Below are 288,358 nucleotides of genomic sequence, written 5' to 3'. Positions count from 1 at the left end.
TATAATTTCCTCTCTAATACCCACCATAATGATGAAAAGGATATTACTCAAGCAGAGGTATGACCGTCAACTTCCAACCATGGCACTGACCTTATGAATGTCTGCTAAAAAATATTTACCTCTCCCATTTGACAGTACCAGTATTTGGGATCTGCTGTTATTTTTTCCTAGTGGTATGTAGCCTATCATATCTTACTTGGATGTTAGACCTTTGTCAATGTGTATATTCATCTCTAACTATATAAACTTAAAGTTTGGAGGAAGAAGCTGGCAACCCTTTCTTCTAACTTTACCTATATAAGAATGAAGATTTAAGAAGTTTAACAAAACTGAAGCTGTCATCCATGTGCTCCTTGGGGTAGTTGCATCTCACACATAAAATTATGGAAGATAGAAAATAGGAGTTAGCTATTAAGAATTGAGGCTCTGTTTTATGATTTCTCTAGTTGAAATTATATGATCTTTAAGAATGGGCAAGCTTGAAAAAATGGGCCATATATTCCTGGTGAAATTAATCAATACCTAATTATTTAGAAGCTATAAATGCTATCTTTAGCTGACATGCTCACAAAATGTGTTTTCTTCCGTCAATAAAGGCCAACAAATCAGAAACCTAGCATAAGGGAGGTTATTGCAGAAGACAAAAGAATCACTCTCATTTTTGCAGTTAGCTGTTTCATCAATTTAATGGTATTTATGCCACTTTAATAAGAAAAAGAAAGAGGTTGGACCTTACGAATGCAATTGGAAAATAGTAACAAACTGATAATATCTGAAACTGTAGAGAACATAATACTATAAAAAGATCTTTAGCATTCAGTACATTAGCAAAGCAACTCCTGAGATATAGAAAAATAAGTATCACCATGTTGACCTTAAGAATATATTTAAAATGTCATGCATTGGTCTGCTTTGTTTATTCAAGTGTTTATTTTTGAATCTGAAATCAGGTTTCATCGATTGTAGTGGAGCTGGAAGGCTCCTCTCAGATCTAAAGCATATTCCCTCAGTTGCTGGGAAATTTGGCTGTTAATGGCTTAGTGCTAAATCCCTCAGACTAAGAGAACCATCTTAATCAATGTCAAATTCTCTTCCCAAGAGCAGCCCCTTCAATGACTGTTTCTGGGTATTTTTAATGGTGAAATTACATGACAGAAAAGCACCCTCCCTTGTACTTACATAATTCACCATTTCCTTCTGCCATGACTTAAATCACACACTTTTATACTTGACTGTAAACTCAGAAATTCTGTCTTAGATTTAGATTTTCTTCACGTCTGTAAGAACAATCTGTTAGTAATTAGCCTGTCATCAATTACTTTTTGCTTCCGAGATCACTGAGTTTGGCTTGTTAGCATTACTAAGACTTGATCTTTAGAGACTTAGTTGAATTCAACCTATATTTGAGAATCACCAGTGAATGTAGGTTCATTTTTTATCTATCATCCATCTGTCTGTTTATCTATCTATCTATCTACCTACCTACCTACCTACCTATCATCATCTTTACATATCTGGGCATTGAATAATATTTTTATTGCTTTTCCACTAAGCTTATTAATTAATACATTAACATAATGTCTTTCTTCAAATATTTTCTTTATATCATCATAGTATTTTCTAGATTCCAGTACTCTTTACATACCAAACAAATAAACAAAATCATATTTACACCATTAGAAGTTATATATAAAAACTTGTACCTGCAAATGAACATCAATATATAAATTTACATGTCTCAGGATGAAACTAGTCCATTAAACTCCTGAAATATAAAGGCCACCAACCCATGAGTTACCAGAAAATAGTATAATTCTAACTTTACCTTTAAAACTTTTCTTCATGACAAATGTAATTTACAAGCTGAAAAATGCATAAACATAAATATACAGTGCAACACATCTATAAAGAAAACACCTGTGTAATCTATAACGTGAACCAAGAAATAGAACAATGTCAGAGACTCAGAAGCACTTGTTGGTGTCTTTTCCTGACATTGCACCCCTCCCTTTATCCTAGAAGTAACCACTATCTTTACTTTGCTTTATAGCAATAGTGTTACCTCTACAAACATGTAATGATTGAGTAATAGATTGGCTAGTAATGTCTTATACACCCTAACCAACATGTTGTTTAATTTAATCTCCTTGAGGACCCTAGACTTATTTAAACGACCACTGGACATTGGCATTTTTATGCCTCCACTAACCCAAAACTCAATATGCTCCAATATAAACGTATTAAATCCTACTGAGTCCAGACTATCCTCTTGTATTCCATTGATACATCCTGTATTTTCATTGATAACATCATCTCCCACATTTCAAATTCTGAAACCTGAAGTTAATCCTTTACATCTTCCTTTTTCTTACATACTTCTGTATAAGCTAAGTCCTGTTCTTTTTTTCTTCCAAGTTACTGTATTTCCATTGGCTGCCTTTTCCTCTTTTTATCTGTAGCACTACCTGATAGAAACTTTCTCCATATACCTACTGGAATATTGCAATAGCCACTTACTTCCTTTCCCTGTTTTAGTCTCAGCACTTTAGTCCCTTCCTTACCCAACCTGCAAAGTAATTTTATGAACAGCAGTTCTAATCATATATCGTCTCTCCTTAAGTCTCTATTGCTTCCCTTTAATTTAAGAGAGAAAGTCCCAGACTTTTTCACATATCATACACATAAATTCATGTGCTGACCCCATTCAGTCTCTTCCTCACCTCCTGCCATTTCCTCTCCCTCACTTTACACTACAACAATGCCAGTGGTATTATATTTTCCTGGGCAAACCATACTGTTTGCTACAATACTTACTCTTTCTCTTCACTAGTCTATATTTCCTTCCCATACACAATTACATTTTTAGAAACTAATCTTTTTAATCATTCACTTAGGAAAACTTTATCTCCCCCTTCTTTTCCCTAGAAGAGTCAATGTTCTCTCTTTCACACTATCTCTGTACCTGGGGTACATACTTCTATTTTTGCACTTATAACAATGTCACAACATACTGCAATACATTCCAATGACATGTTTGTCACTTCTACCAGCTGCGAACTTGAAATTAAGAGAAAATGTAATATATCTCTATGTACTTAGAAGTAAGCATATTTCTTATTGTACATACAGATGTCTCTCAATACTTGTTCAATTGAATCTTTCCTTAAACTCTGTTTTCATGTCATATTAGTTCATGTTTCTTGTAGGAGCACAAGAGTATTTTGCTGATCTTACTTTTTTTTTTAAAGATATTTCCCTTTTTATTTTTCTTAATTAATTTATTTATTTATGGCTGCATTGGGTCTTTGTTGCTGTTTGCGGGCTTCCCATTGCCGTGGCTTCTCTTGTTGCGGAGCACAGGCTCTAGGCACACGGGCTTCAGTAGCTGTGGCTTGAAGGCTCTGGAGCTCAGGCTCAGTAGTTGTGGCGCACGGGCTTAGTTGCTCCGTGGCATGTGGGATCTTCCCGGACCAGGGCTCGAACTCGTGTCCCTTGCATTGGCAGGCAGATTCTTAACCACTGTGCCACCAGGGAAGCCCTGATCTTACTTTCTACACTGCTCCATTGTTTCCTTGAAAAACTCGATATTGATTCAAGGGGCCCTGCAAGGTTACATGTACCCAGGTCTACAAGTTCAGTCTACCACTGAATGATCTAGAGTCAAATCACATGCTTCTCCATGACTAAACGGATTTAAGCCTATATTTATAAACACACTTTATTTTCATATTGTCTGTTATGCTAAAAACCATCTTGGAAAAAATATTTCTTTTTTACAACTTTAAAATTTGACTAGTGCCTGTTAACCAGTGGCTTTATCCAAGAAGTAAATGCATATAGTATATGCAGATCATTAACATTTTCAAAATTGAGATGGCAGAGTCATATTTCTTTTGAACTTTCTCTGTTTTTGTCTTATTTATTTTCTGAAATGACTCTTTGAAGTGAGCTATTATAATTATAAATAGAAAATTTGAGAAACTAGGTTCTTGGTATCCTAAGTTTGCTCTTCTTCTTTCCTAATGGGAAGAAGAGTAAACCCCCTCATTTTTCTATATGCTGAAGAAAAAGGAAGTAACGTTTATTTATGTTTTGGCACCAAATTGCTCTAACATGGAGATACTCTTTCTTCTAGATGAATATTTTCTCATTTATGAACTATCATGCATGCTGCTGCTTTCTCCTTAAGTTCTTTCATTAAATTTGATAGTATAAGACTGCTATATTTATTGTGAAAATTATGATCGGCCCTTGCTAATTTATAAATTGATTTTACTAGTTTGGTATAATTATGAAAATAATAAAACTCATAGAAACAGGATAAAATAGCCTTTCAAAATAGTTCCTTGGCATCCTTTTCTCCCCATAAGATGCAACATTAGTATTTTATGGAAGTAACTGTGATATTCTTCTAGTCTTGACTTATTGCTGCAGAACTGGTGAATACCTCAGAAATGCATTTTCAATAGTGTTAAAATATTGCAATTTGTAATAGTTTACATTTAATGATACTTCGTGTTGTAAAGAGAAGAGATATAGAGCAATAGACTTCATCACTTCATAGTCACCTAAGGGCACACCTTAGGCAAATGTGAAAGACAAACAGCAATACTTTTGCTGGAGTTTAAGCAAATCATGAAGGTTATAGGAGTTGGCGTTGTGGGAAGACAGGAAATTTTGTTTCACTTAAAAAAAATCTAGCACTTTATATATTTTAGACTGCAGAGTCAAAATAGAGCTGTTTTTCTGGTGGTAATTTTGTATCATTGGTTGTCCTTCCATCCTTCCTCCCTCCCTCCCTTCTTCCCTCCCTCCTTCCTCCCTTCCCTCTGTTTTTGTTGGCCTACATTTGGGTTGTTCACCTTTCCCAGAGTTTCACCAAAGCTTCTTTTCCAGGCCTAGGTGGTCTATTGTATGTCCGTACCCGGCATCTCTTGTCCAGGAGTCTGTGGGTTTATAGTCCCCTTATGACATTTACAAACAACCCCCACCAGCTTTCCTGCCTGCATTTGAATTTTGTGAGTTAGAGATGAGCAAGTCCATCCTCCAGGTATCCTCCAGACAGGTTAGAACAGATGTACACAATAATTTGCAAATAAAGTGTGCTTTGTTCCCTCCTTTCTGGAGGGAGGGAACTGGGGACCCTGGGCTGCCATCATTTAGGACCAAGACCAAGACTGCCACTGAGGTTGGTCGGGGGTTGGGGATAGATGAATAAAATTTCACAAAAGTTTTCTATCATTCTGAAGATGGCTTTTTCTTAATTGGATATTCCCTTGCTTTCTATAAACTTTTGTTTGGTAGAGCTCCAACAAAGTTGATTCAGACAGGTGGTGTTTTGTTTTGTTTTTAAAAATTTATTTATTAAATTTATTTTTGGCTGTGTTGGGTCTTAGTTGCGGCACACGGGATCTTCGTTGCGGCACGTGGGTTTCTCTCTAGTTGTGGTGTGCAGGTTTTCTCTTCTCTAGTTGTGGCATGCAGGCTTCAAGGCACCTGGGCTCTGTAGTTGTAGCGCATGGGCTTAATTGCCCCGCAGCATGTGGGATCTTAGTTCCCTGACCAGGGATCGAACCCGTGTCCCTTGCATTGTAAGGCGGATTCTTTACCACTGGACCACCAGGGAAGTCGCCATTTGTTTGTTTTGATGTTTCTTCCTGTAGGCAAACAAGAGCTTGGAGCTTCCTAGTCTGCCATCTTCCTCTTTGTTTCATATTTTTTCATCCCTGTAATTTGCCTGGAAACAGACTCTCCAAACTTCACATAAAAATCAGGCCATTTTTTCCTGAACATATAATATATTTTCTTTTCCACTGACTTTTTTCTCAATTTCTTCAATTAGAAGTGAACTTTTACTTCCCAAAATAATGTTTCTCAGGCCTGAATGATGCCTTTTTGTTTTTTAACTGCCTATTTTTAAAATTGGGGTGTGGTTGCTTTACAATGTTGTGTTAATTTCTGCTGTACAGTGAAGTGAATCAGCTATATATATACATATATCCCCTCTTTTTTGGATTTCCTTCCCATTTAGGTCACCACAGAGCATTGAGTAGAGTTCCCTGAGCTATACAGCAAGTTCTCATTAATTATCTGTTTTTAACGTAGTAGTGTACACATGTCAATCCCAATCTCCCAATTCATCCCACCCCTACTTCGCCCCCTTAGTGTCCGTACATTTGTTTTCTATGTCTGTGTCTCTATTTCTGCTTTGAAAATAGGTTCATCTGTACCATTTTTCTAGATTCTGCATGTATGTGTTAATATAGGATATTTGTTTTTCTCTTTCTGACTTACTTCACTCTGTATGACAGTCTCTAGGTCCATCTACATCTCTACAAATGACCCAGTTTCGTTCCTTTTAATGGCTGAGTAATATTCCATTGTATATATGTACCTTTTTAAAGACAAATAAATCCTCAATGATTCTCAGTTTTGCACGTTCATAAAATACTCTCATTTTTATTATAAATATGTTTAATGTGTATGGACATAAAATATATTCCTTTGGTAGAACACTCATACAATTATATTATACCTGAAACACAAATAAAATAGAACAAAACTATAAAAATCACTATTAACATTACTGCCATATTATAAGAGATAGGATTGTTTTGCTCAGAATCCTGGGTTTAATAAAATAAATGTTTGTGTTCATTGATCTATAGATTCAACTTAATTTCTATCAAAGTCCAACTTGTATTTTGCAGAAATTGATAAGCAAGTCCTAAAATTTATGTGGAAATGAAAGGGGCCAGAATATCTAAAACAGGCTTTAAAAAACAAGTTGGAGGACTCAACGTCTCCAATTTCAGAACTTACTACACAACTACACTAATAAAGATAGTGTAGTGTGGCATAAGGATAGACATACAGATCAATGGAGTAGAATTGAAATTCTAAAAATACACTCATATATCTAAGATTGCTGTGACAATTTGATGAGGCAACAACAAATTTTTCAACACATGGTGCTAGGACATCCAAATATTCATATGAAAAAGAATGAAATTGGAACTCTTCCTTATGCCATCTACAAACATTCATTCAAAATGGATTATAGACCCAAATTTAAGAGCTAAAACTATGAAACTCTTAGAAGAAATTGTAGGAGTAAATGTTTGTGACCTTAGGATAGGCAGTGGTTTCTTAGATATGACAGCAAAAGCACAAGCAAAAAATTTAAAAAAAGGAAAGAAAGGAAAATGGATAAATTGAACTACATAAAAATTTAAAACTTTTATGCTGCAAATTATACCATTAAGTGAGTGAAAACAGTCAACTTGTCTTGCAACTCAATAATAAAAAGACAAATGACCCAACTGAAAATGGACAAAGGATTTGAATATACACCTCTCTGACGTAGTTATATTAATGACCTACAAGCACACGAAAGTATGTTCAACATCATTATTCTTAGGAAAATGCGAATAAAAGCTACAATGAAATACTTTTTTACACCAATTAGTATTGCTTTAATAAAAAAGAATGACAATAACAAGCACTGATGAGAATGTGGTGAAACTGGAACTCTCTTTCATTGCTGATGGGAATATAACAAAATGGTGCAGTTGCTTTGGAAAACTATGTGGCACTTCCTTGAATTGTGAAACAGTTACCATATGGCCCAGCAATTTTACTCATAGGTATATATAGAAAACTGATATTATATGTTTACACATACACATGTAAATGAAAAGCTAGTTAAAGGCTACCTAATTTACATAGGTTGGTTAAAGAGCTCTCTGCAGAGCTAATATTTAAGTTAACAGAAGAAAGTGCATGTTGTGTTCTGAGGGTAGAACATTGCAGACAACATTTAGGAAAAAATATATAACTCACAATTGTGTAACTTCTAAAAGTTATTTAATTAAAAAGCAGATAGGAGAGGCAAAATCAACATAACTGGAGCAGGAAGATCCTGAACACACCTCCTCCCATGAGCACACCAAAATTACAACTACTTACAGAGCAACCATCTGTGAGAACAACCTGAAGACTAGCAGAAAAATATTTTTCACAGCTAAAGACATAAAGAAGGAACCATGATGAGACAGATAGGAGGAGCAGAGTTGTGGTCTAGTCAGGACCCACACCTTCAGGTTGGTGACCCACAAATAAGAATGCTGTCACAACTATGGAGGTCCTCCACAGGAAGCAAGGTGCTTGAGGCCCACATTGGGCTCCCCAGCCTGGGGATCCTGCACCAGGAAGACGAGCCTTCAGAATGTCTGGCTTTGAAAACCAGTGGGGCTTATATTTGGGAAAGCTGGAGGGCTAGGAAACAGAGAGTCCACTCTTAAAGCACGTGTGTAAAAGCTCACATGCTCCAAGTCCCAGCACAGAGATAGTAGTTTGAAAGGAGACTGGGTCAGATCCATTTGCTGATCTTGGAGAGCCTCCCATAGAGACTGGAGGCAGCTGTTGACTCCCCCTGGAGATGGAGGAGCTGGCAGAAGCCATTTTGGGGGGTCTCATTCTACCATGTTGCCATCAGCACTGGCAAGTGCCATTTTGGAATCCTCCCTCTGGCCTATTAACAGAGGGCCTTGTTCCACCCACCAGCGAACCTGCAGCAATCACATGCTGCTAGGTGGTATAGCCATTCATGTGGGGAGCCTGCCCTGCCTACAGCAGTCACATGGTGGCAGAAAAAGACAAATACCATATGATCTTACTTATATGTGGAATCTAAAAAACAAAACTAATGAGTGAGCATAGCAAAAGGAAAACAGACTCATAGATACAGAGAACAAATGGGTGTTGCCAAAGGAGAAGTGGGTATGGGGGATCAGCAAAATGGATGAAGGAGATGAAGAGGTACAACTTCCAGTTATAAAATAAATAAGTCATGGAGATATAATATATAGCATAAGAAATTTGGTCAATAATATTGTAATAGCTTTGCTTGGGGACAGTGGTTACTAGACTTACTGTGGTTATAATTTTGGAATGTATAAATGCCAAATCAATATGTTATACACCTGAAACTAACATAATAGTCCATATCAACTATATTTCAATTAAAAAAATAAGTAAATAAATGACAAAACAAGAACAAAAAACAGATATATAGTACTATGCTAATATGAAATAATTTAATCCACATAACAAACCAAAGAATATATATTATTCATTCTAACCAAGGAATATATACTATCATTATCCCACTTTTCCATTTTCATTTAAGGATATTTTTGTATACTGGGGTTAATTAACTTTTCCAAAATTACATAGTTTGTGGATTAATTATTCCCAGAATGCATCTTAGTGAAAGGGAATAGGCTACTGTACTGTAACTGACCACTGCCATCCTCTGAAGATTTACTGACCAGCTAAATAAATAAAGTATCAAGAAAAGAGAGGTCTGAGCAATTCTAACAACTCCAATGACTGTGACATTTCTAAAGGGATATTAATTAATATGTATCGGAGGGGAAGATTTTGCAGGTTTTGTACTTACCTATACAATAGCAGTGTGCTTATTTTGCAAAAATATCTAATAAAAATAATATGGAGGTGTTTAAAGAATGAAGTAAGAAACACTTGTATAATAACATCCCTTTAAAGAAACAAGTGACACTGTGTATACTGTCAAATGCCTGAAACATGAACATTGCTAAAAAGACATTACACTCTCAGGAGTCAAGTTAAAAGTATTACCCTTTCATTTTTCAGACATCTCTAACAGTAACTAGTCCTTGAATAAGAAACAGGTAGCAGAATGTATAAAAGAGGTAAATGCATAAAGCGGCAATTCCAGTTTCCAAAGTATTAATTTATTTCCTTGAAAAAGTTGTAAATATGCATGCTAGTTTGAAATACAAATTCAAACCTTATAAATAGCACTATTGTCATCTAGCATTATTTTTATGACAGCATGCCCCACATAAAGGGTGTGAGAAGGGTAGTAAAGAGCAAGCTGGTTGGTTGAAAGTAATTGAGTTTACTTAGGATAATGAGAGATTTAACAAAACATCAGACAGTAAAGTGTAAAAGAAAATGAAAAGTTTGCTATCCACTAAAAAATAATCTGCAAAATATTTGAAAAGTTTTGTTTTAAAGAATATAAGAGGGCTTCCCTGGTGGCGCAGTGGTTGAGAGTCTGCCTGCCGTTGCAGGGGACACGTGTTTGTGCCCTGGTCCGGGAAGATCCCACATGCCGGGGAGCGGCTGGGCCCGTGAGCCATGGCCGCTGAGCCTGCGCATCCGGAGCCTGTGCTCCGCAATGGGAGAGGCCACAACAGTGAGAGGCCCGTGTATCGCAAAAAAAAAAAAAAAAAAAAAAAAAAAAGAATATAAGAATAACAAGACTAGAGGAAATAGTTACTATAAACTTCAAGGCAATGATAAAGTTACATATTTTTGTAATACATATTACTTTTAAAGTCAGTTAAATATGTACTATTAACATAATTTAATTTAACCTAATGTTAATGTGACTCTCTTAGTTTCATAGGGATAAACTAAATATATTTAGTGATTATATGGATACTAAAATATGACTTGAGACTTTAACTTCAGCTTGTAAAACAAAATAAGTGATACTATTAAATACATACATATATATGTACATACATACATAATCAAAGCTGAAATACTGGAATTTAGGAAAAAATAAATGCAACAAACATGTATTTACCATTCTGGAATGGAGTTTCCTTTTATTTTTAGAAGACAGTATGGTTTTATGAAAAAGGAATATGAGGAAAATGTTTTGGCAAAGTCTCCTCAGAAATTTCAGGCATGTGCCTCCTCTTTGATTTAATTTTTCTTTACAAGTGAAAAATAAAATATTCTGATACTTACAAATATATATCAAGATTAGGAATGACTTTAATATAGGTTTTTAATAGTGATATATCAAAGATACTTCATAGTTTTGATATTTTTGATTGAATTAAAATATGATCTTTAAATACAAATACATATGAATATTAATGGCAATGCTATTAAGAAACATACTTGATTCTTTGCACTTTAGTATCAAGATAGTACAGGAAAAACAAAATTTAGGAAAATGGTAAAAAATGCAATGTAACTAAGTAATTTCAATGAAAATATGCAGGGTAATTATTACATTTAGTTAAGCAAACTCATTTTAAAGACATTTAAAAGATGGCATAATAAAAAATAAACTTTTAATCATGAAATTTTTGAGGAAAAGATTTTACAAAAACTAAGAAATCTTGAAATAATACTCATATTAATATCTCACTGCATAATTCTGCAGGATAATTTTGCTCTTCTTTTTCTATTTTCTTAAGTTAGAAGATTAAAATTCAGAATTTAGAATTTGAGACCTTTCTTCTGTAAAAATTTAATGCTACAAATTTTAAAAAGCTTTTATAAAATTATAAAAGCACTGCTTTAGGTGCATTGCACAAATCCCACTTCCTTTTTACCTCATTCTCATTTTATATAAGTATTAAATCTCATTTCTTATTTCCTGCACATGTAATTTCTTTGACAAAAATAAATCAAAAATATTTTTATATCCTTTTTCTTCTTATATGAAAGGTAACATACTCTGGATTATTTATTGTTCTTCCCCCTCCCCATTTTTTATTTATCAGTATATTCCTGTAATAACTTTATGTCAGTTCATAGAGATTCCCTTCTTCTATTGTACACTACATAGCATAGCCTTTTGTGAATATATTATAGATACTCTTCCATATATAGGTATTTTGCTTGTTCCCAATATTTTGCAGTATTTTGAAATTGTGAACAAGGCTATAAGCCTGCATTATTTCTCCTTATGAAATTTTTATTGTTGGAGGTGTATCTTCAGACTCCCTGTAAGTGGGATTTCTGGGTCCAAAGTTAAGTTCATATGAGGTTTGTTTGGTATTGCTAAATTCTCCTTCACAGCAGATTTGCCACTTTGCATTTCCACCAGCAGTGTGTGAACTTTTTCCTGTCTAATTGCATTGACTAATACCTCTAGTACAATGTTGAACAGTAGCAGAAATAGGAGTTAGCCTTTTTTAATTTTAGTGAAAATGTCTCTAATGTTTTCTATGCATGTAAGATATTGACTAGCAATAAAAGATCTCTCATTTTTTAATTTTTGGATTTTAATAATATCAGGAATGTTTGTTAAAATATTGTTGAAATAATTTTAGCAGCTATGGCAATAAGTATATTCCTTGTTTTTCCACTTAGATCCATTAATATGCTATATGATATTAATGGATTTTGTGATATTGAGTCAAATTTGAATTATTGGATTTAACATCACTTGATCATTCTATATTATTTAATTAATGTGACACTGTGTTTTCTTTTATGATACTCTGTAATATTTTTGCATCAATATTTATTCACTGTATTGGTTTATAGTTTTATTTTTTTGTATTATCTTTATCAAATTTAAGAGTCAGTGTTTTCCTTGTTTTATAAAAATCTATTAGGACATTTTTTTTTGTTTTTTGCAGTATGCGGGCCTCTCATTGTTGTGGCCTCTCCCGTTGTGGAGCACAGGCTCCAGATGTGCAGGCTCAGCGGCCATGGCTCATGGGCCTAGCTGCTCCGCAGCATGTGGGATCTTCCCGGACCGGGGCATGAACCTGTGTCCCCTGAATCGGTAGGCAGACTCTCAACCACTGCGCCACCAGGGAAGCCCTATTAGGACATTTTTATATCTAAAAATATTTAGTTCAGTTTTTTTCCAGTTTTATTTATTTAGGACCAACTATGTACCAGGCACTATAAAAGCTATAAGGAAACAAAAATAAGGCATACTATGTTATAAAGCTAACAATCTATTCAATAAGGGTTCAAAAGCCTAAATAGGATAATAATATCATTGGAGGTAAGTCCAAGATGCTAAAGTAGCAAAAAGAGGAAGATCAGCTCAGAGGAGGAAAAGGGAATGTTAGAGGAAACAATCATTTGGGTACATTCATCCGAAGAAGGTATGTGTTCACATTTATCAACAAATGAGAAAAATCAAGTTTACCTATTTGGATAAATTTCAGCCAAATTTGTAGAGTCTCTGAGATCTTCTGACTTTAAATATTGGTTTTTTTAGCAAGTATGAACTTCAGTAATAGGACTTGGTGGAGGAGCACCCTAAAGATGTAGCTGTAACTACTGCAATGGAGAGAAATTCTATGTGTATTTAAGCATCATAGAGGAAGAAAGTAAAAATTTTAATATAAGGACAAAATCAAAAGTTACATATTTGACAGTTTGAATTTATAAGCTCAAGTTTGTATTAGAGCTGTTGCTAATGGGCAATGTCATGTAATGGTCATGGAAATTAGCAGCAGCTATTTCTTTTTAAATAATTTTAATGACTCTTGAGGTAGGCTGAACAGTCCCACCAAGGATGTCTGTAACTGAATCCTCAGAATCTGTGAATATGTTAACTTACATGACAAAGGGCAGTTTATAGATATGATTAAGTTAAGGATCTTGAGATAGGGAGATTATATCAGGTAGGCCTGATGTAATTACAAGGGTTCTTCTAAAAGAGAGGCAGGAGATCAGAGAGGAGAAAAGATGCTACCCTGTTGGCTTTGAAGACTGAGGAAGAAGCAAGAGCCAAGGAATGTAGGTAGCCTCTAGAAGCTAAAAAAGGGAAGGAAATGGATGTCCCACTAAAGCCTTCAGAAAGTATACATCCCTAAGGACTCATTTTAGACTTCTGACTTCCAAAGCTATAACATAGTAAATTTTTGTTGTTATAAATCATTTAATTGTGGAAATTCATTATAGCTCTAACAGGAAACTAATAAAATTCTTCTGAATGAAGACCAGCTTGTTTGCCAATACCTTTACATTTAGCTTTAAAAATTCTGCTGTGTAGTCAGGAAAACTGGAGGGCTTGGTTCACAAAGTGAGTGAATATATGCTACAAATAAAATGGTGTAAGTATTCTCATGTACCTGTTTTACTCTGAGGGAACTAACCAGGAGCATAAAAAAGATTCACCTGGGATTTTCTTTAACTTTACCCCAAAAAGGATTCTGGAAATTATAGTTCCTAGGATCTTGCAATAAATCAATGAAGGATTTCAGTGTAGTAAGGTTAAGCAGGAGAAATCCTGAGTTCAGTCCTCATTTGTTAGTAGGAAAACAAACAATACACTTTACATGTCCATCTTGTTTTTTTTAATATCACTTTTACAGCTATACCTTTACTTTTTAATATCCAGACTCTTAGAATATCAGCTTTTATATTTTTGCATTACCAAATAACATCTCCTGGGAAGGATCTGTGACCCTCTCAAGGGAAGTGGTCATCCACAACGTCTGCCCAGGGATGCAGTGAGGCTATAAGCCCTGAGAACACTCGGGGAGGGCCGGGCCACATATCTAGAGGAGGACTCATGGAGTCCCCCAATTTGGGCCCCTGACACAGTTCTGGCCAAGAGACTGATTGTAAACTGAGTATATCAATTTAAATCACTATTAAGTTATTTAAGATTCTTTATAATTTAGGGATATGTCTAAATTAGCTTTATTAAGGAAATAATTGTTGAAGGGCTATGCTTTGAGAGCCGTGTTGTTCTACTGTATAAATTAGCATGGGGAGATGTTATTTATTTGTTTGTTTGTGCTGGGTCTTAGTTGTGGCAGGCAGGCTTCTTAGTTGCGGCTCATGGGTTTCTTAGTTGCGGCTTGCCAGCTCCTTAATTGCGGCATGTGGGCTCCTTAGTTGTGGCTCTCCAGTTCCTTAGTTGTGGCATGCGAACTCTTAGTTGTGACATGCATGTGGGATTTAGTTCCCTGACCAGGGATAGAGCCTGGGCCCGCTGCATTGGGAGTGCAGATTCTTAACCACTGCACAACCAGGGAAGTACCGAGATGATCATATGATTTTTAATCTATACTTTACTAATGTGGTGTATCACATTGATTTTTAGATATTGAACCTCTTTGCATACCTAGGATGAATCCAAATTGATTATGGCGTGGTATCCTTTTTTTTTTTTTTTTTTCTGGTACACGGGCCTCTCACTGTTGTGGCCTCTCCCATTGTGGAGCACAGGCTCCAGACGCGCAGGCTCAGCGACCATGGCTCACGGGCCCAGCCACTCCGTGGCATGTGGGATCTTCCCGGACCGGGGCAGGAACCCGTGTCCCCTGCATTGGCAGGCAGACTCTCAACCACTGCGCCACCAGGGAAGCCCAGTGTGTGATCCTTTTAATGCATTGTTGAATTCAGTTTGCCAATATTTTGTTGAGAATTTTTGTATCTCTGTTCACCAGTGATTTGGGCCTGTGATTTTCTTTTTTTGTGTGTGATATTTTTGTCTGATTTTTGTATTTGGGTGATGCCAGCCTCATAGAATTAGTTGGAGGTGTTCCTTCCTCAGCAAATTTTGGAATATTTCTAGAAGAATACATGATAACTTTTCTTTAAGTGTTTGCTAAAATTCACCTGTGAAGCCATCTGATCCTAGACTTTTGTTTGTCAGGAGTCTTTTTTGTTTTTTGTTTGTCAAGAGTCTTGTTTGTTTGCTTTTTTGTTTTTCCTTGTGATTTCAGGTGCTCTACATGTCTACACGTTGTTCATAGAAATTTCTCTAGTAAGGAACTATAAAAATGATCTCTATAATTATTGTCTTAGGAGTTTCTTTTTAACTGATTCAGTTTCATTACTGGTAATGGATCTGTTCATATTTTCTATTTCTCCCTGTTTCACCCTTGGGACACTATATTTCTAGGAATTTATCCATTTCTTCTAGGTTGTTCATTTTATTGGTGTATAAATTTTTATTCAGAGTAATCTTTTATGATTCTTCATATTTCTGTGGTATCAGTTGTAACTTCTTTTTCATTTCTGATTATATTGACATGGGCCTTCTCTTTTTTCTTGATGACTCTGGGTAAAGGGTAATCAATTTTCTTTTAATGTTTTCAAAGAATCAGCACTTGATAATTTCTGTTGTTTTGCTTAGTCTTTATTTCATTTATTTCTGCACTGATCTTTATCAGTTCTTTCCTTCTACTAAGTTTGGGTTTTGTTTGTTCTTTTCTTAGTTCCTTTAGTTGTAAAGTTAGGTTGTTTATTTGAGATTTTTCTTATTTCCTGAGGTAGGCTATAAACTTCCTTCTTAGAACTGCTTTTGTTGCATCCCATAGATTTTAGATCATTGTGTTTTCATTTTTATTTGTCTCCAAGCATTAAAAAAAAAAAAATTCTTTCTTTGATTTCTTAAGTGATCCCTTAGTTGTTTAGTTGTATGTTGTTTCAACTCCATGTGTTTGTGTTTTGAGCATTTCTTTTTCTTGTAATTGATTTCTAGTCTTGTAACATGTGGTCAGAAGAAATTCTTGATATGATTTCAGTTTTATTAAATTTATTGAGACTTGTTTTGTGGCCTAGCATGTGACCTATCCTGGAGATTATTCCATGTGCACTTGAAAAAAAGCATATCCTGCTGTTTTTGGATGGAATGTTCTATATATATGTATTAAGTTGATCAGATCTAATGTGTCATTTAAACGCAGTGTTTCCTCAATGATTTTCTGTCTGGATGATCTGTCCATTGATGTACATGTTAAAATACCCTATTATTATTGTGTTACTGTCAATTTCTCCCTTTATGTCTACTGATATTTCCTTCATGTTGTTTGCATATATATATTTACAATTGTTATAACTTCTTTTTGGATTTGATCCCTTGATCATTATGTAATAGCCTTCTTTGTCTCTTGTTACAGTCTTTGTTTTAAAGTCTGTCTTGTCTCATATAAGTATTGCTACCTGGCTTTCTTTTCGTTTCCCTTTGCATGGAATACCATTTTTCATCCCCTCACTTTCAGTCTGTGTTAAAGTAAATCTCTTATAGGCAACATATATATGAGTCATTTTTCTTTTTTTTTGTATCCATTCAGCCACTCTATATCTTTTGATTGGAGAATTTAGTCCATTTATATTTAAAGTAATCATTGACAGGTATTTACTCATTGCCTTGATCATTTTTTGAATCTGAAAATAGTCTTTTATGCCTGGAATAAAGCCAGCATATTCATAATATTTTATTTTTTTTCATGTGTCACTGGACTCAGTTTGCAAATAATTGTTTTAGGAGTTTTACATGTATATATATGAGAAATTTGTTTAGATTTTTCTTTCTGAAATGGCCTCTCATTTATATATTACAGTTATGAAGCCTCAATTATGCTGGCCTAATGAAATAATTATTGTTTTCTTATTTTATTCTCATCTTGGAGAATTTGTGTATACTTGGTAGAAATTGTCCCTTAATTGTTTGTTGAATTTATTGGTGATGATATCTTGGTATGGAATGGGGAATATGTGGATTTAAATACTGATTCAAATTCGTTAATAGTTATAGAAATATTTCAAAATTCTATTTTTTGTACTAGTTTCAGTATGTTCTTTTCCTAGGATTTTGTGTTTTTTTCAAATTTTCTGTATAAAGCTGTTAATAATAACTTCATGATATTTTTATTTTTATATATTACATATGTACACTTTTGTGTGATACTTCTAATCAATACTTAATATGAAAAAAGCAAAGTGCCTTTTCTAATGTTCAAGAATATCTTAATATTTTCATATAATTTTTCAAGATGTTTAATTTTCTGGCATCCAAATTATTTGCCCTTAATGCTGAAAATAGCAGGATTCTATAGTGATAATGAAAAAGTTTAAGGAGGTTTCAAAATATCACTTATAGTATCCATTTAATTAGCATAAAACGAAAGTATCATATCATTTGTCAATAAACTTTGTTTGAAAATCAATCACAAGTTCTCAAGTATGAGACTATAACAAAAAGAATGCAGAAATTAAGCCTCACAAATGATTTGCTGAAGTAGTATAGTGTTTCCATGATCAGCAAATTTAGTATTATTTCTAATAATAAATTACAATGTGAATTCAGAAATAATTATATGCTAGTTTTTGTTTTGTTTTGTTTTGTTTTTTTGCGGTACATGGGCCTCTCACTGTTGTGGCCTCTCCCATTGCAGAGCATAGGCTCCAGATGTGCAGGTTCAGCAGCTATGGCTCATGGGCGCAGCCGCTCCGCGGCATGTGGGATTTTCCCAGACTGGGGCATGAACCTGTGTCCCCTGCATCGGCAGGCAGACTCTCAACCACTGCACCACCAGGGAAGCCCTATATGCTAGTTTTTAATGAGTTGTTCCTCATTAGTGAAACATAAAATAATGAAATAATTTTCATTAGCAAACAAAGATGAGCTAGATAACCTGCAGAAATAAAATGAGTTGAGTCTTAGAATGAATATCATGGTTAACATTTGAAATCCCATGTATTGGGTCATTGTGCTATTATTATTTTTTTAGTAGTAACAAAATGTTCATTTGGTTCCAAAATAATGTCAATATTTGGTTCACAGTAAACTTTATATTTATGTCACTATTCGAAGAAAGAATCTACTTTTTCACTTTAAATTCTATAAGAGAGTTTGTGTATATATAAGTACAGTTTAAGTTATCACAGATTAATAAACATCCTGCCTTAACATTTGGCAATGCAGAGGCTGTACTAATCCTCTTTAGACAGTTGTATACATAGTCAAATAAACACTTATTAATCTCCATTTTCTTCTGTGGTCTTTTCCTTACTTGAGAGACCTGAATGTTTTAATATCTGAACAGATAATTTAGATATACCAGATGCTACACAACGGATTTAAGAGGCTAAGAAACAGAAAGCTTAATTCTCCATTTTCGGCTACCTAAATTGTATCTGCTTTTTCCTTTCTTGATACTTGCTTATAATTCTAGTCTGTTATTTAATTTTGCTATTGCCCATACTAACAGTTTAGTAATAGATTTTGGGTATCTCTGATAGAAAGAATATATATTTAAAAAATACTATAGCTCTCTCTTTTTAAATTGATCCTGGCATGCTCCTGGCCAAGTTGGAGGTTTCATCACACATTTTTCTGAAATCAGTACAAAACAGTGGTTCCTCAGATCTCTCAGGTCTTGGCACATTTAGTGTCTTAATATTTTTTTCCATAATACTTATAGACAAAAATCAAATAAAAACAAAACAAAAAACTAATTCCATTTATTAAGTGATTATATCCAAACAAGTTAATGGTTGTAATTTGCACAATGTCCAATAGGTGTCACTCTGTTTTCCTAGAAATTTTAGATATCCCACAGTGCCCCTGTTAGTTCATTGTGATGCCCCAGTGTACTTTGGTATACAGTTTGGGAATTGAAGTTTTAAAAGTCATATACTGTGTGGGAATTCTTTTAGAACTATTTATTTGGTCCCTAGAGAGCATTTTTTTTTCCCATTAGGCAGCAGCCTCTTTGCCCTGTGCGATCCATAACCTGTGCCTGCAGTTTCCCCTAGTTGGGGTGAATAAAAGATTTGTTAATGTATATAATAGCTAAGAATTTGGTAATGATGACTTGAATCATGGTTATTTTTAACTACTTATGTTTAATAGAAAGCTAAAAATACCTCAAAAAGTTTAGTGGTTTTAGGGTAATTAGCAGAGAATAATAAAATAATTTGATAGGGCCACACAGTTTTGTGTAACTATAAGTAGTGCTGTAAATCTAGCTGCAGAACATGGCTGTTGCAGTCTAGTCTTTACGTAGCTTCCCTGCTGAAGATTTAATTTATTTGGCCTCTTGAGGAACACATTTGGCATTGCGATATGTTTTGCTTCCAGGTTCTATCTCCAAGGATGATTTGAAGAAATTGCACATAAATTTATTTTCAAGGCAAGATATTTTCCTTTTAGGGAACTATCTATATTCATCTCACAGAGGTAGAGAGTAGATATTTAGCACGTGAGGACCTCATAGATCTTATACATGGGGTCATTTCATATGTAATTTTATTAATCACTATCCCTGTGAGATAAGAAATTTGAAGAACCTTAACTGGGAAATAAAATGTGGGGATTAATATCAAAGAAACATTAAATATCGTATCCACCATTAAATATCTATATGGTGAATCATTGGAAAATATTTTAAAAAATAAAGTTTGGGAATATACTAAATCAGGAAGAGTTTTTCTTGATTTCTGACTCCCACAGGCAACTTACCTTGATCTTTTTTGCAATTTTCATTTCTTGTTAAAATATACAGAATTAATTAAGTAGATTGATAGAGCTGAATGATAAAATTATATTGAGATGCTTTGGGACTCAATGTGACCTTATCAAGTGAGGTGAGCCATTCATTAATTCAGATAATAGAGCTTATTATAATAATCTTTTGCTTATTCTATTGTTGAGCATAACCACTTTATTCATATTTGTATATGCATATTGAGATAATGTTATTTCATTAATTTTTATACTGAACCTTAATCCTTGTAAGAGTAATTTCAAAAGTTTTAGATCCCACTTGTTTTCAAATGTATATCAGTGTGCTATCTTCATATATGATTGAATAGTTTATATGCATTTGAAACTTTCAATTGTGGTATGCTCCTACAGTCAACTAATTTATACACATATCTATTAAACATATTAGGTAATTTATGTAAATACCCAGCACAGTGCTTAGTATGTAGGGAACATTCAAATCTGCTAGTTCCTTTCCTCTCTTAATTTTTATAGTTTTATGTTCACCACTTTTTGTATAATTGTTTTCCCCACTTTAATCTTTGCAATCTGTTTTCCACATAACCAGAAGAAAGTTTCTAACCATAAACCAGATCATGTTACTCCACCCCTCAAAATCTTTCAGTACTTTCTATCACAGTTAGAATGAAAGGAAAAAAAAAAATCATTCAAGAGCCTACAAGGCCTTCCATGATCTATCCCAGTTTATCCCTACAATCATGTACTTTCCAACCACCCTCTCCTTGCTGGCTCTCCTCCAGTCTCAATGGCCTTTTTATAATTTACAGATGTGTTAGGCTCAGTTTCAACTTAGGTCCTTTTTTCTGTATTTTGCTTCTGCCTAAATTGCTCTTCTATCAAATGTCCACATGGCTCCAGGATCACTTTGCCTGTGTATTTCCTAAAGTATCTCCTTGTGTAAGACATCTTCAGTGACAAACTAATCTAAAATAACCCTAATCATAACTTTTCTCTTCCCTTCCCTGAAAAGGCTTATCATCACTTGATAGTTATTTATTATGTTTATTTGTATATTTTTGCATGGTTTTTGTTTTCTGCACTAAAATTATGGTGGCCATACTATTCAATGTTCAAAAGTATATACCTTTAAGAATGATAGGGGATACTAAAGTAACTAGAAGTATATATTTTTTGAAATACTTGTTAACTGACAAAAAATTGGTTTTATTATATTGTTGAATCTAAAAATAATCCTATTCAAAAATTATTTTCTAAAATGCAGTTTCTTCTAAAAATAAAAGTACCATATATATGAATATTAAAATTCAAAACTTCTTTATATTTATTATTCAAAGAGTAATAAAAGCATGAGGAATAAGTTAATTTAGTACATATTTTAATACTTTAATCAATTCTATTAGTATTATCTGCCTCTGATATAACGTCAATGGATTCTTCCCATAGATCGAGATATTCCAAAGAAAACTTTACAAAATTTCAGACTTCAATTTGTTCTCTCTTTGTACTCTCATTTTATTTGATTTTTCCTTTGCTTTTGTAGGAATTTTAATATCTTCCTGTCTGTAAGCTATGCTTTTAATATTTTTAATTTGCTAAATTTATAAGCTTCCAAAGCTAAATTTTGTGAAGCCCCATTTATGATATATTTTGATTAAAGACACTCAATTAATTTTGAGAAATGCAATAAAAATTAGAAGACTTTATTGTAAATTGAGTATCAGCATACTCTACTTAGGTGTGTTTAAAGTTGGTTCTTCAAAATTTTTTATATTAAAAAAATCCAATTGGTAATGGATAGTAAGGAGAAAAAGCATATATTGTCATTTCAAGCTTTTTTTCTTTAGAGAAGAGCAAAAATATCAGACTTGTCAAAAAACTGTTTGGTTTTATTACTTTGTGAGTAAAATATACAGAATAACATAGAGAATAAAATATTTGTACATTTTCACAACTACAGTTGTTTGGGGATGCAATTTTAAGTTATGTGTATATGACGACCAATTACAGTGTCTTAATTTAGGAACTTAGTAAAAATAGTTCTGTTAGCACGAGTGCTACACCAAAATTTGTATTTGTATTATCAACACAAAAAGAAATAATTTTATGCTCAGGTTTTTAACTGTATTTGCAATAATATTCAGTGATGTCAAATATTTTACTTTTTATGAAATAAATTTCTGAGTTTGTTAATCTGATACACATAAATAATGATACATGTAAAAAATGAAATGGAGTTATTTAACTAGTTGAGAAATTTTTTTTTGCTAAGAGAGTCAGCATTAACAGCACAATATTCAGTTTTCATTAATGAACAAGAGAACTTGGAAGCAAAAATTAGTAAATTTACTTTTAAAAAAATACATCTTTTTTGGAGTATAATTGCTTCACAATACTGTGTTAGTTTCTGTTGTACAACAAAGTGAATCAGCCATATGCGTACATGTATATTCCCATATTCCCTCCCTCCAACCCCTTTAGGTCTTCACAAAGCACTGAGCTAATCTCCTTGTGCTCTGCTGCTGCTTCCCACTAGCTATTTTACGTTTGGTAGTATATATATGTCGATGCTACTCTCACTTCGCCCCATCTTCGCCGTCCCCCCTCCGTGTCCTCAAGTCCATTCTCTATGTGTACGTCTTTATTCCTGCCCTGCCACTAGGTTCATCAGTACCATTTTCTTTAGATTCCATATATATGCATTAGCATATGGTATTTGTTTTTCTCTTTCTGACTTCACTCTGTATGACAGACTCTAGGTCCATCCACCTCACTACAAATAACTCAATTTCATTTCTTTTTATGGCTGAGTAATATTCCATTGTATATATGTGCCACATCTTCTTTATCCATTCATCTGTTGATGGACATTTAGGTTGTTTCCATGTAGTGGCTATTGTAAATAGTGCTGCAGTGAACATTGTGGTACATGTCTCTTTTTGAATTATGGTTTTCTTAGGGTATAGCAGGAATCAGGCTCCCTGACTTCAGACTATACTACAAACCTACAGTAATCAAGAGAGTCTGGTACTGGAACAAAAACAGAATTATAGAGCAGTGGTACAGGATACAAAGCCCAGAGATAAATCCATACACATATAGTCACCTAATTTACGACAAAGGAGGCAAGAACATACAGTGGAGAAAAGACAGCCTCTTCATGGACAGCTACATGTAAAAGAATGAAATTAGAACACTCCCTAACACCATACACAAAATAAACTCTAAATGGATTAAAGACCTAAATGTGAGACCCGACACTATAAAACTCTTAGAGGAAAACATAGGAAAAACACTCTTTGACATAAACCACAGCAAGATCTTTTGTGAGCCATCTCTTAGAATAATGAAAACATTATGGGACCTAATTAAACTTAAAAGCTTTTGCATAGCAAAGGAAACCATAAACAGGATGAAAAGACAACCCTCAGAATGGGAGAAAATATTTTCGAATGAAACAATGGACAAAGGATTAATCTCCAAAATACACAAACAGCTCATGGGGCTCAATATCAAAAAAACAAACAGCTTAATTAAAAAATGGGCGGAAGACCTAATTTACTTCTTTTTATATGAAAATTCATGCTGCACAGAGTAATACATAAATGAACATCCTGCAGCTACTTGTGTTAAATCATTGCCTTCAGACATAGTTTTCTTAAAGTTTTTGAAATAGATGCTGATTTTTCTCCAGGTATTTGTGCATTCTAATGTTCTTGTAGTTAGTAACATCATATGGCTCCCATAGGTGATGGTAAATATGGGCAAATATTTTGTTACATGTTGTCTTAATCTGTGTTCCCTGAAGAGCTGATCTGACACAAAATTCATGCAGCAGAAATTTTATTGGTCATGCAAATTCGGTGCATGCATGGGGGAGGTGGGGTGAGAATGAGGCGGGGAAGGAAGTAAATCAAATACAAGGAGTTGTTGCATTGTTGAGTAGGTTATAACTTCAGGGCAAGCAATTTCTCTGTTTTGTCAGACATCTTCAGAGGTTTCTTCCCCAGATCGTTTGTCCTGGGAAATGCAGGGAGCAAAATTATATTATCTGTATAACATCTCCCACCTTAACCCCAGTGAGTGTTAACCCCCTTGAACATACAGTAGCTGCTGAGGAACCTGAATCTTATACTTCAGAGACAATCAGAAACCCAGGGGGTAGAAAGAAAGGGCTCTCAGTGTAGGTTAGAAGTCAGGCACTGATAGGGCATATCCAGTGAGGCTCTCAGTCTTTTGGAGGTGAGCACAGAATGGTAACATTACCAGGCGTTGGATGTCACTCCACTCAGAAAGCAAGGGCAGGGAGAAGAGATGGCCTAATGCATAATCTGAATTTGGTACAGTTTATCCCTTGTGCCACTCAGATCTGCTTACACTCTGCTAAGATATTCAGTACTCACTTTTAACTCTTCCCTAAGAATAAAGATAAAAACCCAATCTCAAAATTTTATTGCTAGTTGCTATATACTTAAACAAACAAACCAACTAATGCACAAACTTTAAAAGGTGTTATCAAAGGAAACTCTTGTCTGGTCACCTTCAGCTATAATGTGGGTTCTTACTGGATAGGGTGACCCAGACCTTGATCTTCAAGGGCTGTGCTTCCTAAATTACTTTGAGCTTATGTGGTTGTGTTTTATATAATTGACATTTTCAGTTATCGTTATCACTGGTTCAAAAATGCCAAGAGATATTCTAGTAAATCACTGGGTTCCAGACGTATTTCTTTTTGACCTTATTGTATAATACCAGCTATATCTACTAATGATTATCAAGGTAGACTGCCCACCATTACTTTCCAATTTCACCAGAATTAGAAGCTCAAATTAGTCATACCTCTTTTCTCCACTTGGAAAGTAGCACTTCTAACTTGACAAAGTCTAAGGTGGGATGAGAAGCACAAATTTTAAAAGTGAGTAACTGGGTATAATGGTGATAAGGCAATTCTACTTTTTCTTCTTGCTTCCTGGACCTAATTATCAGCTGTTGGTTCAGTGCACATACTGTGTGTATATATATATATATATATATATATATATATATATATATATATATATATGGAAATTAATTTTGGATTTTGTATCTGAGCTGTCTCATTAATTGAGCCTTCATCCCATCATTGTAATAGAATGTAATTAACAAGACTTGTTAATCTTATTGTCATTAATTCATCATCATACCTCTTTTGTGATAAAGTGGGTACCTTGATCTGAGGCAGTGTCACATGAAATATTCTGTTGAGATGTCAGGCATTTTGTAAGCCTGCAGATGGTGGTGTTGATGGATGCACTATGGACAAGGAAGGCAAATGCATATCCAGAGTATGCAATTTTTTCCTGGAAAGGGATAATCGCTGTCTTCTCCATGGCAGAAGGGGTCATATTTAATTGACCTGTCACGAAATGACTGACTGGACTTCCCAAGAAATAGTTTTAGATGGAAGATTCTGCAACAATCTCTACTACTGTCAAGCTGGGCATTCAGCAGTGGTAGAAACTATGTCAGTGTTGGTGAAGACAAAGCCATCTTATTAGAGCCATACATAGCCTTATTCACTTCCACTATGACCACTCTGGTCATGAGCCCTTTGTGTAAGCGCTTGAGTAATCATCTTGTCTACCTTGTTGAAGAGATCCTCCATGAAAATGGATTCTCTTTGATGGAAATTAACATTAATTACACATATTTGCTTGCTTTGTGCCCATTCCCATGTGATCATCCACATACTTCTTCCCAGAATTTATTAGCCCTGATTTTCAGTCTTTTTTATATGAAACATGTGACCAATGAGCTAAATCAGTGGCATAATTAAGGACTCAATATATATCTGTATCTCTTGCTACCTTTCCTTCCATGAAATGTGAATGATTGGGTTCATTTCTCACAGCTCTGCCCACTGGGAGGAATTGCTGCTGATTCTAGGGCCAAAACTGGGTGGAGCTGAAATGTGACAGAGGTCTATTTTGAGCTTGCACCAATGTTTTGGGCTGTCTCATTTGTTAACCAGGTCAACTTCTTTCCTCCTTTGATGTTGCATGTGAGGAACTTACCATAACACATTTCACCTTCTAACATCATATATTATTGATATTTGCTTATTTATAATTATTGATTTTCTCCTCACAATATAATGTAATGAGGGCTTTTGTTATTTTTAACTAATGGACCTCACTTGCCTAAAAAGTACCTGCTTATATTATGTGTTTAATAAGTGTTTGTTAAAATAGTAGTGAAGGAATAAATGAACTGATTTATCACTTTGCTTCAATTTTCTTCATAGTACTTATCATTCCATGTTACAATTTTCTCTGTTTTTCCCTCCTCGACTAAAATATGAAATACACAAAGATTTGTTTACTTTGTTCAAAGCATTATCCCTAGCACCTATAAAAGTGCCTGGTTAAACAAATCTTTGTTGAATTAATTAGCAGGTAGGCCATGCTTTTTTTTATTCCCTGACCGTATCACCAAGTAATGCTTAGCACAGCACATGGTATATAATAGGCATTCAATGAAAAAGTTCTGATATAAAATGAATGCATCAATTCTAAGTAGCATTTGGACTGAAGGTGGCTTCTCTCAGCACTATTTTGGTCTTGCAGCAAATAGAATTGAACTGAACATAAAATGATGACATTGGCTCCTTAAATTTGTTTCTCAAGAGGCTACAAAGGAAAATTTCAATCATTTATCACCTTGAAAGACTGGAAGGGCTTATTTCTTTTATTTATGCACAGCTTTTATTTCTAATCCTATCAGTCTATGGTTTGGGTTTTTCATGATTCTTATTACCTTATTTCTTTGAAAAAAATAAAATCTTATGAAATCATATAAAAGGATAGGAGGTTCCTTTCTTTGTTTACTTTACCTCACAGTAGGAAAGAATTAAGTTCTTAAAGGAGACATTTTTTAAAAAAACACTGTTGTACTTTATTATATGCATGTCTGGAAGGGAAAATCTGGCAAAAGGATGGCCATAGATGATTTTCCTATCATTACTTGGAAGATGAATAAGGAGTTAATTTTCGTTTTTGACAGATTATATTGAGATTTTGAATCCATTCTCTGCAAGTGCAGTTTGAAGGAGTCTAATCTCATGGTATCATTTGAGGACAGCTCTATGAATATTTGTGACAAATGAATCTTTTATTTGCCTTGAAAATTATGATTCAATTTGATGAAATGAAAAAATTTATGGATAATGTTTAATCACTACTGTCATATAAGAGCTACGCTGTCAGCAGGATGCTATGACACCTAGAGTTAGTTACTTTCAGCTGAGAGAGGATCCACACAGTTTCTAATAGCTTAGGAAGCTGTGACTTGATATTCTGGCTTATTTAACAGATTTGTTCTCTTTCATGTTCTGTATGGGATTCAATATTTGAAACTAGCCTAAGTAATATTTTGACCATCTTATGCTGTTATAGCCTTTCTCTTTCTAAAAATGAATGCAGAAATATATTGCCAAAATTTTAAAAGGCTTTAACTGCTGATGGACATGAACATAATTTTAACTATAATGTTTAATGAGATATTTTGTTAAATCAATCAATATGTGATTATTTGCAGAGACTATTTGCCCAGTTTTGTCCTGGGTACTGTGGTGTTATCAGTAACAAGTAGGTGGAGCTGTAGGAGGCAGCTTATGTACAATAGATGGAGTAGATTTAACTAGGTGTCCAGGACTTTCTGTGGACTGGCTAATTTGAATAATTTCCTGGGCTCTGGCATATAAGGGCTGTCCCTAATTGTCTGATAACCGGGCTGAGGGTGATTAGGGCAGATACATAGTGGCCCTGAGTGTCAGAGCACAAAAGGGAAGTAGTTAATCAGCTGTTCAAGAAGGGGATCTGACTGGTACCTAGTCAAAACCACAAAACTAGGTCAAGGCAGCATAAAAACAACTATATTACATAGGAGTAGGAGTGTTAAACACAGGTGACATTACATCTAAAATTATTTATATCTATTACCTTATGATCTAGGCTGAAGTGTGTGTGTGTGTGTGTGAAATTAGTCAGTTATTGAATAGCTACTATGTAATAGGAACTATGTGAGATATTGAGCTAAAAATGAAGACTGCATCACATTGAGATCTCTCTTGTTTTAAATAGATCTTTTGAAAATATTTTTTTATTAAATTTTGTACACTCCATCAATTGAATAAGTCTCTAAATATATGTATTTATAGCCATGTTAAAAATGACAGCTCAATTGACAATAGTAATATGCTTTCAAGTCTACATTTTTTTGGCCATTCTTTTTTACATTTTTAACTTTTTAAACTATTCAGTTCTTCACTCCATGCACTATCATCCTTGCAATCAGATAGTTTTCATCTTGTAATTTCATAAAGTTCTAAGTTTTTGGCAATTATTTGGACAAACATCATCTGTTTTATTAATTTACATTGAGACACTTAACATGAATTTGTTTACTTTTTATAAAATATCAAAATGGCCATGTTATCCTTTTCCATTAATAATTTTTATTTTATTACTTTTTCTTTACTAGGTCTACATTAAAATTCTAGGTATTTACTGAACACAGTTTGAAGACTATTATTACATGTATCTATGTTCATTTGTTTCTTATTAAAAATCACATGAAGTTTGTAGGATTTGTTTATTTTATTTTTTGAAGTAGGAAGCATGGGAAAAGACAAGTCTTTACTTTCTTTATCATATTCTATTGCACCATGTTCCAGGAACCATATATTCCTTCAGTTCTACCAAGGACAAAATACTATAGTTCTATTCATGTATCAGAATTACTAGTAATTCTGGCAAGTTCTCCAAGATATCTACCAATTCTTGATATCTCACCTATCTATTTTTAAATAAAATATTGAGTATATTTCAACCCAAGTGAAGTGCTATGTATGCACTGTGAAGAAGGAAAATGATGACATACTTGGAAGTCTAGTTACTCTTCACTATCTGGGACTAAGACAACTAGCAATACATGCATACAGTTGTAGAAATAAGGATGTGGTGCCAAGATCCCCATTAAAGGCAGGACTTGCTACCCAGCTGATGCCCTTGAAGCTCCTTCATGGTCTCCTTCAATCACAGAGAACCAACTTGCTCCAGGTCACACACTTCCCTGAGCAGCTCCATTTTGTAAATGAATGAGACAGGATACAAAGGCTTTGCTATTTTGGCCTTATGTGGGACACTCCCACAGGCAATGCACAGTTCATAATTCCTTGTAGTTTGCCTGAGGTTTTTTCAGGGCTGCATCTCAATGTGACTTCTTTCTTAACCTGATACTGCTTTCTGATATCTCTCTTCAAATGTGGGGATACCTAATAAGCCTCATATATCCCAAACTCTGCTTCTGCTTCTGGAGAGAACAGTCTATGACAAATATCAAGTATTAATTAGGAAAATTCCAGAGATTATGGTTATAGTCCTAATTCATATTTTACTTCAAATATTTGCAATCTTAGGAAACTCAAGTGGGTCATAATATTTTCACAACAAATTAAATATGTAGAATCCATGTAGAACCATTGGTCCTTATCAGAATTAATTTGAAAGTCCAAAGTCTTCTATAAACCAGAACATTTATCTGTGGCTCTTCATTCCTTATATTAAATCACTCACTCATTGATTCATTCATTCATCTAAAAACACATTATTCTTTACAATGTGCTAGCTGTCCCATTAGGTTTAGGGATACAGAAATATATACATGATTTTTTTCGTCCAGGCATTTAATGGTAAGTGAGATTTTTTTGTTGTTTTTTTTTTTTTTTTTTTTTTTTTTTGCGGTACACGGGCCTCTCACTGCTGTGGCCTCTCTTGTTGTGGAGCACAGGCTCCCGACGCGCAGGCTCAGCGGCCATAGATAACGGGCCCAGCCGCCCCGCGGCATGTGGGATCTTCCCAGACCGGGACACGAACCCGTGTCCCCTGCATCGGCAGGCGGACCCTCAACCACTGCGCCACCAGGGAAGCCCAGTAAGAGAGATTTTAAAACAGCATGTAAATTAGTTTTTTGCTGTAACAAATTACCACAAACTTAGTGTCTTAAAATAACAAAAATTTATCATCTTACACTTCGGGAAATCAGAAGTCCAAAATCAGTCACACTGGGCTAAAGTTAAGGATTTTGCAAGGGCCGATTTTTTTTTTTTTTCCTAAAGCTCCAAGGGGAGAATCTGTTTCCTTGCCCTTTTCAGTATCCAGTGGTTGTAATCTTTGGTTTGTGTCCCCTTCCTCTCATTCATCCAATGTGCTTTTTCCCTTACCACATCTCCTACTACTTTGATACTCTTAGTTTTTGCTTATAAGAACCCTTGTCATTATATTGGGCCGATCTCAGTAATTCAACATAATCTCCTCATCTCAAATTCCTTAACTTAATCATATTGGCAATGTCCTTTTTACCATATAAGGTGAAATGTGTAGGTTCTGGGTATTAGGACATTGACATCGTTGGGGCCATTAGTCAGCCTAACACAGCATTTAATTAGGTAGGCAGAAGCAACAACGGGTACTAAATAAGAATATTATAATGTTACTGAGTGTGTCCTAAGGTATTGAGGAGGCTGCTAAATGGTTGGTCAATAAAAGACTTCATAAAAACATAACTTTTTATTTGTTGTTTGTTTTTGTTTTCTTTTTCTTTTTTTTTAAACATTTTTATTGGAGTATAATTGCTTTAAAATGGTGTGTTAGTTTTTACTTTATAACAAAGTGAATCAGTTATACATACACATAACTCCCCATGTCTCTTCCCTCTTACGTCTCCCTCCCTTGCACCCTCCCTATCCCACCCTTCTAGCTGGTCACAAAGCACCAAGCTATTCTCCCTGTGCTATGTGACTGCTTCCCACTAGCTATGTATTTTACATTTGGTAGTGTATATATGTCCATATAAACACTACCACTCTCTCACTTTGTCCCAGCTTACCCTTCCCCCTCCCCGTGTCCTCAAGTCCATTCTCCAGTAGGTCTTCGTCTTTATTCCCGACTTGCCCCTTGGTTCTTCATGACCAAGCTGTTTTCTTTTCTTTTTTTTTTTTTAGATTCCATATATATGTGTTAGCATATGGCATTTGTCTTTCTCTTTCTGATTGACTTACTTCACTCTGTATGACAGACTCTAGGTCCATCCACCTCACTACAAATGACTCAATTTCATTTCTTTTTATAGCTGAGTAATATTCCACTGTACATATGTGCCACATCTTCTTTATCCATTCCTCTGTCAATGGACACTTAGGTTGCTTCCATGTCCTGGCTATTGTAAATAGAGCTGCAATGAACATTGTGGTACATAACTCTTTTTGAATTATGGTTTTCTCAGGGTATATGCCCAGTAGTGGGATTGCCGGGTCGTATGGTAGTTCTATTTTTAGTTTTTTAAGGAACCTCCATACTGTTCTCCAAAGTGGCTGTATCAATTTTCATTCCCACCAACAGTGTTTGAGGGTTCCCTTTTCTCCACACCCATTCCAGCATTTATTGTTTGTAGATTTTTTGATGATGGGCATTCTGATCGGTGTGAGATGATACCACATTGTAGTTTTGATTTGCATTTCGCTAATGATTAATGATGTTGAGCATTCTTTTATGTGTTTGTTGGCAATCTGTATATCTTCTTTGGAGAAATGTCTGTTTAGGTCTTCTGTCCATTTTTGGATTGGGATTCTGTTTTCTTGATATTGGGCTGCATGAGCTTCTTGTAAATTATGGAGTTTAATCCTTTGTCAGTTGCTTCATTTGCAATTATTTTCTCCCATTCTGAGGGTTCCATTTTCGTCTTGTTTATGGTTTCCTTTGCTGTGCAAAAGCTTTTAAGTTTCATTAGGTCCCATTTGTTTATTTTTGTCTTTATTTCCATTTCTCGAGGAGGTAAGTCAAAAACGACCTTGCTGTGATATATGTCATAGAGTGTTCTGCCTGTGTTTTCCTCTAAGAGTTTGATAGTGTCTGGCCTTACATTTAGGTCTTTAATCCATTTTGAGTTTATTTTTGTGTATGGTGTTAGGGAGTGTTCTAATTTCATTCTTTTACATGTAGCTGTCCAGTTTTCCCAGCACCACTTATTAAAGGGTCTGTCTTTTCTCCACTGTATATTCTTGCCTCATTTATCAACAATGAGGTGACCATATGTGCGTGTGTTTATCTCTGGCTTTCTCTCCTGTTCCGTTGATCTATATTTCTGTTTTTGTGCCAGTACCATACTGTCTTGATTACCGTAGCTTTGTAGTATAGTCTGAATACCAGGAGCCTGATTTCTCCAGCTGTGTGTTTCTTTCTCAAGATTGCTTTGGCTATTCAGGGTCTTTTTCGTTTCCATACAAATTGTGAAATTTTTTCTTCTAGTTCTGTGAAAAAATGCCAGTGGTAGTTTGATGGGGACTGCATTGAATCTGTAGATTGCTTTGCGTAGTATAGTCATTTTCACAATGTTGCTCATTCCAATCAAAGAACATGGTATATCTCTCCATCTGTTTTTATCATCTTTAATTTTTTTCATCAGTGTCTTATAATTTTCTGCATACACATCTTTTGTCTCCTTAGGTAGGTTTATTCCTAGGTATTTTATTCTTCTTGTTGCAATGGTAAATGGGAGTGTTTTCTTAATTTCACTTTCAGATTTTTTCATCATTAGTGTATAGGAATACAAGAGATTTCTGTTCATTAATTTTGTATCCTGCTATTTTACCAAATTCAGTGATTAGCTCTAGTAGTTTTCTGGTAGAGTCTAGGATTCTCTATGTATAGTATCATGCCCTCCGCAAACAGTGACAGCTTTACTTCTTCTTTTCTGATTTGGATTCCTTTTATTTTATTTTTTCTTCTCTGATTGCTGTGGCTAAAACTTCCAAAACTTTGTTGAATAACAGTGGTGAGAGTTTGCAACCTTATCTTGTTCCTGATCTTAGTGGAAATGGTTTCAGTTTTTCACCATTGAGTATGAGGTTCGCTGTGGGTTTGTCATATATGGCCTTTATCATGTTGAGGTAAGTTCCCTCTATGCCTCCTTTCTGTAGGGTTCTTATTTTAAATGGGTGCTGAATTTTGTTGAAAGCTTTCTCTGCATCTATTGAGATGATCATATCGTTTTTCTCCTTAAGTTTGTTAATATGGTGTATCACATTGATTTGCGTAAATTGAAGAATCCTTGGATACCTGGGATAAACCCCACTTGATCATGGTGCATGATCCTTTTAATGTGCTGTTGAATTCTGCTTGCTAGTATTTTGTTGAGGATTTTTGCATCTATGTTCGTCAGTGATATTGGCCTGTAGTTTTCTTTTTCTGTGACATCTTTGTCTGGTTTTGGTATCAGGGTGATGGTGGCCCGTAGAATGAGTTTGGGAGTGTTCCTCCCTCTGCTATATTTTGAAAGAGTTTGAGAAGGATAGGTGTTAGCTCTTCTCTAAATGTTTGATAGAATTCACCTGTGAAGCCATCTGGTCCTGGGCTTTTGTCTGTTGGAAGATTTTTAATGACAGTTTCAATTTCAGTGCTTGTGATTGGTCTGTTCATATTTTCTTTTTCTTCCTGGTTCAGTCTCGGAAGGTTGTGCATTTCTAAGAATTTGTCCATTTCTTCCAGGTTGTCTATTTTATTGGCATAGAGTTGCTTGTAGTAATCTCTCATGATCCTCTGTATTTCTGCAGTGTCATTTGTTACTTTCCCTTTTTCATTTCTAATTCTATTGATTTGAGTCTTCTCACTTTTTTCTTGATGAGTCTGGCTAATGGTTTATCAATTTTGTTTATCTTCTCAAAGAACCAGCTTTTAGTTTTATTGATCTTTACTATCGTTTCCTTCATTCCTTTTTCATTTATTTCTGATCTGATCTTAATGATTTCTTTCCTTCTGGTAACTTTGGGATTTTTTTGTTCTTCTTTCTCTTATTGCTTTCAGTGTAAGTATTGTTTATTTGAGATATTTCTTTTTCTTAAGGTATGATTGTATTGCTATAAACTTCCCTCTTAGAACTGCTTTTGCTCCATCACATAGGTTTTGGGACATTGTGTTTTCATTGTCATTTGTTTCTAGGTATTTTTTGATTTCCCCTTGGATCTCTTCAGTGATCTCTTGGTTATTAAATTGTGTATTGTTTAGCCTCCATGTGTTTGTATTTTTTACAGATTTTTTTCCTGTAATTGATATCTAGTCTCATAGCGTTGTGGTCAGAAAAGATACTTGATACTAAGGCTTGATTTGTGACCCAAGATATGATCTATCCTGTAGAATGTTCCATGAGCACTTGAGAAAAAAGTGTATTCTGTTGTTTTTGGATGGAAAGTCCTATAAATATCAGTTAAGTCCATCTTGTTTAATGTATCATTTAGAGCTGTGTTTCCTTGTTTATTTTCAATTTGGATCATCCGTCCATTGGTGAAAGTGGGATGTTAAAGTCCCCTACTATGAATGTGTTACTGTTGATTTCCCCATTTTGGCTGTTAGTATTTGCCTTATGTATTGAGGTGCTCCTATGTTGGGTGCATAAATTTTTACAATTGTTATATCTTCTTCTTGGGTTGATCCCTTGATCATTTTGTAGTGTCCTTCTTTGTCTCTTATAATAGTCTTTGTTTTAAAATCTATTTTGTCTGATATGAGAATTGCTACTCCAGCTTTCTTTTGATTTCCATTTGCATGGCATATCTTTTTGTATCCCTTCACTTTCAGTCTGTATGTGTCCCTATGTCTGAAGTGGGTCTCTTGTAGACAGTATATATAGAGGTCTTATTTTTGTATCCATTCATCCAGTCTATGTGTTTTGGTTGGAGCATTTGATCCATTTACATTTAAGGTAAATACCGATATGTATGTTCCTGTTACCATTTTCTTAATTGTTTTGTGTTTGTTATTGTAGGTCTCTTCCTTCTCTTGTGTTTCTTGCCTAGAGAATTTCCCTTAGCATTTGTTGTAAAGCTGGTTTGGTGGTGCTGAATTCTCTTAGCTTTTGCTTGTCTCTAAAGGTTTTAATTTCTCCGTCAAATCTGAATGAGATCCTTGCTGGGTAGAGTAATCATCATTGTAGGTTTTTCCCTTTCATCCCTTTAAATATGTCCTGCCACTCCTTTCTGGCTTGCAGAATTTCTGCTGAAAGATCAGCTGTTAACCTTATGGGGATTCCCTTGTGTGTTATTTGTTGTGTTTCCCTTGCTGCTGTTCTTTTTTTTTTTTTTTTTTTTTTTTTTTGGTATGCAGGCCTCTCACCGTTGTGGCCTCTCCCGTTGTGGGGCACAAGCTCCAGACGCACAGGCTCAGCAGCCATGGCTCATGGACCCAGCCGCCCCGTGGCACACGGGATCCTCCCAGACCGGGGCACAAACCCATGTTCCCTGCATTGGCAGGCTGACTCTCAACCACTGCGCCACCAGGGAAGCCCTCCCTTGCTGCTTTTAATATTTTTCCTTTGTATTTAATTTTTGATAGTTTGATTAATATGTGTCTTGGTGTGTTTCTCCTTGGATTTATCCTGTATGGGACTCTCTGTGCTTCCTGGACTTGATTAACTATTTCCTTTCCCATATTAGGGAAGTTTTCAACTATAATCTCTTCAAATATTTTCTCAGTCCCTTTCTTTTTCTCTTCCTCTTCTGGGACCCCTATAATTCGAATGTTGGTGTGTTTAATATTGTCCCAGAATTCTCTGAGACTGTTCTCAATTCTCTTCATTCTTTTTTCTTTATTCTTCTCTGCAGTAATTATTTCCACTATTTTATCTTTCAGGTCATTTATCTGTTTTTCTGCCTCAGTTATTCTGCTAATGATCCCATCTAGAGAATTTTTCAATTTCATTTATTGTGTTGCTCATGATTGTTTGTTTGCTCTTTAGTTCTTCTAGGTCCTTGTTAAATGTTTCTTGCATTTTGTCTATTCTATTTCCAAGATTTTGGATCATCTTTACTATCATTATTCTGAATACTTTTTCAGGTAGACTGCCTGTTTCCTCTTCATTTTTAGGTCTGGTGGGTTTTTAACCTTGCTCCTTCATCTCCTATGTGTTTCTGCGTCTTCTCATTTTGCTTAACTTACTGTGTTTGGGGTCTCCTCTTCGCAGGCTGCAGGTTCATAGTTCCCGTTGTTTTTGTTTTCTGCCCCCAGTGGCTATGGTTGGTTCAGTGGGTTGTGTAGGCTTCCTGGTGGAGGGGACTAGTGCCTGTGTTCTGGTGGATGAGGCTGGATCTTCTCTTTCTGGTCGGCACGTCCACATCCGGTGGTGTGTTTTGGGGTGTCTGTGACCTTATTATGATTTTAGGCAGCTTCTCTGTTAATGGGTGGGATTGTGTTCCTGTCTTGCTAGTTGTTTGGCATAGGGTATCCAGCAGTGTAACTTGCTGGTCCTTGAGTGGAGCTGGATGTTGGTGTTGAGATGGAGATCTCTGGGAAATTTTCTCCTTTTGATATTACGTAGAGCTGGGAGGTCCCTGGTGGACCAATATCCTGACCTTGGCTCTCCCACCTCAGAGGCACAGCCCTGATGCCTGGCTGGAGCACCAAGAGCCTGTCATCCACATGGCTCAGAATAAAAAGGAGAAAAAAGAAAGAAGAAAAAGATAAAAGTTATTAAAATAAAAAACAAAAAATAATTATTAAAATTTTTTTTCAGTTACTAAAAAAAAAGAAAGAAAGCAGAGAATAACCAAACCAAAAAAACAAATTCACCAATGATAACAAGCACTGAAAAGTATACTAAAGAAACCCCAAACAAACAAAAAAAAAACCGGACAGACAGAACCCTAGGACAAATGGTAAAAGCAAAGCTATACAGACCAAATCACACACAGAAGCATACGTATACACACTCAGAAAAAGAGAAAAAGGGGCAAATATATATATATATCGTTGCTCCCAAAGTCCACCTCCTTAATTTGGGATGATTCGTTGTCTATTCTGGTATTACACAGATGCAGGGTACATCAAGTTGAGTGTGGAGATTTTTTTTTTTTTTTTTTTTTTTTTTTTTTTTTATGCGTTACGCGGGCCTCTCACTGTTGTGGCCTCTCCCGTTGCGGAGCACAGGCTCCGGACGCGCAGGCTCAGCGGCCATGGCTCACGGGCCCAGCCGCTCCGCGGCATGTGGGATCTTCCCAGACCGGGGCACGAACCCGTGTCCCCTGCATCGGCAGGCGGACTCTCAACCACTGCGCCACCAGGGAAGCCCGAGTGTGGAGATTTAATCTGCTGCTCCTGAGGCTGCTGGGAGAGATTTCCCTTTCTCTTCTTTGTTCACACAGCTCCCGGGGTTCAGCTTTGGATTTGGCCCCGCCTCTGCGTGTAGGTCGCCTGGAGGGCGCCTGTTCTTTGCTCAGACAGGACGAGTTTAAAGGAGCAGCTGATTCTTGGGCTCTGGCTCACTCAGGCCGGGGGGAGGTGCAGGGAGTGCAGGGCGATCCTGCTGCGGTAGAGGCCAGCGTGACGTTGCAACAGCCTGAGGCGTGCCATGTGTTCTCCCAGGGAAGTTGTCCCTGGATCACGGGACCCTGGCAGTGGCGGGCTGCACAGGCTCCCAGGAGGGGAGGTGTGGATAGTGACCTGTGCTTGCACACAGGCTTCTTGGTGGCGGCAGCAGTGGCCTTAGCATCTCATGCCCATCTCTGTGGTCTGCACTTATAGCCTTGGCTTGCACCCATCTCTGGAACTCCTCTAAGTGGCATTCTTAATCCCCTCTCCTTGCGCACCAGGAAACAAAGAGGGAAGAAAAAATCTCTTGCCTCTTCGGCAGTTCCATACCTTTTCCTGGACTCCCTCCCGGCCAGCCATGGTGAACTAGTCTCTTTCAGGCTGTGTTCACACAGCCAACCTCAGTCCTTTCCCTGGGATCCGACCAAAGCTGGAGCCTCAGCTCCCAGCCGCCGCCCGTCCTGGCGGGTGAGCAGACAAGCCTCTCGGGCTGGTGAGTGCTGGTTGGCACCGATCCTCTATGCAGGGATCTCTCCGCTTTGCCCTCCGCACCCCTGTTGCTGTGCTCTCCTCCGTGGCTCCGAAACTTCCCCGCTCTGCCACCCACAGTCTCTACCCACGAAGGGGCTTTCTAGTGTGTTGAAACCTTTCTTCCTTCACAGCTCCCTCCCACTGGTGCAGGTCCCGACCCTATTCTTTTGTCTCTGTTTTTTGGTTTTTCTTTTGCCCTACCAGGTACTTGGGGAGTTTCTTGCCTTTTGGGAGGTTTGAGGTCTTCTGCCAGTGTTCAGTAGGTGTTCTGTAGGAGTTGTTTCACATACAGATGTATTTCTGATGTATTTGTGGGGAGGAAGTTGATCTCTGTGTCTTACTCTTCCGCCATCTTGAAGCTCCTCTCCGAAACATAACTTTTAAGTAGAGTTTTGAAAGATGATTAAAAGTCAGCTGGTGAAGAGTGGAGCAAAGGTGATTTGACCATCTAGGAAAACAGAGTAGCTCATGCCAAGACATGGAAGCTACAGGAAATTCAAGTGTTCATGGAATTCCAGATATTGGCAATTTTGGGCTACAAAGCACATATTTTTCTTACATTTTGATATTTCTGAAAAATGACATATTTGTTACAATTAATGAGCACATTAAATGCAGTCATTCATTTATTTTTTCTTAATATCCTGTTATTAAGAGATTAAAACAGACAATTAAAAATATAAATGCAATGTGATTTTATAAGTTTGGTTTATAGGATGCTAAGAAAATAGTGAGAAGCGAGCCTGAAGAACAAAGCATGTGTCAAATTCACTACAGGCTCTAACCTTGAAAATGAGTTTGTAAGCTAAAATGAAAGTCACAGGAAGTTTTTGAAGCCCTTTAAGAAGGTATTTGCATGATCTGATTTTAGTTTTAGAACGATCACATTGATTGTATGGGAGAGGAGTGATAACTACAGGCAAAGAAAACAGGAGTTTTCCACAATTGAATTGGCAAGTGTTGAAGGCCAGAATGAAAGAAGTGATGTCAACTGATTGATAATATATGTAGAAATGGCCAATTTTGCTAAATGATTCCAATTTGGTAAATGATTTTATGTAGTGGCAAGGTAAGAGAGGGGACAGTTTTTAGGATAACACCCTGATTTTGGCAATTAGGAGAATATTTGAATTTTTTCCTGAGTAAAGAAATGAGGAACAGTCTTTTTGTGAGGTGAATGAGGGGGGATCAATGAGCAATGATATGTGTATATCATATTGAGTTTTTGAGATGTATGGAAATATATAAGTATAAATATCCATCAGCATTTGAATATAAGAATCTGAAGCCCGGGAATGGGTTTTCAGATAGTGACACAAATTCAGTAGTTATTCAGTAATAACTGAAATCTTAGGCAAAGATGAGACAGTGTGGAAGAAGACCATGGGCCTTTCAGTTTGTTTATTTTGATTGCTCTTAGTTCAGCTTTCTTTCTTGTTTTGGAATACTCTTCAATTTGTGTATTATCATGAGATGTACTGCTTCTCACAATGGTAGTGAAAATAAGACTAAGTTTCATTTTTCTGCCCCTGATGACCAAAGGTTTGGGCATGTGACATGGGTTCAGCCAAATAGCTGCTCCCACAAAAAACTTTGAATATGGAATTTGAGGCATGAGTGGTTAGGGTTCATTTATAGCAAATGAATGGGTTTTCAGTGAATGCAGCACCAAGGCCCAATAGGGACCTTCTATAGTGGTAGGGGCAGAGTCCTAGCCAAACTGTTTGTATTAAGCATGGTTAGTAATGTTTCCTGACCAACTTTTGCTTTTTTACCTGTTTTCAAAGCCTGGTCTATTAAGTTTGCCATCAGTTCTTGAGTTCCTAACCATTTTCCAATAAAAACTTTTGCTGTCCTAGAGTTGACTGTCCTTCTTATGATTGTTTGATACAGAAGATATATAGAATGAGAAAATAAATGGGAGGAGAAATAGGAACATTTGATAGTTACTGTCAGTTTGAGCCTTTTATATTTCACAGTAAGAATTCTTCACTTTTAACCTAAAAGTTTTGTATTGCCATACTCCCTTTAAACAATACAGTCTCAGAGGTAAAGGAAAAAACACTGATAGTTTTGGAATTTTTCAAGCTCATTTGATGAAAAAGTGTGGCTCACAATGCTGATTTTGTTGTTTGGGAATGAATGAATCTCTTTTTAAGTTTGCTTATAATAAGAAAATAAGAAAATTTGAGAAAGAAATTCTAATAAAATGGTAAAAATTAAATGGTAAAATGAATATCATTAGGCTATAGAGGTCTATGAAGTCAAGAATTTTGTCGAGGAAAGGAAGAGGCTATGGGTTTCTCAATATTTTCCTACTTTAAGTTCAAAATAATTCACCTTTATTTGAATTAAAATATATTAGCACAAAGGAAGCTTAACATGAAGAAAAATTCTTAAGAATTATAAAGTATTATTGAATTGCAAACTTAAATAAGCTAAAAATGAAGTACAGAGAACATAAAAGGTAGGTGACCTGGAAGGTAATAATACTTAGGGGAAATATTCCATCAATTTGTAGGTACCCTTCAATACTCATTCTTATGTTTTTGCCGTGAGCAATAATCGAGAGACTCTACTTTTTGTTTTTTCTGTCAAAACAAGACTGATTCCTATTACCTTACTGTTTCATTACTTGAGCTATAGCAGATAAGTAATTCTTTTAATTATAGCATAAAATGTTCTAGTTACAATAGTTTAGGGAATACATTAATCACTCATTTACATATACATATTTAAATGTATCATGCACTACACAGAATTCTTAAAAGAAAAAAGTTTTTTTTGACATTTGTTAACTGAGTTATTTTAAATAAGGGAATTTTAATAGCAGTAGCTACCTATATCAAGCATCAAAACATATTGGTTTTAACAAGTAATAAAAGTATATCTAGGACTAAGGTTAATTACTGATCTTACTGTCTTAGAAATTTGAGTAGATTTTAAGGAGAAAAAAAATTATTTTATAAATAAAGCCATGTATTTTCAGAATCTATTTAAAATGTCATCTTATAGTATATATTGGCATAGAGAACTAAATACTCAGATTTAACAGTATTTCTCTTCCTACTAGATTATGCTTCATACGAGACTCTTGATTCCATCCAGTAACATTTAAATGTAATATTAGAACTGTATATGTAATTTTTATTTAAATAATGAAGCAAGTGAAATTAAGTAGTGTATGTGAATGTATACTTATGTGCATTTTATTTTGTTTTGTTGTTCCTCTAAATTTTCAGATTCACAGGTATTATCAAGTGCTCCCTTATCTATTTCATTTTTTTAATATCTTTATTGGAGTATAATTGCTTTACAATGTTGTGTTAGTTTCTGCTGTAAAACAAAATGAATCAGCTATATGTATACATATATCCCCATATCCCATCCATCTTGAGTCTCCTTCCCACCACCCTCCTATCCCACCCCTCTATTTCATTTTTATGTATAAATAGTTTGACTGCAAATCTATAAGTGCGTTTTGTTTTCTAAATTAAAAAAGAATTCTTGCTGGACCAAAAATATTACCAAGCTTTGTCACAAGGTTTTTACTTTCCATTTTAATACAGAACCTACAAAAGTCCTAAAGAAAAGAGGCTCATATTTTGTGGGGTAGTTGGATGAAAGGGAGTTTTATAAATAACCTCAAAACAGCTATGGAGAAAAAAGGTATAAAATAATATAGTCCTAAGAAGTTTGATTTAAATATCTAATCTTAATAATAGCTACTTTTGTGAAAATCAAAATATTGAAATACATAAATATGAATTTCCATTATTGACTGGCATAATGTATTGTTGTTATTATCATTTTTATTTTATCAGCTAACTAATCTTGACTATTTTGTATATCCCAATCACTATTCTAAACACTCAACCAGTATTACTTCATAATAAATCATAATAAATCCATGAGATGTTTATTATCTCACTTTTCATATGAAGAAATTAAAGCATAGAGAGATGAAGACATTATCTTAAATCACTTACCTATTGATTATCAGCACTAGGATTTGAACCTAAGCACTGATTCCAGGGGAACTTCTCTGTGAAGTTTAATATGTTGGGGAAAAATAATTATAGTACTTCTACTCACTTGTATCAATAAGGCATATTAGTAGATGAGGCTGGCTGATTAAACAGAAAAGTTTATGGAAAAGGTATTGTAGGGTATCACAATAGTTAGGAAAATGGAGGAAAGAGTGCTGCAGGGTAAGTGCTGACAAACATCCAAAACCGCTGCAGAAGTGGCAGTGAGGACAGCAACACAAATTTATTTGCTGCCACTAGTGGCTAGATGCTCATGTTTACAGCCCAGAGATTGACTTAGTCACACTGCCATTAATGCCAGCACCAATGTCTTCTGTGCACTTGGGAGCGGAGCTTGTGACCATTGATGAAATCAAAAGCCAGATATTTCTGCTCCTCTTCTTGCCACCAGATGGATACCTAACACAAAACCGGCTTCTTCATTCACTGCCTTTCAGATCATATGCTTAAATGGTTTATATTAGCTGTGTGATGACCAGGGCTTTCTGTTTCTCCTTAATGGAGGCAGAATTTATGAATCTTGCTATTCCCCCAAAGGTTAGAAGGATATTCATAAGGTATTAGACAGTCATAAAGGTTGAACAATTCAACAGTCAAATTCAAGAACTCAGTATTGTTTTGTTTTGGGATAATTCTGCAACTGTTTAAATCCTGTTTCTATTCTTGGATGTCCAAGTTTACAATTACTGCAGTTTCTCCACTGACTGCTTTGATCTATTTTCTATAGACATATTTAGTACTGTGCTTAATAGATAATAAAATAAAAGGTTATGTAATAGAATCTCAGTACTAGTGATTGTGAATTGTGATGGTGTTAATACAGCACACTGATATCTAGGAACTAAATTATTACAAGACAAGTAATTAGAAACAGTAAATGATGACATTATTTGAGTACATCCAAATAACCATGGACAAGGAGGTCATGAAAAAGGCTGTTTTTCATAAAATTCTAGATATATTGTGTAATTTTTCTGGCCAGAGTACACCCAGAAATAGATCCATTTATTAGAAAGATTAATAAAAGAAGCCAAGATAATTTAATTGTTCATTTCTTTATTTATTGTTATATTTAGGCAAGTTCCAATTCATGATTTGACCTGCATCAGAAATTTGATATTCAGCATGGTGATGAAGTAGGTTTTTATGGAGGTGAAGTACGCAGAGCACATATATTTTCCATCCTCTATTTTAAATAAGTTTTATATTATTCATAGATATTTGATCAGTGGGGATTCCTGTAGGCAGTCATAGGAAGTAGATTTTCTTCAGAATAGAGTAGTCCTAAAGCTAACTATATTTTATAAAATGAGTTGCATTTAAGTGTGTGAACTTTTTAGGTCATAGCCTAGGTTAGGCAAGCAATAGACACTCAGGATTTGTCTTACCAGTTTCAAAAAATTTACTTTAAACTTTATTAAGAACTAATTAGAATGACAAAGTATTGATTGCAGGAGGAATTCCATGTTCATTTAGGGCCTTTTAAACATGCTACAGTTAAGGAAACTGAAAACAGAAGTTAAATGCCTTGGCTGAGTTATTCAAGACCTACAATGGAGAAGAAAGCCAAGCCAAGTCTCTTGGCTCACAGAATAGCCCCTTAATTCACCATGGTGCCTGTCTCAGTGCCCAGTAGGGGTGATAGGCAAAACAATGTTCACACCTGTGATTCATTTCTCTGTGTGTATTGTGCCTCAGTCTTAAAATATGGTATCCTAAGGATCTGTCTCTACAGATAAAGAACACTGAAGCACTGAAGGAACTCACTTGCTCTGGGTTATCTAAGTCTTTAAGAAAATACAAGAAAATCATAGTAACTTAGCCCATTGCTTCCAATTTTAGCTTCATGTTATCTCTTGAAACATAGCTGATTGCTGTTAACTCAATTATCCCCTATTGACAATTCTCATCTTAGAATGAACTATTAGACTGAAGAATTACATAAAATGGAGGGGTTTTCCTATGTGTTTTGTGTAAAGAGCAAAGTAGAGACGACTATAAATAGATCTTCATTGATGATTCATATGTGAAATAAATACTCCTAATTATGATTGGTGACTCTTGTCAACCATTCCATATATCATGAACAAAATGTTTGTCCTAGGGAGGCTGTTTTTCCACTACATCTTTTGTAATAAACATGGAGCTAGTTCTGTTAAAGTACCCTTAGGGAAGACAGTTCAGTGCTTGCAGAGTGATGCTCTGTAAGAAAACCCAGCGACCATTTGCTTCTCTCTTTATTCCAGAGCAAACAGTGGCCAAGGCTGCTGGATTCCAGAGTTCTGAACAGACCTTTTTGCCTTCTATGGCCTGCTGATCTTCACAGAGGGTTCCAGTGTTTTGGATCAAGCCAAGATAGGCCTGTCAGAAAAATATTGGTTGGAATAATTTTTAATAAGAAGACAGAATAAATGTGGTTATTTGGACTCATTTTAATAGCATTTAAGTCATTTTACTACTGCTGCCTTGAGGGCTGATGTCTGAATGTCAGGACACCAAACAACCCCAGAAAATAAGTTTTACATTTCCAATGTTGCATAATAAACCTGGAGACACTCCAAGCCTCATTAATAAAAACCTAATGGTAAAACAGTAACACGGAGGAAATGCCAATGAAGCACAAATTTATTAAGACTAAATTATTTCTCACCCCAGCAGGCCTGTTGCATTTGACATTTTATGAAATCAGCCAAAGTGGAACTAAAAACAGCTCCTGGAGGGGAGTTTGATGTCAGACTGTTGGGAGTCTCCAGGGACAGCTGACACTACTGAAAAGGCCTGAAACTGTGAATTAGGGTAGCAGTTCTTATGATCAGTCTTTGTGATGAACTTCCTGTTCTCCATAAGTGTATTTCATGCTCATGAGGCACAGGCTTACCCCTATAGCAGGAAAAAGTGGCAGCAAGCAGGCAGAGAAAAAAAGATCATCAGGCATTCTAGAATACCATCTTTTCATATATCTCTTAGTGCCGTATGTTTGCTTTTGCTTTGGCTAAGCACAACAATCTGCTTGGAAAAAAAAAATCTGGAAAAAACAACGGTACCTTTGCCAATATTATGTTTTACTTTGACAAGCTCTGAGATTTCTGAGGGAAATCCTTTATAAATGGGATCAGGTCATTCATTTGTGTTGTGTAGAAATATAATCTAAAGATACAACCTCCACAGAAAATATGCTTTCCTAAGGGTAGGCATTTGGAGGATTAAGGGTGAAGCATTCTTTAAGATTAACTAATCAAGTAAGGTGTTCTTAGCATTCTGAAATGCCATTGTTGCAAATATTGGGTATGTTGATTAAAGTTACACTTTATGGATACACACTGGAAAGTACAACCTTTAATTTATGGATGGACAAACTCCACAGAGCAAAATCCAGACGTCTGGCTAAGTTTTTATATTTTCCATGTGATTGCACTAAAGGAGTCCTGCTTGCTTTTTGGCATAAACAATTTTAGAATATTTCCAAGTCTTGTTTAGAATGAGAGCCAAGCTACAAATTCTTAGCTATACTTTAGACAACTCAAAAATTCAGGTGGATGTTGTCTAATTGGTTTTTATATACTCTGTACATATCTTTCCCAGAATTTCAAACTTAAAGTATGCGAATTTAATTAATTAGTATATTTTGATCAATTTAGATGCGGGGTCCCTAGCCCCTGGGCTGAGGACTGGTACCAGTCTGCGGCCTGTTAGGAACCAGGCCACACAGTAGGTGGTGAGTGGCAGGCAAGTGAGCGAAGCTTCGTCTGCCACTCCCCATCGCTCCCCATTGTGCACATTACCACATAAACCATGGCCCACATTACCGCCTGAACCATCCCCCTCCCCACTCTGTCCCCCGTCCGTGGAAAAATTGTCTTCCATGAAACCGGTCCCTGGTGCCAAAAATGTTGGGGACTGCTGATTTAGATAGAATCCCTCAAAAACACTAGTTTCCTAAATTTTGGATGGTTAAGGTCATATATTCAACAAATTTATCCACACATATAATTTTATATTATTTCTCAATATAGTAACTCATCTTAACAGAATCATTTTGTGATTTTTTTCAATAGACTGAGCTATAATTCAGTTATTCTGTAACAAAATAGAGTTAACAATCCAGCATTAATTGTGTAATGTGGTCATTTTTATGTATCTAAGGAGAGTTAACTTGAAGAATTAATGTTGGCTCCTTGCATGTGTTCTGTACTTAGTCCATGATTATAATTATTATTTTATATCTAAAAAGTATTAATATTTTTCTGTTTAATTTCTATGATGTACAATTAATTATGGTAGGTATAGCAAGACTTAAGATATTTAAGCAGCAGATACAAGAGTTGGCTCACTTATATAGAGATGAAATGTCCATTTCATAAGGCAAGGTGCTGAATAAGATAGTGTTTTTCACTGAATGAGTACTGGGTTAGTAGAGAACAAGGTTCCTAGTCTCTAGTCTACCCTTAAAAGCCATGTGGCTCTGTATAAGTCAGTTATCTATTTTATTCTCCTGTGTTTTTTCATCTTTAAAATGAGGTTGTAATATTAGCTTTTCTTTTTTAAAAAGGCTAAAGGAATCAAAAGCATAGGTATGAAAAAATTTAAAAACTATACAGTACCATTTATGTATAACAGGTTATTATTGTGATCACTGGGTAGAATAGAAAAAAAAGAATAGATCCTTATCATATACCTTTTTTTTTCAGGGTACATAAAATCCCACAAGAATGGCTTTCTTCCTTTTTTTATGGTATTAGGAGAATTGAATGACAGATATGTTTGCTGACTGTCTAGACCACAAAAGAATGTATCTGAAATGGTTTGCACAGGTTGATAAATTATATCTTAGTTTTTGCTGTATGGATTACGTGTTAGATTTAGTATCTGTAAATCAGAAAGGAGGAGTATATCAACAGAGAACAGGGGAAAGGCAGTAAAGTTAAACCTTTTCCAATACATGTGCACATGTAGACTTATTAGATACCCTGCTACCCTTCATAAATAGCATAGGTAGAGAAGAATACTCCAAGGAAGATCATAGTTTGAATCAGAAGAGTAAACCTAGAGCATAGTCTTTATTCTATAATAAGATTAAAGAGCCTGGTTTATATTAAATCATAGCAGATTCATGAAGATTTAAAAATCCCACTTAAATCTTGCTGTCCTCTTGTATGCAGTTTTTCAAGTAGTATAATACAATGATGTATGAGGTTAGGGTCATTGCCCTTCATAGCTTTGTTAAATTACATGAACATCGTTGGGATAATGAGAAATACATGCAGTCTTCAGCAACTTCACTTTTCTTTCTGTCATTTATTTGTTTTCCCACGACTCCTTAAACACTGCCCCTAAATGTTCTCTGAACCCAATAATGTTAGCAGAGTGTAGGTGTCTCCTTTCTCTGCTAGAAAACTGATGGATTAATTTGTACACAGACAACTGATCCATCCACCCATTAGTAGGCCTACTAAAAACACCACAGAACAGACGGGTTTATTCAATTTCTTGTAGTGATTTAACCTGTTCTTTTACAGTTGAGTATATATAAATAATTTGGAGTAATTCTAGTGAATAATTTCTTAAAATTGATAGAAAAATATTGTAAACTTTAGCTTATATCCCTTATACTATATGCCTCACTGTCACATTTATTTATGGGTCCATGACTTGTCACACATTTATGCTGTTTAAAGCTTTAGTTTGAGATTTTTAGGTGAAAAAGATTATCCTTGGTGGAATGCCAAGTCCCATTCCAATTAGAATACATTCAGTATCATTTGGCAAAGTATGCTGGTGTATACCTGCCTATATAGAACAATGCTGGTGATCCAAATTAAATTTGTCCTTTAAATATTTATACATAGGGAACTTGAAAGGAGGGCCTCTAGACTATGATAAAGGTTCAGTGTGTCACTTACGATGAGTGAGTGGCCAGGACTTATATTAGAGATAAGAAGACATTTGTCAAAATTGATATCACCTGAAAGAAAATATACATACATATATGAAATATACATATGTGTACAAACGGACACATATGCATGTATGTATATATACACACACCCTTAAAATTTGCTTTAATCTTATTTAAAGCCTGGAGAGAATAACCTGGAAAACAACAGGGGTGTCCAGCCAGTTCCCCACCCAAATAGTTGTCTTGTTAGGAAAGGCTACTCAGCCCTATTCTTCAGAGATGTTAGGTGCTGACCCTAGGCAAGATCCTACTTAGGAATTCAGTTAGTACTGGTAAATCTTTGGTACCATTGGGCATAGGATACAGTTATTAACTTATGGATTTTAATTTAAATGGTCTCAGCTGTAGGGCAGCCCATCCTTCCTGGGTTCTTCCTCCATATGCCCTTCTTGGCATGTCAGATTAAGCGTTACTAAAAGTCATGCTCTTCAAGTCTATTCAGTGGGATTCACTGGTAAAACAGGAAATTTTAGCCCTGCTTCACTTTCCTCAAGATCGAATTCATGTGGTCCATATAATGAAAAAGGATTGGCTGTTTTTCATGTGTTCTTCTCTGGAAGAGAAGATTGGTTGGTTTTAAAATATAAATCATTTCAGAGAAGATGAGCTGGATCCTTTCTGAAACTCCATTCCTGGAATGACTAAGAGACACCAAACACACAAACTTCACTCATTTGAAATAGGTCCTATGCCTTAGATTCCCTTTTTTAAAATTAGCAGATTAATCCTATGGAAATATAGATTCAAAAAAATTTTCTGAGACTGGAAATAACTCACTTCATTAAAGCAATGTATGCTTGAAAAGAGAATAAAATGTAGGACAATATTTCTGGGAATAAAAGTAATAAAAGTAGATATGCATTAGCACTTAATAAGTCAGGGACCGTGCAAATCATGTTACATGCTGTTAATCCACAAACTGGTAAACTGGTACTATTATCTTCACTGGATATATGAAGGAACAAAGGCAGTTCCTTCCCTCATATATTAACATAATACAGCTAATAAATAGTAGAGGGCTTCCCTGGTGGCGCAGTGGTTGAGAGTCCGCCTGCCGATGCAGGGGACACGGGCTCGTGCCCCGGTCCGGGAAGATCCCACATGCCGCGGAGCGGCTGGGCCTGTGAGCCATGGCCGCTGAGCCAGCGCTTCCGGAGCCTGTGCTCCGCAACGGGAGAGGCCACAACAGTGAGAGGCCCGCGTACCGCAAAAATAAATAAATAAATAAATAAAATTAAAAAAAAAAATAAATAGTAGAGCCAAAAGTTGGCCCGCATATTACATTGCCTAATTCCCACAGAGATCTCTGCTATCAAGGCTAAATACTTAGATCTATGACACAGTAATGAAATTGTGAGACACTAGAATTGTGTGACAGGGAGTGGAGGAAACAAATATTTATTTACTCTCACAGTGAACCCAGCATTTTATAGGTACTTATCTTCAACTATGAAGTAAATATTGTTATTTATATCTGCCATTTGAAGATACTGATGAAACAAACAAGTTTTAAAGTGTCCAAATCACATACTTTCCCATTGACAACAGAGGGATTCATACTCATGTATCTGACTTCAAGACCCTGCTACTGTTAATGACAATACTCTGTGACTTCATGATCCTGTGATGTATGAAAGACACCATGTGTATAGTGTTTTCTTGATTTCATACTAAACATATATATTTTTTAGAACTCACCATTAATTTATTATAAATATATTTGTCATACTAAACTTCTTTTAGAATCACAATGACTGTCTGCCTCCAAATTGGGCTTTTGATATAGGATTATTACACTGCTTGGTAGAGAGGTTTTCCCAGAATTCTGAGTAGATATAAGAGGAAGTAGCACAATTCTAAAACTGCACCCTCCTTTTTATGTCACAAGCACCTCTCTTCCATGGCTTACAAGGCTGGATCAAAATATGTGTAGTTTAGAATTTAAAGTAAATTGTCATAGAGATCAAAGCTTCAACTAAAAGCTTATATTATATCAACTAAAGTGTAGAATAACTGGGGCATCTCCTAGGCATCCCTGTTATTTATTTGTCTCCCTCCCCCTGCTTGTCTACCTTGAAAGTCATATGGTATAGTAACTAGAATTGTCCTGCCAAAGAGCTTGTCAATATAAAGAGGCCTTTTTTTGGTAAATACTCTATCTTGTGGCTTTATTTATAATCAAAAGAAACATCATAACCTGTCAAATAAAACTTAAAAGGCTATCTCTGACAATATATTATCTATTAATAATCTGAGGTAAAATGATGGCAATAAATAATCAAGGAATGAAACAGAGCAGAACTGTAATGAAAATGGTGAGAATTCACTCTATTTGAAGAATATGGCTAAAAAAGAATAATAAACAACCATTCAATCCAAAATATCAGTGGGTGACTTACTGTCACATGCATAATCACTGGAGATGGGGTTTAAGCAGGCTTGAGTGAATGTCTAGACAGCTAATTGATTCATTTTTATGGAAATTTTACTTATTTTAAATGTCATCCTCAACCATCCTGATTTTTGAATTGAATATCTATTTTTTCAAATAACACTGCAGATTAGATTTGGGTATTGGTATAAGCAATGTACTGCTTATATTATGTGGTTTTTATTCTTTCACTCAGTCTTCTTAACCTTCATCTTTGAGCAAAAATGTATTAAAATTCATTCATTCATCTCTACCCTAATTTAGTGATTCTTACAATATTCATTGTTTCTCTCTCTTATTTTTTAAATTAAATAACATTTCTTTTTTTCCCTAAAAGGCGATAGCATTACTAGATTTCATTACTAAACAATATTACTGTACCTTGTTCATTTTGACAAAATAATTATTTATTAGTTTGTAGAAATGGTAAAAGTGAAACACAAAATTGATTTTTGTTCCTTAGCAAAATTCTTCCTATTAATAACTATAGTTATACTGTTAAATACTTTTTAATTGGTCACTTCCCCCCTTTCTTCTAGTTAGGTCTTGATTTCAGTATCCATATCTAAACCTGATTCATCTTTACCTTAGCATACTATTATTACATATAACCTATAATGAGTCTCAGCATTTTTCAGATGAGTTAAGTATCATATATTTAAACATTCTGTAAGAAACTAATCTAGAGAATTAGGGTAGGTGATGAACTTAATGATGTGATCTAGGAATACAGAAATTGTAACTTAGAGGAAGAAACTACTCTAAATCAGTGCAAAAGCAGGAATCTATTAAAAAAGGAAAGATATCATGAAATTGGAAACTGTAGGGATGACCAAAAAGTTCATTCAGGTTTTTTCCTCAACTTCCTCCCAAAAACCCAAACAAACTTTTTGGCCAACCAAATATAAATGCTAGATTTATAATTTGAGTAATTTTTATTTTAGTAGATGTATTTAATGTGCATGTGAGCTAACCTCAAATCAATAAATGATAAAGGCTGTGATTTTATAAACAGCATAATTCAAATAAAAATATCTTGAAATTCCATGTATACACTAGCCAGAATTTTAAAAAGATGTTGCAGTATTTAAACAAATGAGAGTATAACTCAAGAATAACTGTACCTCAAACTTGCATCGGCAGCTTTATGTCTTCTTCTCTTGATAACTACACTTTCTCACAGCTTAGTTCTCATTTACTGTCTTCATTTTTATTGTTTCCCTTATTCTATTAAAAAAACACATTCATGTTTTTCATTATTACAATAACAAGAATTGTTGTATGTGGACAATTTTGAATATTACATGGCAAAGTATAAAGAAAAATTATCAATCTAATGATCATTTATCATACTGTCTGGTGATAAACACTCTAGGATATATGACAGATTTTGTCACATACAGAAATCTAACTTACTTCTGGATATCTTCCATTTGATACTTGGCAGATTTTTCAAATGACAATATTCAGTGCTAAACTTATTATTAGATCTGTCAAAATTAGAAAGGTATTGTAATACATTGGTGAGGAGATAGTGATTCAAACCAGAGTGGTAGAAAGGAGGTGAAGAGGAAAGATGAAATTCTGGATATACTGTAAATGTAGAACCTATAGAAATCGATGGTCAATTGGATATGGATTGGTGGAAAAAGGAAGGAAAAAGGATAACTCTAGTATTTTTAGCCTTAGCAACTGAAGGGTATTGTTTCTATTTATTTACATTTTGGAAGGATCAGCTTTGAATAAAGTCGTATCAAGTTTTTAATTTTGGACATATTTAGTTTGAGAATGCTTATCAGATCCCCCAGACACCAAAGTAAGGATACTGAGAATACAGTTAAAAATACAGGGGAGAAGACTTCCCTGGTGGCGCAGTGGTTGAGAGTCTGCCTGCTGATGCAGGGGACACGGGTTCGTGCCCCGATCCGGGAAGATCCCACATGCCGCGGAGCGGCTGGGCCTGTGAGCCATGGCCACTGAGCCTGCGCGTCCGGAGCCTGTGCTCCGTCCGCAACAGGAGAGGCCACAACAGTGAGAGGCCTGCGTACCGCAAAAAAAAAAAAAAAAAAAAAATACGGGGGAGACAGCTGGATGAAAGGCATGACTTTGAGAGATTTCAATACATAGTTGAATAAATAAAGCCATGAGAAAGTAAAAGAAATGATATGAATAAAATAGAGTAGAACGAAATGTATAGGGTCTAGGGCAAGCATTGGCAAACCACAGGCCATTGGCAAAATCCAACATCTATTTGTATAAATAGTTTTATTGGAATACGGACGTGCCAATTTGTTTCCATATTGCTTGTAGCTGATTTCACACTATAATTCCTGAGTGGAATAGTTGCAAAAAAGATTTTATTACCCACCATGCCATTTATCATCGAGCCCTTTACAGAAAAAGTTTACTGACCCTTGGTATAGAGGAAAGTAGTTAGCAGAGACTAAAAGTTGTATTGCTTTTCACTGCACTTTTCCGAGGAGAGCCCTGGTGTATACCCATTGTCACAGCATCCAGAAAATTAAGTAACAGACTTTTTCGGTTGACAGGTCTTTGGGAAATATATTACATAATCACCCAAACTGAGATTAAAATAGAAAAATTGCATCTAGAACACAATAGCTAATACCATGTCATTACATTTTATTTTGGCTAAATGGCCCCAAAGTGTGAAACCATGTGCAATAATTATTTTAATAGCCTCCAAATTAACTTATTCTCTTATTAAATTTAGTCAAATGCTGACATTGTCTATGTGTGGTATATTATAATGGAAAAGAGGGAAATGGCACCACAAAATAAGTTATACAAAAAAGAAAAGCAATAATCCTAATATTTTTCTACCCTGGAAAGCTCCTATCATTTTAATACTGAGAGTTAGCAATAGAGAATAAAATCAAGGAGATTGTGAATCCATTAGTTGGGCTGTAGTTATTCTATTTCAACTTAGAATAACTTAAACAATATGAACTAGCATCCATTTTAATAGAATTCAAGATAGAGGCTTTCTATTTCAAATTGTCCTGGTTGTCTTACATATGACAAGTACAGAATGTAGTGTGTTATTTGGATTTTCTTTATAAATTTTCCTCCAGATTACTACCCTAGACAATGATTTTCACTTTCAATGTGAGTATATGTGTATTGATTACTATTATATTTTAAGACAGAAATGTGACATAAGCTAAGTAAAAATGGGAAGTTTTAAAATATTTGTTTCATGCCTTTTGAGCTTTTACAAAACTTTTATTCTTTAAATTTTTGATGTTGTTTGGAATGAAAAATATATTAAGATGGTCATGTGACTGTAATAGTCTAACTCTTCTTAGTTCAGGTTGCTATAACAGAATGCCGTAGACTGGGTGGCTTAAACAACAAACATTTATTTCTCACAGTGCTAGAGACTGGGAAGTCCAAAATCAAGATGGCAGCAGATCTGGTGTCTGGTGAGTATTCCCTTACTGCTTCACATACTGCAGTCTACTCGCTGTATCCTCACGTGGAAGGGTCATCTTTCTCCTATTCCTTCTTGTAATGACACTAATCCCATTCATAAGGGCTCCACCCTCATGACCTAATCACCTTCTAAAGGTCCCATCTCCAGATACTGTCACATTGGGGGTTTAGGCTTCAACACATACGTTTTTTGGGGGACACAAACATTCAGTCCATAGCAAGATCTAAAGATAAAATGATCAATATGTTTTTTAGAAAATCATGAGTACTTGCAAAGTGTCATGAACTAAATAATATAAAATCTCAGTCTATCAAAGGCAGTCAAATCTATAGCAAATGAATTGACTGTCAGCTATGATTTTCCAAAAGATATTTATAAACCAATTCATACTATGAACTAGTTTATTTATTTATTTATATTTAAGTATATTTGATTTACAATATTAAATTAGTTTCAGGTGTAAAGCAGAGTAATTCAGTATTTTTGTAGGTTATACTTGTAAGTTATTACAAGGTAATGGCTATAATTCCCTGTGCTATACAATATATCCTTGTTGCTTATCTCTTTTATACATAGTAGTTTGTATCTGTTAATCCCATACCCCTTATTTGTCCCTCCCCCCTTCCCTCTCCCCTTTTATAACCACAAGTTTGTTTTCTGTATCTGTGAGTCTTTTTCTGTTTTTCATTTATATTCATTTGTATTATTTTTTAGATTCCACATATAAGTGATATCATACAGTATTTGTCTTTTTCTGAGTTATTTCATTAATGAACTAGTTTAGACATTAACAAAATGTTAGATTTTAATTATTGCATTAAATTCAATGTATTGAATTGAATTCATCTTGTATTATTCAAGATGAATAGTGAGAGTTTGGTAAGTCAAACAAGTCAGATCAATGCTGTGGCATCATTTTATACAGTATTGCCTGATGAACCCTGTGGTGTAGGAGCTCTACAGGAGAGCTAGAGGATAAGCTATTTAATTTTATGAAATCCTGAGTTTATATTAAATTCTTAAATTACTTGGCAAGATGCAGAAAGAAAAAAATGACAGTGTTGGTCTGAAAGTACAACTAAATGTGGAGGGATCATAGAAAACAGTGAGTATGGAAACAAGGAGAGTGATCTTTCATGGATCACTTTGTTGATAAGATACAGTAATTTTAAAGTAATTAAATATTATAAGATAAAAATTCTCACAGAACAATACTTTTTCCTATGTTGTAAAATTTTCCATATAATTCAGATTTCAATTTCAAGAAAATAGAACAAAGTTTTGAAAACATTAAGGTTAAATTAAAATTTATATGCAACAGCAGTGTGACTGCATTATAGCTTTGTACATTTCTATTAAATTTGTTGACATTCATAATAAATCTAAGCATATATATGATTGCAATTTTTTTCTAGAACTGTATTCACTCTCCAATTTTCATATTCTGTTTTCTATCTTTTTGCATAAATTTAGTCTCCATTTTGGCAATGGGTATTCCTTCAATACAACAAGGTGAATTGAAAATAGATATCAGATTAGTAAAGAATCCAGTAATAAATTAAGTATATAAAAATTTGCTCTCATATGTAACATAAATAATCACATAAAACACACAATAGAAGAAATATATTTAAAGTAAACTGTCGCTGTTTGCAGATGACATGATACTATACATAGAGAATCCTAAAGACTCTACCAGAAAACTACTAGAGTTAATCAATGAAATTGGTAAAGTAGCAGGATACAAAACTAATGCACAGAACTCCCTTGCATTCCTATACACTAATGATGAAAAATCTGAAAGAGAAATTAAGGAAACACTCCCATTTACCATCGCAACAAAAAGAATAAAATACCTAGGAATAAACCTACCTAGGGAGACAAAAGACCTGTATGCAGAAAACTATAAGACACTAATGAAATAAATTAAAGATAATACAAACAGATGGAGAGATATACCATGTTCTTTGATTGGAATAAGCAACATTGTGAAAATGACTATACTACGCAAAGCCATCTACAGATTGTGCAGTCCCTATCACACTACCACTGGCATTTTTCACAGAACTAGAACAAAAAAATTCACAATTTGTATGGAAACACAGAAGACCCCGAATAGCCAAAGCAATCTTGAGAAAGAAACATGGAGCTGGAGAAATCAGACTCCCAGACTTCAGACTATAGTACAAAGCTACCTTAATCAAGACAGTATGGTGCTGGCACAAAAACAGAAATATAGATCAATGGAACAGGAGAGAAAGCCAGAGATAAACACACGCACATATGGTCACCTCATTGTTGATAAATGAGGCAAGAATATACAGTGGAGAAAAGACAGACTCTTTAATAAGTGGTGTTGGGAAAACTGGACAGCTACATGTAAAAGAATGAAATTAGAACACTCCCTAACACCATACACAAAAATAAACTCAAAATGGATTAAAGACCTAAATGTAAGGCCAGACACTATCAAACTCTTAGAGGAAAACATAAGCAGAACACTCTATGACACACATTATAGCAAGATGTTTTTTGACCCACCTCCTCAAGAAATGGAAATAAAGACAAAAATAAACAAATGGGACCTAATGAAACTTAAAAGCTTTTGCACAGCAAAGGAAACCATAAACAAGATGAAAATGGAACCCTCAGAATGGGAGAAAATATTTGCAAATTAAGCAACTGACAAAGGATTAATCTCCAAAATTTACAAGCAGCTCATGCAGCTCAATATCAAGAAAACAAAAAACCCAATCCAAAAATGGGCAGAAGACCTAAATAGACGTTTCTCCAAAGAAGATATACAGATTGCCAACAAACACATGAAAGAATGCTCAACTTCATAAATCATTAGAGAAATGCAAATCAAAACTACAATGAGGTATCACCTCACACTAGTCAGAATGGCCATCATCAAAAAATCTACAAACAATAAATGCTGGAGAGGGTGTGGAGAAAAGGGAACCCTTTTGCACTGTTGGTGGGAATGTAAATTGATACAGCTACTATGGAGAACAGTATGGAGGTTCCTTAAAAAACTATAAATAGAACTACCATATGACCCAGCAATCCCACTACTGGGCATATACCCTGAGAAAACAATAATTAAAAAAGAGTCATTTACCGCAATGTTTATTGCAGCTCTGTTTACAATAGCCAGGACATGGAAGCAACCTAAGTGTCCATCAACAGATGAATGGATAAAGAATATATGGCACATATATACAATGGAATATTACTCAGCCATATAAAGAAATGAAATTGAGTTATTTGTAGTGAGGTGGATGGACCTAGAGTCTGTCATACAGAGTGAAGTAAGTCAGAAAGAGTAAAACAAACACCGTATGCTAACACATATGTATGAAATTTTAAAAATATATGGTTCTGAAGAACTTAGGGGCAAGACAGGGATAAGGATGCAGACATAGAGAATGGACTTGAGGACACGGGGAGTGGGAAGGGTAAGCTGGGATGAAGTGAGAGAGTGTCATGGACATATATACACTACCAAATGTAAAATAGATAACTATTGGGAAGCAGCTGCATAGCACAGGGAGATCAGCTCGGTGTTTTATGACCACCTAGAGGGGTGGGATAGGGAGGGTGGGAGGGAGGCACAAGTGGGAGGAGATATGGGGATATATGTATATGTATGGCTGAATCATTTTGTTACAAAGCGGAAACTAACACACCATTGTAAAGCAATTAAACTCCAATAAAGATGTTTAAAAAAAAACAAAAAAAATAGTAGGTTTCTTAGAAGAAAGCTTTATAAAAAAATAGATAAAAGTGCTTTTTGATTGGAAAAAAATTATGAAGAATAATTCAAAAATAAATGTGCAGAATTATAATGATTATTTGAAAAATTATTCAGATATATAGAATATTTCTTGAATTAAATAAAGTAATATAACATGATCTTGTATTTACCTCAAAGGCTTTCTGAGAGGTTAATTTTTAAGATGGTGGTAAATTATTTTTTAAAAAAACCGATAAGATTTTTAGCAAAAAGTAATGAAAACTTTCCACATTACTTCTTAAAACTATTTATAAAAGTTACAATAATTAAACACATATAGTATTGAGGAAAGGTAGGAAAAACGATTAATGAAAGATAGTTGATGAACTACGTCATTGCTCTCCTGAATCTCCAGCTTACCTACTACACATCTTGGAACTTATCAGCCTCCAAAATCGTGTGAGCCAATTCCTTATAAGAAATCTTAAATCTCTTTCTTTATACATATATATCCTCTTTATTCTGTTTCTCTGGGGAACCCTGACTTATACAGAGGGCATGGCTCAAAAAGGGACAAAAATGCATCATAGCCAATACAGAAATTAATCTCTAAAAAAGAAATGAAAAGAAAGATATTTGATAGTTCAGAAAGAAAACTTAGAAGCTGCTTAATGCCTTATAAGCTCTTCAGACATTAAAGAAGCAATTTTGACAAATTAATCGAAGTAGAGTGTAGGCTAGTGTGAGAGTGAGAAGCTTTCCTGGGGACCACACTGATGGGGGTTCCTCATACTTTATAGGCTTTTCCTCCAGGAATCTCAGTAGGTTCTCACAGGAGAATGGAAAGAATCCAGAAAGTTCTTCTATGGTACTGGCTGGGGAGGGGAAGAACAACCACCATGAAATCCACCCAGATCCCTCCTCTTGTTAAACAAAAGCCTTACTTTGTAGGGGAAGGACATCATCAAAAGGCAGTGATAAAATATTACAGCTAGGGGAAAGGAACTCCACCCAGCTACAGCCTCCCTATCTCACTAGGGGGAGAGGCGAGCCTTACTCTGCTGTTTTCCTGGAAATAGGCCAGGAAAAGTGGAGGATAACTGCTGTAGCTGGGGGAAGAAAAAGGAAAAACTCTATCTCTGGAGGAGGGAGAGAAACACTCCCCCTGTGTTTCTTCCCAGACAACACAGGTCCCTTCCAAGACAAGGCCATCTATCCCAAGACACAGGTCCGATGTGCACTGCAAAGACTAGAACTTAATCAGAAGTTTAGAGAATACCCTCCCCAACACTCTAACAAGCCTCCAGTAATAATAATGCATGGTCCTCAGCACAGTCTTTTAAACAGAATAGGCATTAAGAATATCTTATGAAAGAGAGGGGAAAAAAGAGGAAAAACAAAACACTCTAATGTTATGATTGCAGGGAATTTTTAAGATGTTGAATTTATTCCAGGTAACAATGTACATATGTCAAACACAAGTGTAAGAAGTGGGATTCCTCTGGAATCATAAGTGGATAGGGAATGAACATATGTGCCCTGAGTAAAATAATATTATCGAAAATTAAGAGTTTGTATACTGTCACAAATATCCACTGGGGGCACTTCGTGGGATAGTTTGAGTGTAATGGCTTACCCACAGGATATAGAAGAATTGTATCAGAGAAAGCTGGCTGTCCATTTTATATAGTATAAATTTGTTGTTGGGAAGTGGTTGCCCAAACAGGAACTACAGATGGGTGCAAGTTATGAGATTTCAACAACCCAATATGAGTGAAACTGAGTCGGTAGGCAGAATAATGGCCCTACAAAGATATCTACATCCTAATTTCTAGGACTTGTGGATATGTTAGGTTGCATGGCAAAGAACAAATTAAGGTTACAGGTGGAATTAAGATCACTAATCAGCTGATCTTAAGGAGAGTATACTGGAATAACTACGTGGGGAACCAATGTAATCACAAGCATTCTTTTTTTTAGCAGTACGCGGGCCTCTCACTGTTGTGGCCTCTCCCGTTGCGGTGCACAGGCTCTGGACGCGCAGGCTCAGCGGCTGTGGCTCACAGGCCCAGCTGCTCTGCGGCATGTGGGATCTTCCTGGACCGGGGCACGAACTCGCGTCTCCTGCATCGGCAGGCGGACTCCCAACCACTGCGCCACTAGGGAAGCCCCACAAGCATTCTTAAGTGGGGAGGAAGGAGGCTGAAAAGTCAGAACCAGAAAGAAGGTATGTTGACAAAGGTTTGGCCAAAAGTTGCTGGCTTTGAAAATGGAGTGGAACCATGATACAAGGAATACCGGCAGCCTTTAGAAAAAGGAAAGGGTTAGAAAACTGATTTTATTCTGTAGCCTCCAGAAAGGAATGCAGCCCCACTCGGGTTGTGGGACTTCTGACTTTCAGTACTGTAAGATAAATTTGTGTTGTTTTAAGTCAAAAGTTTGTAATAATTTGATACAGGAGCAATATGAAACGAATATGCTGAGTCATGCCACTATGAAACCAAAATAATTTAAAAAGTGGGGCTTCCCTGGTGGCACAGTGGTTGAGAGTCCGCCTGCCGATGTAGGGGATGCGAGTTCGTGCCCCGGTCCGGGAAGATCCCACATGCGGCGGAGCGGCTGGGCCCGTGAGCCATGGCCGCTGAGCCTGCGCGTCCGGGCCTGTGCTCCGCAACGGGAGAGGCCACAACAGTGAGAGGCCTGCGTACTGCAAAAAAAAAAGTATTGGAAATGTTGGATCCATGGGCTGGTGCCTGAAGGCATCCTTTTGAGTATTCACTTGCACTTTGTCACAAGTGGGAAACACACATCTATTTTAAGCCACTAAGATTAATTAATTAATTAAATGAAACCTCCAGTATTGTGATGGCTTAGCTAATTTCAGTCAGGAAAGTAATATTGGAAAGGAATAAATTTAAATACAAACATCCCAGTAAAAATGTTTTTAATTAGTAAAAGAATACCATCTGGATATGAAATAGTTTTCAAGTTAAACTTTTTGGGGCTCACAAGCTTAAGTAAACATAAAGTCTTCAGTAGAAGTCACATGAGCGAGAAAGATAAAGATCGCAGTGACGTTAAACCTAATAAGAAATAAAAGCAATTGGTTATATAATACAATTAGTTATAAATAAAGCTATTAGTGATGCATACTCCTGAAGTACTAATAGTTAACACATTTTAAGATTAGGCATTTTATCACGATTGTGTGGCTTATTTATTTTTTTCTAAAAGTTAATTTTATCTGGATTACTAAAGTTTAGTAATAAGGTTATTTTAATGATACTTACATTTTCTAGAATCAAACTTTATTAGTATTACATGTTAGTGTTGTTAAGGACAGACTGGTCCTCAGGCAGTATTAGATAACCCAACTTTAACTGTATTGTTGTAAACAATACAGGACCCTATATTATATCCAAAATAACTTTAAGCTTAACAGGCACTATCAGGTGTGTCTGGGGACAGATTTTATTTGCAATAATTTTGGTATGTAAGTATGAATATTTCGTATCTCATTCCTTTTTGCTGACTAGTATATAAAATAAATGTTCACGCTTCCTACTCTGCTCTCATTTCCGCAAAAAGAAGATCATTGCAGACAACAGATGACCAATCAATGAAAAGACTTTAACTTACCCTTTGCTATAGAATAATACTAACCCAACATTAAAACTTTGGCTATCACTACATCATTGACAGCTCTCTCAAATAAATAAGACCAAAATTCACAACCAGTTTTTTTTTTTTCTTTTTTAACCAAACACAGTGAACCCGAGAGTCCCTGCCTTTTTCCAGTTTTGACAGGCAGCATAATATATTGAAGAGATGTGTTTAGGCATCCTTTGATGCCTGAGGGAGGAGGAAATAAAATGTAATGTGACAAAAGGAAAAAAAGTGAGTTTGCAGTGGGAACACACAGCCAAGTGTCATGCTCTGGTGTCGCCATTGCAGGACCAGAAAATTCACATCAGCATGGAAACATGTCATTTGTAAAAGATAGACAATGTCTGCAAAACATTTTTGTCAGGGGGTTCCTTAAGTTTTAACTTACATATACAGAGTTTAAAGCTAGCTGATGTAAAATACCTTAGACAAAAAGCTTATGGAGTTAAACTAAAAGGTCCAAATTTGTAAAGAAAAATGTTAAAATTCATTGTGAAGATTTTCTAGTGTCATAAAAACGGACAGAATATGCCACAGTTCCTTCATCTCTAATCGTTTAATTGTAGAGTAAATTATGTTGTTCTGTTTTCAGCATTTAATTTTTAAATTAGCTCTTGGCTGCAGTGTCCTTGATTACAGAACTTAATTAGCGGTGCCTGTTGGAGAGAATTATGCTGTATACAGGATACATGATCACATGGAAAAGCTTAATACAAGCAATCAGAATCATAGTGAAGCCTGGTTGACTGTTTCTAAAAGGTAAAAGAAGAGTTGCAAGACAGGCTGTATTTAAGGACAGAAGATTCAAAGGAAAAGAGCTACAATAAAATAAAATTAGATGGGTCTGTGTTCTATCTAGGTAAATACGTTGATTGAATGATTATAAGTACTGAGTTATAGAAAAATGAATTATTCACTTTTTTTTGTATTAGTTCACCAATAGAGTGATCGACAGCATGATTCCTTAAAACCAGATTAAAAAGAAACATTCTGATTTTTGATTTTTTGGTCTACTGGCTTTTTTTTTTAAAGCACCGTATTACCTACAACTGTGTAAATATGTTCTTTGTGTTTCCACTAGTCAGTTATGATAGCTTCTGATTTTCTTATACCATGCAAATTATATAAATACATACAGATTATAGTAGTGAATGACAGCTAAGCCAAAAATGACTTTTCAACCATATCCTATAAAGTGAATGAGTTCACAGAACTAATTACATCTATGGAAAAAATTTGTTCTCCAGCAAGTTTATGAAAACTTTGTATTTAATCTTAGCCAGACACAAGTATTCAACATAAACTTCCAAAAGAACTTCAGAAATCTAAAGCAATCAAAAGATTACATAATGTTAAAATATTTCTTTTGGGTAGCTCAAGTGAAATAAAAGGGCATTTACAACATATAGTAAAAGAGTAGACATATGTATATGTATAACTGAATCACTTTACTGTACACCTGAAACTAACACAACATTGTAAATCAACTATACTCCAATACAATTAATTTTTTTTAATGTTAGAAAAGAAATATCAATATTTTAAAATATTTTGAGCTCAATTAGAGTATAGGGTTGGTACCTCAGTAGTTATATCTCCAGATTACTTTTCAGGTTGTTATTTATGTTATGTGAAATAGTCAACTTTTTTTTTTTTTTTGGGGGGGTACGTGGGCCTCTCACTGTTGTGGCCTCTCCCATTGCGGAGCACAGGCTCCGGACACGCAGGCTCAGCGGCCATGGCTCACGGGCCCAGCTGCTCTGCGTCATGTGGGATCTTCCCAGACCAGGGCACGAACCCATGTCCCCTGCATCGGCAGGCGGAATCTCAACCACTGCCCCACCGGGGAAACCCTGAAATAGTCAACTTTTGATGCAGAAGTAAATAACTCTTTGACTTCCCTGGTGGCAGAGTGGTTGAGAATCCACCTGCTGATGCAGGGGACACGGGTTTGAGCCCTGGTCCGGGAAGATCCCACATGCCGTGGAGCAACTAAGCCTGTGCACCACAACTACTGAAGCCCATGCGCCTAGAACCCATGCTCCACAGCAAGGGAAGCCACCACAATGAGAAGTCTGCGTACCACAACGAAGAGTAGCCCCCATTCGCCACAACTAGAGAAAGCCTGTGTGCAGCAATGAAGACCCAATGCAGCCAAATAAATAAATTTATAAAAAGAAAAAGTAGATAACTCTTTACTTGGCACGCAACAAAAACATTTGTTGCTCACATGCTCACATTACGTGAGGTATTGTGGGTCACCTGCATGGCAGGTCAACAGAGCTTAGTTATGCTTAACTGGATTCTGTTGAGCTGGACTTAACTCCATGATCATTTTTTTCAACATTGAAGGGAGTAATAACCATTATCTAGGAAACATGTTTTCATATTGGGAACAAGAAAAGTGAAGCCTAACCATGCAGTTGTATTTAATGTTTCTACTGGGATGAAGCAAACTGTATTTACTTACATACTATTAGCCAAAACATGTTACACTGACCAAGCCCAGAGTTTAAGGAGGTAGGAAGAATTAACTTTTCCACAGAAAGCTTAGGCAATTGACATCACATTAGTCATGGATGTATTATCCTATTACAGAGGGAGAATAGAGTTGGGACCAATAACCCAATATGCCACAGGGATAGATGCTATAGCATTTCAGAAGCAAGAAGATAATCTGCTTCTAATAATCTTCATTCTGTAAGGAGAGAAGAAGAATGTTAAGGCTATGAAAAAGTCACATCTTGATTGTGTTGCCATACTTATTGGATCTATTTCACTCACTAGAATGTGAGCACAGTGAAGGCAAGTCTTTTTATCTGTCTGTTCCTAGAAAAATGCCTGGCATGTCAGAGGCACTAAAACATTTATGACTGACTTAATAAAGTATAGAGCATATTTGGAGGGAGATGCGATTACGTTAATAAAGATGATTTTTCTGGAGAAACAATGATGGAAGAATCTAAATCAAGAAAAAACAGTGAAAACTTCCAAATGTGAAAGTAGGGTTAAACACTAGCAGAGCTTATTGAAGTATAAAAAATATTTTTATGGTCTAAATTTCTAGAATGTGGTTTACAAATGATACTTTCTTAAATCAATAACACATTATAGGAGAATTATTATACTAAGATGAAACTTTATCTTTCTAATAAACTGAGTCTCACTAGATTCTCTTCAAGTGCACAAATTGTAAGAGCACATTTCAATAATTTTTCTAAAGGGAATCTATGGAAACAGCCATCACATGAAGAGAGAGAATGTTACCAGAATCACAGAAACCCCTTCATGATCCATTCATATCACACTAATTTTTCCTATAAGCCCTATCCTGACTTCTAAATAACTGGGTTAGTTTTGATTTTTTTTAATTAATTAATTTGGCTGTGCCGGGTCTTGTTGCAGCACATGGGATCTAGTTCCCCGACTAGGTATCGAACCTGGACCCCCTCCATAGGGAGCGTGGAGTCTTAACCACCGGACCACCAGGGAAGCCCCTGATTATCTTTAGAAACTTATGTAAGTACAGAATAACTTCTATTGTCCGCTTTTTTCAAAATCATGTATGTGGGAGAAATATATTGTGTTTTGATAGCTGTAGATCATTTATTTTCTTGTACGGTATTATAATATGTGACTCCATAATTTATGATGAACATTTGGGTTGCCTTTATGAACATTTTGGTGCATAGTATTTGGTGCACACGTGTACATTTTTGGAGCTATACATCTAAGTGGCATTGTCAGGTCATACAGGAATGCATATATATGTATTCAAATTTAGTAGTGCCATAATATATATGAATATATGCATATATCTAGTAAAAGACGTCCAAAACTTTTCCAAAGTTCTACCAATTTATATTCTACTATCAGTGAATAAGAGGTACTGTTGTTTTATATCCTAAACTTAACACCTTTAAAAAAAACCAATCTGATTAATGTTTAATATTATTAGTTAGCTTTTACTGCATAGCAAATCAAATTGATCTTAAACAGCAACCATTTATTTGTCTTGAAACTTTGAGTGCCATAACTTTGGGCATAGTGATTCTTCTGGTCTCAGTTAGGCTAACTAATGCTTCTGCAGATAGCTGCCAGTTTGAGCTGGTTGATATAGGATGCCTGTAGCTGGGACAGTGCATCTTGATTTCCTGTGGTCTCGCATTATCTAATAGGTTAGACTGGGTTTTTCACATGGTAACTATATAGGCTCTTGAGAGATAACAATAACATACAAAACTCACCTGCAAGTGATTTTGTGTATGCTGTGAGGTAATGGTCTAACTTCTTTTAAATTTTTTATAGTGATATTACAATTAACTCAGAATATTTTATTGAAAAGATTTCTATCTGGACACTGCTATGAAGGTCCATCTTTGTCATAAATCAAGTGTTGAGATTGCATGAGTCTTTCTTTGGATTCTCTACAGTATTCCCTTGGTGTATATGTCTAGTCTTGGAGCAAGACTAAACTGTCTCCACTACTGTAATGTTATAGTACATCTCCTTACTCAGTGTAGCAAGTCCTTTCTTCTCCTTCTCTGTTTCTTTTTTAATATTTTCTTTGTTATTCTGGGTCCTTTGCCTTCTTATATAAACTTTAGAATTGGCTTAATTGCCAAAAAATAATTTCCTGGAATTTTAATTCAGAATGCATTCAAACTGAACAATTTGGAGAAAATGGCATCTTTACTTTTGTCAGACTTTTCATCTATGAATTTGCTTCATCTATCTACTTAGTATTTTTTTAAAGTTTTAATAACGTTACGTAGTTTCTGTGGACAACTCTAGGTATGTGTATTCCATTGTACTTGGTACTTTTAGTTGCTACTTAAATGATATGTGTTCTTTTAATAAATATATGTTGTAGAGTATATAAATACACTTGATTTTTGTATATTGAATTTATCTACCCAACTTAAGTTTACTTTTACATTCTAATTATCTATATGGATGTTATTTTTTATATACTCAATTGCTACCTGAAGACATTGAGAGTTGTTTCTTTTTTTCAGTTCACTAAATATTTTAAGCTGCCTTAAACCAATCTATTAAATCATAGATTTCAGTTCTAAAATTACTATATGTATAACATATTTTTGTTTTCTGAATATATTGTCAATCATATTTTTGTTCTATTTTTATGTCATAAAAAAGCATTGCTATTTTAAAGTAAAATTTGATAACCCTTTTACATGGGTCTCCTGTGTTTCTGTTTCTGTTAACCTTCTATTTCTCTTGGTTGTTTCCTTGTGTTTTCTTATTTCTTTTCATGACTGATTATTTTTTTTAAATTTTCTTTTATACATTATATATGAAAAAGTTTTGTGATAATTTAAGGTGATGCCTGATAGTCTCTTTTTCCAGTTTTATTGAGGTGTTATTGACATTAACATTGTATTAGTTTTGAGTATACAAAGTAAGGATTATATATATATATTTATATATATATTTATGTATATATAAAGCATAAGTGTTTAGGCCAACATCCATCACTTCACATTATGACACCTTTTTTCTCTTGTGATGAAAACTTTTAAGATCTACTCTTACTAACTTTCAAATATACCATAGAGTACTGTTAACTATAGCAACCATGCTGTATGTTACATCCCCAGAACTTATTTATCTTATAACTGGAAACTTGTACTTTTTGACCACCTTCACCCACTTCACTACCCACCCCCATTTCTGGTAACCACCAATCTGTTCTGTTCTCTGAATCAATGAGTTTGCTTGTGTTGTGTGTGTGTGTTTGTGTGCATGTGAGTTTAAGTGAGGTCATACAGTATTTGTCTTTCTCCAGCTAACTTATTTCACTTAGCATAATAGTCTCGAGGTCCATTCATGTTGTTGCAAAAGGCAGGATTTCCTTTTTTATGGCTGAATAATTTCCATTTTATGTATTTATATATGTGTGCATGTATACATATGCAAAATATATCAATTTTGTGTATGTACACATACATATCAATCACATTTTCTTATTTCATCTGGTGATAAACAGGTTGTTTCCATGTGTTAACTCTCATTAATAATGCTGGAATGATCATGGAAATGTATGTTCAGTTCCTCCACCCATTTTTATATCCGATTTTTTTTTTTTTGATATTGGGTTGGGTGAATTCTTTTTTTTTTGGAGGGGGGTACGCAGGCCTCTCACTCCTGTGGCCTCTCCCGTTGCGGAGCACGCAGGCTCAGTGGCCATGGCTCATGGGCCCAGCTGCTCCGCAGCACGTGGGATCCTCCCGGACCGGGGCACAAACCCGTGTCCCCTGCAGTGGCAGGCGGACTCTCAACCACTGCGCTACCATGGAAGCCCCCGAATTCTTTATATATTTAAAATATTAGCCCCTTATCATACATATGTTTTGTAAAATTTTTCTCCCATTCTTTAGTTACCTTTTCATTTTTTGATGGTTTCTGTTGCTGCACAGAAGCTTTTCATTTTGATATAGTCCTACTTTCTTATTTTTGCTTTTGTTGCCTTTGCTTTTGGTGTCACATCCAAAAAATCATTGTTGCGACCAATGTCAAGAGATTACCTCTTTGTTTTCTTCTAGGGGATTTATGGTTTCAGGTCTTAAATTTAAGTCTTTAATCCATTTTGAGTTGATTTTGTGTATGGTGTAAGATAGGGGTCCAGTTTTACTATTTTTCCATGTGGCTGTCCAGTTTTCCCAACACCACTTATTGGACAGACTATTATTTCTCCATTATATGTTCTTGGCTCCTTTGTCATAAGTTAATTGACATATAAGCATGTGTTTATTTCTGGGCTCTCATTCTATTCCACTGTTTCTGGAATTGTTTCTATGCTAATACCATACTTTTTCGATTACAGTAGCATTGTAACATAGCTTGAAATCAGGAATTGTGATGCCTCCATCTTTGCTCTTCTTTCTCAAGATTGCTTTGGCTATTTGTGATTTTTTCTTTTTTTTTTTGTTCCGTATGAATTATGGGGGTTCTCTTGTATGTAACCTTTTCTATTTATGGTTTTAAGATTCTCTCCTTGTATTTTACTTTTGACAATTTAATTATATAGCTGACCCTTGATCAACATGGGAGTTAAGGGTGCTGACCCCCTGCAGAGTTGAAAATCTGTGTATAATTTTACAGTTAGCCCTCTGTATGAGGTTTTACATTGTAGATTCAACCGATTGCAGATTGTATAGTACTTTAGTATGTATTTATTGGGAAAAAAAAAACAAAGCCCTACGTGTAAGTAGACTCTCACAGTTCAAATCTATGTTGTTCTAGAGTTAACTGTAGAATGTCACAGTGTGGATCTGTTTGGATTCATCTTAGTTGGAACATGAGGCTTTCTGGATTTTGATGTCTGTGTTTTTTCCCAGGTTAGGGAAACTTTCAGCCGTTATTTCTTCAAAAAAGCTTTCTATCCCTTCCCTTTTCTCTTTCTGGGACCTCTGTAATGTGAATATCAGTCTTCTTGGTAGTGTCCCATAAATCCCTCAAGCTAGCTTCTCCTTTTCATTCCTTTTTCTCTTTTTGCTCCTCTGATTTAATGAATTCTACTGCCGTGTCTTTGAGTTCACTGATCCTTTCCTTTGCTTCATTTAGTCTGCTGTCAAACCCCTCTATTGAAATTTTCAGTTCTATTATTTTATCCTCAGCTCTGTGATTTGTTTGGCACGTTGGTATTTTTCATCTCTTTGTTGAAAGTCTCATTTTGTTCTTGTGTGATTCCCCTGACCTCAGTGAATCTCTATGACCATAATTTTAAACTCTTTATCAGGTAAGTCCTTTATCTCCATTTCATTAAGTTCTTTTTCAGGGGTTTTATCTTGTTCTTTTACTTGAAGCATATTCCTCTGTTTCTTTTCCCTTGATTCTCTGTGTTGGTTCTGTGCATTAGCTAAAGCATCTACCTCTTCCAAGGTGAAAGAAGTGGTCTTGTGTAGGAGTGAAGGAGTGATCTTATGTAAGAGATAAACCTTATCATTCAGTAGGCCTGAGCTCCTAATTGCCTCTCAAACCTTTGTGATTATCCAAGCAGCCTTCTTTGTTATTAGTGATTCCTTATTATTGAGGGTATGCCAAGACCTATAAGTGCCCCAAAGGGGAGGATCTCAGTCACCACCTAGATGCAGGCTGGTTGGTAGCTGGTTGCTCAAGAATCAGCTTCTAAAGTATGATAATAGACCTCTTTCAGGAAAAGACTGGGAGATGAGCTTCTTTGTCTGTTCTCTCTGCTCTGATTCCTGGGGGGATAGCCAGTTAAAAACTATTTCTTTGTTTGCTACAGTCCCATTGACCTAGTGAACACAAGTCCTTCTGGCCACCAAAGCCAGGCTATCAAGGAGTGTTTCCTCTGTGTGGCAGCCACAAAAGCTAAGGCACCAGATGTGTGAACAAGTTTTTTTTTTTTCAGGGAATTAGCAACCTGGAATGGGTCAGAGGGAGAGCTCAAAGATGGTGTCGGCCAGCCTCCCCATCTCTGGAGACTATTGCAGTTTGCTGCTAAATTTGTATTAAATAAGAATACAAATTTAGCAGCCCTCAGGCTATAGCTTTTAAGATATGCAAATAGTCCTCTTTCAGGGAAAGACTGAGTATTTTGGCCTGCTGCCTCTGTGCCAAGCCTGCTGGGGTGGGGGGGCATGGTGATTGCTCAGGATCCTATTAAGTACTCTATCTTTGTTTATTATAATATTGTGGGCCTTGTGGACTCAAGTCCCATTGGCTTTCAGAACTAGGTGTTTTGAGGAGCTGTCTCAGGTGGAAGTTTTAAAAGTTGAGGCACTAAATGTAGGGGTTCTTCACTCCTCAATTAGAAGCTTGGAGTTGTGATTTCCCTCCCAATTGTATGTCACTGTTCAGGGGGTAGAGCTTATGGTGAGTTGGTGTCGCAGTCTCTCCTACCTATTTTGATCTGGGTTTTTTTCTCATTTGCCAAATGTGTTGAAGTCACTCAGCTAGTTTCTAGATTTATTTCAAAAGGAATTATTCTGAATGTAGCTGTAGTTTTGGTGTGTCCATCTGAAGAGGTGAGTTTAAGAGCTTCTTTTCTCACCAATTTGAAGTGGAACCCAACTGATAGTTTCTTCATAAGAGAAAATTTACTCTCACTCCTGAAAAGTGGCCAGGCTAGAAGTATCAGAAATCCAAGATCACCTTAATCTGAACAGATTGAGATGATTCTGAGTTATGCTTTAGCCCCTTATGGGCTGATATTATTTCCAATTTATTGTCGCTACTACAGTGTAACCCTTTAGGGTGCCAATTCAAAGTCTGGTAGACTATTAAGGCCCCAAATCATCTCTGAACCCTGAGCTCCAAACATTTATCTCTCTAATCCTGTGAGTTTATCAAAGCTTCTACTTGATTTTCTAGATTCTCACCTATGGTTTTGAAAGGGCAAGTTTCTTCAGGTAAAAGCAACTCCCAAAGCCCTGTTCATCTCTCTGGAATTCTCTCATCTTGTAGATCAGATTGTGGTCTCACAATTCATCACTAACTAATATTGAAACCGTGCACGTCAGATTGGGACTTGAACCAATGTTCTAGGACCCAAACCCAGATTGGGACTTGAACCCACAGTCTTTTAATTAGAATCACTCACCTGGTGTCTGGACTTACTGAGGCTCAGGTTCTTTGTGTCTCAGCACAGAAGAAATTCAGTGAGAGGCAAAGTGATAGGCAAGAAGTAGATTTATTAATATAGGATGCTGTGAGAGATGCAAGCGGACAGGCGAGGAGTCTCTGCCCCGAGGATTAAGTGGTCTACAGTTTTATAATCAAAGGAAAGTGGGGGAGGGGAAAAGACCACCTTCTTCGAGTAGATGTCAGGCTTACATCACTAGCTCGTCTCCTGTTGGGTAGGAGAGTGTCTGACCCTATGAAATCAAACTAGGACTGTCTTAGCACTTATTCAAATCAGTAGAAGGGTGGTAACATTTTTCTTTTACCTAATGACCTGGGACATATCTCGTGCTTTTATTTATGGCTTTATAGTTAAGCAAGCCTGTTTGTTCCACAATGTTCCGATAGCTTTCTTGAGCGATCATTAACTTACAGTAGTCTCCCAAAGTTTCCTAGGTTTCCCTCTCTACCTCTAATCCCCTACTGGGTCTTCTACAACTACCTGTATAACTATGCTATTTTATCCCTATCATTATCTCTGTAGTACCCTGGAACATATGTAAGTGTATGTGTCTCTGTGTACTTGAACATTTCTAGTTGTTCTCTGTGGGCTGGTTGTACAAAAACCACTCAACCTGCCACTTAATTGTCAAGACTATATTTGAATTAGGTTATTTATTCTTTATTCCAGACGAAGAAGTAGATTCAAAAAGGTTTTGTAACCTGTCTAAAGTTATGAAAAATGGAAACGACTTGAACCCAAGTTTGCTGTGTTATAAACTTCATATACTAAGCATTCTGGATACTGTCTGGCTTATAGAACACCACATCATGGTAGATCATAAACACATTTCATTTAAGTGTTCCCATTTACTACCTTAAAATGAACTCAGTTGAAATTTCATGCAAGTGTACAAATATTTGCTCTCTAGATTAGATGTAACTTGGCTACTGGGAGAGAAGACATATTTCTAGAATTATATCCTTGTGACTTTGAGTTTCTGTTATATAGTAATATTGCATAGATTTTGGTAGGAGCATATGCTATACTCTTCTCATTAGACTATGTGCATATCTCTTGTATCTGACAAGGCAGCCCCAGATAATTCTCTACTAAATAGTATTAGGCCTTCTTATTTGCTTTACTAAGAAAGTGTGTGTGTGTGTGTGTGTGTGTGAGAGTGAAAGGAAGAGAGATACATACGTATATTTTACATATAATACTTTTGTTAATAGATATATCTTATTTCAAGAATTTTGTGTTTTTAGAGTTTTATACTCTGAACTGGTAAGCTTATTTTATAAAGTGCAAGTCACATTTGTTATCGATTTTATCTGTAGTTCATTTGTCTACCTGTATTTCTATAATGTAGTGAAAAATACCTCAAATTTTTTTTTATTCTAAAAATATTCCACAAATGGAATCACCTTAAATTCTAAAAACTAAGTTTATTTGATTTAAAGACAAAACCAATTTTTCTAGATATATAATCAATCTTTTTCTATCACATAGCAGATAAAGAATTACATTTGTATAGTGAGAAGAATTCAGTGGTCTAGAGAGCATCAGGGACTGAGAGTTAGTACAAGTACAGATTTAAGTTAGCAGATCTATAGATATGACACCATACAGGGATTATTATGAACTCATTGTGATGAAAACTTGTTTTATGTTTTATACAGTTTTATTTTTCTTAAAAGAATGTAGTACCTAGTTCAGTGAAACCTTTTATTTGAAGGTAAGGTGATTACTCTCCACAAATATATTAAGACATGTGGATTATTTCTAATTAGGCCACTAATCCTAGACAGGATGAATGATGTAGTTCCATATCACTTCACACACAGAATAAGTAGAACACAGTAAACATTGCACTAGGTATATTTGCCTCTGTAAACAGATGTAAGTTTGTGAGCTCACTGAGGTCAAGGGTCATCATTTATTTCTTACCATTGTCTATCAAATTATAGTTCAGTAATAGTTCATGTTTATTAATATGAAAGAGCATGTTCACATTGAATTTTACTCGAAATAATTTGCTGGAGTACATATCACTTTCTACGTTCCACAGCCTAGAAAGGAAATTTCATATACAGTCACACTGACTGGGTTTGGGTCTAACTTTCAGATACAAAATCTGTTTCTTTTCTACTATTAATGACTTTTTAAAAAATTAAATTTTGTTTTGACTGCCAAGACAGATTATGGGAAGTCGTGTTACTATGTACATTTTCGTTTCAAAAAATTAATAGAATCACCATATATCTAATGATATTGAAGCAGAGGCTATCCCAGAAATATAAAAAAACAGATATTGGTTTACTAAAGACAAACCATACACTGGTTACATTCTTATTTAGAAAGCCATAGATACATATATTTTTGAGGCCTAATATTTTCTATTTTGTCACAATCCTGATTTTTTTTCTTCATCTGTTTGTGACTGAGCTGGCCAAAATATGCAGACTTCTCAATATTAGGTGTTTATAGCTAATATGGCAGTTGATTCAGCATTTGGCTCTTATGGCTGTAGTTTTATTTCTTAGTATTTTATTAAAAGAAGGTAATGATTTTATTTTTGTGTTATATCTCTGGACTGAAAGTTGCTGCATCAGTAATATTGCAAATATTATTAAACAACTTATGAGTTTACCTAAATCCAAATCTGTACAACACAGTGTAAAGTCATCACCAAAAGACCATATGAGAGAATTCTCCTGTAGCTAATACGCTATTTCCATCAGGGATGTTCTTTTCTGGCCCTCTTTCTCAACGTTCTTCAAACACTGTAAGCCTGAGGACTGTAAAATATGTCTACATCATGTGCCAGTTTCAATCAGAGGACTGTAGAATCAGTCCATAATAATAATGTGCCTAAACATAGAGAAATTAGATATTGGCAAGCTTGAGTGAATGTACCAAGCATTTAGAAGCCAAGTTGTAATCATAGCCCACACACTTTTCATCAATGCATGTAAAGCACACCTGTGGTTTATTAATTTTCTTAGTCATGAAAATTGAGCACAAAACAATGCATTTTTCCATAAATGCCCAGCCCGTATATCTTCCTGTGTTTATTATTCTGAATAGTAAATTTTTAGACAACTCAGATAGATTTAAAATAAACACCATTTTCTTATTTTAAATATATCTAGAAGTAAAATAAGATAAAGTATTGATATAACCCCTATAAGAAATGCTTTCGAGTTTGTTTGCAATTATAAATATTTTATAAAGTCTAGAAAAATTGATGAAAATTTCTTTACCTACGAAAGAATATGGTCAGTTGAGTGCCATTTGAAAGCTAAGATTAACAAATGTCAATATTTAGACCCTTTTAAAAGTACTGATAATTTAATATACATATTTACTGTGGAAATTTACAGTTTGCCAGTATATGATTACTAAACACTTAAGTGCCAATAAACAAGTCAAAAATTAATGTCTTTTTTAGAAGGGTTATAAACATTCAGTCGTACTTTTTAAAAAATTGTGTAAGCACATTATGCTGATATTTAAAATTCTTATTTTGTCTTCTAGGATGTTTTTAAAATGATAAAACTTAGTATTCATTTCATTAGGTTATGGGGCAAACACTTCTATACTTACTCATGTCACAGAGTATCTATAATTGTGTTCTTTGCAAGACAATGTAAAGTGTTAATGGTTAAATACTAAATTATATAGTTATTTTTAATTAAAGTTAATCTTTTGCTAGAGCCTAGATCAGAGATCTCAAAGATATAGGTTGAGGCAGGAAAGAATAAAATATAAAACTTCATGATTTTCAAAAAGCTTCCAGGAAGGCGTAAGAGTAATAAAGATCAAACTTAACATTATAACATAAACAACCATAAAACTAGATAAACTATACAAAATACTTTCAAACATTGGAAATCAGCCAGTGCAGGACTATGGTCTCTTGGAGAAGGGAAACAAATAGGGTGAGTTTTCTAATCATTTCAATTCTTTAAGAAATTTTGGGATCACTTTGCAGAGAAAGAAATCATTCACAGAAGCTGGAACTCTTATTTGGGAAATGGAGATTAGACTTTGGCAAGGCTGAAATGAAAATTGAGGGACAGGATCTAAGAAAGAAGGAGGCTATGTGAAAAAAGAACTGCAGGATCCGCATCAGGAATCCTGAATATTTGCTGAGGAAAGGGGTATATATATGGAATAAAACTCCAAAAGTCAAGGGAAAAAAGAAATGGAAGATGGATGCTGAAAAGTGCTGAGAGCATTTGCAAATAGTGTAGTCATTTGAGCTCTGACCAGCCAGAGTAGAAGCCTCAGCGATTATTCTCCTGGGACGTTTAGTAGAAATTGGAAGGGCGGGACACAGCTTGCTGAATTAGAGTAAAGCCGACTCTAGGCCCAGGGTAGCAAAGCTTAAATCAGGCCTTGAACTGTCAGAATGACCTGAATTTAACTGTATGTCAGAACAAATCTAAAGGAAAACACATTTCAGATGTTCAGCAGGTAACATCATAATGTCCAATACCTAACAAAAAATTATTAGGCATGCCAAGAAGCATACAAATAGTCCCATAACCAACAAAGAAAGCAGTCAATAGACACAAAGCAAGAAGTGGCAGTGATGATGTAACTAGAAGACAGATGTTAAACAAACTGTTATAGCACTCAGATCTCAGATGTGTAGAAAGATAGGACTAGCATCACAATTGCCTGTTTTATTTTTCTTTAAAGGTTCAAGAAAAGTCATTAATATGAAATCTGGCTACCTATCAGGGAATTGAAATTTCAGGACAAGCAACTAACCTGAAATCTAGAAAGAAAAAGAAGTATGCAAATAGAAACAAGACTCAAGCGTTTGCTGACTTAAACATCAACAAATGCCATATAAACCAATAAGGAGATTAAACTAGATATTTTTAATGTTTTGCTGAAGACCACATGTGGGTCTTTCTCCCCTGTAGAGCAAAGGTTTAACTTTCAAGGACAAGGCCTCACAAGTATAAACTGAGAGTACTGTTGGGAACCATGGTAGAGAAACAGGGAGGGAAAAGCTCTACCAGTGTCACCTAAGAATGAGGCTTACACACTGCACCACAGAACACCCCCATCTATTCAAACCTAAGATTTAACAGTGGAATACAGCTGGGAGACATGCAAGAGAGTATACCTAGGGAGCAGGACAAAGGGAAGACCAATCCAAATGGGGAGAAACAAAGTTTCAATCAAAGAATGTGACATTTCTAGTTGCACTGAAGGTAACCATAAAAACAGTAAATTTTAATCCAAGCCCAATTCCTGACAAGATTAGCAAAACCACCACACTAAAGACTTTGAAGAAGGAAAGATGTGCTTATCACCAGGCATAAAACATTTACCTTAGTGTATACTGCCCTAAAATAACAACTTTCACCAAAGAATTGAGACATAGAAAGAAGAAAAATACAGTTTGAACAAAGTGATTATCAGAACCAAACTCAGATATGACACAAAGTATCTCATCAGATTTATCAGACTTGACACATTCAAGAAAAGAATCTGTGAACTTGATTTTATATGTCAGCATGACTGGGTTAAAGGATGCCCAGATACCTGGTAAAACATTATTTCTGGGTAGGTCTGTGACATTGTTTCCAGAAGAGATTAGCATTTGAATCAGAAGGCTGAGTAAAGATCAGTCCTCATCATAGTGGGCAGGCATCATCCAGTCCATTGAGGGCCCCAATAGAACAAAAAAGGCAGAGGAAGGGCACATTCCCTTTCTTGTAGTCACATACTCTGCCCCCGTCTTCCTCACCTCCCGTATATAATTAGAAGCAACTGAGCTTTTTTTCAAGAGGGAATCAAACAAACTGTACAACCATACAATAGGATTCAATCCAGTGATTAAAAAAGAACAAGTTGATTTACGCATCAACATGGAAGCATCTTAAATATATACATATATATATATATATATATATATATATATACACACACACACACACACATGTGTATAGTAAGAATCCAGACCAAAAAGCTTTATACTATGTTTCTATTGATATGACATTCTGGATAAGGCAAGACTAAAGCGAAGGAAATCCAATTAGCTATTGCCAAAGATTTTTGGTGATGAGTGGTGCTTTACTACAAAGGAAACAGACAGGAGAACTTTTAGTGTATTGGAACTGTCTGTATAGCATTGAGGTGTAAATACATGTCTATGATGTTTTTTGAGTGAATTAGTTTTTATACTCTTTCCTTATCCTGGATAGTTTTCTAATATTCAAATTATAGTTTATAGAATTGTATTGTTCTCTGTTCCATTTCTGTAGCATCATGCTCAGGAAAAGTTAAGTTATATCTACATTATTCATTACTCTGGTTCTGGGGTTCCACTAATTACATCAAATAACCTGAACTACAGCCCACCTCATGCAGCCAGCAGCACATTTAATTGTGGAGTTTTTCTGTTATCTCAAAATGATCATAGATATCACAAAATGTCTGATGTTGATAGACTGTTCTGTATATGCTGAGGTTCCATGGTGATGTTAATAATTGCAAAGGGCTGTATAGTACATACTATGAGCGAGAATCTAAGTGCTTTATATATGTCATTTAATTCACACAAAAACATCATGAGATAAATACTATTAATTCCCATTTACAAATAGATACGCCAAGGCCAAGAGAGATGGAATGATTCCCCAGGATCACTAAGTTAACAAGTGGTAGAGCTAGTATTATGAACCCAAAACTCATGCTCTTAATCATTACCATACTTCCTTTCAAAGGCTCACCTTGATTTTTCCTCATGTTATTTAATCATCATTTTGTGTATGTATTTCTCCACAGCAGAACATGAGGGAAGGAAGAAGTTTATCACTGACCTTTTTTCACTATTTAGTCTAATCTTATTTTTCAGAACTTTGAAGATTAAGTTAAAATGTATACACCAAGTTGTTTTTATTCCTTCTTTCACTCCAACTTAAACTCATGTTTAGTATTATTTAATGCAAACAGAAATGTAAGAAACAGTACGTGCCTAACAAAACATACTAAAATCATTATTTGTTATTCAACTACACAATACATGAAATAGAATATCATGAAACCGTTGATGCATTTTGTGCCCCATGTGGATTCTGTTCCCTGCCAATCACAAAAGTAATCAATATGTGAAATTTGAGCAAATCAAAATATCTTACATATTTTAGATACATATGTGTATAGAAAACTTTACATAGAATTTGTGATCATTTTGGTTACTTAAATGATAGTATATTATATCATATAATAAGTATTGTTTTGATATTTGATTATTTTAATGTCCCAAATTATGAGATTTAAACCATAATAATATTGTTTTATGTATGGTAAAGCACATATCTAAATGCTTTAAAATAGTTTATATTTTAAATTTATCAGTTTCTTCCTCCCCTTGTTAAAGAACACTGCTTGCTCTTTGTTGGCAAAAATTTGTCTGCGGTATGAGAAGGTAATGCCAAATTGTTTTCTAGATTGGTTATACCAGTGCTTCTACCAGCAATGATAAGAATGAGCTTGCTTCACTTTCTTGGCAACACTTTATATCTTCAGAATTCTTAGTTAGTACCAATTGCATGGTGTTCAATTTGTATTTTCTTGCAATTAAGCAGATTTTCATATGCATTTCTTTTTTTTCTGTAAAGTTCAAGACTGTTGCCCACTTTCCTTTTAGATTGTCTTGATTTGTAGGACTTTGTTAGATATTTTGGATACAATTGCCTTTAAGGTTATACTGGCTACGAATATTTCGTCCCACTCTTTCACTTGAAGATATATCACTTGAGGGTATACTCCGGCCCAACAAAACAGGAATTTAAGAAATGGAGTCAAAGAACAAACTAATAGTTACCAGAGCTTGAGAGAAGGGCAGAATAGGTGAAGAGGATTAAGAGGTACAAGCTATTAGTTATAAAATAAGTTACGAGGATGTAAGGTACAGCACAGGGAATATAGTCAATATTTTATAATAGCTTTGTATCGTGTGTAATCTATAAAAATATTGAATCACTCTGCTGTACACCTGAAACTGATATATTGTAAGGCAGCTATAGTTTAAGAGAAAAAAATGGAGTTAAAGTTACCATTAAGCCCTAGTAATTTTGCTGATATTGCTTTCCAATTTATGGCAATAATTAGGAGACATTGGAATAAAATGAAATATAATTAAACATTATTAGTAATCAAACAATTTTGAATTATATAAGTATAATAGGATAAAGATACTAACTCTGGAAATTGGTTGAAATTTATCTTTTAATACATTTATTTAAAACTCAAGGGCAACCAGTAATGAAGATACATGGAATATAGTTTCTAAATCTGTCAGAAAACTTTTAAAAAGTAGAATAAAAATGTATTAATTCTAATCAAGCTTTTGGGATGGGGGAGAGCATGTAGAGGGGAAGAAATACACAATTTAAAAAGTTAGAAAATTATAAGATCTAGCATAAATCTGATAATGAAAAACTAAATATGAAAGAAGCAATATTCAAAGAAAGGACAAATTATTTTTTAAAATTTGTCAAAGACATGAATTCTTAAGGTGAGAAAGCACAACAAAAAGAATAAAAAAGCAATGTAAATTCACACATACATTATAGTGAATATGTACAGCACAGATTTCTCTGGACCAAGAATATAATGCAATACATAATTAGAATGCTGAGAGAAGTCACTATTAACCTAGATTCTGTGCACTGTTAAACTCAGTCAAGAATAAGGGTAGGGCTTCCCTGGTGGTGCAGTGCTTGGGAATCCACCTGCCAATGCAGGGGACGCGGGTTCAAGCCCTGGTCCGGGAGGATCCCACATGCCACGGAGCAACTAAGCCCATGCACCACAGCTACTGAGCCTACGCTCTAGAGCCTGTGAGCCACAACTACTGAGCCTGTGTGCCACAGCTACTGAAGCCCGCATGCCTAGAGCCCATGCTCTGCAACAGAAGAAGCCACCACAGTGAAGCCTGTGTACTGGAACGAAGAGTGGCCCCTGCTCACCGCAACTAGAGAAAGCCTGTGCACAGCAATGAGGACCCAACACAGCCAAAAATAAATAAAAATAAAATTAATTAATAAAAAAAGAATAAGGGTGAATTAACATTATTTTCAGACAACGATTAAAGAACTTTACCACTGAAAAACTTTTACCAAAATAACTAGAGAACGGAGAGAGATACAGTAGTTAAATAAAGAGAACAGTGGGGTAAATATATAGAGGTAAATATATAGATCTTAAAAGCCATTGGCTATACTAAAAACATTAATTTTGAAGTTAAACTAAAACATTGGGCAGGGCTTCTCTGGTGGCGCAGTGGTTGAGAGTCTGCCTGCGGATGCAGGGGACACGAGTTCGTGTCCCGGTCCGGGAAGATCCCACATGCCGTGGAGCGGCTAGGCTAGGCCCATGAGCCATGGCCGCTGAGCCTGCGCGTCCGGAGCCTGTGCTCCGCAACGGGAGAGGCCACAATAGTGAGAGGCCCGCGTAACGTAAAAAAAAAAAAAAAACATTGGGCAAAAGTAACATGGAAGACAAGAGAAGCCTGGTTGGATTGAAACAGTTGTCATTTTTAATAATTGTGTAGGTTTCTCAATCTAAATTATTATTAAAATTTTGTCATCACCAATAGAATAGGAGTAAAATAAATAATGATCAGTAGAAGGAAAACATGGCTATACCCATACAATAAAATGCCTTGCATCTGGCAAAAACAATAATCTATATTTTTTACAAATAAAATAATCTAAGGTATACTGATAAATGAATAAAACAAGGCATGGAATAATAAAACATTGTATAATTATAATTTATATGAAAAGATGCCCAAGCTATACATGTTTAAGATATAGATATAAATATGGATATATACTGTGACTTTAAAATATGGACAAATATTTCAAATAGGTTTGGGGTGTCATTTTTTTCTACTTTGTTTTATGTGTTTACTTTCTAGCAATCATCTATAAACATGAGATTCATGTAAGTAATAATTAAAAGGAACACAAAATAGCATTAGCAAAACAGATGAACTAAACTATAAAATAGCTTTGGAGATTATATTCTTCAGTCTTTGTCCAGGTATAGAACCTATTCTTAAGAAGAATTAATAATTTTTCTGTAGTTGCATAGGTGATTAATAGCAGAATAAACAAGAACTAGATGTAGGGCTCCTTAAATCCAGATTAGCAATATTTTTCCTTGAGAAAATAAATTTTTCTACAAAGAGTCATACATACACACATACAAATACCCTCCCCTCCACCACCAAAAATAGATTAGACTAAAAGATTTAGGTTATGTTGGTAAAAATATAAGTATTTACTACAGATATACATGTATATCTATAAACAGGATATACAGAGTATATTGTGTATATATCAAGATAGAGAATTTTAAAAGAATATATGAAAAAAACATTTTTGTTGTTAATTGCTAGTTAACTAGGCTTCTACAATTAAAAGTCTTGTAAGAAAGAATCATTCAGTGACTGGGAGAGTTTGATGCTTTTATGTGGAATCTAAAAAAAAAAATGATACAAATGAACTTATTTACAGAACAGAAAAGCAGACTCACAGTCTTAGAGAATGAATTTATGGTTACCGGGGGGAAGGGTGAGGGTGAGGGATAGATTGGGAGTTTGGGATTTACATGTACACACTGCTATACTTAAAATAGATAAAATAAATAACTATCAAGGACCTACTGTAGGATGGGGGTGGTGGGAGGAGGTCCAAGAGGGAGGGGATATATGTATACATATAGCTGATTCACTTTGTTGTACAGCAGAAACTAACACAACATTGTAAAGCAACTATACTCCAATAAAAAAATAAATATTAAAAAATAAAATAAGTAACCAACGAAGACCTACTAAAAAAAAATAAATTTTAAAAAAGGAAAAAAAAGCCTTGTAATACATACACCATCATTACCTTTGTAAGTAGAATAGCTATTCCATTAAAACAGACTCTAAAGACACAACTATGTTGAAATGTCAGCATTCAGCAAACAAATAAAATTCTAAAGTTCTTAACCTATATATTAATTCTTTCAATATTGATCATTGCTTCATTTTTTTTTAAATAATGTGAATATCACACTGTAGAAATAATTCTTTAGTAATAATATACAATGGTACAATTGTATAATTATATCTCTAATAACATATTTTTAATAATATATGTGAAATCTACATACTGTATAGGAATGTGGTAAATAGAGCAATATGGAGTGTTTGTGCTCTGGCTTTGTCTCTACTTATTAGAGAAAATGTGCAGATGAATCAGATAAAAGGTTCATAGAGAAAGGGGACAATGGAGTTTTATTTTTTTCATGTAGAATCACTCAGTGACTGGGAGAGTTTGATGGTACGGTATTTTGAAGATTAAGAAGGAGTTGTTTTAATGAAAAGGCCTAAGAACTGAATTTGAATCCAAGCTCTGCCATTTATTAACTGTAATTTGGGGGAAGATATATTCTTCTGTCTCTCAATTTCCTTCTCCAAAGAAAGTATATTAATACCCACATCTAGAATTGCTGAGCAAACACCATGAGAGCAGTCTCATTTTGTTCAACTTTGTGTAAATGATTTTACCTGCAGAAATTTACAGGTATTCTTTTGCTAACATTTTACATTATATAATTTGAAAGTTTACTACCTTGTTCCAGTTGAACAAAAGTTTCTAATTTTGCAAAATGTTTAGAGATTTGGGATGTATATAAATTTGGGATGTATATAAATATGATTTAATGTCACAATTATTACCAGTATTATATCAATTTTCTGCTAACATTTCTGAAACATAAATGTCAAATACATGATTCATCTTGATGAAGATTTAGCTTTTAGTAAGCAATGTTATAAAGGCTAAATATCAATCTTAATAGGAGAGCCGAGGCACTAATTCTTAGCAATTTTTAAACTCACTGAAACAGCCTATGTACAAGTACTAAAGACATTAAGAAAAAAAAATCTTTAGTAGACTCCAAGTAGAACAAAAAAAACAATTGGGGCCTAATTAAAGCAAGAAACCTAGTTCATTTTGTTCAAGGACTTCCCTTCACCACCATCTTATGACATTTAGAATAATGTTTTTATATTCTCTCACATTATACCTTATTTCTGTGTCTCTAAACATTAAGGAAAGAGAACGTGTTTACCCCCAAAGTTAGATTTCTGCTTCTAGAATTTAAAAAGATAATTTCATTTCTATTCATTGAATATTTAGTAACTACTAGTAAAAGATTTTGTGCGATTATAAACCCCAATTAAACAACAAGCTCCATGAGGAGCTTGTTACTTCATAAAACAATAGTTATTTCATAATAGATGATCAAAAATACTGAAGGCATGAATAAACTAATTTATTTCATAAAGAATTGTGAGCAATAACTGGCTATCAAAATCTCAGTGTGCTGAAGTTATAGATCTAATTTAATCATGTTACAGTCACTAAGTTCTTTAATAACATAAAAGTTGTTCTTCTGACCCAGTGGACTACCATGTAAGAAGGCCAGAGGGGTGATTGTACAAAACATGTAGGAGCAAGTAGACACCATAAAGACATATAACTCAAGACTTTATAAACATGAGTAAAAGCCATTCTAATGTAAAAAGCATCTGAAGTCCAGCATCTTGATGAATGCTTGGAAAAATGGTTGAGCCAAGGACTCATATGTTTCAGCCCTGTGTAACCACACAAAAAGACAGAAGTGAAATTATTTTTATACTGTGTTAAAGACAGAAGTAGTTGCTACAGTGCAGGATTGCTTGGGAAAATAGTCATACACTCAAGAAAGAGAAGATAAGAAGTAGGATTCATAAACTAGGAAAACTTTTAATAATTCCTGGGAAAGATGAACTAGATGAATTGAATAAAACAAAAATTAGAGTTTAATGTTTTTGTGCTGCAATCTGGCAATATATTTTACCTATGAATTATGCATTCCAGTTGATCTTGACAAGCCATCTAAAATTATATATGAACATAATAGGTTTATGTCAAAAGATATAAAAGAATGGCAATGTTACTAAGAGCAGAAACAACCCAAATAATAGCTAAATAAACTTGGCATTTGACAGTTTTCTGTCAATTTCAGTTATGTTCATCTGGTTGACAGTGTTCAAGTGTTCTATATATTTCAGATATTTTGCATTTTTCTATAAATTACTGCAAGTAGAATGATAAAGTATCCAAATATAATTGTGGATTTCTCTTTCTCCTTAAGTTATGTCAGTTTAGGCTTATATATTAGAAATCTTTGTTCATTGCATAGAATTTAGGGTTGTTATATCTTTTATGTACTTAATCTGTACAAACTTCATGAAATTTCTATTTATATTTCTGGTAAAAATTCCCTGGGCTAAAGTTACTGCATGTGATAGTAAAATATCATCTCAACCTCTCTTATGCTTAGTGTTTTATGTGCTGTATGTATTTCTATCCTTTTACTTTTGACCTCTTTGTCTTTACATTTAAAACAAGTTTCTTTTAAAGGGCATATATAAGCATACCTAGTTTTATTGTTTATTTATTTATTTATTTTTTAATGGTAAAACATTAAAAGTTTTATTTTCATCTCTAGAATAAGAATTAGATAGTAATGCCTACCATCTCCACTATTAATATTATTCTAGAAATAGCACATGAAATTTGACATGAGAAGTGATATTTTAAGGGGTAAATATTGCTAAGGATGAGACAAACATTATTATTAATTGCTGCTTATATTATTGTATTTCTATCAAATCCAATATAATCAACTGAAAAATTTTGGAAATAATTAACATATAAAATGTCACTAGGAATAAAATAATCAGTTTTGGCTTTTCATCTGTTCTCTCTTTTTTTTTTTTTTTGTTTTTGTTTTTGTTTTTGTTTTTGCGGTATGTGGGCCTCTCACTGCTGCGGCCTCTGCCGTTGCGGAGCACAGGCTCCGGACGCGCAGGCTCAGCGGCCATGGCTCACGGGCCCAGCCGCTCCGTGGCATGTGGGATCTTCCCGGACCGGGGCACGAACCCATGTCCCCTGCATCGGCAGGCGGACTCTCAACCACTGCGCCACCAGGGAAGCCCTCTCTTTTTTTAAAATTTTATTTTATTTATTTTTTTATACAGCAGGTTCTTATTAGTCATCAATTTTATACACATCCGTGTATACATGTCAATCCCAATCACCCAATTCATCACACAACCACCTCCAACCAACTGTGTCTTTCCCGCCTTGGTGTCCATACATTTGTTCTCTACATCTGTGTCTCAATTTCTGCCCTGCAAACCGGTTCATCTGCACCATTTTTCTAGGTTCCACATATTTGCGTTAATATACGATATTTGTTTTTCTCTTTCTGACTTACTTCACTCTGTATGACAGTCTCTAGATCCATCCATGTCTCAACAAATGACCCAATTTCGTTCCTTTTTATGGATGAGTACTATTCCATTTTATATATATACACAACAACTTCTTTATCCATTCATCTGTCGATGGACATTTAGGTTGCTTCCGTGACCTGGCTATTATAAATAGTGCTGCAGTGAACATTGGGGTGCATGTGTCTTTTTGAATTGTGGTTTTCTCTGGGTATATGCCCAGTAGTGGGATAGCTGGATCATATGGTAATTCTATTTTGAGTTTTTTAAGGAACCTCCATACTGTTCTCCATAGTGGCTGTATCAATTTACATTCCCACCAACCGTGCAAGAGTGTTCCCTTTTCTCCACACCCTCTCAAGCATTTGTTGTTTGTAGATTTTCTGATGATGCCCATTCTAATTGGTGTGAGGTGATACCTCATTGTAGTTTTGATTTGCATTTCTCTAATAATTAGTGATGTTGACCAGCTTTGCATGTGCTTCTTGGACATCTGTATGTCTTCTTTGGGGAAATGTCTATTTAGGTCTTCTGCCCATTTTTGGATTGGATTGTTTGTTTTTTTAATATCGAGCTGCATGAGCTGTTTATATATTTTGGAGATTAATCCTTTGTCTGTTGATTCATTTGCAGATATTTTCTCCCATTCTGAGTGTTGTCCTTTCGTCTTTTTTATGGTTCCCTTTGCTGTGCAAACGCGTTGAAGTTTCATTAGGTCCCATTTGTTTATTTTTGTTTTTATTTCCATTACTCTAGGAGGTGGATCAAAAAGATGTTGCTGTGAAATATGTCAAAGAGTGTACTTCCTATATTTTCCTCTTAGAGTTTTATAGTGTCTGGGCTTAAATTTAGGTCTCGAATCCATTTTGAGTTTATTTTTGTGTATGGTGTTAGGGAGTGTTCTAATTTCATTCTTTTACATGTAGCTGTCCAGTTTTCCCAGCACCACTTGTTGAAGAGACTGTCTTTTCTCCATTGTATATCCTTGCCTCCTTTGTCATAGATTAGTTCACCATAAGTGCGTGGGTTTACCTCTGGGCTTTCTATCTTGTTCCATTGATCTATGTTTCTGTTTTTCTGCCAATACCATACTGTCTTGATTACTGCAGCTTTGTAGGACTGTAAGTCAGGGAGTCTGTTTCCTCCAGCTCCGTTTTTTTCCCTCAAGACTGCTTTGACTATTTGGGATCTTTTGTGGCTCCATACAAATTTTAAGATTTTTTGTCTAGTTCCATAAAAAATGCCATTGGTAATTTGATAGGGATTGCATTGAACCTGTACATTGCTTTGGGTAGTATAGTCATTTTCCCAATATTGATTCTTCCAATCCAAGAACATGGTGTATCTCTCCATCTGTTTGTATCATCTTTAATTTCTTTCATCGGTGTCTTTATAGTTTTCTGCATACAGGTCTTTTGACTCCCTAGGAAGGTTTATTCCTAGGTATTTTATTCTTTTTGTTGCAATGGTAAATGGGAGTGTTTCCTTAATTTCTCTTTCAGATTTTTCACCATTAGTGTATCAGAATGCAAGAGATTTGTGTGCATTAATTTTGTATCCTGCAACTTTACCAAATTCATTGATTAGCTCTAGTAGTTTTCTGGTGGCATTTTTAGGATTCTCTATGTATAGTATCATGTCATCTGCAAACAGTGAGAGTTTTACTTCTTCTTTTCCAATTTGTATTCCTTTTATTTCTTTTTCTTCTATGATTGCCATGGCTAGGACTTCCAAAACTATGTTGAATAATAGCGTGGAGAGTGGACATCCTTGTCTTGTTCCTGATCTTAGAGGAAATGCTTTCAGTTTTTCAACATTGAGAATGATGTTTGCTGTGGCTTTGTCATATATGGCCTTTATTATATTGAGGTAGGTTCCCTCTATGCCGCCTTTGTGGAGAATTTTTATCATAAATGGGTGCTGAATTTTGTCAAAGGCTTTTTCTGCATCTATTGAGATGATCATATCATTTTTATTCTTCAATTTGTTAATATGGAGTATCACATTGATTGAATTGCATATATTGAAGAATCCTTGCATCCCTGAGGTAAATCCCACTTGGCCATGGTGTATGATCCTTTTAATGTGTTGTTGGATTCTGTTTGCTAGTATTTTGTTGAGGATTTTTGTATCTATATTCATCAGTGATATTGGTCTGTAATTTTCTTTTTTTGTAGTATCTTTGTCTGGTTTTGTTATCAGGGTGATGGTGAGCTCATAGAATGAGTTTTGGAGTGTTCCTTCCTCCTCAAGTTTTTGGAAGAGTTTGAGGAGGATGGGTGTTAGCTCTTCTCTAAATATTTGCTAGAATTCACCTGTGAAGCCGTCTGGTCCTGGACTTTTGTTTGTTGAAGATTTTTAATGACAGTTTCAATTTCATTTCTTGTGATTGGTCTGTTCATATTTTCTGTTTCTTCCTGGTTCAGTGTTGGAAGGTTATACCTTTCTACGAATTTGTCCATTTCTTCCAGGTTGTCCATTTTATTGACATAAACTTGCTTGTAGTAGTCTCTTAGTTTGCTTTGTACTTCTGGAGTGTCTGTTGTAACTTCTCCTTTTCATTTCTAATTTTATTGATTTGAGTCCTCTCCCTCTTTTTCTTGATGAGTCTTGCTAATGGTTTATCTATTTTGTTTATCTTCTCAGAGAACCAGCTTTTAGTTTTATTGATCCTTGCTATTTTCTTTGTTTCTATTTCATTTATTTCTGCTCTGATCTTTATGATTTCTTTCCTTCTTTGGGTTTTGTTTGTTCTTCTTTCTCTGGTTCCTTTAGGTGTCAGGTTAGATTGTTTATTTCAGATTTTTCTTGTTTTTTGAGGTAGGCTTGCATAGCTATAAACTTCCCTCTTAGAACTGCTTTTGCTGCATCCCATAGGTTTTGGATTGTCGTGTTGTCATTTGTCTGTAGGTATTTTTTGATTTCCTCTTTGATTTCTTCAGTGATCTCTTGGTTATTTAGTAACGTAGTGTTTAGCCTTCATGTGTTTGTGTTTTTCATGTTTTTTCCCCTGTAATTCATTTCTATTCTCATAGCATTGTGGTCAGAAAAGATGCTTGATTTGATTTCAATTTTCTTAAATTTACTGAGGCTTGATGTGTGACCCAAGATGTGATCTATCCTGGAGAATGTTCCATGCTCACTTGAGAAGGAAGTGTAATCTGCTGTTTTTGGATGGACTGTCCTATAAATATCAATTAAATCTATCTTGTCTGTTGTGTCATTTAAAGCTTCTGTTTTCTTATTCATTTTCATTTTGGATGATCTGTCCATTGGTGTAAGTGAGGTGTTAAATTCCCCCACTATTATTGTGTTACTGTCAGTTTCCTATTTTACAGCTGTTAGCAGTTGCCTTATGTATTGAGTTGCCCCTATGTTGGTTGCATATATATTTATAATTGTTATATCTTCTTCTTGGATTGATCCCTTGATCATTATGTAGTGTCCTTCCTTGTCTCTTGTAACATTATTTTGAAAGCTATTTTATCTGATATGAATATTGCTACTGCAGCTTTCTTTTGATTTCCATTTGTATGGAATATCTTTTTCAATCCCCTCACTTTCTGTCTGTATGTGTCCCTAGGTCTGAGGTGGGTCTCTTGTAGACAGCATATATGGGTCTTGTTTTTTTATCCATTCAGCAAGCCTGTGTCTTTTGGTTGGAGCATTTAATCCATTCACGTTTAAGGTAATTTTCAATATGTATGTTCCTATGACCATTTTCTTAATTGTTTTGGGTTTGTTTTTGTAGGTCCTTTTCTTCTCTTTGTGTTTCACACTTAGAGAAGTTCCTTTAGCATTTGTTGTAGCCCTGGTTGGTGGTACGGAATTCTGTTAACTTTTGCTTGTCTGTAAAGCTTTTGACTTCTCCATCGAATCTGAATGAGATTCTTGCCGGGCAGAGTAATCTTTGTTGTAGGATCTTCCCTTTCATCACTTTATCATGCCACTCCCTTCTGGTTTGTACAGTTTCTGCTGAGAAATCAGCTGTTAACCTTATGGGAGTTCCCTTGTATGTTATTGGTCGTTTTTCCCTTTCTGCTTTCAATAATTTTTGTTTGTCTTTAAGTTTTACCAATTTGATTACTGTGTGTCTCGACATGTTTCTCCTTGGTTTTATCCTGTATGGGACTCGCTGTGCTTCCTGGACTTGGATGGCTATTTCCTTTCCCATCTTAGGGAAGTTTTCGACTATAATCTCTGCAAATATATTCTCTGGTCCTTTCTCTCTCTCTTCTCCTTCTGCAACCCCTATAATGTGAATGTTATTGTGTTTAATGTTGTCCCAGAAGTCTCTTAGGCTGTCTTCATTTCTTTTCATTCTTTTTTCTTTATTTTGTTCCACAGCAGTGAATTCCACCATTCTGTCTTCCAGGTCACTTAGCCGTTCTTCTGCCTCAGTTATTCTGCTACTGATTCCTTCTAGTGTAGTTTTCATTTCAGTTATTGTATTGTTCATCTCTGTTTGTTCTTTAATTCTTCCAAGTCTTTGTTAAATATTTCTTGCATCTTCTCTATCTTTGCCTCCATTCTTTTTCTGAGGTCCTGGATCTTCTTCACTCTCATTATTCTGAATTCTTTTTCTGGAAGGTTGCCTATTTCCACTTCATTTACTTGTTTTTCTGGGGTTTTATCTTGTTCCTTCATTTTGTACATAGCCCTCTGCCTTTTCTTCTTGTTTATCTTTCTGTGAATGTGGTTTTTGTTCCACAGGCTGCAGGATTTTAGTTCTTCTTGCTTCTGCTGTCTGCCCTCTGGTGGATGAGGCTATCTAAGAGGCTTGTGCAGGTTTCCTGATGGGAGGGACTGGTGGTGGGTAGAGCTGACTGTTGTTGTGGTGGGCAGAGGGCAGTAAAACTTTAATCCAGTTGACTGATAATGGGTGGGTCTGGGTTCCCTCCCTGTTGGTTGTTTGATCCGAGGCAACCCAACACTGGAGCCTACCTGGGCTCCTTGTTGGGGCTAATGGCAGATTCTGAGAGGGCTGACGCCAAGGAGTACTTCCCAGAACTTCTGCTGCCAGTGTCCTTGTCCCCACAGTGAGCTACAGCCACCCCCAGCCTCTGCAGGAGACCCCCCAACACTAGCTGGTAGGTCTGTTTCAGTCTCCCCTGGGGTCACTGCTCCTTCCCCTGGGTCCCACTGGGCACACTACTTTGTGTGTGCCCTCCAAGGCTGGAGTCTCTGTTTCCTCCAGTCCTGTCGAAGCCCTGCAATCAAATCCCACTAGCCTTCAAAGTCTGATTCTCTAGGAATTCCTCTTCCCGTTGCCGGACCCCCAGGTTGGGAAGCCTGACGTGGGGCTCAGTACCTTCACTCCAGTGGGTGGACTTCTGTGGTATAAGTGTTCTCCATTCTGTGAGTCACCTACCCAGCTGTTATGGGATTAGATTTTGCTGTGATTGTGCCCCTCCTACCGTCTCATTGTGACTTCTCCTTTGTCTTTGGATATATGGTATCTTTTATGGTGAGTTCCAGTGTCTTTCTGTCAAGGATTGTCCAGCTACTTGTGATTCTGATGTTCTCACAAAAGGGAGTGAGAGCATGTCCTTCTACTCTGCCATCTTGGTCCATTTATTTTCTTCAAGCAAACCTAGTTTTATTTTGTTTCACTTTATTGCACTTGGCAGATGTGTTTTTTACATATTGTGGCAGCCCTGCATCAAGAAAGTCTATTGGTGCCATTTTTCCAATAACATTTGCTTCTGTCTCTCTGTTTTGGTAGTTCTCTCAATATTTCAAACTTTTCTATTACTATTATATTTATTATGGTGATCTGTGATTAGTGATTTTTGATGTTACTATTGCAAAAATATGACTTGCTGAAGGCTCAGATGAACTTTTTTTAACAAGAAAGCATTTTAAATTAAGGTATGTATATTTTTTAATCATAATACTACTGCATACTTAGTAGAATATAGTGTAAACATAACTTTTATATGTGCTGGGAAACCAAGAGATTTGTGCAACTTTCTTTGTTGCAATATTCACTTTGTTTTGATGGTCTGGAACCAAACCTGCAAAATGTCTGAGGTATGCCTTTATGTTGTTTTTTAATCCATTTTGACAATCTCTGGCTTCAGTTATGCTTTTTCTACTACATAGATTTATTATAGTTATTGGTGTGGTTGGATTTCAATCTACCATCTTTCTGTTTGTTTTATATTTTTTTCCCATTTTCTCTTTGTTCCTCTTTTTTCTTGTTTCCCTGTTATTTGGGGATTAACTGGACTTTTATTTCCCTTTTTTTTTTTTTTTGCGGTACACAGACCTCTCACTGTTGTGGTCCCTCCCGTTGCGGAGCACAGGCTCTGGACGTGCAGGCTCAGTGGCCATGGCTCACAGGCCCAGCCGCTCCGCGGCATGTGCGATCCTCCCGGACCGGGGCACGAACCCGTGTCCCCTGCATCGGCAGGCGGACTCTCTACCAATGTGCCACCAGGGAAGCCCGATTTCCCATTTTTTATCTGTGTACTTTTCTTAATTATACTACTTTTATTTTTTAGTGTTTTCTAGGCTATATACATCTTTTGCTTATCACAGTGTACCTTCAAATAATATGGCCCTTCATGTGTCATTTTCGAACCTTACAACATAATACTTCAATTTTCTTCCTCCCATCATTTATTCTTTTGTTTCATATAGTTTATCTCTATATTGGAATAAATCGTGATATATTGTTACCATTTTTCCTTAAGATAATTTTTAAAAGAAAAGGGAAGAAGAAAAATTTTATTCATTATAACTCTCACCATGCCTGCCCTTCATTTTGTTGAATTGATTTAAGTTTCTATATAACATCATCTTTTGGCTGTTGAACTCCCTTTATTATTAACTTTACTCCAGGTCTACTACCAGTGATTTATCTCAGCCTTGTCTGAAAATATCTTTATTTTATTTTTGTTTTTTAAAATATGTTTGCTAGATACAGGCTCCTAGGTTAGATTTTTTGTTTTTCCTATCAGTACTTGAATGATGTCACTCCATTGTTTTCTGGCTTTCATGTTTCTGATAAGAAGTCTGTTAGTATTTGTATATTTTTTGTATCCAGTGTTTCTTTTTTCTTTGCATTTTTATTTTAGTTTTAGTGGGGTTTTTTTGTGTGTGTCTATTTTAAAGTACTTATCTAGATAGTTCAGTATCTGGAGAACTTCTGGTGTGGCTCTACTGATAGATTTATCTCTGACAATGAAGAGTTTTTTCTTTTTTGTGGGCTCTCTCTCTATGTCTTTGAATGCAGAACAAAGTGTATAGAAGAATTTAGAGGTAAGAATAAATAGTATTTACATAAAGGGCATACCTTTTTTGTTGTTGTTTAGGCTATTATGATACATTGTTGAGTCAATCTAAGCAATAGTTGAGATGCCTTTGGGGTTTTGTTGTATCTATAGTTATCTTCAATTCACCACAGATTTTAACTCATAGTAGTGGTTAAAATCTGTTGTAATCTTGATCTTATCCATGGTCTTGAATTTTTTCAGAGTTTTTCTCAGGGTTACTTCTCCAATAAATTCAGGTCTTGCATACCTGTACTACAGAGGGATTTTTTTGTTGTTGCTTGTTTGTTTGTTTGGCATTCTCTTAGTGATGGACTGCTGTTGTTTATATTTTGTGTTAGGCTTAAAATGGGTTAGAGATGGGTTCTCTGCTCTACTAGTTTAACTTCCATCTTAGGCAGACCCTCTGTGCCTAAACCTCAGCATTGGGGCTTTCTTAGTGTCCTGACTGCTCTTTCACATAGTAAGGAAACTGCTTTTTTATCAGTGGTTGATCTTGGGTGGGATAATTTCCTTTCTCTCCTCTGTATTAGCAGATCTGTAGTTTGTATCAGTGCAAGTTCCTGGCACAAGCAGGTTTCCTTCCCCTCTCCCATGGACAGACAACTTTTGTTGAACCCTTCCCTCAATGGCAGTTATTTTTGCCTGGGACCAGGGACAGGAGAGGGGGAGCAAATGGGTGTCCTGCCTCTCCATGGGTGACTTAAAGTTCTTGTTTTACATTTGAGAAGTACCTGGGTAGTGGTTTGTTCTTTCCAAAGCAGATCTCTCTCAAGTCTCCTGCCTCATTCTCAATCTCCTATTGAGCACTCACTTGAGGCCTGTGGAAAACCACTTGTAGTTGAGTATGGACTCCCCTTGTGTTTTAAGGATCCCAGGGATTTTAAGCTGTAATGTTAACTAACACTTAGCCTTTATGAAATTTTAATGATTATAGCTACTTTCTTCTTACACAGTTTTTTAGTCACTGCCTCTTCCTCCTATGTTCTTCCCATTTTCTATCAAAAGAGAAGGTGTGTATATCCATCTCTATCACAGGGAGTCATCACAAATTGGAATTCGGTTCACCTAGTTGCTCAATGTCAACCCTCTGTTGGGCTCAAGAAAAACGTGTGCTTTCACAGATTGTCCAGCTTGTGTTTGTTGTTACAGCAGAAGTGATGTTCTCCTGTGGCTTTCTACAACCTAGGTGGTAATGAAACCTCTCTTCCTACATTTCTAAGTTCACCTTTATCACATACCAAGTTTCCATATATGGATTTGTGTTTGGGATCTCTATTCTGATATAGTGTTCTACTTCTTTATTCTTACCACTAATACCCCAGGCTCATAATTTAGCTCAATTGCTGATAAGGAAATTTTCCATATATGCTTGATTTATTATCCTCTGACATTTATTTGTTCTTCCATATAAATTTTAGATTTTTCCAATTCAGAAACAAAAAAAAAAACTCTTAGCTGGGATACTTATTGGATTTACATTACATTTATTTATTAATTTGTGAATGATAATAAACTTTCCCATCTACAAAATTTGTATCACTTTCTCACTGTATTGATGCCTCTTAAAAAATGTGTTTTCTACATGAAATTTCCTCATTTGAAAAAAAGTCTTACACAGTTTATCACTGGATACCCTAGGTTTTGCTTATCTAAGCTCTCAACACATTTGTTTCTATCCTTTGGAACTTCAGAAATTCAGCTGCCTCCTACCACTCTTTCTAGATCATACTGAACTTACTTTCTTATTTTTGACCACAACCATGGATTTTTAGTCTTTTAAAAATTAGTGAAACTGAAGTTTCATATTGTTTACATAAAAGTCACATCTCATGGTCACCTTTCCCAATAAGATGCTATATAAGACTGAGAAATGAGGGAGGAAGACCAGATCTTTCATTGCTTTATGTATTCTTAAAACTCTATCAAAGCGTTTTTCATGTGCATTCCACAGATATAACAAGGTAGGCAAGTAATTAATATATAAAATACCATATTTTTCTGCCCTGGTATATTGTCCTGGACTAGGTTAATCTTGATTCATTATACGTTTGAAGTAAAAACATACCTGAGATATTTGTTTGACTTTTATGTTTATTTTCCTCTAGAAAATAAACAGATGTTCATGTCTGGCTTACTTTCTTTATTCCATTCTTCATAATTTGACAATCACAAAAATAAATTTAGGAAATATCCTGTAAAGGCAATATTGGTATCTTCTAACCGATGTGCACAAGGATAAAGTAAACCTTAACATCAAACAAAGAAGGAATTCCCTAAATGCTTTAATAAGTACTTTATCATTATTTTAATTGATCTCTTATCAATTTCACTCTTGAAAAGCTGAGGGGGGTGCCACTTTTCAAAAAAGTAATTAGATGAACTAATATGCCTGAAAGAAATTTATAATCCCCAAACTATAGATAATTGCTATTTTTAGAAGCTGTTATAAGCTTAATATGAAAACAATAAAACCATGCTTTATTTATTTTTGCCCCACATGTATATGTTGATAGTTCTATATTCATATTCAATCACTTATAATAAGGTGTCTTTAAGAGAAATAGGAAAAACTGCATTTATAGAATCGTACTTAAATGGCCAGCTACGTAAAAGATATGCCAAAAATTTTCAGAAAATAGGATAGAAACAGAACTGAACAAGTATTCAAGCATGTGTTTTTGTTAAAAAATTATTCATAACTTGAATTGTTAAGGTCTTCTACTCTATAGTTTATTTTAATATAAATTATTGATAGGTGGTGGTGAATATTAAGGTACAGGAAAAAGAAGCCAGTGGAAAATATTTTTTTCAGTTCTCTGATTGGAGGTTTTATCACAAACAAAGAATTTTTTGAAAGGCAGTCCTCTATTAGCAACAGATCTACTAATAAGTTGTGTTAATAAAATAAGCAAATGGAATAAAAGTGATGTTTTAACTGTAAAACCAGAAAAATGTCAAGAGTGCTTGAGTATTCTGTCTTTCATGCATGCCTTAGGCAAGGGCACTAACTTCACTAGCATCTATGAATAAGTCAATTCCCTGTAATTTTTTTCTTTAAAATGATCAGTAATGATGTATTCCTTTTTTACCATATAGTTATATTCTGCATTGACCTTTAAGACACCAGAAAAAATCCCATCATAATATTTGTATAGATATTGTATCACAGTTAAGGGATGAAAAACAGCAGGAATCTTTGCCAAACTGGAATAATTCTTAAAACGTGGTGTCATGCTCACAAGCATGTATAAAAAATTGTTAGTTACAACATTCTATAAAATACCATTTTTTAAAAACAATCTGCTCCCTGTAGGTATTCACTTCTAATAAGCTGTCATTTCTTGGCAGCAGTTGTGTCACTTGAAGTACTAGATATTCCAGCATTTTATCTTCAAATAAGAATCATTGGATATGTTCCTGTGAAGATAATAGATAGCCAGTATTGATTTTCTAATAGCTCTCATGACTCACAATATTTTCCTGCAATCTAGCCCACAACACAACATTTTTTACTAAAATTATTCACTCGAAGTATCACCACCCCGTCTTCACATCATTCTAATCAAACATCTCCTATCCTTTCTTGGCTAAATTATGTGTAACATTTGGTCTGATCAGAAAACATCTCTATCTTTCTCCATGGTTCCCAAGAAGTTCTCATTTCCACATTTTCTGTAAATGTAAGCGTTCAACATGTTTCTAGCTTCAGAACCGTTTAATTTCAAACTCCTACCCTGGACTACACTATGCTCTTTCATTTTAAGTGACAGTGACTTAAATCTATATTCACATTCCAAAATCTAATGCTTTTCTAGCTAAAAGACTAAATTTATATCTAATTGCCATAATTTCTCATTGATAAACTATAGAAATCCAAATGTATTATATTCCTCAGTATACCTGACCATCCTTCTCATAGTCCCTACATGGTATCACAAGGATTACAGTTACTAAATATAGAACCATTGGAGGCAACATCAATGTCTTTCCCATGCTAGATTTATGTTTGGTTCTAACTTAATAATGCCTCATTTTGAAACCCTAAACTTTTTAGGAATAAATACCAAGCAAGTTATAAACAAAGTTAATATAAATAATAAGTAGTAAATAATAAGTTTAAAAATAACTCACATCTAACGTTTAGCCCACATTTGCTAAATCAAAGAAGAAACTAGGATTGCTAGAACGTCCAGTGATACTTCCAGATGGACATGTCTCTGGTAGCTGAGAGGCCTGTAGTCCTCCTCCACTGACCCTTTGAGATTAGTAGACCTGTGGTGGAGAAAGGAATTGCACATGGATTACAGTGAATAATTTCAATCTGACACTCTCATATCTTCAAAAACCCACCATACCACTAAGATTTCCTCACTACCTTTTAGTTAGGCATTACACTTACAAAAATACAGTGATTTACTACATAAAATTTATTATTCTGTTATTCAAATACGTTATTCTTCCTGGTAACAGTAGTTGATTTTAAATATTTGTTTTCCTCACAGATTTTAAGCCTCTTGAGAGGATGATTATTTACTTATTCACTAGTTCAGCTTCAATTAATATTCACTCCATTCAGTTAACATTTATACTTAGCAGTAAATGTTGCCAAAGTAGGTTCTTAGCAGATATCTAATGAATTCAAGGGTATACTTTGAGCTAATTGTCTTCAATAATGTAGTTTTCATAGACATAATTTCAAGGACTAAATAAGAAGTGACAAATAACCTTCATTTCCTTTTGAATCATTAAGATCACTTGTTTCTGCATTGTATTAATTGTTAGAACAGCTCCTGGAATTTGTTCTAATGATTTTACATCTTTAAATCTGAGAGCAAACTGTTGAGTCAATGCATATCTTGCAAATTTTCTTTCAGGTTTTTTTGTATGTGGCATAAGGATATAATCATAAAACAAAAATTGCTTTTTTTCCTTCAGCATATCTTTCTTACAAAATACTAGGAAGTTTATGAAACAAATTAATACAGAAAATCTTTTTTCTTTTTTATCATGTTCTAAGCATACAACTTACAGTGTCATTTGTGCACCTAAGTATACATATATCTGTCCAAAAATAGACAAGCTGAACAAGCAGAACATGACTATATATGAGGTTGGTTTGTGTGACATTCACAAAATGGACCCTTCCATTTGCCTTAAAAAGCACATAGATAAAATGATGTTTTTTTGTAGTTCAGTTAAATGACTAAATAATGTTAGTTATCTTAAGAGGTAAAGTGATGCAATTGATAATAAATTTTAAAATAACCCCTGAAGTAATCACATTTGCAAGTTCAGAATATATTTATGCAAAATATTCAACTTTCTCAGGTTCCTGACCTGGGACTGGGTAGAATGCTCATACATAAAGAAGTAAATACTCAAATGACTAAACAAAGAAGTGGTACTTTTCATAAATCAATCGAGCTAGATGTTTGCTTTCTCAGTTTTTACTATATTCTTATTTTGCTCTGGTGGCTCATGTGATTGAATAGGGAGAAATGGTCCCCTGTAATATTAGGTTTAGGGCTAAGCTAATGAAACAAAAAATTCCAAGAAATACTGGTTACATAAGACATATGTATTTCTTAGCATTTCTGTTTCATAAATTCAATCAGTGACCTAGGTTCTTTCATCATCTCCTAGAACATTTTGCCTATCTTCAAGATTGGTTGGAGTGGAGCCATATTTCCATTTGCATTCAGTCTCCAACAAGAGGAAATAGAGGGTTAGCTAAAGGAATGTTTTAAATTTCAATTGGAGGTGACCAAAAGTTGAGCACATGAAGCCTCTGCTCACATAACCATATACATGGCTACAACTGTTTTCCTATGAAAAAAGGCAGAATTTTTTTCTTTTTTTTTGGTTGGCAACCAATAGTTTTTGCCCTTTTGGTTACTGAGGATTGTGTGTTATAAAAGCAAAAGAAACTTTTATTGCTATGTTATTAAAGGAGTAAAGGGAATACAGTAACTTCAGTTAAAAGTGATGAAGCAAAAATAGAATTGCTCCCCTTTCTTTAATAAAATCAATCAAAAAATGAGATCAGTGAAAAATCTGAGGCATTTATTTGTTAAATCTTGGAAATATCCCATCGGAAAACTCAATTTTAAAAGAAGGTCTGTGGATTTCAGCAAAGTTTTGGAAATTGAGTGAGGACACTGAGATAAAGGTCCAGAGATCACAGCTTTTTGCCAAGAGTATTGAAAGGAGGAGGTTTACTGGATCTTATCTGAAACTGTGCTAGCAGAGGAGACAAAGATAAGTGTAAACATGAATATTTCACTTCTTTTCAAGATTCAGACATTTGTTGTTGCAGGGTAGATGATAAATTGAAGGCAGTAAGCCGTGATGGATTCAGGGACAATTTTGCATGGGTCTCTTATGTTTCTGAATATTTTATGAACAGTGGCACTGACTGACTTTGTTTCAAAAAGTTTGAAAGGTAGGGATAATGTCACTGTCTAGAGCAAAGGGCAGATATTTTTTACTGTCCAATATTGTCTGATATTAGCAAAGATCAGGCAGGGTATTTGCTCATAATAAAAGATTGTGGTTCCCTACGCTTGGAGTTCCTCTCCTGGAAAGCAACCTATTGTTGTATGTGCAGGTGTTGTCTAGCCTTCTTATTACTGCCTTGTGGGATATGGGTTTTGAGGAGTCAGCACCAGTCCTGATAGTTTGCATACCTCTGTTGCCATGAGTAATCCCCTTTGTCTCTAACCTAGGAGTTCCAGGTCTTCTGCCAACCTTCATGAAACTGACAGATTAAGATGTTAGGCAAAAGTTTGGAACACTCTCTGCACCTTCATAGTTCTTGACACTCTGAAACTGGTGATTCTAGTCAGAAGGAATGCTGAATTAGAAAAGTACCCTTTGGCAACCAGCATAGTAAAAATTAATTTAGCCAATGAATACAATGGATGCTCAAAATAGTGGTGAAAGTTGAAGCAGAAGAAGGGTATTTACATATTCTCAAACGACCATGACACAAAATATTTATTATTACAAAGTGATCAAAATTAACATCAGAGTAACTGAACAAATCAAAATAAGGCACAATGTAATTGTATGCAATAAGAAGAACAAAGCATCATTTATGTGATATTTCTGCAAAAAATCAATAAAATATGTATAATTATGAGAAAACATCAGGAAAACCCAATTGAGTGATGTTCTACACAAGAGCAGTTCAAAAGTGTGAAGGTCTGAAAGTCAAGAGAAGACTAAAAAAACTGTTCCACATTGAACGAGTCTGAAGGGACACGACAACCAAATGCAATGTAGGGCACTAAACTGAATTAGTTTCCTACTAAAAAAAAATAAAATACAATACTATACGTCTTCAATAAGACATACATGTATTTCTCTCTTACTTTGACTTTTCGAAATGCAAGGATGGAGACTGTGATATAGATGGCATTAATGTATCAATATTAACATCTGGAGTTTGGTGGTTTTAATGTGATTAGGTAGCACAATGTTCATGGTTTTAAAAATTACACACCAAAGTTTTTCATAATAGTAACCTACTCTCAAATAATTCAAGGGGAAAGGTTTTTTGTCACATTGTAAAACAATCCACATACATAGCAATTTAGAGAACAAGAAAATATCAAAGAAATATAAGATCTGAAAAACATTAGTAACCACCTTGACCTGATACTTACAGAACATTATATCAAACAACCTCATGATAAATAACATACTTCTAAATGATCCTTGAGTCAGAGTATAATTCACAAGTGAAATTAAGAAATATTTCTAACTGAATGGTAATGAAAGATGTCAGAATCAGTAGGATCCAGTGTAAGAAGTACTTAGAAGAAAATGTATACCTTTATGCTTATATTAGGAAAAAAGTGGGGTCAGTCTAAAATCAATAATTTAAGAGGTCAGCTTAATAAGCTAAAAGAGCAAAGTAAACCCAAAGAAAGTAAAAGGATAAAATAATAAAAGTGCATTAATTAGTGAATTGGAAAAAAGACAAGTTAGAGTAAATTGTCAATGCCCCAAAGCCTTAAAATCCAGCTAAACTGATAAAAAAGGGAGAGAATACAAATTACCAATATCACAGATGAAAAAGAGATTACCACTACAGATCTCACACAAATAAAGAATAATTAGGTAATATTATGAATTTTTTTGTCAAGCAATTTGACAGTGTAAGTGAAATAAAGACATTTCACACTTAGATGAACACACAAGCTCACAATGTGAAAGAGAAAAAATGTTCTAAATTTATTTAATTTTATTAAAAATAAATTCCTTACAAATAAACTTCAGGCACTAGTTATTTCACTGGAAATTTCCATCAGACATTTTAGGAATAAAAAACAATTCTGTACAATCTTTTCAGGAAAATATTGGAGGAGTGAATACTTCTAGCGAGTTTTAGAAGGTCAATATAATCCCAATACTAAAATCTGAGAAATCATTACCAAAAAGGAAGGAAAGAAGAAAGAATATTACAGATCAATTTCCATCATGAACATAAATGCAAGCATCCTTAACAAATAGCAAGTGGAATCCAGCAATAGATAAAAGGATAATTTATCATGACCAAGTGGGATTCATTGCAAAAATACAAGTTTGCTTTAATGCTAAAAGCATTCTAAAAGAAAAGCAGCCAATATAATTCACCAGATTCACAGAGTAAAGGCAAGAAACCATATGATTTTTCAAAAGTTGCAGAGAAAGCATTTGACAAAATTCAATACCCATTCATGAAAAAATTCATCAAACTTTGAATAGAACTTTCTTAATTTCGTAAAAGATCTGCAAAAACCTACATCTATCTTCAAACTTAATAGTAAAATACAAGCCAATTTCTCACTAACATTAGGGTAAAGGCAGGATGTATACTTTTACCATTTCTATTAAGTATAATATTGTGTGTTTTAGCCATTAAAACAAGGCAAGAAAAAGAAAAAGCATATTAAGAGGAAAGGAGGAATTAAACTTTTTGCAGATCGTAATTGTTTATATAGATAATCTTAAGAAATCTACCAAATGAAATTGCAACTAGCAAGTGAGTTTAGCAAGGTTTCAGGATACAACAGTAATAAAACAGAATCAATTTTCCTTTTTATGTTGACAGCAAACAACTGGAATATTAAATTGATAAAATCCATTTATAATACCATTAAAACATAAAATAAAAAGGGATAAATTAACCAAAATTTATGCAAGTCTTCAAAACTGAATGTGACGTGTGAGTTACTGTCTAACCAACCAAATTATAGTTAATGCAGGTACTACAATGTGACATTAATGAATTCTTTACTGGTTCTATTCCAGTGACATCCAGAGCCAGATTTTTCCTGTATCATATGTTATAATTAGAAATAGAATTTATTTATTGAAAGACATACCTTATTTTAAGCTCATTTAAATTTAGTAAAACATCCAAAACCACATATAAAATTCTAGAATTAGTCTAACATTGTAGTAGTCTTTGAGCCATGATGGTTTGATATGTCATTACTGAAAACCTTCAAAAGTGATGATGTGGAAAAATTGGAGAAACCTCAAAGGTGGCATTTGCAGCTGTTAGTTACCAACACAGTGCAACATGGAGGACTAATTTGTCTCCTTGAAATATTGTTGACGGAATTTTCAAAATAAAATTATTAATTTATCAAGAAATATAAAATTCAACTAAAAATACATACATGGTAATCATTCTGTTATTCTTTCTTTGAAAACAAGTGACTGTAATTAGAGTGTCTGTAATGGAAAAAAAAATAGAAGCAGCAACTGGAAATAAATACTAGTTTGAAGTGTACGTGGAAGAAAGACAGTATTGTTATGACATGTTTATCATAGCATGAAATAACAATAAAACTATACTGCAGATGTTTGAATTTGAGACTCTGCAATAGAGGCAGGCATAATTTGATGATAATTTAATGTAGTAATTAGATGAAACTAAGTATATTAAATGCAAAAATAATTGTATAACACAAATAAAAGTGTGAATATTTAAACCAAATTATTGCACATATGCAATATTGGCATTCTTTGTATTCAGTAGCTTCATTAGGAACATGTATTATATCATAATATCAAATTTAATATGACATTCTGGAGAACAGAGGCTGTGCGATTTTTATCTGTATAGCCACTTCAGCACCAAGCAGTGTTCTATTGTATTATTGACAATGAGTACATGTTCACAGATTCAAATATAAAATACGGTTTATCATGGCACAGGTTTCACAGGGTATATAGGAGAAACTGAAGGTTTTAAAAATAAATGCACCATGTTCTATCTTGAAATCAATTTTTTTGTAGGAAAAGATGAGACATTTGTAGTGATATCCCCATGCCCTGTTCATTTACTCCCCTCCCCTATTAAAATATCTAGCCTTAATTAAATGTGTCATATGTTAGCTGAGAAAGGAAAGAATTATCTCTGGAAGCAGGTTGGAGTTGGGGCAGGGTCTCAGAAAACTTTACTTAATAGGAAGACTACTAAAAGAACCTAACTAGGTTTACAGTTTCTGTTAGGGATGTAAAAGCCTGAAAAGAACATCACTCCCACCCTCTCAACAAAAGCAGACAGAACAATTTACACATTCACAAGCTTTCCTGAATCCATTACAGATGGAGGTAAAAGACCAACTAACCTGAAGTCAAGAAGAAAGAGACATGAGCACTTGTTTACTTGGGACAGATGCTGCCAGACATCTGCAAGAAGTCAGCTAATATTGTCAACAAATTGGAAAAGGCTTGAAAGAGAACAGGAATCCCTAGGATCACAGATATTAAGAAAACTTGACACCCACATATAGAGTTGAAATAGTCCAATAGAACATTGTCAAATGTACACATCAGAGCTTGATTTATTGTTTGTTTCAACTTAAGAAAATGTTACTAATACAGATTAAAGTGAAAACTATATTGTGCCAGTAGCCATTACTTCGTGAATAGCATAAAAAATTTGAGTAAATATACTTCCAGTATTTCTAAAACACATGGTTGTTTCAATGTTATGTAACATAAACAACATACCAATGTTTCAATTTTAACTTGTTAGTGTAAACAAAAACATCAACATTTACGTAGGAACTACTTATTCATGGATTGCAACCAAGTTTGCATACTGATAGAAAAAAAAGTATGGTCAAAACTAAAGACAGCATTCTGTGAGACTCAATTGGCTCTATGAAAATTATAATAAATTGTATCATATATTTTATTATTAATTACAAATTGATATATATACTCTTTATATCAGTAAAATGTGTAATGAAGTTTTATACATGTACATTTATTTTGGGGAAGGGAGGTAGTTATTAATAATTTCTGAGAACAGCAGTGGATATACACCATAGTTTACCTATCCATTCTATAGTCAGTGAAATTTAGGTTACTATAATTATTTTGCTGTTTCCTAGAACACAGAATATTGCACATACTCCTATTTTCAAGATTTTCTGAAAGGTCAAGAAAGTAAACATTTTCAGCTTTGCCAGACATAGGGTCTCACTTCTGTCACTACTACTCAATCCTGTCATTGGTAGAAAGAGACATAGACAATAATGGTGAATGAGTGCCTCTTTGGCCCATGAGACTCAATGTTCTGACTCTTGCTCTTGGGTAATATATATAGGGAAGAATTGCTGGGTATGTGTATTAGTTTTCTGGGGCTGCTGTACCAAAGTACTGCAAACTGCGTGTCTTGAACAATATAAATTTGTTTTCTCACTGTTCTGGAGAGAGGTTAGAAGTAAGGTGTAGATAGATTTGATTCCTTCTGAGGGCTGTGAGGGAAGCATAAGTTCTAGGTCTCTTTCCTTGGCTTGTAAATAGCTTTTTCCTATGTCTCTTTACATTGTCTTCTATCTGTATCTGAGTCCAAGTTTCCCCTTCTTATAAGGATACCAGTTATATTGGATTAGGGCATATCCTAATTATCTCATTTTAACTTGATTACCTCTGTAAGGACCCTGTCTCCAAATTAGATCACATTCTTAGGTAATTGGGTCTGGGGTTTCAACATATGAATTTTGGGGACACATTCAATTCATAACAGTATTAATACGTTTAAACTTACAAGAAAAAGTTCTTTACCAAAATGGCAATCAATATTTGTACTCCTACTAGAAATTTATAATTCCTTGCCAAACACTTAATATTTTCAGACTTCTCAAGTGTTTTCCTAGACAGTGGATATAGATGGTAACTTATCAAAGTTTTAATTTGTATATCCCCAATTAATAAAGAAAATGAACTTATATAATATGTTTATGGACAATTCAGGTTTTCTTTTTTTTTTTCTGTTTTGAAGTTCCTGCTATTGAGTTGGGTGGAAGGTTTGTAAGTGTTAATAAAAGAAATAGGATGTGCAGGCTAGTTACATTATCCTTACCTCTTTTATCCACTGTGTGATTGAAACTTTTACTCTACTTTTGAATTTAATAGTGATTTCATTCTGAACCCTGATAATAAAATTTAAAAAAATATATTTTTTTAATATGTAAGTATTAAATAACAAATATTTCATTCTATGAAGGCAATATTTGCTCATTTTTATTTCTTGGTACCAATACAGGACAACAGAAACATTTTGCTTTTCGAATTCCACAACTGCTACCCTTTCAGTTACTGGCTTTTTCTTAAAATAGTTTACATATTTTAATCACAGGCTATGATTGGATTTTTCTACACATACTTCAAAATTTATATTTAATAATTCTGATTATATAGTCACATAGTATGCAATAAAATTAATCGTATTTATATGTTTGATTGCTTGCATGAATGTACCATAGCTGTACAACTAGTTCATGAAAACCTCCTATACTCCTTATATTACCTATATTGAAATATTTGTTAAAAATTACTACAGTGTGTATGTGTTTTTTAAGTAAGAATATGGGCCCAACAGCTAGGCATAAGCCTAACAGAAATTTTATTCTGTATCTAAATTATTAGTATGTAACCAAAGATAATGTTGGGATTAAATAAGATATTTAAAAAAAAACCTACTTGGGTGCCTAACAGATAGTTAACATCTGAATCATCTGTTGTTATTATTTATTATTATTACATTATCATTATTAATTTCATTTGCTTTCTTTAAATAGAAATCACTGGTTTTAAAGTTTCTGAATCGTTAAATATCTTTTTTAAAATACTGTCAGATGAATATCTTGAGTGATCATAGGATTTTTTAATTACTATAAATTTCTTTTTCTATGTTATATATGTTATTCCAGAAGTATACTTTAGCAGTTGAGGAGCACAATGCTTGCTTAATCCTTTTTTCTTTAACCTATATTTTATCTGTACCATATTCTAGTTTTAAGTTTGATTTGTCTTCTTTAGTTTCTTTAAACAGTTGTTATTCATTTATATACTAGTTTATTTGCTTGTTTTTCTTTTTTTTTTTATTTAGTTTTTTATTTTCTTGTTTGATCTAGTCCCCTCACCTTTACAGCTTTTGAGATATCTCCAAGTACTTGCAAATTTGCAGGATGTAGAAATAGGATGTTTAGGTTTTATTCAAATGGACTGAGGAGAATGTGTCCAATGCCAAGAAAGGCTGAGGAACCCTTCCTGTTCTTCTCTCTAAGACCCTTCAGGGCAGAGGTTCTCCCTTCATAATAACTAAGATGGGTCATAATTCAGGTCATCTTTGTAATCCTTTACAAAGATCATATACCACGGAGGGACAATAAGGTCTTCATCAAAGCCTCAGAAGATTTCATATTTTGAAAGTTAATGGTTTTTATTGTTGCTATAAAATATTTTTCTCCTTAGGATTCTAATCTATTTTAGATAATAAATCTCAAGTGTTTCAGATACCAGACAACTAATTTGTACTTAATTACTATTGACTTACAAACAGAAGAAGACAAATTATTCAAATGTCAGATATTTTTTTATAATACAGGTTAACCCAAGGCAGTGGACATCTGTTTATGAGAAATATTCCATGAAAGATAAAATGTTATAATCCTTCATCTTAACAAGACTACAGTTAGTAATTAGCAATTTTAACTTATGACCATTCTTTGTTTTACTTTATGAGTAATGATTTTCTACTACAGTATAACTTATTTACAAATGTTATTTATAGCAGCTTATAATATAGAAATTGCTGAGAGTGAGAAATAATGCTATTGAGTGTAGTGGTCATTTGTGAATGAAAAGAATATGGATTGCTTGTACGTTGAAGAGGTTAACATAATGGTTATAAAACAAAAACATTTTAAAGACCAAATTCATCCAGTCCCATATTGTCTCTAACAGAAGACTCAAAATACATTTATTTGTTTGATTTTGTGAAGCAGTAGTTACCTTACTGGCCACTGATGCCAAGAATTAAGGGCTGTAGCAGATACATTTAAATTCTTACTACTGAATGGGAAGAAGGTGTTAAAGCAGCTGGCTTACAACTTATTTATTTCTTTTATGGATGCATTTACTCCCTTGACTTGGGGGACACCTCCAAGGAAAGAAAAGAAGACAGGTGACTCAGTCTAATCGCTTTGTCAACTGAACTAATGGGTAATTTATGGGTAAATTAACAATGAACTTTTTTAGGAAGAAGACATCTTGTCTATTGAATGCACTCAACAGAACTATACCCAGCTAAGAATTACTAGTAACAAAAAAAACCCAACAACAAAACTCAGAATCTGAGTCATGACTTTTTGGAGAATGCCATAGAAGCTATTGCAAAGAATTTAGCCAAACAACAAAATTTTAGGGTACAGTATCTGTACAAGTTTTCCCTCACTTCTGACATCAGCTGCAAGTTTTAGGGGTTCTTAAAACCACCCTCAGGTTCAATAATTTGTTAGATGGACTCACAGAATTCAATGAAAGCTGTTATACTCCTAGTTACAGTTTATAATAGGAAGAAGATACACATTAAAATTAACCAAAGGAAGAAGCACATGGGGCAGAGTCCGGGAGGGGTCCAAACGTCCAGTTGTCTTCTCCATGAATCATGGAGCATTCACTCCTGTTAGCTACAGAGTGTGACAGTATGTCCAGAGTGTTGCCAGCAGGGAAGCTCATTTAAGCCTTTGGTGTCTAGAGTTTCATTGGGACTCAATTACATACCCCCACGTGACTGACATTTAGTCTCCAGCCCCACCCAGAAGTCAGGCTAATACTGTTAGTCTTCCAATTCCTCCAGAGATCAGGAATGACACCACGTGGTCCAAAGCCCCCATCATAAATCACATAGTTAGACTACTCAGTAGCTAAGTCCTCAGGCAAACATGAGATCTCATGACTAACACTTTGAAACTTTAAGATAAAGGTGTTTTCTTGTCTATTGCCCTATGCGTCAAAATATTTGTCTGGCCAAAACGTTCGTTCGGCTTTTTCTATAAGATGTTTTGGCCAACCAGTAAAACTTAACTGCATGGTTTATGGGCCGGACTGCTACTACCACAAGAGACAGACATTGCTTCTGAGTGTAGGGAGGATCTGAGCAGCAGATGTGATTAAGTTAAGGAAAAGACAACTAACTGTCACATCCTTTTGTTTAGATGGTGGTAATGTGGTGCATTCCCAATAGTTTTGAACAACCATGCTCTTTTCGTCATGTTCCAATTTGTGATTCCAGAAGTACTTATGATTTAGTGTGGTATTTGCAAGAGTTATATATGGCAACTAATGAATATTCTGTGATATTAGAAAGATATTTCCAAGATAAGAGACTAACATATATTTTATTGAACAGTTTGTTATCTTGGAAATATTTAAGACATATGGTAATTTGGCCTCCATTTTTACTCTTGGTCCAGGCCCTTCAAATGTTAGAGACCAAGATTGTTCCTAATTATGTACACCGAAGAAACATTTGCACATATAAATGGAGACCTGTAGTAGAGGCAAATCAAAAACCCAGGAAGTAATCCAAATTTTCATTTAGAGTTTAATGGGTTAAAAAAAATCTTTGGTATGTTCTTACAATTACATACTGTATCAGTGAAAATGACTTCTTGAATTTCTTGAATTTATTACTTTTACTATATGAGCTCAAAAACATAATAGAAGCAAAAATATCAAGTCCCAAGTGGGAAATCTATAGTCTGCCTACATGTGTGACCTGTGCAGACTCACAAGTCTCCATTCTTGGTTTAAGGTTCTGCTGTCACCGTCTTAGAATTCTTATGAATAAAGACCCACACCATTTTCATTTTCACTGGGTCTTAAAAATTATGTAGCGTGTCCTAGTTCCACTTATGTTATATTTTAAAGGCAAGCATTGTATTATTTAGAAAACTTTCATATGTAGAAAAGCTATATGGAAAGTGAGGTAATGATTAAGATGGTTGTCATATGATTTATGTCTTATATCATATGATTTTCTTAGATATGTCAATGATTCTGAATAGTGTTTACACCTGTGAGGGATGGACAAGAATGCAAATAGGGAAGGGTACACAATGAGTTTCAAAACTATTGATAATATTCTATTTCTCTAGCTGAGTACAAAGATTTGTCTTTGATTATAAAATGTATGAGATATATGTATATGTAAATATACATATTTCACACAAAATGAAATTAAAACTAAAACTATAAACAAATCATACATATGATTATAGAAACAGTAAAATGCCAGGCAAAATAGAAAAGACACATTGAGAAAAGATAATTACAAAGTACATACAAAAGAGGGATTACTTATATCACCATATGAACAAATCTTATATAAGAAAAAAAAAGCCTTCTAAATGAAATAAAGGGGCAGAATATAGGCAGATCGTTTCAAGAGGAGAACTATAATTGAACAAGACACAGACATTCATCATCATGAAAAATCAGTGATATAAATTTAAATAACAGGATTTTATTTTTTGCCTATATAATGAAAAATTTCCCATTAAATAAATACTCAATATTTGTAAAGGTACAAGAGAGGCACACTCTTATATGCTATCAGTGTAAATTGGAACAGTGTTTTTAAAGCCTTGCAGTATGTGTCAAAACTCTTAAAATGTGATCAACGTTTGATCATGTCCAGAAATATGTTTTCAAAAAATAAATGTAGATATGTATAAAGATTTTTTTAATGAAACTTCTCATTCCATTAATTAAGTAAAAAATGAACATAACTTGATTGCCTAAAAATGCGATACAGGGTAAAAAACTGATTAAATAATACTTGTATGGGATAGTAAGCAGCTAGTAATATTTCACTGTAGAGACAAATGATAAATTGAGAATCAATGCACAAAATTGCTAGTGGCTGATATCTCTGGAAAAAAGCTAGATGGAGATATTATTTGGTTTTCAGTGCATTCATATAATTTTCAAATTTTTAACAATGGACAGGTATTGTGCTTATAGAAAATATGTTTTCCAAATAATATATTGTGATATTGTAAATTTTTCTTGCCTTTTTTTCCCTGCAAGTCTTTATTTTTTAAGCTTAAAGTAAATATTTCAGAGACCTTTTCAATGACTTTCAAGTGTTTCAGTTTTCTCATTTCATAGTTTCTAGAGGCTCATGTACATTGAAGGGTTTCTTCTTCTGACTTGTCAAATGAAGCATCCTGTTTGCTATTCTGCAAAGCACTGATAGGAAACATTCAGAGCAGCTGTCCATCCTACATAACCCAGCAAACATAAAATCCAAATGATTAGAGAATACACAGAATCATTAGCTTACTTAATCATTACATCCTTTAAAATTATGCTCTTTTCAAAATTATATTTAATTTGACATCATTCTCCCTGGTAGATGACACTGTTAACCATGTGTGAAGAGAAGAAAGACAATTTTTTTTATTTGCCGGTTAAGGAGAAAAAATCAATACTACTAAGCCAATATAAACATGGCCCTGTTTCTTCTCTAAAATTATATAGGGAATGAAGGGTACTAGATTTGTAGATTCCAGATATATGTGTCTTAGTTGATGACAGTGTATATAGGAAGTTGTAGGTTTAGAATTCTGAAGAGTTATTTAGGGGTGTTAGCACCGAAACAAAATTGAATTCTCATATAGTTTTATCTCTTTCTGTCTTTCTCTTTCCTCTCTCCCTCAAATAGAATTAGGATTTCTGGAGTCTTTTATTTACATCCCAAGGTAGATAGAGATATGTAGCTAGATAAATAGATGGATATTGATATATAGAATATTGTGCTGGAATATGTCATATATATAATTTATATGTATATATTTAACTAAAATCTCTTATTAAAAGATATTTACCCTATATTATATCTTTATATTGTTTTGTTGGTCCATGTCCACACCCTGAAATTTCAGTAGACTATCTGCAAATAGGTATTACCATAGTATTAAACATATTTAAAGTGTTGATCCTTAGCAATTGAAATGGAGAGAAAAAAAAAAAAATATATATATATATATATTTTTTTTTTTTTTTTTTTTTTTTTTTTTTTTTGCGGTACGCGGGCCTCTCACTGCTGTGGCCTCTCCCGTTGTGGAGCACAGGCTCCAGACGTGCAGACTCAGCGGCCATGGCTCACGGACACAGCCACTCCGCGGCATGTGGGATCTTCCCGGACCGGGGCACGAACCCGTGTCCCCTGCATCGGCAGGCGGACTGTCAACCACTGTGCCACCAGGGAAGCCTTATAATAGATATTTGACTATATTGAGAACCATAGAATTCCATGCTAGTGATTCATATATTTTTATTTTTTTGACATGTATTGAACCCTAGTCTTAGTAGAGAATATGCAGTTCATCTTTCATGAGTGCTGACCCCCAGTAGTCCTTTTCTAGAGACTACCAACACTCAGAAGTTGACAGAAAAGTTTGATTCACTATTAATTGTGTTTTAGTCAGTGGGAGCTTGTTAGGAAAAAACGTTCCACCATTCAAAAGCAATCTGTTTTCATCCTGAATAACCTTTAAAGAGGTTTGCACCTGAAGCATTTTAGAGTTTCTCCATATTCCATTTGTGTTCTCTTTGTTTGAATACTTATTTTTTCAGGTGTCAGCTATGTTCATCTGATGAATATATCTATTTTTATTCTTAACCAGTCAACCTTGAATTAAATCTGTATTTGGCAATGATGTATTAGATTTTCCATGTGTGCAGTAATTAGGCAGAATTGTGTTCAAGAACTCAGAGAAAGGTTTTAAAAATTGGGGAGTTCAAATATTGCAGTTAATGTACATATTTATTTTATATTTCACTTGTTTTATTCCTTAAAAGTATTGATATGCATATCTAAACAAAGTTAAGTAATGTGATAAATTCCTAACAGTTGGACCAGTTTTTCTTCAGGCTAGAATATTCCTAAAGATAGTATCAGTGTGTTAGTAAATGTCATTCCCAGGCCAGAATTTATTGTTATTGATTTTGGCCAGTCTGGTGGCATTAAGGTAACTTTCATTCTTTTAAATCCCACATGCCCTTGTTTAATCTACTGTGACGTTTAGGCTAGGGTTATTTTGTTTAATGAACTCTCAAAATGCCTAACACATACACCTCATTTTAGATTGGTAATAAATGTTGTTGGTTGTTGGTAATGTACACAAAATATAAAAATATTTTCAATTAAATAATTCATCCATAATATTGATTTGATGTTTTGTTCACCTTCTGGAATATTAACCAGTCTTGGCGATAAAAATAAGTTGTACCTTTACCTGAGCAATCTATACAGAGCCTTTTTAAATAAGGGCTTTTCAGTGAAGCAGCATATTCATGAGAGTGTCTTGTACATTGGAATACACATTCCACACTATTTAGCTGTAGTTCAGTAGTACCTAAAGGAAATCTGTCAAAGATAAACCACTTAAACAGAGATAAATCAACTTGGAAAAGCTAATTATAAGACATGAGTTTATTTAAGGTACTTTTTTCCCCTCATGTACAAGGATACTAGATTTCTAAATATGCTCCATAGGTAGGTTGACCATGTGTCAAGGTTTGCTTGGGGCAATCCTGTGTTGAGTTTGTTTTCTCTGTTTAATTATTCATTGTGCTTCCTTTTAGTCTCAAATGTTCTCCTGTTTGGATGATAAGTTGTGTGGTCCCCCTAGCTACGTGCAATGGGGAATGGCAGAAATGAAGTGAATGAAGTATCAGCCAAAATACAGCAGTGGGACTAGAAAGTGGAAAGATAAAGGACATGTCTGGGAACAGAGCAGATAGTGTGCTTTCACAAATCTACCTGGAGCAAAATTCCTTTGTGAAAGAAAATTGGCTAATATGTCATACCAAATTAACCTTTGGAAAAAAGAATCACAATGTAGAGTATCATAGTAAATTCTCAGAGAATACCTTTAAAAAATAAAAAGTAAATTATTCAAATTTCATTAAGCCAGCATTCCTTGAATGTTTTATGACCATCAACTGTTTTTTTAATGTAAATCTATTAACATCTAAAATAAATAAGATGCTGTAAATATGGTTATCATATACTTTATTATCTAAACCTGGGACTCCTGAAAGTGAGAGGGGACTGTATCACTGTTAACAATTAAACTGGGATAAGTGTTTAAATGGTCATTGTCCTGGGTAAGCCAGAACAGTTTGGGGTGATCCTGGAATTAAGATCACCCTGCACATTGTTCATGTAAATTACAGACCTTTGAATCTTTTAAAAATTACTATCAATATTGAATATAATGCCCAAACCAATAAATAAACTCTACAGTGATAGTTAAACAGTATGTACCGGGTTCCCCCCACTTGCATACAATATTGTGTAGATAAGAGATTGGGATCACCATTCCTGTTGCAGAGTGTTGGAAAAATGGGAGAGATAAAATCCTAAGGCATTTTTTTTCCAGCAAGCAGCTGGTCTAGACAGTGTCACTTGGGGAAGACATGTGATAACAATCTAATAAAATAGAACACTTAGTAGTCAGGAATATTTTAATGCCATATGAAATGCCAGTGGTTGTTGAAGTACAAAAGGAAGTTTCAGATAATGAGAAATTAATTCAGGAATTTGAAAGATAAGCTGTTATCCACAGATGTAACTAAATTTCACATTCTGAATATGAACATGTAGCACATATGTTTATACATGTATTCAAAATCATTTCTTAGATAGATAAGCAACAATTTTATTATATAAAGTATCACAAAATACATAAATTTCATAAAAACCTAACATGCCTAAAATATTCATGAAGGGGTTTGAAGGTGAAAGTCTAAGAAAACTACTAAAATTCAGAGAATTTTCAGATTATGCACCTTCTTTAACTCATAGCCCTAACTTAATCTAAGCTTCATCATCAAATTTAACTGTTAAGATAGTCTGAAAACTACTTTTTAACTTCATAGCTGATTACTTCAATCCAAGCCAGAAAACAAATAAATCAAAAATAAATCAGAAAACAGAAAATTAGCCATAGAGACATTTGGAGTCACAACACAGCATAAGAAGCCATGAGAAAATAGAGAAAAAATATAAAAGAAAAGTGAAGTAGAAAAGGGAAAAGAAAACACTATTCTTACACTTAAGGGGATTACAGAATGATGGAATTCAAAGTAATTTTCCTTGGTTCATTTAATTGAACATGCGATGAAGTTTAAAGGAGACTGACTAATTGTTGTAGGTTATCTTTCATTGGTCCCTTTAGTTTTACCCTTACCTGGCTCTTTACTGTAGGTAACAGATGTTAATGGACAATTGCCCCCTAGCTTCCCATTGGGTTCTTCCAAGGGAATCTCCTATGTGAGACGAGGGGAAGGAATGAGTACGGTTAGGGTCTTTATTTCCATAGTAACATCCATGTCATGTCACCTAAACTGGATATTAGGGCTGCATCGCCTAAGCATTTCATGTGCCTTTCAAAGTAGTCTTATTTTCTCCTTTATTTTAATAACTATACTCTCCCTGTCCCTCTGGGCCTAGGGGTGAGAAAGCCTTAACGTTCATAAGTCTAAGTGACTGCATTATCCCTATATCCACCTATACTTTTTTTTTTTTTTTGCTTTACGCGGGCCTCTCACTGTTGCGGCCTCTCCCGTCGCGGAACACAGGCTCCGGACGCACAGGCCCAGCGGCCATGGCTCACGGGCCCAGCCGCTCTGCGGCATGCGGGATCCCCCCGGACCGGGGCACGAACCCGCGTCCCTTGCACTGGCAGGTGGACTCTCAACCACTGCACCACAAGGGAAGCCCTCCACCTATACTTTTTAAAGTAGTCCATTTATTAAACATTTCTTGAATTTTCTTAATTTAAGTATGCCATCTGTTTCCTGTTTGGACCTTGTTCAATTCTAGAAAAACAGTAAAACAAGTACGCAGTAGGGCTATATTTCTGTGGCTGGCCTGTATATTTTTTTTGGGGAAAACCTGTTTAATTCGTATCATTTTTTTCTCCATTCTTCAGGTTAAGTTTTTGAAAGGTGAGATAAGTAGATGTGATCAAATCTTAGCTGTTATTTGGTATATCAAATCTTTAGTCTTGGTGACCTGGCTCAGAAAGGAGCAGTAACATAAATAGCATTTCGTCAGTTTTCTGTCTCAGCCAAAACTCACCTGCATTTTAGGGCAATGATCCAATCAATTTATAGAAAAATGTCATGCTTTCCAACAGAAACCTTTTGGCATATTTGTTTGAAAAGTCATGTATGTATATGAAAACATCTAAATTGCTGTTTTTTTGAGTATTTGTAGTCTGTGCTTAACTGTCCAGCTTTCCTGTTGTGTTTAATAATATAAAACACAGATTTTATGTGTAATTTGGTTTTTTCAAACACATGAAATGTTCTTCCCTTATCGCTAGTCTATTATAGAAAAAAAAGACTAGTGATCTAATGGCATTTTAGTTATTTAGACTCTTTTTGTAGGTATGCAGATGATGTTTCTTTAATTTAACAAGGCATTTAGCATCAGTTCAATACACAAGAGCTATCTGCCTTCCCATTCAATATAAATATAATAAGATTATATAGTTTTATTTTAAATTCTCAACTACACACCTTTAGAAAGTATCAAATGAGACTAATTCTGAAAAATATCTTTGAGAAATTTTTAAAAAGCATAATGCTATCAAGTAATTCCAGGAGATACTTTATAACATATCTCAGACATCAGATTAACAATACATATTAAGAGCTCTGAGCAGTACTGCATTAAAGAAACCCAGGAACTTCCCTGGTGGTGCAGCGGTTAAGAATCCACCTGCCAATGCAGGGGACATGGGTTCGAGCCCTGATCCAGGAACATCCCACATGCCTTGGAGCAACTAAGCCCATGCACCACAACTACTGAAACCCACGTGCTTAGAGCCCGTGCTCTGCAACAAGAGAAGCCACCGCAATGAGAAGCCCGTGCACCACAAGGAAGAGTTGCCCCTGCTCACCACAACTAAAGAAAGCCTGTGCGCAGCAATGAGGACCCAACACAGTTATAAATAAATAAATAAATAAATAAATAAATTTATTAAAGAAAAAAGAAAAGAGACCCATTTCAATACAGAATTATATTTTATGTGAAACAATATTTAAATTATTTTTTCAAATAATACATTTTATATAAATTGACTTCTAGAAGTCATAATGATGCTAATTGGCAAGATTTTAAAGTCCCTTTTAAAATATTTTAATTCATTTCTCACAATGAGATTTCTTATTTCCTAAAGGACAACACATTTATCATCCTTGTTTAATACATTCCAAAAATCTTTAAAAATAGAATAGAAACGGTCAATGAAACTTAGATCTGGTTCTTTGAAAAGATAAAAATATTGATAAAACTTTATACTGACTCAAAACAAAAAAAGGGAGAAGACACAAATAAATATGAAAGAGAAGTTACAACTGACACCACAGAAATAAAAAAGAACATAAGAGATTACTGTAAAAAATTGTATGCCAGTGAAATAGACAACCTAGAGAAATGAATAAATTCCTAAAAGTGTATAATTTCCCATGACTCAGTCAGAAAATATGGACAGACCATTTACCAGTAATGAAATTGAATCAGCAATAATAATAATAAACCCCCAACAAACAATAGTCCAGGACCAGACAGCTTCACAGGTGAATTCCACCAAACATTTAAAGAAAAGTTAACACCTATCCTTCTCAAACTATTCCAAAAATTTAAGAGGATGGGATACTTTTGAACTCATTCTATGAGATCATCATCACCCTGCTACCAAAACAAAAGACACCACATAAAAGAAAATTATAGTCCATATCACTGATGAACATAGATGTAAAAATCCTGAAACAAAATATCAGTAAACCAAATTCAATAATACACTAAAAGGATCATACACCATGATCAAGTGAGATTTATCCCAGGGATGCAAATATGTTTTTAGATACATAAATCCATTAATGTGGTACACCACATTAACAAAATGAAGAATAAAATTCACATGATCATCTCAAAAGATGCAGAAGAACGTTTTGACAAAATTCAATATCCATTTATAATAATAAAAGAAGCCCTCTCAACAAAATGGGCATAGAAGAAATATACCTCAACATAAGTAAATCCATACATGACAAAGCTACAGCCAACATCATAGTCAATGATAAAAAGCTGAAAGCATTTCCTCTAAGATTAGGAACAGGCTGAGGATGCTCACTCTCACCATTTCTATTTAACATAGTATTGGAAGTCCTAGCCACAGCAATCAAATAAGAGAAGTGAAAGGAATCCAAATTGGAAAGGAAGAAGTAAAACTGTCACTGTGGATTACATAATACTTTATATAGAAAATCCTAAAGATGCCACCAAAACCTATTATAACTAATAATAAAGTTTCAGGATATGAAATTAATATACAGAAATGTATTGCATTTCTATACATGAACAACAAACTATCAGAAAGGAAAATTTTAAAAATCCTGTTTACAATTGCATATAAGAGGATAAAATACTTAGGAGTAAATCTAACCAAAGAGGTAAAATACCTGTACTTGGAAAACTATAACACTGATGAAAGAAATTTAGGATGACACAAACAAATGGAAAGATATAGTGCTCTTGGATTGGAAGAATTAGTCTGTATTACCCAAGGCAACCTACAGATTTAATGTGATCCCTATCAAAATACCAATGACATTTTTCACAGAACTGGAAGAAATACTTTTAAAATTTGTAGGGAATCACAAAAGACCCCAAGTAACCAAAACAATCTTGAGAAAGAACAAAGCTGGAGGTATCACACTTCCTGGTTTCAAACTATACTACAAAGCCACAGTAATCAAAACAGTATGGTCCTGGGACAAAAACAGACTCATAGATCAGTGGAACAGAATAAAGAGCCCAGAATTACACCCACACTTATATGATCAATTAACCTAGGACAAGGGAGGCAAGATTATACAATGTAGAAAAAGCCTCTTCAGTAAAATGATGCTGGGAAAACTAGACAGCTACATGAAAATAAGTAAACTGGCCTACTTTCTCATTCCATATATAATATAAAATAGGCTTATTAATTATAATAGTTTTATGTATATTATTTTAGATATTCTTTACACGAAATAATGCCATGTCCAATGTGTTATTCTTGCCTTTCCTATAACTTTTTATTTCCTTTTATTTTATAATTTTTATTGATATATATTTGACATATAATATATAAATTTAAGGTGTACAACATGTCCAGTTGATACATTTATATATTGTATTATGATTGCCATTGTAGTGATAATTAACACCTCTATCACTTTACATAGTTATCATATCTTTTATAGTGGTTCAATGACTAAGTTCTAGTCTCTTTGCAGGTTTGAGCATTATAATACAGTAGTGATGTCTGTATTCACTATTCTTTGTACTCACTATTCGTATTCTTTGTATTCACTATTTTTTGTATTCACTATTCTCTACTACTAATTCACCATGCACTGCAATTTGTTCCTTAACCAATGTCTGTCCTATCCCCCGTGTATCATCCCCTGCTAGCTATTATTTTGCTCTGATTTTATGAGTTTGGCTTTTTTACATTCCACATATGTGATATCATTCACTACTTGTATTTGTCTGACTTATTTCGGTTAGCATAATGTGCTCAGGATCCATCCATGTTGTTGCAAATGGCAGAATACTCTCATGATTGACTAATATTCCATTTCATATATATACCAAAACTTCTTTACCCATTTATTCATTGATGGGCACTTAAGTTGTTTCTATATCTTGGTTGTTGTGAATAATGCTGTAATAAACATGGTAATGCATATATTGCTTTGATATTCTGTTTTCATTTTCTTTGGGTACATATTCAGAAGCTGAATCGCTGGATGGCATGGTAGATCTATTTAATTTTTTGAGGAACCTCCATATTGTTTTGCATAGTGACTGAATGTATTTATATACCCACCAATGGTGTACAGGTATTCCCTATTTTCCAAATCCTCACTAACACTTGTTATCTTTTGTCTTCTTCATGATAGCCATTCTGACTTGTGTGGGGTGATATCTTATTGTGGTTTTGATTTGCATTTCCCTAATGATTAGTGGTTTTGAGCATCTTTCACCAATCCTGTTGGCCCTTAGGATGTCTTCTTTGGAAAATTCTCTTAGCTCCTCTAATATTGGGATTTGGATTGTTTTTTGTTTGTTTGTTTGTTTTGAGCTGTATGAGTTTTTAAAAAATATATTTTGCATATTAACTACTAATCCTATTAATCCCTTATCCAATATATTGTTTCCAAAAATTTTCTCCCATTCCGTAGGTTGCCTTTTCTTTTTATTAATTGTTTCTTTTGCTGTGCAGAAGCTTTTAAGTTTGGCATGGCCCCATTTGATGATTTTGCTTTTGTTGTTTGTACTTTTGGTGTCATATCCAAGAAAGCCTTGCCAAGGCCAATATCAAGGAGCTTCTTTCCTATGTTTTCTTCTAGGATTTTTATAATAACAAGTCTTATGTTTCAGTTTTTGATCAATTTTTAGTTAATTTTTATGAGTGCTTTAAGATAGGGGTCCAATTTCATTGTTTTGCCTGTGTTTAGTTTTCCCAGACCATTTGCTGAAAAGACAATTTTTCTTTGTTGGGTGTTCTTGGCTCCCTTGTTAAATAATTGACTGTATTATTGGAGGTTTAATAGTGGTCTCTCTGTTCTGTTCCTTTGGTTTTATGTGTTTGATATGTTTCTTTTTATGCCTATTTTTATTACCATAGTATGTAGTATAATTTGAAATCAGGAAGTATGAAACCTTTGGCTTTGGTCTTCTTTGTCAGGGTTGCTTTGGCTATTCAGGGTATTTTATGGTTCCATACAATTTTGGAATTGTTTCTTTCTACTTCTGAAAGAAATGCCATTGGACTTTTTCTAGGGGTTGTCATGAATCTATAGATGGTGTTGGGTAGTGTGGACATTTTAACAATATTCATTCTTTTTTAAAAAATTTTTAAATTTAATGTTATTTATTTTTTTATACAGCAGGTTCTTATTAGTCATCAATTTTATACACATCAGTGTATACATGTCAATACCAATCACATAATTCAGCACACCACCATCCCCACCACCCTGTGGCTTTACCCCCTTGGTGTCCATACATTTGTTCTCTACATCTGTGTCTCAACTTCTGCCCTGCAAACCGTTTCATCTGTATGATCTTTCCAGGTTCCACATACATGCGTTAATATACAATATTTGTATTTCTCTTTCCAACTTATTTCACTCTGTATTACAGTCTCTAGATCCATCCACGTCTCTACAGATGACCCAATTTCGTTCCTTTTTATGGCTGAGTAATATTCCATTGGATATATGTACCACATCTTCTTCATCCATTCGTCTGTCAGTGGGCATTTAGGTTGCTTCCATGACCTGGCTATTGTAAATAGTGCTGCAATGAACATTGCGGGGGTGCATGTGTCTTTTTGAATTATGGTTTTCTCTTGGTATATGCCCAGTAGTGGGATTGCTGGATCATATGGTAATCCTATTTTTAGATTTTTAAGGAACCTCCATACTGTTCTCCTTAGTGGCTGTATCAATTTACATTCCCACCAACAGTGCAAGAGGGTTCCCTTTTCTCCACACCATCTCCAGCATTTGTTGTTTGTAGATTTTCTGATGATGCCTATTCTAACTGGTGTGAGGTGATACCTCATTGTAGTTTTGATTTGCATTTCTCTAATAGTGATGTTGACCAGCTTTTCATGTGCTTCTTGGACATCTGTATGTCTTCTTTGGAGAAATGTCTATTTAGGTCTTCTGCACAGTTTTGGATTGGGTTGTTTGTTTTTTTGTTATTGAGCTGCATGAGCTGTTTATATATTTTGGAGATTAATCCTTTGTTGATTCGTTTGCAAATATTTTCTCCCATTCTGAGGGTTGTCTTTTTGTCTTGTTTATGGTTTCCTTTGCTGTGCAAAAGCTTTGAAGTTTCATTAGGTCCCATGTGTTTATTTTTGTTTTTATATCCATTACTCTAGGAGGTGGGTCAAAAAGGATCTTGCTGTGATTTATGTCATAGAGTGTTCTTCCTATGATTTTCTCTAAGAGTTTTATAGTGTCTAGCCTTAGATTTAGGCCTTTAATCCATTTTGAGTTTATTTTTGTGTATGGTTTTAGGGAGTGTTCTATTTTCATTCTTTTACATGTAGCTGTCCAGTTTTCCCAGCACCACTTATTGAAGAGGCTGTCTTTTCTCCATTGTATATTCTTGCCTCCTTTATCAAAAATAAGGTGACCATATGTGCGTGGGTTTATCTCTGGGCTTTCTATTCTGTTCTCTTGATCTGTATTTCTGTTTTTGTGCCAGTACCATACTGTCTTGATTACTGTATCTTTGTAGAATAGTCTGAAGTCTGGGAGGCTGATTCTTCCAATTCCATTGTTCTTTCTCAATGTTGCTTTAGCTATTTGGGTTCTTTTGTGTTTCCATACAAATTGTGAAATTCTTTGTTCTAGTTATGTGAAAAATGCCATTGGTAGTTTCATAGGGATTGCGTTAAATCTGTAGATTGCTTTGGGTAGTAGAGTCATTTTCAAAATGTTGATTCTTCCAATCCAAGAACATGGTCTATCTCTCCATCTCTTTGTATCATCTTTAATTTCTTTCATCAGTGTCTTATAATTTTCTGCATACAGGTCTTTTGTCCCCTTAGGTAGGTTTATTCCTGGGTATTTTATTCTTTTTTTTGCAATGGTAAATGGGAGTGTTTCCTTAATTTCTCTTTAAGATTTTTCATCATTAGTGTATAGGAATGCAAGAGATTTCTGTTCATTAATTATGTATCCTGCTACTTTACAAATTCATTGATTAGCTCTAGTAGCTTTCTGGTAGCATCTTTAGGATTTTCTATGTATAGTATCATGTCATCTGCAAACAGTGACAGCTTTACTTTTTCTTTTCCAATTTGGATTCCTTTTATTTCTTTTTCTTCTCTCATTGCTGTGGCTAAAACTTCCTAAACAATTTCAAATAATAGTGGTGAGAGTGGACAAACTTGTCTTGTTCCTGATCTTAGAGGAAATGCTTTCAGTTTTTCACCACTGAGAATGGTGTTGACTATGGGTTTCTCATATATATGGCCCTTATTATGTTGAGGTTAGTTCCTTCTATGCCTACTTTCTGGAGTGTTTTCATCATAAATCATTGTTGAGTTTTGTCAAAAGCTTTTTCTGCATCTATTGAGATGATCATGTTGTTTTTCTCCTTAAATTTGTTAATATAATGTATCACATTGATTGATTTGCATATTTTGAATAATCCTAGGATTCCTGTATAAACCCCACTTGATCATGGTGTATGATCCTTTTAATGTGTTGTTCAATTCTGTTTCCTAGTATTTTGTTGAAGATATTTGCATCTGTGTTCATCAGTGATATTGGCCTTTATTTTTCTTTCTTTGTGACATCTTTGTCTGGCTTTGGTATCAGGGTGATGGTGGTCTTATAGAATGAGTTTTGGAGTGTTCCTCTCTGTGCTATATTTTGGAAAATTTTGAGAATGATAGGTGTTAGCTCTACTCTAAGTGTTTGATAGAATTTGCCTGTGAGGCCATCTGGTCCTGGCCTTTTGTTTGTTGGAAGACTTTTTTTTTTTTACATCTTTATTGGAGTATAATTGGTTTACAGTGGTGTGTCAGTTTCTGCTTTATAACAAACTGAATCAGTTATACATATACATATGTTCCCATATCTCTTCACTCTTGCGTCTCCCTCCCTCCCATCCTCCCTATCCCACCCCTGTAGGTGGTCATAAAGCACCGAGCTGATCTCCCTGTGCTATGCGGCTGCTTCCCACTAGCTATCTATTTTACATTTGGTAGTGTATATGCCACTCTCTCGCTTTGTCACAGCTTACCATTCCCCCTCCCCATATCCTCAAGTCCATTCTCTAGTAGGTCTGTGTCTTTATTCCTGTCTTACCCCTAGGTTCTTCATGACATTTTTTTTTCTTAAATTCCATATATATGCGTTAGCATACGGTATTTGTCTTTCTCTTTCTGACTTACTTCACTCTGTATGACAGACTCTAGGTCCATCCACCTCATTACAAATAGCTCAATTTCATTTCTTTTTATGGCGGAGTAATATTCCATTGTATATATGTGCCACATTTTCTTTATCCATTCATCCAATGATGGAAACTTAGGTTGTTTCCATCTCTGGGCTATTGTAAATAGAGCGGCAATGAAAATTTTGGTACATGACTCTTTTTGAATTATGGTTTTCTCAGGGTATATGCCCAGTAGTGGGATAGCTGGGTTATATGGTAGTTCTATTTGTAGTATTTAAGGAACCTACATACCGTTCTCCATAGTGGCTGTACCAATTCACATGCCCACCAGCAGTGCAAGGGTGTTCCCTTTTCTCCACACCTTCTCCAGCATTTATTGTTTCTAGATTTTTTGATGATGGCCATTCTGACTGGTATGAGGTGATATCTCATTGTAGTTTTGATTTGCATTACTCTAATGATTAATGATGTTGAGCATTCTTTCATGTGTTTGTTGGCAATCTGTATATCTTCTTTGGAGAAATGTCTATTTAGGTCTTCTGGCCATTTTGGGATTGGGTTGTTTGTTATTTTCTAATTGAGCTGCATGAGCTGCTTATAAATTTTGGAGATTAATCCTTTGTCAGTTGCTTCATTTGCAAATATTTTCTCCCATTCTAAGGGTTGTCCTTAGGTCTTGTTTATGGTTTCCTTCGCTGGGCAAAAACTTTGAAGTTTCATTAGGTCACATTTGTTTATTTTTGTTTTTTTTTCCATTTCTCTAGGAGGTGGGTCAAAAAGGATCTTGCTGTGATTTATGTCATAGAGTGTTCTGCATATGTTTTCCTCTAAGAGTTTGAAAGTGTCTGGCCTTAAATTTAGGTCTTTAATCCATTTTGAGCTTATTTTTGTGTATGGTGTCAGGGAGTGATCTAATCTCATACTTTTACATGTACCTGTCCAGTTTTCCCAGCACCAGTTATTGAAGAGGCTGTCCTTTCTCCACTGTACATTCCTGCCTCCTTTATCAAAGATAAGGTGACCATATGTGTGTGGATTTATCTTTGGGCTCTCTATCCTGTTCCACTGATCTATCTTTCTGTTTTTGTGCCAGTACCATACTGTCTTGACTACTGTAGCTTTGTAGTGTAGTCTCAAGTCAGGGAGCCTGATTCCTCCAGCTCCATTTCTCGTGCTCAAGATTGCCTTGGCTATTTGGGGTCTTTTCTGTTTACATACAAATTGTGAAATTCTTTGTTCTAGTTCTGTGAAAAATGCCAGTGGTAGTTTGATAGGGATTGCATTGAATCTATAGATTGCTTTGGGTAGTAGAGTCATTTTCACAATGTTGATTCTTCCAATCCAAGAACATGGTCTGTCTCTCCATCTATTTGTATCATCTTTAATTTCTTTCATCAGTGTCTTATAATTTTCTGCATACAGGTCTTTTGTCTCCTTAGGTAGGTTTATTCCTAGATATTTTATTCTTTATGTTGCAATGGTAAATGGGAGTGTTTTCTTGATTTCACTTTCAGATTTTTCATCAGTAGTGTATAAGAATGCAAGAGATTTCTGTGCATTAGTTCTGTATCCCGCTACTTTACAAATTCATTGATTAGCTCTAGTAGCTTTCTGGTAGCATCTTTAGGATTCTCTATGTATAGTATCATGTCATCGCAAACAGTGACAGATCTTCTTCTTTCACAATTTGGATTCCTTGTATTTCCTTTTCTTCTCTGATTGCTGTGGCTAAAACTTCCAAAACTATTTTGAATAAGAGTGATGAGAATGGGCAACCTTGTCTTGTTCCTGATCTTAGTGGAAATGCTTTCATTTTTGCACCATTGAGGACGATGCTGGCTGTGGGTTTGTCATATGTGGCCTTTATTATATTGAGGAAATTTCCCTCCATGCCTACTTTCTGCAGGGTTTTTATCATAAATGGGTGTTGAATTTTGTCAAAAGCTTTCTCTGCATCTATTGAGATGATCATATGGTTTTTCTCCTCAATTTGTTAATATGGTGTATCACGTTGATTGATTTGCATGTATTGAAGAATCCTTGCATTCCTAGAATAAACCCACTTGATCATGGTGTATGATTCTTTTAATGTGCTGTTGGATTCTGTTTGCTAGTATTTTGTTGAGGATTTTTGCATCTGTGTTCATCAGTGATATTGGCCTGTAGTTTTCTTTCTTTGTGACATCCTTGTCTGGTTTTGGTATCAAGGTGATGGTGGCCTTGTAGAAGGAATTTGGGAGTGTTCCTCCCTCTGGTATATTTTGGAAGAGTTTGAGAAGGGTAGGTGTTAGCTCTTCTCTAAATGTTTGATAGAATTCGCCTGTGAAGCCATCTGGTCCTGGGCTTTTGTTTGTTGGAAGATTTTTAATCACAGTTTCAATTTCAGTGCTTGTGATTGGTCTGTTCATATTTTCTATTTCTTCCTGATTCAGTCTTGCCAGGTTATGCATTTCTAAGAATTTGTCCATTTGTTCCAGGCTGTCGATTTTATTGGCATAGAGTTGCTTGTAGTCATCTCTCATGATCCTTTGTATTTCTGCAGTGTCAGTTGTTACTTCTCCTTTTTCACTTCTAATTCTATTGATTTGAGACTTCACCCTTTTTTCCTTGATGAGTCTGGCTATTGTTTATTAATTTTGTTTAACTTCTCAAAGAATAAGCTTTTAGTTTTATTGATCTTTGCCATTGTTTCCTTCTTTTTCATTTATTGCTGATCAGATCTTTATGATTTCTTTCCTCCCATTAACTTTGGGGTTTTTTTGTTTTTCTTCCTCTAATTCCTTTAGGTATAAGGTTAAGTTTCTTTAAATTTAATTTTATTATATTTTTATACAGAAGGCTCTTATTTGTCATCAATTTTATACACATCAGTGTATAGATATCAATCCCAATCGCCCAATTCATCACAACACTAGTAGTTTTCTGGTGGCATCTTTAGGATTTTCTATGTATAGTTTCATGTCATGTGCAAACAGTGACAGTTTTACTTCTTTTCCAATTTCCAATTTCTAAATGTTTGATAGAATTCACCCGTGAAGGCATCTGGTCCTCGGCTTTTTTTTGTTGGAAGATTTTTAATCACAGTTTCAATTTCATTACTTGTGATTGGTCTGTTCATATTTTCAACTTCTCTCTGGTTCAGTCTTGGAAGGTTAGACCTTCCTAAGAATTTGTCTATTTCTTCCAGGTTGTCCATTCAATTGGCATAAAGTTGCTTGTAGTAGTCTCTTAGGATGCTTTGTATTTCTGTGTTGTCTTTTTTTTTTTTTTTTTAAACATCTTTATTGCGGTATAATTGCTTTACAATGGTGTGTTAGTTTCTGCTTTATAACAATGTGAATCAGCTATACATATACATATGTTCCCATATGTCTTCCCTCTTGCATCTCCCTCCCTCCCACTCTCCCCATCCCACCCTTCCAGGCTGTCACAAAGCCCTGAGCTAATATCCCTGTGCCTTGCGGCTGCTTCCCCCCAGCTATCTACCTTACTACGTTTGTTAGTGTGTATATGTCCATGACACTCTCTCGCCCTGTCAAAACTCACCCTTCCCCCTCCGCATATCCTCAAGTCCGTTTCCAGTAGGTCTGCGTCTTTATTCCTGTCTTACCCCTAGGTTCTTCATGACATTTTTTTCCCTTAAATTCCATATATATGTGTTAGCATACGGTATTTGTCTTTTTCTTTCTGACTTACTTCACTCTGTATGACAGACTCTAGGTCTATCCATCTCATTACAAATAGCTCAATTTCATTTCTTTTTAAGGCTGAGTAATATTCCATTGTGTATATGTGCCACATCTTCTTTATCCATTCATCCGATGATGGGCGCTTAGGTTGTTTCCATCTCCAGGCTATTGTAAATAGAGCTGCAATGAACATTTTGGTACATGACTCTTTTTGAATTTTGGTTTTCTCAGGGTATATGCCCAGTAGTGGGATTGCTGGGTCATATGGTAATTCTATTTGTAGTTTTTTAAGGAACCTCCATACTGTTCTCCATAGTGGCTGAACCATTTCACATTCCCACCAGCAGTGCAAGAGTGTCCCCTTTTCTCCACACCCTCTCCAGCATTTATTGTTTCTAGATTTTTTGATGATGGCCATTCTGACTGGTGTGAGATGATATCTCATTGTAGTTTTGATTTGCATTTCTCTAATGATTAATGATGTTGAGCATTCTTTCATGTGTTTGTTGGCATTCTGTATATCTTCTTTGGAGAAATGTCTATTTAGGTCTTCTGCCCATTTTTGGGTGGGGTTGTTTGTTTTTTTGTTATTGAGCTGCATGAGCTGCTTGTAAATTTTGGAGATTAATCCTTTGTCAGTTGCTTCATTTGCAAATGTTTTCTCCCATTCTGAGGGTTGTCTTTTGGTCTTGGTTATGGTTTCCTTTGCTGTGCAAAAGCTTTGAAGTTTCATTAGGTCCCATTTGTTTATTTTTGTTTTTATTTCCATTACTCTAGGAGGTGGGTCAGAAAGGATCTTGCTGTGATTTATGTCATAGAGTGTTCTTCCTATGTTTTCTTCTAAGAGTTTGATAGTTTCTGGCCTTACATTTAGGTCTTTAATCCATTTTGAGCTTATTTTTGTGTATGGTGTTAGGGAGTGATCTAATCTCATACTTTTACATGTACCTGTCCAGTTTTCCCAGCACCATTTATTGAAGAGGCTGTCCTTTCTCCACTGTACATTCCTGCCTCCTTTATCAAAGATAAGGTGTCCATATGTGCGTGGGTTTATCTCTGGGCTTTCTATCCTGTTCCACTGATCTATCTTTCTGTTTTTGTGCCAGTACCATACTGTCTTGATTACTGTTGCTTTGTAATATAGTCTGAAGTCAGGGAGCCTGATTCCTCCAGCTCCTTTTTTCGTTCTCAAGATTGCTTTGGCTATTCGGGGTCTTTTGTGTTTCCATACAAATTGCGAAATTTTTTGTTCTAGTTCTGTGAAAAATGCCAGTGGTAGTTTGATAGGGATTGCATTGAATCTGTAGATTGCTTTGGGTAGTAGAGTCATTTTCACAATGTTGATTCTTCCCATCCAAGAACATGGTGTATCTCTCCATCTATTTGTATCACCTTTAATTTCTTTCATCAGTGTCTTATAATTTTCTGCATACAGGTCTTTCGTCTCCTTAGGTAGGTTTATTCCTAGATATTTTATTCTTTTTGTTGCAATGGTAAATGGGAGTGTTTTCTTGATTTCACTTTCAGATTTTTCATCATTAGTATATAGGAATGCCAGAGATTTCTGTGCATTAATTTTGTATCCTGCTACTTTACCAAATTCATTGATTAGCTCTAGTAGTTTTCTGGTAGCATCTTTAGGATTCTCTATGTATAGTATCATGTCATCTGCAAACAGTGACAGTTTTACTTCTTCTTTTCCGATTTGGATTCCTTTTATTTCCTTTTCTTCTCTGATTGCTGTGGCTAAAACTTCCGAAACTATGTTGAATAAGAGTGGTGAGAGTGGGCAACCTTGTCTTGTTCCTGATCTTAGTGGAAATGCTTTCAGTTTTTCACCATTGAGGATGATGTTTGCTGTGGGCTTGTCATATTGGCCTTTATTATGTTGAGGAAGTTTCCCTCCATGCCTACTTTCTGCAGGGTTTTTATCATAAATGGGTGTTGAATTTTGTCAAAAGCTTTCTCTGCATCTATTGAGATGATCATATGGTTTTTCTCTTCAATTTGTTAATATGGTTTATCACATTGATAGATTTGCATATATTGAAGAATCCTTGCATTCCTGGAATAAACCCCACTTGATCATGGTGTATGATCCTTTTAATGTGCTGTTGGATTCTGTTTGCTAGTATTTTGTTGAGGATTTTTGCATCTATGTTCATCAGTGTTATTGGCCTGTAGTTTTCTTTCTTTGTGACATCCTTGTCTGGTTTTGGTATCAAGGTGATGGTGGCCTTGTAGAAGGAATTTGGGAGTGTTCCTCCCTCTGGTATATTTTGGAAGAGTTTGAGAAGGGTAGATGTTAGCTCTTCTCTAAATGTTTGATAGAATTCGCCTGTGAAGCCATCTGGTCCTGGGCTTTTGTTTGTTGGAAGATTTTTAATCACAGTTTCAATTTCAGTGCTTGTGATTGGTCTGTTCATCTTTTCTCTTTCTTCCTGATTCAGTCTTGGCAGGTTGTGCATTTCTAAGAATTTGTCCATTTGTTCCAGGCTGTCGATTTTATTGGCATAGAGTTGCTTGTAGTAATCTCTCATGATCTTTTGTATTTCTGCAGTGTCAGTTGTTACTTCTCCTTTTTCATTTCTAATTCTATTGATTTGAGTCTTCTCCCTTTTTTTCTTGATGAGTCTGGCTAGTGGTTTATCTATTTTGTTTTTCTTCTGAAAGAACCAGCATTTAGTTTTATTGATCTTTGCTATTGTTTCCTTCATTTCTTTTTCATTTATTTCTGTTCTGATTTTTATGATTTCTTTCCTTCTGCTAGCTTTGGGGTTTTTTGTTTTTCTTTCTCTAATTGCTTGAGGTGCAAGGTTAGGTTGTTTATTCAGGATGTTTCCTGCTTCTTAAGGTGGGCTTGTATTGCTATAAACTTCCCCTTTAGAACTGCTTTTGCTGCATCCCACAGGTTTTGGGTCGTCGTGTCTCCATTGTCATTTGTTTCTAGTTATTTTTTAATTTCCTCTTTGATTTCTTCAGTGATCACTTCATTGTTAAGTAGCGTATTGTTTAGCCTCCATGTGTTTGTATTTTTTACAGATATTTTCCTGTAATTGATATCTAGTCTCATAACGTTGTGGTCAGAAAAAATACTTGATACAATTTCAATTTTCTTAAATTTACCAAGGCTTGATTTGTGACCCAAGATATGATCTATCCTGGAGAATATTCCATTAGCACTTAAGAAAAACGTGTATTCTGTAGTTTTTGGATGGAGTGTCCTATAAATATCAATTAAGTCCATCTTGTTTAATGTATCATTTAAAGCTTGTGTTTCCTTATTTATTTTCATTTTGGATGATCTGTCCATGGGTGAAAGTGGGGTGTTAAAGTCCCCTACTATGAATGTGTTACTGTCGATTTCCCCTTTTATGGCTGTTAGTATTTGCCTTATGTATTGAGGTGCTCCTATGTTGGGTGCGTAAATATTTACAATTGTTATATCTTCTTCTTGGATCGATCCCTTGATCATTATGTAGTGTCCTTCTTTGTCTCTTTTAATAGTCCTTATTTTAAAGTCTATTTTGTCTGATATAAGAACTGCTACTCCAGCTTTCTTTTGGTTTCCATTTGAATGGAATATCTTTTTCCATCCCCTTACTTTCAGTCCGTATGTGTCTCTAGGTCTGAAGTGGGTCTCTTGTAGACAGCATATATAAGGGTCTTTTTTTTGTATCCATTCAGCCAATCTGTGTCTTTTGGTGAGAGCATTTAGTCAATTTACATTTAAGTTAATTATCGATATGTATGTTCATATTCCCATTTTCTAAATTGTTTTGGGTCCATTATTATAGGTCTTTTCCTTCTCTTGTGTTTCTTATCTAGAGAAGTTCCTTTAGCCTTTGTTTAAAGCTGGTTTGGTGGTGCTGAACTCTCTCAGCTTTTGCTTGTCTGTAAAGGTTTTAATTTCTCCATCAAATCTGAATGAGATCCTTGCTGGGTAGAGTAGTCTTGGTTGCAGGTTTTTCTCCTTCATCACTTTCAGTATGTCCTGCCACTCCCTTCTGGCTTGTAGGGTTTCTGCTGAGAGATCAGCTGTTAACCTTATGGGGATTCCCTTATGTGTTATTTATTGTTTTTCCCTTGCTGCTTTTAATATGCTTTCTTTGTATTTAATTTTTGACAGTTTGATTAATATGTGTCTTGACTTATTTCTCCTTGGATTTATCCTGTATGGGACTCTCTGTGCTTCCTGGACTTGATTAACTATTTCCTTTCCCATATTAGGGAAGTTTTCAACTATAATTTCTTCAAATATTTTCTCAGTCCCTTTCTTTTTCTCTTCTTCGTCTGGAACCCCTATAATTCAAATGTTGGTGCATTTAATGTTGTCCCAGAGGTCTCTGAAACTGTCCTCAGTTCTTTTCATTCTTTTTTCTTTATTCTTCTCTGCAGTAGTTATTTTCACTATTTTATCTTCCAGGTCACTTATCTGTTCTTCTTCCTCAGTTATTCTGCTATTGATCCCATCTAGAGTACTTTTAATTTCATTTATTGTGTTGTTCATCGTTGCTTGTTTCATCTTTATTTCTTCTAGGTCCTTGTTAACTGTTTCTTGCATTTTGTCTATTCTATTTCCAAGATTTCGGATCATCCTTACTATCATTATTCTGAATTCTTTTTCAGGTAGACTGCCTATTTCCTCTTCATTTGTTAGGTCTGGTGCATTTTTATCTTGCTCCTTTATCTGCTGTGTGTTTTTCTGTCTTCTCATTTTGCTTATCTTACTGTGTTTGGGGTCTCCTTTTTGCAGGCTGTAGGTTTGTAGTTCCCACTGTTTTTGATGTCTGTCTCCAGTGGCTAAGCTTGGTTCAGTGGGTTGTGTAGGCTTCCTGGTGGAGGGGACTAATGCCTGTGTTGTGGTGGATGAGGCTGGATCTTGTCTCTCTAGTGGGCAGGTTCACATCTGGTTGTGTGTTTTAGGGTGTCTGTGGCCTTATTATGATTTTAGGCAGCCTCTCTGCTAATGGGTGGGGTTGTGTTCCTGTTTTGCTAGTTGTTTGGCATAGGTTGTCCAGCACTGTGGCTTGCTGTTCGTTGAGTGAAGCTGGGTGCTGGTGTTATGATGTAGGTCTCTGGGAGATTTTTGCTGTTTGATATTATGTGGAGCTGGGAGGTCTCTTTTTGACCAGTGTCCTGAAGTTGACTCTCCTACCTCAGAGGCAGAGCCCTGACTCCTGGCTGGAGCACCAAGAGCCTTTCATCCACACGGCTCAGAATAAAAGGGAGAAAAAGTAGAGAGAATTAGTAGAAGTATGAGGAAAGGAAGAAGGAAAGGAGGGAAGGAAGGAAGAAAGAAAGAAAGAAGCAAAGAAGGAAAGAAGGCAAGAAGGAAAGAAAGGAGGGAGGGAGGGAGGGAGGGCAGAAGGAAGGAAGGAGGGAAAGAAGGAAAAAAGAGAGAAAGAAAGAAGATACAGTAAAAATAAAGTATAATAAAATTATTGAATTAAAAAATACTTATTTAGAAAAAAAAAAGGGACGGATAGAACCTTAGGACAAATGTTGGAAGCAAAGCTATACAGACAAAATCTTACACAGAAGCATACACATACACCCTCACAAAAAGAGGTAAAGGTGGAAAAATCATAAATCTTGCTCTCAGAGACCACCTTCTCAATTTGGGATGATTCGTTGTCTAAAGGAGGGAAGCAAGGAAGGAAAAGAAAGAAAGAAAGAAAGAACGAAGTTAAAGTATAATAAAGTTATTAAAATTAATTATTAAGAAAAAAATTTTTTTTAAAAAACCATGGACGGATAGAACTCTAGGACAAATGGTGGACGCAAGACTATACAGACAAGATCTCACACAGAAGCATACACATACACTTTTACAAAAAGAGGAAAAGGGAAAAAAATCATAGATCTTGCTCCTAAAATCCACCTCCTCAATTTGGGATCATTCCTTGTCTCTTCAGGTATTCCACAGATGCAGGGTATATCAAGTTGATTGTGGAGCTTTAATCCGCTGCTTCTGAGGCTGCTGGGAGAGATTTCCCTTTCTCTTCTTTGTTCTCACAGCTCACAGGGGCTCAGCTTTGGATTTGGCCCTGCCTCTGCGTGTAGGTCGCTGGAGGGCATCTGTTTTTTGCTCATACAGGACGGGGTTAAAGGAGCCACTGATTCGGGGGCTCTGGCGCACTCAGGCTGGAGGGGAGGGAAGGGCACTGTGTGCGGGGTGGGCCTGCGGTGCCAGAGGCCGGCGTGACGTTGCACCAGCCTGAGGCCCGCAGTGCGTTCTCCCGGGGAAGTTGTCCCTGGATCCCAGGAACCTGGCAGTGGCGGGCTGCACAGGCTCCGCGGAAGAGGGGTGTGGAGAGTGACCTGTGCTCGCACACAGGCCCCTTGGTGGCGGCAGCAGCAGCCTTAGCGTCTCATGCCCGTCCCTGGGGTCCGTGCTGTTAGCCACGGCTTGTGCCCGTCTCTGGAGCTCCTTTAAGCAGCGCTCTTAAACCCCTCTCCTCACGCACCAGGAAACAAAGAGGGAAGAAAAAGTCTCTTGCCTCTTCGGTAGGTGCAGACTTTTCCTCAGACTCCCTCCTGGCTAGCCGTGGTGCACTAACCCCTTCAGGCTATGTTCGAGCCGCCAACCCCAGTCCTCTCCCTGCGCTCCGTCCGAAACCGAAACCCGAGCCTCAGCTTGCAGCCCCGCCCGCCCCGGCGGGTGAGCAGACAAGCCTCCCAGGCTGGTGAGTGCTGGTCGGCACCGAACCTCTGTGCGGGAATCTCCCCACTTTGCCTTCCGCACCCGTTGCTGTGCACTCCTCTGTGGCCCTGAAGCTCCCCCCTCTGCCTCCTGCAGTCTCCGCCCACGAAGGGGCTTCCTAGTGTGTGGAAACTTTTCCTCCTTCACAGCTCCCTCTCACTGGTGCAGGTGCCGTCCCTATTCTTTTGTCTCTGTTTTTTCTTTTTTCTTTTGCCCTACCCATGTACGTGGGGAGTTTCTTGCCTTTTGGTAGGTCTGAGGTCTTCTGCCAGCCTTCAGTAGGTGTTCTGTAGGAGTTGTTCCACATGTAGATGTATTTCTGGTGTATCTGTGGGGAGGAAGGTGATCTCCGCGTCTTACTCTTCCGCCATCTTCAAGCCCAGCTAGAGATTTATCTCTTTTGTTTATCTTTCTGAAAAACTTGAACTTAGTTTTGTTGATCCTTTTTTTTTTGGTACGCGGGCCTCTCACTGTTGTGGCCTCTCCCATGGTTGAGCACAGGCTCTGGACGCACAGGCTCAGCGGCCATGGCTTATGCGCCGAGCCACTCTGCAGCATATGGGATCTTCCCGGACCGGGGCATGGACCCATGTCCCCTGCATCGGCAGCCGGACTCTCAACCACTGTGCCACCAGGGAAGCCCTGTTGATCCTTTTTAATAGTTGTATTTCTGGTCTCTAATTTATTTTCACTTTAATCTTTATTATTTCCTTCTTTCTGATACTTTTGGGCTTATTTTTCTTTTTTCTAGTTCCTTCAGGTATAGTTAGGTTGTTTACTTGAGACCTTTCTAATTTTTTAATATATGTATTTATCACTATAAATCCTTTTAGAACTGTTTTTGCAGCATCCCATAGAATATGATATGTGTGCTTTCATTTTCATTTGTTTCAAGATAATTTTTTATCTCCCTTTTAATTTCATCTTTGAAACATTGGTTGTTCATAAATGTGTTGTTTAATTTCCACGTATCCATAGACTTTTCTGCTTCCTTTTTTTAATATTTTTTACTTTTTGACTTCTAGTTTCATACCATTGTGGTCAGAAAAGATTTTGGTATGATTTCAGTCTTCTTAAATTTGTTTTGTCTTATTTTGTGTCCTGTCTTATTATCTATCCTGGAGAATGTTTCACATGCACTGGAAAAGAGTGCGTAGTCTTCTGCTGTTGGATAGGATGTTCTGTATATATCTATTACGTCCATTTGCTGTAAAGAGTGGTTCAATCCCAATGTTTCTTTGTGGATTTTCTGTTTGGATGATCTGTCCTTTGCTGATAATGGGGTGTGAGTTTCCCTACCATTATGGTATTGTCTATTTCTCACTTCAGATCTGTTAGTATTTGCTTAATATATTCGGGTGCTTCAATGTTGGGTGCATATAGATTTACAATTATATCTTCTTGATATATTGACCCCTTTATCATCATATAATGACCTAGCTTGTCTCTTGTTACCAGTTTTGGTTTAAAGTCTATTTTGACCAATATAAGTATGGCCAGCCCTGCTTTCATTTGATTTCCATTTGCCTGGAATACCATCTTCCATCCCTTCACTTTGAGCCTATGTGTGTCTTTACAGCTGAAATGAGTCTCCTGTAGGCAGCATATAGTTGGGTCTTATTTATTTATCTTTTGTCTATCTAATTACTCTATGCCTGTTGATTGGTGAATTTTGTTTTATTTTATTTTATTTTTTCCTTTTGGCACTGGCCAGTTCCCCAGGATACAATATTGAGTACAGCCAGTAAGAGCCAGTAGTCTTGTCTTCTTCCCAATAGCAGTGAGGTTGGGAGGGGTGAGAATTACTAATATTTCATCACTGTGTGTTAGGTTTCTGTAGGTTCTTCTTTTTTTTTTTTTTTTTTTTTTTTATGCGTTACGCGGGCCTCTCACTGTTGTGGCCTCTCCCGTTGCGGAGGACAGGCTCCGGACGCGCAGGCTCAGCGGCCATGGCTCACGGGCCCAGCCGCTCCGCGGCATGTGGGATCCTCCCAGACCGGGGCACGAACCCGTGTCCCCTGCATCGGCAGGCGGACTCTCAACCACTGCGCCACCAGGGAAGCCCTGTAGGTTCTTCTTTTTGAAACTCAGTGTCAGTAAATGAAGTGTCTTTCTTTTTAAAGTTTTTATGAGATTCTTTTCATTGATAGATTTTTTATTTTATCGTATGTTTTTGCATTTCCTCAAATCATATGATTTTTCTAATTTTCTTATGTGTTTTCATGTGGTAAATTTCATTGGTTGATTTCCAAATGTTGTATTCTTGGAGTCCCGAATATTTAGCCTCTGATTTATTCCCAGAAGTAGTTTAAGTCCCCCTGGAAAATACCAGCCAAACCCATAAAGTTTTCCCTCTAAAAGCTTCTTTCCTCTCTGGAATGTTAGTACCTTTAATTTGGTTTGCTTACACAATTCTTTCTACCTTTAAATTTTATTTTAAAATAATTTATTTGGATTTTTAAAGCTGTTCTGTGTGGAAGTTTTGGACTGTGGTGAATGATGTGTCGGCCTGTTGTGAACTGCTTGATCCTATACAGAAGCACAGTGTCTGTTTATTTAATTTTAACAAACACTTATGTATTTTTAACACATAGGTTGATAATTAGGCTTTTTTATTTTTCATGGAATGCCTAGTCTAATGATCATATATTACCTTTTAGAACTTTGAAAGAATACTATCCAGGTAATTAACAATAAAGATAACACATCTACTATTCTCAACAATTTTATTAATTGTAATTTTTATAGTCATTTTCCAAAAAGAAGAACTAAATACAAGAATATAAGTGACCTGTACAATAATTCAAACAATGAGTAGCAAAAGTGTGACAATTTCTTAAAATAGGACAACAGTGAAGTTTTCTGCATTGATTGACTTTCATGAATTATTTCTCTGTAGCATGTAATGCTGTTTGACAGCATTTTGCCCACAGTAAAACTTCTTTTAAAATTGGAGTCAGTTATCTCAAACTCTGCCACTGCTTTATCAACTAAGTTTATATAATATTTTAAATTCTTTGTCAACAGTCTTAACAATTTCTTCACCAAGAGGAGGTTCCATCTCAAGAAACTACTTTCTTTGCTCAGCCATAAGAAGTAACTTCTCATCCACTGAAGTTTTATCATGTGATTGCAGCTGTTCAGTTACACCTTTGGGCTCTACGTCTATTTCTCATTCTCTTACTGTTTCCACCACCTCTGCAGTTACTTCCTCCACTGCAGTCTTGAACCCTTCAAAATCATCCATGAAGGTTAGAATCAAATTAGTCCGAATTCTGCTAATGTTCATATTTTGACCTCTTCCCATGAATCAGGAATTTTCTTAATAACATCTAAAATGGTAAATCCTTTCCAGAAGGTTTTGAATTTACTTTTCCCATATTCAGCAGAGGAATCACCCATCTATTGCAGTTATAGCATTATGAGATGTATTCTTTAAATAATAAGACTTGAAAGACAAAATTACTCCTTGATCCATGGGCTGCAGAATGGATGTTGTATTAACAGGCATGAAAACAACATTAATTTCATTATACATCTCCATCAGAGATTTTGGGTGACCAGGTGCCTTGTTGATGAGTAGTAATATTTTGAAAGGTTTTTTTTTTTTTTGTTTTCTGAGCAGTAGACCTGAACAGTCGGCTTAAAATACTCAGTAAACTATATTGTAAACAGATGTGCTGTCATCCTGGCTTTGTTGTTCCATTTATAGAGCACAGGCAGAGTGGATTTAGCATAATTTAGGGCTCTTGGATTTTCAGATTGGCAGATCAGCATTGGCTTCAACATAAAGTCACCAGCCCCTAACAAGAATCAGCCTGTAGTTTGAATCTTTGAAGCCATTCATTGACTTCTCCTCTCTAGCTATGAAAGTCATAAATGTCATCTTTTTCCAATATAAGGCCATTTCATCTACACTGAAAATCTGTTGTTTAGCCACCTTAATTAATTACCTTAGCTAGATCTTCTGGATAACTTATTGTAGCTTCTACATCAGCACTTGCTACTTTACCTTGCACTTTTATATTATGGAGATGGCTTCTTTCCTTAAATCTCATGAACCAACCTCTGCTAGCTTCAGAGTTTTTTTCTGCAGTTTCCTCAACTCTCTCAGACTCCACAGAATTGAAGAGAGTTAAGGCCATGCTCTGGATTAGGCTTTGGCTTAATTGAATGTTGTGGTTAGTTTGATCTACCCAGTCCACTAAAACTTTCTTTATATCAGCAATAAGACTGTTTCTCTTTCTTATCATTCATGTATTCACTGGAGTAGCACTTTTAATTTCCTTCAAGAACTTTTCATTTGCATTTATAACTTGGCTTAACTGTTTAGTGCAAGAGGCCTAGCTTTCAGACTATCTCGACTTTTTAAAAAAATATTTATTTATTTATTTGGCTGTGCTGGGTCTTAGTTGTGGCACATGCAATCTTTGATCTTCATTGAGACATGAAAGAGCTTTAGTTGTGACATGCGGGATCTTTTAGTTGCAGCATATGAACTCTTAGTTGTGGCATGTGGGATCTAGTTCCCTGACCAGAGATTGAACCTCGGCCTCCTGCATTGGGAGCATGGAGTCTTAATCACTGGACCACCAGAGAAGTCCCAGACTATCTCAACTTTTGACTTGCTTTCCTCATTACGCTTAATCATTTCTAGCTTTTCATTCAAAGTGAAAGATGTGTGACTCTTCCTTTCACTTGAACACTTGGAGGCCATTGTAGGATTATTAATTGGTCTAATTTCAATATTCTTGTGTCTCAGGGAATAGGGAGTCTTAAAGAGAGGGAGAGAGATGGGGATAGGGAGTGACCAGTCAGTGGAGCAATCAGAATATATACAACATTTATTGATTAATAATAATGGGCATGGTTTGGGGTGCCCCCAAGCAATTACAATAGTAACATCAAAGATCACTGATCTCAGATCACCATAAAAAATATAATAATAATTTAAAAGTTGGAAATATTGTGAGAAGTACCAAAATATGACACAGACACAAAATGAGCAAATGCTATTGGAAAAATGGCAATGATAGACTTGCTTTATGCAGGTTTGCCACAAACCTTCAATTTGTAAAAAATGCAAAATCGGTGAAGTGCCATAAAGTGAAGTACAATTAAAAAGGTGTACTTGTAGTAGGTGTTCAGTAAGTATGGGTTGAATGAATAAACACTAGAAACTTAATTCAACATACCCAAAATTAAGAGCCCACTGTGATTCAAACAAGTTAAAAAGTTATAGCGCTTAATTTCAAAGAGCTGGAGAGATAGACAACTAATTATAATATGCTTTCACGTTATATATTGGCTGAGAAGAAGCAAAAGTATCATGATCTACTAATGAAAAGAAATTATTACTGAAAAATTGAGAAAGTCTTAAATGTTACAGGCATTGAGATCAAACCAAGATTTTTCTGACTTGTATTCTATTCCTCTGTCTAGTATATACCTTTCATTTTTTTCTAAATAGTTAAATAGGATTTTATATATGTATATAAAATAGGATTTTATATATATATAAATATATATTTAAATATATAAATATATATATTTAAACATATAAATATATATAAATAGGATCTTATACATATATATATATATATAATCCTATTTGTATATACATAGTCTAGTCCTAGTCTGATGGTATTTGTCTCTTAGAGTATTTAGAATATTACTTTTTAAAATTTAGATTTTAGGGGCTTCCCTGGTGTTGTAGTGGTTAAGAATCCACCTGCCAGTGTAGGGGACAAGGGTTCGAGCCCTGGTCCAGGAAGATCCCACATGCCGCGGAGCAACTAATCCCATGCACCACAACTACTGATCCTGCGCTCTAGAGCCTGCGAGCCACAACTACTGAGCCCTTGCACCACAACTACTGAAGCCCACATGCCTAGAGCCTGTGCTTTGCAACAAGAGAAGCCACTGCAATGAGAAGCCCGTGCACTGCAATGAAGAGTAACCCCTGCTCGCCGCAACTAGAGAAAGCCTACGCGCAGCAATGAAGACCCAATGCAGCCAAAAAATAAAATAAATTAAATTAAAAAAAATAAAATTTAGAGTTTAGTTTTTTAGAGCAGTTTAAAGTTCACAGAAAAATTGAAGGAAAAGTTCAGAGGTTTCCTATATGCCTTCCCCCTCCTACACATGCATAGCCTCCCCCATTAGTCTATTTACACTTAATTTAATTTTTGACATACTAAAGTTTGGCAGTTATATTCATTGATCAGTTAAAAGTTTTTAATTCCATTTTATTTCTGGCTTTCATTGTTTATGTTGAGAAGACATTTGTCAAGATTATTTTTTTCCTTTGAAGGTGATGATAATTTTTCTTCTGTGATTGTTTTTGTTAATTGTCCTTGTATTATAGCATTATTTGAATTCCCTGTTGCTTCTTTGTATTTATATTGCTAATAATCCTTAAATCTGTGATTTAATTTTTCCCATTTTGAAAAAAAATTTGGCTTTTGCCTCTTAATATATTGCTCACATCCTGTTCATTTTTTATGGTAATCCAGTTACTCATATGCTAGATATTTTTATTACACCCCACATGTCTCCTATGTTCTTTTAATTTTTTTTCTATTTATTGTTTCATTATCTTCATGTTTCAGTTCATGAATTATCTTCTTATCTATTTTGCACTACATTAATTCCCTTTTCAGATCTAGAATTTCAGTTTGGGTCTTTTTTTTATAATTTCTATTTCTCTTTTGAGAATTCCTATTTGTTCAGTTATTGCAAACATATCTTCCTTTGTATTCTTGAGCCAAGTTATTGTATATAATATACTTTAAAATATTTGTCTTTTGATTAAAATATCTGGGTAATCTCAGAATTGTTTCTTATGTAACTTTTCCCTGAGTTGTGTTTGACATTTTCCCCATTTTTTTTTCTTATCTTTAGTGACATTTGTGTTTTATGTTCAATATTTTGAGTGATATCTTTCTCCAAAGACTTTTTTATTTTTACTTTTTGTAGTCATTTAACCTGGTTGAACTCAGTTTGAAGTCTGCCTCCCTTGCAACTCAAAGAGGTCTCTGATCTGTTTCTCTAGACTTAGCTTGGCTTTTTGGAGTTTATTCATGCACTTAGTTCAGGGATCAGCCAGAAATTTACATCCAATTTAAATGCAGAATTTGGGGATAAGAAGGAGATATAAGCAGAGTTTTAACCCCAAATTTGCTCTTTATTTTTATTATTTATTTTTTTCTACTTTTATTTCTATTTATTTTTATTCTACTTTATTTTTTGTTTTCCTCTTGTACCATCTACTTTGCCTGGCTTTTATATTCCCAATACTCAGTTCTCCCTGTCTTCTAATTATGATTTATAATTTTGATATAGAGAAATTAAAATTCTGGTGCAGTCTTTCAAATACTACTTTTATACTTATTGGGAATTCAAAATTTAGATTTCTGAGTATTTAAACTCATTCATATTTCTATTTATTCGACAAACATAAAATGAAACCTCCCATGTACCAGACAACTTATTAGTTATTATGAACGCAGTGATAAATAGGAAACTAATCTTCATCCTTAAGGATTGGGTCACATGCAAAAACCATCACAATGCAATCTATATAGTGCATCATATCCCACACTATTTACGACTGATAGGTAAAATGTCCTAGTGCCCCCCTCAAATTTTATCTTATAGAAAATAGTTTGTTATTATTTTTGTTGTTGTTTTTAACTGTGGATTCAATCACAAATCCTTTAAGATAGACTTAGCATTTCCCATGGATCTTTTCTTTCTCTTTCTAAAAGAATCCCTGCGGATATCTCTCATTAAAACCTTTTTACAAGGATTTTGCCCATCACATAATATATACTCCCATTGTCAGCCTTTAACCCAATTCTGTTTTTATACTCACAAAATCACCTTGTGCTGTTCTCACATAATGCTGAAGTGATTGAAATGTTGGCAGTTCATTTATTATGATTTTAACACTTTGAAAGGATTTATAAAAGATGTGAGAAGCTCTAGAATGTTAACACTCAAATCTCACTCTGCTTCTAACTAAGCTAATATGTGTACACATTTCTGCAAGGTCGACTACAGGAGACTATCTAGTCAGTGAGAAGGGAATTGAAAATTGTCTCAAAGATAGCAAAAACCACAGCAACAATACCCTAAGGCCAGTACTTCAAATAGAAGCAATCATCAACTAGTCCCAATGAATCCATTCATCATTTCTTTCACCAAGGAGTGCAGGGACTGTTTCTTACATGTCTTTATGCGCTCAGTCCCTAGCTAAGTTTTACTTTCAGAGCAGGAGTTAGGAAGTATGTTTTGCCCTAAAAATGACAGCCTACTCTGTGTATCAAACTGAGATTGGTAGGTGAGAGTTATGAGTAAATGATATTATTCTTGTCCTCAAGGAATTCACACAATTGAGAAAGACAGGCAAATAAGCTAAACATTAAGTGTGATTATATAATTGTAATTGCATAAATGTGATTGTGATCTGATAAACAGGGTACTGTGGGAAAACAGTGAAGGATCAACCTTGGTCTTTTAAAAAGTGGTTCCAACAAATATGTCATGAATGAGAAAGGAGGAAATTTTCAACTGAACTAGGGAGAAGGAAGTCCTTGATTACAACCCAAACCAATGTATAAATAGCATAGAAGCAAGAAAGAGCAGGACCTTTTAAGGGAACTTTCAGCAATTCTGTATGTTGGGAAATCAGCCAGCATCAGGTAAAAATGATTTATAGATTTTATTCTTTAGGTGATATGGAATGATATGCCTACTTTATGTAGGAAAAAATTTCTGAAAGTGTGATGACACTTCTCTTTGCTTACTCAGCACTTATTCTCACCATACCCCTAGTTACATCCTTATACAGCTCTTATTTTATTCAGTTACCTATTTTTTAAAACATTGTCATTTTGGTTGAGGGAGGTAAATTTGATTCTAGCAGGGATAAATCTCAATTGTTCTAAATATCCAGGATTTCCCAAATTTTATTTTTTAATCATCACACACATGCAATAAGATAGAATTTCAGGATACATTAGGGTAAATGGTTGAAGCTTCTCTCAGTAGGAAGCTCCATTGACTAGGCTCTGTTCAGCCCCTCTGAGCTTGGAAGACCCAATGGATCATCGCACCTATAATGCAGTCACAGCATTTCATTTGGGAATGATTCCTCTAAACAGTTTACATTAATTGTGTCTCTCTGAGTCATGAGCCCATGACTGAAGTCATTTAACACAAGCATTACCTTACTGTCCGTTATTCTTTCAGAAGTAGACGCACGGCCCATGCTTGGCAATATTACACTAAAGGGATCAATTGGAGGAAAGACTTATGCTTTCTTTTGTGCATCAAGGAATTCTATAGCCCTTGTTGATATGCACAGCCATCTCATAATCATGAAGGGCACCAAAAACGAAGAAGTTAACATATAGAAGACAGAAAGGAGAAGCAGGTTCTTTGAGCAAATAGCAAAGCAGCTGAATTAGCCACCCTGAAGCCTAACTTCATACAGTAACAATCAAATAAAATGCTTTAAACCTACGATGTTCAAGTCCAAAAGCACATGCAGTGGCCACCAGAGCCTCTTTATATTAATGCCAAGTTTTTACATCAAATGTAAGGAGGGGTGTAGAGAATGCTCAAGATCTTAGCTCTCCTGATTTTCATCCATTTGAGAATTGCAATGACTAAAGCAGATAGATATTTAAACATCATCTTTGTTAATAAGTCTAATATTTGGGAATGTATGTCATTTATAACGATGGCAGGTGGACTTCATAATACTAACTCCAGGATTAGGCAGTGCAGGACCTGGACAGGCCTTTCTCCACAAGAGCAAGTCCTCTTTTTGTATGTAGAATGGGTCCCCTTGTGGGCATCTCTCCCAACAGAAGAAGGAGAGAGGAAGGGCCCTGAGTATATATGCTAAGTTTCTCCTTTTCAAATTTTCCAGTCAGGCAAGTGAGTGAGGAGAAAAGCCAGAAGTGCTAATATAATGAGATATCTTTTCACACAGAAGAAAATATCAGGATATAAACATACCTCCTCCCCAGTAGATATGTATTTGGAATCATCAAATAAATTCAGTTGAAATGGATGACATGGTAAGAATAAGAATGAGTGGAGGGAAGAGAAAAGAAAGGCCAGTAATAGGTCTGTGAGGAATACTCACATTTAAGATGCTGGTGGAGACAGATATTTTGCAAAGGGAATTGAGAAGTGACAAATGTTTAGATAGACCCTATAGAAAATAAATATAGGTAAGGTAAATTTTATGAAGAAACACTTAGCTAAGTCAACTGCTAAAATGGGTAGGGGTCAAAAGCATAGAAGTGCCTATATGAAAGCTGGCAGTGATGAAGCCATTACAAGTTTCATGGAAGCAACCTGTAATGGTGAATGGCGAATGAAAGAAAATAGACTGTGAAAAGAAATTATTGTGTGGCTTAGTGTTAAGCGACAAGGGTGTTTTTTTTTTTTTGCTGTACGCGGGCCTCTCACTGTTGGGGCCTCTCCCGTTGCAGAGCACAGGCTCTGGACGCGGAGACTCAGCGGCCATGGCTCACAGGCCCAGCCACTCCGCGGCATGTGGGATCTTCCCGGACCGGGGCACGAACCCATGTCCCCTACATCGGCAGGCGGACTCTGAACCACTGCACCACCAGGGAAGCCCAGGGCTGTTTTTTAAGACAAGAAAAATATGAGCAATCTTATAAGCAGCAAGGAGAGAGTAGATAGGTATGGGGACAGTGAAGATATGGAAGAATAGAGACACAGGCTATGTCCATTGCAAAGATAGGAGGACAACAGTTTTGAGTAGGTAAAATAAAAAGCCCTGAGTAGGGGTAAGAAGAGGCAAATAAATTAATGTATCAGAATAGAGAGCCCAGAAATAAACTCACATAAATATTGTGATCTTTGGCAAAAAAGCAAAAGGTGATACAATAGAACAAGGATAGTATTTTCAATGAATGGTACTGGAATGACTGGAAATCCACATGCAAAACATAAAAAGTCTGTGAATAGATTTATTTATTTAACTTTTACAAAAAGTAACTGAAAATGTATTATAGACCTGAATGTAAACACAAAAATATAAAAATCCTATAACATAGGAAAAAATCTATTTGACCTTGTGTTTGGTGATGATTTTTTAGATATGACATCAAAGGCAAGATCCTGAGGGCAGCTTACTTCCAATAGGCAAAGGGGTGAGGTACCCTTGAATACACAGGCTAAGAGACATGTATACACATGCTAGAAAAAATTGACAAGCTTGACTTCTTTAAAATTAAAAACTTCTGCTCTATGAAAGTCAATATCAAGAGAATAATAGGATAAACCACAGACTGGGAGGAAATGTTTGCAAAATAAATATCTGATAAAAGACTGTTATTCAAAATATACCAAAAAACTCTTAAAACTCAACAATATAAAAACAAACAACCTAATTTAAACGTGGACCAAAGACCTTAGCAGATACCTCACTGAAGAAGATATACAGATGGCAAGTAAGTACATGAAAAGATGCTTCACATCATATGTCCTCAGGGAAATGCAAATTAAAACAACAAGATATTACTACACACCTATTAGAATGGCATAAAACCAGACCATTTACATCAAAAATCCAGAACACTGACAACACCAAATACTGGTGAGGATTTGGAGCAGTAGGAACTCTCATTCATTGCTGGCAGAAATGCAAAATGGTACAGTCATTTTGGAAGTGATTTGGCAATTTCTTACAAAACTAAATATACTCTTACCGTATGTTCCAGCAATCACATTTCTTGGTATTTACCCAAAGGAGTTCAAAACTTACGTTTACACAAAACCTGCAAGTGGATGTTTATATTAGCTTTATTAATATTGTCAAAAGTTGGATGCAACAAAGATGTCTTCAGTAGGTAAATGGATGAATAAACTGTGGTATGAAATATTATTCAGCAGTAAAAAGAAATGATATATCAAATCATGAAAGTCATGGGGAGACCTTCAATGAATATTACTAAGTAAAAGAAACCCAATTTGAAAAGGCTACGTACTTTATGATTCCAACTATATGACATTCTGGAAAAGGCAAAACTATGGACACAGTAACAAGATCAATAGTTACGAGAGCTTAGGGAGGAAGAAGAGATAAATAGGCTAAGCACAGGGAATTTTTAGGGCAGTAAAACTGCTCTGTATGGTACTATAATAATGGATACATGTCACTAAACTTTTGTCCAACTGCATAGAATGTATAACACCAAGAGTGAACCATAATGTAATCTGTGGAATTTGGGTGATAATGATGAGTCAGTCAATGTAGTTTCATCAGTTGTAAAAAATGTGCTACCCTGGTGGGGGATGTTGGTAGTGTGAAAATCTATGCATTTGTGTGGCCAGGGAGTATATGGGAAATCTTTGTACCTTCCTTTCAATTTTGATGTGAACCTAAAACTGCTTTAAAAAATAAAGTCTACTAAAAGAAAGAATAAGCCCTGGGCATGGGTGGGGTATTGGATGCGAAACCTCTTCCTAGACTTTAGTTGAAAGAAATAAAAATGGTTATAGATAGGTTTCTAAGTGCTAGAACAAGATTAGGGCTTTTTTATCCGGAAAACCTCCTTTCAAAAATTAAGTGAAAAGCAAGTGAGGAGGCATTAAAAGGGTCATAAGGGTTAGGAACAACTTCCCTGGCAAAAGGGAATAATTACTATTGTTATAGACTATAGATTCTTGTTGGTATTTACCACCCTTGCTATAAAATTTTCTCCTTTGTACTATTCAGCTGCATAAGTTTAAGAGGACTCATTTGTTTGACTTAGGAGAAAGTTGGAGATTTGCCAAACAGGACAGTCAAAAGACAGGGAAGCAAGTGAATTAAAGGTGATGAGAAAGGCACTGAACAACTCATCAGTGCTCTAACTTCACAGGAAAAGTGGAACAGAGAGTGTCTAGTAAGATGCTTCATTTCATCAGTAGTCACAGGATTAAATGTAGGTCAGTATATTATCTTTGTTTTTTATTCTTTTTTCTGTCTTTTGGATAGAAAAAACATAATAGAAATATAATGTCTGCTACAAAATATATTTAGATATAATCTCTTATTAACAGTTTTCTGTTGGTGGTATTAATTGATGAAATCAAAAGCCTCCAACTTTGATCAACTTTCTTAAGCTCTTTTGAAAGAACAATCAGTTTAGGAGGACAATCTTTCATCCATTTTTATGTAATAGAATATTTTTATTACTGGTCACATGTAAATAAGTGGAAATGGGATATTGGTTTTTGTAGCAAATGGCAATGAAAATTTACTTTGAGCTTGTTCCTGGTTTATAATTGCACAAATATTCAAACTAGGTAAGTTTAAGGAGTCCTTTTAAGAGCACCCCCCTTTGGATGTCTGTTAATGTCTTACAGAAGTATGTTTTATAGAATTATAAAACTTGTCTCATAGAAATATAGTTTTTTTTCATATACTCAAGAATAATATCCTTGATTTTATTTAGACTTACATGTTATTATGGAATATGAAGATGGAGCACTAAATAGTACTAGTGATAAGTCCAAACTAAATCCTATCTTGCGCTTTGTAATAACTCATTGGGGAATTTAGAAACAACTATCTAATGTTCCAACATCATGTGGTTGAGATCTCAGAGCCCGTTTTTAAAAATTAAAATTAATATCAAGAATAAAAAATTATCAGAAGTAACTCTAAACACAATATCAGGTAGTAGATGTCTTAATTCACCTCTGTTCTACAATTTTTACCTCACTCTGAGGCTACAGTGGCATGGGTCATACACAAACTATCTTCTCAAGTTTATAATGACTTTTCTTCACTTAACATCAGCATTGATCCAAATATTTCTGTTTCACAGCTGAGTTATGTATTCCGATAAAATACATGAAACATTGAGAGTTTTTATCAAAACTTTATTAAATGTTAAGGTTTTTTATATTTCACAATGTACTTTTTACTTACAAATTATATAAAACTTAGACATTTAAGTGTGGACCAATCAAGAAATAAAGATAATTAGCATTTTTCACACATTTTGTAAACATGCACCCTTATAGTTTGTCAAATATTTCACATCTGTGTCAGAGTTTATTAACTACCAGATTACATAAACATTTCCAAATAATAAGATTCCTTACCTACATTGATGGGGTTGTTCCTATTTTACACATTTTACATTCTTCAGCTTCTCATTGACTCATTTATCACTTAAGCTTTGTAAGTTTTTTGACATTATTGTACTCACCAATCATGATTCTTAAATTTTTAAAATTTAATGCACTCCTTAATATTCAAGGAGCTAGAAAAAATCAATCATAAATACATTTAGGAAAAAATTGACCTATATATTATTTGCATTTATCAATGTTTTTATTAGGTCATGATTTATTTTATTGGAATATGCACTATAACCTCTTTAAGTTTGTAGTCTGATAGAGGTTATATGGTATCCATGTCATGCACAAGGAGTCATGGAAACAGCATTAAAGTTATTTTGAGCTGGATCCCAGAGGACTCCATGAAGAGCATTTGGGTTGGCCTCTGTAAAACCTATAGGATCAATCTATTTTCAATATCTATTTACACTGCGTTTTGAATTCAACAAGTTGTTACTTCCATGTAATAACACTCCTTAGAGTCTATAGGTTATTTTTTCACTTCCCTCTTCATATTCTTGTATTTTATTTCTAATCCTTTTCATCTATTATTGTAATTTTCTTTTTTGGACATGAAATATTTAATAGAGTCAGGTAAGCATACTACCTGCCTAGAGGTAGCACATAAACTCTAAGAATAGTCAACAGTGCATTGCTTTAAATATTTGCTCAGCAAACTGGCAATATAGCACCTTAGATACCTTAACCCTCTGCTCCTTCTTATTTCAGTTTAATCTCATTTAATAAATACACACATATATATAGTTATAGTTATATTCACACACATGCATTCACTGAACCACCAAGAGACACTTCATATTTTGTTTCCTAAATTCTAATTTTAAAAATCCTAAATGCCAGATGTATACATTAAATGTTAGGAGAGTTGGAGAGTGGCTAAGACCTTACCCAAGACCTCTTCTCTCATCTGATTTTGACCAAATTGAGAATTAGAACAAATAAAGCAGGTAGATATTTAAATATCACTGTTATTAGTGGTACATCTAATATTTGGGACTGAATGTAGTTTATAGCTGTGGCAAGTGGATTCCATAATACTAACTCTAGGATTAGGCAGTGCAAGGCCTGGGCAGGCTTTCCTCTACAGGAACAAATGTTGTCTCCTCCTACTAGGTAGAATGGGTCCCCTTGTGGGCATCTTTCTTCCAATAGGGGAAAGGGAGAGGAAAGGCCGTGAATACAAATGCTAAGTTTCTCCTTTTCTAATTCTTCAGCTGGGCAGGTGAGTGAGGAGAGAGGACAGAAAAATGTGTGTGTGTGTGTGTGTGTGTGTGTGTGTGTGTGTGTATATGTATATATATATATATATGTATATATATATATATAATTCTCCATATATATAATTCATGTATATATACATATTAACGTGTATTAAAGGATACAGTTAAATAGATTTGATTTTACTCTATTGAATTTTTTTAAAATAGCACAATCATGTTACAGAACATTTCCATCATCATTTATAGTAAATTCTCTTCTTCTACCTCTAGTCCTAGGTAACATCTGATGAACTCTCTGTTGCTATAGTTTTGACTTTTCTCAGTATCACACAATATCTGGCCTTTTTGTCTACCTTCTTCCACTGAACATAATGCTTTTGAGATTCATCAAAGCTGGTGTATGTGTCAGTAATTTGCCCTTCTTAATTGCTGACTATTCTATGGTATGGATGTAACAACATTTGCTTTTCCGTGTATAATTTGATGAACATTGGATTGTATCTAGGTTTTTGACTGATTTAAATGAAGCCGATATGAACATTTGAGTAGAAATCTTTGCATTGACATAAATTTTTCATATCACTTTTGCAAACACTGAGGAGTGGTATTCGTGGTTCATATGGTAAGTATACGCTTAACTTTATAAGAAATTGCCAAAGTGTTTTTCAAGGTGGTTATACCATTTTACATTTCACCAACAGTGCACACAGATTCAACCTCCATGTCCTCAAGTCTTTTAAACTATCTAGTTCTCTGTATTGCCCAGATATTTATTTTCAAACTTGTTTTCTAATAATTTCAAGTGTCTGTCCTTGAGAAATGCTTAACAATACACAATTTCCCCCCAAATGATCAATTTTGTCTTTTATTATGGAAATTCAACTTCTTTACTTATGGAGTAACACACTCAAACAGTGATTTATTCCTTCAGTTTACATTATGTTTAATTTAATCTTTATTTTACATCACTGTTTCATTCTCTTTTGTAATCTTAACTTGTCTTGTTTGGTGAAGTTGCTGTTTTTTCCTCATAGTTATTTTCCCCTCATGGATACTGATAATCAAGATTTCACTCCTCTAATTTTAGGCTGTTTTATTGGTCCACTAACCATCATAATAGTACAACTAAAAGTACTTTGAGTTTTCTGACACTAGGAGAAAAGAACAATTGCAACTTTTGCTTAGGTATTGGAAGCTGTTCTTGGAAGTTTCCCTCTTGGAATGCAGTCATCATGATGGGAGAAACCAAAACTGAGAAATAGGCAAATCAGATAACTATCCGCACTGAGCTCTCAGTAGTATTCAGAAGACTGATGAAGTGAGAGAGACAAGCGAGAATCTCCTTAGCTGAGTCCAGTAAACCATAGAACTGTGAGAGATAAAATATAAAAAATAATTTTGAAGCCAGTAAGTTTTGGAGTGTTTTAATACACAGAGATAAATAATTGGAACACATGAAAATTTATTTTATATTCACTAATCTTCAACTAAAATGTATATTTGGCAGGTATATGTATAAACAAAAAGACATAGTAGTATTAGCAATACTTTTGATTTGTCACCAATAGAAAACACAGGTGATTTTATATCACATACAGGTGTAATATATATTTTTAAATGCTTTTTACAGATATCACTACTTTGAAATTGTTGTGTTTCTAAGCATGCAATAGATCTTGTTATTATTGTGTTAATAAAGAAGCACATGATAATACACATTTGTTTTTAAAATTTGGTAACTTTAGTTCAATGTAATTGTAATCCTAATCTAATTCTATATAATTCTCTTTGTAATCCTAAAATTTTAACTGTAGGCATTTAAAAACATTATTCTGAAAGAGGGTTCTTAGGCTTCAAATGGCCTCAAAGAAGCCCATGACACAAATATTGTTAAAAAACCTGCTTTGTAGCAAGTCTCTTTTTTCCAAAAAAATCTTTACTTAGCACTTCTATTACAAATGTCCATTCCTTTAGACTTAATAATATGGTTAAAAGTATGGGAGGAAAATATGTTTAGGTAGATTGTTAGATTAAAAATTAGAGTGTTTGGGGCTTCCCTGGCGGCGCAGTGGTTGAGAGTCCGCCTGCCGATGCAGGGGACACGGGTTCATGCCCCGGTCCGGGAAGATCCCACATGCCTTGGAGCAGCTGGGCCCATGAGCCATGGCCGCTGAGCCTGCGCGTCCAGAGCCTGTGCTCCACAACGGGAGAGGCCACAATAGTGAGAGGCCCGCATACTGCAAAAAAAAAAAAAAAATTAGAGTGTTTGAATATTCGTGTATGTTTGTGTCTGTGTGTGTATGGGTGTGTGTCTATAGCTATCAGTTTATTTCTTGTAGAAGTTACCAAATTTCACAATTGTGTGTAGATCAGATATATCCAGTGGTATCTCTTTATTTTCGATGCCAGTAGTAGCATAAATGATCACTACTCTGAACTGCTATTTCCCTAATTCCCTGCTCAGAGATTTTTAAACAAAGTTTATGTTGAGAGAACATAGGAGACAAAGACATTTTTTAAATCACTAGAGACATCATCTTCAAGTTAAATGAATAACAGGATGCATTTTTCTTAAAATAACATTCTTTCTAACAATAAATATTTTCATAGCTTGAGGAAATTCTATAAAATATTCTACAAGTGAGGATAGACAGTTAAACTGCTATGACAACCTCAGAACTCAGTGGTTTAAATAACATAAGTGTATTTATTGCTTATATATAGATAGTTGCAATTCCATGTGACATTCAGGTTAGCCATCTGCCTCAGGAGGATGCCGTTTCACTTTCTTATCAGTGCAGGCTTCCTCTGTGGCTGCAGCAGGAAAGAGGGCGCTAGACACACTCGTATCAGAATTAAATGCTTGTGCCCAGCCAGGGTGACACATGTCGTATCATCTCACTTTAACAGAGGAAGACTCTTGCAAATGCCTCATGTGTCAAGAAAGGAGAGAACTGGAATTCTTGCTGAGCAGCTTTATCTTCCATAAACATGTTTCCAAACAGTTAAAGTTAACACAATTCTTAGGGTTAAATGTTATATACAAATGTTTAAAGACAGGCTCTGAAGTAAAGGAGTTGACAAAAAACATCCTTATACCTTTACATTGATTACTAGAAAGATAAAACAGATCTGCAACTGATTGTAAATGATAGAGCATGGTAAATTTAATTTTTGTGAACCTTCACCTAAGTGTGATTAGTAATTTAACAGGCAGGTTCTCTTAGCTCACAGGATTATCAATATTCTGTGTCCTTCATCTGTCTTAATCTCACAAAGAGAAGCAATTTACTGTATGGCATTTGAATGAGCAAAGTATTTTTATGCCCAAAGCATATGTGCGAAACTCTTGATTTATGTCAAAATCGTGAATTTTCATAAAGATTGAATGATAAGATATATATTATTTTATTCTTAATGTTTCTTGCCAAAAAGGAGCCCTAAACCTTCTTATCCCATTATCTATTTCTCTTACCATCACCCCTACACACACACACACACACACACACACACACACACACAGAGCCAAAAGAAGGCAAAGACAAAAAAAAGACTCAATCAGAAAACATTGAAGCAAACAAACATCATCAACAAAGAGTACAGATGAGCTAAAGTTCAAAAGAATTGGCTTTCTAAATTAAAAATATTTTTTAAATAGCCATATTAAAAGAAAAAGGAAAAAAAATGCCAAACTTAACCAGATTTTCATCACTCTCTTCATAGCAGGAAAAGAGCACCTTTCACAGATGTTTATTATATTTATAAATATACATAAACAGAGATATAACAAAATCAGGAATAAAGTTGTCATTCCTAAGAGGTCCAATTCTGTGAGACAAGGTCAAGGATTTATTATTCTGGGGAAAAGAACCAGACTAGATGACCTTATTATTATTTATTTATCTTAATGTGGAAATGTTTATTTTTTTCTTGGACTGTAACAGTACCTAACATGATGAAAGCTGAGCAAAGTGTCAGTTTCTGCTTCTAAAGCAAGTATTGTGAATGTACATAATAGAAGAACTTCTGTGTTACAATAAGTATCTGTATATCACAGTGATTAAGAATGAGGGTGAGATCTTTAGAGCCAGACTGCCTGAGGTGATATCTTATCTTAACCCTGCCATTTTGCATGATGTGTTGCCTCTGAGCATGTTACCTAAGCTCACTGTGCCTCTGAGCCTCTTAGATAATCTGTATGTGCCTTAATTTCCTCATCAATAACATGGAGATAATATTATCTAACTTATTAAAATTTTTGATAATTAAATGGGTCACTTCATATAAAGTATTCACATCCAGTAAATGTTTCCTATTCATATTTAACCGTTATTATTGTCATGATCCTCCTTCTCATCATGAAAGCCTCTCCTCTGATGGTCTTATTGTTATTTACCTGTGATATCCCTTCCCTCCACATTGACTGTCCATCCTACAGTCATTCCATCCTGCTTGACACACACTAAAGTTGTTCTATATCTATATCACAGTACCTAGGTTATTTAAAAGTCAGTTCATTTTGTGCATGGTATTTTCAAACATTTGGTAAGATTTCAGTATCTTTTGTATGATGTTGATTTATCATATTTCGTTGGGGTCAGAATACAGCTATTTCCCCATTGTTATACACATTTGGTTGACAAAACTTTATATTGTACCTTTTATTATGCCTTATATATAAAAAATTAAGTACTGTACATATATTTATGCACACAAAAGCATATGTATACATATACGTAAGTGCTGAAAAGAAAACTTGACAAATAAGCTTATTAACTGTTCATCATGGGGATAATCCTTATTCTAACAACTTTAAGTATATTATCTTATTTGATCTGTTTGACTTTTACAATTGCTCTGTGAGGTCAATACCACAACAAATCCTATTTTATGTATGGAACCTTATACCTCAAGGAGAGTAAGTTACCAACTTTTACATTGTAACAAGGGATCCCAGAATAACTGACTTCACAGCCTTATGCCACTGCACATACAGCTTTATAATGTCTGCCTCACCCAGTGGGGTGTTCATCTTGGTCTCTGTTATCTCCACAGTGTTACAATGCTATCTAGTATACAGTAGGTGCTCAATAAATATTTTTTAGCATAAATTAGAAAATTTAATGGAAAAGAATTCTATTCAGTAGCAAAAACAAAACCCACAAAAACCACAAAACACAAAGTATTTAGGAATAAGCATAACAGTAAATAGGTTACTTATGTTACCTGTAAAGGAAAGAACTTTTTATGTTTTGAATTTTATTTTATTTTATTTTTTATACAGCAGGTTCTTATTAGTCATCAATTTTATACATATTAGTGTATATATATCAATTCCAATCTCCCAGTTCATCACACCACAACCACAGCCCCGCCACTGTCCCCCCTTTGTGTCCATACGTTTGTTCTCTACATCTGTGTTGCTATTTCTGGCCTGCAAACCAGTTCATCTGTACCATTTTTCTAAGTTCCACATGTATGCATTAATATACAATATTTGTTTTTCTCTTTCTGACTTACTTCACTCTGTATGACAGTCTCTAGATCCATCCACATCTCTACAAATGACCTAATTTCGTTCCTTTTTATGGCTGCATAATATTCCATGTATATATGTACCACATCTTCTTTATCTATTCATCTGTTGATGGGCATTTAGGTTGCATCCATGACGTGGCTATTGTAAATAGTGCTGCAATGAACATTGGGGTGCATGTGTCTTTTTGAATTATGGCTTTCTCAGGGTATATACCCAGTAGTGGGATGCTGGGTCATATGGTAGTTCTGTTTTTAGTTTTTTAAGGAACCTCCATACTGTTCTCCATAGTGGCTGTATCAATTTACATTCCCACCAACAGTGCAAGAGGGTTCCCTTTTCTCCACACCCTCTCCAGCATTTATTTTTTGTAGATTTTCTGATGATGCCCATTCTAACTGGCGTGAGGTGATACCTCATGGTAGTTTTGATTTGCATTTCTCTAATAATTAGTGATGTTGAGCAGCTTTTCATGTGCTTCTTGGCCATCTGTATATCTTCTTTGGAGAAATGTCTGTTTAGGTCTTCTGCCCATTTTTGGATTGGGTTTGATTGTTCTTTTAATATTAAGCTGTGTGAGCTGTTTATATATTTTGAAGATTAATCTTTTATCCATTCATTCATTTGCAAATATTTTCTCCCATTCTGAGGGTTGTCATTTTGCTTTGTTTGTAGTTTCCTTTGCTTTACAAAAGCTTTTAAGTTTCATTAAGTCCCATTTTTCTATTTTTGTTTTTATTTCCATTACTCTAGGAGGTGGATCAAAAAATATCTTGTGATTTATGTCAGTGTTCTTCCTATGCTTTCCTCTAAGAGTTTTATACTGTCTGGTCTTACATTTAGGTCTCTAATCCATTTTGCTTTTATTTTTGTGTATGGTGTTAGGGAGTGTTCTAGTTTCATTCTTTTACATGGAGCTGTCCAGTTTTCCCAGCACCACTTATTGAAGAGACTGTCTTTCTCCATTGTATATCCTTGCATCCTTTGTCATAGATTAGTTGACCATAGGTGCGTGAGTTTATCTCTGGACTTTCTATCCTGTTCCATTGATCTATATTTCTGTTTTTGTGCAAGTATCATACTGTCCTGATTGCGGTAGCTTTGCAGTATAGTCTGAAGTCAGGGAGTCTGATTCCTCCAGTTATGTTTTTTTCCCTCAAGACTGTTTTGGCTATTCATGGTCTTTTGTGTCTCCATACAAATTTTAAGATTTTTTGTTCTAGTTCTGTAAAAATTTCCATTGGTAATTTGATAGGGATTGCATTTGAATCTGTAGATTGCTTTGGGTAGTATAGTCATTTTCACAATATTGATTATTCCAATCCAAGAACATGGTATTTCTCTCCATCTCTTTATATCATCTTTAATTACTTTCATCAGTGTCTTATAGATTTCTGCGTACAGGTCTTTTATCTCCCTAGGTAGGTTTATTCCTAGGTATTTTATTCTTTTTGTTGCAATGGTAGATGGGAATGTTTCCTTAATTTCTCTTCCAGATTTTTCATCATTAGTGTATAGTAATGCAAGAGATTTGTGTGCATTAATTTTGTATCCTGCAACTTTACCAAATTCACTGATTAGCTCTAGCAGTTTTCTGGTGGCCTCTTTAGGATTCCCTATGTATAGTATCATGTCATCTGAAAACAGTGAGAGTTTTACTTCTTCTTTTCCAATTTGTATTCCTTTTATTTCCTTTTCTTCTCTGATTGCCATGACTAGGACTTCCAAAACTATGCTGAATAATAGTGGTGAGAGTGGACAACCTTATCTTGTTCCTGGTCTTAGAGGAAATGCTTTCAGTTTTTCACTATTGAGAATGATATTTGCTGTGTGTTTGTCATATATGACCTTTATTATGTTGAGGTAGGTTCCCTCTATGGCCACTTTACAGAGAGTTTTTTATCATAAATGGGTGTTGAATTTTGTCAAAAGCTTTTTCTACATCTATTGAGATGATCATATGGTTTTTATTCAATTTGTTAATATGGTGTATCACATTGATTGATTTGCATATATTGAAGAATCCTTGCATCCCTGGGATAAATCCCACTTGATCATGGTGTATGATCCTTTTAATGTGCTGTTGATTCTGTTTGCTAGTATTTTGTTGAGGATTTTTGCATCTATGTTCATCAGTGATATTGGTCTGTAATTATCATTTTTTGCAGTATCTTTGTCTGGTTTTGGCATCAGGGTGAAGGTGGCCTCATAGAATGAGTTTGGGAGTGTTCCTTCCTCTGTGGTTTTTTGGAAGAGTTTGAGAAGAATGGGTGTTAGCTCTTCTCTAAATGTTTGATAGAATTCACCTGTGAAGCCATCTGGTCCTGGACTTTTGTTTGTTGGATAATTTTTAATCACAGTTTCAATTTCAGTGTTTGTGATTGGTCTGTTCATATTTTCTATTTCTTCCTGGTTCAGTCTTTGAAGGTTATACCTTTCTACGAATTTGTCCATTTCTTCCAGGTTGTCCATTTTATTGGCAGAGAGTCGCTTGTAGTAGTCTCTTAGGATGCTTTGTATTTCTGTGGTGTCTGTTGTAACTTCTTTTCATTTCTAATTTTATTGATTTGAGTCCTCTCCCACTTTTTCTTGTTGAGTCTGGCTAATGGTTTATCAGTTTTGTTTATCTTCTCAAACAACCAGCTTTTAGTTTTATTGACCTTTGCTATTTTCTTTGTTTCTAATTCATTTATTTCTGTTCTGATCTTTATGATTTCTTTCCTTCTCTAACTTTGGGTTTTGTTTGTATTCTTTTTCTAGTTCCTTTAGGTGTAAGGTTAGATTGTTTATTTGAGATGTTTCTTCTTTCTTGAGGTAGGCTTGCATTGCTATAAACTTCCCTCTTAGAACTGCTTTTGCTGCATTCCATAGGTTTTGAATCATCGTGTTTTCATTGTCATTTGTCTTAGGTATTTTTTAATTTCCTCTTTGATTTCTTCAGTGATCTCTTGGTTATTTAGTAACATGCTGTTTAGCCTCCATGTGTTTGTGTTTTTTACATTTTTTCCCCTGTAATTGATTTCTAATCTTGTAGTGTTGTGGTTAGAAAAGATGCTTGATATGATGTGATCTATCCTGGAGAATGTTCCATGTGCACTTGAGAAGAAAGTGTAATCTGCTGTTTTTGGATGGAATGTCCTATAAATATCAATTAAATCTATCTGGTCTTATGTGTCATTTAAAGCTTGTGTTTCATTATTAATTTCCTGTTTGGATGATCTGTCCACTGGTGTAAGTGAGGTGTTAAAGCACCCCAGTATTATTGTGTTACTGTCGATTTCCTTTTTATAGCTGTTAGCAGTTGCCTTGTGTATTGAGGTGCTGCTCTGTTGGGTGCATATATATTTATAATTGTTGTATCTTCTTCTTGGATTGATCCCTTGATCATTACGTAGTGTCCTTCCTTGTCTCTTGTAACATTCTTTATTTTAAAGTCTACTTTATATGATATGAGTATTGCTACTCCAGCTTTCTTTTGACTTCCATTTGCATAGAATATCTTTTTCCATCCCCTCACTTTCAGTCTGTATGTGTCCCTAGGTCTGAAGAGGGTTTCTTGTAGATGGCATATATATGGGACTTGTTTTTGTATCCATTCAGTAAGCCTGTGTCTTTTGGTTGGAGCATTTAATCTATTCACGTTTAAGGTAATTATTGATATGTATGTTCCTGGTATCATTTTCTTAACTGTTATGGGTTTGTTTTTGTAAGTCTTTTATTCTCTTGTGTTTCACACTTAGAGAAGTTCCTTTAGCATTTGTTGTAGAGCTGGTTTTGTGGTGCTGAATTCTCTTAGCTTTTGCTGTCTGTAAAGCTTTTGATTTCTCCATCGAATCTGAATGAGATCCTTGCAGGGTAGAGTCATCTTGTTTGTAGATTCTTCCATTTCATTACTTTAAATATATCATGCCACTCCCTTCTGGCTTATAGAATTTCTGCCGAGAAATCAGCTGTTAACCTTGTGGGAGTTCCCTTGTATATTATTTGTCATTTTGCGTTGTTTCTTTCAGTAATTTTTTGTTTTTACTTTTTGTCAATTTGATTACTATGTGTGTTGGTGTGTTTCTCCTTGGATTTATCCTGCCTGGGACTCTCTGCACTTCCTGGAGTTGGGTGGCTATTTCCTTTCTCATGTTAGCGAAGTTTTTGACTATAATCTCTTCAAATATTTTCTTGGGTCCTTTCTCTCTCTCTCTTCTCCTTCTGGGACCCCTATAATGCAAATGTTGTTGCGTTTAATGTTGTCCCAGAGGTCTCTTAGGCTGCCTTTGTTTCTTCTCATTCTTTTTTCTTTGTTTTGTCCCACAGCAGTGAATTCCACCATTCTGTCTTCCAGGTCACTTAACCATTCTTCTTCCTCACTTATTGTGCTATTGATTCCTTCCGGTGTATTTTTCATTTCAGTTATTGTATTGTTCATCTCTGTTTGTTTGTTCTTTAATTCTTCTATGTATTTTTTCTTTAATTCTTCTTGGTGTTTGTTAAACATTTCTCGCATCTTCTCAATCTTTGCCTCCATTCTTTTTCCTAGGTCCTGGATCTTCTTCACTATCATTATTCTGAAAGATTTTTTGAAAGTTTGCCTATCTCCACTTCATTTAGTTGTTCTTCTGGGGTTTTATCTTGTTCCTTCATCTGGTACATAGCCCTCTCCCTTTTCATCTTGTCTTTCTTTCTGTGAATGTAGTTTTTGTTCCACAGGCTGCAGGATTTAGTTCTTCTGCTTCTGCTGTCTGCCCTCTTGTGGATGAGGCTATCTAAGAGGCTTATGCAAGTTTCCTGATGGGAGGGATGGTGGTCGGTAGAGCTTGGTGTTGCTCTGGTGGGCAGAGCTCAGTATAACTTTAATCTGCTTGTCTGCTGATGTGTGGGTCTGGGTTCCCTCCCTGTTGGTTGTTTGGCCTGAGGTAACCAAACACTGGAGCCTACCTGGCTCTTTGGTGGGGCTAATGGCAGACTCTGGGAGGGCTCATGCCAAGGAGTACTTCCCAGAACTTCTGCTGCCAGTGTCGTTGTCCTCCCAGTGAGCCACAGCCACCCCTCGCCTCTGCAGGACACCCTCCAACACTAGCAGGTAGGTCTGGTTCAGTCTCCCCTGGGGTCACTGCTCCTTCCCCTGGGTCCCACGACTTTGTGTGTGCCCTCCAAGAGTGAAGTCTCCGTTTCCCTGAGGAAACAGACCTCTTTGACAGTGAAGTCCTGTCAAAGTCCTGCAATCAAATCCCATTAGGCTTCAAAATCTGATTCTCTAGGAATTCCTCTTCCTGTTGCTGGACTCCCAGGTTGGGAAGCCTAACGTGGGACTCAGAACCTTCATTCCAGTGGGTGGACTTCTGTGGTATAAGTGTTTTCCAGTTTATTAGTCACCCACCCAGCAGTTATGGGATTTGATTTTATTGTGATTGCGCCCCTCGTACCATCTCACTGTGACTTCTCCTTTGTCTTTGGTTGTTGGGTACCTTTTTGGTGAGTTCCAATGTCTTCCTCTCGATGATTATTCACCAGTTAGTTGTGATTTTGGTCCTCTTGCAAGAGGGAGTGAGTGCACATCCTTCTACTCCGCCATCTTGAACCAAAGGAATGCTCTTAAACTTACTCAAGAACATGCAGAATACCATTACTGTGTGTTACTGAATTGGCATGAGGTCTTGCAGGAACCATGCACAGGTAAATCTTCATCAGCAACCAGATGTGGTTCTATTTCTTTCAAGGAACTTCTACCTTTCAGTTGGGCAAGGAGCTCTGCCCCAGACTCAGCCCTATGGAAGTCACTACACATCGCCCCAGAGGCTCAGCGCACCAGCCACATCAATAAATATTTTTGAATGAATCAGTTAATCTGTTACCTTGCACCTGTTCATCATTATTATTAAGTTGATCAAACACTATTTACTTCTTGTCTTGATTTGTTTATTTGAGAGAGAGGGAGCTGTGTTAATATCTCTCACTATGGTTGTGGATTTGTGATATTTTTCTCAAAAATTTAATCATATTGTATTGTGTTATTTTAATATGTTGTGTTAAATTGTATTAAAATCATTATAGTCTGTATTTATGGTTGGCTTGTCTTTTTACCATCATTAAATGCATAGATTCTTTTCCTCATGTTGTTTTGTTTGATATTACTGTTGCTCGGTTGCTGCTGTCTTCCTTGTCTTTACCCATCGAATAGGCACTGCTTGTGCCTTAGACAGGGTCTCCTTAGGGAGTTGTCTTGCTTCAGGAGAGAGTCAGCATGTGCAAACCTGATTTTGCTTTTCTAAGGGGTCCTCTGCCTATGTCCTCTTTGCTTCTTCTGCTCTTAGCTCCCACCACCCCAGGGGCTAAGCTGTCTCTGTGTTGTGCCCATCTTGGGCCATGGTTTCTCTCACAGGCTCTGGACTGTCATTCTCAGGGCTGTTTCACTCTACCCTGCTTGCTTTCATCTCCACTGGAATTCCACACTGTCTGGCCACCTGATAATTTTCCTGGTTTGGGAATGGATAGTCACTTAGGCTAAACTTATTTTTGTTCACTTCTATGTTTGGCACAGCGTAATGTGATGGCAGCTTGTGCTCATTGCACTGTCTTGAAACCTGGGAACTTAGCATGTACTTGAAAAGGGATCTACTTTCTATTTCTGGACAACACTATTAGTTATTACTTACATATGAAAGGAAGAACTGAGTTATTTGTCACTAAATCATGTTTCTTTCTGAAATCAAAATAGATATTGGGACTCATTCTGTTAATTAATTTCACAAAAGTGTTTTAGTAAGTGGTACCAATCCTGTAAGAATCAGACATGAAATATCACTTCCACCATTTTGACTATGGAAAACAATTGAGATTTAGCTCAGAGAACTTCATCACAATATGTGAGAAAACCTCCGTATCTTAAATAGGTTTCTTTAACAGGTCTGCCACAAAAATGAGCCTACCTATAAATAGTGACTGGCATCCATGTATGTGGACATATAAGATGCAATATCTGTATTAATATGACTTTTAAATTTTGATATGTTTATTGTTTTATTCAATTTTATTTCATATCTAAACTTTTATATTTTCAGGGATATATACAGATTTTAAATATTCTTCTTCAACTGGGTAAATGAAGGGTATTTTCATATTATATACTTAAGAGGACCATGTCTTTTACTCTGGTTCCTAATGGAAATGATATATTACACTCTAAATTCAAAAAAAAGAGAGAGAATTAAATCAGGATTTCCCCTTTCCTCCTCTTAACAAGGGTTCCAAAAGCAGACTTCAAAATTGATTGCTTTTTTAATGATTCTAGTCAACCATCTTAATTTGGTCTTTCACTAATATAATTATTAACTTGTTTCTTCTGAATTAGAAATCAGTAAGTAATTCAGATAAGCATTTAAGGATTCTGTCTCCTGATCCCAAGAAGTCAAAATCCTTTTGATTTTAGTATGTTTTAGCCTGTATCTTATCAAGGAGATTTGCCATGGGTACTAACTAGAACATCCTAATGTCAAATGTTTTAACCAAATGCAAGTCTCTTAACCAACTTCCTGCCTTGGCTTAAGGCTACCTCTGAGTTCTCCTGCCAAGGATAAATTTAACACAATTTGTGATGTGGAAATATTATACTTTAGCTGTTTATATAACTGTGACTTCTTCCTTGGAGACTCACTGAAGAAATTTTCTGTCCTTACTTCTGTCTTTGATCTAAGGCTGTCAGAACTTCATTTACATTTCAGACTCTGATTAAATACATGTCCTTTGGGTTCTGAAAAACTGTCAGATGACAGAATTGGACATAAAGCTTATAAATGTCATGATCTATTGAAGTATTAGGTACTACATTTCATCCTCTTTGTATAGTGCTTGTCTGATATGTGTTTGTATATATATTTGTGTATGCATACACATATAATACCTATGCATGTACACACACATATACACAAACTTCAGATTCCATTTTTTAAAAAACTGCATATGATGCAATTACTAATATTTTATTTTGAAGAATAGTTTTAATTTTGGTTTTGCAGTCACTCTGACTTTGCAAAACAAAATACTGTTGTTGCATCAGTTTGGGCATTTCTTTTAAGAAGCACTTGTGTTACTAGAATTGTATTTTAAAATCAGCTTTCTTGACATGTTTACATTATTTTACCTGATAATTTTTTTGTTAATTGGGTTTTTTTGAGGTAACTGCTAACATGCTACTTCTTCTGATTTGTTTTACTTAATATGCTACAGAAGAGTTGATATAAATATACTTGTCTTTCTTTTGATAATAATCTAAACTGTTGGTAATATGTTTCCCATTTTAGGTAGCTATGGCCTCAGACAATTAGTATCCATTATTTTTAAACTCACTGGTTTTGTAAATATAATTAAAATGCTTTCAGTTTGAAAAAAGTAAATAAAATCTAATGAGAGCAGCTATAAAAATAGTATTGCTGTTTAATCTAAAACTTTCCCAAAGCTCAATGTTAAATTAGTTGGATCTACCAGATTGTGAAAGATACAAATTCTGTGTTTTAAACAGGGGCAGCAAGTAGCATTTCTTAAATATAAATGTTATTGGAATATCTTGTGTAATTTCTAATTTAAAAAATAGTTTAATATTAGCTTATTTTAGACAATATAAACCAGGTGATTTTCTTAATTATTCACTATCTTTACTGTTGTTTATAAAGCACTCGTCTCAGCCTACACCTTGAGAAGGTTAAAGAATGAGCAACAAAAATTCAGTCAATTGTTCAAATAGTTTGTGTGAAGTTTTTTCCTCCATGAATTTAGTGAAGAAAATTACTAACACAAATAAACTGTTAGACAATAAGAAAAATAATAAAAGTCTATTAAAAAAATGGAAAAAGCAACATGGTAATGTAGAGTAATAGGCAGTAGAAGAAATAGGAATTAAGCCAGGGTTAAATAACCAAACCAAAATTTTCATAAAAATTTCATTGCAGAGGTCAACTTTTAATAGAATATAGGACATTTTAGACAAAAAAGAAAATGTGAAAAATTGGAACTTGGTATATAAAATTTAAAGCATTATCTACTAACATTGACTTCAAATATAACTTTGTGTTGTGTTACTATTAAGTTCTAAACAATTGTGGTTTTAAGCATTTATGAACATTAATAACCTTAACATGTTTAGATGTAATAATAGCTTTAAAATAAAATACAAAAATAAATAGTTTTCATTTTTTTAGAAGTTATCTTTCTTACCCTCATCACAATTTATTGAAATGTAATTTTTAAGCTTTCTGTTTAAAACAAATAAACTAAAAGCAAATATAGTGAAGAGAAAGAAGAGTCTAGTAGACATCATTTTTCATGCTTTTCAACACTTTATCCTTCAGTATGCCAACAAAATACAGTTATCCTTTCTGGGAGAGGACGAAAAGAAGATACCTGAGGAGACTCTCAAACACATGGTACTTCCTTCTGTTCTATTGGGCACTGAGAGTACTCAATAAGGAATCGTCTCATTTATTTATCAAGTAGTTGTCACATGATTCAAGCCAGGGCAACCAGAAGCCTTCTCTAAGGCTAGTTACTCTTCTTTGCGTTATAGATTTTCCCCCTATCTGTGGGATCTTTGGCTGAAGGAACAGTAACTAATTTAAACCAAAGTTATATTCCTGTCCCTTTTAATTATAAAAACACCCTGAATAGAAATCTGGAAGAATTGCATTGCAAGTGACATACCCTAAATGATGGAATTTTCCATGTCATTGTGTAGTTGACACAGTGAGTCTTTCCCATTTATTTCCTGAGAGATCATTGATCATTGCAATGTGGTGGAAAAGCTGTTCTGAGACCATGTATTCTGTAAATGCAAATTCAATAGGTATCTCCTAAAACTTTAAGGGGATTTTTTGGTCTGTTTTGGCTTGGTTTTAGTTTTGCTTTTGGTTTGTTTTGCAAAATAATGTCAGGCCTGGTGAAGAAAGCCAAAGAATGTTTTTGTTATCATTAAGGCTATCTCCTGGCCATTAAACCTGCACACTAATAGGAAGCAGCTTGTTCAAGTGGTCAGTCTTTAAAAGAGACTCTTTCAGATATTGCCATTAGGACATAAACAATGGGGGTCCCAGAATTCCATATCCTCTGTTGGATTTGCTCAGATATTTCCTTCTGATTTTACTAAAAACCCTCCAGGGAGATCATTTAGCACCAACTTGCTCTCTTGAAGATCGCACTGGGCAGGTTTCAATAATCACTGGAGGGATGATTTGAGTGCACTTTCTCTCTTTGGCCTAAGGCCATACTCTTATCTTCTTGCACCTGTTTGGCTACCTAGACCCTCTGCAGTAGCTGCTTTTTGTTCTTCATGACTCCTAAGATATGCCTTTTAAAATCATATGAAAACAGATTCACATCTAGTTAAAATAAATTGGAGGCTACTGGAAATTGAAATGATAGTGTGCTGAGTTTTAGAAATAGTTGGAAGTTACCAGGCAAATTCTCAATTTTATTTTTCTCTTTTTTTCAAGTTTAATGGGACAGTTGATGTTATTTTAAGTAATTTTTTAAAATAAAATCATCTCATTTATCACATGACAGAGAAAATTTTATATCTTTTGTTATTCATGACTCTACATTTTGACAAAGAGTAACCCACTTTTTTTTTAACATCTTTACTGGAGTATAATTGCTTTACATTGTTGTGTTAGTTGCTGTTGTATAACAAAGTGAATCAGTGATACGTACACATATATCCCCATATCCCCTTCCTCTTGCGTTGAAAGCATATAAAATAAATTCTAAATTATATGAGGATATAAATCCTCATATAAAAGAGGATTCATCTTTATGTGTATGTGCACAGATTCTTGTAGTTTCTACCCAGAATTTATATGACTAGTTGGATAATCGATTCAGGTGACAGCACACACAAATGTTAAATGTATCCTACCATACTGCCTCTCCTCCTAGATTAATATCAAGTTAAAACTGGCATAATTATATAGAAGTATATCAATTTTATATAGATATAAAAGTTATAAGGATGGCATAATTCTTCATAAGCACTCATTTGATATAAATTTTTCCTCACTCTTCACTTACTCTCTATGCTGAAGAGGAAAATAAAATCTCTGGCTCTTTTATCAAAGTCATTTCTTTCTAATTTAAATTTTTATTCTCCAAAATTTTATATTATACTCCTTCCAGGAGAACACAAGTCAGTATCAGAACCTGGAAGAAATTTTTAATCATTATTATTTACATTATTTTAAACATCTGTGATAGGTAGAAAACACACAAAATATACACAAGCTTACTTTTTTTTAAATTTTTATTTTGTATTGGGGTATAGTTGATTTACAATGTTATGTTAGTTTCTAGTGTACACCAGAGTGGTTCAGTTATGCATATGCATATATCCAATTTTTTTCAGATTCTTTTCCCATATAGGTTATTACAGAATATTGAGTAGAGTTCCCTGTGCTATACAGTAGGTTCATGTTGATTATCTATTTTATATATAGTAGTGTGTATATGTTAATCCCAAACTCCTAATTTATCCCTCCCCCGACCTTTCCCCTTTGTTAGCCACAAGTTTGTTTTTGAAGTCTGTGAGTCTGTTTCTGTTTTGTAAATAAGTTCATTTCTATCATCTTTTTAGATTCCACATACTAAGATTTTCTAATTAATATTTTCCCCATTTATTTATATTCCTTGTCGAACATTATCTTAAATTTTATGTGGAAATGCTGTCCAAATAATAATATACTAAAATATATTAAAGTTTACTTATTTTATTGATGTTTCAACCAATATTTTTAAAAGTTCAACAAGGGTGAAAAATATATAACTGCAGCCCAAATCAGTAAAAGGGATATCTATGAAATGTTAAAAAGTATATTCTATGTCTCAAATTATGCATTTCTATTCATACTCCTAAGTGAGCTTGAAAATTATCTTTGTGGAATTTTTAAGAACTATTTATAGAAGCCCTTACAATAGTATCAGTAGAAGAAGTTACTAAAATTTTATCAGTGCAGCTCCCTGGTTTTGAAGGAAGATTTTTTTTAGACAACTCGTATATGACCCTGTACGTCCTCCTGATTTTGGATTTATGAGTTTCCTGATGGTTTTCTTTTTATACAGTGTATCCTATTATGTTTCCATATACATAATGAATTATAAGAAAAGATTCATTATAATGGGAAAAGTTAGAGTTATGTCATGTGAAATAACACTTATTTCAAGTTTGCACTTAGAGGACAAAGAGCAAAACATAAGTAGACTGAATTTCAATTAAGTACCTGGAAAAAGATTAATCCTATCAGTTTACATGATTAAAATAATTTTTTCTATCTACCTATCTATCTATCATCTTTCTATCTATCTATAATGGATCTACTAGGTAGAATAATCTAGGTTATTCTGCAGTAATAAGCCAAGATCTTTGTGGCTTATAACAATACATGTTTGATTCTCAGTTAGGCTACTTGTTGACTGCAGATCATTTAGAGATTCTTCTCTACGGCTGTTTCTCATGGACTCAGGCTGACAGAGCAATTGCTATCTGAAGCACATCAGGGCAGTAGAATGCAAGAGTGAGTTACGTCAACAAATTTCCTGTTGGTTGAACAGATATAGTCATATGACCCATTCAAGAAGACCAGGAACTGCATTCTTACCCTGTGTCTAAAAGGAAGAAAAATGGAAATATGTGATGTAAACAGTACTGGTTATATTACAGTGAAATCAGTTTCCTATGACTGCTGTAACGACCTCCTCATTTAACTTTTTGTTTTATTTGTTTTTAATTTTAATCTATAAAGGAACTGTTAGTTTTTAATCCCTAGGTGCAAAGAAAATATTTAAAATGAGTGACTAAAAAAAAATCAACAAATAGAAAATACCCTATTGATCCTAGGTAACAGTGTTTAAGTTTTGAAATAAATCTTCAATAAATAACTGTCAAAAGTAAGTTTAAATTAATAGATTTCTAAGTGATAAACATTTTTTTCAAAGCAAAAAATAAAGAGCAGGAAAATAAAAATCAAAAAACAATAACAAAACAAATCATATGATATGGTATTGCCCAAAAGACCAGAGCAAAAACTGATTTATAAGAGAATGAAAAGAAGTCATCCTAATAGTAAGGAGTAAGGCAATTATACTTCTAGTGCCATACAACTGGCTACTTATGAAACATTCAAATCAAATCACTTCAGGCAAGTGCTTTGTAATGGACTAACTTGTCCACGATGTAATCAGACTTTAGAATAATATTACAAATGCCAAACAGGACTTTCCAACAGCAACATTAAGACCCTTTGCCAGCTGAATCTATTACTGTAGAGAGAAATCCTTCAGGCAATGTTAGGTCACTGATTATAGCAATTTATTTCTCATTAGCTTATAACAACCTGACCTCTTCATCTGTTTCTGCTCTATGAAGTTGCACTTCAGAATTTATATATACAAACTCATAAGGAATCATTTTATTGCTTTCATTCAGAAATGAATTCAATTCTCTAGAATTCTAGTCAGGAATGCTGACCAGTTGGCTCTTCTAGTTGGAATTTCACAAGATATTCATATTCTATATAATAAAGAAAATCAGAATCACACCCTGTAGAGGTGCATAATTGTAACACTCATCAAATTATATTCAAAATAGTTAATATTGGTAGAATAATTGAAAATTTAACCTCATTCAATAAAATTCTAAAGACATAGAGCAAAATTCAAGGAATAGAAAATCCTTACATCATTATAAAACAAAAGTTTCAAAAGTATAGAAAGTTACTGAAACATTCTAATTCATCATTAAAATTTAGCATAATTTTTTCATTAAAACTAAATAAGTGTTCTATCTACCCTGTCTGTCTGTCTGTCTATCTATCTACCTATCTTACAGTTCTGGAGACTAGAACTCTGAAATCAGTTTCACTGAGCTAAAGTTAAGGTGTCAGGAGGACTACCTCCCTCTGGAGGCTCTAGAGGATAATCCATTTTATTGCCATTTTTAATTTTCTCCAAATGCATTCCTTGAATCATGCACCTTCTTCCATCTTCAAAGCCGTCAGCATAGTATCTTCTTTGTCATCACATTGCCACGTTTTCCACTCTATTTATGACTTTTTTCTCCTTCCTTCTTCCTATTTTTGGGGGATTTTCTCTAAGCATTGAAAAAATGAGAACCCTGGACTGGAGAAACATAAGAAATTTAAAGGATTACTCAAAGAGAAAGCAGTCTCTGGATCTGGTTTAAAGTTTCCAGTGAAATATTCTAATAGTCTCTGTATTATGTAACTACCATTTTGTCCAAATCCTGTGGGCAGGAAGATGTTTAAACATACTTAACCACTATTTGGTCATATGCTCACCACTATATCAAGCAGTAGGGTACTATGATTGCCAATCCTAGAAATATATAAACTGGGGGTTTATAAAAGGAAAGTGGAATTCCTATTATAAGAATAAGAAATGCTCAGTACAGAGCCAGTTCGTTCTAAGCTGATGTACAAACAAATCTTAAGTCTATTTATCAACAGTTGATTTGCTAGATTTTTGCAACATTATGCTGGTTTCAAGAATACTAAGAGTGAAATTCCAAAACAGTCATTGCCATTCTTACAATAAGTTCCAGTGTCTTAAAATGTAGACTGTCTGCGTTAGCTCTTAACATTAGGCATCTTGTGTCTAATATTAATAATTAATGACAATGCCTAAACATTGTGTCTAATAATAGAGCTTTTGACTTATGAATGGATTCATCAGTCAAACACAGTGATTCTTTCATTTCTTTTTATCCTGGATACTGCCAATCTAATTTAAAATGTCATTTCTCTCACCTGAATAACGACAACAACATCTTATCTGTACAGTTTCACATCATGGTCTATCTACTGCAAAATATTCTCCATATCAAATAAAGCTTTCAGATTAATGTTTCTTTTTTCTTTTCATGAAATTACTAAATAATGTTCTTTCAGTTTGAAAAGGTCAGAGGCACTCTTATGTATATTAAGGAATGGGAAGTTGTTGTAAGTTAAAAGAGTAAATTAAGAAAGAGTAGTGGTAAACAGGCTTGGTAAACAACCAGAAAATAGGAAGATGCACTTCAGCTTTGGTGACACAATTATCTTCCTGCCTCTTCAGAAATGGTATTTATTTTTGTGATTTTTGACTTTGTTGACTGTCTTATTGATGAGAGTCTTTGGATCAAGTACTCCTTGACCATAATCTTCATAAGGACAGCGACTGTCAATCCTGTACAGCATTATATATCTCTAATATATGATTAGCTATATACCTAGTTTCAACTAGAAAAGAAGGATGAAGGATAGATTTAGAGAAAAATATATAAATTATTTTATTTTGTATAAATGATTCTTCTTACTCAAAAGGCCAAACAGAATCAAGAGTAAAAAGAAGAGGAGCAGCAACCATAATTAAAACTATTAATCACAGTCACCTGTTCTGCAATACATGCCAAGTCATCACACAATACTTGTGTTATAGTGGAATTCATTGGGAGCTATGAATGGTAAAGAAGATCCAGCTAAACATAATTACTAGCCCTGAGAAGAGAATAGGATCAGTTGAAGATAGTGTATATTCACAGATATATCAGGGAAAGAAAAACACATTTTTGAAACGAAGAACTGAAATTATAGGTGAAAAAGTACATGATGTTCTAGAATAAATAGAGAACAAGGTATATATTGGTGAATTTATTCAACTGGTAAACAATTTATTCAACTGGTAAACCATTCAACTATTTATTCATGGTGAAGAAAATTTTCTGCTATAATTAAAACAGGAAGAACACAAGTAAAATGGACTAAGATAAACTTGGAATGAAAAAATATGAATGCTAGAAATGGAGAAAAGTCAAAATATTCTAAGAAAAATAAAAGGGAATTTTATACCCAAATAAATTGTAATTCAATTAAAAAGTAAACAGGGAAACATTCTTGAATATGAAGGCTCTTACTCCATTGAGTAGTGATTAATGAATTGAAAATAAAATACATTTTAAATGAATAGATTTCTAAAAAAAAGAGGCAAGATAAACAAATAGAAGTATAAATGCAGCAGGTTAATAATATCAGAGAAAAGATTAAAGTATTATTCTAAAAATTTAGTCCATAAAATAAAAAAAAATAATAATACATCACATGTAGTATTTTAGTTTCCTAGGGCTGCAGTAACATTACCACAGATTTGGTAGCTTAAAAACAACAGTAATTTATTCACCCACAGAAGGACTGAGTACTGAAATCTGAAATAGGTAGTGGCAGGGCTACACTCCTTTGGAAGACTTTAGAGAAAAATACTTCATTGTGTTTTTCTAACTTCTGGTGTGTCCCAGCAATCCTAGGTTATAGTCTTTTTGTTCCAGTCTGCCTCTATGTTCACATGGCCTTCTTCTCTGTGTACATCTCAGTATTTGTTCCCTTCTTATAAGGACACCCATTACTCTTATAGGAGCCACCCTAATCCAGTATAACCTCAGCTTAACAATATCTGTAAAGATCTTATTTCCATCTAAGGTCGAATCCTGAAGTTCTGGATGGGCATGAATTTGCGGAGAACAATATTGAATCTACTACATGTAGAATATGAAAATTCATCAAATTTACAAGACTTAAGAGAAAATAAGGTGAGACAAGAGATGACATATGGACTGGCAGAATTCAGGAAAGAAAAAGAAGTCCCAGAACAGAGGGCCTTTTTGTAACAAGCACAAATTAGAATAGACAGTGTTAGAACATAGTCACAGACATCAAATAAGAGATGAGAAAATAGAAAATAAGAAAGTAAAAAAAATAGTAAAGCACTGAGTGAAAAAAAGTGTGGCTGAAATTTTCCATATTGCCGAACATTTCTGACATGCAAGAACTCATGGAATTTTGTTTCTCTGAGCCCTTCATTATGAAACTACAACTGGACTAACTTCAGTCAACCAAGAAATAAATGGAGAAACTCGTGGTAAGTTATCAGTGATAAAATTGGACCACGCAGTTTCAGGGAAACCAGTCATCAGGTGGTGAGGAAAACTCAAGTAGCCCTGTCTAGAGGCCCAGGAGAATAAACCAACATCTAGCACCAACTTGGCAAAACATGTGAATGAGTTACCTTGGAAGGAGATCGTCCAGCTCCAGGGAAGGCTTCAAAGGACTGCATCCTGGCTGACATGAGTGCAACCTCTTAAGAAACCTGAAGTCGAATTATCCAACCAAGATAGTCATGAATTCCTGATCTACAGTAACTGTTAGAGAGTTGTGGATCTTAGAATAAACAACTGCTGTAGTTCTGATTTGGCAATGATTATGAATGTTACGAATCATTAAAATGTAGACATTGTACAAATAGGAATAGTAGTGAGTAGATAAAAACACCACCTATTTGCTTGACCTTTCTCTAATAAGAAAGCTTTGAGCCTTTTGGATAAGAGGCTGGAACCCCCTTGCCCTCAATGACTCTGCAAAAATCCACTTCTTCTGAGGGAGGAGTAGAAATAAAAGGTATTTTTTTGGGGGGAAGGGTAAGAAACATTCGTAGATACAGTATTGACACTGATTCAGATCAGAAGTCAGCCCCCACCTGAGGTATGGAAGGATCTGTTTCTCTCCCCAGGACACTTTAAATATACGAGGCACATTTTTGCTTTCGTGAAGGAGATGTCACTGAGAAGGTCACATTACTGAGGCCAGTGCAGGACCAGGAGACGCAAGTCCTGCTCCACCCGCCCCCACACATTAATACAGTAACAAGGAAATCTGATACATCTGAAAAAAATACAAAAATGTTCCTAGAATTTTCCTAAAGCATGAAACTAATAGCTACAAAGGAAACCTATACAAGTAACACTGATTACAAATTGTATCAATTTGCATTAACCGGTATAACAAAGTAAGAAAGTAATTACAATCTCAAAAATTTGTTCTAATTTGGTTTTAAAATTCTAGATGATTCTTGGAAATAGATCAAATTAAAACTAAAAATATTGAATAACAATTAAATAATTCATATCTATAAAATTAAATCAATGGTCAGAAAGACAGTTTAGGTTAAAATACATTAATAAACAAAAAGCACAGAAATAAATTATTGTGAAAATATAAAATGTATAAAAATAGTATTTCTACTCTAATTTTAATTATTTCTTTTACACTGTTTGCTTTAGGTTTATATTGCTTTTTTCTCTAGTTTCCTAAAGTGGGGGTTTAGATTACTGATTTTTAGATCTTCCTTTTTTTTCTAATATATGCATTCGATCCCTGTAAGCACTGCTTTTACTGCATCTCACAAAGTTTGTTTTCTTTTTAATTTTCATGGAGCTCAAAATATTTTTTCATTTCTCTTGAGACTTCCTCTTTGACCACATGCCGTTTAGAACTGCATTGTTTAATTTCCCAATATTTGGGATTTTCCAGCTATCTTTCTGTTATTAATCTCTAGTTTAATACCACTGTGGTCTTAGAGCATGCTTTTTATGATATATACTTTTTAAAAATTTTAGGTGCTCTTTATGGCCCAGATCATGGCCTGTCTTCATGAATGTTCCACGTGAACTTAAAAATAATGTGTATTCTGCTATTGTTGGATGAAGTATCCTATAAATGCCAATTAGCTCCAGTTAATTGAGGTGCTGTGCAGCTCAACTATGTCCTTACTGGTTTTTTTGCCTGTTGGATATGTCAATTACTGATAGAGAGGTGTTGAAATCTCCAGCTAATATAAATATCAGTTTTTGCCTTTTATATTTCATATTTTGACTCTCTGTTGTTAGGTGTTTGCAGATTAAAGATATGTCTCTTTGGAGTATTGACCCCCATATGATTATGTAATGCTCCTTATTATCCCTGATAATTGCTCTTGCTCTGTAGTCTTTCTATGAAATTAATATAGATACCTGAGGTTATTTTTTGTTCTGTTTTTTGTTAGTGTTATTATGGTATATTTTTCTCCATCCCCTTACTTTTAATCTATCAGTTTTGTTGTGTTTAAAGTAGTCCTTTTTTAGACAATATGTAGTTGGGTCATTTTTTGTTTTTATCAGTTCTGACAGTCTCTGTATTTTAATTGGTATATTTAGACCGTTTATATTTTAACTGATCATTGATGCAGTTGGATTAATGTCTACTGTATTTGTAACTATTTCCTACTCCTTGCAATTCTTCCTTGTTTCTATTTTTCCTCTTCTTTTTCTGCCTTCTCAGGTCTTAACTGAGAATTTTATATGATTCCGTTTTCTCTCACTTTTTACCATATCAATTAAGCTTATATTTTAATCTAGTTGTTGCCCTATAGTTTGCAGTATACATTTACAACTAAACTAAATCCATTTTCAAATAATACTATACTGTTTTATGAGTATTTCAGGTGGCTTATAACAGGAAATACCCAATTCCTGGACATTAATAAAGAAAACCAATGAAACCACAAACTTGTTCTGTGGAAATATCAATAAAATTGGTAAACCTCTAGCTAGGGTAAGCATGAAAAAAAGAGTAGATGCAAGTTACTAATACTAGAAATGAAAGAGGGATAATCAGTACTGATCTCACAGACATTAAAAAAGGTGATAAAAGAATGTTATGAACCATTTTATGCCTACAGATTTGATAACCTAGAGGAAATGGAGAAATTCCTTAAAAGATATAATCTACAAAACTCACACATGGAGAAATAGATAATCTGAATAAACCTATAGCTATTAAAGAATTTAGACCAATAATCAACCAAAAAAGGATGCACTAGCAAAGACGGGTTTTTTTTGTTTTTTGTTTTTTTTTTTGCGGTACGTGGGCCTCTCACTGTTGTGGCCTCTCCTGTTGTGGAACACAGGCTCCAGACGTGCAGGTTCAGCAGCCATGGGTAACAGGCCCAGCCGCTCCACAGCATGTGGGATCTTCCCGTATTTGGGCACGAACCCGTGTCCCCTGCATCGGCAGGCAGACTCTCAACCACTGCACCACCAGGGAAGCCCCGCAAAGACGGTTTTACTACAGAATTCTACATACTATTTAAGAAAGAAATGATTCCAAATCTATGCAATCTCTTCCAGGAAATAAAAGCAGAGGGAATGCTTCCTAACTCATTCTGTGAGTCCAGGATTATGCTAATAACAAGACCAAATAAAGACATTAAAATAAAGGACAACTATGTATAAATATCTCTCACAAACATAGATGCAAACTTTTTAAACAAAGTATTAGTGGAATAAATAAATATAAAATAATTATACACCACAACCAAGTGTGATATATTCCAAATATATGAGTGCTTCAGCATTTGAAACTCAATTAATGTATTCTGTCACATCAACAGGCTAGAGATAAAACATCTCTTGATTATATCAATAGGAAAAGAAAAAATACTTGACAAAAACAAACATGTATTCAAGTAAAACTCTTAGCAAACTAGGAATAGGTGAGAAATTCCTCAACTTAATAGTTATCTACAAAAAATCTACAGCTAACATCATACTTAATAGTGAGAAACTATGCTTTCTCTTTAACATTGGGAATAAGACAAGTCCCTCTTACAATCCCTATTCAGTATGAACTGGAAGTCATTCTTGAAGTCATACTTGAAGTAGCTAATTCAATAAGACAAGAAACAAAAACTAAAACATATAGAGACTGGGGAAGAAGAGATAAACTTGTCTATGTTCATAGTGACATGATTTTCTATGTAGGAAATCACAAAGAATTCACTAGGGGCTTCCCTGGTGGTGCAGTGGTTGAGAGTCTGCCTGCCAATGCAGTGGACACGGGTTTGTGCCCCGGTCCGGAAAGATCCCACATGCCATGGAGCGGCTGGGCCCATGAGCCATGGCCGCTGAGCCTGCGCATTCAGAGCCTGTGCTCCATAACGGGAGAGGCCACAACAGTGAGAGGCCCGCATACTGCAAAAAAAAATAATAATAATAATTCACTAAAAACCTCTTAGAACTAATAAGTGATTATAACAAGATTGCAATATATAGGTTTACTAAACAAAGCTTAATTATAAGTTCAGTATATAAGTTTTATTTAAATTGGAAGGGGAGAGATGAATAGGTTGAGCCCAGAGGTCTTTTAGGGTGGTGAAAATACTCCGTGTTATTATAATCATGAATATATGTCTTTATATATTTGTCCAAACCCATTGAATGTACAACACCAAGAATGAACTATAGCATAAACTATGGACTTGGGGTGATTATGATGTATCCATGTAGGTTCATCCTTGGTGAAAAATGTACTATTTTGGTGAGTGATGTTGATAATGGGGGAGGCTATGCATATGTGAAGGCAGAGGGTATGGGGGAATTCTCTTTACCTTCCTCTCAATTTTACTGTGAACTTTAAACTGCACTTAAAAAAAATTCTTAATTAAAAACAACAGCAAACAACTGGGTGACCTTGGGTTTTGGTATGAGTTTATATATAACACCAAAAGTATGATCAATGAAAGAAAATAATGGAAATTTGGACTATATTAAAATTAAGAAAAATTTCTGTATAAAACACTTTTAAGAAGATAAAGAGACAAGCCACCATCTTCAAGAAAATATTTGCAAAACACATATATAATAAGGAACTTATATCCAAAATATACAAAGAACTCTTAAAACTCAATAATAGGAAGACAAGCAGCATAATTTTTTTAAACAAGCAAGCTATTTAAACACTTCACCAAAAAATATATACAGATGTGAAACAAGCATGTGAAAAGATTCTCAACACTATTTATCATTAGGAAGTCGTAAATTAAAACAATAACAAGATATCATGACACAAAAGTACTAAAATCAGAAAAATTGAAAATACCAAATTCTGGTAGTGATATGGAGAAACATGAATATTCATCCATTGCTGCTGGGTGTGAAAAATATAATTTCGAAGTGAATTCTACAATAATTTTTAGGAAGAAGTAGGTTCAGTGCTTTATTAATAATGTCAATAGAGAAAAAAGAAAGAATTCCAATACATTCTATGATGCAAAAAGACCACTCAATTAATCATAGACACACACAAATAAGACACAAACAGAAGTTAAGGCAAATATGAGTTATGATAGAGCATAAAAATCTAGTATTCATGAGTATAATCCAACAGTATATTAAAAAATAATGGGCCGTATTCATGTAGTGCTCCTACTAGGAATCCAATCATAGTTTAGGGTAAATATTACACTGAGCACACAAATATATAAAATGTCAAAATATCATATGGTAATCTCCTTTTCTCTCTTGTGTATGTGTGTGTGTGTGTGTACGTATGTATACTAGGTCTCTGTCTTTCTATGAACTTATTTACTTATGTATCTACCTATCTCTATCTTTACTCAAAAGCCAGTATTATGCTTAATAACAAAACCCATGGGGTATTTAAATTAGTATTAGTAGTGTTATACTCTTTTTGGTGGAACACCCAAGCAATACTCTTCCTAAAGAATCAAATTAAAAATAATGTGGTGGAAAACATCCCATTTATTATTGGAATGAATATATGACAAGTAAGTGCAACGAGAAATGTTCAATATATATAAAGAAATGTTTTAAATGTTACTGAAAGGAGATTTAAATAAATAAGAGATGAAGCATGGCACCTATCTCATTATTTATTCTAAAATTAATTCTTGACTGATCAAAAATTTAAATTTAATGCAGTCATTAAAATGGAAGAAGAAAACTTGAGAGACTTCAGTTATAATATTTTAGTGAGGGAAGGCATTGCAAGCAAAAAAAGTATCCATAAGCTTAAAATAAGTCCATGCCTTAAAAGTCAGTAACACAAAGTCAAACAACAAATGAGAAAGTTGGAGAAATATTTTATGTCATATATATACACACACATATACATACAGTTGTTAAGTCATTAACATTTAGCAATTCTATATTTTCCACTAGATAATATTGTAAAATTAAACACACCATATTACGTTGTTTATACCTTGTTTCTTCTACTCAAATTTCTTCTACAAGTAAATTTGAAACCCTGATGATAGGTAAATATAAAAATAAGTTTTCAGGTATTGTATTTTAAATTGTTTCTGGTAAAAATTTTTAAGACCATATGCATTTCCCCATTAATGTAAATATGCCTGTCACTATGTCATAAGCTGATGTGTTTTGTTTCTCTGTTCACCTTAAATGAAATGTGTTTTGAAGGATGAAATCTAATGTAGTGAATATAAGTCTGAGGTAAAATTACTGAAGTAGCAAAAAAACACAGAATATATAAATACCTCAGAGTTCTAAAATTTGGAATTAATGCTGACAATATACTCTGCAGTGTACTTATAGTATCTTTATCATTGTCATCTATATTCTGGAGGTTCTCTTGGGATAGCCTTTTCTTGCTCATGGAATTTTGTTAACACATTAGATGTTCAGTTTTCTAAAAAATTATGGAGTGGAACAGAAGGGTGTTTCCTTCTTAAAGTTTTATATACCCAAGCTTTCTTCTTCTGATGTGACAGCTGGGATTATCTTTGGATCACACATTGGGATTTTTGCCAGAATACCCTTGAACAGGAAAATAAAGGAGAAGAATACCAAAGTTTGACATGGACAGCAAATCTTCAAGTGAGAAATCTAAGTAATACAAATATTGAGTTGATGATTTTAGCATAAGTATATCTTTATATTTTACATATTTAATTTGCATAACATTTTTAGTTTTGCGTAGTTTACCTATTTAATTATCTTATTTTGATTTTTTTGTACTTCTGCAATAAGGTATTCCTATGACAGTGTTTTACATATAGTGCTTTAAAGCTAATTCATTGTTTTTGATCCTAGAAACTGGGGAAGGCATCTCTTCTGTTCATCAGATATCACTGGCTTAGCCTACCCAGATTACAGAAACAGGCCAAATTACCTCCCCACTTGGGCCCTTCTCTCTCTGCACCCTTTTTGTTTAGTCTTCTGATTTTGAGGGTAGCTAAGTTAGTAGGACAAAGCCCAAAATTCACCATGCTGCATTTTACTAAATGGCAGAGTCACTGTATGCACCCTTGATGCTTTCTGTTATCTACTATATTATGGCTAAGTGATATAGACCTTAAATTATTGTGTACAGGCCTAGGTCAATACAAATGAATACTATATATATATACATATATACACACATATATAAACATATATATATATAAAATATTATATACAGAAAAACAATATTTCTGATGGACGTAGGAATCATGAATAGGTAGTAAGATCTGTTAAGAATTTCAGGAAGAGAAAGTTATAAAATGTGGCAAATTTATTGTATGTATTAAATATTTTATTCACTAATTATGTTAATGGAAGAATAAACTTCGTCAAATTATCCAGGAATAAATTATTTTCACATTAGAAAGAGCCAGTAGCAGGGAAAATAGTTTCCACTATTGTTCAGCAGAGGCCTTATATGAAACTTAATGGCTCTGCAGCAAAATTTGCCCAGTGTTTCTACCTATCGAACAACCTTGTGGATTAATTTCCAAGACAATAAGGAATGAAAGGAGAATACAATATCTTTTGGGGGAGAATGTTTTTACTCAAGAATATGTTATTGTGTCCCCCAATGTTGACATTCACAGATAACCCATGGGTTTACTTCAAATATTTTGTAATATAAAAGGAGATAAGCATTGCACTGAAGATTCAGAGATTAGTCCTACTTTGACAATTTTTCTATAGAAACAGGTAATTTTGAAAAGAATATGTTATATGTGATTTATAAAATTTCTGAAATGATTAACAACATAGAACAAAACATTAAAATGAAGAGAAAAAGGACAAAAGGAAGCGGTTGAAAAGCTGAAGAGAATTTAAGGGAAAGTTATAGGGCACTAGAATAAATGACCAATATTATTATCTATGAAAAAATAATCAAGGTTAAGAAAAGTGACTTACACAATCTCTCTTCGCTCTCAAACTACATTTAGAGTGAGATAGACAAAACAACAAATAAGGATGGAAGAAAATCCATCTATGAAATCCTTCATAGGATTATAAAGACAGTCTTAAAATTACAGATATCAGAGTAGTAGGCAAAATAATTTTCATAGGTAATCTGTTTTTAAAATGCACTTTCCTTTGCATGAGTTTCTTTTAACAAATTGTTATTTTTCTGAAACATTGTCAGAACTTCCCTTTTATTTTTAATGAACAGTTTAGGCTCATGTTTTTAAATATGTTATATTTTCTGGATAGTAGTCTTCTGAAAATCACTTTTCATCAATGAATCAAAGGAAAAAAACCCACAAAATTTGAAAACCTTTTATAAAATAAAATGAAAATGAGTGGTATCTTTATGTTTTAACTCCTCTTGTAAGTATTTTGCCTTGAAACATTCAATGTACCTCTACATGATAGAATTTTTATTGTTACTTCCTGTTTCATTATTAAATTTCTGTAAAGAGTCTACTATATTTAAAGATTTTGATTTTAGGATTTCAGCTATGTTGATGGCATCCTAGAGTTAGCTTTAGCTTTGTTATTGAAATAGTCCTTGTGAATAATGTAGTGCTTTCATTCATACTAGTGGATCATCCATATTCCAAATGCCTATTCCAAAAATATTTGCAAGATTCTAGGTGCTGCAATTCATATTGTTAGTGTTCTTTGCCACTGTAATGTAGTTGTTGAAGAGCATATACTAGGGTAAAGATAAATAGTAAATTGATCCATTTTTGTTTCCTCATGTTTGCATATTTACTGTAATATTCACTCTGTGGTTTTATTGAAGAATTTTTTAAGCTGCATGACCATGTTGTTAGAATTATTTTACTTAAAATTAGGAAAAATTATCCTTAAACACATTTCCCTAGGCATATACATATGAAAATCTTGCAATACTCCTGGAGCAAATGGAGGAGTGAGGATGCTTCACATTGTGGAACTTATACTTAAGGATTCCTGTGAATTGTGATACATAATGGCCAGTCACCTAGAGCCAATAAGGGTAGTGGTGGCAAGCCATGTGTTAAATATTAGTAGTGCTTAATAGCTGTGCTAGTTTTAGATGAAATCTAAATAAATAGAAGCTCTAATATTTTCCCCAGAACTCAAATAATTTTTTCGTGCATACACTGGAGTCCATGGCTGTTGGGGGTACAGCCCTTGATCAGAACAGCAGTATAAGGTAGAGGTTACAATCTGTATGTAAACCTTCTTGAATTCTAATCCTGGCTCAGACAGGCATTGGCTGTGTTTTTCGTTTTCCTGCATCTAAAATGTTTATATTTGGCAAAATCTTATGTAACATTCATAACACTTGCAAGAAGTATTACCTCCTTTACAGAAGAGGAAGCCAGGTACCAAGATGCAGTGTAACTGCATAAGATAACACAGCTAGTAAGCAGCAGGGATGGAATTTGAGCCAAAGCAATCTATTTTCTAAACTTCCACAATATGCTGCTGCTCAAAATCCAGATCACATTAATATTTACCTCATAGGCTTATTGTTTAGGATTCAAGTACATGTGAAACATTAAGAACACAGTTTAACACGTGATTTGCAACTCATTGTATTTTAGTTATTGTAATAGACCTTTTTAGTATCATGTGGTTGAGACTACATGGGGAAGGAGATGAGAAGAAGGGCAATGATATTCAGAGAGGAACTGGAACAAGAGACTGAGAAAAGCTTGAAAGTACACCGAGGTATAACCATCCTCATCTCTAATCGCTCTTGAAGTTTGGCTGCTTCTCTGCTTGCATTTTCATTCTTAGTAAAGGCGGATTCTTAGATTAGAAGTTGGACAATTTAATTTTAGTATCCTATTCACCATGCTTTTACGTTTACTGATAATGACTCTGTGTTACTAATTTTATTGAATAAAATGCCCTAAATAGTAAAAAGAAAAAACGAAAGAAAAACTGAAAAGGAAGAAAGGAAGAAAGCAAGTTCAGTTCCTGACCATAGAGTAAAATTTTATAGTAAAACGAACAGGCAGTATTTATTTAGCATAAAAAATGACATATAAAAAGAAAATATGAGCAGTTTTACTGACAACACATATCGGATATTTCCATTTACTTTAATATTTAGAACCAGAAATATTACATGAAACACCATTGCCAAAATATCACACAAAACATTTGGATCACTCATTATATGTGTGTGTATATATGTGTGTGCATATTTTCCAACCTTTTGCTTTTCAAAAGTTTTGGCATTTTGTACATACATTCTGAAAGAATAAAGGAAGAATCCTCATCCCATAATGGAAACAACCATAATCAAATCACATGGAACATCTCACACAGCTCACCTACTTGCTCTGGACATCTGTTACTTCATAAATTAGGTAAATTGTTAGCATTAGCATTACTCAAAGCAAATCAAAGCAGATTGTAAGAGGTTGTTCCAGTTCATTCTCCCTCATGTTGCCTACCGATGTTTGACTTAAGGTGTTTGAAGTGAAAACCAATCTCGCTTTTCTTAAATACCAATATTAGAGAAAAAATCTTTCAGTAACAGACAAAATAACAACTTATCCATTTCTACTGTGACCAATATTGGTGTGCTTTATACAGTGGGAAAGCTTTAGAAATTGACATTTGAGATATTTTTCTAATGTCAAATATTTACCCAATGGTTGAATGGGACTATATAATTAAAAGGAAATTTTCTCAGAAAATGACAGGCAGTGACCACTATTGGGTAATACATTATATGTTCAGTTTTAAAAATTTATTTTATTTTATTTATTTTTTTCTCTTTATTGGAGTATAATTGCTTTACAATGGTGTGTCAGTTTCTGCTTTACAACAAAATGAATCAATTATATATATACATATGTTCCCATATCTCTTCCCTCTTGCGTCTCCCTCCCTCCCACCCTGCCTATCCCACCCCTCCAGGCGATCACAAAGCACCGAGTTGATCTTCCGTGCTATGCGGCTGCTTCCCACTAGCTATCTACCTTACGTTTGGTAGTGTATATATGTCCATGCCTCTCTCTCGCTTTGTCATAGCTTACCCTTCACCCTCCCCATATCCTCAAGTCCATTCTCTAGTAGGTCTGTCTCTTTATTCCTGTCTTACTCCTAGGTTCTTCATGACTTTTTTTTTCTTAAATTCCATATATATGTGTTAGCATACGGTATTTGTCTTTCTCTTTCTGACTTACTTCACTCTGTATGATAGACTCTATGTCCATCCACCTCATTACAAATAGCTCAATTTCATTTCTTTTTATGGCTGAGTAATATTCCATTGTATATATGTGCCACATCTTCTTTATCCATTCATCTGATGATGGACACTTAGGTTGTTTCCTTCTCTGGGCTATTGTAAATAGAGCTGCAATGAACATTTTGGTACATGACTCTTGTCATGTACCAAATTTGAATTATGGTTTGAATTGTGGTTTTTTGAATTATGGTTTTGAATTATGGTTCAAATTATGGCTTTGAATTATGGTTTTCTCAGGGTATATGCCCAGTAGTGGGATTGCTGGGTCATATGGTAGTTCTATTTTTAGTTTTTTAAGGAACCTCCATACTGTTCTCCACAGTGGCTGTATCAATTTACATTCCCACCAACAGTGCAAGAGTGTTCCCTTTACTCCACACCCTCTCCAGCATTTATTGTTTCTAGATTTTTTGATAATAGCCATTCTGACTGGTGTGAGATGATATCTCATTGTAGTTTTGATTTGCATTTTTCTAATGATGAATGAAGTTGAGCATTCTTTCATGTGTTTGTTGGCAGTCTGTATATCTTCTTTGGAGAAATGTCTGTTTAGGTCTTCTGCCCATTTTTGGATAAACCCACGCACATATGGTCACCTTATCTTTAATTTTTTTTTTTTATCCTATAACACCAGCACACCAACATGGCATAAAACAGCTACTTATTTGAAACTAAACAATGGTTTTTCTGTATAGAACTGGTAGAAGAGAAATAAACAAACCCTTTTTTTGTATTATCTGGATTAATATTTCTGTTTTTTCTTTTATACCTAGCAGTAGAACTTGATACATAGCAGGATACATATATTTTTTCCTGAAATACAGTGGCAAATTAATTCTGAACTCAGCTATAGTTATCCTCTTTGCTGATTAAGTTACTTCATTAGAGCAGTGGCAGATTTCTTCATAAGGCAATTTGCTGAAAACTTTATAGTCTTGTACCTCATGTCTAATAATACAAAAAGGAATCTGGTATGATCATAGTAATATAATTAATGTCATATGAATTAATAATATTTGGCCACTTCTTGAAGTTTTAATGGCTCCATCTTTTAGTTCATTTAAAATAATTAATACTCTCCTGTTCTTTTGTATGACAGTGACTCACATATTCTAGCCTCTGATGGGTATATAGGTCCCCGATAATGCACCTAACTATTTGAGTTAAGAGAGGATGTGGGGATTGCATCCTTCTTTTTAACTACTTTAAGAAAAGACAGCCCCGCATTTGCCAGGTGGATTTTTATTTATGAAATTCAGCCTCAAGTTTGCCAAGATAGCACAAAGAAGGAAATAAATGCAATGCTTGTGACAAGCACATAATTATTGCTACTGCAGTAAAGAAAACAAAGTGAAATAAGTCAAAAAACTTTTATCATATATTCATCTGGATTACATGTTCTCAAAATAGCCTGTAGATTGACATGTCTTTACAGAATGCAATGGTTCTTCAATTGTCTACTAGCTGACATTTTCTTATATTTTGCTTTACTTATTTACATTTACCTAAAGGAGAGTGCTCACTTGAAAGCTAAGCCTATGAATAATGAATTAAAGGAAATGCTTTAGGAAATAGTTTGAAACTGTACTTTCATAGAGAAAATGTTAAGAAAGTTAAAAGAATAATAACAAAAACTGAATCACAGCTTTGTTTCAGCTGGTATTAGCACAGATAGAGGGATTATTACAAAATAAATTAGGGATATTTTTTAAAAAGGTGGAGAGAACTTCCAGCTGTATGACTACACTATACGGGGACTTGGTAGTCTGTGCCAGACATCATAGCGGAGGTTGTACAGAAAGTTGCTAACCTGACATCTGAAATATGACTTTATTGATTGTGAAGAGTGTGAGATGTCTGGCATATTAGTCTTTAGCATCAAGGGATTCATACCAACAGAGCTGTCATTTTAAGGATAATTACTAATTGAGACACACTGAAGAATGGCCTTATAAAAAATTCTAGCTTTTTAAAATACACACAAAAATATTTAATAAACAGTAGTAAAAATAACAACAAATTTTATACTTACATCTTAAGCTAAACCAAAATGTTTGGGGGTAAGACAGAGAATTCCAACATCTATGACTAGCCAATCATATGGGTGAAATGTGTAGATTTATTTTCTTTCTTAAAGCTGTTAATGAGCATTTTGTTTTCAAACTTAAAAAGCAAAAGTTTGTTTGTAATATATATAAGTGCAAGCACATTCACAAACTACATTAAATAAACTGAATCTAAAAGAGAATACTAAACAATACCTGAGTTATAAGACTGCATAATTGAGGAATTGATGAACTGATGAATTTATGATGAAATCTTGGACTGATGAATCTTATGGGTAGATGAAAAATAGGAACACAATTTAAAAAACATGTAGCTAATCAAACAAACTTAAAATTTTATAAAAATTGGTTAATGAATAGCAATACTGTTTGATCAATATCAAATATACCATTTTTAAAGACTACATATTGAATTAACACTAATTTCACTAGTGCATTCTTTAATTTATTCTTGGGCATGTAAAATATTTACCTAGTGCCTAATTTATACACTGGCTATGGTAAGATCAAGAGATCTCTCATCTTGACAAAAGCTCTGTTCCTGTCCTAAGTATAACTTAGCTTACGTTTTTAAAAAGCAACCTGTTTAAACAACTAAAAAGAAAGAAATCATAAAGATCAGAGCAGAAATAAATGAAATAGAGACTAAAAAACAATAGAAAAGATCAATGAAACCAAAAGCTGGCTCTTTGAAATGACAAACAAAATTGATAAACCTTTAGCCAGAATCATCAAGAAAAAAAGGGAGAGGGCCTAAATTAATACAATCAGAAATGAAAAAGATGTTAGAACTGATACCACGGAAATACACAGGATTGTAAGAGACTACTATGAGGAATTATATGCCAATAAAATGGACAACCTAGAAAAAATGGACAAATTCTTAAAAAGGTACAATCTCCCAAGACTGAATTAGAAAGAAATAGAGAATATGCACAGACAAGTTACCAGTAATGAAACTGATCAGTAATTTAAAAACTCCCAACATAGCAAAAGTCCAAGACCAGAAGGCTTCACAAGTGAATTCTATGAAACATTTAAAGAAGAGTTAACAACCTGTCCTCTGAAACTATTCCAAACAATTGCAGAGGAAAGAACACTTCCAAACTCATTCTATGAGGCTACCATCACCCTGATACAAAAACCAGAGATATATCACAAAAAAGAAAATTACAGACCAATATCACTGATGAATATAGATGCAAAAATCCTCAACAAAATACTAGCAGAGCAACTCTGACAATACGTTAAAACAATCATACACCATGATCAAGTCTCTTTTATCCCAGGGATGCAAGGATTTTTCAATATATGCAAATAAAACAGTGTGATACACCACATTAACAAATTGAAGAATAAAAACATATGATCATCTCAATAAATGCAGAAAAAGCTTTCAATAAAATTCAACATCCATTTATGACAAAAACTCTCCAGAGGGCTTCCCTAGTGGTACAGTGGTTGAGAGTCCACCTGCCGATGCAGGGAACACGGGTTCGTGCCCTGGTCTGGGAAGATCCCACGTGCCACGGAGCGGCTGGGCCCATGAGCTATGGCCACTGAGCCTGCGCGTCTGGAGCCTGTGCTCCACAATGGGAGAGGCCACAACAGTGAGAGGCCTGCGTACTGCAAAAAAAAAAAAAAAAAACTCTCCAGAGAGTGGGCATAGAGAGAGCACACCTCAACATAATAAAGCCCATATATGACAAACTTATAGCTAACATTATACTGAATGCTGAAAGCATTCCCTCTATGATCAGGAACAAGACAAGGTTGTCCAGTCTCACCACTTTTATTCAACATAGCTTTAGAAGTTCTAGCCAGAGCAATCAGAGAAAAAAAAGAAATAAAAGGAATCAAAATTGGAAAGGAAAAATCAAAACTGTCCACTATTTGCAGATGACATGATACTATACATAGAAGATACTAAAGATGCCACCAGAAAGCTACTAGATCTCATCAATAAATTTGGCAAAATTGCAGGGTACAAAATTAATACACAGAAATCTGTTTGTGTTTCTGCACACTAAAAGTGAAGTATCAGAAAGAGAAATTAAAGAAATGATCCTATTTACCATCACATCAAAAAGAATAAAATACTTAGGAATAAACCTACCTAAGGAGGCAAAAGACCTATACTCTGAAAGCTATAAGATGTTGATGAAAGAAATTGAAGACTATGCAAATAGATGGAAAGTTATACTGTGTTCTTGGTTAGGAAGGATCAATATTGTTAAAACGACCATAATACGCAAGGCAATCTACAGATTCAGTGCAATCCTTGTCAAATTACGAGTGGCAGTTTTCACAGGACTAAAACAAAAATTTTTTAATTTGTATGGAAACACAAAAGACCCTAATTGCCAAAACAATCTTGAGAAAGAACAGAGCTGGAAGAATTAAGCTCCCTGGCTTCAGACTACACTACAAAGCTATAGTCATCAACACAGTATGGTACTGGCACAAAAACAGATTATGTAGATCAATAGAACAGGATAGAAAGCCCAGAAATAACCTCATTTATGGTCAATTAATCTATGACAAAGGAAGCAAGAATATACAATGGAGAAAAATTCTTTTCAATAAGTGGTGCTGGGAAAACTGGACAGCTACATATAAAAAATGAAATTAGAACATTATCTAACACCGTATGCAAAAATAAACTCAAAATGGATTAAAGACATAAATGTAAGACCAGACACTATAAAACTCCTAGAGGAAAACATAGGCAGAGCACTCTTTGACATAAATCACAGCAATGTTTTTTTGGATTCATCTCCTAGAATAATGAAATCAAAAGCAAAAATAAACAAATGTGACCTAATTAAATTTGAAAGCTTTTGCACAACAAAGGAAACTACAAACAAAATAAAAAGACAACCTATAGAATGGGAGAAAATATTTGTAAACAATGTGATTGACAAGGGATTAATTTCCGAAATACAGGAACAGCTCATACAGCTCAAGTAAAAATAAAATTCAGGGCTTCCCTGGTGGCGCAGTGCTTGAGAGTCTGCCTGCCGATGCAGGGGACATGGGTTCATGCCCTGGTCTGGGAAGATCCCACATGCCATGGAGCGGCTGGGCCTGTGAGCCATGGCCGCTGGGCCTGCGCGTCCGGAGCCTGTGCTCCGCAACGGGAGAGACCACAACAGTGAGAGGCCCGCATACCGCAAAAAAGAAAAAAAGAAAATTCAAAAAATGTATTGAAGACCTAAGCAGAGATGTCTCTAAAGAAGACATACAGATGGTCAACAGGCACATGAAAAGGTGCTCATCAATGCTAATTATTACATTCACACAGGTCAGAATGGCTATCATGAAAAAATCTACAAATAATAAGTGCTGGAGAGGGTATGGAGAAAGGGGAACCCTACTACACTGTTGATGGGAATGTAAATTGGTGCAGCCACTATGGAGAACAGTACGGAGGTTCTTAAAAAATTAAAAATAGAGTTACCATATGATCTAGAAATCCCACTTCTGGGCATATATCTGGAAAAGATGAAAACTCTAATTCAAAAAGATATAGCACCCTAATGTTTATAGCAGCACTATTTACAAGTCAAGACTTGGAAGCAACCTAACTGTCCACTGACAGATGAATGGATAAAGAAGATGCGGTATCGGTATGTGTGTGTGCGTGTATATATATATACACATATGTGTGTGTGTGTGTGTGTGTGTGTATAATGGAATATTGCTCAGTCATTAAAAAGAATGAGATAATGCCATTTGCAGCAATATGAATGGACCTAGACATTATCATAAGTGAGGTAAGTCAGACAGAAAAAGACAAATATATGATATCACTTATATGTGGAATCTAAAAAAAAAATGATACAAATGACCTTATTTACAAAACAGACTCACAAACTTAGAAAACAAACATGTTTACCAAAGGAGAAAGGTGGGAAGGGATAAATTAGGAATTTGTGATTAACAGGTACACACTGTTATATATAAAGCAGATAAACAACAAGGCCTCCTGTATGGCACAGGGAACTATGTTCAGTATCTTGTAATATCTTATAATGGAAAAGAATCTGAAAAAGAATACATGTATGTATATATATATTTACACACACACATATATAAATGGAATCACTTTGCTGTACAACTGAAACGTTGTAAATCAACTGTCCTTCAATTAAAAAATACAGAAAAAAGAACAATGCAAAAAAAAAGCAACCTGTTTAAATCAAAATGCCACCTTTGAAGACATATTGCATACAGGATAATTCTATTATTATTATGCTTTTCTTCCAAACATTATTTTGCTCTCTATAAAGTGATTTCAAAAGGCATTCTTCTCTAATGAGTGGCATAGCAGCCTCTTCTACACAGGTCTCATAGGGAGTGGAATGAGTGACATAAGTGTACTTCCTTTTCCACGTAAGGAGTTATGATGAATTTGGTAACAACTCTATCCATTTGTATAGTGAGCATTAGTATAGAAAGTGGATACCATCAATAAAGTGGAGAAAAAGGGAGAAGAAGACAGCTAAATCTCCATTTTTCTGTAAGGGGAAGTCAAAGTTAATAGTTAAATCTGAAAAATCAAGATTTGAACATTTAAGTATATTATTTAAATACATGGAGGTAAATATCAAATTTTTCAGTTAAAAGAAATGAAAGTAGTTTCTTCTGGAAGAGGGAGATGGGATAGAGGAACAAGACACTGCTTTTTTCCATAGTGGGTCTCATCTATCTCATTGACCATATTGTGTGCAAATACACCTAAGGTAAAAGTTAAAATTTTAAAAAAAGAATTAAAATAAAAGTAAAAACATTGAATTAAAGCTTAGTTACTAAACCAGAATCAAAACATTTACATGTGTTTTCCACACCTGTTAAAAGTAAAATAGAGGAAATTTTAGAGCCTTTCAGGTAAGGTGCCATCTTTGAGTCTTAGTTTTCTTTGATCCCTTAATTTAAATTTTTAGGTAACATTTTACACCAATTAATATTTCTATTCTAAAAGAAAATTAACTTTTTTCCATAATTAATTTTATAAGCTTATATCTATATAATACTAATCTTCAAAAAATCATAGAAATATTTTGTTCCAAATATTAGCCCATTTTCTTTGTATTTTAATATATGAAGTCACACTAGTTTAAAATAATGGACAATAAAGCTATACTTCACAATGAATTAGTGTATTAATTATGAGACAAATCAGGACAGCCAGTGTTTCTTCTTCAGTTTCCTTGAAATTTCAATGAATACAATTTTAATCTAAAATAAAGAATATTTTCACATATCAAATAATGAATAAATGTCCTAATTATGTGTGATAAGTACACTTTATTGAAATTTGAATGTCTACTTTTGCCAGTTGCTCTCAAAATGCTTTATGCAATTGAATTGCATACTTCCCATGCAATTAATTATACAGTTTTCTTTTTACTAATTTAAAAATAACAGATACAAATGATTAAAGGTTATTGGAGGGAGAATGATCTGTAAGAACCTAAAATCAAATATATTGAAAGTCAATGGAAAGATATGCCATAAATCTGACCTCAGTAAAACATATATGTAAAATCCTGCTTATAAAACATTGTCTTTAAATTTCTAGGACTTAAAGGATATGCATACAAATAAAAGAAACTCTCCATTTTATTTACAATTCATTCACATTACTCACAGTAACTAGGTACTAGTATAAAGTTGCTACCAACTCTGAATTAGCAAATACTGAATCATTGCCATGAGGGGAAATATAGGATTATATTCTAAGCCTCTGGCCACAATATTTTTTGTCAATTGAGCAATACATAACCTTGTTCCGTAGGTATTTCTGTTTAAAGATACCTTGTTTAAGATATACTGTTGTTTCATTAATATTGAATTCATGGCCAGCAGCACTGTAACTCCTGCCTGAACAAATCTTAACCTAACACGTATTTTCTCTCTAAGGCACATTGCAGATATCTTAGCCAGTAGGAACACTAAACATAACTTCAGCACTATGCTTGGGGGAATTTTAAGCAATGAAATCACCATCAGAAAACACAGAAATGTCAAAAATATTTCACTGAATGGACCATGAAAAGTACACTTGTTTACAGTATCAGAGCTGAAACAAGAAGGCAGAATATCGCCTTGTGCCACCTCAGCTAGGAACTTGAGAGTCAAGACAGTCAATTTTTTCTTGCCATGCCCATGTCCAGGAAAGCACCAGTGTGTATTGATTTGGGAGTTACAAACACATTGTAGTGAGTAGGTGAATTTACAAGTACAGAATACATGAAAAGTGATTAACTGTGCTTTTATTCTTATCATCTGTATACCAATGACTACAAAACAGACATGACCTGCTCAAATCTTGACTGAGTCCTTGGATCCAGATTGTGCACTCCTTGAAAATTCCCACTTAAATGTCTTAAAGAAATAACAATCCCAACTTGCTCCAAACTGAATTATTCTTCTTAAAGAGCAAACTCTAATTTTCTGTATTCTGAATAGTATTTTAAATTTTAAAAAATCACGATCAGCTTGCAATTTGTTATAATTCCCTATCTTTAATGTGAGCCTCTAAGATCTGACCTCCTCTTTCCATCCTCTCTCCTTATCCTTTAAACTCCAGCCATTAGGATGCATTTCATTTCTTCAATATGCAATGTTATTTCTTGTTTCTGGGTCATTAAGCAACTTGTTTTCTCTGTGTTTGGAACACATTTCACCCTCAACCTCTTTATCTAGATAATTACCATTCTGCCTTTAGGTTTCATTTTAAATATCATTTCTTCACAGAGACTTTTCTTGACTCTAAGGACTGTTTACATCTCCCTTCTTACACCCTAATCTTTGACTTTGACGTTGTTCATTATATTTGTAAAGTATAGCAGATTTAATTTTCACTGTTACACACTCAGGGTGAAAAAATATAACTGTATTTACTGATATATTCAGTTATATAAGATATATTCTGCCTTTTTACTACAAGCCTGATGTCACACAACTTAATCCTGTCACTCTTCCAATAAGATAGGCTACTTTAAGATTATACTAATTCTATTAATTAAGTTTAGTGTACTGTAAGAGATTGCAAAATATAGAGAGGATTTACTAATATAGCAGTAAATGATCTCTCAATAACAGAAGATTAGGCTCACAGTTTAGCTCTGCTTTGAAGAGATAATGCTGTGATCCAGGTTCCTTTTATCCTACAGCTCTAACATTTCTGAGTGGATCATCCTACACTGCATGTTTGAAGCTGGGTTACCTCCGTATTTACATTAAAGCCTATGAGAGGAGAAAAAATTGAATTTTAGGAAAAAGATCTAAGAGATGGCCTGGAGTTACAGGCATAATTTGTTTTATTCAATGTCAAATTGGATTCTTGTTCACAATTCTTCTCTCCTTCCCTTTAATGGAGTTATATATCCACACCTTTTGCCACATGATATTGCAATGCCTATGGGTAGTTTAGGTAGGGAAGACATCCCTGATGTGTTGATTTGGGGTTTGGCCACTTAACTATTGGAATGTGAATGGAAATAACTATGCTAGTTCCAATCAGAGGCTTGAAGAGGTTTTTGTTTGTTTGTTCCTTCTTGTTTCTCTTCATTCTACCTTCCTGAAAGAGAAAAAAATGTACTAGACAGAGACTGCTTCCTGAGGCTTCCCCAAATAAGAAGTTATTATAACCCATTGAATGGATATATCACATTTTGTTAATCTATTTTTCAGTTGATGAACACTGGTTTGTCTCTACTTTTGGCTAGTATGAATAATGCTGCTATGGACATTTTCATAAAGGTTTTTGTGAGGACATGTTTTCATTTCTCTTGTGTATATATACCTAATAGGGAAGTGACTTGTTCATATAGTAACTTTATGTTTAATGGTCTGATAAACTGCCAGACTATTCCAAAGTGGCTGTACCATTTTATATTCCCACCAGCAGTTTTTAAGTGTTCCAGTTTCTTCATATCCTAATACTTATTATCTGACTTTTTGGTTCTCTCCAGTTGGAACTAGCACACTGATATTTCCATTCGCATTTTCTTGTGATGTCTTTGGTTTTGGTATTGGGGCAATGGTGGCTTCACAAAATGAGTTGGGAAGTGTTTTCTCACTGTTTTTTAGCAAACTTTGTAAAGATTTGGTATTAGTTCTTAAAATGCTTGGTAGAAGTTCATCCTGTAAATAATATATAGTTGGATCATGTATTTTGCCTAGTCTGACAATATTTGCATTTGGTTGGCCTATTTAATCCATTGCTTTTAGTGTTGTTATTGATATACTTGGATTTATGTCTTCCATTTCACTTTTTAAAGTTTCTATAGCTTTCATGATTTTTTTGTTCCTCTATTTCTTCTTTTCTTTCACATTAAGTAAATATATTCTAATGTAGTACTTCAATTTATTTAATAATTGTTTTCACTATATATGTTATATATATATTTTTTTGGCTGCATTGGGTCTTCATTGCTGCACACAGGCTTTCTCTAGTTGCGGTGAGTGGGGGCTACTCTTCATTGTGGTGCGCGGGCTTCTCATTGCGGTGGCTTCTGTTGTTGCAGAGCATGGGCTCTAGGCATGCGGGCTTCAGTAGTTGTGGCGCATGGGCTCAGTAGTTGTGATGCACAGACTCTACAGCACAGGCTTAGTAGTTGTGGTGCATGGGCTTAGTTGCTCCATGGCATGTGGGATCTTCCCAGACCAGGGACCGGACCAGGGATTGAACCCCTGTCCCCTGCATTGGCAGGTGGATTATTAACCACTGTGCCACCAGGAAGTCCCATATATGTTATATTCTAAGTAATGCTTTAGGGTTTACCGTATACATCTGAACTTATCTGAATCAGCTTCTGATTTATAATAGCTTAATTCCAGTGATATATAGAAATGTTACTCCTATATAACTCTATTCCCTTTTCCCCTTTTTGTGGTGTTATAATTGTACATATTACATCCACTAGTTTTTTTAAACCCAAGAATATATAATTACTGCATTTTTATCTGTAGTTATTTTCTTGCTTCCATTCACCCCCTTTCCACTATTGTTAACAAATATATTACAAATAAATTATATTTCAATGTTTTATATGCCTGTTTATATACATATATGTAGGTATTCTTCTGCCATTTCAAATCTACTATCGAGCCACTCTAGTAAATGTTTTATTTCAGTTGATACACTTTTCAACTCCATAATTTCCATTTGGTTCTTGTTTATGCTCTCTATTGATATTCTCTGTGTGATGTGACATTGTCACTATATTATCAGTTTACTTTTTAAATCATGATTTCTTTAGTTCTGTAAACATGTTTATAATGGCTACTTTAAAATCTTCTGATAAATCTAACATTTGGTTCTCTTACAGGAGTTTCTTTTTTTTTTAATGTGCTTTTATCCTGCTCTATGTACCATATTTTTCTCTCTTTGTATGCCTTATAATTTTTGTTGGAAACTGGACATTTTAGATAATATATTGTGCCAATTTTGGAGCAATTTTGGTTACTTGCTCCCTCCTCCCTTTGGGCTTGTTATTGTCATTTGCTTATTTATATGTTTAGAGACTGGTTTAGTGGAATATCTAGTGAAGTCTATCCCCCGCCCCCTCAATGTGTAGACACACACACACAAACACACACATAGTGTTCAGCCTTGAGTGTTTTTAGTCACAAAAGTATACCAGCCACCCAAGGATGACAGTGATTTAGGTAGAACTCTCTTACCTGACCATATGCAGCTGTTAAACTGCGCTAGCTGATTACGCTATTGTTTTCAATAATTCCTTGGAGCATAAATTAATCCAATAAATTCTACAAACAAATCTAGTCAAATTCTGGCTCCTTTCAAGGAATAGTTGAGATTACTGTTTTATTTTTGTTTTGACCCTAAGAAGATTCCTTTCAGATGTCTTATTCCAAGTTTATAGGAATAGCTGGAAACCAGCTGGCCTTCAGTTTAGTCTGTTTGGGATCTCCTCTTAAATTTCTTTCACCACAACTTCCACTGCTCTTGAGAGTGACTTTAGTCTTGAAATTTTTCACTCTCTGTTGCAAATGAACTCAGTTCGTGTGGGAAGAGATCAAGAGCTTTCACTTTTATGATCCCTTTCTCCTTATATATACCTGGGAAAATCTCTGAGCTTGGGCTTTGGAGCCAAGCATAAGGACAATACCAAGCTTCTCTGTGAATGGCACCTCTATGCTAGGGGCTGAACATTTGTTGGGGTGGGCAGCAGCCTGGAGTCCTTTTGACTTGCCTCTCCTGGCATGAAATTACTGTCTCAGAAGCTAGGACAATAGTGATCAGTATTCTCAACATTGCCGTACCCAAAGTAGACCCTCCGTTTCACAAATGGTGGTTCGGGGTAAGAAGAAATTCTCTACCTCTCTACCACAGTTTCTGAAGCTTTGCTTTAGCAATAGGGAACTGGGGACAGGATGAGAAATGCCGGCATCCTTTTCTTCCCAGACGAAAGCCCTCTATCTGGCTTCTGAGGAAGGGATCCTAGTTTTCTTGACTTTAGCAACTCAGAATGAAGTCTCTGCCATGCTGATCTGGGAGGAGAAAGGGAGGGGAAATTATTGGTTCAAATATCACAGACTCTCACCTTTCTAACCGAATTTTTGTAGACTTACAGATGTTTCTTTATTTGTTATTACCCCCTTAGGACCATTTATAGAGGCTTTAAAATATCTATGTATAGTTTTCCTCAGTTTCACTGGGAAGCAGGTCAGAGGAGTTCTTCATACTCTCATGTTGGAAGTAAATCTGTTGAGTTGTTTTAAAGTGGAGTCCTATCTTTTTTTTTTTTTTTTTTTTTGTGGTACGCGGGCCTCTCACTGCTGTGGCCTCTCCCGTTGCGGGGCACAGGCTCCGGACACGCAGGCTCAGCGGCCATGGCTCACGGGTCCAGCCGCTCCGCGGCATGTGGGATCCTCCCGGACCGGGGCACGAACCCACATCCCCTGCATCGGCAGGCAGACTCTTAACCACTGCGCCACCAGGGAAGCCCAGAGTCCTATCTTAAGTGCTATATCTTGGCTTCACAGGCCCCATCCAGTGCAATTATTCTGTCTCCTTTTCTTTGTTCCTTATATTGTTTTATTTTTAATATTTCAGATTTAAAGTCTAATGACCACAATCTTTTTTTCCAAATTATTCATATTATTTTTATTTATAAAGAACCCTATTAACTGGCTTGCTCTTAAATGGTAAGATGATTTAACTTCCTCCTTCATTCTTGTGCAGGAACATGAAAACATGTTCAGACTTAGAAAAATAACTGGAAAAACGTGAAAATTCTTTTCTCACATAATTATCATGTTTTTTTAAATTTAATTTAATTAATTTATTTATGGCTGTGTTGGGTCTTCGTTTCTGTGCGAGGGCTTTCTCTAGTTGCGGCAAGTGGGGGCCACTCCTCATCGCGGTGCGCGGGCCTCTCACTGTCACAGCCTCTCTTGTTGCGGAGCACGCGCTCCAGACGCGCCGGCTCAGTAATTGTGGCTTACGGGGCTAGTCGCTCCGCGGCATGTGGGGTCTTCCCAGACCAGGGCTCGAACCCATGTCCCCTGCATTGGCAGGCAGATTCTCAACCACTGTGCCACCAGGGAAGCCCAATTATTATGTTTGACGTTTATATGATATATTAGATATGCATGACCTAGAAACATGAATAATGTCAGATGATGCACCACAAGACACTCAAATTTTTTCAAAAAGTGAGATATCTCCTTAGATAAACATTATGCAAGTGTCAGACACCAAACACAAAGACTATGGTAAGCCCACCTATTTGATTACTCTTAAACGCATAGAAGTTGACTTCAGTGTTGCTGAAATATCATGAAAACTCAAACCTGTGTCTATATATAGTACTGTTAATTTATAGGTAGATTTTAAGAATGATTCAGACTTATTGCAAAAGTGAAAATGAATAAATTATAATAGCTCAAGAGTCAGTTTATATGCCATTTTAGAAACACACATTAGTTTTATTTTACATCCTTCCAGAAGACAGATGGTTGTTAGCTAGGTTTTAAAATGAAACTTGTATACTAACCAAGTAACAAGCAAAATGCTCAAGATTACATTGGCATAATTTAACAACTGCAATTATTGGGCAAAGCAATCTGTGAAATTAACGATTTCTGCATGCATTAATGATCTCTTCTAAACATATACGATAGTGATTGGTAGAGGTGTGTTAAGCTGAATGCCACAATAGTATCTAATAGATTCTGTCCCCAAGGTACTAACTCAATCTCTGGTGTAAAATGAGATTACTATCACTTCAAGAGTTAAGAAAGTTACTAAGTACCTCATTTTCTACTAGTAGATTTTTAATCACCAGGAGAATTAAGCTTGTGAAATAATGGACATGCTAGTTTTCTGTTTCAAAAAATAATTGTCATATAAACAGTTTAATTCTTAATTGTTGTTAAGCTAGGTAATTGTGACATTGGTGTTGACTTTAGAAAATTTTTTGATCAACTGAAATTGGATGGATATTCACAAGTATTAGTTTTATGAGTTATCTTTTGAAAAGTAACTCTTGTACGTAAGCACTGTTCTAATTGCAAAATAATAAAATGTTATGAAAATAACGCAGTTGGCATTTATAAAGTTATATCTTTCAACTGAGTTTGAAATGCTTTACAAACACAATTTCTTTAATCCTTACATTGTATTTCTTATGCAACCTGTTATAAAAACTGTTCTAGTTGGAAACAATAATATCTGTATTTCAGTTTTAGTAGATTACCTTAGTATCACACAACTTCAGTATCCCAGTAGGACTCCTGTTTGTCATGCCTAATGAGTGCCCCCAGGAAGCAGAGTGTTACCATTATTCAAATTTACATGATCAGCCTATCCTATCTATACTCATTTGCAGTGATAGATTAATAATACTTCCCTGTACTTGTGTTCTTCTTTTTAAAACAAAATAGCTGAATCTTCTAAACATTTGTAAAAATGATCCTATAAATTATTTTGGTTCATTCTGAAATGACAACCTCATTGTTAGCTCCCACCAGAAACTGTCAGCATCTTCAGAGTGAAAAACAGAATATAACTTCAAAATCAGATTAGACTTAGAGGAGGGAAAAAAAATAACTGGATATAAGACAGATAGCTTAAAGCATCAGAGGAAACACAGCTAAAAAATAATAAAGTTTGAAATGCATTAATTATTATGAATAATAAATTATTAAGCATAATTTAAAAAAATAGTTATTAGTAGGTTATATAAGTACTATAAAATTATTATTATGGTTATATATTATTATAATTATTATTATAGGAGGCAATAGAAGAGATCATAATGGGATTAGTTCCCCACACTGACCCCAACACATATTTTTGTCCCATGAGAAGAAAAATGTGTAATCAGAAAGCTAAAGAATGATATAATAGCAAAGCACAAAAGATTTATGGTGATAAGAGAATCAAGCAGAATGACACAGAAGGATCCTTGAATGATGGGGTTAAGATGGATTACAGTGTGATCTCAAAGGTTTTGTGCTTTTGAAATCCAGAGAAATAGGAATCTGCTCAGAGAGTTACATTATCACCTAAGACTTTTACGGCATTGACATCATTGACATTCAGGTGTTTCTGTGACTTCATGGGTTGCAGACATTTATGAGTAGACTAGAGTACATTACTCATGAGCATAGATGGAGTGCCCTGATATAATGAACAGTGATATTTTTGGATGACAAACAATTTTTGCTAGGTAGGAGTTAGAGACATACCTTTTTTTGAGAATGAAATCTAGACAGTGATTTATGCCCATAATCTGATGAAGTATGAGGATATGAGATTTCAGTAGTGTATTAGTTTAAAAATGTAGTATTCAAAAGTATAATCTATTTGGAAGGGGGAAGATTATGGAAAACTAATTATAGTTCAAGCCTGTGAGTTACTTAAGTCAGTTCTGCCTTCATTCCATTGGGTAGAGATGATTGACAAGAACCCAACTAACTGCAAAAGAAAAAGCGAATGGACTCAGCCACACATCTCAAGATATGCATTGACAAAAAACTAAGATATCAACTCAATGTTCAACAAAAATACAAATAATTACTAAGCATATAATGATGTTCAAATTCACTAGTAATCTAATAAAACAAATTCAAACAAAATATGTTGAAGAAATTACTCTTATTCACTCTTAGTAAACGTGTATGAAATTCACTTCAACAGGAAAATTTTGACGTTTTGATTTGAGTCTTAAAAATCTTTTAACATAGTTATTTGATTTCAACAACTCTGTTCATAAAATAATAAGAAATGTAGGCAAATATTTTTGAGTAAATATGCCATTATAATGTCATCTGAAGTACTGATTAGATTGAATTTTTAATAATGTTATTTCTAAATATATGAGTTATGGTAAGTTTTTCCTTCTTTTTTGTATTTGTCTATGCTTTGCAAATTCACTGATATTAGATTATGTTATTTTGACATATTTTTAAAGAAGGGACAAAAAACAATTTCTTCAGTGAGGAATAAGTTCCACTTTGAATAAAAGAAACTCAAAATAAAAATGACTTCAACAGAGCAAAAATTGTGTTCTCAGTTAACAGTTAGGAGATAAGTAGCCCGGACTGATATGGTAGCTCAGTTTTATGAGATTCTCAGGGGCCTAGCCTCATTTTATCATACCATTTCGCCAGGCATCTAATATAAACCTCATCTTCATGGTGTCATCACATCCATATTTGAGAGGAAGATGGTATTGGGTGATAATTCTCCTTGGTCTGACATTTCTTTTTGCACATGTTCTGAGGCTAGAAGCCAATTTAAGAGTGGTTGTAAAAGCAGGCATCCCTGGAAAGATAAAATAGTCACTCCCTCCACAGAGCTTTATAGACATGTCTCCTCTTTGAAAATATCTCTCCTCCCCAGAGACATCCCAGGATAGAAAAGTATACCTTCCTTTTGCAAGGAAGATTTGCTTACATTCAGGACAATCAGGTAATGTCTTCCTAATGGGTGAACATTGGAAAGGTTTGCCAACAATTCCCTTACAAACTTAGGAGTTTCTATGAACTGAGTGTTCCTCAGCTGTGAAACAGAGCTGAGTGCATAGCATTTGCCTGGGTGTACTCTGAACCCTCAGAGACTTGAGGGTAGGGCAAGGGGCAGTGATATGAGAATGAGCTTATATTGCCTGCTGTGGCCTGAGTAGAGCCCAACTGTCTAAATCCATTTGGACGTGTTGGACTCTACCAACGAGTGTGGCAAGTTAGCCTAGGAGCTATGCTGCTGCTTAGGAACTGCTTGACTGCTTGACTTAACAAATGGAATAAAGAAGAAAAGGGGCAAAGCACAGATAAAAGCTGTTCTTGAAGACAACTTCATGGAACCTAACATGGAACACTTGGTAAAAATTAGTCATGGAACCATATAAAATTCTAAGAGTGGCTGGGAATTGCAGTCTTTATCATTGCTATGTGTCCAGCAAAATTATCAGCAGTTCTATTATGCATGAAGTGGAAAACATATTATAGGACAACAACCTGTTGTCCTATTGCAGGAATCGTGATAAAACGGGAAATAGATGATTGGCAAGAAAGCAATGCAGAGTGAAATAAAACTTATTTATGAATGCTTTTACTATGTATATTCACATACAAACAAATATCAAGATATCTGAATAATTCATATCACTCTGTTGATGAAAAATATAAATTTTAACATTTAAAATAAAGTGTTTTAAATCACAAGCATATTTTAAGAATTTTTGAAAGAGAAAATGAAGATAAATGCTGAAAGAAAGTTTTATAGTAAGAGATAAAAGAAGGTAAACTTTTAGCTAGTATGTCATCAGGGAAATATCCAGTTGAAAATCAGGACAGAGGGCATTGTTAGAATATACATGAATGGGATATAAGGAAGAAAATATTGAGAATCTGCAGGCATTACCTAAGAACTTCACTAGTTTAGTCCAATTTATTACTATTGTTTAGTAATAAAAGCTAAAATTAGATTGTCTAGATGGCAAGAAATAAGTCAAGATCTCATGAAACGACTTTTTCCCATTTGAGGTTATTGTAATTGTAAATCAACTATCCAGTAGAGAGAGAGAGAGAGAGAGAGAGAGAGAGAGAAACAGAAAGCCAGAGCGAGCGAGAGCAAGTCATCTTGTAGCTCACTGGAAGATACATTTAAATACTCTTAAGTAATTTCTCAGTCCATTTTGAGGAGGAAGTAAAATAACTAAAACTATCAAGGATCAGATTTAGACCTTTGGTGGTAGTGATTTTGTTTTATTTTCTGTAATTAAACCTATTCATTCATTTCCTGGGATTTTTCAGCAGGTATTAAAGTGGTTTAAGAAAACCTAATTGTATTGAATATTTTTAGAAGGATGTGATTTTGTTATTGTCGCATATTATGATGGCCTTTGTTTTATTGTTTTATTCGCATATTATGATGGCCTTATCTATTTTCCAATTAGCTTCCTCTGTTTTTAGATATCAAGTGATTCTAACAGAAAACTCTCAATGTATTTTATTATAGGTTTCGTAAAAATGCCGGATCTAGCAGATAATTACACATTCTAAGACAATTTTTATAGGCTTTTATTTCATAGCCCATGAAACTCAATATTTCGTGAATTTTATAGTCCATGAAATAAAGAACTGGTGTAGCAATAAGTTAAACCATTTAGATTTCAAAAATAAGTGTTAATTCTGAGATTCATTATGCTATAGGCCAGTTGTCTAATGAGTTTGAGAGTAATTTTACTTTTATGTATTTAGGGCAGACTGCTTATCACACAAACAAATTTTTACTGAAGAAAAAGTCTGAGACCAAAGAAGTTAGATAAAAGGAGTAATAAATTTTCATCTGTAATTTCAATCCCGATGTAGATAGGCACATTTCTGTACCCTACAGGGTTCATTTGAGACTTATGTAACCCATGGTGAGGTTTGAAGAAAATCTTGATATACTATCAAGTACTGACAAATGCATGACATTTCAAAATTAAAAGCAGTAAAAAAAAAAAGTATCAACTTGAGTCTATGAAATCATGGAGTAGTCAATAGAATGGCTCTTAATTTGAATGAATCCTAAATATTTCTTCTTACCTGTATGAAAGGAATGAGTACCTGTGGAAAATATAAATTTATTTTGACATTGACATGGGTATTATAATACTGCCCATGGCTTGAGTATGTTCTAATGTGTGTTTCATGAGATACTAGTTTTGTTACAAATTAACAAGAAATCTCTGAAAGAGAACTCTAGTTTTTTTAAAAAGTGAAACACTTCGTTAAACTAATTTAAATATTTTTGTTCGCTTTAATTTTACTGAAGTGTAGTTGATTTACAGTGTTGTGTTAACTTCTTCTGTACAGCAAAGTGACTCAGTTATACATGTATATGTTATTTTTCATATTCTCTTCCATTATGGTTTGTCACAGGATATTGAATATAGTTCCCTGTGCTATACAGTATGACCTTGTTGTTTATCCATCCTATATATAATAGTTTGCCTCTGTAAACTATTTAGGCAGGATTTCTGAGAGATCTAAATGTGCAATGTGCAGGGCAAAGCTCCAAGAGGGTGACAGATGTTGTACCATGCATCACCCAAGAGGGTGACAGATGTTGAGTCCTATTGCATGGGACTCACTTTTTGAAGAGTTTCACCTAAGAGTAGTATTCCACAGAACACATTAAATTAAATGGTGACAAGGATTCTATGAATTCACTTACTTTCTGAGTATTCAGACAAGGATCCTTCACAGACAAAAATGATTCTCCCTTAGCCTCATATAATTTAGGTTTAAAGGAGTAATTTGGGCATATATTAAACAAGGCTTTTTTTCTCTGCTCTTTCTATTCTATATTATTCTTCATATTATATCAGTCCATTATTAAAAGGTGTTTATTTGTTGTTGTTGTTTTGTGGTACGCGAGCCTCTCACTGTTGTGGCCTCTTCCGTTGCGGAGCACAGGCTCCGGACGCACAGGCTCAGCGGCCATGGCTCACGGGCAGCCTCTCCGCGGCATGTGGGATCTTCCCGGACCGGGACACGAACCCGTGTCCCCCACATTGGCAGGCGGACTCTCAACCACTGCGCCACCAGGGAAGCCCAAAAGGTGTTTTATTGTGAACATACTGTATACATAGAAGTATACTGGGTGCTCAGAGAGAAATAAAATGAATTTATGGTCTGGTATCGATTTTTCTGAGACTTATGATATAGCTGTACTGCAGTTCAGGTACCTCTGACATCATCCGTTTGAACCACTCCAAGGCAACCAGCAGAGCTAGGCTGGGCCCTGAGCACCTCTTGCATGACTTCACATACATAGGTTTATTTAAAATTTCCGGTACCCCTAAGAAGTAAGCCCTCTAAATATCCTGCTTTGCAGAGAGAAAGCAGGATCACGGGAGTCACAGAGCAAGGAAATGGCAAAGTCTGAATTCAAACCCAGGTTTCTGACTGGAGTTCTGCCTCTTTATCATCATATTTTCAGTTTGTACATGGTTCTAAAAACTGATAGAGTTAGACAAGCACTAGGACTGAAGTTAGTGATCTACGTTTCGTAGATAATTTTTCCATTAAATAATTGTGTGACTATGTGCACATTACCTAACTTCGTTGGCTTCAGGTTATTCATTTATGTAATTATATTAGTTATACCTTTTTATATGTCTATCTCAAAACATAGTAGATTTTAAACTTTTTAAAGAATTTTTTTTTAAACAAAGTGTTATTCAGAATTCCAGTTAATGAGAGATAAACAAAAAAGTTTATTTTGAATGAAAAGGCGATGGCAGGAAGCATTGAAGAAGAAGTAAGTCCTCAAAATTTGCTTCCTTCCTCTTGCCCAGTCTGAATACAGGCTACCTTAGTAACAACTTTACATATCAATAACAACTTTGCTTAAAAAAATTCTCTTTCAAATACTTTGTCATTTTAATATTCTCATAATATTATTGCTTTGTATAAATCCAGTATTAAATAAATTAGTGGTACTATGTTGCTAAATTAGTGAGTCATATCTGTTCCCCCCCATTTTCTGGAATGCAGAACCTTTCAAATATTATATCAATAATATCTAATGCCTATGACAGAAGACAAATATATTTTTCATTACATTCTTAAAATTTATAGCTTTAATCATGCATGAGAATCATCTTCAGAATTCTAAACTGCCTTAAACACAATTCCTTTTTCATATTTACTGAATTTTTGAAATAAGATAACATATATGGTAATACAGCTGAGATCTAAAAGGACAGAGATTTATTGATTATAAATCTTTGTTTCATTTAGTACAAATATCAAAAGTGTTCCTGAAAGGAAGTTCTAATGTATTGCTGAAGTAGATTTAATCTAATTTTTAATGTTTATATTTCTGGCATATTCAACACAAAGCAAATAAATTCCAACAAAAATTAAGAATTTCAGTTGGAAAATAAAATTAGTGGCTACCAGATCTCCTGTGTGTATTGGGGGAGAAAGTGTGGGGTTCACTATTAGTTTTATTGGAATTGTTACTTAGATGATAATGTAAACTTTATTTTTATTACATTTTCAAGTAAAAAAATAACATGCTTATCACTGAATATAAAAATAAATCTATTTCAGAAAGAGTGAACTATAGTATTACTTAAAATTAGGGTATGGAAGTTTTTAAAATACACGTATAATTTACATTATTCTTGAAGGCTTTCTTTGAATTCTTTAGTCCACGTTTATTTCTCCCTTCTGTTAATGCTTATATACAAATAACACTTATAGGAGCTCATTTAGTATATGAAATGCTGAGAGAATGCAATAGCATGTACAGACTTTAATCTAAAAGACATGTGGGCATGTGGATTGTGAAAGAATGGCTCATCCATACATCTAATCAGGCCTTCATCTGTAGTCCTACAGTTGCAAATATGAAAGAGGGCAAGTTTTAGCACATGATATAAACACTCACCCAGACACTACCATGGGCTTAAAGAGGACTAATTACCAGGAGCTCAGTTTGAAGAAAAACAATGTTTAAGGACTATCCATAAAGAAAGAGGACAAAAGCAACAAATGACATATACTATAAACTTCAATTTTCTTTCATATGCAAACACATATATGTTTCCAGCTCAAAGCAGTGGTTTGTAAAAAATCTTCAAACCTCTTAGCTCTGTGGAAGCTCTACCTTTTGTCTTTTGCCTTTTAAGTTAATTCTGTGGGTTTATAAGCCAAGAGTATGACAGGTTTTATTTTTAAACTCAGTCCTGGTGTGGTTATGGTACATAACTTTCACTAATATATCTGATTATGTGTATTTCATATAATTTTTGAGTTGTTTCCTATGAAGCTGATGTTAAAACTTATAACGTCTTCTGGAAGAAACATTGTTTATTTTAAATTAGTATATCCAAAACTCTTCACATACTTCTAGAGATTTTTCCAAGGTATATGCCAAGGTAACTCCAGGCCTACTGAATTAGAAGCTTCATGGGTGAGATTCAAGAATATCTATTTTTATTTTTATTTATTTTTTTATTTTGGTGTAGTTTATGCAGTATTTTTGTACTGGGGTTGGAGTTTTGTCAATATTGATCTATATAAGTATTATTTCTGAAATATGAACAATCTGTCTTGTTTATTGTAGCATTACCAGTATCCTGTACAAAGTTTGGAACACTGAAGATATTCTGATAGGCAAATGGTTTTAAAAATAGCTTAAAATTAACAGATATATAACCAAATTTTAAAATTGAGAGTAATTGTTGATTTTATTTTAAATGTTTTTGATATTTACTTTCCCCTTATTTCCTCCTCAGGTAACTACTTTAAATTTTGTAATTTTGGATTATTGGCTGGCTTTTCATTTAATGAACATGGTTGTTTATAGTCAGCCATCTGAAGCTTTGGCTATCTCTGTTAAAATAGTTCACTGCTCTAAAGTTTTCTTTCTTTTTTGTTTGTTTGTTTAGTGGCTCCTTTTGATTCAATTTATGCAGAATTCTAGAAAATCCAAACAGATTTCTTATGACAGAAGTATATCAATGATTGCCTAGGAATAGAGGCGGCTTATGGGAGGGAGGGTTTGTAGAGGGCATGAGGAAACTTCAGACGATACATATGGTCCTAAGGTTTTTACATATGTAGAAACCTACTATACTTTTAAATGCATGCAGTTTAGTTTATGTCAATATTTTTCTTCCAGTTTTATTGAGATAGAATTGACATACAGAACTGTATAAATTTAGGTATACAGCATAATGATTTGATTTACATACTCATGAAGTGATTATCACAATAAGTTTAGTGAATCATCATCTCATATAGGTACACAATTAAAGAAACAGGAAAAAAATGTGTCGTGATGAGAACTCAACATTTACTCTCTTAACAACTTTCATATAACATACAGCAGTGTTAACTATATTTATCATGTTGTATTTTACATTCCTAGTACTTATTTACCTTATAACTGGAAGTTTGTACCTTTTGACTGCTTTCTTCCAATTCCTCATCCTCCTACCTTCACCTTCCCCCCACCCCACCCCCGTCTCTCGTAACCGCATCTGATCTCTTGTTCTATGAGTTTGTTTATTTGTTTTTGAGGTATAGTTGATTCTCAACACTATGTTAGTTTCTGTTATACAACATAGTGATTTGATACCTCTATACATTTCAAACTGATAACCATGATAAGTCTAGTTATGATATGTCACCATACAAAAATATTACATAGTTATTAACTATGTTCTCCACACTGTACACTTCATACCCATAGCTCACTCATTTTGCAACTGGAAGTTTTGTACCTTTGACTCTCCCTCTCCTATTTCTTAATATCTTTATTCTTGATAAGCCAGAACATACATGTCTTTTAGGAATACAATCATTTTTTACTAATACATTATCCATTCAAATTTCATGAATTGTGCAGGTCCCAGTTAAATGGCTGGTTCTATTCCCAATAGCAATCAGGAAGTCTCTTTCCATAATCCAGTTGTATTAATTGAGAAAGTAGGGTTTAGAGAAAAAGATTAGGTTCCCAAACAGACAAATAAGTAAAGAACTATGATTAAAATCAAAGTCTGCATAGCTGCAAACCCTTGTTCTTAAACAGGGCAGCATGGTATTACCTTTATTATTAACTTTTTTGTTTTCTTATTTGTCAAATCAGGAAAAATCTAAATGATTACCTTACTTCAGTACTCAGATTTGATTTCTCCTAGGGTCAATACTTTTATTTTAAACAGCTATATTATGATATAATTGAAATACATAAACTGAACATACTTAAAGTGTTCAATTTATATGTATTGACATAGTTATACCCCTGTAAAATCATTACAGCAATCAAGATAATGAACCTATCCATTACCCCCCCACAAATTTTTTTGTGCCTGTTTGTAATGCCTCCATCCAGCCTTATCCAGTCTTCTTTCTTGCCCTCCCATGGTAATCACTGATCTTTCTGTCAATGTCAGCTTACATTTTCTAAAATTTTACAAAGAATCATACAGAATGTACTGCTTTTGGTCTTGACTCTCTCACTCAGCATAGTTATTTTGAAAGTTGTATATGTTGATAAGTCGTATAAATAGTATATGCTTTTTTATGTTGATAAGTAGTATTTCATTGCACAGATATTTTGGTTATTCCAAATATAACTGCCATAAACAACTGTGTTCAAGTCTTTGTATGGAATTATCCTTTATTTCACTTGGGGAAATACCTAGGAGTAGAATGGCTGGATCATATGGTAAGTGTATGTTTATCTTTGAGAAACTGCAAAACTGTTTTTACAAAGTGATTGTCTCAGTTTATATTGCCACAAGCAGTGTATGAAAGCTCTAATCCCCCACATCCTAGTCAGCATTTGAAATAGTCAATTGTTTGTTTTCTCTTATTGTTGTTATTTTTTTTTTGTTTTAAGCTTTAGCCATATTAACAAGTGTGCAGTGATATTTTATTGTAGTTTTAATTTCTATTTCTCTAATGACTAACAATGTGTAGCATCATTTCATGTGTTTGTTTGCCATTCATATATCTACTCTGGTGGACTTTTGAAATCTTTTGCTCATTTTTAATTGGGTTTGCTGTGTATTATTGCATCTTGAGAGTGCTTTATGTATTTGTAGACTTTAGTTTCTTGATTTGCAAATATTTTACCAAATCTTGTGTTTTCATTTGTTTAACAGTTTCTTTTTAAGAGTAGGTATTCTTACTTTCATTGAAGTACAATTTATCAATTATTTTCTCTCAAGGAGCATATTTTTAGTGTGTATCTAGGAAATTTTTGCATAACTAGGGTTCACAATGGCTTTGTATTATATTTTATTCCAGACATCGCAGTTTTAGGTTTTCCCATTTAAATTTATGATTTATTTTGAGTTAATGGTTTATCTGATGCAAGTTGTGGATCAAATATATTATTTGCATATGGTATCCAGTTGTTTTGGCACCACTTGTTGAAAAGACTATCCTTTTTCCACTTAATTGTTTTGCACCTTTGTTAAAATTCAGCTACCCATATGTATATGGGTCTCTTTCTGAATGCTCTATTATGTTCCATAGTTCTATTTTGAAACTAGCACCATATTGTCCTATTTAATGTAACTTTATAGTAAGTCTACAAACATAGTTGTTTTACAATGTTTCTTTGACCTGTGGGTCCTTTGAATGGTTATATGAATTTTAGAATCAGATTTCAAGCTTCTATGAAAGAGCCATCTAGGGGCTTCCCTGGTGGCGCGGTGGTTGGGAGTCCGCCTGCCGATGGATGTAGGGGACACGGGTTCGTGCCCCGGAGCAGCTGGGCCCGTGAGCCATGGCCACTGAGCCTGCGCGTCCGGAGCCTGTGCTCTGCAACGGGAGAGGCCACAACAGTGAGAGGCCCGCGTACTGGAAAAAAAAAAAAAAAAAGAATGGTGATTTAGAATAAATCTTTTGAGCACTAATTTTTAGAATGTCCACAAATTAGTATCTGTGGTCAAATTCTCAAGATTATTGATGTTTAGATAACTTTTATATATGTATATACAAATTGCTTAATTTAGTAAGGCCCATTGTCTGTCCAGTGCATCCTTCCAGCTCTTACCATGCTAATGGATGTGTTTGACTACAAGCATCTGTTTTCTTCTGAAGCTCACCATTTATCACCCACATAAACTAAAAAAGTACATTTTGGATTTACATTCTTAAATGTATTTTGATTTCTAGTATTTTACTGTATATTAAAATTGTCTTTGCTTTTGTTTGTCCATAATTTTTTAAGCTTCAATATGATATTGTTCTATCATTCCAAGGACCTCTGAATTCCACCCAAGGCTTTCATGATTTTACAGATTACAAGAATACTTGTTCTAGCTTCTCCCAGGTTAAAAATTTTAATGTATTCTATTATTTTTCCTTCATTTCTTTGGTTTTGATCTCTGTTAATTTCTCCTCCTGAATATTTTTTTCTCTTTATTTATATCTTTAACTATTTTCTTTGGAGAATATGAACTGTATTCCAGCTTCTTCTCAAAATAAGTTAATATTTTGTTTGGGACCTTGACATTTTTCATGAAATATTCCATTAACCTTTTAATTACAGCAGCATAATGTCCACTGAAGATGAATACCATGACTTTCAAATCTCTTTTATGGGTTCTAAAAGGAAGTGTAAAGTTGATCATCCTATGTATAAAGTTTGGATTACTTTTTATCTAAATGCGTTCCCTTGCTCTCACCTAAATAGAAGCTCATTTGTCAATGCATACCTACTTTTATTCTTTCATTCCTCCTAGACAACCTACCCCTTACCAGTTTTGAGGAATAAATGGTTGATTTTCTGTTCTCCCTTCCCTAATGTACTCCCTGAAGAACTGTTGTCATTGTTACAGCAATCAACAGTTTTCAGAATCTATTTAAAGGTTTCATAAGTACAGCTGAAGAACTGGCCTACCTTCTCTATTTTTATGAATGAAAGTGCACTCAAACACTGGCTAGAACGTCCAATGGAGATATATTTTACCCTTTAATCTTCCAAATCCTGTCCCCTTTCTCAGGTGGTCACTATGTGTATATTAAAGTTTAAATAATTGTCACAAATACGGAGATGGCACGGAGGTTCATACTGTAAACTTGTTCAAATCAGTTTTGTCAAATTGCTACACAGCAATATAATTTGGAATTTATTATGAATTCCATATAGCTCTCAGGCCATGTTACTCTGTGTACATATTTCCATGGTATACATTCTTTCAGTATGCAAAGCACATGAGTGTACAGTCTGCAGGGGCTGTGCATGGTGACATAAGTATTTTCCAGCATTAAAAAAAATAAAGAATATAACATGTTCTTATAACCTTAAATGTCTGGATGGATAGTGAAAAATAAAATCAACTAAGCATTCTGATCTATATTAGCGGAAATGTACTTCATGAAACACTAGCAATTGAGCTGTTAAAGATTTCTATCTTAAAAATATTAATCAAAAAGTTCCTATTCCTATAATTTAAGAAAGATTTTATACTCCTCTATCTTTCTTGCAGATTGAGACTCCTTATTAACGTAAGGAGATTCTCTTTGGTCTGAAATATTTTCTTAAAAACTTTATTAGACTTAAAAACATTATAATAACCTATTTGCTACACAATAACTAGTTACTCATGATAGCACAATCTTGAGAAATGGCCTGGGAAGTATAAAAGTTAATAATGCTAATTGAAAAAAATATTATACCCCTAAGTTCAATACCTTTCATGATATTCACAGGTATATGATGGTGATCAATAAATATTTTTGAGTGGCTAAATGAATGCTTGGCATTTTATGTATCTGTATCTATCTATTTATCTCTATATTTTATTACTTTTAGAATTTACTAGGCACACCAAACCATAGATCACACATGCAGAATGAAAAACTGAGGTAATTGTTTTCATGATTCAAACATCTCATGAAATATTCATGAGTAAGAATTTTAGCAAACATCTTCTCTTAGTTTGCATTATGTTGAAATTTTTCTTAATTCACCATTTCAGTTTGAATATATGGACTGTGTTTAGGCATATAATATGTTGTATTTATTATACTTTTAATTTGTTATAAAATTTTAAGTGCTAGGTTTCATAAATAATATAATGGACACTACACATGCCTGATTACCCTATCTTAGTAAATTTCTTTATGTTTTAGTAAGTATGTATGCTGCAATTTGCATTCTGGTTGCAGTAAAGGAGGAAAGGCAAAAGACATAGTTTTACACAACATTTAACAAGACTATGTTTTATTACAGAAGCTGTGGAACTGACCTCTGGTATTAAGTTCTCTGAGGAATACTAAAAGTAAGAGAAACACATTAATATTAAAGCCATTTATGCAATTTTCAGACAGCTGCAAAAGGTCTAAATCCTTTTTCTTTCTTTGCTGAAGGACTGGGATAGTAGATTTGTGACCTTCATTATTAACAACAAAAAGATTCCTCCTTCTACAACCTACTAAATTTACCAAAAATCATGAACTTGTACTAACCAGATCCAACCTCTCTGTAAATAAATTAATCACAGTTTACTAAATAGTGAAGCTAATATAGAATATTTTATTTAGAAATAGTTTCTCATGTAGAAGAAAATTTTAGAAATAGAGTTAAATGGAAGTGAATAACATTCAAAATGCATTTCTCTTTTTCTATCTTATATTCAGTACATTTCTTAGAACTTATGATATATACTGATGTGACAAGTTATATATTAGAAGTATCTTTAAGCAGTGGAATAATCAATTTGAAGTAGGATATACACTCAAGAGATCTAAAGTCTACTTTTCTCTAACAATAGAAATATGTGTAAACCATTTTATAAACACATTTTGGTCATTCTCAATTTGCAGTAAAATAATTTGGGGGGACACTTAGGCAATTTAATTGGATTTTAGATGTAGCATTTTGATGCTTACATAACCAAGGCACATATTCATAGAATGATGTAATTGTCTGGAAGTATTCCTTTAATAAAGAATTTAGGCTCTGGCAGGACATACTAATAAGATATACTTAGGCATGATTGATTCATCCACTGATTATGCTTCCCTCAGATTCTGTGTGTGTGTACATTAAGTATATTTTTGATATTATTTTTCAAGAATGTTTACATTATTTATAAAACTTCTATAATGTCTGCATTTTTCCTTGTGATATTCATACCATAGATAGAAAAATATTGTACATCTACTTTTGTGTACAAATGTAAATTCAAAGGAAGTTATTTTGAGTATAAAATTAATTTTAAGTAACAAATGGATTTAGAGATTATACACTTAAAATATATATGATGAAACTTTAATTCTCCAAAGTATTAAGCATAAAAAGCATATTTTTTAAAGCTATTTACTTATAATTTTATTGATTGCTTCCCCAGAAATAGGAAGTCCCATGGAGCATCTGAACATGCTAATGGATAATTATATAAAATACTCATTATTTCAAAAAGATTTAATCAAATTTCTGAGAAAAACAAAAAAGAAAAATAATTTTTAATAGAATGTACAGCTAATTTAGTAATATTTGTGTCTTCATAATTTATAAACCGTAAGAAATATTTTATTGCTAGCTTTAAAACATACTCTAAAGGAGCTTATCATTTAACTGGGGACTCAATTTAACTATGGTGCATTTGTTGGTTAAGGAGGTAAAAGGAAAAAACATATTTACCATATTCAGTAAAATTTTAAAGGATTTTTGAGAGGGGGTCAGTTTGTACAAAGACAGCTCACAAAATATCCAAAAGAAAGTTATCTAGAAAAATGAAGCTGGTTTATGAACCGCCCCCTGTAAAAAAAGGTTAAGGAGGATGACGGTTCCAGGAAAAAAAAAAACACACAAAGAAAACGACTGGTATGTATTCTGAGAGTTTGGGTAGCAAATGTAGCAGCCTGGCTACAGAAGCATTCATTTGAGAAGAAAATGCAATCAGAATATTTCCACAAACGAAAATTCTACCAAAAAAAAAAGCTACATTAATCAAGTTAAATTGTTAAATATCATGTACTTCTAATCATAAGCCTCATTTTTCTTTATAGTACCCTAACAGGGAAATTTTTCTGGTGATTTTGAGCCATTGATTCACCAGTCCTCTTCATTGAAATGACCTACCTGGATCATTCTACTTAGAGATATACAATAGTCCAAAACTCTCATCCCTAAATTTACCCTGTCCCCACCAAAAGAACATATCTGCTTATCTCCCATTCTCCTATTGTCCAATTACCTTTATCTCCCAACACACACTAGTAGCTCAATGTGTTAAGCCTTATAGTATAGTTATGTTAAACAGCAATAATAATAATAATAATAAAAACCTTCTAGAAACACAGTACTTTAAATCATAATAAACAAGAGAAATGTGGACATTGTTAGCAATTTGAGAATTAGTGGGTATCAAGGGGTCTTTTAAAGTTATTTTCTAGGTTCCAAACCTACACTCGAATACTCAGGTTAATGAGATTTCTTGTGATTTTTAATAGTACTATAATCTACAGTCATCAACCATTAAAACAGCAGTCATTTGATCAGAACACTCCTCTGAATGTTTAAGTGGATATTCTTTGAAAGCACTTTTTAAAAAATTTTATTAGATTAATTTGGACTTGTCTTTTATTGACTCATGAACTCCAAATACCCACAGTGATTCTCAATGCTCAATCATGTTTACTCTATTTGTTAACTCTGATGTCATAGTTTATAAGATGTGTTAGAAATTTTTTTATTAATTGGACAGGATAATGAGATTATAACTCAAAGAACCTCAAATTCTCAGAACTGTGAAAAATATCAAAGTGTATATTGATGATGATAATATGTTAACAAAGATATTTTGTTAATTGTTTAAAATTCTCTCATTGGCAGTGTTTACTTCTGAATTTGGGTGAGTTTTTTTTTTCCCTTTCCCTCTACTAACATTGTAACAGCTTAGCCAAGTCTCTAAAAGTGTTTTATTCCTGGGGGGGGGGGGGGGGAAGCATGAAACTATATTCACCATATTTTGGCAGCATATTCATGAAAAAAATGTATTTACTTTCAAAGATAATTTATTTTTCCTTTATAACTAAGGGAATTAAAATGATCTTTCATTTAGTATATCCACTAGGGACAGAGCAAAATGTTCTTAGTTTATCATAATTATTCTGCAGAAAATTTAGCTTTCCTTTAAGAAATCCAGTGAGAAGAAGCACTTTGCTTAAAATGGCTGAATCACACTTCTCAGGAGGCTATCCCAATAAGCAGATGTTTTCGATCTTCATCCACTCCTGAAGTGCTATCATTAACAGTTTTACCAATCACGTGCTGTAAATTACAAGCATGCTCCATCTAGTTCATTTTTTGGATAGGTATTGCAATTTAAAAAGGTGATTTCCACATGATTTTTAATTTGACTTCAGCTCCCTGGGACCACTCTCCATTGCATGTATGTGACTACTTTCCCTGAAAATAAATGAAATGTAGCTATGAATATCAGTAAATAAGTAGGATATAGTAAATGGTGATAGATAAATAGATATATAAATTTTCTGCTAAAATATTTTAAAGTGTTATTAGAAAGAATATTATTCACCATCCTGAGTTATTTTCTGCCTTAGGTTATTTGACCAACCCTGGGATTAGTATTAGAATGTGCTCAAAGCCTGGTTTTTTTAATGATTTTTAAGCATGACAGTCTCATTGAGTACAAAGCATATTTGTTCAGTAAGTACGTAGGGCTAATACCATCGGTTAACAAAATTCTCCAGCATGCACATGGTTACTAATGTAATAGGACAACATCATTCACCTGCATATGTTCATGTGATGTAGAATGTTTCTGAGGCCTTCTTAATAAAATGTGTGTATAATCATGTCAGTTCCTCTAAATCCTCCCTAAGGGCAAAGAACTGAAAAAATTTATTCTCCTTAAAAAGAAGAAAGGGATAACTATAATCAGGCTATGAACTAATTGGTATTCCCAAATGACAATGTAGCACAAGACTTTTTGTTTCAACTTTATGAAGAAGTCTTGATAATCAAGGAGAGCACAAATTAAATCATAGGCATATAATTTTGAAAAAAATGCATATTTTTACATTTAAATTTTTTCTGGTGATTGGAGTAATGGGGAAAGTCAAAGTGAAAAATATAATTAAAATAATAAACCTTTCAAGTACTCAAAACAATTGAGCAAAGGTCATGTAATATAGAGTCTTAAAGGGAATGGTGTTGACAAACAAGAATGACTTATAATCACCCTATGAAATCCTATTAGTAAAGTTCTGGAGAAGAGGATATTAATATTTTACTTTAAAACTCTCCATACTTATATATCTCTGGATGATCTTTTATAGAATAAAACACAGGAGTCAAATCTTTGTGAATAAACACTTTTAACTCAATATTATCTGATGTCTCCTGATACTCCTACTTAATTTCTATAGGTGTGTGAAATTTTAAGATAATAACATTCTGTACTTCTGAAACTCTGGCATACCTATGCAACTTCTTGATCTAATTAAATAAGATATTAGTAATAATTGGATCTACTTATTTTGACCATAATTTCAAATTAATGGTCGTACATTGCTTATACTTAGAAGTTTGTTGTCTTAAAATGTCCCTGTGTTGTGTTGTCTTAAAACATTTCATGTGGAACCAAGATGTATTTAGACTGCATTTATGGGCTGTCGTCTTCTTATGTTTTTCACTGCTCTTTCTCTATTAATCTTCATAAATTATTCATCAGGGAAAGAAGGGGTAATTGTGTGATTCGGAGTCTAGACCTGATGAACAATAGTAGTGATAGAGTAGTAGTAAAAAAGAAATTGATAATTTCTATATTGCAAAAGCTACTGTACTTTATAAATTCAAAATGATTTTAATAATTGAGTTAAACATGCTGTTTTTTCCTGATATTTTCCTATTAACTGAAATAACTGAAGAATACATGTGAAAATTACATAATAATTTGCTTCTGATATAGAATGAAACTTGGTTATTCAGTTGCTTCTTGGCTTTAAATTTCTGTTTCATTTAAAATTTCTTGTATAATTTGCTTCCCCACAGTTGATAAGCAAAGATTAGACAACTTTAAGAACTTACTTCTGATCTACTGGGTCCTTCTATATTTGCATAAGATGACAAGAAATCCTGTCTTATAATCACTTATGCAAATTAAAGTAATTATATAGCATTTTATATAAGTAGATTAAAAAGTTATGATAATACAGGGGTTAATACTAACCTGTTGAGGATAAAAATTCAAAATATGAAAATCAGTTGCATTTCTATGCAGTAAGAACAAACTATCAAAAAAAGAAATAAAAATAATCCAGTTGCAGTAGCATCAGGGAAACAAACCAACCAAAAAGCCTTAGGAATTACTTTAACCAATGAGGTGAAAGAAGATGAAGCAAACACAAATAAATGGAAAGGCATGTTCATAATTGGAGGAACTAATACTGTTAAAATGTCCATACTACCCAAAAACATCTATAGATTCAATGCAATTCCTATCAAAATTCCAATGACATTTTTCACAGAAATATCAATGTGTGTATATGTTAATCCCAAACTCTTAATTTATCTCTCCCCTTCCCCCCCCAACCCCAGCTATCCCTTTTGGTAACCGTAAGTTTGTTTTCTATGTCTGTGAGTCTATTTCTGGTTTGGAAACAAGTTCATTTGTATTTTTTTTTTACATTCCATGTATAATCGATACCATATATTTGATTTTCTCTGTCTGATTTACTTCACTTATTATGATATCTCTAGTTCCATCCACATTGTTGCAAAAATGACATTATTTTATTCTTTTCATGGCTGAGTAGTAGTCCATTATATATATATATACCAAATCTTCTTTATCCATTCATCTGTTGATGGACATTTAGGTTACTTCCATGTCTTGGCTATTATAAATAGTGCTGCTCTGAAAATTGAGGTGAAAATAAAATCATAATAAGAGGGGATGGAGGTGTTAGGTGTTAACTGATCTTGTAGTAATCATTTTGCAATGTATACATTGCACATTTTAAACTTACATATGCTAATGTCAATATTATCTCAATAAAGCTGGAGAAAAGAAGAAAGGCAAAACAAAACAAAAAACCTTAGGAGAACCACCACTGGGTTGTTCCTTGGTTCTTGAGGTCCCTAGCCAATCTGCCTTCTTCTCTCCACTTTTCACAGTCTTCTTATGTTTGTTTTATACATCATATTCAGGGTTTTTAGTTTACTTAGTGGGAGGACTAAGGAAAAGCATGTCTAGTCCATCTTCCCAGGAGAAGAACTCTACCCTCTTGTTTTATAACATGCTTTCAATGGAATATATTTTCATGCAAATGTATATCTCACAGTATGATTTTAAAAAAACAGACCCGCTTCTGTAAGACGAGGATACATTGATTAACACCCTTCTGAGTGTAATTTTAAAATATGTATAAAAGCCTTGAAAATATCATATAGTTAAGTTAGTGATGTCTGTCAGCCAGGTCTGAGCATCTCAATTCTGCTCTTTGACTTGATTAATCAATATCAGCCACCTTTGGAGGTGAAAAATATCGTGGGAAGGAAGATGAAAAATTAGTGAGTAGAAAGATGAAGCAAATTGTTTAAATTACAAAGCTGTGATTCAAAGTTCAGATCATCTGATTCTAAGCCAGGTCTTTTTAATTTAGATGGGATAAAAGAAGAAACACATGAAGCAATGAACAATTTTAAAAAATTAAAGTATAGAATAAGAAGGTGACAATCCACATGAAAAATATAATTTAGAATATTTGTAGAAAAATAGTTAACATGAATAAATGCATTTTGATTATTTTAAAGATTAATGCATGATTTCTTCAGCATCAGTCATTAATTAGAACTTCCAAAATATAGCAACTTATTACTATATAAATGGTTGGGAGTTAGTGATTTGGTAATAGTTTGTTTTCTTCATTACTGTCCAGTCCTCAGGATGAGGTCTCCATATTTATAAAGGATATTTCTCGTTTTGTCTTCCTCAAATACATCTTTTGATAAATATCTTTATTTAAACATATGCTTGTAGATGATGGTGGGAAGCATATCACTCCATCCCCTGGCCACATGAACAATTAACAATGGTGCCAATCATAATGTTACATTCTCTTCAACACAGCCCTTGTTCCAAGGATATGTTCATGATCGAAGCCAGCTAATCAGAATAGTTTCTTTGTGGTTACAGAGGAGTCATGTAACTTCAAAGAGGTGAGACTAAAGATGTCTAGGGCCAGATGTCCAATCTTTGGAGAAGTTGCTCAGAGAGAATTATGCTGACAGTTTTGAGAGTATGAAAGCAAAGGAGTGATGGCATTTGTGTCATTGTTTCTATTTATCTTGAAGGCCAGTCCCACCTGCTTCACAAATTGCCCGTTTTCAATGTCTTAATTCAATTTATTTCTTTCATGTGCACACAAGGAGGCCTGATTGACTGCATACTCCTCAAATATCTCCGATAAGGGGAAAATATGTATACATGATGATATGTCATTCTTTCTTTCTGAACATTATTTTTTGGTATGTTTTAGTTTGTCAGGAATATCTAGATTTGAAAACTGGAAGAATGTTTCTGTCCTTCAAATGTTCTCCCAATCAACCTCAGTAGGCTGATCTGCCTGCTCAAGGACCTCATGTATTAGAAGTGCTAAAATTTTATAACATGCTGTGACTATATTTTCTATGATTATGGAACATATCTATTATGTGCTTCAAGCCACCGATTGCCACTTTAAACAGATTTGTTAGAAAAGAATTTACATATTAATTCATATCAAATATTACTAATAATATTACTAATATATTACTAATATGACCTGAAGTCTTTATCGTCCCCATCAAAATGCCAAAATCTCTCTCTCTGCATCTCTGTCTCTGAATCTCTCTTGTAGTTATTATTGTGGTGGCCATGGTCCTTGGAATTTAGACATTTGGTTTGAAGGAAATCTGAAAATATGTTACATCATAATGTTAAAATAAAAGATGACAGCTTAAGATGATCTCTCAGTGAAATTTGTTCTTTAAGAGCAGACTTAAAACCTAAATTAAGTACTATAGACTAAAGATGAGATTTTTTGACACCATTGTAAACTGGATGGGTGAGACATTTTTAGCTCTAGGAACTACAAAGAAAACTATTTGTCCCACCACCCCAGGACAAAGCAAGTCTAAAGCTTTTGTATACGTCTCAGATAAGATTTAAACAGATTCCTGGAGTCTTAGAGTTAAAAAACAAACAAACAAACAACAACAACAAAAAAAAACCTCCAGAGACTATATATCCTACACATTTACTATAACGATAAAAAATCTGACAAGCAGAGAGGATATTTAACAAAGCCATACAAGGATTCTGAGTTCTGGCTTGGGACTTTCCCCTTCTGTAGTACTGTGTTTGGAGTAATATAAATAGGCTTGGACTGGGATTGTATGGCAAAGGGCCATATTGTTTAGAGCACCTTCATGGTGACCTAGATCTTAATAACCTTCATTTATGTGTGTTTGTGAAATTACTATCCATCTACGCTACACTCAGCAGTAGTATGTAACTTGTTTAAATTGTTTATGATTGTATTGGCATTATCATTTGTTTACATTTTAAGATGAATAGTGACTTCATTTTTATTTTTCAGATATCCAAGTCAGCAATTCACATTTGAATATCTACCAATATGTATATTTTATTTGGCAAAACTGATACAACAGCCTTCTTACTTTCCAGATGATTTTGTTTATATTTTATTTTGAAGTCTAAATTTCTACTTAATCAATTTGTATAAATAACATTATTTGTACCAGTAAAAGCTCTCAAACAATACAAGGAGATAAGTGCCACAAAGACAAAAGTCAATTGATTGTGAAGAGAAATCAAGAACAGTAATATTTTGAATGATAAATGCAGTTACTTGAATAACGTATGCTGTCCCTGAGCAGAAAATAAACTGATTAATTCATTTTAAATGCCACATAAAGATAGGTATATTTTTCTCATTTTAATATAATAATAATGTATTGAAAATATAAACCAGACATTCAGAGTCCAATTATAAATTAATTTTTATGTTGAAGTGAGTAAATAAGAGTAAGAGGTCATAGAAAACAGTTCAGAAGAATTCTTTCATCTCAATTTGCTACTTTACCAGCCCAGAAACTGTAAATGAAGAGGGAAAAATTACAAATAAAAGTGTGTGTACCTCCTGGGGAGATAGACTTTTTTGGTAGAACTCTTCTGTGAAACCATATCTTTTAGCTTAAAACTATGAGAAGAAATACATTGTATTTCAAGTTGTAAGTGTTTTAACAACAAAGATGAATTATATGATAATATACTGGGAATCAGTGGGTATTCAGTACAAGTTGTGCTATCACCCTTAAAAGTGTGTCCTAGGAGTGTGCAGATGTGTACAGTGTACCACAACACTGTTGTGTGAGTAGCACACTGATGTAATCGTTGGTTTCACACCTGGAGAAGGATCAGAGTCCTTTGAATTTTCAGTTCCCTTGACCTTAATTGCTACTAGCACTCACCCACCCACCCCTCTAGCTACTGGATCAGGAGTTTGTAGAGGCCTCAAACTAAGGGAAAGTGACCAAAGGGGAAATGCATAGTGAATGCAGAGTCAAAATCAACCTTAAGAGAAAATAGTAATCATAAGTAAATAGAACTTATACTAAATATTTTTTTTTAATGGAACACTTCTGATAAATATTTTTTTTACCACACAGTAAACTAGTCTTACTTGAAACCATCATGATGGATAGAATATCAGAGCAATAGAAAAAAGTGTGGTCCCTGATAACAGGAACTGCTAAACCAGGGGCTGATAAATCAAGAAATTTGAGGCCTGTCATATCACTGAGCTCTCAAGTAAGATAAAAAAATACTTTTACTTTTAAAGCCATCTGGATTCAAGATTATTTTACATGTAGTTGAAACATATTTACAGGATCACGACTGTAATTATACCTTTGTATATTCTGATATTTCTGACTGAAACCTCTTTTGTTTTTGGATTGTAGTGGTTTTAATTTTTTGTTTCTTTTTGTTTTTTTTAAATATTTTAATTGAGATATAATTGATTTAAAATATTATATTAGTTTCAGGTGTACAATATAGTGATTTATAGTTATTATAAAATATTGGATATATTCCCTGTTCTGTACACTATATCCTTGTAGCTCATTTATTTTATAAGTAATAGTTTGCACCTCTTAATCCTCTACCCCTATCTTACTCCTCCTCCTTTCCTCTCTCTACTGGTAACCACTAATTTGTTCTCTATGTCTGTGAATCTGTTTCTTTTTTGTTATATTCAATAGTTTATTTGCTTTTTTAGATTCCACACATAAGTTATAACATACAGTATTTGTCTTTCTCTAACTTATTTCACTAAGCATGATAACTTCCAGGTCCATCCATGTTGTTACAAATGGCAAAATTTCATTATTTTTCATGGTTGAGTAGTATTCTATGGTATGTATGCACACTACCTCTTCTTTATCCATTTGTCTGTTGATGGAGACAGATTGCTTCTACATCTTGGCTATTGTAAATAATGCTTCTATGAACACTGGGGTGCCTGTATCTTTTTGAATTAGTGTTTTCATTTTCTTCAGATATATACACGGCTGGAATTGCTGGATCATATGGTTGTTCTATTTTTAGTTTTTTTGAGGAAACACCATAATGTTTTCCAAAGTAGCTGTACCAATTTATATTTCCACTGACAATGTACAAGGTTTCCCTTTTCTCCAAATTCTTGCCAACATTTGTGGTTTTTTTGATGACAGACATTCTGACAACTGTGAGGTGATATCTCACTGTGGTTTTGTTTATTTGTTTGTTTTGGTGGTGCGCAGGCCTCTCACTGTTGTGGCCTCTCCCATTGTGGAGCACAGGCTCCAGACGCGCAGGCTTAGCGGCCATGGCTCACGGGCCCAGCCGCTCTGCGGCATGTGGGATCTTCCCGGACCGGGGCACGAACCTGTGTCCCCTGCATCGGCAGGTGGACTCTCAACCACTGCACCACCAGGGAAGCCCCTCACTGTGGTTTTGATTTGAATTTCTCTGATGATTAACAGTGTTGAGCATCTTTTCTTGTGCCTCCTAACTATCTCTATGTCTTGTTTGGAAAAATGTTTATTCAGTTCTTCTGCCCATTATTTAACTGGGTTGTTTAGTTTTTTGATATTAAGTTGTATATTCTTTATATATATTAACCCCTTATCGGTCATATAATTTGCAAATATTTTCTCCCATTCAGTAGGTTTTCATTCTTTTGATGGTTTCCTTTGTTGTGCAAAAGCTTTTAACTAGGTCCCATTTGTTTTTTGTGTTTTTTATTTTTTTGCTTTTGTTTTCTTTGCCTTAGGAAACAGATCTCCCCAAATATTGTTGTGATCTATATCAAAGAACGTTCTGCCTATGTTTTCTTCTAGGACTTTTATGGTTTCTGGTCTTACATTTAGGTCTTTAATCCATTCTGAGTTTATTTTTGTATATGGTGAGAGAAAATGTTCTAATTTCATTCTTTTACATGTAGTTGTCCAGTTTTCCGAGCACCACATAATGAAGAGACTGTCTTTGTTTTTCTGTTGCTTCCTTTGTCATAGATTAATTGACCATAAATGCATGAGTTTATCTCTGAGCTCTCTATTCTTTTCCATTGCTCTATGTGTCTGTTTTTGTGCCAGTACCATACTGCTTTGATGACTGTAGGTTTGTAGTATAGTCTGAAATCAGGGCACATGATACTTCCAGCTCTGTTCTTCTTAAGATTGTTTTGGCTATTTGGGGTCTTTTTTGTTCCCATACTAATTTTAAAATTATTTGTTCTAGTTCTGTGAAAAATGCTGTTGGTATCGGGATGGGGATTGCCTTGGCTATTATGGTTATTTTAGCAATATTAATTCTTCCAATCCATGAACAAGGTATATCTTTCCATTTCTTTGTGTCCTCTAAAATTTCTTTTATCAGTATTCTATAGTTTTCCAAGTACAGGTATTTTACCTCCTTAGGTAGGTTTATTCCTAGGTATTTTATTCTTTTTGATGTGATGGTAAATGGGATTATTTCCTTAATTTCTGTTTCTTATAGTTTTTTGTTAGTGCATAGAAATGTAACAGGTTTCCGTATATTAATTTTGTATCCTGCAACTCTACCAAGCTCTTGATAAGCTCTAGAAATTTTCTTTTGGCATCTTTAGGCTTTTCTATGTACAGTATAGTGTCATCTATAAACAATGACACTTTTACTTCCTCCTTTCCAATTTGGGTTTCTTTTATTTCTTTTTCTTCTCTGATTGCTGCATCAAGGACTTCCAATAGTATACTGAGTAAAAATGGCAGGAGTGGACATCCTTGTCTTGTTCCTGACCTTAGAGGAAATGCTTTCACCTTTTCACCTTTGAGTATGAGGTTAGCTGTGTGCTTTCATATACGGCTTTTATTATGCTGAGTTATGTTCCCTCTATGACCACTTCCTGGAGTTTTGTCATAAATGGATGTTGAAATTTATCGATAGCTTTTTCTGCACCTATGGAGATGATCATATGTTTTTTAATTCTTCACTTTAACACTTGTTAAAGTGGTCTATCACATTGATTGATTTTTGGATATTGAACCATCCTTGCATCCCTTGGGTAAATCTCACTTGATCATGCTGTGTAATTCTTTTAACATATAGTTGGATTCAGTTTGCCAATGTTTTGTTGGGGATTTTTACGTCTATGTTCATTAGTGATAGTGGCCAATAATTTCCTTTTTTGTGTGATATCTTTTTCTGGGTTTGATATCAGGATGATGCTGGCCTCATAGAATGAGTTTAGAAATGTTCCTTCCTCTTCAGCATTTTGGAATAGTTTGAGAAGGTTAGGCATTATCTCTTCTTTAAATGTTTGCTAGAATTCACCTGTGAAGCCATCTGGTCCTGGACTTTGTTTTTTGGGCGTTTTAAAATTACTGATTCAATTTCAGTGCTGGTTATTGGTCTGTTCATATTTTCTATTTATTCCTGGTACAGTCTTGGGAGTTTGTATACTTCTAGGAATTTGTCCATTACTTCTAGGTTGTCCATTTTATTGGCATCTAGCTGTTTGTAGTATTCTCTTGTGATTCTTTATATTTTTGTGGTGTCACTTGTAACTTCTCCTTTTTCATTTCTGATATTACTGATTTTGGACCTCTGTATTTCTTGATGAGTCTGGCTAAAGCTTTGTCAATTTTGTTTTTCTTTTCAAAGAGCCAACTCTTAGTTTCATTGATCTTTTCCATTTCTTGTAGGTCTCTGTTTCATTTATTTCAGATCTGATTTTTATGATTTATTTTTTTCTACTAAGTTTGGATTTTGTTTGTTCCTCTTTTTCTAATTCCTCTAAGTGTAAGTTTAGGTTGTTTATTTGAGATTTTTCCTATTTCCTGAGGTAAGCTTGTATCTCTATAAACTTCCCTCTTAGAACTGCTGTTGCTGAATTCCGTAGATTTTGTATCATCATGTCTTTATTGTCATTTGTCTCCAGGTATTTTTAAATTTCTTTTTTGATTTCTTCAGTGAGCCACTGGTTGTTTGGTAGCATATTGTTTAGCCTCCACATGTTTGTTTTTCTGCAGTTTTTTTTCGATTAGTTGATTTCTAGTCTCATAGTGTTGTGGTTCAAAAAAGGTACTTGATATGATTTTAGTTTTCTTAAATTTACTGAGGCTTGTTTTGTGGCCTAGTATGTGATCTGTTCTGGAGACTCTTCCATATGCACTTGAAAAGAATGTGTATTCTGCTGCTTTTGGATGGTATGTTCTTTATATATCTGCTAATGCCATATGATATAATGTATCATTTAAGGCCAGTGTTTCCTTATTGATTCTTTGTCTGGATAATCTGTCCATTGATGTAAGTGGGGTACTAAAGTCTCCTGCTATTATTGTGTTTCTGTCAATTTTTTTCCTGTATGTCTGTTAATATTTTCTTTATGTATTTAGGTGGTCCTATTTTGTGTGCATATATATTTACAGTGCTACATCATCATGGATTAATCTCTTGATCATTGTGTAATGTCCTTCTTTGTCTCTTATAGTAGTTATTTTTAAAAAATTATTTTGACTGATAAAGTATTGCTACTCCTGCTTTCTTTTGATTTCCATTTGTATGGGATACCTTTTCCATCCCCTGCATTTCAGTCTGTGTGTGTCTTTGTACTTGAAGTGAGACTCTTGTAGGCAGCATGTTTACAGCTCTTGTTTTTTATCCATTCAGCCACTCTGTGTTTTTATGTCTTTTGATTGGAGCATTTAGTACATTTACATTTAAAGAGTTATTGATAGGTATTTACTTATTGACATGTTTTCAGTTGTTTTAGGGTTGTTTTGTATATCTGTTTTCTTTCTTCTTTTGTTCTCTTCCCTTGTGATTTGATGAGTATCTTTAGTGTCATGTTTGGATTCCTTTCTGTCTTTTGTGTGTGTATCTAACATAGATTTTTTGTTTATGGTTACCATTAGGTTGGCTACTGCTTGCTTACTGCTGGCTGGAGTCTGGATCAGGAGATCCCAGGGTGGTACCCACCTACTGGTCAGTGAAACTAGGTCCTGCGGCTAATGCCAGCCCACTGGCAGGTAGAGCTAGATCCTGAGCTCTTGCTGCAGGGCGCAGGGGTCCCAGAGCTAGTGTGAGACTGTTGGTGACATAGCTGTTTCCTGACATAGCTGTTTGTGAGGTCTGGTTCCTGACATAGCTGGTTGTGAGGTCCTGAAGTTTGTGTCAGCCTTCTGATGGGTAGGGCTGAGGCCCAGCTTGTCCCATGGCTGGTGGTAGCCTACTGGTGAGTCAGCTGGGTCTGTAGGCTGCAAGGCTGCAGTTTTCCTGAGGCTGGTGTCCTTCCACTGGTGGGTGAGCTGGCCCTGAGGCTAGAGCAGGTTGGGAGGGGTTGGGGATTCTGGAGCTGGTGCTTGTCCACTGTTGGATGGACCTGGGTCCTGGGGACTCTGGCTTTGTACCCCATATATAGTGCCTGTGCACCAGTTTTGGGGCCTGGGACCTAAACCCTCTGGTGGGTAGAGCCATGTCTAGGGGTTGCTGTGGGCTCAGCAGATTTTAAGGCAGCCTGTCTGCCAGTGGTTGGGGCTGTGTCTCCAGCCAGTTAGTTGCTTGGCCTGAGTAGTCCTAGTACTGATGCCAAGAAGCTGGTGGGCATGGGTGGGGCTGGGTCCTGAGGCTAATAAGCTAGAGGGTGGATTTCAAAGTGGTGCTTGCCAGCATCAGTGTCCACATGCTAGAACGAGTTCCCCCAAATGGCTGCTGCCAGTTTCTATGTCTATGGAGGGTGAGCTCTAATTGCCTCCTGCCTCTTCAGTAGATTCTCCAAGATCAGCTGATAGGAATCACCCAGGTACCTTTCAAATTACTGCTTTTGCCCTGGGTCCCAGAACCTGTGAGGTTTTGTGTGCACCTTTTAGAAGTGGAGTCCTATTTCCCATAGTCCTCTGGGTCTCCTGAAATTAAGCCCTGCTGGCCTTCAAAGCCAAATGCTCTAGGGGCTTGTATTTCTGGCATAGGACCCCTAGGCTTCAAAGCCTGATGTAGGGCTCAGATCCCTCACTGGGGAGAGACTCTGAAATTGTAATTATTCTACCATTTGTGGATAGACCGAGGGGTATGGATCTTGACTATAGCATGACTCAGTCTCTCCTACCCATCTCATGTGGTTTCTTCTTTATATCTTCAGTTGTAGAAGATCTTTTTTGGTAGGTCTTGCTCTTTTTCATCTATAGGTGCTCTGCAAATCATTGTAATTTTGGTGTGCCCATGAGAGGAGGTGAGAATAAAAAACTCATGGTCTTCATTCTGCTGTTTAGGCCTAAATCTAACTGAAACATCTTTACTCCTTGGACTGCCAAACTGGGTTTTTCTATTTTTCCAAGATCCTGTGCAACTTATTCTTTCGATCTCCTACTTTCTTGAGCCCCTCAAGCAGAAGCTTTTCTGTTACTAACACTCCAATGAAGTCCTCCATTTAGACCCCACCCCAATGTATTGTAATTGCTCATATGTAAGCTCTGCCTCTGTAGCTTAGATTGTGAGACCCCACAGGGAAGTGATCCCACAGATCACTTTTTATTCATCGTCATCACTTCAATTTTCAGCAAAGTACTTGATTCAAGACATATACTTAATAACCAGTTGAAAGAACATGTAGTACAGTTACAATTAGACTTGAAATCATCACCCAAATTTAATATACCAGCGTAGAGATTGAGGTTTTGAAATTGGAACATGTCCAATATTTTATGTGAAATATAATAACGTGAGTGTGCATACCATTTTTGGCTAAGATAATGTTGGAAAAGACTTTATAAAAACTACAAAAGAGTCCATGAAGAAAATATGATTTCCTAACAGCTATATTTTTCACATTCTTGAAACAACAATGATCCTAAAGTTTATCAATATATGACTGACCTTGTCACTTCATTGCCATCCACAAGGAAGAGAAGTGCAGGTGAAAAGTAGCATTTAGACCTAACACATTTATCCAGTAACTTGCCAATTCAATTCAATTTACCAAATTTGTCTAACCCTCCCTATATACCATATTCCTTGTTAGGCATTGTACAATACAATGTTAAAAGAAAGTCGTAGCATTTCCTCTGAAATGTTTAACAAGTAAGCAAGTAATGAATAAATTAAAGCACAATAAGAGGTCGATTTAAGCAAGTCCTAAAATTAGGATTGGAGAAGGGATAAAACCAATAGTTATAAATTACTTGCTATATGTCAAATGGCATTTTACCTAAGGGGAATAAAGTAAAGAAGAACTTTTAGTTGATAGTATGAGGCTGGGAATGGTGGGTCAGAGAAAAGATAATATAGAGGAGACATCTGAGAAGGTAGGTAAATGAATATGAACAGAATGAACAGAAGTATGAAAATAGTAAAATCTGTGATATGCTCAAAAACAGTAAATTATTTACTTGGAGCAAAATGTTCATACAAGGAAGAAGTGCCAGATAAAGCTAGACAGATACAAATCATACCAAGAAAGGTGAGTATCTGGGAAGACCTTTAATTAGCACTGTATGAAATGGGATCTACCACAAGTTTTTGAGGAGGATTAAGATTTAGAAAATGCACTCCAGAACTCCTACCAGAATAGAGTAGGGTAGGGAAGGAAAGGAGTAGTAGCATAACACCTTTAAAGCCATAATTTAGGGAAGGTTTTAGCAGGAGCAACAGTAAATAAAAGGAAACAACAGATAACATGAATTCCTCTTGATTTTTTTCTGAAAGTATGCATATGTTTCCATCCTTTACATAATAAAATGATGGATGATTATTTATCTATTTTTTTTGTTCTGGAGGGACAATGAAAATGGATATCCTGGCAGCTGTCTTTTCTACATTAAATGCACGTGTTGCGTGGTCTCTGGCAATCATCCAAATATCATGTCAGGAAGAAATAAATTATATGTCAAAAATGTGTCTCAGGTTGTGCTATTGGAAATTGTCACATGGCCTTTCCCCTCACTATATAAGACTTGTTTTACCAATGGGATAATTTAAGAGCAACGCTGTACAAGAGCAATTTATTGAAAAAAGAGTGATTGCTTCATGATCCATGATACTATGCTCCACCTGGGACTAGCTAGCTCTTAAATGCACAGCTGCCTATGCATCGCTAGTACTCCCTGTTCCCTGTGCTTCTTGAGTGTCTTCAGAAAGGAACTCAATATGAAATCAAAGGTCTTTACAACATTCCCAATTTAGATAAACTGAAGATGTATAGTTCAGTGTCAAAACTCCTTTGGCCTATTTTGTCCCAGAATTTTTATTACAAGAACCATTGTACTACTTGGACCAATGATGTTAATGCAAGCAATAGATGGATTAGTAATATTTTAAGAACTTATTAACATTTTTAATATTTTTCGTCCCTAAAAATACTTCATAGTAAGAAGATTTTGTCTTAGCCCCATGAACTTCTCCTTCCGAATCCTTAAGTGCCTGAATTTTTTTCTTTATTTTGCCTCCAAATATTTAAATTATCATAGTGCTTTCTGGCCACTACGATTCACCTTCCTTTCTTGCCTCTCCTAGCCCTCTGGCTTGATATTTCTTTCCATGTAATTTTCTCCAGCTTCCCAGCTTCTATGACTAAGTGATTATTCTTATATTTTCTGTGAACGCAGTTAATTGTTAAGAGAAAATAAAACTGATTAATTAATATACAGTTAGGCATGCATCATACTTAAGCCTGAGAAGAATACTAGTTGCATCAAATTCAGTTTTGATAAAGTTTTAGAGCAAAGTAAGGAATTACAAAATGGTGGGGATATATTAAAGCCACATAGCAGTAAATATGTGACTAAAAACACCTTCTAGATGACTGACAAGTCATTGAGTTTGTCAATCTGAGAAAACATAAAAAACAGTGTTGTACATGAGTGGTCCTTATGCTAAATCAATGTTTCTTAACCTCTTTTTTTTTTTTATTATCATCCTCTAAGGGAAAGTTTTAGATTTTAACCTAATCAACCCCTAAGAAAATTTAATACCACAGATCTGATATGTGCTGTATGAATATCTGTGCTTATACATAAATGAGTCAGATTATTTTCATGCGTAAAACCAATTCTTGTCCCCATGGTGGTGATGTCTCCTCTAATCAGAATTCATGCTCTAATGTAACCTTAGGATATGATATTATGTGAAGTCATATCTCCAAATCTAGAGATGCGACAGAGTCAGAGAGCTGTGTTAAAGCATATATATATGGTCTGTGGGAGATGTAACAGTTATTCAGGTGAGAGAGGCAGATGGTACTGTAAGAACTATCAGGCCATGGCACTGAAATTATAAATTATAGGGAGACAATATTAAAAAAATCAACAAAATTAAAACCAGTGTAAATCCTACTGGACTATAGGACACATAAGTAGTCTTCTATCAAAACATATCTGTAGAGTTTTTTTTTTTCTTTTAATAAAGGAAAACCCTATGGCATCTCTGGGTATACTAATCAAATTATTTCAGCAGGCAGAAAACAGTAATCTATGAAATTAAGTTCACACTCTATGAACAATAAAATATTTGATTTATTACCTTGGACTTTATTGCACAGGGGATAAGTGGAGATCAGATACTGTCAAAGTGTAATTTTAGTGTCCTGAATAAAGACAGAAATATTAACTTAGACAGAAGCTGGAAAGCCAACTTGGCCAGAATCCATTAGTATTCATCTGTTTTGCCTTTACCCTTTTATCAGCAGGGATTTGGTTTGGGAAATGCTTACACACTTAGCCAGAGTGTCTGCCAACATGTAGAGAACTACTCTCTTAAACTTAGAGTTTCACTGAGGAATAGGGAAAGTGATGTCACTTTCAGAAAAAAAAAAAAAAAAAGCAATACTGAGCTAAAAGAACATTGTGCAAGAAAACTCATAAGAATCATGCTTTTTAGTTAAGAGGAAATTCTCAAAATTTTAAAAGTCTGTTTTAATCATTTTATCTCTTCTAATTTGGTTTCATAATGTCAATGTGTCCTTATTAATGAAAAGTCATTGAACACCTAAACATTAGTTGTTTCCTCTTAAGAAGAAATTTAAGATGTTAGTTCAGAAGCTGCTTAGATTTTGCCATCAGGGAATTAAAATGTTTCAGTATATAATTGAAAGATGTGTTATTTCATCAAGAAGAAAGCAAAAGCCTGTATGCAGTCTTTATTTAATCAGAAGAGAAATAGACCAAATGAAGATAATTCTGCATTTTTCTAACTATAAGAAAGAAAAGTTGTGAGCATTATATATGTAGTAAATAAATATATTAATTAATCTCCATTTATTTTAAGTATCTGAATAATGAGTCACATAAAGGAACATAACTAATTTATCAAAATCATTTTGAGGTTTTATTAATCCCATGTGTAATCATTGGTATATTTGTATTTTTTCTGATAATTGTGATATGTTCTTTAGTTCAATGTATATTTCTTTTTATATCTTATTAAAATTTGAAATAATGAATGGTCTGGAACAGTCAGATAATGAATGACTACAGAAACATAAATATGAATATAAAGGAAGATAGGATTAAACAAGTAAAGGATGCAAATTCAGCTTTATGCTTTTTAGAAAAAGAAAGAAAAATCAGTACCTAAAAATAAAAAATATATAAAAATTATACACTAAAAGAGGCCTTCAAGATGTCAGAGTAGTAAATGTGGAGATCACCTTCCTCCCCACAAATACATCTACATGTGGAACAACACCTACAGAACACCTACTGAATGCTGGCAGAAGACCTCAGACTTCCCAAAAGGCAAGAAAATCCCAACATACCTGGGTAGGGAAAAAGAAAAAAAAATAACAGACAAAAGAATAGGGATGGACCTGCACCTCTGGGAGGGAGCTGTGAAGGAAGAAAAGTTTCCACATACTAGGAAGCCCCTTCATTGGCAGGGACGTTGCAGGGGAAGCTTTGGAGCCACAGAGGAGAGTGCAGCAACAGGGGTGCAAAGGGCAAAGTGGAGAGATTCCTGCACAGAGGATCAGTGCTGACCAGCACTCACCAGCCTGAGACACTTGTCTGCTCACCCACCAGGGCACGTGGGGGCTGGGAGCTGAGGCTTGGGCTTCGGATGTCAAACCCCAGGGAGAAGACTGGGATTGGTTGTGTGAAGACAGCCTGAAAGGGGCTAGTGTGCCACAGCTAGTTGGGAGGGAGTCTGGGGGAAAATCTGGACTTGCCAGAGAGGCAAGAGACCATTGTTTTGGGGTGTGTGAGGAGAGGGGCTTCCTGCTCCATGTGCCCACAAACGGCAGAGCACTGCCTAAGTGAGCTCCAGAGATGGGTGCGAGATGTGGATATCATCTTGGACCCTAAAGGTGAGCACAGACTGCTACCGCTACCGCAGCTGAAACCAAGAATCCTATGTGCAAGCACAGGTCACTACCCATACCCCCTGGCAGCCTGTGCAGCATGCTGGCAGCCTGTGCAGCATGCCACTGCCAGAGTTCTGTGATCCAGGGCCAACTCCCTGGGGGAACACACTGCACACCTCAGGCTGTTGCAATGTCATGCCAGCCTCTGCCACCACAGGCTTACCCCACTTTCCAATTAGCACTACTGTACATTTCCCTTTCCCTAGCTTGAGTGAACAAGGGAGCCCTAATCAGCCACTGCTCTAACCACCTCCTCTCTGGGCAGGGAACAGATGCCATCAGGCGGCCTACACACAGAGGCAGGGCCAAAACCAAAGCTGAACCCCAGGAGCTGTGTGAACAAACAAGAGAAAGGGAAATTTCTCTGTGCAGCCTCAGGTGATTAAATCCCTGCCATCACCTTGATAAACCCTGCATCTGTGGAATACCTGAATAGACAACGAATGTTCCCAGAATTGAAGTGGTGGATTTGAGAGCAAATGTAGATTTGGGGTTTGCTTTCTGTGTTTGATTTGTTTTTGGTTTCATGTTTATCTTAGTTTAGTTTTTAGTGCTTGTTTTCATTGGTGGGATTGTTTATTGGTTTCGTTGCTCTCTTCCTTTTTTTTTCTTTTCTTGTGAGTGTGTGTGTGTATGTTTCTTTGTGTGATTTTGTCTGTTTAGTTTTGCTTTTAGCATTTGTCTTGGGGTTCTGTCTGTTTTTTGTTTCTTGGTTTTTGTTTGCTTGCTTTTTTCTTTTTACGAGCGTGTTTGTTTCTTTGTGTGATTTTTGTCTGTTCAATTTTGCTTTTACCATTTGGGGGCTCTGTCTGTTGTTTTCTTTTTTTCTTCTTTTTCTCCTGTGCCATGCAGCTGGCAAGGTCTTTGTGCTCCAGCCGGGTGTTGGGCCTAGGCCTCCAAGGTTGGAGAACTGAGTCCAGTACATTGGGCCAACAGAGACCTCCCAGCCCCATGTAATATTAATCGGAGAGAGCTGTCCCAGAGATATCTATCTCAACACTAAGACCCAGTTCCACCCAATGTCCAGCAAGCTTCAATCGTGGACACCCCATGCCAAACATCTAGCAAGATACAAACACAACCCTACACGTTAGCTGAGAGGTTGCCTAAAATCATACTAAGTTCACAGACACCCCAAAACACACCACCAGTCACAGCCCTACCCACCAGAGAGGCAACATCCAGCTCCACCTGCCAGAACACAGGAACCCGTCCCCCCGCCCCCACCAGGAAGCCTACAGAAGCCACTGAAACAACCTCACACACTGGGGGAAGGCACCAAAAATAAGAGGAACTTCAAACCAACAGCCTGCAAAAAGGATAACACAAACAGTAATTTAAACAAAATGAGAAGACAGAGAATTATCCAGCAGATGAACGAGCAAGGTAAAACCCACCATACCAAACAAATGAAGAGGAAATAGGCAGTCCACCTGAAAAGGAATTCAGAGTAATGATAGTAAAGATGATCCAAAAATCTTGGAAATAGAATGGAGAAAATATAAGAAATGCTTAACAAGGAGCTAGAAGAACTAAAGAGCAAACAAACAATGATGGGCAACACAATAAATGAAATTAAAAATACTCTAGAAGGAATCAATAGCAGAGTAATGGAGGCAGAACAATGCAAAAGTGACCTGGAAGATAAAATAATGGAAATAACTACCACAGATCAGAATAAAGAGAAAAGAATGAAAAGAATTGAGAACAGTCTTAGAGACCTCTGGGAAAATATTAAATGTACCAACATTTGAATTATAGGGGTCCCAGAAGAAGAAGAGAAAAAGAGAGGGTCTGAGAAAATATTTGAATGGATTATAGTCAAAAACTTCCCTAACATGGGAAAGGAAATAATCAGTCCAGTGAGGGCAGAGAGTCCCATACAGGATAAATCCAAGGAGAAACATGCCAAGACACATATTAATCAAACTATCAAAAATTAAATACAAAGAAAAAAATATTAAAAGGAGCAAGGGAAAAGCAACAAATAACATGCAAGGGAATCCCCATAAGGTTAACAGCTGATCTTTCAAAAGAAACTCCGCAAGCCGGAAGGGAGTGGCAGGACCTATTTAAAGCGATGAAGGGAAAAAGCTACAACCAAGATTACTCTACCCAGCAAGGATCTCATTCAGATGTGATGGAGAAATTAAAACCTTCCTAGACAAGGAAAAGTTAAGAGAATTCAGCACTACATATCCAGATTTACCACAACTTCTAAAGGAACTTCTCTAGGTGGGAAACACAAGAGAAAGAAAAGTCCTATAAAAACAAACACCCCCAAAATGAAAATAGTAATGGGAACATACATATTGACAATTACCTTAAAAGTAAATGGATTAAATGCTCCTACCAAAGACACAGACTACCTGAATGGATACAAAAACAAGACCCATATATATGCTGTCTACAGGAGACCCACTTCAGACCTAGGGAAACATACAGACTGAAAGTGAGGAGATGGAAAAAGGTATTACATGCAAGTTGAAATCAAAAGAAAGCTGGAGTAACAATTCTCATATCAGACAAAATAGACTATAAAATAAAGACTATTACAAGAGATAAAGAAGGAGAGTACATAATGATCAAGGGATCAATCCAAGAAAAAGATATAACAATTGTAAATATTTATGTACCAAACACAGGAGCACCTCAATACATAAGACAAATGCTAACAGCCACAAAAGGGGAAATCAGCAGTAACACAATAACAGTAGGGGAATTTAACATTCCACTTTCACCAATGGACAGATCATCCAAAACGAAAATAAATAAGGAAACACAAGCTTTAAATGACACATTAGATCAGATGGACTTATTCATATTTATAGGACATTCCATCTAAAAAGCAGAATGCACTTTCTTTACAGGTGCACGTGGAACATTCTCTAGGATAGATCATATCTTGGGTCACAAATCAAGCCTCAGTAAATTTAAGAAAATTGAGATCATATCAAGAATCTTTTCTGACCACAATACTATGAGACTAGATATCAATTACAGGAAATAATCTGTAAACAATAAAAACACATGGAGGCTAAACAATACGCTACTAAATAACCAAGAGATCACTGAGGAAATTAAAGAGGGAATCAAAAAATACCTAGAAACAATTGCCAATGAAAACACGACTGAAAATCTATGGGATGCAGCTAAAGCAGTTCTAAGAGGGAAGTTTATAGCAATACAATGCTACCTCAAGAAGTAAGAAAAATCTCAAATAAACAACCTAACCTAACACCTAAAGCAATTAGAGAAAGAAGAACAAAAAATAACCCAAAGTTAGCAGACGGAAAGAAATCATAAAGATCAGATCAGAAATAAGTGAATAAGAAGTGAAGGAAACAATAAAAAAGATCAATAATTCTAAAAGCTGTTTTTTTGAGAAGATAAACAAAATTGATAAACAATTAGCTAGACTCATCAAGAAAATAAGGGAGAAAACTCAAATCAACAGAATTAGAAATGAAAAAGGAGATGTAACAACTGACACTGCAGAAATACAAAGGATCATGAGAGATTACTACAAGCAACTATACGCCAATAAAATGGACAAATTGGAAAAAATGCGCAAATTCTTAGAAAAGTACAGCCTTACAAACCTGAAGCAGGAAGAAATAGAAAATATGAACAGACCAATCATAAGCACTGAAATTGAAACTGTGATTAAACGTCTTCCAACAAACAAAAGCCAGGACCAGAAGGCTTCACAGGCCAACTCTATCAGACATTTAGAGAAGGGCCAACACCTATCCTTCTCAAACTCTTCCAAAATGTAGCAGAGGAAGGAACAATACCAAACTCATTGCATGAGGCCACAATCACCTGATATCAAAACCAGGCAAAAATGTCACAAAAAAAGAAAACTACAGGCCAATATCACTGATGAAAATAGATGCAAAACTCCTCAATAAAATTCTGTCAAACAGAATCCAACAGCTCATTAAAAGGATCATACACCTTCATCAAGTGGGGTTTATCCCAGGAATGCAAGGATTCTTCAATATATACAAATCAATCAATGTGCTATTAACACATTGAAGTATAAAAGCCAATTGATAATCTCAATAGATGCAAAAAAAGCTTTTGAGAAACTTCAACACCAATTTATGATAAAAACTCTCCAGAAAGTGGGGATAGAAGGAACCTACCTCCACATAATAAAGGCCATATGTGACAAACCCACAGCCAGCATCATTCTCAATGGTGACAAATTGAAAACATTTCCTCTAAGATCAGGGAGAAGACAAGGGTGCCCACTCTCACCACTATTATTCAACATAGTTTTGGAAGTCTTAGACACAGCAATCAGAGAAGAAGAAGAAATAAAAGAATCCAAATTGGAAAAGAAAAAGTAAAGCTGTCACTCTTTCCAGATGACATGATACTATACATAGAGAATCCTAAAGATGCTACCGGAAAGCTACTAGAGCTAATCAGTGAATTTGGTAAAGTAGCAGGATACAAAATTACTGCACAGAAATCTCTTGCATTCCCATACACTAATGACAAAAATCAGAAAGAGAAAGTAAGGAAACACTCCCAATTACCAATGCAACAGAAAGAATAAAATACCAAGGAATAAACCTACTTAAGGAGACAAAAGACCTGCAGAAAACTATAAAACACTGATGAAAGAAATTAAAGATGGTACCAACAGATGGAGAAATATACCATGTTCTTAGATTGGAAGGATCAACTTTGTGAAAATGACTCTACTACCCAAAGCAATGTATAGATTCAATGCAATCCACATCAAACTACCAATGGCCTTTTTCACAGAACCAGAACAAAAAAATTACACAATTTGTATGGAAACACAAAAGACCCCAAATAGCCAAAGCAAACTTGAGAAAGAAAAATTTAGCTGGATGAATCAAGCTCCCTGACTTCAGACTATACTACAAAGCTACAGTAATCAGGACAGAATGGTAGTGGCACAAGAACAGATATATAAATCAGTGGAACAGGATAGAAAGCCCAGAGATAAACCCACGCACATATGGTCATCTTATCTTTGACAAAGGACGCAAGAATATACAATGGAGAAAATTCAGCCCCTTCAATAAATGGTGCTAGGACCACCAGACAGCTACATGTAAAAGAATCAAATTAGAACACTTCCTAGTACTGTACACAAAAATAAACTCAAAATGGATTAAAGACCTAAATGTAAGACCAGACACTATAAAACTCTTAGAGGAAAATATAGGCAGAACACACTTCGACATAAATCACAGAAATATCCTTTTTAACCAACCTCCTAGAGAAATGGAAATAAAAATAAACAAATGGGACCTAATGAAACTTAAAAGCTTTTGCATAGTAAAGGAAACCATAAACAAGATGAAAGACATCCCTCACAGTGGGAGAAAATATTTGCAAATGAAGCAACTGGATTTATCTCCAAAATATACAAGCAGGTCATTCAGCTCATTATCAAAAAAACAAAAAACCTGGTCCAAAAGTGGTCAGAAGACCTAAATAGACATTTCTCCAAAGAAGGTATACAGTTTGCCAACAAACTCATGAAAGGATGCTCAACATCAGTAATCATTAGAGAAATGCAAATCAAAACTACAATAAGGTATCACCTCACACCGGTCAGAAGGGCCATCATCAAAAAATCTACAAACAATAAATGCTGGAGAGGGTGTGGAGAGAAGGGAAGCCTCTTGCACTGTTAGTGAAATGTAAATTGATACAGCCACTATGGAGAACAGTATGGAGGTTCCTTAATAAACTAAAAATAGAACTGCCATATGACCCAGCAATCTCACTACTGGGCATATACCCTGAGAAAACCATATTTCTAAAGGAGACATGCACCGCAATGTTCACTGCAGCACTGTTTACAATAGCCAGGACATTGAAACAACCTGTGTCCATTGATAGATGAATGGATAAAGAAGATGTGTCACATATATACAATGGAATATTACTCAGCCATAAAGAAACAGAATTGAGTTATTTGTAATGAGGTGCCTGGACCTAGAATCTGTCATACAGTGTGAAGTGAGTCAGAAAGAGAAAAACAAATACCGTATACTAACACATATGTATGGAATCTAAAAAGAAAATGGTTCTGATGAACCTAGGGATGGGACAGGATAAAGACACAGACGTAGAGAATGAACTTGAGGACACAGTGGGGCAGGGAAGGGTAAGCTGGGACAAAGTGAGAGGGTAGCACTGACATATGTACACTACCAAATGTAAAACAGATATCTATTGGGAAGCAGCTGCATAGCACAGGGAGATCAGCTTTGTGCTTTGTGACCACCTAGAGTGGTGGGATAGGGAGGGTGGGAGGGAGACGCAAGGGAGAAGGGATATGGGGATATATGTATACCTATAGCTGATTCACTTTGTTATACAGCAGAAACAGAACATTGTAACGCAATTATACTCCAATAAAGATATAAAAAATAAATAAATTAGGCACTAAATAATGTGTAGTACTTTATTTTAAAGCTATAATTAACTTCAATTTCTTTACAGTCTAAAATATAATGTCTGATAAGTAACATTTTCAGAATTGATTATTGGGAATTGCATTTGTACATAATGTCATTAATCAAAAAAATTTTAAGAATTAATTAAATATGCAAACCATTTTATGACAGTAGTTGTGTTTCTTATATATTTATACATGTTTATTTATATATTCTAAATAAAAGAGTAAAGGATTGTCAGTGTAATAAATTTTATTTGCATCCAGAGAATTTAAGATACTATTAATGGCTGTTTAATCCTAGAGTCCCTTACCAATCTCCTAACTTTGAATGAAATATCGTAATCATGATATCGATGATTTACCAACGTATCAAATCATACGTTCAGGTGACAAGACTGAAAAATATATGTACTAGATGGATCAAAAATAGATAGGCAGAATAAACAGATATTTAGATAGATGATAGATAGAAAAATAGATAGATAGATGAGAGATAATAGGTAGATATACATTTACAAAGAAAGCAAAAGTAATTAGCCAAGAAGGTAGAAAATCACTTTTCTCGAGATGTTTATTGTTATTCATTTGAAGAGTTTTAAGTATGTTTTCTTCTGTGGGAATGGTGATTTACTCAACATCAACCTCCTACATATTTTTGGCTGTCCAACTCAATCGTTCATTCCAGAATCTTCCCTCACTTTCTCCCCCTAAGACTGTCACTCTAGTTTACTTCTTTTTATAAAGAAACAGCTGCTCATGCATTTTTATCAAGACATTTATTAAATGACTTTTCTGATTGTGGTATTAGGCTGTCAGTGACTTGCCCTAGGAGCAAAGAGGTCTATGTTCATGAAGAAAAGGCTTTTTGTTGTGAGGCTGATAGTCTAAGAGTCAGATGGAACAGAAGGTGAAAGGAAGCATAAATCCCTAGTTTTCTTCAGTGAGGATGAGGAACATTAAGGTTTTGAGAAAAATCCTTTTTTGCCAAATTACTAGCTACATAAATACCAAGTGTACTAGATCTATATTTGGTTATTTTAACTACATATGGATTACTTAAATTCAGTTACTTAAATTACTTAAATTCAATTACTTAAATTCAGGTAAACATACAAATCGTGAGTCTGTATTACGGGAAATCAAGTTTTAATACCATTTAAAATATGACTTAGGCATGCAATTTGCTATGTAGAGACTTAATACTGAAATTAGAAAGAGTAATAGAATATACAAAATTTGATGAAAGCTATATGATACAAAATAAAATAGGTAATCTTTGCAGTAACAAAATATTTTACAAAATTAAATTCATCATATCAAAATTATCAAGTAATTTACAAGTAAATGGAGCTCCAAAGTAAGAAATTCATTAAAAATTATCTGATCTCTAGCTTTAATATTCCATTTTTCTCCTTTTTGTCATTCTTTTTATATGCTGGCATTTAGTACAATTATACATAAAATGTGCACAGTAAGTTTTAGACCATCTGTTATTGGTATCTGTTTTGTTTCTCTTTATTTTTTTTTTGAAATTATAATAACTGTCATGAATTCTGAAATGGCGTATTCTTTTGGCCTTCTGGTTAAGATCATTCATACATCTGCTCCCAGGAAAACTGAAGTGAATGTGGTATAGAATGAGCTCTGTGATCTACTATGGCTCATTTATTTCTAACTGTTATGAGTAGAGGTGTGTCTGAAATCTTGGTGACATAAAAATGTTCTAAAGATAGACCTTGATTTGAATGTGCAATATTAATAACACTCCTCTTTCCACATGAGTGACCAGGAAAAATTGAATCTCTTCTTTTTTCTTTTCACACTCTTAAATCATTGATACTTGTGGTGTTTTGCCCCTTCCTACATCTTCCATCAATTACACATACTACCAAAAATGTCCCCTTTACTTTTTCAAGACTAGGTACATTCTATGAAATATGTCACTTCTGGGGATTTGTAAGGTATCCCTGGTATTTCCCTTTTGTCTTAGCAAAAAGAGAATAGGCTTTAAAGGTCAAGGACTTGGATGTTAATATTGCTTTGTTCCTTACTAAGGACCCATATAAATAAAGAAATAAACTAACAAAATTATGCTAATTGTGATAAATAAATCCATCAGTTTTTGATGAGTAAGGCACATGTTTTTGCAAGCAACTTAATTTGGTATAGTGCTTCCTTGGTTTAGAAGTGTATAACATGTGACAAAATGGTTTGACTTTGTCAAGGTTCCAAACCACTATCACTATAGAACTGTTGCCATATACCAGAAATAAGTTGTAGTTTAATGGTGGAAGTGTAGGTACACAGTACATTGACTCTTCTTTTTGTTTTATTTTGTTTTCATTTGTCAGACATGCTCTGTGCCCTGGAGCACTGGGATTTGATTATGACTGTAGACTAAACCAGGATGTTAATTTACACTCCCATTGTTTAGCAGTAAAGTGCAGTTTCACAGCACAGTAAAGGGGATGACATATTAAATACAATATAGTTTCAGTTTTGAAATATACACGCTGCTTCTCATGCTGAAAGAAATCATGTCAACAGTTAAGGTTCCTCAAGGTGTTTTTCTACCAAACCTTCAACTTCTCCAATTTACTCAGATGTCACTTTGATAACCAAACCCCTCTCCAGCTCCAAAGAGTTTCATATTTTCAAATATCAATGTTTTCATTACTCAATTTATAGAAAAATAAATGAGAATAGGAAAACTACATAGACAAAAAAGAGTCGTTAGTCCTATAAAAATGCTTCAAAGGGATTCAAAACAATTTTTGTATAATGCAATTTACACATTTTAAACATATTTTCAACTGTGAGTTCCTCTTTAAAGAAAATAATTCTGATATATAGGTGAGGGTTCTGAGACAACGTGAGTCTTGAGACTAATGAATGTCTATGGATTCTGATTTCATTATCTGTAATATCAAATTCAGTACCTATGCTTGTGGTGGATAGTAATTGAGATTTAAAAGTGAATGCCTATGTTAAAAACAAAGGACTGTATCATGTTATGCATGACTCTGACATCCGTTCTCATGTTATCACTATATTGTTTTCAAATTTATTGCATATATGATTACAATTAAATGCGCATGATAGGTTTGTAATGTTCAAGTTTTGACACATGTATCTCCAATCAAGATATAGAATATTTTCTTCACCCCAGAATATTCTCTCATGCCCCTTTGCAGCCAACTTTTTCTTCACTCCAGGAAAGCTCTGATATGATTTCTGTCACTATAAATTAAGTTTTGCTGTCTCTAAAATTCTATATACATGGTGTGTTACAGTATCTGCATTTTGTTTCCAGCATAGGCGCTTCCTTCACTCAGCATAAACTTTTTGAGAGTCTTCCATGTAGTCTGTATTGGTAGTTTGTTGGTTTTTATTGCTAAATAATGTTCCAGTGTTTTATTTTTAAATTTTTCTATTGACTAATGATGCTGATACTGTTTTCATATGTGTTTTGGTCTTTTCTACATATTTTTGAGATACATGTTCTAGTTTTTGACCATTTTTATTGGATTATTTGTCCTTGTATTATTGAGTTATTAGAGTTCTTTATAAATATATTCTGGATACAAGTTCTTTGATAGATATTTTTATGCAAACAGTTTCTCCCAGCTGTTTGCCCTTTAAATTTTTTCAATTATATTTTGAAGAGTAAAATTCTTAATATACATGAAGTCCAATTTAACCACGATATTCCATAATATTACCTTTCAAATATGAGTGTTTTGTGTGTGTGTGTGTGTGTGTGTGTGTGTGTGTGTACTATGAGAGAAATAATTGCTTTCTTGTGAAGATATTCTATGTATTTTTTTAAAAAATTAGAATGTTAGATTTAGTATCTATATTTATGAACAGATGTTGGTATATGCTGTGAGGTAGGTAGGAATAGACATGTTATTTAGCAGATTTTTAAAAATAGTTTACTGAAGATAAAATTATTTCTCCCATGAGTTACTTTTGTAGAAAATTAAATAATGTTTGTGTGTGTGTGTGTTTATTTTCTATTTCTGTACTCTCTATACTTTTCCATTGATTTATATGTCGTTTTCTTAAACAAATATCACACTTTTCTGATTAATAATAGTTTTGAAGTCAAGTAGTTTTTATTCAAATTTCTTCTTTTAATTTCTCTTTCTCAAAATCTCATTCTCTCTCTCTCTCTCTCTCTCTCTTTCTCCCTCCCTCCCTTCCTCTCTCTCTCCCTCTCTGGCTGTTCTAGATCCTTTGCATTACAATATAAATTTTAGAAAATCTCATCAATTGAGATTTTGGAAATGGATTTTGGTGACTCTAAATTTGAGGAGTATTTTAAAATATATTTTTCCCAATATTAAATGGCATATGTCCACATTTATTTAAATCTTTATTTTTTCCCTCAGCTTATTTTGTAATTTTCTATGTAGAAGTCTTACAAATCCTTTCTTAAATGTAATTTCATATATTTCATGATTTTGATGCTATACTAAATGGTATTTTAAAATATTTTCCATATTTTGGTTATTACTCTATTTACATTATAATGTCTTGCTATAACCACTAATTAATTCTAATAGTTTTTTGGGGTAGATTCTTCATGATTTTTTAGGCAAAAACTCGGCAAATAGAGACATTTTTTTCATTGCCCTCTCTTTTTCACCTTTTGTTTTTATTACATATTACATTGGCTAGGAATCTAGTACAAAATTGAATAAAATGATGAGATCAATCATCCCTGAACTGTGGCTATTTTAAAAGAGAAAGCAATTAGTCTTTGGTCATTAACTATGATGTTAGCTGTAGGGTTTTAATAGATGCTCTTTATAAGGTTGAGAAAGGTTAACTCTGCTCTGAGTTTGTTGAAGGTTTTTATGATAAACATGTGGCATATTTATTCAAATATTTTTTCTACTCTTTCTATTGAGATAATTGTGTGCTTTTCTTTCTTTTTTCCTTTTAATATGGTGAACTCTGTTGATTGAATTTTATTTTTTAAATAAATTTATTTATTTATTTTTGGCTGTGTTGGGTCTTCATTTCTGTGTGAGGGCTTTCTCCAGTTGCTGCGAGCGGGGGCCACTCTTCATTGCGGTGCACGGGCCTCTCACTGTCGCAGCCTCTCGTTGCGGAGCACAGGCTCCAGACGCGCAGGCCTCAGTAGTTGTGGCTCATGGGCCTAGTTGCTCTGCGGCATGTGGGATCCTCCCAGACCAGGGCTTGAACGCGCGTCCCCTGCACTGCCAGGCAGATTCTCAACCACTGCGCCACCAGGGAAGCCCCGAATTTTGATTGTTGAATGAACCTTTCATTCTTGGGGTAAATCTTGCTGGTCATGATAGATTATCCTTTTTATATAATGCTGACTTCAGTTTACTAATATTTTGTTAAATGCATTTGCATATATGTTCTAGGAGGATATATATTTTTTCCTTAAATATCTTTGCCAGATTATTGTATCAGTGTTATACTGGCCTCGTAAAGTAAATTGGGAAATGTTCCCTTACTAAAAGAGTTTATCTAAATTTTGTATGATTACTTCCTTATAATTTTTGTAGAATTCAATAGTGTGAACATCTGGTCTTGATATTTTTCATACATATTTCGATTTTAAATTCAAATAGTAATTTACTATTAATTGAATAGTAAATAGCTCTTCATATTTTTTCTGATGTAAGTTTTGGTAAATTGTTTCCAAGTACTGTCTACGTTGTCAACTTTATTGGCATGAGTTTTTCTTAATACTTCATTTTAATATTTAATTTCTAATTGACTTGCAGTCATATACAATTTTGTTCCTAATATTTGTAAGATATGTGTTCCTTCTCTTTTCATTTCTAGACAATCTTATTATGGACTTAAAATTTTTATTAATTTGTCCTAAAAATGACTTTTGAATTTATTAATTTTCTGTATTATCCCTTTTAAATTTCTTAGATTTATGTTCTAACATTTATTATTTTTCCTACTTTCTCCAAAAGAAATATTATTTTTGATCTTCTTAATGTAATATGTCTTTTTCTCTGTATGATTTCCATATTTGCTCTTTATAATAGCATTCCAGCAGTTTGACTCTGATGTGCATAGGTTGTTTTTTTTTTTCCTAAATTAAGATTTTTGAGCTTAGATCTGTAAGTCACTGTTTTTCATTGAATTTGGGAAAGTTTCTCTTATAGTGTCTTCAAAAAATATTTCTCCCATTCTCAATATTTTCTACTTCTAAATATTTGACCATTTCTTATTTTTCCAGAGATGCCTCATGTTTTGTGCATTTTATTAAACTTTTCTTTCTTTTAAAAAAATTTATTTATTTATTTTTGGCTATGTTGGGTCTTTGTTGCTGTGCACGGACTTTCTCTAGTTGTGGCGAGCAAGGGCTACTCTTTGTTGTGGTGTGCAGGCTTCTCTTTGCAGTGTCTTCTCCTGTTGCAGAGCACAGCATATAGGTGCATGGGCTTCAGTAGTTGTGGCATGTGGGCTCAGTAGTTGTGGTGCACAGGCTTTAGAGCGCAGGCTCAATAGTTGTAGCACACAGGCTTAGTTGTTCTGCAGCATGTGGGATCTTCCCAGACCACAGCTCAAACCCCTGTTCCCTGCATTGGCAGGTGGGTTCTTAACCACTACACCACCAGGGAAGCCCTAAACTGTTTTCTTTCTGTACCTTATATTAAATATTTTCTGTTGATTTCTCATCAAGTTTATGGACTATTCTGCTATTTTCAATTCTTTATTAAATCTAACCAGTGAATTTTTCTATTTAGTTATTGCAGCTTTCAATTCTAGATTTTACATTTGGTTTATTTTCTTATTTTTCTCTTTTCTCTACTTAGAATTCCTAAATGTTCACTCATTATGATCATACTATTCTTTAATTATTTCAGCACATATTCCTTTAGTTCTTTGGATATAATAGCTGCCTTAAAATATTTTTGCTAGAACCAACATGTGAACCATCTTGGCATTGGTTTGTTTCTACAGGCAATGTCTAACTTCCTGACTAGGAATCCTGTTTTCTTATTTCTTTGCCTATTTAGTAATTTTTTGCATACTGGACATTGTTCATGATTAGTTATAGAGATTAGGAGTATGTTTTTTCTTCTGAAAATATGTATTTTTGTTCTAGTAAGTAGTCTAATTAGTGGTTGATCATCTTGAATAATTTAGTAGGCTTTGTTTTACATTTTATTTTAGAGAAGATCCAAGATGTTACACAAGCCCCTCAACTTCCAAACTCTGTCTACTGTATGTTTTGTTGGTTTGTTTAAGATCTAGTGAATAAATCTAGAGAAAGACTTTATAAAGTTTTTTGTTTGTTTTTGTTTCTGTATGCGGGCCTCTCACTGTTGTGGCCTCTGCCATGGCGGAGCACAGGTTCCAGACACGCAGGCTCAGCGGCCATGGCTCACGGGCCCAGCCGCTCCATGGCATGTGGGATCTTTCCAGACTGGGGCACGAACCCGTGTCCCCTGCATCGGCAGGCGGACTCTCAACCACTGCACCACCAGGGAAGCCCCTAAAGTGTGTTTTTTTATTGTAATATGAGACATTTCTAGTGTCTCAGCTGGATTCTCAAGGTGTTAATGACTTGTTAACTTTGTATGTACACTATGGATGGATCGGTATTCCACTATTTCCCACACTACTTGATTTCTAGTACTTCTCTTCACTTTTCAGTTTTAGAGTAACCATTCTCTGTTTATCCATGTGTATCCTGCCTTGCATGTGCACAGTACAGTCTTCAGCCAAGAACTCATGGCAAACCTCAACACAGAGGTTTGGAGACCCCCTCAATATAGCTCCTTCTCTAGAGCCAGGCATCACGAGTTCCAACTGATTCAGCTCCTCTTAACTCAGATCTCTGCTACCTCTACTTCAAAGTAGAGCCATACTCTGACTGGGTGCTTACAACCTATGCCACAAACAGGAAATTGCACCCAGACCTACAACTAAGACCATTTGCAGCTTACTTAATTCAATTTCTATTCTCTCAGTTCTGCAGAATTTCTTTGCTTGTTTTATAATACCTGAGAACACTGTTTTATATTTTTGTCCATTTGTGACTTTTTAAGGCAGGAGGACTAGCTTGGTGCCAGCTACTCTATCATAACTGGAAGCACAAGTCTTAAATTATTTTAAATCTCTTTGACTATAATGGCACCTCATTCCCAGTCTTCAATAGTATTATTTCAAAAGATAAAGCTTTCTTAAAATCCAAAATTTTCTATTAAACTACTGTGAATAGGCCAGTAAAAGAAAAGTTGAATTTTTCTCTTTGATGTATTTCCTATGGCCATGTGGAAAACAGATAAGAAGTAACTAAACTTTTGTGAGATTAGTTTTCTTATTTGTAGAATTAGGCTCAAAATTCTAACATATTTTCATTTTTAAATTCAAATTATGCCCACATAAACACATACACATACATTAAAAGATAGTATAGTACCTGACACATATTATGTATTTAATGAAAGCAATCTTCTCTTTAGCAGCAGAATTCTAAATCAGGAATCCTTTAAGATTCGTTATATTCCTCAGAATAATGATTCCTAAAGCATTAATTTTATAACATTTACTATTTTCTATGTATTATAAATATTGCTACTTTATTTTCAAGCAATTTTATGTTGTAAATTTGTTTGACACACTATAAAATTGATGGGATGGATGTTCAAAGTTTAAGAAATTTGTCCCAAATTTCATAGCCAAAAAGCAATTTCATAATACCAAAATCAAGTTCCTTTGATTACTACTGCCTTTTCTACCCCTTCATTCAGATATAAAATTCCAATATAATAGGAGTAGAATTAGTAAATATTTCCTAACACAGTATAAATGGTTTACTGTTAGATGAAATTATAAATATAAAAGTTATTATGATTATAATGTGACCTTTCTCCTTACATCAGAGAATAATAGAAAATACATCCTCCTCCACCTGGCATGGAGCAGTTGAAAGCATTTCAAATTATCTTCCTCTCTGAAGCTAAAATATCAACTGGTTATTCTTTAAGACAGTTAACCATGATCTTTTTATGAGAAAAAAAAGCCTGTTTTCAATGACACAAGAATACATGAAAGCAACATCTAAAGGTTTCTGAATGAACATGGTAGTCATCTATTCTCCTGTAGTATCATTAATTCTGATTTATTTTAGCAACACTAGAGCCTAGACAGACATTGCCATTTTTATGTATATCTCTGAGGAGAAGTCCTTCCTCAAGTATGTAATTGCATGGGTTAGTAAACTGAGGAAATATATTTTGATTTTAAAAAACAACCCCAAAATTTGTCTAAACATGCAGTAAAATACTTGGCATAGGAGTGTTCAACACTAACCTTCTAGACTATTATGACTTTATTATTATTTTTTTTTTTTTTTGCGGTACACGGGCCTCTCACTGTTGTGGCCTCTCCCATTGTGGAGCACAGGCTCTGGATGCGGAGGCTCAGCGGCCATGGCTCATGGGCCCAGCCGCTCCGTGGCATGTGGGATCCTCCTGGACTGGGGCAGGAACCCGTGTCCCCTGCACTGGCAGGCAGACTCTCAACCACTGTGACACCAGGGAAGCCCCATGACTTTATTTTTATTCTGATTCAGCTGTCTAAAGTTGTATACAAAACAGAATATAAAGTTTTTAAATTGGTTAATGTGTAAAACCAGCAAAGGAGACTCATCAATTATTTGGGCATTATTAGAATTCTCATTAAAATGTAAGCAAACTGTTTGAAAATTCATAAGATAATTAGATAAATTTGAACACACTGGATATAGGTTAGCTGATCTGCTTCAATATAAGTGGTTTGCTTCAATATAAGTGGTTTGGATAAGTAGTGGGTGGAGATAAAGCATGAGCTGTTAATTGTTGAATCTGGGCTGTAGATTCACTGCTGTTTATTACAGTATTCTTTTTATATACTTGTTATTTTCAACAATAAAAAGTTATCAAATTGTTATATAATAACTTTTATTCCTCTCTATTAGCTACTTTTGCTAAAACTCAGGAGATAAAGTTGTATTAGGGAATGAATATGGAGATTTAAATAAGATATAGCTAAGAATGGATAGGATAAGTAGTAATGTGAGGGTAACCATGGCTTAGCACAGATATAACAATAATATTCAAATAAGTAAGACCAAACAGAGGAAAGTAAAACAAAGAAAATAACGATTTAAAGAAGCTGGGTGAAAGGAGAAAAATAAAGTTCAAATAGCTGTAAACAAACGTGTTAGTGGTTTGGAGTAGAACACAGAAGAATATTTTTCTAAATTCCTGCTGAGACCATTTGGTTACATCTCAAAATCATGAAATCGAGACTGATGGGATCATTTCCTCATTGAGGCAGGTTGCAGGTGGCCTGCTCTTGATAGGCTCATATTTGGACAGAATAGGGGGTAAAAATAAAGCTTCTTGTTGATGTGGGCTTTTATCCATTTTATGACAATCTCTTTACAGTGCATCTCTTTCTCTCAGTTAATCTGTGTACCATAATTCCATGTATCCTTGGCATTAGTGTCTTCTAAAATATCTTCTCCACACTGAGTATTTATATTTTGATTATTTCTTGTTAATGTGCATTTTACTAAACATGACTTTGATTATCTTTACTGAATCTCATTTTCTTAAAATGCTTATTTTTAGCCACATAGGATGACTAGATATTATTAATTCATCCCTGATAATATTCACATCTCATTCCATTTGCTATATTTGTATTTTTATATTATATAACTTTGTCCTTCAGAAAGTCAAATGTACTTGGTGATGCTTTTCTTTTCATGAATCACTGCCAAGTACCATGGATTTGAGTTGAATTGTTCAAGGGACTAAGTAATAATGCAGAAAATTATTCCTTATTGTGCCAGACAAATAGTGCTTTTATTAATCAATTTTGCAAAACATTATTAGAATTAAATAAAATATGGCATTTGTAGTTTTGTAATTAAATTTCCTTACTGAATTACACAATGAAAACATTTGCTGATGCTGATTTTTTTTTAACATCTTTATTGGAGTATAATTGCTTTACTATGTTGTGTTACTTTCTCCTGTATAAAAAAGTGAATCAGCTATATGTATACATATATCCCCATATCCCCTCCCTCTTGCATTCCCCTCCCACCCTCCCTATCCCACCCCTCTAGGTGGTCACAAAGCACCGAGCTGATCTCCCCTAGCTGATATCCTCTAGCGATGCAGCTGCTTCCCACTGGCTATTTTACATTTGGTAGTGTATATATGTAAATGCCACTCTCTCATTTCGTCCCGGCTTACACTTCCCACTCCCCTGTACTCAAGTCCATTCTCTATGTCTGCGTCTTTATTCCTATCCTGCCCCTAGGTTCATGAGAACCATTTTTTTCTTTTTTTTAGATTCCATATATATGTGTTAGCATACGGTATTTGTTTTTCTCTTTCTGACGTACTTCACTGTGTATGACAGAATCTAGGTCCATCCACCTCACGTACAAATAACTCAATTTCATTTCTTTCCATGGCTATTATTCCATTGTATATATGTGACACATCTTTATCCATTCATCTGTTGGTTGACACTTAGATTTCTTCCATGTCCTGTCTATTGTAAATAGTGCTGCAATGAACATTGTGGTACATGACTTTTTTGAATTATGGTTTTCTCAGAGTCTATGCCCAGTAGTGGATTGCTGGGTGATATGGTAGTTCTATTTCTAGTTTTTTAAGGAACCTCCGTACTGTTCTCCACAGTGGCTGTATCAGTTTACATTCCCACCAACAGTACAAGAGGGTTGCCTTTGCTCCACACCCTCTCTAGCATTTATTGTCTGTAGATTTTTTTGATGATGGCCATTCTGACTGGTGTGAGATGATACCTCATTGTAGTTTTGATTTACATTTCTCTAATGATTAGTAATATTAACCATCCATACATGAGTTTGTTGGCAATCTGTATATCTTCTTTGGAGAAATGTCTATTTAGATATTCTGCCCATTTTTGGATTAGGTTTTTTGTTTTCTTGATACTGAGCTGCATGAGCTGCTTGTAAATTTTGGAGATTAATCCTTTGTCAGTTGCTTCATTTGCAAATATTTTCTCCCATTCTGAGGGCTGTCTTTTCATCTAGTTTATGGTTTCCTTTCCTGTGCAAAAGTTTCATTAGTTCCCATTTGTTTATTTTTGTTTTTATTTCCATTTCTCTAGGAGGTGGGTCGAAAAGGATCTTGTGTGATTTATGTCATAGAGTGTTCTGCCTATGTTTTCCTCTAAGAGTTTTATAGTGTCTGGCCTTACATTTAGGTCTTTAATCCATTATGAGTTTATTTTTGTGTATGGTGCTAGGAAGTGTTCTAATTTCATTCTTTTATATGTAGCTGTCCAGTTTTCCAAGCACCACTTATTGAAGAGGCTGTCTTTTCTCTACTGTATATTCTTGTCTCCTTTATCAAAGATAAGGTGGCCATATGTGTGTGGGTTTATCTCTGGGCTTTCTCTCCTGTTTATTGAGCTATATTTCTGTTTTTGTGCCAGTACCATACTGTCTTGATTACTGTAGCTTTGTAGTATAGTCTGAAGTCAGGGGCCCTGATTCCTCCACCTCCATTTTTCTTTCTCAAGATTGCTTTGGCTACTCAGGGCCTTTTGTCTTTCCGTACAAATTGTGAAATTTTTTGTTCTAGTTCTGTGAAAAATGCCATTAGTATTTTGACAGAGATTACATTGAATCTGTAGATTGCTTTGAGTAGTAGAGTCATTTTCACAATATTGATTCTTCCAATCCAAGAACACGGTATATCTCTCCATCTGTTTGTATCATCTTTAATTTCTTTCAGCCCTTTCTTATAGTTTTCTGCATACAGGTCTTTTATCTCCTGAGGTAGGTTTATTCCTAGGTATTGTATTCTTTTTGTTGAAATGGTAAATGGGAGTGTTTCCTTAATTTCTCTTTCAGATTTTTCATTGTTAGTGTATAGGAATGCAAGAGATTTCTGTGCATTAATTTGTATCCTGCAACTTTAACAAATTCACTGATTAGCTCTAGTTGCTTTCTGGTGGCATATTTAGAATTCTCTACGTATAGTATCATGTCATCTTCAAATCTGACAGCTTTACTTCTTCTTTTTCAAGTTGGATTCTTTTATTTCTTTTTCTTCTCTGATTGCTGTGGCTAAAACTTCCACAACTATGTTGAATAATAGTGGTGAGAATAGGCATCCTTGTCTTGCTCCTGATTTTAAAGGAAATGGTTTCAGTTTTTCACCATTGAGAACGATGTTGTCTGTGGGTTTGTCATATATGGCCTTTATTATGTTGAGGTAAGTTCCCTCTATGCCTACTTTCTGGGCGTTTTTATCATAAATGGGTGTTGAATTTTGTCAAAAGATTTTTCTGCATCTATTGAGATTATCATATGGTTTTTATCCTTCAGTTTGTCAATATGGTGTATCACATTGTTTGATTTGCATATATTGAAGAATCCTTTCATTCCTGGGATAAACCCCACTTGATCATGGTGTATGATCCTTTTAACATGCTTTTGGATTCTGTTTGCTAGTATTTTGCTGAGGATTTTTGCATATGTTCATCAGTGATATTGGTCTGTAGTTTTCTTTTCTTGTGACACCTTTGTCTAGTTTTGGTATCAGGGAGATGGTGGTTAGGTTCTTTATTTGAGATGTTTCTTGTTTCTTGAGGTAAGATTGTATTGCTATAAACTTCCCTCTTAGAACTGCTTTTGCTGCATCCCATAGGTTTTTGATTGTCATGTTTTCATTGTCATTTGTTTATAGGTAGTTTTTGATTCCCTCTTTGATTTCATCAGTGTTCTATTGGTTATTTAATAGCCTACTGTTTAGCTTCTATTTGTTTGTATTTTTTACTGTCTTTTTTCCTGTAATTGATATTTCGTCTCATAGCATTGTAGTCGGAAAGGATACTTGATATGATTTTAATTTTCTTAAATTTACCAAGGCTTGTTTTGTGACTCAAGACATGTTCTATCCTGCAAAATGTTCCATGAGCAATTGAGAAGAAAATGTATTCTGTTTTTTTTTTTTTTTTTGGATGGAATGTCCTATAAATATCAATTAAGTCCATCTTGTTTAATGTATCATTTAATGTTTGTGTTTCCTTATTTATTTTCATTTATGTTGATTTGTCCATTAGTGAATGTGGGGTGTTAAAGTCCCCTACTATTGTTGTATTACTGTAGATTTCCCCTGTTATGGCTGTTAGCATTTGCCTTATGCACTGAGGTGCTCCTATGTTGTGTGCATAAATATTTACAATTGTTGTATCTTCTTCTTGGCTTGATCCCTTGATCATTATGTAGCATCCCCTCTTTGTCTCCTGTAATAGTCTTTATTTTAAAGTCCATTTTGTCTGATATGAGAATTGCTACTCCACCTTTTTTTGATTTCCATTTGCATGGAATATCTTCTTCTATCCACTCACTTTCAGTCTGTTTGTGTCCCTAGGTCTGAAGTGGTCTCTTGTAGACAGCATATATATGGGTCTTGTTTTTGTATCCCTTCAGCAAGCCTGTGTCTTTTGGTTGGAGTATTTAATCAATTCACACTTCAGGTAATTACTGATATGTATGTTCCTATGACCATTTTCTTAATTGTTTTAGGTTTGTCTTTGTAGGTCTTTTCCTTCTCTTTTGTTTCCTTCCTAGAGAAGTTCCTTTAACATTTGTTGTAAAGCTGGTTTGGTGGTGCTGAATTCTCTTAACTTTTGCTTGTTTGTAAAGGTTTTAATTTCTCCATCGAATGTGAGTGAGATCCTTGCTGAGCAGAGTAATCTTGGTTGTAGTTTTTTCCCTTTCATCACTTTAAATATGTCCTGCCTCTCCCTTCTGGCTTGCAGAGTTTCTGCTGAAAGATCAGCTGTTAACCTTATGGGGATTCTCCTGTATGTTATTTGTTGCTTTTCCCTTGCTGCTTTTAATATTTTTTCTCTGTATTTAATTTTTGATAGTTTGATTAACGTGTCTTGGCGTATTTCTCCTTGGATTTATCCTGTATGGGACTCTCTGTGCTTCCCAGACTTGATTGACTATTTCCTTTCCTATGTTAGGGATGTTTTCAACTATAATCTCTTCAAATATTTTCTCAAACCCTTTCTTTTTCTCTTCCTCTTCAGGGACCCCTATAATTCGAATATAGGTACATTTAGTGTTGTCCCAGAGGTGTCTGAGACTGTCCTCAATTCTTTTGATTCTTTTTTCTTTATTCTGGTCTGTGGTAGTTATTTCCACTATTTTATCTTCCAGGTCACTTATCCATTCTTCTGCATCAGTTATTCTGCTATTGATTCCTTCTTGAGAATTTTTAATTTCATTTATTTTGTTTTTCATCATTGTTTGTTTGCTCTTTAGTTCTTCTAGGTCCTTGTTATACATTTCTTGTATTTTCTGCATTCTATTTCCAAGATTTTGGATCATCTTTACTATCACTACTCTGAATTCTTTTTCAGGTAGACTGCCTGTTTCCTCTTCATTTCTTGGTCCTGGTGAGTTTTTCCGTTGCTCCTTCATCTGCTGTATATTTCTCTGTCTTCTTATTTTGCTTAACTTACTGTGTTCAGTGTCTCGTTTCCGCAGGCTGCAGGTTTGTAGTTCCTGTTGTTTTGGCGATCTGCCCCCGTGGGTAAGTTTGGTTCAGTGGCTTGTGTAGACTTCCTGGTAAAGGGGACAGGTGCCTGTGTTCTGGTGGGTGGGGCTCTATGTTGTCTTTCTGGTGGGAAGCACTGTGTCCGGTGGTGCATTTTGGGGTGTTTGTGAACTTAATATGATTTTAGACAATCTCTCTACTAATCAGTGGGGTTGTGTTCCTGTCTTGCTAGTTGTTTGGCATGGGGCATCCACCACTGGATCTTGCTGGCCTTCGGGTGGAGTTAGGTCTTTGCATTTTGATGGAGATCTCTAGGAGAGCTCTTGCTGATTGATATTACATGTGGCCGGGAGGTCTCTGGTGGTCCAATATCCTGAAGTCAGTTCTCCCACTTCAGAGGCTCAGGCCTGTAATCATGCTGGAGCAGCAAGACCTTGTCAGCCACATGGCTCAGAAGAAAAGAGAGAAAAAAAATGTTTTTAAGAGAAATAAAAATAAAAAAGAAATTAAAAAAAAGAAGAGAGCAACCAAACCAATATACAAATACACCAATGACAACAAGCACTAAAAACTATACTAAGGTAAACATAAAAATCAGAAACAAGTCAGTCGCAGACAGCAATCCCCAAGTCTACATTTGCTCCCAAAATCCACTTCTTCAATTTTTGGTTGATTCTTTGTCTATTCAAGTATTACACAGATGCAGAGTACATCAAGTTGATTGTGGAGATTTAATCTGCTACTCCTGAGGCTGCTGGGAGAAATATTCCTTTCTCTCCTTTGTTCACACAGCTCCTGGGGCTCAGCTTTGGTTATGGCCCCTCCTCTGCATGTAAGTTGCCCTCAGGCTTCTGCTCCCGCCCAGACAGGATGGAGTTAAATTGGTGGCTGTTTAAGGACCTCTGGCTCATTCAGGCCCGGAGGAAGGAGGGGGAAGGTAGTTATAATTGGAATGTGGAGTGAGTCTGCAGCAGCAGAGGCCACCGTAACATTGTAACAGCCTGAGGTGCGCCATGTATTCTCCCAGGGATGTTGTCCCTGGATCATGGTACTCTGACAGTGGTGGGCTACACAGTCTCCTGGGTGGGCAGAGGGGTGTGTGTGGATAGTGACCTGTGCTTGAACACAGCCTTCTTGGTAGCTGCAGCAGCAGCTTTAGCATTTCATGCCCATCTCTGGGGTCTAAGCTCATAGCTGCGGCTTGTGCCCGTGTCTGGGGCTCATTTAGGCAGTGCTCTGCCTTCTGTGGGCAGACAGGGAAGGAGTCCCTCGCATACCCCCAAACAATGGTCTCCTGCCTTTTAGGCAGGTCCAGAGTTTTTCCCAGACTCCCTGCTGGCTAGCTGTGGCACACTAGCCCCCTTCAGGCTGTGTTCACGCAGCCAACCCCAGTACTGTCCCTGGGATCTGACCTCCAAAGCCCGAGCCTCAGCTCCCATCTCCCATCCACTGTGGCAGGTGAGCAGACAAGCCTCTCACGCTGGTGAGTGCTGGTCAGCAGCAATCCTCTGTGCGGGAATCTCTCCACTTTGCCCTCTGCACCCCTGTTGCTGCACTCTCCTCCGTGGCTCTGAAGCTTTCCCCCTGTCCACCAACCCCAGCACTGCCACCCCCACCACCCCATCTCCACCAGTGAAGGGGCTTCCTAGTGTGTGGAAACTTTTCTTCTTTCACAGCTCCTTCCCAGAGATGTGTGTCCCATCCCTGTGCTTTTGTCTCTGTTTTTTTTTTTTTTTTTCCTTTGGCCCTACCCAGCTACGTGGGGATTTTCTTGCCTTTTGGGAAGTCTGAGGTCTTCTGCCAGCATTCAGTAGGTGTTCTGTAGGAGTTGTTCCACATGTAGATGTATTTTTGGTGTATTTGTGGGGAGGAAGATGATCTCCACATCTTACTCCTCTGCCATCTTGAAGGTCTCCTGCCGATACTGTTGACTATACTTTTTCTTTTCTGTAGGTTTTGTAAAAAACAAAGTCAGTAAAAAAGTACAGTCTTTTTTTTTAAGACTGGAGTTTCAGTTATTTTAATAGTATGTTCTTATATATAGTTTTAGCATGTACTTATAAGCTCTTGGTATTTTAAAACTATCTGTATTTAAAGTATTTAGTTTCAGATTTACCTCAAAACTGTTCATATTCATTTATTTTCTTAACTGAATATGGTGAACTGTAGTCTTCCTGAAATCTAACTGTTGGATCAGAGAGAATAAAGATGCCTCAATAACTAAGCAATGTTAGTTGTTAGAATTGGTTAGAACTATAATGTTAGAATTGGTATTGAACTAAAAAACTTGGAAAATGCAAGTGTATTTAATAGAGTCTATCCATTTCTCCATTTATTGACTTAAAATTTATGTCAGGCATAACAAACAATACGTGGCACAACAAAAATCTATTGGAACTAGGAAAGTATGAGTTCAAAATCTGACTCAGGAAATGTTTTCCTTGTCTTAATTTTCTAATTCGTGAGATTAATTTTGAGCAAGACCTTCAGGGATAGCCTGTGATTAAGAGATCAGGCATTGAAAAAAGTTCAGTGTCTGAATCTTATTTTTCTACTTATTAGTTTGTGACTCTGGATTATTTTCTTAACCTTTTTTAACATCAATGCATCTGTAACATACAAATAATTATAATGCATAACAGATACAAGTTTTTGATGAAAATCTATCAAAACAATATCTAATACGATGTGAGCACATGATATTTTCAGGTAATTATTATCATATCACATATACTGATACTCTAAAGAACTTTAAGATATTCATTAAAATTCCATGTGTAGCTATATCTATACTTTTACAGACAATATTTGCATAAGCTACCACCAAAATGATTTTGTAGCATCTTATGGAACATTCACACACACACACACACACACACACCATGGCAATTTTGCTAGAAAAAATTTTAAAGAATTATATAATAACAAAGTTTTAAAAGCTATTCAACTCTATTTTGGTATTCTCACTTGTGAAGGTCTCCTCTGCTTCTCAGAGTGGAAAACTCTTGGAGAGGTGACAACACAGGAAAAATTATCCTTTCCATTGCACTTAAAATATAATTCTCTGAGAGGTGTAAAAACAATAAAAAATCTTAGAAGAATTTGGAGGGATTTAATTTTTAATACCTCCTGGTGGTAAAAATAATATATTTTTATTAGTCAACAAGAGAAATATACATTGACTTTGGGGATGAAATATTCACAATGCACCTGTCTTCCAATTCTGAGAATAATTTCCCATTAGAATTTTAAGATGAAGAAAGCCTCAAAAACCCTCTGATACAATTAAAATATCAACATTAAATGTGAAGCTTTTAATAACTACATTATTTTAATTCCTTTTTCTTTTGTTCCAATTTTTACCCTTCTTATGTAAAGGTGGGGTTATCTTTGTGTATCATTGGGTATTTATTATTTGCCATTAGTGGAGGTAGGATAAAGCAAGTAATCAATCTTTCAACTTTTGGTGATGAACCAGTGGAAAAAATAGTTAGAAGTAGGAAAATATTTTCTGGAATGGGTCTAAGACCAGGAATATTGACATTTAGGTAAACTTTAGTATATATTCTTATGTTGTTTTAAATTAAATTAAATGAATCTGTGTTTATAAATCATCCCAGAAGGATAGCCTATGTTTTATAAACTTACCCTTTGTTAGATGAAACAAAGGATTTAAGTCAAAAAGGAAAAAAAAACTTGGAAATTTTAATCAGTCGTAATGTATGGTTCAGCTTTCTCTTTGGAGGTTGTACAACTGTAAACAAGTAAATATGGATAGCTACATGATAGTTATTTATGATTTTGGGCTATCGTTAAGAATACTTCTGATATGAAAACTAATGGGAGCAACTCCTGATGGAGATGTTTGTGTTTTTGGTAATGGGGAAAAGAACTGGAGGCAAGATAGTCAAATATGAGTTTGTGTCTGTTTTTGTTGAGTGAGAGAGAAGGAGAAATAAAGGGAGATGACATCCATTAAGGAAACACTTGCTATGTGTCTATATGATAGGCAGTCAAGAAGAGTGGCGATAATGGGCAACCGTACTGAAATAACCTAAGCTTTGAGAAAAGTATTTGGAATATAAGCTGGAAAACCAATACTACACATATGTATTTGTGAGTTTTATGTGTATAGTTTACATAAATAGTTCATGGTTACAAGTACTCTTTTTGTACAATAACAGATAAAGAACATCCTGAGATTACTGCTTCAACAGATGATAAGTATACAAATAACCCTTGAGGAAATTTTTATCGAGATAAAAGTGAAGTTTTCTCTAATTACCTACTTTACAAGCACTTTGGTCAGAAACCTTCACACACTAGGATTTTGCAGATAATTTAATTTTTCTTTGAAATAGAAAATTGTCATGATATAGTATACGTATATAACTGAACTTTAATCTTTCCCTCTGCTCCAAAACTTTATTAAAACATGTAAAAAGGAAATATGCAATTAAGATATAATCATCTTTATTTTTGCAGTATCCTGTTGAGAAACAGATAACAAATTATCATACATAGTCATTTCTCTCTCAGTACAAAATATCACCTATTACAAACTTTAGCAATTCACTCATTAGTCATAACAGCAGTGTTCTCATTTGAAGTGATCAATTACTAATGATTTTAAAATTCAGAAGTTCTGAGCTTCCTCTAATTATTAAGAAAACGATTGCATCCTGATGAAACACACTGCACAAGTATAAACTTAGCATATCATCCCAAAAGAATAATGTCTCTACAGTAACTTGCTATTTAAATATTAATGATAGCAGGAAAGATTTAAATATTGCCATACAGGTATTCCTAAGCATCTTTGCATAATCATTTACTGACATATACCTTAAATAAGCTTTAACCTAAGAATTTTGTATCAATAGAAGCATCAAGATTTCAGAGCAAAACACACATTTGTGTAAGATAGGCATTTTAATTACCTTAGCAAGAAAAGAAAAATAGAATTTACACATTTTTATTTCACCTTTTGGGATTTTTTTTTAAATTAAAGCATATTACAATTGGAAAAAATCTTTGATTTTCATTACTTTCTTATATCAAACATCTGTAAAATAGCATGGTAATATTATTTAGAATAGGCTATAATTTGTTCTCTTTGTCATTATCAGAGTATCAAAGATAACATTATACAAACAAATGCTTAAGTGATACTGATATAATTGAACACATTTTCATTTAGTAAACATTCTTTTTTAGGGGAGGCAATACATAGAAGACACTGAAGAAATACAGATGAAAGACATAACCCAAGCTCTCTAGAGCTATCAGCTAATCAATATTGGGAGTTCAGATATTTATTTTGATGCCATATAATGTTAAACCACGAAACTTTGGGGACCATTTCATTTCTCAGCCCAGGGTTACCTTTTCAATATTCTCTTTTGATTGTCTGCTTTTTTGCCTCATTCTAAATTCTTAGCCAATTTATTTGAAATCTTGGTTTCAACTACCATCTGTTTTAAGATGACTCTCTACTCTTCCAATTTTACTTTCTCTAAAATTAGGTAATAAACATGATGAATTAAGCACAGTGCCTGAGGCATAATTTGTTAGTTCCCTCTTCCTATTCCCTCTACCAAAGGTGTTTCTAACTCTCTGAACCTTCAGTTTTGTCTAATTCTTGCACTAAATATTTTATATTTTACCAATTTAAGAGTATTCTGCATTTCAATACAATAGCCAATAACTAAAATGCCCACAGCCCCATCTTCTCCTCAAAGGAGAGTTTATGTAAGCTTCTGTAAACTTGAACTTTTATACACATGCCCACTAACGAGGGGTGAAGCAAACTCTTCTCAATATCTCTGAGGATTATTCTCTAATAATAATGTTGCTATACTTTGAGGAAAAAGAAATTCTACATAGAGGGATTAATGCATACTTAGTAAAAAAAAAACAGGTTAGTTTTCAGAGATTTGGCGTTGCTTCAACATGGCTTATTTAGAAACTTCTGGACACATCTTAATGTATCATTATCAAATGTCAAACTAGGTACTAACTTCAATGAACAGTTGTTAAACTTGTGTTGAACACTGATCTTTTCTAGTGATGTGATAATGAACTTTTGGATTGTAGAAAATAATTTAAGTAAGTTTGGTTAAGGTCTGTCACATGAGGATTTTACAACTTTAACTTGAAGCATAAATAAGGTATCAGGCAAAGAAAGTAGACAATGGAGAAATATTCTTGATTTGTTCTTTGCAGATGCTGTGTTAATGCATTTCCACAAGAAATTACAGGTTGGATATCATCAAGGTTTCACAGATGAAAAAAAAAAAGTGTCATAAAAAGTAAATAATTTCTCCAAGATCACACAGCTAGTAAAATCATAATTTGAATGAAACCTCAGGTCTGCATGACTATAAGAAACCAGTGCTAAGAAAGCAGAGATAAAGATCTAAACATTCTGTCTGCTTGCATTTTAGGTTTTATTATGGGAAATCTTTCATCAGAGCCACAATAAGCAACAGAATCTCCTGATCCTTATTCATGGGGATGACATAAGGAAAAGGTAGGGAGATCAAGCAAGTAAATATGCTGTTATAGTAAGAAGCCCCCCTGTTCTAAAGATGTGATTAATATGTTCACCTTATCAAAACAAATGAAATAACTAACTGTGACTTTTCATGGAGACATTTTCTTCCTACTTGGCTAACTAGTTGTCAGAATTTACATTTGTTCTCAAGTTTTGAGAAAAGTATACAGGAAAGTGTTTCAATCAGGTGAGGAGGCTGCTTTCTTTCAGAATTAAGATGACTATAAAATTAAATGCATCCTACACTTAAAACATAAATATCAAATGGAATGTTTTCTATTTGCATTTTTTATTAGGGAAATTTTTCAGGGCATTTCAACATTCTTATTGTAAGAGATTTTGTTTAAATGATACTGGGATTTTTTTTTTTTTTTTTTTTTTTTGCGGTATGCGGGCCTCTCACTGCTGTGGCCTCTCCCATTGCGGAGCACAGGCTCCGGACGCGCAGTCTCAGCGGCCATGGCTCACGGGCCCAGCCACTCCATGGCATGTGGGATCCTCCCGGACCGGGGCACAAGCCCGTGCCCCTTGCATTGGCAGGCGGACTCTCAACCACTGCGCCACCAGGGAAGCCCAATACTGGGATTTTTAATTAATTTTATTTTGCACAAAATTTGTTTCCAACCAAATTCCCGAAACTGTAATTTGGTTTTCTGTGTATGAGGCACTCAGTTACTTGGTGTATGATCTTACTGAAGCTAAGACAAACCTTGATTGCTACAATACCCAGTTAACATTACAGAAAATATATCCTTGGCCAGAGACAGTGCTTCTAATTCTGCTTTATGATTAGCTTCAAGAAGGACAAAATTAAAACAGCAGTTAAAGTTCCATCTACTATAGGAAAAATAACTCAAAACACATGTTGCATTTATAGTACGGGAGTAGCAAAATAGTCACAAAGAGATGCTTATTTTAATGTTACACAAAATGGGATTTTTCAATAATTGACTCTCTAACAGTGAATCCAAGGCAAGAGTGAAAAGAATGTTTAAGGCTGTTCAATGAATTAGGTATATAATTCTATAAATCCAGAAGGGTAGGGCATAATCTTGTTTTTCCCCTGTCAGCTTGAATAGCAGAGAAAGCTTCAACTGGGCCATTCTTTCTTTCTAAAGTTTCAAAATATTTTTATGAGAAAGCTTTTATGATAATCAAAATATGAGATAGCCTTTTTCACATAAATAAGATTTCCAGTGCAACATATTTTCCTAATCAAATGGGCACTATTCCAAATACATCAATACATTCTTGCAATCCTGCACTTTTAAATCAGATGTTCTTTTGGCTCCAATTTTCTCTTGTATATTCAAGTACTTTCAGTAGGAAGTATTATTTCCACAATTGCACTTCCATGGTATAATGGAGCTTGAGGAAATGTATATGGGAAAACTACTAGCCTTTCTAAACCCACAATTAATTGTTATCAGACTTAAGTAGAGTATATGCAAAATTATATAACCTGATACTCAGAAAGCAGTGGGCACATAATAAATAATAATATCTCTGCTTATTTATACCTAATATTAAACCCTTAGAAAATTATATTAATTGAAAAATTATACTTTTATATTTAATTTCAGAATATATGAAACAAAAGAACATTAACAAAATGATGTTGGAATCATGTTATCACAAAATATTTTATCAATAGTAAACTAAACAAATGAATACATATGTCCATAATAGTTACTCTGTTTCACTATTTTAACAAGTTGAATAATCTATTTTTAAGTAATTTACTTTTTAGTGTCTAAGAAGTTGCCTAACATATTGGAAACTATTCTTCAGATTATTTATTGGGAAAGATTATAATCTTATTTTCTATTTTGCATACACTTTATATTAAATTTAATAAAGCTCTAATTTGGTGATCATTTTTTGATAAAATGAAAAAGTTAGAATGCTGTTTTCTAACTCTTAAAGGGAGAAGACTAGAACCTGGGAAATTAAAAATCAAGAAACAGTACATATTTGAAACTTACAAGAATCAAAAAAAGTTTCGTTTGTACACAAAATAAGTTATGTTTTCCAAGACAAATAAAAGATTTAATAGGAAAGAATATTTGATGAAAATGCTTATACGGAAAGTTTAAGAAATAAGGCACTACTTCTCCAAAGATCGCTAGATAGCTGTTTATAAATGACAAAATAATTATTTATCATGTCCCCTTCTTTTACCCTTGGGTTAACTAATTTGGGAATATCTTATAAGTCATAATGCATTATTTACTACTACATATATTACATTTTAATATGACATATAAATCATTATTTATTTATAGGAATGATTCACACACCTTTTGTAAGAATCCAAAAGAAGCTTAACTTCTTTTTAAATAATTAAACTGAGCAAATGGTTATATGGACACATTACAATGAATGGATATAACATATGTGAGTATCCAAGTAGTAGATCCAGATTCTCAGTATTTTTGCTGATCTTTCAGCTGTAATTATATCTCCTCATAACTTTCTAATATTATAGTACTTAAAACACTTAAAGTTATTAATGCAAAATTTCCAAATTCCATTTTGAAAGGTAAATTCCTTGAAGAGAGAGACATTTACTTCTTTATATTCTCTGTACCTGCTCAGTATTCTCCACTTAATAAATGTTGAATGAATGAGTGGATTGAATGAATAAATTAGAACTTACTGGCAGTGTTATGTATTCCTACTTTGGAATGCCATAATGATTAATTTTTAAAGAAAGGATAAAACCTCCAAGGCATTTTTATAGTTCTTTCTACTGAATTAGCATGGAATGTTCAGTGTTGCAAGTTTGATACCCTAACTATAGATAACTATTCCATGAACTCCTTGCAAATCCACTTTTTTTTTTTTTTTGAGGAGATTATTTTAGAGTAATCACCAACACAGGAAAATTTCCTAAGTCATTTCAAAAGTATTTCAAATGAGCATTTCTATATATCCTTGTAATCTCAAAAACTTCAATAGCTATTGTTTTATTTCTTAGAGCAACAACTATCAAATATTTAGCATAGAGCACACATTTGATCCCCTAAAGATGACAAGTAGGGTAGGACATCTGTGTAATGGAAACACTTATAGGTTAGAATCGTGGAAACCTGTGTCTATGGAATAATTTTAGCATGTAAAAATCTCGGTCACACTCACTAGAATAGAAACTGGATTAAATTAAAAGAGTTGACATTTCACAGGATTGCAAAAATCACACATGTTGGTCCAAAAAAAATAAAAAGCTACAAAATTACTTTTTGGGGAAAAAATACAAAGAATCCCATGTGAGAGAAAGATCTGAGAATTTAATAAGCTCAGTATAAAGAAGCAGTGAGCAGTGGTTGTCCCCCAAATTACCTTAATTGCAGAAACATTGATGTAAGTATGGAACACAGGCATAATATATAATGTTTTATTATTGTATATGTGATATATTTAAGGTTTTAAAATAATTGGCATATTTTAGTTACTGAAAACAACATAATTTGATATTTTATTCTAATACATTTTATATTTCCCTTTTCAGTGAAACAATATTGTGGCTTTTATGATGTTGTTGCTTTTTGTTCTCATTTTACAAAAACAAACTTCTTTGCATTAGTCAGCAACAATTAATTAAAAGCTATTAATTTTAATAGCTTTCTGTCTAGCTATTAAAATTGTTAGGTATACATGGTAAACTTATGAATATAATTTTGTATTTTTTCCAAGTACTTGTTTTACTATGGCCAAAAATTACCTTTCTTTCAATATTTTGTTGAATTTTTGAAATATAATTATTTGGGAATTATATTTGATTTAGCTTTTAGCTTTCAAATATAAGTATCATTCTAGAACTTATATAAATTCACTTACTAGAATGATTATAGATTTAGAAACCTCAGATAAGCATCTTTAAAACTTTTGAACTTATTACTTTGTATGTTTGAAAAACTGTAATCAGTAGACTAGATCATTGATGCTATATTATTTTGTACAGTTAAAAGTAAATGCACAATTCAAAAATTTAGCATGAATTTTGCATTCTTCTGAGGGCAAATAATTATTTTCTTCAGAACAATTTAAAAATCTTGCTTAGTTTTTTATAGTTTGCAAAGGGAATATGTTCTCTGTCTTAGTTTGGGCTGCTACAATGAAATACTATAGACTTGGTGGCTTAACAACACCAGAAATTTGTTCCTTATAGTTCTGGGTGCTGGACATGCAAGATCAGGGTGCCAGTATGGTCAAGTTCTGGTGAGAGCCCTCTTCTGGGTTGCAGACTGCCAACTTCTCTTTGTATCCTCACAGGGTAGAAAGAAAGTGATCTGTTCTTTACCCTCTTCTTATAAGGGCGTTAATCCCATGCATAAGGCCTCCACCCTCATGACCTAGTTAAATCCTATAGGCCCCATCTTCAAATACCATCATATTGGGGATTAGATTTTAAAGTATTAATTTTTCAGGGACACAAACATTCAGTCCATAACATTTTCTTAGCACTAATCATATGTGAAGTTTTATATATATATATATGTGTGTGTGTGTGTGTGTGTGTGTGTCCTTAAGACTGTGATAAAACAAATAAAATAATATCAATATTAAAACTTGCTTGAAATGTCACAAATAGAATACTTACGTTAAAAATTTCTAAAATATATTTCCATAGAGAACTAATCCTAAGCTCTCTGCATCAGGAAGCAGTTTAACAAGATGATTTTCTAAGTTTGAGGAGGAAGTTGTTCTTTCCTAAATATTCGCTGTGATCCTTTCTAAGCTATACCGCTAGATTCTTCTCAGGCCAGTTGGAAGCAATGGCAACCTTGGCAAGGTTGTGACTGTTGGCATAATGCAGGTACCTGCTTCTGAAGAGTGCCCACACTGCTCAAGTCACAGCATGTGGAGTTCTGCCAGATTCACTGAATGTTTTGGATGGGGGGGAATGGAGCTAAGAAGAAGGAAACAAAAATAACAAAAAACCATCACCTCTATCATTCAGTTCAATGTATTTTTTTTAATACATTGAGAATTTGTCTTTGACCCATGTATTATTTAGAAGTATACCCTTTAGTTTCCAAATGTTTGGAAATTTTCCTTTTAAATTTATGTTACTGATTTTTAGTTGGATTGCACTGAGGTCAGAGACATGCTCTATGTAATTAAAATTCTTTTACTTTTTATAAGATTTGTTTTGTGGCCCAAGATATGCTGTATCTTGTTATATGTCTGTGACCACTTGAAAACTGTATATATTCTGCTGTTTCTTTGTGGAGTGTTCTATAAAAGTCAATTAGAACATGTTGATAGATGGTGTTGTTGAGTTCTCCTTGAATCTGTGGGTTTCTGTCTTTTGCCAATTGGGGGATTTTCAGCTATTATTTCAAGTACGTTTTCAACCTTGCCCATTTTCTCCTCTCCTTCTGGGCTTCAGATGGCATAAATATCACCTCTTTTAAAATAATATCCCATTCTTGAGGGTCTGTGCATTTTAATTTTTTTCAGTTTACTTTCAGGCAAGTAATTTCTATTGTTCTAACTTCAAAGTTCATTGATTCTTCTGACTCTTCCATTTTAATGTTTATGTGCTGAAAAAGTGACCCACTTGTTATCTTGATATATATTTAAGTGACAAATATCCAAATTCTAAAGTGCAAGGAGCCAAACCTGTAGTAGCTTATGTTGGTGATAGCCTCCTTACAATCACTGAGGAATATTGGGAAGGAAGCTGATTTGTCTCATAAAATATCTTCTGTTATTCTTCACACTTCCCATGCCTCACTTACCTTCCATAGGAAATATCCTCATTTCTTTAATAATGGTAGGAGTATTATATTATCAGGGCTAGAAGGGAATATTAGTATTTCCAAGGTATGATGTTTTAGATCTTAATTCATTAAGAATATAATAGCACTAAACTTAGGCTTCACTTGACATAGGTTAACAAAGTAAGACAGATACATAAAGGTGTCATTAATGATATTTACCAAATAAATGTAACCATTATATTTTTGGAGCAAAAAATAGAAACACACACACACACACACACACACACACATTTCAGGGAAGACTAAAGAAAACTTTCCTTACATAACAATTTTGTTTTAGAGCTAGAACAAAGATGAAATGTAACGTTTACATTTGATGATCACCTATGTTAATTACCATAAATTTGGGAAATCAATATAGTTTTGTTAGTAGATCAAATATAGGAAATATACATATATTTGCCAGGGTTGTTTTTCTTTCTAAATTTTATTACAGTTCTATTGTAATCAAAAAAAAATTGATGCATCCTCTGAAGAAGTCCAACTTTAAATGATATAAACATTTGAGAAAATAGACTTCATGAATTTTTTCTTTGATTTACCTGGAATATATGATCAAAAATACTTGAATTCAAACTTTCCAAATATCTTTTAATATCTGACACTTCAATTTACACTATTTTTAAAACCTGAAATTTGTGAAGGATGCAAATATTAGATCTGTTCAATCTGTGTGTTTAAGCTCTTACCACAGAACTATGTATTTAAAAACAAATCTTACAAAAGAGCAAAATAGACAACAGGTGGGAAGCAGTTTTTGAAATTTAACATATTGATATTGCAAATGTTGTGCACTGTAGCTACCTGTAAATAGTAGAGCTGTTTCTGTAACATTTGCATATTGACTTACCATTAATAGTCTGTGATGCTTTGCATTTCATAAAAATTCTTTTCAAGATGTTTTTAATCAGATGTTGGATTTCAGAAATTAAAATATTGTTTCAAGTTGATCATTTCAAAATATGCTATATAAATTGAACTCAGATGCCAATGAGTAAAATTTGTTGGGAAGAGATCTTTTCATTCTATTCTACACAATTAAAAGAGAATTATCCTAGGGTTTATGGTCAGTTCTCCTCAGTCATTAGATTGTGCCATTTATAGGTTGTATTAAATTTCCAATCTGCCGATATATTGACTTTAGCAAACTGAGTCTAAACTTATTCTAAAAGGCAAAATCCTTGCCTTTGCTATATTGCCACCTCACACTGTTCTACGAACCATTATCAGCTACTGTTAGAAATGATTGTTTTGTTTCTTTTCTCCCTCTTTTTAAAATCAACTTTCAAAAGTCATGGGATTCAGAAGCATTCTCCTGAAACATTATATACAGATAGTTGAAGCTCACCATGTAAGACTATTTAATGACAAAACTTCAATATTTGTGTATAGTTGCTATACTTCAAATAGTTGAAGACTAATAATACTGTAATGGGAAATAATACAGATTCAACAAATTGAGGTGTGTGACACTATATTTATTAATTTTAATGAAATTAAAATTGTTCTGCTAATGATCAGGTCTAAAGTGGCAAAGTGAAGCAAGAACTTTTAAGATTTTATGTGAATTGTTTAGATAAAAAAACACTCAAGAAAGAACTCTTGATACTTGCCTCACTGTCACTAACTGAAAACACTTTCTGCTTAATTATCCAGTAAACAAATCACGTTAATGTAGAAAATAATTTTAATTTCCTATTTGTTTCTTTTATAAATATTTTCTCAAATTTTGAAATTAGTTTACTGTGAGTGTTTTTCATGCATACAGGAAATTTAAGATGTCATTAAACATGCCAAAAAGATAATTCCTTAACAAGATACCAAAAGAAGCTCTTTAATGATGTTAGAAACACAAATTAAGTTTAGAAAGCTAATTCCAAAGGGTCAGAATTGCATAAATCACTAGAGATTATGGAACAGGATTTCTATAAGTATAAATCTATAACAGCATATGTTTAAAGTAGCTGATCTCAGAGCTATAAATGACCTTAATTACACAAAATGTTTTTCTTTTGATAAATTCAGTGAATCTATTCTTCCAATTTTTGCTTTAATAGAAACAACATTTTTCTTTGTAAAAAAGCATTTATGACTGTCTCAAGGCTATGGCCTTGGAACTGGCTGCTGGTATGGGAAGAGAAGGCAGGAGGAATGTTCTAAGGATAGTGGAAAGGGTCCAGCTCTGAGGTCTACTGGCAATCACATGCTCTCTATGACCTCCTTCAGCAGAGAACTTCATATATTTAAAGGATTGACCCATGAGAAAGAAGGAGCTCCTATTCTGGGAGCATGACTAGGACCGAGGGGAGGAAGACGTGGAAGCAGTTTTCTGCTGAAGAATCTCTGGATAGAAGTGGTGAGAGTGACCATCAGTGTCTTGCTAATGAACTTACCAGTAACACTGTAGGTTCAAAGTTTTCTGGAGTTCCCTGGTTAAAGCTGAAATTGGCCCCTGTATACAGAAGGCAAGGAGAGACCAAAGAAGGAGGCAGACCACAGCAGACTGCCATGTGGCTGACAGGGTCTTGGTGCTCTGGCCTGGTGTCAGGCCTGAGCCTCTGAGGTGGGAGAGCCAAGTTAAGGACACTGGATAACCAGAAACCTCTCAGCCCCACATAATATAAATCAGCAAGGGCTCTCCCAGAGATCTCCATCTCAATGCTAAGACCCAGCTCCAGTCAATAAACAGCAAGTTCCAGTGATGGACACCCCATGCCAATCAACTAGCAAGACAGGAACACAACCCCACCCACTAGCAGAGAGGCTGTCTAAAACCATAATAAGTTCACAGAAACCCCAAAACACACTGCTAGACATGGTCCTGCCCACCAGAAATACAAGATCCGGCCACACAAACCAGAACAGAGGCACCAGTCCTCTCTACCAGGAAGCCTACACAACCCACTGAACCAACTTTACCCACTGGGGACAGACACAGAAAACAATGGGAACAACGAACCTGCAGCCTGTGAAAAGGAGATCCCAAGACAGAGAAACACACAGCAGATGAAGGAGCAAAGTAAAAACCCACCAGACCACACAAATGAAGAAGAAATAGGCAGTCTACCTGAAAAAGAATTCAGAATAATGATAGTAAAGATGATCTAAAATCTTGGAAATAGGCCTTCCCTGGTGGCACAGTGGTTGAGAGTCTGCCTGCCATTGCAGGGGACACGGGTTCATGCCCCGGTCCGGGAAGATCCCACATGCCACGGAGTGGCTGGGCCCGTAAGCCATGGACGCTGGGCCTGCGCATCCGGAGCCTGTGCTCCACAATGGGAGAGGCCACAACAGTGAAAGGCCCGTGTACTGCAAAAAAAAAATAAAAATAAAAAAAAAAGTAAAATCTTGGAAATAGAATGGAGAAAATATAAGAAATATTTAACAAGGACCTAGAAGAACTAAAGAGCAAACAAACAATGATGAACAAGAAAATAAATGAAATTAAAAATTTTCTAGAAGGAATCGATAGCAGAATAACTGAGGCAGAAGAACAGGTAAGTGACCTGGAAGATAAAATAGTGGAAATAACTACAGCAGAACAGAATAAAGTAAAAAGAATCAAAAGAATTGAGGACAGTCTCAGAGACCTCTGGGACAATATTAAAGGCATGAACATTCGAATTATAGGGGTCCCAGAAAAAGAAGAGAAAGAGAAAGGGACTGAGAAAATATTTGAAGAGACTATAATTGAAAACTTCCCTAACGTGGGAAAATAAATAGTCAATCAAGTCCAGGAAGCACCTAGATCCCCATACAGGATAAATCCAAGGAGAAATACACCAAGACACACGTTAATCAAACTATCAAAATATAAAGACAAAATATTAAAAGCAACGAGGGAAAAGAAACAAATGACATACAAGGGAATCCCCATAAGGTTAACAGCTGATTTTTCAACAGAAACTCTGCTAGCCAGAAGGGAGAGGCAGGACATATTTAAAGTGATGAAAGGGAAGAACCTACCACCACGATTACTCTAACCAGCAAGGATCTCATTCAGATTCAATGGAGAAATCAAAAGCTGTACAGATAAGCAAGTGTTAAGGGAATTCAGCACCACCACACCAGCTTTACAACAAATGCTAAAGAAACTTCTCTAGGCAGGAAAGACAAGAGAAGGAAAAGACCTACAGTAACAAACCCAAAACAATTAAGAAAATGATAATAGGAACATACATATCGATAACTACCTTAAATGTAAATGGATTAAATGCTCCACCCAAAAGACATAGACTGGCTGAATGGATACAAAAACAAGACCCACATATATGCTGTCTATAAGAGACCCACTTCAGACCTAGGGACACATACAGACTGAAAGTGAGGGGATGGAAAAAGATATTCCATGCACATGGAAATCAAAAGAAAGCGGGAGAAGCAGTTCTCATATCAGACAAAATACACTTTAAAATAAAGACTATTACAAGGCACGGAGAAGGAGAGTACATAAGGATCAAGGGAGTGATCCAAGAAGAAGATGTAACAATTCTAAATATTTATGCACCCAACATAGGAGCGCCTCAATACATGAAGCAAAAGCTAACAGCCATAAAAGGGGAAATCTACAGTAACACAGTAGGGGACTTTAACACCCCACTTTCACCAATGGACAGATCATCCAAAATGGAAATAAATAAGGAAACCCAAGCTTTAAATGACATAATAAACAAGATGGGCTTAATTGATATTCATAGGACATTCCATCCAAAAACAACAAAATACATTTTCTTCTCAAGTGCTCATGGAACATTCTCCAGGATAGATCATACCTTGGGTCACAAATCAAGCCTTGGTAAATTTAAGAAAATTGAAACACTATGAGATTAGATATCAAAGGAAAAAAAGTATAAAAAATACACATGGAGGCTAAACAATACACTACTAAATAAGCAAGAGATCACTGAAGAAATCAAAGAGGAAATAAAAAGATACATAGAAACAAATGACAATGTAAACACAATGACTGAAAACCTTGGGGTGGAGCAAAAGCAATTCTAAGATGAAAGTGTATAGCAATACAATCCTACCAGAAGAAACAAGGAAAAGTCCAAATAAACAACTTAACCTTACACCTAAAGCAATTAGAGAAAGAACAACAAAAAACCCCACAAAGTTAGCAGAAGGAAATAAATCATAAAAATCAGATCAGAAATAAAAGAAATGAAGGACACAATAGCAAAGATCAATAAAACTAAAAGCTGGCTCTTTGAGAATATAAACAAAATTGATAAACCATTAGCTAGACTCATCAAGAAAACAAGGGGGAAGACTCAAATCAACAGAATTAGAAATGAAAAAGGAGAAGTAACAACTGACACTGCAGAAATACAAAGGATCATGAGAGATTACTACAAGCAACTATATTCCAATAAATGGACAGCTAGGAAGAAATGGACAAATTCTTAGAAAAGCACAACCTTCCAAGAGTGAACCAGGAAGAAACAGATAATATATACAGACCAATCACAAGTACTGAAATTAAAACTGTGATTAAAAATCTTCCAACAAACAAAAGTCCAGGACCAGATGGCTTCACTGGTGAAATCTATCAAACATTTAGAGAAGAGCTAACACCTGTCCTTCTCAAACTCTTCCAAAATATAGCAGATAGAGGAACACTCCCAAATTCATTCTACAAGGCCATCATCACCTTGACACCAAAACCAGAAAAAGATGTCACAAAAAAAGAACACTACAGGCCAATATCACTGATGAATATAGAAGCAAAAATCCTCAACAAAATACTAGCAAACAAAATCCAACAGCACATTAAAAGGATCATACACCATCATCAAGTGGGGTTTAACCCAGGAATGCAAGGATTCTTCAATATACACAAATCAATGTGATACACTTTATTGACAAACTGAAGGATGAAAACCATATGATAAACTCAATAGATGCAGAAAAACTTTCAACACCCATTGAAAATTCAACACCCATTTCTGAAAAAAACCCTCCAGAAAGCAGACATAGAGGGAACCTCAACCTATTAAAGGCCATATTTGACAAACCCACAGCCAACATCATTTTCAATAGTGTAAAACTGAAACCATTTCCACTAAGATTAGGAAGAAGACAAGGTTGCCCACTGTTACCACTATTTTTCAACATAGTTTGAAAGTTTTAACCACAGCAATCAGAGAAAGAAAAGCAATTAAAGGAATCCAAATTGGAAAAGAAGAAGTACAACGGTCACTGTTTGTAGATGCCATGATCCCATACATAGAGAATTCTGAAGACGCTACGAGAAAACTACTAGAGCTAATCAATGAATTTGGTAAAGTAGCAGGATACAAAATTAATGCACAGAAATCTCTTGCATTCCTACACACTGACGACTAAAAATCTGAAAGAGAAACTAAGGAAACACTCCCATTTACCATTGCAACTAAAAAGAATACAATACCTAGGAATAAACCTACCTAAGGAGACAAAAGACCTGTGTGCAGAAAACTATAAGAAACTGATGAAAGAAATCAAAGATGATATAAACAGATGGAGAGATATACCATGTTCTTAGATTGGAAGAATCAACATTGTGAAGATGACTCTACTACCCAAAGCAATCTACAGATTCAGTGGAATCCCTATCAAACTACCAATGTCATTTTTCACACAACTGAACAAAAAATTACACAATATTTGTGGAAACCCAAAAGACCCCGAATAGCCAAAGAATCTTGAGAAAGAAAAACAGAGCTGGAGGAATCAGGCTCCCTGACTTCAGACTATACTACAAAGCTACAGTAATCGGGCTTCCTTGGTGGCGCAGTGGTTGAGAGTCCTCCTGCCAATGCAGGGGACACGGGTTCGTGCCCCGGTCCAGGAGGATCCCACATGCCGCGGATCAGCTGGCCCTGTGAGCCATGGCCGCTGAGCCTACACCTCTGGAGCCTGTGCTCCACAACGGGAGAGGCCACAGCAGTGAGAGGCCCGCGTACAGCAAAAAAAAAAAAAAGCTACAGTAATCAAGTCAACATGGTACTGGTACCAAAACAGAAATATAGGTCAATGGAACAGGTTAGAAATCCCATAGATAAACTCACACACATATGGTCACCTTACCTTTGATAAAGGAGTCAAGAATATACAATGGAGAAAAGACAGCCTCTTCAATAAGTGGTGCTGGGGAAAGTGGACAGCTCATGTAAAAGAATGAAATTAGAACACTCTGTAACACTGTATACAAAAATAAACTCAAATTGTTTAAAGATCTAATGCAAGGCCACACACTACAAAACTCTTAGAGGAAACATAGGCAGAACACTCTATAACATAAATCACAACAAGATCCTTTTTGACCCACCTCCTAGAAAAAATGGAAATAAAAGCAAAGATAAACAAATGGGACCCAATGAAGCTCAAAAGCTTTTGCACAGTAAAGGAAACCATAATCAGGATGAAAAGACAACCCTCAGAATGGGAGAAAATATTTGTAAATGAAGCAACTGGCAAAGGATTAATCACCAAAATATACAAGGAGCTCATGCAGCTCAGCATCAAAAACACTAACAACCCAATCCAAAAATGGGCAGAAGACCTAAATAAACATTTCTCCAAAGAAGTTATACAGATTGTGAACAAACACATGAAAGGATGCTCAACATCACTAATCATTAGAGAAATGCAAATCAAAACTACAATTAGGTATCACCTCACACCAGTCACAATGGCCATCATCAAAAAGTCTACAAACAATAAATGCTGGAGAGGGTGTGCAGTAAAGTGAACCCTCTTGCACTGTTGGTGGGAATGTAAATTAATACAGCCACTATGGAGAACAGTATGAAGATTCCTTCAAAAACTAAACATAGAATTAGCATATGACCCAGCAATCCCACTCCTGGCCATATACCCTGAGAAAACCATAATTCAAAAAGAGTCATGTACCACAATGTTCATTGCAGCACTATTTACAATAGCTAGGACATAGAAGCAACCTAAGTGTTCATCGACAGATGAATGGATAATGAAGATGTGGCACATATATACAATGGAATATTACTCAGCCATAAAAAGAAACGAAATTGAACTACTTGTAATGAGGTGGATAGACCTAGAGTCTGTCATACAGACTGAAGTAAGTTAGAAAGAGAAAAAAAAATACCATATGCTAACACATATATAGGGAATCTTAAAAAAAAAAAAGGTTCTGATGAAACTAGGGGCAGGACAGGAATAAAGACGCAGACGTAGAGAATGGACTTGAGGACATGAGGAGGGGGAAGGGTAAGCTGGGACAAAGTGAGAGAGTGGCATGGACATATATACACTACCAAACATAAAATAGATAGCTAGTGGGAAGCCACCGCATAGCACAGGGAGATCAGCTCAGTTCTTTGTGACCACCTAGAGGGGTGGGATATGGATGGTGAGAGGGAGGGGATATGGGGATATATGTATACACATAGCTGATTCACTTTGTTATACAGCAGAAACTAACAGAACATTGTAAAGCAATTATACTCCAATAAATTTGTTAAAAAATATTTTAAAAAATGAAAAAGCGTTTTTGCATATCAGTTAATCATCTTTGCTAATATTGTCATTATCGGTCTCAAAAGTTATTTTTTATGCCAGCAGAAAATTGCCATCAACACCTTATGTGAAAACTAATAAACATAAAATGTATCCTCTTTCTTTCAACTCTACTGCTTTAACTTACAGAAATTTTATTTTTTCAGCAAAGACCACTTTTTCTTTTGTTTCATAATTTATTTACTTTTTATCCAAAGTACAATTTTTATAAATCTTCACAGGCCGAATAACCCCCTAATATCTGTAATAAGCAAACAATATTTTGCCTCCCAATCTCACCCACTTGCATGAACCTCACTTCCTTAGTGTGGCTGAGTTCTAATTTTAGTATTTCACAGTGAGCTATTCAAAACTAATTATCTGTAGATTATTTTATTTCTTGCATTATTTTTGCAAAAGTTTTAACCAAGAAACCCTTGTTTGTGTCCTGCTGCTACAAGTCATTAGAAGTCAGATGCTTTTTAAATGTTATCAGTATTGGGACTTCCCTGGCCTTCCAGTGGTTAAGACTTTGCCTTCCCATGCCATGGGTGTGTATTCAATCCCTTGTCAGTGAGCTAAGATTCCCACATGCCTCGCGGCCAAAAAACCAAAACATAAAACAGAAGCCGTATTGCAGCAAATTCAGTAAAAGACTTTAAGAATGGCCCACATCAAAAAAATTTTAAAAAGGAAGGTTATCAGTATCTAAGAACATTAAACATTTTATACTTTTTTGATGCTCCATCTAACAATGCCTTAAGTTTCATATATTGTATTATATAATGTGTTCCATCCTTTAGAAAGATATTAAAAATACTGTATGTGCCAAAAGCTGACTATATCTGAAAAATACTGGCCCTCCTAAATATACCTAATAGTGGCAGAGAAAATGAGATTTTCAGTGCAAATTGGTGCTTACATAAACAACCATATCCATGAGGCAAACGTCTCATTTACCTACTTTTGTTTTGTAACTCATTTATTGAGATAACTTACATATGGTAATATTCACTCAATGTGTGCAACAAAATGGTTTTTACTATAATCACAGAGTTGTGCAACCATTACTATATCAATTTTAGATTATTTTCCTCACCCCTAAAATAAATTGCATATTCTTTAGCTATCATACTCAATTTCCCATTCCCCACAGTGCTGTATCAATTTGCCTATTCTGGACATTTCATATAAATAGAATTATATAATATATAGTTATTTCACTTATTGTAATGTTTTCAAGGTCCATCTGTATTGTAGCATGTATCAGTACTTCATTTATTTTATGTCAGACTGTTATTACATGTGTGGATGTACCACATTTTATTTATGCATTCATCAGTTGATGGACATTTGATTGTATCTAACTCTTAACTTTTATGAATAATGGTTCTGTGAATATTCATATATGTTTTTGTGTGGACATGTGTTTTCATTTATCAAGGGTTTATAGTTAGAAATGGAATTATTCAGTCAGAAAATAACTATTTTTAACATTTTGAGTTCCTGCCAGACTCTGGAAAAAAGTGTCTGAACCATTTTAATATCACCTGCAGTGGATGAGAGTTCTGATATTTCCACACCCTTACCCACTCTTATTAATATCTGTACTTTTACAGTAGCCATCCTAGTCGGTGTGAAGTGGTATTTAATTATGGTTTGATCTGCATTTCCCTGATGGTTAATGATGTCTAGTATCTTCTCTTGTGCTTGGTGCCATTTGTACATTTCTTCTAGAGATGCTAACTTAGTTCCTTTGTCCATTTCTTAATTAGATTATTTGTCTTTTTATTATTCAATTATGTGAATCCATTATATATGCTAGGTACAAGTCCATTATGAGCTATATGATTTGAAAATATTTTCTCCCATTTCATGTTTTTTTTTTACATAACTGTAATGTCCTTTAAGTCACAAAAGTTTTTGATTGTGATGAAGTAGTTTTTTTTGATTACTTGTGCTTTTGATGTAAGAACACATTGCCACATCCAAAGTCGCCCTTATGTTTCTTCTAACAATTTTGTAATTTTAGTTCTAATGTTTATGCTTTAATCGTTTTTGAGTTAATTTCTGTATATGTTGTGAGGTAGGCATCCAACTTTATTCTTTTACATGTGGCTACCCAGCTGTCCTACCACCATTTGTTAATTTCCCCCATCAATTATATTGGCATACTTTTTAGAATTCAGTTGACCATACAGAAGGGTTCAGAAGGGTTTTTCTGAATTCTCAATTTTATTCCATTGATCTATATGTTTATCCTTATACCAGCCCCACACTGTTTTGATTACTGTTGCTTTGTGGTAAGTTTTGAAATCTGAACGTGTGTCACACAACTTTGTTTTCATCAAGGTTGTTTTTACTTTTCTAGTTTCCTTGAGTAAATCCATATGATTTTTAGAATCAGCTTGTCAATTTCTTTAAAGAAACCAGCTGGGAAAATAATAGGGATTGCACTGAATTTGCTGATAAATTTAGGGATTTTTGTCATTTTAACAATTTCAGTATTATGTCTTCCAATTTATAAACATGTTGCAGATTTCTTTTAACTTAGGTCTCCTTTAATTTACATCAATGATATTTTATAGTTTTCAGAGTACAACTTTTACACTTCTTTTGTTGAGTTTAATTCTTGTCCTTTTTGATGCTATTATAATTGGAATTATTAATATCATTTTTGTATTGCTCAGTAAAAGTGACTAATTTTTGTATATTCTTCTTGGGTGTGCTTAATATGTGCTAAATGGTGTCACATATTTCTCTGAGCCTTGCTTTTTTTTTTTTTTTTCATTTTTTCCTCTGTTCTTCAGATTCCATAATCTCTATTACACTGATCTTTCTTTAAGTTTGCTAATTCTTACTTCTGTTGATCCCATCTGGTGTTTCAACTCTCAGATTTCCATTTGGTTCATTTTTTTAAACATGGTTTCTTCTCCTTATTTATATTATCTGTTTGATGAAACATTGCCTTCATAGCTTCATTCACTTCTCTAACCATGTTTTCCTTTACTGTTTGAAAATATTTATAATGGCTACTTAGTTCTATTCAGTCTTTTTTGTGTTAAATCTGACATCTGGTTGATCTCCCAGCCTCTTGCTATTGCCTGTTTTCTTCCCTCTCTATGGGTCATATTTTCCCAATTCATTGCATAATATTTTTTTGAAAATTGGACATTTATTATAGCAAGTCTTGGTACCCCTCATATTGTAATTTTTGCCCGTTTATTTGTTTAGTGACTAGGTGGATTATTTTAGGAAGTCCATTTCCCCTTCAGTGCCAAGATCCTGACATTGTAACTCAGGGTGCTCCCTTGGCATGTGCACAGGCAGGTGATATGGCAATGGTTTAGTAGTGTTCTCTTTGTCTCTTTTTTCTGACCACATACAGCTCTACTGTAAAGCTCTACTAATTGTTTTCTTATTGCTATATTTCTGTCAACAATTTTCCAGAGCATAAATTGTCCCACAGACTGATTCAATTAAATTTGAAGTGCTTTGTAGGGTTAGTTTAGGAATTCAGTGTTTGAGGTTTGCCCTGCCCCCAGGAGAACTCTTCTTGGTGTCTCTTTCTGGTTCTTCTGGTAAAATGTATCGGCCTATTCTTTAGCTTATATCTTTAATAAGCTGCCAGTCTTCTTTTAATTGCTTTGTTATTTTTCAGAGCACCCTTAGGCCTGAAGTTTACCATACTCTGTTTCAAAGAAAGTCCTTCAGGAAGAGCTTTGGAGCTCTCTGTTTTATAGACTACCTATACCCTGAAAAAAAATCTGTTAACCATGTCTCTAGAGGTGGGGCTGGGGACAGTGCATATCTCTCCCTGAATGACTTTCCCACCTTAGAAGCTGAGCACTAGGCTGGTGGTGGTAGCCTCTGATCTTCTTGGCGTGTATCCTCTAACATGGAAACTCTGCCCTATGAATAGGCCAGGGAGAAAGCAATCAGAACCCTAGGATTTTCAGTATCCTGTGAGGGCAATAGAGCATCTTACTCTCAACTTCTCAGCTGTACTTTGGAATTTAGCCTCTACACAATGTAATAAGGCAGAGAATGGTGGGGTGGGGGGAGATAGGATGAGAATTGCTTATATCCATCCCCTCCCAGGGAAATACCATATTCCATGACTAGGAGTTTTAGGCATAAGGAACACTGTGTTCTTGGCTACACTTACCTGGAATAAAGTTTTTGTTATATTGGTCTTAAATGGGGGAAGGGGATCATGATTCAAGTGCCTCAGATTATCACTGTTCTTACCAAGTTTGAATAAGTGTTTCTTCACTTACTGTATGCTCTTAGAACCATTTCCATAGATTAAAAAAAATTTTTTTTTCCATTTTCAGCAGTTTCTCTGAGTATTTAGCTCCACAGAGCTCCTTACATTGCCATTTGAGCAGTGGAACTCACATGTACCTACATTTACATCAGTGATGATGATGATAATATTATATGATGTTATAATTATCAACAGTAATAATTAATATTATCATTATATGCACAGGGATCATCAAAACAGATGTTTAAAAAAAGAAAATATATTTTCCCCAGATAATTAAGCATCTGATAAAACATATTTAATTGTGGTTCCTCTATGGCCAACGGTAAGCTGTGTGTTTTCGGTAAACTGGAACATTGCACTATTCCACCTTCCCTACATATATATGTGTGTTTGGGTTTTTCTTCCCCACAAATCTGGAGTTTCTTGAGGATATGATAGTGCTTATTAATATTCATATTATCTGACATGTATAGCCCACTTGTAGGCATTTAATATGCTGGTTAGTTGATTCCTTGGTAAATGATAACTGTCTTACTAGATATTTGGAAATATAACTAGATTTTGTTTTGTGTAACCACAGACTGTTGCATTTTGACAGAGTGTAGAATAATTTGGGTGGAAAGTCAAGAGTCTTCTTTGGTTCATTGTGAGTTGGAGGCACAAAAATCCTACTACATACTTTAAAATCCCCTCATCTACTTTTCCTAAATCAAGGTTTATATAACTATCATGATAGTTGAATAATAACTGGAGCTGAACTGAAAATACCAATTTAAAAATTTTTATTTTTACAAGTTCCAGAGGAACACAGAGTTCCATGGACACCTTTGCAAGTGAAAGAGTTTCTTGGTAAAGAACCAGGTGGCTGAGGAAATAAGTTGCCCAATTATCAAAACCTTGGTAAGTTGATGTAATTTCTAGGTAATACCTATTGTGGACTAACACATTCTCAATATACTAGACTAGTTTTTAGAAAGGTGTTCTTCAATTGACAGCTTGTCTTTTGGAATCACCATTTAATAAAATAAGTAGAATTGCAAAAATGTGACTGGGAAACTGGTAATCTAGTGGATCTAATGAAAAATTGTTCCAGGCTGTGAGTTAAATTGATCCAAGAGAGGATTTTAGTAGAACACAGGAATCACCAGTGCAATTCTGCACATGGCAGGAGTTTAACAAATACTTATTTGAATGAATGTACTTGATCCAGGTTATAAATGCTTTTTAAAAAGCTCATTCTTCCTTTCTTTTTGTGAAAATCTGGGAATAATTGGTAGTTTGGTATTCTCAAAATATGTTAATTGTCCCAGAAAACATACAAGTTAGTCAAGGGTTAGTAAGTGAGAATCTCTATTTTAGTATAAAAATGGGGACAAGCCCCATGTGGGAGATTTTAAGTAAAGCAATCTTCTATCAACATATGTAATTTTTTTTCTCTTTTATATACACAAGAATAAGTCTAAATATTTAAGGGTACTATTTAAATTATGGTGCAGTATTTTAATGCTTGAAGTTATTTATTAAATAATTTTTGTAATTATTTAGAATTATCACTCTCACTCAATTACATCCAAACATTGTGAGTTTAAATAACAAAAATTTCTATGTCTTCTAGACATAAACTATATACTTCATAATATTGTATAAAAATCACTGATAAAATTATTTACAAATTGCATTTACTTTAATTTAAACTTACATATAAGTACAAGTCTTTCTTTTGCTCTGTGTGTGTGTGTGTGTGTGTGTGTGTGTGTGTGTATTCAAATGTACACCCTTATAAAGAACCACTATGAAACTGGAAAGAAAACAAGCAGAATAAAGAGCATATACACCTAAATGCCAGCTATAAAACATATACTTACAAAGTCATACATTAATTTTCAATTTACTGAACAATCATCCTTGCCTCTAAATTATCACAGAATTAAGTATACCTATATTAGAAAAGTTTATTTTCTTCAAAATAATTCTGAATATAAAAAATATATATGTACTATCAGGACTTTTATGCAAACCCAGTGTTGTGCTCATTAGATAACTTCAGTTAAATAAAGAATCAAGTATTGATATCTTAAAAAAAGGATTCCTCCTCTTATATTCCTTTACTTGTTTTTTAAAGTGGAATTATAGAATTATAGCTTAACTTCTCCTACTGTGCTTGAATGAAAGGATAGACTAAATGGTCTGTATTCTTTGTATGTTGCCTTGAAAGGAAAATAAACATAAAGATAAGATGAAATTCTAATGTAGGACACAGGCAAGCAAATAAGAATGGTCCATCCATGTTGCTGCTAATGGCATTATTTCATTCATTTTTTATGGCCAAGTACTATTCCTTTGTGTGTGTGTGTGTGTGTGTGTGTGTGTGTGTGTGTGTGTGTGTGTATATATATATATACGAGATCTTCCTTATTCATTCATCTGTTGATGGACACTCAGGTTGCTTCCATATCTTGGATACTGTAAATAGTGCTGCTGTGAACATTGGGGTGCATGTATGTTTTCAAATTAGAGTTTTCATCTTTTCCAGATCTATGCCCAGGAGTGAGACTGCTGGATCATATAGTAACTCTACTTTTAGTTTTTTAGGGAAATTCCATACTGTTCTCCATAGTGGCTGCACCAATTTACATTGCCACCAAGAGTGTAGGAGGGTTTCCTTTTCTCCACACCTTATTTAGCATTTATTATTTGTAGACTTTTTGATGATGACCATTCTGACCCGTGTGAGGTGATACCTCATTGTATATTTGAGTTGTATTTATCTAATAATTAGCAATGTTGAGCATCTTTTCATGTGCCTGTTGGCCATCTGTATGTCTTCTTTAGAGAAATTTCTATTTAGGTCTTCTGCCCATTTTTGGATTTTTTTTTTATATTGAGCTGTATAAGCTATTTGTATAATTTGGAAATTAATCCTTTGTTGGTCACATCATTTACAAATATTTTCTCCCATTCTGTAGGTTGTCTTTTCATTTTGCTTATGGTTTCCTTTGCTGTGTAAAACTTTTAAGTTTAATTAGGTTCTATTTGTTTATTTTTTGCTTTTGTTTCTAGGAGACAGATCCAAAAAAATATTGCTGCAATTTATGTCAAATAGTGTTTTGCCTGTGTTTTCCTTTAAGAGTTTTACAGTATCTGGTCTTACCATTTAGGTCTCTAATCTACTTTGAGTTTATTTTTGTAAATGATGTTAGAGAATGTCCTAATTTCATTCTTTTATATATAGGTGTCCAATTTTCCAGCACCACTTACTGAAGAGACTGTCCTTTCTCCATTGTATATTCTTGCCTCCTTTGTAGTAGATTAATTGACCATAAGTCTGTGTGTTTATTTTAGTCTCTCTATCCTGTTCCATTGATCTATATGTCTGTTTTTGTGTCAGGATTATGCTGTTTTGATTACTGTAGCTTTGTAGTATAGTCTGAAGTCAGGGAGCATGATTCCTCCAGCTCTATTCTTCTTTCTCAAGATCGTTTTGGCTATTTGGGGTCTTTTGTGTTTCCATGCAAATTAAAAAAAATTTGTTCTAGTTCTGTGAAAAATGCCATTGATAATCTGATAGGGATTGCACTGAATCTGTAGATTGCCTTGGGTATTATGGTCATTTTAACAATATTGATTCTTCCTATCCAAGAACATGATTTATCTTTCCAACTGTGTTGTCTTTAATTTCTTTCAACAGTGTCTTATAGGTTTTGGAGTACAGGTCTTTTGCCTCCTTAGGTAGATTTATTCCTAGGTATTTTATTTTTCTGATGCAATGATAAAATGGGTTGTTTTATTAATTTCTCTTTCTGATAATTCGTTAAGAGGATAGAAAAGCAACAGATTTCTGTATGTTAATTTTGTATTCTGCAACATTACTGAACTCAGTGATGAGCTCTAGTAGTGTTCTGGTGGCATCTTTAGAATTTTCTATGTATAGTATCATGTCATCTGCAAACGGTGACAGTTTACTTCTTTCTTTCCAATTTGTATTCTTTTTATTTGTTTTTCTTCTCTGATTGCTGTGGCTAGAACTTCCAAAACTATGTTGAATAAAAGTGGTGAGAATGGTATTAACTTGCTTTTTGCTGATGACAAGTACTGTTTAGCCTCTTCCATCTGCTAATTTATGATTTATTTTCATTTATGAAGTCTGTGTTCAAGTATGTTGTTAATTTGTGGTGAATTTTTGCTATGTTATTAATAAATTGTAAAAGTTCCTTATATTTCTGAATGCAGCCTTTTGATTATTTTTTGTATTTCTAAACATTTTATATAAAAGGAATCATAAAACATATATTCTCTATGTCTGACTTCCTTAGCATAAAGTTTTTGAGATTCAGCCATATCATATCACAAAACATAACATATATTTCATTGCTTTTAAATCTTAAATAATATTCAATTACTCTATATTTTTGTTTATCCATTCAACAATGGGGAGATATTTGGATTGTTTCCAGTTTGAGACTGTTATGAATAATGATGCTCTGCACATTCACAAATGTGTGTTTTTATTTTTCTCAGATAGATTCCTAAGACTGCAAATGCTGAATTATATAATAAGTTTATGTTTAAATTTTAAGGAAATGACCAAATTCTTTCCAAATTGCCTGCACCATTTACATTCCCACTAGCTATATATGATTCTAGTTTCCCACTTCCTTGCCAACACCCCTTATTTTCTGTATTTTGTCTGTATTAGATGCATATTCTAGTATATGTATGATAATATTTTATTGTTACTTTAATTTGTGTTTCTCTAATGACTAATGAAATTTAACATCTTTTCATGTCTGCATCTTATTTGGTGAAACAACTATTCAAATATATTCTCATTTTATATTTGTGTTATTATTGAGTTGTGTTTTTTGTAAACTTAGGAGAAGTCCTTTATAAAATATGTTATTTTCAAGTATTTTCTCCCAATCTGCAGCTTACTTTTTTTCTTTTTAATTAATGGAATCATTTGAAGCACACATTTTTTAAATTTTGATAAAATTCAAATTGTATGTTGTTTTTTCTCTTTATGAAGTTTATTTTGATGTTGTATCTAAAAACTCTTTGCCCAAATCCACCTCCTTATGATTTTCTCCTCTACTTTCTTCTAGAAATTTTATGATTTTAGCTTTTACAGTTAGCAATATGATTCATTTTGAGCTAACTTTTGTGTATACTGAGGAAAATGTCTAAGTTAATTGTTATGCTTGTGAATATCCAATTGTTCCATAATTATTTGTTGACATACTATTCTTTCCCCATTTTGTCTTGGCACCTTTATAAAAAAAACCTATATTCGAAGACTCAATGCTCTTCCTTCTAGTGTACTGATATGTTTCTATTTTGTTTCAACACCCTACCATCTTGATTATTATAGCTTTATAGTTTGTTTTGATTTTGGCTAGTGTAAGTCCTCTAAGTCTGTATTTTTGTTTAAAAACTATATCTTTGCATCTCCATATATACTTTAGGATAAGCTTTTTTCAATTTCTACAGAAAAAATAAAGGCTTTGGGATTAAATTTTGAATCAGCTGGGAGAGATTTGCCATCTTGATAATATTGAGTCTTTCGCTCCATGACTGAAAAATCTCTATTTATTTATATCTTCTTTAATTTTTCTTAGCAATGCTTTCTAATTTCCATTATATAAGAATCACATTTCCATTGTTAAATATATCTTTGAGAATTGTGTACTTTTTGATTCTATAGTAAATTAAGTTGCTTTAAAATTTTCATTTTCAGATCGTTTATTGTGAGTATATTGAAATATAACTGATTTTTTATATATTTCACTAGCATCCTGAAACCTTGCTATAGTCAATGGTTAGTTATATCAGTTTTATTATAGTTTACTGGAAGTTTTCAACAATACAAGAATATGATCAGATAATAATACTGTCTCTTTACTGTCTCTTTCTGATATGGATACTTTTAATTTCTTTCTGTTATCATATTGAATTTGTGGGCATAAAGTTTCTCATAGTATTCCTTTATTATCCCTTTAATTTCCATTGGTCTGTTGTGATGTCCCTTTTTTCATTTCTGATCTTATTAATTGTGTCATTTCTTATCATTTTTAATTAGCCTGGCTAGATGTTTATCAATTTTAGTAGTCTTTTCAAAGAACCATCTTTTGGTTTTGTTGAATATCTCTATTTCCTTTTTTTCAATTTCATTGATTTCTGCACTAATTCTAATTTCTTTTATTCTGCTTAGTTGGAACTTAATTTGCACTTTTTTTTCTAGCTTCCTAAGGTGGAAACTTAGATTATTGATTTTACATCTTTCTTTCTAATATATGCATTCATTGCTCTCAGTTTTCCTCTAAGTACTGCTTTTACTCCACCCCACCAATATTGATAAGTTGTGTTTATATTTTTATTTCCAAAACTCTTTATATTTGTCTTGAGATTTTAGATTAGTTCCACTGTGATCTGAAAGGAGACATTGTACGATTTCTATACTTTTAAATTTATTTGTGTTTTATGGCTCAGAGTGTTGTCTATCTTAGTGAATTGTCCATGTGAGTTTGAGAAGAATGTGTATTCTGCTGGTTTTGCATGAAGTAGTCTACAGATGCCAATTGTTTCTGTTTGGTTGATTGTGTTTTGAGGTTAGCTATGTCCTTACTGATTTTTTCTGCCTGATCTGTCCATTTCTGATACAGACATGTTTATGCCTCCATCTGTAATAGTGAATTCATCTCTTTCTTTTTGCAGTTCTATTAGTTTTTCCTTCAAGAAGTTTGATGCTCTGTTGTTAGGTACAAACACTTTAAGGATTGTTTTGTCTTCTTAGACAAAAACAAGAAAAATGGGAATTAAGTGGATTGAATATATTTTTTAAAATCTTATATTTACCTTTTGGTGGTGTTAATGATAGTAACTGAAATTTCACATGGAAGAGAATTTACTTAGCCAACACTGTGTATGGTAGGTAAAGTAAGTAAAACAATTCCCAAAGTGTGGTCTTCAGAATACTAGATTGAGAAATATTAATAGATACTTTATGGAAAATGTGTTTTTTGAAGGTAACCATGGTCAGGATGCACAAATATTTAACCCTTGTCACTCAATGCCTTCCTCGAAACATACTGCATGCTAACATAGTAAAAGTTTCAAGAAGTCCTGCAGTAATAAAGAATATATGACTGTTAATTATATCTCAGAGAAGCTGGAAAAAGAAATAATATACAACTCTGTTCAATAGTTCACCAAATTAGAACATGTGTATAGGTACTTCATTAGCAGAATTCTTACATCTCAAGAAATTCAGATGTATGACTCAATATATTAATATACTAATGAACAAAAACATTTTAATTAGCTAATCACATGTAGATTATTATTCAATTCACCTGCTCTTAACTTTTTAAAATCTATATTTATTAATATTATCTTGAATGTTCACATAAGTTGCTAGAACAGAGTAGATCATTGTTCTTTATTTACAGCAAACAATTAACTACAGGTTTCCTCTTCCCCAATTCTTACCCATGGGGTGATACAGTAGGAGCCAAATGTCATGCAACATATATGGAGTCTGTATTGCCAGTGAGGAACCCTGAATAAAATGAATATGGACACTTATTTACATGCTGTATCCCTCCCATCCAGAAAGAGTCTCCTTGGAAATATAATGGAAAACATACAGGCTTCTTACTCCATCTCCATGGAATACAAATAAATCTCTCCATGGCAAAGATAAGTAAGTTCAGTGTCTCCTGATTTACAAGCCAGAGGATTTTTAAGATCCTAGGTTTCAGCCTACCTTGAAATGTAAATACACAACTCAGGAGATAAATCTCTCTGGAGCTATCTAATTAGTCATAAATTACCTTTCAAGACACGTTTTTTGCCCAGACCTCAAGATTCAGTAAAATTTGTTCAGCATGTCCAAACTGTGCATAAACAGAAACTATCCTCCCTACAGGGTCACATCCACAATGCAGTAATTAATGCAACTCTGATTAAAATAAGAATAATGCTTTTCTTTTAATATAAACACACATAAACAGTAATTTAGTCACTGTTAGTAACTCAGTATAATTTGTAGTGTTATTTCCTTAGTCTTTATAAATATAAGAGAATGTCATGGTAACAATAATTATGTATACTTAATATCAAAATGTAATGTTGTGGAAAATATTTGAGATTATGACTGACCTTCCCTGCTAAAAAATATCTTGGGTTAGATACTGGCCTTTACCAAATGTATGGAACTGTTTGAAGCCTACTTTTAGAGCTAAGAGGAAAGAAATCTTTAGTCTTAAAAGTTGGTCAAAGGATCTTTATAAAAATCAGTTAAACTTTATTAAAAAACTAGTTACAGCAGAATATATTTTCTCCCCTCATCTGCAATATTCTATGGCATAAGTTCATCTGATGAAAAAGAATCAAACAATTCCCACCTAATTATTTAAACAGTCAAATGTATATAATAATATGTATATCAATTTATGTGATATGACATGAACCTTGAGGTTAGTTTCTATGAATATGTAGCTGTGCATTACACAGATGGATATCAGAAGTTGATCTAGAGTTTAAGCGCACCATTGAACCCCCCAATTTATTATAACAATAAAGTCTCTTTTTATATACTAACTGCTAAGATGGGCATATCATTTACCTTTCCATATATTACATTGATACATGGTCATGAAAATAACTAATATACAACATTCAAAATTTTACTAAGCTTCAATATCTCAGAATTATAAGGTCATTATTTATTTGAAAACAAGAATCATAGTTTATTCTTTTAGTATAGTTGTTAAATTTCAACTTTTACTCTGTGTATAATAAATTAATGTTTCAAAAAATTAAAGACACTTTCGAGGTGAATTTTATTCAGTTATTCATTCACTCGCAGATTTCTTTTTATGTGTACTATTAAACATCCAGAAAAAACATAATGATACAATGAGTAATGCAATACACACCCAAGTACTCACCTCACAGCAAGCACCATGAGTGTTCCTCCTTGATTCCATCCCCAGAGATACGATTATCTCATATTGGGTGTTTATCATTTCCATGTGTTTCTTTAAAATTTTTCTACAGACATAAGTATTGCAAAGCAATATATATTTTTGCCTATGTTAACTGTAAATACATGGAATTGTACTATATTTTCTGTGACTTGCCTTTTTTGCTAATACATTCCATGTAGGGATATGCCACAATTTATCTTTTCTATTGTCATTTTCATTGTCTTGCTTAAAAAAAAATTAACAATACTGCTATAAAGATTCTTTTTCACGTCTCTTTATGTATGTTGTTTCTGCTGAATCTCACTTTGGGGCGTAGTTACCTTATATATTTGATTATCTTTGAATGTTTTCTGTCTAACCATTTAAAAAATGTATCTATGTGAATTCTTTGAAAACTGGGATAATGATCCCTCATCCTTCATCCTTTGCATAAGTTTCTTTAAGTGCCTGGGAACATGCCAGGTCTGGAATACTTTAAAGTAAATTATTCACTTAATGTTATTTGGAGCTCTCAGGTGAGATAAATCAGGGTTGAAATTTGCCCAAGAACACATCATTCTCCTTGCTTCAAACCAACTCAACTTTTATAACAACATCCTGAGTGAAGGGGCAGGGGAAGATTTACCTCCAAATCTCTCTACTCTGAAACTGTGTCCCTTGAAGGTACAACTATTATGAAAAGGGTCCCTGAGTAGAGTTTCCAGTTTGTACATAACTGGGGCTTTGTTTCTGTTGCACTCATTACAACAAACTATTAAAACCAAATCTCAAATGTGCCAGAATAGGAAACTGCCTGTAGGAAGAAAAGGAGGCTTTGAAACTGAATTCCTTTTTACCTAAATTCCCATCCTGTTTATTGTTTTGGTCACTTTTTAAT

General features: G+C 34.6%; 1 long non-coding RNA gene across 1 annotated transcript; it reads right to left on the bottom strand.

Moving 5' to 3' along the window:
* Positions 1–137,481: 137,481 nt before the first annotated feature.
* On the bottom strand, positions 137,482–137,936 carry LOC116756418. The gene is made up of 3 exons (XR_004350638.1): positions 137,890–137,936; positions 137,819–137,824; positions 137,482–137,618 (listed from the first exon to the last, which is right to left on the bottom strand). It is a non-coding gene; the product is annotated as an uncharacterized LOC116756418 (long non-coding RNA).
* Positions 137,937–288,358: the final 150,422 nt, after the last annotated feature.

Source organism: Phocoena sinus, chromosome 7 (genome assembly GCF_008692025.1).
Source record: "Phocoena sinus isolate mPhoSin1 chromosome 7, mPhoSin1.pri, whole genome shotgun sequence".
NCBI lineage: Eukaryota > Metazoa > Chordata > Mammalia > Artiodactyla > Phocoenidae > Phocoena > Phocoena sinus.
The sequence above is the reverse complement of the archived record's forward strand: the minus strand, read 5'-3'. Positions and strand labels throughout refer to the sequence as shown.